At 47.2% G+C, this 288,358-nt stretch overlaps 2 protein-coding genes and 3 long non-coding RNA genes across 6 annotated transcripts in view; 2 read left to right on the top strand and 3 right to left on the bottom strand.

Moving 5' to 3' along the window:
- LOC139078504 (uncharacterized) overlaps positions 1-923 on the bottom strand; it is a 5,149-nt gene extending 4,226 nt beyond the window's left edge. Inside the window, exons 1-2 of the long non-coding RNA XR_011531495.1 lie at positions 709-923; positions 48-225 (exon numbers count right to left, since the gene is read on the bottom strand). This is a non-coding gene — a long non-coding RNA (uncharacterized lncRNA). The remainder of the gene's footprint in view (positions 1-47; positions 226-708) is intronic.
- A 101,607-nt stretch (positions 924-102,530) lies between these two features.
- On the top strand, positions 102,531-105,109 carry LOC139078378 (uncharacterized). The gene is made up of 2 exons (XR_011531302.1): positions 102,531-102,906; positions 103,068-105,109. It is a non-coding gene; the product is annotated as an uncharacterized lncRNA (long non-coding RNA).
- A 7,552-nt stretch (positions 105,110-112,661) lies between these two features.
- Positions 112,662-127,798, bottom strand: LOC139078375 (uncharacterized). The gene is made up of 3 exons (XR_011531300.1): positions 127,661-127,798; positions 114,662-114,894; positions 112,662-113,424 (listed from the first exon to the last, which is right to left on the bottom strand). It is a non-coding gene; the product is annotated as an uncharacterized lncRNA (long non-coding RNA).
- Positions 127,799-143,149: 15,351 nt separating this feature from the next.
- On the top strand, positions 143,150-157,051 carry S1PR3 (sphingosine-1-phosphate receptor 3). Of its 2 annotated transcripts, none has more exons than XM_008522582.2 (2): positions 143,150-143,573; positions 153,545-157,051. In XM_008522582.2, exon 2 carries the CDS (start codon positions 153,685-153,687, stop codon positions 154,819-154,821), a length of 1,137 nt encoding a protein of 378 aa, XP_008520804.1. In that variant the 5' UTR covers positions 143,150-143,573; positions 153,545-153,684; the 3' UTR covers positions 154,822-157,051. The 2 variants fall into 2 exon arrangements, with proteins under 2 accessions (XP_008520804.1, XP_008520802.1); XM_008522580.2 differs by lacking the exon at positions 143,150-143,573 and adding an exon at positions 144,910-145,133.
- Positions 157,052-157,797: 746 nt separating this feature from the next.
- SHC3 (SHC adaptor protein 3) lies at positions 157,798-281,580 on the bottom strand. The gene is made up of 12 exons (XM_008522579.2): positions 280,855-281,580; positions 241,968-242,038; positions 209,799-209,862; positions 207,328-207,447; positions 204,075-204,128; positions 199,828-199,879; positions 192,164-192,290; positions 183,242-183,392; positions 182,184-182,271; positions 179,294-179,437; positions 175,187-175,482; positions 157,798-165,512 (listed from the first exon to the last, which is right to left on the bottom strand). The coding sequence occupies exons 1-12, from the start codon at positions 281,308-281,310 to the stop codon at positions 165,384-165,386; spliced, it is 1,752 nt and encodes a 583-aa protein (XP_008520801.2). The 5' UTR covers positions 281,311-281,580; the 3' UTR covers positions 157,798-165,383.
- Positions 281,581-288,358: the final 6,778 nt, after the last annotated feature.

Genomic DNA, 288,358 nt, shown 5'->3' with positions numbered 1-288,358 from the left:
CGACACTAGAAATACCGGCAGCTTGGGGGCGAGGAGAGATACACCACCTGGACATGTATCGCGAAAAGAATTCCTGGGAGAATTCTCGAACATCAGTACAGCTGGAGATGTTGTACCATCCCTCATCCGAGCGGCTTCGCACCCAGCGTTCTGTCGGTGCTGGAGGGAAGCCCACAGCCTCCCCTGCTGTGCCGAGTGAAAGCTCCAGTCGAGATGAGCTGCACACTGGGAAAGACGGAAACGAGGTGCTCGGAAATCAAACTATAATAACGTGGAAAGCACAACTACAGTCTGCTCTTGCTCCTTACCTCTGGATCTTTCTCAAGAAGCAAAACAAAGAAAAAATCACCTACAAGGGAAATCAAGAAATGCAGCCCTGGTGTTGAGTGGTCCCACACACGGCCGTCCCCGAGAACGCTCTGCACGGCCGCTGTGAGCACTCGGGCAGCAGCCAGCTCCCACTCAGCCAGCCTGTGGAGGGGGCACTCCGGGCCACTGTGGCTCGTGTCCTCCCGGACTCACTGCCCACCTGCTGCCAGCCCGCTCCGGGAGATGAGGGCAGACATGTGTGGGAGGGAAGGTGGACAAAGGAGAAACTGGGGTGTGCTGGAAAGGCCAGCCGTAAAAGTATTCCAAATATTTCTGAGCCCCATTTTTAACTTCCTGCTCAGTTCTCAACATTTGATACAGCTGTCAGTTTAGCCAAACCTCCTCCTCTGCTGGAGCCTGCCTCTCCTCCTGGGTGTTCATGGACACAGGAGCCGCCGTCCAGGCCGGCTGCCCCCTGACCGCACTCTTGGGAGACGCGCGAGTCTGTTGCCATGGATCACGCTTCCATCCAAACAGAACAACAGTAGCTCATTTATCTTCCCCAAGTTAATATGCGCGTCTGAACTATTGGAAAATCTCCAGACGTAAACCCAGTTGTGTGCGTTGATGTGCTTTCTCTCTTCCGCTCTCGATTTACCCTTTGCTCTGATCTCCTTTCAGGGGGGTCAAGCAAGTCTTTGGAAAGTCCAGAGAAGCCCTGCCCTTTATGCTGTCCACTTTCACATCCAAGTGACATTAGCTCGTGTCACTTCAGAAAAGGGGGGACTTCTTGGCAGATGCACGTCATTTGGATTCAGCTCGAGCTGAGTGCCAGGACACGATGTTTCGGGAAGGACAGTATTTTCCGCTAGGTTCTGGTTTTCCTCTCCAAAAGGACAAGTGCGGAGCTCAGATCTGTGACAGCGTGTCTTAGAAGCAGATGACGAATGGCCTGAAGCGCGGTTGCGCCCTGGCTCCATTTAACAATGGCAGGTCAACAGTGGAATGCAGAGACCCTGCCTACGCTTACCAAGAGTTTGCTTTCAGCATCAAAAAGGACTCCATGCAGTCAGTCCATAGGAGAGTTTCAAGACTTGCTGTGGTCTTCCTAGTAACCATTCAAAATTCTGTGCTTTTAATTCAAGCTGACAATAAAATGTCTCTCTTTGTGGGCTGCTTACGTTCTGCATCCAAGGAATTTCAGTGACATCAGCCAACGCTCTGATTCAGGCTTGCTTTTTCTCTTATCCAATGGGACACCTGTGCCCTTCAGAGGGTGGGAAAGTTGCTTGCTATTCAGAGAGCTGGTCAGCAAGTGAGGCTCGCCTTCTTCACCGCGTGTCGGGGAAGGCTGGAAAACACTTCCGATGTTTTGTTTTATGCTGTTTATGTTTGTTTCCCTTTTTCTCTCTTCTTTCTTTCCATCCAGGGCTTATCTCCCCCTCTTCACCAGACTCTCCTTGTCAAGGTCTTTCCTGACTTCCATTTTGCTAAGTCTGTTGTCCGGTTCTCGGCTGTTATCGGACTTGACCTGACACTCGGTTTGACGGGGCTGACAGCTCTTTGCTTGAATCTCCTCTCCTCTTCGTCTCCACGCACAGCAGCCCCTGGCTCTCCTGTCTCTTGTGTGGTCTCCTGAGCTGTGTGCATGCATCTCCTGACCTCTGAATACTGGCATGTTCCAAAGCTGGCCTCATTCCTTTCTTTTTCTCCTCTATCTGCGCTCACTCCCTAGTTGCGTCTGTCTAGTCTCACGGTGTTTAACACCAACTGCATCTATATCTCCCAATCTAAATGCGTCTCTGTGTCTCCAACCCAGTACCTCCCACACTGCCTACTCTCCGTTTGGAAGTCTGACAGCATCTCAAACTCAGCCATCCGGACAGAGCCCGCCTGTCAAGCTGACTACCTCGAGGTGCTCCTGTCTCAGGAAGCAGCCGTCCATCCTCAGCCCATCCTGAGGCAACAAATACCAAGTCTTGTCTTGTCTCACATCCCACCTCCAACGCCTTAGCACAGCCCTTTGTGTCTACCTTGAAAGGATGTGTGGAATCTGGTCATTTCCCACCACCTCCATCATTAACTCTCTGGTCCAAACCACCACCACCACATCTCACTGGGACTATTACCACAGCTCCTACTGGTGTCCCAGTTTCTGCCCTTGCCCTCCTACAGTCCACTGTCAACACAGCCTCCAAAGACAATCTTTTAAGGCATAAGTCAGGCTACCTTAGTCTTCTCCCTGAGCCCTTCTCCAGATGCTTTATTTCACTCTGAGTAAAAGCCCTTAAAGTGGCTCCAAGACCTTCCACACTCATCCTTTGTTACATCTGTTATCCCACGTCCACCCAACTCCTCTCCCCTTGCTCCACTCCTTCGGTCCATGGGCCCCTTCTCCTTGGATACACCAGGGACATGCCCACCTCTGACCTTTGCCTCAGCTGATCCTCTCTCTGGAACACTCTGCCACCAGATTCTCTCTGACATCCTTACAGACTCTCCTCCAATCACACTGCATTAGTGGGACCTTCCCTGAATGGTCTCAATGACAACAATGACAACGATCCCCACCCTGACACACAGAGTCTTTATCCTCGTTACGCTACTTGGCTTTCTCCAGTCGCATGTCACCAGTTGACACACTGCTCATTAACCTGCTCACTATTTGAACGGTTACTTCCTCTCTCACTCTCCACAGAGGGAGGGTCTTTGTTTTGTTTGCTGCTTTGTCTTGGGCACCCAGAATAGTGCTCGACCCAGACAATACTCAAAAATGCTTATGGAATGAATGAGTTAATTCAAGCCTTGATTTGTATTCTTTTGTGTGTGGCCCATTTTGTCATTATAAAGTTTAAGAAGAGAGAGGAGAGCTTCAGAAGGAGGCTGCTGCCCACATGCTCCACCAGGGCCTCCACTTGGCGTGGACAGCAGTGTGGGCAGGGGCCAGATCTCCTGAGCGTATCCCAGCAAAGACTGCGGTATGTCACCAACATTAGGATGGGCTGTGTGCTCCAGCGGGGCCTGCGATGACCTGCAGGCCACATTACGCAGGGTCCCCCTGGGGGGACAGCTGGTCTACCACAAGAGTGGCTTTAAGGAGCAGGTCCAGATCTCCCAGCAGTAAGGACCTACCACTGCCTCACCCTACGCTGTCCTGACAACTGTTCTGTAAGTCTGATCTATTTAAAAATGAATCATTAAAAAGAAAGTGGAGAAATTCTGGAAGATAAAGTATACTAACAAAATAATATTTCCGATAATGAGCTTTCTATCAGACTCGGTCAAAAATTTAATTAGCCCTGACATACTCTACTCCCTCACATTAATTATAGCGGAAATATCCAACAAACGGAAATGATGGTTATTCAGTTTTCAATCAGGGTCAGAATGATACAGAACTCTATTCCCCACAACAAAGCAGGCTTCTTCTCTATGGATTTCCCAGGATGGGCCCAGGGTTCCAACTCCTTCTTTATTTTACCTCTTTTTAATTTTTAAAATAAGATGCTTTAATTTTGAAGGTCCTTAAAGAAAATTTCAAAAATACTAAGAAGTGGGAAAAAAGAACAAAGAAAATCTAATTCCAGCCCTTCTTAACGTTCTGGTGCATCTCCTTCCACATTTCCAGAAGCAGGCTTTGGTTTGGTTTGAGGAGGGTCTGAGCATATTTATGTATGATTTTATCCTCCGTGTCTTCTCCTTTCATCTCTAGTATCTTTCCACGCTGCCTCATGGTCTTCCTCAGTGACAGCTTTAGTGGCTAAGGAGACTCCATCACGAGGAGTGCCTGCTGTGGGGGCCGCGTCCATCCCTGCGGAAGGCAGAGCTGTGGATGGCTCCTGCTGCGCTGTTGAGTCGGCCTGCTCAGGCCACACTGCTGCTGTGCTCCTGGGCCCCAGACAAGCAGTTTCCGATTGGACCAGCTTCCCTAGGGCTTTCTGTTACTCACAACCAAAAGCATTCTCTTCTAAAATAGGTAATATTGAGCAACACTGGAGCCCCTCCAATGAATATTTCTGAGGTTTTTGAGAGAAAATTGTTGGCAGCCTCAAAATGTTTTAGCACAGACTAAGAAGAGGGGTGCCCTTCTTGAATTTCCAAAGCTGCCACAAATGGTCTGCTATTCCAGCTCGTTCGTACCTGTGTCTGTTCTTAGGGGGCCTCCTCTTGAGTCTTCCCACCCAATCCCATGGTGCCCTGGTGATGAGGGAACATGGTGCCCACTCCATCCGTGGTTGCACTCCATCCAGGGGGCCCAGTAATCCCAGCCTCCCAGGTAGGAGACCCCCAGTCTTAAAACAGTGAGTTAAGTCAAAGTGCCAAAAGCAGATTTGGAGGGATTTCTGACTTTTCTTTTTGCAGAAATAGCTCCCACTCGAAAAGTGGATAAACACGTGGCAGGACAGAGAATGCCATTTTTTCCATGCTCTAATATTTTATATTTCCTTGAGTTTTAAGCTTTTAAAGGTAAATATTTATTTTTTCAGTGCCATTGGTTTATTTTGATCTCTTTCTATTCTGGTTTGGGACACAATGCTGCAGGTGACAGAGCAAGGAGAATCAGACCAGGAACTGTGACCGATGGGAACATGAGCGAGCTGGTAGATACGCATGGGACCAGCCCTGCCCACCCAGACCCCCGAACCTTCTCAACTCGCTGCTTCAGTGGAAGTGTGGCCAGCCAGGGACTTGTCTGCCAGGTCCTTGCAGAACACTGCTTTGTCTCGCAAAGCTCAAGAAGCTCAAGGAATGCGTCAGGGACGCCGAGGGGCAGGGGCCACCCCGTGGCCAAACTACTCTGTCAGTAGAAAGATGAAAAGAGAGCAGGAGCTTTGTTATCCAAAAAAGCTTAAGACCCTGGGATGGGGGGCAGCAGGGGAAGTCCAGCAAAGATTAAACAGTAACTTATAAAGAAGGATGGATGGGGGCTCACAAAGGGGAGTGTTGAAACAAATTGGATCCATGAGATAAATTACACGGAGTTATTAAACATCATTTTTGAAAAATATTTAATAACAAGAGGAAATAGAGTAAATCAATAAAAATTACAATCTTAACTTTATTCTAAAAAGGTATGTGAGCCTCCTGTCCAGACAGTAGGGAAAACTCTCTAAGTTTAAAACGCTCACCTAGACATATAAAATAACAAATTGTTCTCAGTCCATAACTGAGCAGAAAAATGAGCGTTCAGAGAGAGTCTAGGAACTTAATGTGTTTAGGAACTTAATAAGTGACCGATGTTGGGAGATGAGAGACCAGTGAGGAAATGGACTGGCCCCCTGGCTGTTCATAGGCTGAAAATGCCAAATTCAATCCCAAAGTGCCACACACAGAAAAATGAAGACGGAGAGACCACAGGAAACAAGGAAGAATTTCTTATGACCTCAGGGTTGAGAAGGTTTCTTGGGTAAACATCTAAAGCTCAAACCATGAAAGGAAAAAAGTGATAAATTCAGTTAAGTTGAAATTTCTGAATTCCAGAGGACACTCTAAGAGTTCCAGTAGCGACGCCTGGGTCTAGGAAAGATACTAGTAATGCCATAACTGACCGGATTACTGAAAAAATATGAATGATCCTACCAGCAATAGGAAGTTTATAGAGAAACCACATTGAAACAAAGATCGCCTCTTCATATCCAACCTTCTCTCTTCACCGCCTCCCTTCTTAGGCTGGTCGAGTGGCTAAATTTGGCCAGTGACATTTGAGCAAAGGGATGTCTATCATTTGTAGCTTTGGCCTCTAAGATGTCTCATGCAATCTTCTGTGGGCTCTGTCTTCTCTATCTTCACAGCTGGAAGAGAAGGCCCACAATGGGGAACCGTGTAGTGGAATGTACTGACTCCACTTGGATAAGAGCCACCATCTAGGCTGGGTCTGCATCAGACTAGCATGTGAGCAAGAACTAAACATTTATCGTGTGAACTTGCTGAGATATTTGAGCTGCCTGTTAGAGCAGCCAGTGTTAATTCCCTTCATCCATTTGGAAATTAGTGCCAAGGGGTTGCTATGTATGCAAACCCTCAGCTCCGTGGTCTTAGTTTTGGGTGGCAGGTGGCAAGGAAGCTAACACTTGGGCCTGGACACATGGAAATCCATTTTATGATCAGGTAAACATTTGGTAAAACTGTTGCCTGTGATCATTGGGAGGCACGTCATGTGCCTAACTGAGCTGACGGCTGGAGGAGGAGAGGGGAATTGGAAAGGTGCAGGGCCAGCCCCAGTGGCCTAGTGGTTAAGTTCATCACACTGGTCTTTGGCAGCCCAGGTTTGGCTCCTGAGTGTGGATTTACTCACTTATCTGTCAGTGACCATGCTGTGGTGGTGGCTCACATACAAAAAAAAAAAAAAAAAAAAAAAGGGAAGATTGGCAATGGATGTCAGCTCAGGTCAAGTCTTCCTAAAAAAAATGAAAGGTTCAAAGTGTGCATGGGAAAGGTGCTCCAAGAACGGGAGGAGTCAAGAGAAAACTAGGCAGCTTACAAGAAGAAATAAAAGAGAACCAGGAGGTCCACTAGTTGCAGTCAGCCAGGGTTGGGGCAGCCAGGGACTTCTGAGCACAGGCAACGAGAGATGGACTAAAAGAAGCTTGGCCCACGCATGGCAGTAAAGCTACTCCAGTGAACAGAGGGACAGCTGAGCCGAGCGTGTGGGCCTCCCACACAAGCCTCAGGGCCCCAAGGAGGCCTCCAGAAAGCCTGAGGGGAGGACACAGTAGTGAAGAAGACTTGTCTCTATACTCGGGGGAAACAATGGTGGGCATAATTACTGGAGTTTGGACCTGAATGGAAGCAAATAGACCAGAAATATATCAAGCTTTTGAGGAAATCATGTTGCCAAAGAAACCATTCACAGTAACAATTATGGCGACAACAGAGAAGTTGGTTGTTTGAGACTCCAAGGCTGTACTTGGGCCTCTGTGATTGATTCACTTTCCAAAATGGCCACACTGCTCTCTCCCATCCCACATGCTCCATTACAGTGTGACCAACACACCTGCCATCAAGGGACACATTCTATGTTCTCTCCCCTGGACTTCAGGCATGCGTGGGCCTCTGGCAGAACTGCCATGGTGGGATCTCGATGGACAGGTCATCAAGGGTCATGCATCCTCTACCTGGTTCTTGTGGGATGTTTGCTCTTGAAACACAGTCCCCATGCTCTGAGGAAGCCCAACATGCCTGGAGAGGCCACCTGGGAGGAGCCAGGTCTTCCGGCCCTTAGCTCTGGAGGGACTCCCAGCTACCCTCCAGCACCAAGTTGCCAGCCACGTGAGTGAGCCATTTTGGAAGTCAGTCCTTCAGTTCCAATTGAGTCATCCCAACTGACGCCACTGCACCCTGCCCAAAAATAGTAGCCTATTTTTAAGCTACTAACCTTTGGGATGTTTGTTATGCAGCAATAGATGACCAGAACAGAACCAAGAGCAAGATGCAGGCTTCAATGCCTGCACATTCCTGAGGATAAATGTACGTCTTCCTCCCCAACACATTTCATATGTGGCCAGTAAAATGGACAAGGAGGAGCTTGCTAGATGTGGTATTATAAAAAACTGTGGAACTGAGAGCTCCTCCTAGAGAGTTTGATGAGGGCCTAATCCAGAGGGAATCCATTACTACTTTGAACCAATGACTGCAATGTGTTTTTCTTCCTCCCTTTTTCTGAATGAGGTTTAATTGCAGGCATCATGCCCTTCTCCACTGCTGCCGTAGGATCAAGGGGGAGCGGGGGATGCCCTGAAGTTTTAGTCCCTAGAAAGACTTCCCATCTGGTCCTGATGGAAGGGGTCATGCATCCCCTGGACTCTGAGCTGGATGCAGGGACTTGAATGTGTCTTGTATGCTCTCCTTGGGGAGGGATGTGAGAATGTTTGATGTATGGGCAAAAGGGAGTCACCTGGTGGTTCATGACCAGCAGGGCAGGATTCATGGACTATCAGTGCTCACCTGGCTCAGTACACATCTTCATATTCCTCAGACTCTTGCAGAGAGTTTGGTCATGTGACTGAGTGCTGGCCAACAGAAGGTGGGCAGCCCCTTCCAGGCCTGGCTCTAAATCCACGTTTTAAATCCACGTCTAAATCCTGGCACCATCCACGTTTTCTCTCTCTCCTCTGTCCCCGAGGCTGAAAGCAAACGATCCTAAGATGGTTGAGTCACCAGTAGAACAAGCCGAGGTCCCCATAAGAGATGATTCACATCAGATACGCAGTCAGCAAAATTAACCTTTTTTTGATGTTAACTCACTAGGATTTTGGGGTTACTTATTACAGTGAGCAGGGTTAATAAGCCTGTCCACTATCATGAGCTATGAACATATATATAAAGACTATGAATAGATATATTACAGAGGAAAAGACCCAAGTGGTCTATAAAAATGGAAAGATGCTCAGCAAGATGAAAATCAAAGCAGCACTTAAATACCATTTTCCCACCTATCAGATTGGCAAAAAGCAGTCCACTAATATCAGGGAAAAATAGAAACCTTTCAACATTGCTGGTGGGAGTGTGTGGAGGTCAGAGGTCATGGCAGGAAACAGAAATTGGTCTAAGTATTTTAAGCAGGAAGATTTCCTGCAGATAACAGTGTGCTGACCGAATCAGGGGAAGGGTGGGAACGGGCTCCAGGCTGTGTCTGCAGGAGCGTCCCCGGAGCATGCAGAGCTCCACCCGGCAGCAGGGCGACGGGAGATCAGGAGGCTGCTGTTGGAACCACGGAATTCAAGAGGAAACTCCTTTTTGTGTGTCCCAGAGGGAAGGGAGCTGAGTGGACGGCCAGGACTGCCCCTGCACAGACCCCACTGGCGGGGGAGGCAGCCAGACAGCAGGGGCCACCCTTCCTCTAACTCCACACCCGCCAGCCGCCGTGCAGGGCCCTTTACATGCAATCCTAGTGAAGGGACTCAACCTCTGACCCAGAAATCCCGCTTCCTGTGAACACAGGGCAACATGGGTAAGAGAATTTTTCAGGATTATTTGTAATAGTGAAAATTTTAGAAACAATGGACTCTCAGCATGGGAGTGGATAAACAGATGGCTTATTCACACAATGGAATATTACAGAGTGGTTACACTAAATGAACTAGATCTATATGTATCAACAAAGATAAATAGCAAAAAATGTAATAATTCAAAGAAAAGGCATATGACAAAAAGAAACATGAAGTGTAATTCAACGCCGCATATTAAAAAAGTACCCACAGCAATAATCTACCTTATTTTTCGATACACATGTTACTGGGCAAGGGCCCACTGCCCGACACGCGTAGAAGCTAGTACTACGGCACCAACTTTAGAGAAAAGAAAAGGCTTTATTGTGAGGCCAACCGGCAAGGAGACAGGAGGCAAGGCTCTCAAATCTGTCCCCCTGATCCAAGGTTTGGGGTGAAATTTAAGGAGTTAGGGGCTACTAAGCTGCAGCTGGACCCATGGATGCTGATTGGCTGGCCTCAAATCAGTCCAAATACGGTAACCAAGCTGCTGGAAGCCAGGTTTTCCTTATTGAAGGACTTCTTGCTTCATAAAGAGCTCAGGTGGCAACATTTCTTAAGATTCTTGGCTCCAGGGTCATCCTGGGGCTATGGGTTCCCAGCTGGCCCATGCGCAGTGCTGTCTCTGTTATGGAGCAAAGTTTAGTTAATCTACAATCTGTTTTAAGGAAGCAAGACTAGTTGAAGCTGGTCAATGTTTTACGTGCTGTTTCACACACATCCACAGTGACTGTTCACAACACGTATGACCCTAATTCCAACAGGGGCTGCCTCTGCAGTGACGGGGAGGGCAAGCAGACCATGAAGGCATTTTAAGTTTCTCTGCAATATTTTATTCCTTTTTGTCTTTTCCAGGATCTGAAGCAAAGATGATAAAAATATTTACAAGTATTGAATCTTGGTGGTAGGCGTGCAAGAGTCTGGTATATCATATCCTGTATTGGTTGGGTTTGAAATGTTTCCCAGTTAAAACAAAAATTAGAAAGTGTATGCAGCAGAATCATATAAAGAAAACTAAAAGTAACTGAGATTGCTTGTCCCTGGGAAAAAGACAAAATATGATTATAATTTTGTAGTTTCCATATATACATACAGAACCTTGTAATCGACATCAGTATCTGTCAGCTAACGAGTAGCAGGAACACATCCGTGGCTGATGTGATAGAGTTCTTATTTGCTGCAGCGAGGGAGACCACACTCCATGGGGAATGTGGGTGATGGGTGGAGCGGGTGCTGTTTAGTGACTTAGAGGGTCTGAGGGCTGGGGTCCGTCACAGCGTGGTCTTGCAGGCATTGGCCAGATCCTGGAAATGAGAGCGTTGCAGGAGGAGTCAGCGATCTTACCATGAGAGCATTTGTTTCCATCTGAAGTTATGTTAGGTTGGTTGTGTGCAGTCTTACCTTTGACAGTTAGGGAACATTCAGAAGGGCCAGTAGTTACCTGGTAGTTGATGACAATGAATTCAGCTCCAGACCCAGAAATAAGATCTTGAGAACATGAACACTTCACTGTGTCTGGTTTCCTCAGCGTGGAATATGGGGTCATGCTGGATGGTCTCTAAGAAAGACGGTGCTTCTTTACAGCTTGTCTACTTGGGTATTTTAAAAATAGTGATTGGGGCTGGCTTGGTGGTGTAGTGGTTAAGTTCATGCACTCTGCTTCAGTGGCTTGGGGTTCCCGTGTTTGGATCCCAGGTGAGGACCTACACAGCACTCATCAAGCCACACCGTGGCGGCGTCCCACGTACAAAATAGAGGAAGACTGGCACAGATGTTAGCTCAGGGCCAATCTTCCTCCCCCACCAACACCCCCCGAGAAAAGATCAGCTGTAGGAGCTTTTGTTTAGAGCTGTATTTCTGATTTTCTTTTCTTTTTCAGTTGAGTGGGAAAGGATGGTAGATTTCTCCTCACTTTGTCTTACTTAGGAAAAGACGTGCCTGACCATGTGGTGGACATGTCTTCATGATAGACATTGTATTTGGGAGAGAATAAATAGCTTTGTCATATCTGGCATGAAAAACACAAACCTATAAAGTGACACCAACAGAAAACAACCAAAGAATCTCATGTGGTCCAGAAGCTGGATTTCTTAGCCAAACCTGTGTCCAAGAACATGTGTAATTATGGCCACAAACTTATTTCTCTTGTAATTTCTCCCTTCCAGTTTTAGCTCTGCCGCTCTCAAAATTTCTCCACTGGGGATGCCAAGCTCTGGGTTTACTTTGTTCTATCTTATTTATTTTATTATCTTATGGCAAGAGAACTGCCTCGCTGGAGGCCCAGCCTGCCTCTGGAGTGCTTGCTGTCAAATGCGTTTGCAGAAGCCCCAGGGTCCGCTGCCCCCTGTGTCTGGGGCTTGTACCATGAAGAGACACCTGGGCTTTCATCCCTCTGCCAGACGTGAGGGCATCAAGCCGGCTCTCCACGCCTGTCCAGCAAGCACAGCTCTGCATGGCACCTTCCTCGCCTCACCAGCCAGGCTGCATTGTACTAACCACATCTGTTATTTTCTGTGTTTCTGACGCTCTGACATCTGGGGTCCTCACCCTGGAGGGGCTGTCCCTCCCTGAGTTAGCCAGTTCTGGAGAGAGCAAATAGCTGTCCCAGGAGCATGCTTTTCAAATGCAGACCAACCCATCCAGAGCCCACAGCCCACCCACCGCCTCTATGGCTCTCACAATTTCTCCCTGCCCCAATCTCCCAGGGTGGGTCCCAGACAGTCAAGGACAGCCGCTGTGCCCAGGGCCCTCTAAAGTCATCCAAACCAGCCAATCCCGAGGCTTCTCACCCTGCCTTGCTCATTCCTTCCTGTGGAAGCCACAGTAAAGGCTCTCACCACGTTCCTCCCTCCCTCTGCCTCCTGGCCTACCCTGGTGTTGCCCCGTGTGGCCCCCATGGTGTGGCGTGTTCTCTCCTCCTGGGAACTGTGAGTGACAAGCTGTCTTTTCGATGGCATCACCTCCTGATCTGCTGGCCTCACTGTCTCCAATTTTCTGTTGATACACCCTATATTTGAAACACGGGTGCAATGAGCATGGGCCCCACACAGATTTCAGGTGTCGGCCGTACTCCTGGGAGGGGCTCACAGTTCTACATCTTCTGTTTCACAAACGTCAGCTCGTTGTTTTCAGCTTCGATGGCAGAATCTCTCAACAGAGTGGGAAGCCTCTGTTGTTCTTTCCGTGTCCCCACAACCCAAGAGATATACATCAGGCCACAGTTTGGACGAGGAGTTGTTTATTATTCTTGGAAAAATAAGGAGAGAGGAGGCAAGTCTTGCATCAGTGTGCTGGTTCCTGCAGAGCTGTTATCACGACTCCAGCCCTGTGAGGAGGCCGCCTTGTGAACGGGACAGCTGCCCCCATTGCGCCCTGGACAGGTCACTGCCAAAGTGGAAGCGAGGCACACAGCTGTGCCAGACTGGGAGCTCGCCAGCCTGGATGCTCCTGCCCGCAGGGACACAAGTGGTTCAAAATTACCTGCCACCCAATCCCCCGGCATGGAACTTCTGTTGGACGTGCCCCAGTCTGGAAAGACAAGATTCAAAAGGATAAAGGTCAAATATGAGCCAGTCAGTCTTGTCAACTTCATCTCCGCACATTATTTAAGTCAACAACAGTCATGAACTTGTTATGAACTGCCAGGAACAGATCCCAAATGAAATTCCCCCTCTCGATCACATTTATTTTTCTTTGTTAGCACAGATAATACATTTTGCATATTTATTACCCAGTCTCCAAGCAACACCAAAATTCAAACACAGCGTCTCTCCATGATGCATTTGAGAAGCTGTTGACTTGGGAATGACACCAAAAAACAACAACTCAAACGAAGATAATTTGGCCCTAATTTGCTTGCTTGCTGCTGTGTTATGGACTCAGAGACAAAGGGTGGATTTTATGGATCTTGAAAAATAGTCCCGTGTCACTTTAATTAACTAGAGCACGATGGTGAAACCAGAACATGGAACGGGGATTTTCCACTCCTGGCTTCCGTGGACGCTCCAGAAGGACAGCCACAAGCCAGCTCTGTGGGAACAGGGGTGCTCTCAGCCCGTCCACACAACCCCTCTGTAAAGGGTTCGGAGAGCTAACAGTGCAGTGAAACTCAACCTGAAAGCCACAGTGACATACCATGGCCCACCCTTTCCGCCTTTTAGGAAAAGGAATGTAATCACAAAAGGCATCTGAGGGCGACTTACGCCTTTGCCTGTGATAGCTGTCTGCTAACAGAGGCTGCACGCACCTCTGCCAGGTGGCCTCCCAGCAAGGACAAGCAGAGGGAAGTTTGCCCTCAAAGTCCTCTGGCTCTCCTCGCGGATGCACTCTGCTTAGCCTCTCTCCCAGGTTCCCTAATGGCCGCCCATGGGGAAATGGCAGCTGCCTACCCAGCATCCATCGTTCCTTTCTTCCTTGACAGGAGTCTGATTTTATTCTGGGTGTTAGCTTCCAAGGTGTAAAAACGAGATGTTCCATCCTGCACTGGAGCCAGGAGTGGTCAGATAACACAGTTCTGGACAACGAGGTGTACATGGACACAGAGGATAGGACTTCCAGAGGAGTTCTTAAAAAAATCGACTCTACTGGTGTTTCATTCCTTCTCCTTCCTCCATTTCTTTCCTTTTTGAACCAGGAATGCAGAGATGATGGTGGGAGGTGCAGCAGCCATTTGTGATGATGAGAAAACATGAGGGTGGAGGCCATGTCCAGGGACGAGGAACCCTGAGGGTGGAAGCCATGTTCAGGGATGAGGAACCCTGAGCGTGGAGGCCATGTCCTAGGATGAGGAACCCTGAGGGTGGAGGCCATGTCCAGGGATGAGGAGCCCTGAGGGTGGAGGCCATGTCCAGGGATGAGGAGCCCTGAGGGTGGAGGCCATGTCCAGGGATGAGGAGCCCTGAGGGTGGAGGCCGTGTCCAGGGATGAGGAACCCTGAGGGTGGAGGCCATGTCCAGGGACGAGGAACCCTGAGCGTGGGTTCTAAATACGACGGAGGATAAAGTCAGCCCCAGACAAGGTGTTGAGACGTCATGAAGTCTTTCTACTAGACCTGGACTGCTTTCCTCAGAATTTCATGTCACTTGGGTGAAAATAAGCCTGTAATAAATAACCTGAAGGCACAATTTGATGAGAACCCTGCCCCTCCGTGGTCCCCCGCCCCTCCAACACACACATGGGTACCAAGACTCTGGCCACCTGCTCCTGCGTGGAAGCTCCTCCCGACTTTTGTTCTCTCCATTTCCCTTCCCTTTGTTCTGAGACGTGACCCCTTCCTTGGGTGGCAACCTAGTCTCAAGTAAGGAACTGTTTTCAGGGGACACGTCCTTCTCGGTGTCCCCTAAATGAGACAAGCTTTGCCCCCATCACTGCCTTCCCCTTCATCCTCTGTCCCCATGGGTGTCCCTCCCCTCGGGGTCTCTCTGACAACACCATGCACATCTTTCAAGACTCAACACAGACCTACCCTCTTCTGGAAGGCTCCGTGCCCAGCCCAGGCAGCCTCCAGCCTCCTGTCCTGTGATTTCAAAGTGCCTCCAGCAAAGCACGACCCTGGGGTAATCGGCTGTTATCTCACTGTTTCCCTCGAGTGAGCTGGGAAAGGTCAGGAACGGTGTTCAGCCAGCCAGCCTGGACCCTGTTCCTGCCTCTCGAACAAGTGTTTGTTGAATGACTAAATGGGTGGTTGTAGAAGGCACTTCAAATTTAGCTGGATGGATATGTTGTGATGCTGTAGGGTATTTGGTCAGATATCCTAAGAAAGCCCAAATCGTGCCCTGGCCCAGTGCCTCCTCTTCTTTGGGAGGGACCGCAGAGAATGGCAACACCATCCCCGCTGGATGCATGAGTCCCCCAGACCGACACCAGCAGGAAAACTGTGCAGTCAGCCCACAGAATTTGAGAAAAAACACGCTGTTTTAAGCCACTAAATTCTGGAATGGTTTATTGCACAGAGCAGATATTTGATACAAGATTCTTCCTCCTGATTTCCTCATTCTCCCATTAATGAGGCAACCTGAGCACTTCCTTGCTCCCTAAACAACACAGAGACCACAGACACGAATGGGATGTGAACATTGGCTTTGGGACGGTATCTGCAGAATGACTCCAGGGCATGGCCTCATCTGGAGGCTGGCGGAGCGACTGGCTTCTCTGGGCCTCAGGCCCCTCTGTCGCCTTGCAGCCTGAGCCGGCACAGTCAATTTTCAAAGTGTGCCTTGAGGACCAGCGGGGTTTCCAGCAAGGTGCCTTGGGGGCAAGGCCGGGGCATCTCTGTTCCCTGCACTGGGAGACCGTCCCCTTCCCCTGGAGAAGCTGCTCCTGGATGGGTTTCACATATTTGGCTTCTCTATAAAATTGTATTTGGAGAAAACATTCAGCTGCTTCCAACCTGTGAAAATCATTGGATAGACTATTTTTAGGGGGTTTGGGGACCTCATCTTGAGTAAGTGGGAGTCTGCGGCTCTGGCAGGAGCCTGCTCTCATCTGCCGTCTGGCTGCAAACATCCAGGGGCACCCTGTGTCCAGAGACTCCGCGGTCGCACACGTAGCTGGGGAAAGTCGGCACGAAGGCTGGTGCGGGCGCCACATCCGTGACGATCGAGTCACCTGAGCTGGCATTGAAGCGTTCTTGTTCTCGGTGAGGGCGAGCAGCCTCGGGCCCCACCGTGTGCAGCCCGGGCCATCTCTGTGGGGACAGCGATCATCTCTGAGCTCCCGCAGCGACCACTCTTGTCAGGGAGAGAAAGCCTGTGGGCAGGGGCAGCCCGGAGACGCCTCTTCCAAGAAGGAGCCAAACCCTCGCATCCATGGGAGGGGGAGCTCGGAGTGAGCATTCCGCTGCAGGATGAAAGTGAAGGATTTTAAACGGCTACTCCGAAGGGCTGCGTATTTCTACCATGAAGTGGATTTATCCTAGTCTTCTGTCCAACAGATGCGCTCACTCTACGGGGGGCTGGGAAAACCTCGCAGAAGATTGACAGTGCTCCCCGGGGGTCCAGCACCAGCCCCCGTCCCTCCTGTGTGGCCACCTCCCACACAGGCCCTGCTGCTGTCCGTCTTCCCTGAGCCCCCAGCCCCAGGTGGAGGAGGAGGCAGGTTGGTACCACGGCCCAGCCTCCTCTCTCCATCCGCCTCTTTTCTCCTTGACTGACTCAGAAGGGCACGTGGAGGACACTGACCTCAGCAGAGGTTTGAGGACCCAGGGAGGAGCTGTGGCCAGTGTCTGCTGGATGCCTCACGTGCAGTGTTTCATGATTCGAACCCCAGCCCCACGAGAGGGAGGCTAGTTATCTCCAGAGTGCAAATGAGGAAAATTGCTCCTGCAAAGTTGAGTGAGGCGGTCCGGCCGCACGGCTGCCCCGTGACCACGGGCTCCTGGGAAGCACAGCCTGTGGTGGTGGCGCTGGGCCTCACAGGGGGTGTTCCTCCCAGATTCCCCAAAACGCCATGCGTTTCTACAGCTTTTCCTCAAAAATACTAGAAACCCATCCGAGTACACGGCAGTGTAAAATGACACTTCCATGAGCCATCAAGTTCCTATGCGATTAGAAAGGAAAATAAGATAACAGGAAGCAACGCAAGTCTGCTTTCAGCATCTCCTGGTGAAGCGGCTGCCTCCTCTCTGACAGGAACAGCCAGGGGTTTGCTGGTGGCTGCCAGCAGTTCCAGAGCATGGCCGGCCCCTGCACCCCCCACCTGCTGTCCCTGGGCCACAGCAGGCCTCTGTATCTGCCCTCCCCTGCCCCCTTGCTCAGACAGGTAGCTTCTGTCAAGCACAAGTGCAGTGTGGAAACCAGCATCGCAGGTGGCTTTTCAGAGTGACCGTGGACACTGACTTCAGATGGGCTGCCGGCACGAGTGTGGACTCACTCTGCGTCTGCAGGTTGGGAGGATGCCACAGAGCCCTGGGGGCCTCCTGGACCTGGAGCTGTCAGCCTCACCCTCCGTCTCTCACTTTAGCAGAATCTCATCTTCTCACTATAAGAATCACTTCAAAGGAAAATTTTAATTTTTTTCTTGCTTTTTTCCTCTCTGCTTTTGGGGTGACTGCTTGCATTACCTTGCGGATGCCAAGTTCTGGCTGCACCAAGCTCTTGAGATGCTTTGCAGGGGCCGCCCGTGCCTGCCTGAGCAATCCCACGGCAGACTCGTGGCCCGCGGGTCCATGATTGGCGCTCACGTCATCCCGAGATGGGAGCCGTCCAAAGAGCTACAGAATGTCTCCTGAAACAGTGACTCCAGGTGCCAGCGTCACAAAGCATAAAACAGGGATCTGCAATACGGAAGACACATTGCTTTCTCATGGAAAATCACTCCAAAATAATTGCTCCATCCAAATGAGGCAGAGGATCTTCCAAATGGGGAATAAAGAGAGGGAAGAAGGGAAGCTGGCAGGGCCAGCCCACCCAAGTCCTGCCCAGCCTGGGTCCCAGGCCAGCTCTCTGCAGCTCCCTAACCAGGTGGTGGCCTGTTCCCTGGACCAATGTCATATTGTGAGTCTGTTTTTTTTCTTTTTGGTTCCACTTGTTGGTTTTCTAAATTGGCGTTGATCATAAAAGTATTTCCAACTCTTCCTTGTGCCAGGCTTCCGCTGCTAAGAAGCAGAGTCCCTGTGACTGTATTCACACAGTCAGGGCTCGGCAGCACAGTCATAACGTGTCACTCTCATTCTAGGAGGCCAGCATCACCCTGATAACAAAGTCAGACAAGGACACTACAAGAAAAGAAAATCACAGGCGCATATCCCTGATGAACGTAGATGCAAACATCTTCAATGAAATACTAGAGAACCCAATTCATCATTAAAAGGATCATATATCGCGATCAAGAGGGATTTATCCCTGGATGCGAGGATGGCTCAACACATGCAAATCAATAAATGTGACGCACCATGTTAACAGAGCGGAGGAGTACAATCACGTGGTCATCTCAATACATGCAGGAAAACATCAATAAATGTGACGCACCACGTTAACAGAGCGGAGGGTAAAATCACGTGGTCATCTCAATGGATGCAGGAAAACATCAATAAATGTGACGCACCACGTTAACAGAGCGGAGGGTAAAATCACGTGGTCATCTCAATGGATGCAGGAAAACATCAATAAATGTGACGCACCACGTTAACAGAGCGGAGGGTAAAATCACGTGGTCATCTCAATGGATGCAGGAAAACATCAATAAATGTGACGCACCACGTTAACAGAGCGGAGGGTAAAATCACGTGGTCATCTCAATGGATGCAGGAAAACATTTGACAAAATTCAACATCTCTTCATGGTAAAAGTCTCAGCAAAATAGGTATAGAAGGACTGCCCCTCAACATAATAAAGGCTGTATGACAAGCCCACAGCTAACGTCATAGTCAACGGTGAAAAGTGAAAGCTTTTCCTCTAAGATCAGGAAGAAGACGAGTGTGCCCAATCTCACCACTTCTACTCAGCATAGCCCTAGAAGTTCTAGCCAGAGCAATTAGGCAAGAAAAAGAAATAAAAAGCATTCAAGTTGGAAAGGAAGAGGTAAAATTCTCTGTTAGCAGAAGACATGATCTTATAAATAGAAAATCCTAAAGAATCCACCATAAAATTGTTAGAACTAATAAAGAAATTCAGAAAAGTTGCAGGATACAACACCCACATACAAAAATCAGTTGCATTTCTACACACTAACAATGAGCTATAAGAAGAGAAACTTAGAAAACTATTCCACTCACAATAGCATCAAAAACAATAAAATGCTTAGAAATAATAAACTTGACCAAGGAGGTGATGAAAGATATGTACATTGAAATCTGTAAGATATTGATGGAAGAAATAAAGGAAAACACAAATAAGTGGAAAGATATCCTGTGTTCAAAAGTTGGAAAAATTAATATTGTTGAAAAGTTCAAACTACCGAAAGTGATCTATAGATTCAATGCAATCCACCTGAAAATTCCAATGGCATTTTTCACAGAAACAGAACAATCTTAAAATTTGCGTTGAACCATAAAAGACTCTGAATGGCCAAAGCAATCTTGATACAGCAGAGCAAGGCTGGAGGCATCACACGGCCTAATTTCAAACTGTATCGCAAAGGTCTAGTCATCAAAAGAGCACGGTCCCGGCATAAAAACAGACACATAGACTGATGGAATGGAATGGAAACCCCAGAAATAAACCCACAGATATGTAGTCAACTAATCAATGACAAGAGTGCCAATTACACACAAGGGGAAAGGATGGTCTCCTCAATAAATGGTGTTGGGAAAACTGGACAGCCACAGGCAAAAGAATGAAATTGGACTCATCTTACAGCATGCACAAAAATTAACTCAAAGTGGATTAAAGAATTAAACATAGGACCTGAAACCGTAAAACTCCTGGAGGAAAACATAGGAAAAAGACTCCTCAACACTGGTCTTGGCAATGAGTCTTTGGATTTGACACCAAAAACACAGGCAACGAAAGCAGAAATAAACAAGTGGGGCTGCATCAAACTAAAAAACTTCTGCAGAGCAAAGGAAACCATCAACAAAATGAAAAGGTAGTCTGTGGGATGCGAGAAAATATTTGCAAACCACATATCCAATAAGGGTTTAATATCCAAAATATGTAAGGCTTCCTACAACTCAACAGCAAAAAACAAATAATCCTGTTAAAAACCTGAATAGATAGTTTTCCACAGAAGACATACAGATGGCCAAAAAGTACATAAAAAAAAGCTCAACATCACTGATCATCAGGGAAATGCAAATCAAAACCACAATGAGATGTTACATCACACCTGTTAGGATGACTATTATACAGAAAACCGAAGATAGCAAGTGTGCATGAAGAAGTGGGGAAAAAGGAACCCTTGTGTGCTGTTGGTCAGAATGTAAACTGGTACAGCCACAATGGAAAACAGTATGGAGGTTCCTCAAAAAATTAAAAACAGAACTACTGTAGGATCCAACAATCACACTTCTGGGTATTTCTCCAAGCAAAATTAAAGTAGGATCTTAAACAGATACCAGAAGTCCATGTTCACGGCAGCATTATTCACAATAGCCAAGATACGGAGACAACCTCAGTGCCCATTGACGGATAAATGGATAAAGAAAATGTGGTATATATACACACTGGAATACTATTCAGCCATAAAAAGGAAGGAAATTCTTCCAACTGGTACAGCATGGATGGACCTGGAGTCCGTTATGCTAAGTGAACTAAGCCAGGCGCTTGAAGACAAATACCACATGGCCTCACGTACATGTAGAGTCTAAAACAGTCAGTCTCAGAGAAGCGGAGATTAGAACAGGGATTGCCAGGGTCTGGAGGGAGGGGGAGACGCAGAGTTACAAAGTTTCAGTCATGTGAGATGAGGAAGTTCTGGAGATCTGTGTACAGCAGAGCGGCGACACACACTGATAATAAAGGAGGCGAGAGAAACTTTGGGATGTGATGGGTTTGTTATGGTCTTGATGACGGTGAGGGGTCCACAGCTGTATACTTATCCCCCACCTCGTGGAGCTGTATACACTACATCTGTACAGCTTTTCACACGTCAGTCATGCCTCAATAAAGGAGTTTGAAAAGAAAAAGAAATGTAGCCATTGATGTGCCTTTCTTTTCAGACTGCAGCTTCATTGGAACACCCTGTTACACTCATTTTCCTCTCTCTTCATGTTTGGAAAGGAATTATTTCATTTGAAACTGTTAGATATAAGAAATGAGATTTATAATTCTTTTCAACAAGCAAAACAATGGAGGTTGAGGAGTAGAGAGGTGTAACATCCAGGAACACGACCAGAGGGGTTTTCCCCCAGCACGGCCAGCCCGGAGCCAGGCGCAGCCCCAAGACCCTGCTGGTCAGAGCTCCCGCCTTTCCCGTGAGCCTTCCTTGTCCTATTTAATGCTCTAGGGCATTTTCTGGTGACCTAATGACCATATTCTTATAAAGGAGGGGTGAGCTTTAGATTCATATGAAAAAATATAAAAAACTAACTGCGTTATAAAGGAATTTGCAAACCTCCCAAGTTTGTTCCCTGCGAATGTGGTTTTAATCCAGAGCAACGAATTCTGCAGACTCACGTCGTCGTAGGGCCATTCCTAATCACACACTGCTCCCTCCCCACACCCGTCCTGGCAGCAGAGCGGGGGGTGGGGGGGGGGGGGTGGTTGGCACGTCCCAGAGCGGCAGCTGCAGCCGATTATGGTTCAGCTGAGGGCTGTGTCTTCTTTTCCATCCGCCTCCTCCCTTTCAAAATCCGTCAGCACACACTCATGGAAGCAGACCCAGAAGCTCTGGCCAAGGCTTGGGCTCGGGAAATGCACTTTCCCCTCCTTCTTTTCAGGACAGAGAAGGCCAAGAAGGCCATAAAGAGGGGCCAACGGGCGGCAAGAAGCCTCTTGAGGTTTCCTGTGTGTCCCCGTCCGTCCATCAGCTGGTGGTAAGAAACACTCTCTTAGACCCACAGTGCCTTTCGCTTCACTTCATCTTTCTCCTCCTCCTGCTTGCCGCCAGGCTCGACCCCCAACTCTCAGTAGAAACTTCAGGTCCAGCACTCACTTCCCAACCATTTCTGTTTCTGCTTAGGGGCGCTCGTTGGCAAACAGCCTGCCCTTCCAAGTCACACGCTGTCACTGGCTGCTTCTTCACTTGCATCTCAGTGTCTTTTAACTGGCGAGAGTCGCCCTCAGCCATGAGTGCTGACCCCTCCTCTGTTGTTCTCAGGTCTGTTGTCTCAAGGGTGTCATGTAAGCCCGTCCTCTCTCAGCGGGTCTGGACCAGAGCTGGCCCGTGCTCAGTCTGTCCGTCTGCTTCTTGGACAAACGTCCCCTTGACTTCTCAGCATGGCATTTCCATAAGACAACGCTGTGCTCTTCATCTCTTGAAATCCCTGTTCATTTTCAAGAGGTTTTGGCCCCCAGTTAAAACAAACTGAGTCATTGGTCAAGGGCTTTATGTGACAGACATTGTCAGCTGGAATATTCTTCTCCTCTTCCCTGTGACGGCTGAGAAAGGACTTCCCAATCACAGCTCCATCCCAACATGGGGGCCCTCACTCGTGTTCGAGAGGCCTGTACAGGGGCCTCAGCTGGGTTCAAAGGACAGCCAGGCAGATCAGTAACAAGTTAGAGAAAGAGAGCTGGAGGAAAATGAGGAGAGAGAAGAGCATTCAGAGGCCAAAGAGAAAAACAGAAGACTAATCAGTGACACTCTCCAGCAGACGTGGACCTGAACGTGAGAAGGCTCCAAGCCAGGTGACCAGAGTTAAAGACTCTGCTTTTCCTCATACTGCTTATTGGGACCAGCTGCATCACCTGTGGTCCAGAGCGAAAAGAGGGAGGGGGGCCCCTGGTTCAAAACTGACACAAATTTCAAGATGGTGACTGCAGAGCTTTCAACCAGGTGTGTGTACCTGCCTGCGTTGCTCTCCAGTGAAGATGCTGCCCTGCTGATCTGCTCTCTGCACTAATTTTTCTCACACAGGAAATGTGTTGTTGGGGGCGGCCCCATGGCTGAGAGGTTAAGTTCGCGCACTCCACTTTGGCGGGCCAGAGTTTCACCGGTTCGGATCCTGGGCACGGACATGGCACCGCTCATCAAGCCATGCTGAGGCGGCGTCCCACATAGCACAACTAGAAGGATCTACAACTAGAATATACAACTATGTAGTGGGGGGCTTTGGGGAGAAGAAGAAGGAAAAAAAAGATTGGGAGTAGATGTTAACTCATATTTAACTTGAAAGATTAACTAAGATTAATCTTTAAAAAGAAATGTGTTGTCTTTGTCCCAGAAAATGATCGTCAATACTGCAGCCTGAGGAGGAGGGTGCCCCCCTGCCCTCACAGGACCGACGACCGTGGGAAGTGTGGCGTCCTCGCCTCCCATCTGCCCCTCCCCCGCGTGCGCCCTGTGGTTCATCTTGAGTCTGTCCTGTTTAACCTGGCTCCTGGCCCAAAGAGCTCAGTTTCCCGCCCTCACATCTGGGAGGAATCTGACGAGTCCCCACAGAGGTTCCCTCTGGCAGACCCTTGGACAAGCTTCCCCCGCAGCCAACAGTCTGAGGAAATTGCCCCTGCCCGTCACTGGCCCCCTCCGTGCAGGTCCTCTGGTGAGCTGCCCTCTGCTGAGCCAGGATTGCGCCCTGAGCAGGCCTGCGGATGCACCGGGTAACCTGAAGCCTGATCTGCCCTTCCTTCCTTCAAGCTATTCCAATTCTGCCAGGTGGGGGAAGGGAAGCACACACCCCAGAGAGAAGGCTGGGCTGCCGTTTGCTGTCGTCATTGGTGGAGTGACAGCTCTGCAGGATGGCCCCAGGGCTGAGATGTCCCTTACACCTTTCCCAGGACTAGCAGGGCCGTACAGAGGAGACAACACAACTGTGCTGGAAACGGCATCCTCCGTGCTTTTCTTACCTTAAATTTTATCCAGGAGAAAAAAAAAGGTGCTTGAGAGTAGCTAATGAATTTTATTGAAGGAATGAAAGGAGTCACAGTGTCCAAGAATCATATTTGAAAACTACAATAATTTAAAACTGTGATGATGGCTAAGGAATGGATAGATAAATGAATAAAACAGAACGTAAATTCCAGGAACAGATCTGAGTTCAATATAGGAGAAAGAAAGCATTTCAAAGTATTTCTTATTTAAAAAAAGGTAATTGGGAAAATTCGCTAACCATTTTGAAAAAATGTTAAAACCTTATACCATGCAGACAAATAAACTGCAGATGGGTGAAAGACAATTATTTTTTAAAAACGTAAAAGTAATGAAAATAAAGACAGGTGAGAATGCAGACGCGGCTCGGAGGCGCAGGGCCGGCGTTCCCACAGGGACCCCAGGCGGAGGCCGGCGATGGAAGATGAAGGATCTCCTCTTTCTTCCACCTAGACCAGAGCCAATGATACAGAGAGCGTGCAGACGACACACCCCACAAACCAGGGGGCCCATGATGACAAGAACCGTATTTTGCTCTGTAGAAGAAAGCATTTGTGCTCTGACTGTAGATAAATCAGAGCGCCTTCCAGCCAGACGCCAGTGGAACTGGGCAAATGCGGGAAAGAATGATTCACAGATGAAAATGCAGATTAAACATGAACTATGGTCTTCCTTTTCATAACCTGGCAAAGGTATTGCATGTTAGTAATCGCCAGACAAGCATCTGTCAACCATAGGATAGATAAATGAGGCAGGAATAAGGGAAAAATCCGAGAATAAGAGAGGTTTCCAGCGGAAGCTAAGGCGGGCGTCCCAGCCGTCTCAGCCAGGCTCCACAGCCTCGCTGCTGCCCTCGTGCTCCCAGACGCCCTCTGGCCTTTGCTGGGTGGCCCACACGCCCTCACCCTTATAGCTGTCACAGTGCACTGCCCGCCCCATGGGTGTGCTGGCGTCTCCTCCCTCCTTGCCTTCTTGAATTCGCTCTCACCCAGGTTCAGAAAGCTGTTTTGTTCTTGCCACACCACAGAGCCTGTCTCAGACGCAGCATGACAGTCACTAGAAAAGGCCCAGGATGGCCTCAAGCTGTGCTCACATGCGTCGTTGCTCAAGTACTCTGCACTGGTCTAGTCCAGACGTTCAGTACCTGGCGTGGCGCGGGCCCTGTCCACCTCACTGGCCGACTCTCCAGGACCTGATCTGTTCTCCAGAGTGGCTGTTCCATTTTCCACTCCCATGGGAAACACCTGAGTGATTCAGCTTTTCCGCATCCTCATCAACATTTGGAGCTGTCGCTCTTTATTTTAGCCATTGTGGTAGGTGTCCAGTGATGTCCCATTGTGGTTTCACGTTGTGTTTCCCTGAGGGCTGATGACACTGAGCATCTTTCATGAGCTTATTTGCCGTCCCTGCACCCTCTTCAGTGAGAGGTCTCTTAATATCTTCTGCCCACTTTCTAATTGGATTGCTTGTTCTTTTCCCTGTTGAGTCTTGAGAGTTCTATAGATTGTCTAGATTTGGGTATGTTGATGGCTATATGGTTTGCACACGTTTCTCCCCCTCTGTGTAAGGTTTACACTAATGTTCACTTTTCTGTCTGTGGACGTCCAGTGTCTCCAGCACCGTTTGTTGGACAGGCTGTCCTCCCTCCACCGAATCCTCCTGCACATTTGTCGACAATCATTTTGGTCTAGACATCAGTCTGGGTCCGAACAGGAGATAGAAACTGAGGAGTTGGTTAAACAGGGAAAGTTTAATCCGAGAATCATTAACTCTAGTGAAAGAGTAACTGTAGGGCGTACAGAAATCTACATGGTATCTTAAGGCTGAAGGAGAAACCCAAAGAAGGACAAAATTGGGAGGAGCTCAGATCTGCTTGAGGAAGGTGGGGTTTGGCCATGAACAGCAGAAGAGCCAGTGCTGGTTTAGCCAGACTGCAGCTGCTGGGTAAATACGGAGTGTGGACAGAGAGCAGGCAGGCAGCACCCAGCGGGGTGGGTGTGCGGGGGGTCTGGGCACCCAGGAGAAGGATTTCAGAGCAGACGTGCTACGTGAGGAGGAGGGGTCTGCAGAGGGGGCGGCTGCTGTCTGTGTGGAGCTCCCGGACCCTGGGGGCCATGCAGGTCTTGCCGAAGGGGCCCTGGAGCCCAGGGGGCTGCGCACAGGCCGCCCAGGGGCTTTCGCGTCCGTCTGGAGAAGCCTGTCCTTAAAGAATGGCTGAAACACGTTCTTCAGACAGAAAGGCACTGACAGAGAAGGAATCCTGGGGCATCTCAGAGAAGGAAGAAACAGCAGAGAGAGCAGAAATATGGCCAAATACCACAGCTTACTCTTCTCACAAGTTTATTGAGTCTCATTTGATGATTGGAACAAAAATGATAATAGCCTAACCCCCACCCTCTTGCCAGCTGTGCCTGGCCACATCCCAGCCCCACAGGGCTGCTGCTCCATTTGAGAGCAGAGGGGCCCTGAGGTCATCGTCAGTGTCCCCAGGTGTGGTAGGACCCTGTATCTGCAGGGTTTTGAGAGGGATGAGGTGGCTGAGGGTCTCTCTGGAGGGGTCCCCGTGGGGAGTGGCCCTCAGTGAGGTGACGTCAGCGTGGCCACCTGAGCTGAGGCCACCAAAGCCAGAGTGGCCTTCAGGGTCAGCGAGGGCACTGGGGCCAGACCCCCAGATCCTGGCTGGTGTAGGGGCAGAGGGAGGGACGAGGCACCAGCTGCCGGGCCCCGCCCAGCCGCACCACTCTGGCCACCAGAATGGGGAGACGGGAGCAGCCTCTCTGAGGAGCCTCTCCCTTCCTCTCCCTCGGAGTCACTGAGGAGAGAGGCTGGGGTGGGGGGCACCTTGATCAGGGCCCTGGACCCCCAGTGCTGTTCACAGCACGGTGGGACAAGCGTCAGGGGGTTCTTCCCTGCTAGACGATGGGCAGATTCTCCAGGAAGGTTTTCTTTGGAAGTAGGGGGTGTAGGATGGAAACCTTGCAACATGTATGTAATTAAAATCATACTATTACGAAACAACAACAAAACAAGGTAATCCGGGCTTTTTCAGGAGCACTTGGAAAGTCGGGGAGCAGGAATCAGGCGCCCCATGCTCACCCTGTTGGCCTCCAAGAAACAGGTTTAATCCCCACCCAAGAACCCCAATGGGGCTCCAGTAAACCCCTGTCCCCTCTCTCTAGCTCCTGTTAGACGAGCAGGAAGAGTAGAAAGAACGTACCAGCGCTGGTTAGTTACACGCTGGGGCTACTTCTGTTTGTTTTTCAGAAAAATACATGTTGGCAAAATAAGGATCTGAGAGCTGCAATCTAAGAAGGAAATAACTGGTTCCCCCAGGGCCATGGTCTGCCAGAGGGGCGTGGACCGCCGTGTGGGGGAGACGGTGGGCCCGGGAGGCCCCGGAGGTCGTCTGAGCTCCTGCCTCGGCGCATCTGCAGCCCAGCAAAGTGGCTCTGCCTGCTCTGCACACTCTCCCTGCTCATCTCTGAGCTAGGGCCTTGGCACGGAGCAGGCGGAGGACTGGGAACGCAGCAGAGATCCCTCAGGGCGAGGACTGGAGAGGAAAACACACGTCACAGGGCATAATTGTAAAATGCTCTCCCTCCCATGCACCAAACAAACCTACTTCTGAGCCTCATGGTTGCAGACTCCGCTGGGGACAAGGGAACAGGGCCAGCTGAGGGCCGTGGCTGGAATGCACAGAGAAGGTGCAGGTGGATAGGTGGACTTCGGGGATCTCAGAGAGGCCACCTGGGCTGTGACTGTGATGCCCAGGTGGCTCCAGGGGCAAGGAAATGGGATCTGAGAGTCCTCAGAACAAGAAGGCCGAGAGTGCCTTGGGGCTTTCATAGGGCCAGTGAGACTGTCCTCAGTGGATGGATGGATGGATGGACGGATGGACTGAGTGCCACCTGTGGAAGGCACAGAGGCCGGAGTCATGGCCAAGCCAGGCTGTATGCAGAGCATGTGAGGTCGACAGACAGGCCTAGAGATGACGGGACCCCAGCAGCACTGACGGCTTCCTGGTCAGCAGGTGGGTGCCCTGCGCTTCCTTTGGCAGGAAGCTGCACAAGGGGCCCAGAGCAGGGTGTGCAGGGGCCTGGAGGCTGTCAGAGGCCATGCCGAGGAACCTTGAGCAGTGATGGGTCAGGGGTCCTGGAAACGAAGGGAGGAGTCTGGGTTGTGCTGATTTGGACCATGGCAGACCGTGGGCAGGGGGAGTGCAGTGGAGGGACAGGCGGAGCTGGGCCCTGGGGGGCGCTGTGGGGACACCTGCCCTCCAGCCAGCGGTGGGCTCTGCTCCTGAGAGGAGGGGCTGGAGGGGCAGCCGTGGCCGCATCCTGAGTAACTAAGCAATGCTCACCAGGGAGGGTGAAGGGAGAAGAACAAGGAGGCGAGGGTAGGGCAAGGAGGCGAGGGTAGGACCCGCCGCACCACGGCTCCGGGTGCAGGAGGGAGGGGCCCTGAATCATGCAGGAGAAGCAGGGTATCAGGGTGCAGACGGTGATGAGCAAGCACAGGTTTCCAGGAAGCACGGCTGTGACTGGGAGGAGAGACGGGGCCACAAATGGAATTGAGGTCACAAATGCGTGTGCTATGGCTGGAGGGCTGATGGAGATGGCAACATGATGGTTTCAGAGAAATGAGAAGGGAGGTGGAAGAGGAGGGTATTCACCGCCCAGTGGAAAGAGGGGCCCGTCCGGAGCAAGAGTACCTTCTCCAGAGGCCGATGGGACTGGACGAGCACCACTCTGAATTTCTGGCTGCCATGGAGGCAAGCCGGGTGGTGATGTCCAGTTGTGTAGGTTGTGAAGTGCCCAAACTTGCCTCATGATGGTGAAAAAGTATCAGTCATGCAACAGGTGACGTGGGTTTGCATTGTTGTTTTTCTTGCAGGCTTTTTTTGATGAGAAAGATTGGCCCTGAGCTAACATCTGTTGCCAATCTTCCTCTTCTTCTTTTTTTTCCTCCCCAAAGCCCCAGCACATAGTCGTATATCCTACTTGTGAGTCCTTCCAGTTCTTCCGTGGGGAACGCTGCCACGGCACGGCCTGAGGAGCGGCGCGAAGGTCCAGACCTGGGACCCAAACCGGCAAATCCTGGGCCGCGGAAGCGGAACACGCGAACCCAACCACTACGCCACTGGGCCGCCCCGTGTTTGCATTGTTTTATGACATAGGGGACTTCTCCCTAATCTGCACGTGGGCACCAAGTGGGCCAGGAACCCGGCGCGTGTGTGGGGTGGGAAGGGAAGGGACAGGTGGGGTCTGAAGGAAGAGGGGGACGAGCCTGCAGCAAGCAGGGAACATTCTCTCCCTCCTTCTCTTTGCCCAGCTGACTTCAGGGACCGCCCGCGACTGTTATCATCCCAGAAAATCGTCCAGGAGACCCTGTGCAAGGACAGCTTCCCCCAGGGACAGAAAGGACAAGCAAGAAAGCTTGGTCTGCACCTCTGCAGTCGTAAACGCGCTGTTTCAAGAAAACCTGACACACTCACCTAATTTAAAAAAAAAATCAAAACGAAGTATTTAATTCCCTCAGTATTTCAAAATACTCAGCAAAACCATCTCCTCTTTGACCCTGTGTCAGATTATTTTTTAAAGTACTGATGAAGCACAGATGCTGGTGACTTTCATTCAATCCCAGGCAGGAGGACGCGCCGCCAGCCACAGCCGCCAGCTCGGGCAGGACCTCAGGGCCATGTCACGAGCACAGTCCCCAGGTTGACTCTGTGGCGGTCCTCTTCCGTTCCCCAAATGATGCCCTGCATCCCTCAGTGTCTGTGGAAACAGGAGCTCACGGCATCTGTTTGGGCCAATTCTGGGCTGACGTGGGCAAAGGAAACAGTCAACGCACCTGTTGTCGGCTTCCATTGAAATCCACAGCCCACCAGGGAATGACAGGGTCGCTGGGCCGGGTATCATGCCCAGGGCCCCAGGCCTGAGAAAGTGGGTCCTTGGGCACCCACAGGAAAGAATTCAAGCGAAAGCCACAGAATAAAGCACAAAACAGTTTTATTAAGCAATTAAGCAAGACTTCGGTAAGGGACAGGGACAGGCTGCAGAGGGCCTGGCTGCCTCGGGAAGCAAGGAGTAGCTTTGAGCGGGGCTGAAGGGGATTTTTTGCAGGACCTCAAAGGGAAGTGGTCATAGCAGCCGGGAAGTGGACCTTGGGCCGCGATCAGCTGGCTGGCTGGTTCTGGAGCTGCATGCTCAGTTTGTGGTCCCTCTGCAAACCGAGTGGTTTGCAGTGGGCATGGACGGGCTGACGACTTGCCCTATGTTACAGGATGTGTGGCCGACTTCAGGAGAATATGGCTTCCTGTATGTGCAGACTTGTCTCACCTAGGGCCCCACTGAGCCCACCAAGATGCCTGTCTCAATGGCATGATAGACTCCTGCACACCAGCTCAGATCCAGGCCCTAAGGACTTGTCATGCCATTGGTAACTGACCCGACTTCCCTTGCTCACAAATGAAGGGGCGATGGTAACAGATCACTCCTGCAGCTGATGCCCCTTCAAATGAGATAATGCTTTTCAAGCCTATAGCACAGCCTAGCACAGAGTCACACTAATTAATAAATAGTAGCGATCATTACTACTTATTTTTCTTTAGCATTTTCCAATGTGTTGTATCATTATTATTAAAAGGAAATAAAAACTCACACAACCCTAGTCACTGCTGGGGCACGACATTGGGGTCCGCTGACCTGAACTCCAGCCCTAGCCCCGGGTCCCAGGCAGATACTGAATCTCTGTGCACATGTGAGAGAGTCTAACAGCACCTGGTCTTCACCGCTCAGAGGCTGGCAGGAGGATGAACAGAGACAGTAAATACGAAAACACTTTATACTCCATCAAGCCAGGCGCATGCACGGGAAAGGGGTGCACGTTCCCTCTGGAGCATGGAATCGGCATCTGGGATTATTAGCTTACACCCCTCTAGTTCTGCTAAAAGTATCAGGTAATGAGACACCAGAACGTGGAGTCACCACAAGAACTAGGAGAGTGGGTGCTCTCGAGGCCCTGGACAAGCCCAGACCTGCATGGGCTCCTGTACGCAGTTGGAAAGGCCTCCAGGCAGAATTTCTTCCCCCATGACTCTGCGAGCAGGGACTCTGTTATCACCTGTCTCCAGTGCACTCAGAACATTCTGAAGAGCTCTCCGTGGGATCAACTGCTAGGAGCCCAGATAGCTCTCTCCTGTTATGACTAATGTAGATGACCACAGGGGAAGGACTTGTGGGTCCTGGGCTATCTCCTCTCCATCACTAACGTAGGTAATCACGAGAGAAGGACTCGTGGGTCTTGGGCCATCTCTACCCCCCCCCCCCCCCCCATCTTGTCCTGGCTCAGGAAACAAGCAACATCCAACATTTTCCCCTCTTATGGAAATGAAAGTCCCAGAGGTAGAAATTCTGACACAGCAATGCATGCTTGACACCCCGATGCTGCCTTGACCACTGTGAGAGGGCTCCCCGAGAGCTGGTACCCTGGCCTGGCCCTCACGTGTGGACACATGCTGTTTCCCAGTCTTTGTTCTCAATGCCACACTCTGGGCCAACCCTCATCTCCGCTTCTGCTCCTTCATACCTCTTCTCCCCTGGCCTCTGACTGGTCAGGCTGTGCAAATGCCACCTGGGCTCCTTTCTTCCTGTCACTGTCCCTGCAGGGGACCACCTGCTGCCTTCTCTCCCTGAGTAGATCTACGAGTCTCCTCTGCCACCTCTCCCCCTGAAGCCGCCCAGGAAGCCTGCAGCGTTGTTACTGAGCTCACTCATTCCTTGTGTGCCCAGGTGGTGTGGCACCCACCTTGGGGGCTATGGTGCTGGTCCAAGGACCCAGGATGGAGAGTCAGAGCTGGGTTATGAACCCTAATCCCACCACCTGGCAGTTACGTGACTTGATGATGGTCTAAAACGCTCATGTGCCGAGACTGTGCTGCACTGAGCTCCTTACGATTTGACGGGGAATTTTGTCTTCACATCCCTGTGGCTCAGGAGGGGACTTTGCAGACCCTGTGATCGGCACTGCTGAATTCACACCCAGGCCTCCAGGCCAGAGTCAGTGCCTGGACACGTTGGGTGATTTCTGTTTGGGCCCTTCCTGTATATGAAGCGGGGTGGCTGCCACTGCTTCTTGGAGTTGACGTGAGGAGCAAGTGTGCATCATGCCCACTGGATCACAGCGTGGATGGGAGAAGTGAGTTCTGTCCACTGCAGTCTATCTAGCACCTGGACCTGCCTGATGCCTATAATAGGTTCTAATGAATATTGATTTGAGTGAATAATAGAAGCAGGCCCCTAGCACAGAACCTGGCAGAAGATGGAAATTCCAGAAACCATCGTGGCAGGACTTGGAATTTATATACATGCTCCACCCAGCGGCTCATCTGTCTTTACCCTCATTACCACCCTGCGGTCTAGGATCCCCAGCGCCCAGCATGGGGCCTGGCTCATACGTCTCACTCAATAATGTGTGTCTGTGCTGCTGAGGAGGGTGGTGGCCACATGGAAGACCGAAGGGGCACGCCAAGCCTCCAAACACAGTAGTACTGAGGTAGTAGGTCCACATAAGAAAATCTAAACATTTGTTTAGTGCTTACTGTATGTTAGGCAATGCAAACTTATTTTTCTATGATTCACTTAATTCTCACAAAAAAACCAAAGAGCTTGGTTCTCTTGCTCTGCCCATTGTACAGATGAGAAACTGGGGCCGTGCACTTAAGTTGCCTGCAGGCACGAGAACTAAATGAACCACAGAAAAATGTTTCCATTGTCTAACACACAGTAAGCACTAAATAGATCTTTTGATCTTGTTTATTTGGAAGGATTGTTTGCCCTTACCCACTGGTCCATGTGGCCACTGAGGGGAAAGTCACACGGCCCCCCACCACCCTGGTAGATGGAGGCCATGCCACCCAAAGACCCTCTCTGGGGCTTCTCTCCTCCACACTAAGCAATGCCCTGAGATCAGCCTGAAAAATGTTGTCCTTGCTGCATCGAAACCAAGAGCAAAGAACATCTGGGCGTTCTTCCTCCTTGCCAAGCACAACAGTCTGCAATTTCTCTTTTTTTTAAATTTAATGAAAGAGAAAATATCCCCCCTAAATTCCTAGGGGAAATCCAAAGAAAGTTATTGCCATCATATTTTGAGGAAGTCTTGAATCCTCCACTGTCAGATATAAGATTCTCAGAAGGCAACTGACCTTCTGCAAAAGCCATTAGAACACCATCATCTGGACACAGTTTCCAGAATGAAATACTGCAGTCCCACTGGGCAGAAAAACAAACCTAGCGATCAAATGGGCCTCAAATAGCACGGACACACAAATGCACAGCCCTGCTCACTCCAGGAAGGTCCAGGGTTCCAGAATGCCACACTTTTCCACTCCAGCAGACCAAGATGAAGCTCCAAGGGATATTTCATTTCCCAAATGGGTCACTTCCTTTCTAGGAGGAGAGGACGCCCATGCTGAATTGCTTTCCCAGGGCTGTTTCGAGGGTTTTCACCACAGTAAGACTTATTCCTTAATAATGACAAAGGAATGGACTCACACATGCAGATGATTTTGGATGATTTATTCTATTTATGGTTGTGGGAAATGGGACTTGGAGAGATAAGTAAGTAATGTGCCAAGTCCACCTAACCAATAAGTAGAGCCAGAACAAGAACCAAGTCCACCTCAAAGTCCATGCCCCTGCCCACAGTCACATGGGGCCACTCTAACATGCCTCCTGTCACCATGCTGCCTCTAATCCATCATCTGTCCACACAGCATCACAGGGGTACTTTGGAAGCTCACATCTCATCTTTTACTCCCTCCCCTAGACACTTTGGGTGCTTGCTGCCTCAGATAAAATCTGAGCATTCCTATGTGGCTCACAAAGGACTACAGTAACAAGGCTGAGCAGAAAGAAAATGACAACTCTCCAGAAACTAAACTTGAAGTCACAGACAGTCATAATCTAACTGAGAGAGAATTCAAAGTAGCTGTCATGAAGAAACTCAATGAGTTACAAGAAAACTCAGAAATACAGTTCAATGAGCTCAGGAATAAAATTAATGAACAGAGTACTTCACCTAAGAGATTGAAACTTAAAAAAAAAAACACATAGAAATTTTGGAGATGAAGAACACAATGAATGAGATGAAAAATAAAGTAGAAAACATTGAAAATAGAGCTGACTATATGGAAAAGGGAATTAGTGAGCTCAAAGATAGAATCTAGAAACGAGTCAGGTGGAGGAGGAGAGAGAACTAAGATTTTTAAAAAATGAAGAATTTCTATGGGAAATATCTGACTCAGTTAGGAAAAGTAGCATAAAGATAATAGTTATCCCGGAAGGAGAAAAGAGAGAGAGAAGGGAGCAAAGAGCTTATTCAAAGAAATAATAGCTGAGAACTTCCCAAACCTGGGGAATGAACTGAATATACAAGTACACGAAGATAATAGAACTCCTAATTATCTCAACATAAAAAGAACTTCTCCAAGGCATAATAGTATTAAAATGGTCAAAAGTCAATGAGAATGATAGAACATTAAGGGAAGCCAGAGAGAAGAAAATAACCTACAAAGGAACTCCCATCAAGCTTTCATCAGATTTCTCAGCAGAAACCCTACAGGCTAGGAGAGAGTGGAATGATATATTCAAAATTGTCAGCCAAGGATACTTTATCAAGAAAAGTTATCCTTCAGATATGAAGGAGAAATAAAGGCTTTCCCAGACAAACAAAAGCTGAGAGAGTTCATTGCCACTACACCTGCCTAAAAGAAATGTTGAAAGGAGCCTTCCTACCAGAAACAGAAAGGCAAAGTTTTTAAAGCTTTGAGCAAGGTCATAAATAGACAGACAGAATCATAAAAGTGCAGGTCTATATCAGAATAGGTTAGTAAACACTTAAGTAACTTATTCTGACAGAAAGCATCAGAAATAACTATAATCACTTCAATTTGGTCACAAATTCACAACACATAAAAGACTAATGTGTGACAATGAAAACATAGAAGGGGAAGAGGAGAAAGATGGAACCTGCAGAGGCTAACAGAGATAAGAGGCTATCAGAAGAAAAAAGACTGTCTCATCTATGAGAGCTTTTGTATGAATCTCATGGTAACCATAAAACAAAATATTAGAGCAGAGTCACAAATCATGTGACTTAAAGAGAAAACTTAGAAAACCATCACAGAAAACAACCAAACTGAAATGGCAAATAGATATACAAAAGAAAAAAAAAAACAATGGAAATATAATACCACCAGAAAACAAAAGACAGAATGGCAATATTAAGCCCTCATATATCAATAATCACTCTAAATGTAAGTGGATTGAATTCACCAATCAAAAGACAGAGTGGCTAGATGGACTAAAAAACAAGACCCAACAAAATGTTGCCCAGGAGACCCATCTCAGCTCTACAGAAAAACATAGGCTCAGAGTGAAGCGGTGGAAGATGATACTCTAAGCAAAGGGCAACCAAAAGAAAGTGGGTGTAGCCATACAAAGCTTTGGGTGTAGCCACCAAAAGTGGGTATCTTGTAGCCACCAAGACAAAAAAGATAAGAGACAAAGATGGAAATTATGTAATGATAAAAGGGACAATCCACCAGGAAGACACGATACTTATTAGTATATATTCACCTAACACAGGATCACCAACATATATAACGCAGCTATTAAGAAACCTAAAGGGAGACATTGACATCAATGCAATAATATTGGGGGACCTCACCACTCCACTTACTTCAATGGATAGATCATCCAGACAAAAAGCCAACAAGGAAACAGTGGCCTTAAATGAAACACTAGCCCAGATGGACTTAATATATTTAGAACATTCCATCCAAAAACAGCAGATACACATTCTTCTCAAGTGCCCATGGAAAATTCTCAAAGATAGACCATATGTTGGGAAACAAAGCAGGCCTCCATAAATTTAATAAGATTGAAATCATATCAAGCATCTTTTCCAGCCTCAATGCTATGAAAACTAGAAAATAACTGTAAGAAAAAAGCTGGGAAAGTGACAAACATGTGGAGACTAAACAACATGCTGCTAAACAACTATTGCATAAATGAAGAAATCAAAGGAGAAATTAAAAATTACCTAGAGGCAAATGAAAATGAAAACACAAGATACCAAAAACTATGGGATGCAGCAAAAATGGTACTAAGAAGGAAGTTTATAGCAATACAGCTCTACATCAAGAAATAAGAAATAAGAAAAATCTCAAATAAGCAATCTATCACTATACCTGTATGAACTATAAAAAGAAGAACAAACAAAGCCCAAAGTCAGTAGAAGGAAGAAAATAATAAAAATCAGAGCAGAAATAAATAAAATAGAGACAAAAAAATAGAAAGGATCAATTAAACTAAAAACTGGTTCTTTGAAAAGATAAACAAATGACAAACCCTTAGCAAAACTCACTAAGAAAAAAAAAGAGAAGGCTCAAATAAATAAAATCAGAAATGAAAGAGAAGAAATTAAGACAGATACTACAGAAGTACAGAAGATTATAAGAGAATACTATGAAAAGCCATATGCCAACAAATTGGATAACCTAGAAGTGGACAAATTCTTAGTATCATACAACCTCTCAAAACTGAATCAAGAAAGAAAAGAAAATCTGAATGGACCAATCAGAAGTAAAGAGATTGAAACACTAATTAAAAACCTCCCCCAAAACAAAATCCAGGATCATACAGCTTCTCTGGTAAATTCTACCAAACATTCAAACAAGATGTAATACCTGTCCTCACACTCTTCCAAAAAATTAAAGAAGAGGGGACACTTCCTAACTGATTTTACAAGGCCAACATTACTCTGATACCAAAACCAGAAAAGGACAACACAAAAAAATGAAAATTACAGGCCAGTATCACTGATGAACATACATGCAAAACTCCTCAACAAAATATTAGCAAATCGAATACAACAATTCATTAAAAGAATCACACACCACAATCAAGTGGGATTTATTCTGGGAATGCAGGGATGGTTCAACATCTGCAAATCAATCAATGTGATACACCACGTTAACAAAATGAAGAATAAAAATCACATGATCATTTCAATAGATGCAGAGAAAGCATTTGACAAGATCCAACATCCATTTATGATAAAAACTCTCAATAAAATGGGTGCAAAAGGAAAGTATCTCAACATCATAAAGGCCATATATGACAAACCCACAGCCAACATCATACTCAATAGTGAAAAACTGAAAGTTATTCCTCTGTGAACAGGAAAAAGGCAAGGATGACCACTCTCAGCACTCTTATTCAACATAGTACTGGAAATCAATTAAGCAGATCAATTAAGCAAGGAAAAGAAATAAAAGGCATCCAACTCTGAAAGGAAGAGGTAAAACTGTCACTATTTGCAGATGACATGATTGTATATATAGAAAACCCTGAAGAATCCATCAAAAAACTATTAGAAATAATTAATGAATACAGTCAAGTTGCAGGGTACAAAATCAACATACAAAAATCAATTGCATTTTTATACACTAATAACAAACTAGCAGAAAGAGAAGTCAAGAATATAATCCCATTTACAATTGCACAAAAACAATAAAATACCTAGGAATAAGTTTAACCAAGGAGGCGAATGACCTATACACTGAAAGCTATAAGAATTATTGAAAGAAATTGAAGAAGACATAAAGAAATGGAAAGATGTTCCATGCTCATGGATTGGAAGAATAAACATAGTTAAAATGTCCGTATTGCCTAAAGCAATCTACAGATTCTTTGCAATCCAATTAGAATCCCAATGACATTCTTCACGGAAACGGAACAAAGAATCCCAAAATTTATGTGGAACAACAAAAGACCCTGAATACCCAAAGCAATCCTGAGAAAAAAGAACAAAGTTGGAGGTACCACACTCCCTGAATTCAAAATATAGTACAAAGCTATAGTAATCTAAACAGCATGGTACTGGTAGAAAAATAGACACACAGATCAATGGAACAGAATTGAAAGCCCAGAAATAAAACCACACATTTATGGACAGCTAATCTTCGACAAAGAAGCCAAGAACATACAAAGGAGAAAGGAAAGTCTCTTCAACAAATGCTATTTGGAAAACTGGACAGCCACGTGCAAAAGAATGAAAGCAGACCATTATCTTACACCATACACAAAAATTAACTCAAAATAGATTAAAGACTTGAATGTAAGACCTGAAACCATGAAAATTCTAGAAGAAAACATAGGCAATACACTTTTGACATAGGTCTTAGTAGTATCTTTTTGTATACCATGTCTCCTCAGCCAAGAGAAACAGAAAAAATAAACAAATGGGACTACATGAAACTGAAAAGCTTCTGAATCGCAAAGGAAACCATCAACACAAAGAAAAGACAGCCCACCAAATGGGATAAAATATTTGCAAATCATATATCTGACAAGGGATTACTTTCCAAAATATATAAGGAACTCATACAACTCAAGAACAAAAGACAGACAACCCAATCAAAAAATGGGCAGAGGATGTGAACGTACATTTTCCCAAAGAAGATAATTAGATGGCCAACAGGCACATGAAAAGATGCCTCCCTAATTATTAGGGAAATGCAAATCAAAACTACAATGAGATATCTTCTCACAACTGTCAGAATGGCTATAATTAACAAGACAAGAAATAACAAGTGTTGGAGAGGTTGTGGAGAAAAAGGAACCCTCATACACTGCTGGTGGGAGTGCAAACTGGTGCAGCCACTGTGGAAAACGGTAGAGAGATTCCTCAAAAAGTTAAAAATAGAAATAACATATGATCCAGCTATTCCACTTCTGGGTATTTATGGAAAGAATATGAAAACACTAATTCAGAAAGGTATATGCACTCCTATGTTCATCATACCATTATTCACAATAGCCAAGACTTGGAAGCAACCCAAGTGCCCAAGAATGAATCGATGGATAAAGAAGATGTGGTATATATACAGAGTGGAATACTACTCTGCCATAAAAAAGACAAAATCATGCCATTTGCAGCAACATGGATGGACCTTGAGGGTATTATGCTAAGTGAAATAAGTTAGATAGAGAAAGACAAACACTGTATGATTTCACTCATGTGGAAGATAAACAGACAGACACACACATAGATAAGGAGAACAGATTGGTGGTTACCAGAGGCAAAGGGGGTTGGGGAGAGGGCATAAGGGGTACAGGGGCACATATGTATGGTGACAGATAAAAACTAGACTATTGGTGGTGAACACGATGCAGTCTATATGGAAGATGAAATATAATAATGTAAACTGAAATGTACGCAACGTTATAAAGCAATGTGACCTCAATAAATATTCAAAAAATAATAATTAAAAAATGAAATGAAATCAGGAAAATGATAAATAAACCAGATGAGAAAATCAACAGAGATGGAAATTATAAAAAGGAACTGAACAGAAATTATGGAGCTGAAAAGCACACTAACAAAAACAAAAAATTAACTAAAGGGGTTCAAGAGCAGATTTTAGCAGGCAGAAGAAAAATTCAGTGAACTCAAAGATAGGCCAGTGAAATTACTGAGTCTGAGGAGCAGAAAGAATAAACAATGAAGAAAAGTGATGAGAGCCTAGGGGACTTATGGGATACCATCAAGCCAACCAACAAATGTGTTAGCAAAGTCTCAGAAGAAGAGAAAAAGGCGGAAAGATTATTTGAAGAAATGTTGGCTGAAAGCTTCCTAAATTTGATAAAAGATAGGAATCTACAAACCCAAGAAGCGCAACAAACTCCAAGCAAGACGAACTGCGAGTCCCACACCGAGATACATTATAATCAAATTGTCAAAAGACAAAGAGAGAATATTGAAAATAGCAGGTAAGAAGCGACTCACCATGTACAAGGAATCCTCAATAACATTATCAGTGAATTTCTCATCAGAAACCTTGGGAGCCAGCAGGCAGTGGAATGATGTTATACTTAAATTACCAAAAGAAAGAAAAAAACTCAACAGAGAATTCTACACCTGGGAAAACTATCCTTCAAATATAAACACATCTCTCCCACTCCAAAAAAACCCAGATAGTTCATCACCTTGACTTGCCCTACAAGAAATGCCTAAGGGAATTTTCAAATTGAAAGGAAAACACACTAAATAGCAATGCGAAAGCACATAAAAGCATAAATCACACTGGTAATGGTAAATATACAGACAAATGCCGACTACCCTAACACTGTCATGGTGGCATGTACATTACTTTTAATGCTAATACAAAAATTTGTTAATGGAGACACAATACAAAAAGAAGCAAACTCTGAAAACAAGAACACAAAGGCACGTGTGTGTGGTGGGGAGTTAAGCATAGAGTTTCTGTATGTAATTTAAGATGTGATGAATTTAAAGCGGACGATTATTAACTACAAGATATTTTATGCAAGCCTTGAGCTAACCACAAAAAAACCTATAATCGACACAAAAGATAAAGAGAAATGAATCAAATCAAATCCCTACCAAAAAACATCATAAAATAACAAAAGAAGGCAGTGAGAGAGCGAGAGAGAGGTTCAAAACAACTGTAACACAGAGCCAGCCCTGACGGGCTAGGGGTTCAAGTTTGGTGCTCTCACCACTTCGGCTGCCCGCGTTCATTTCCCGGCTGCAGAACCACACCACCTGTCTGCCAGTCCCCATGCTGTGGCGGCAGCTCACACAGAAGAACTAGAAGGACTTACAACTATGACATACAACCACGCACTGGGGCTTTGCGGAGGGGGGAGAAACAGAAGTCGTAGCTCAAAAAAAAACAGCAACTGCAAAATAGACTGAAAAAAATGAAAAATATGCAATAGTAAGTCCTTACCTATCAATAATTAGGTTAAATGTAAATGGATTAAAATCATCTGTCAAAAGGCACAGAGTGGCCAAATGGTTTAAAAAAAAAAAAGCAGGATCCAAACGTATGTGTTTGCAAGAGACTCATTTTAGCGTTAAGGACATACATAGGCCAAAAGCGAATGAATGGAAACAGGTGTTTTGTGCAAAGTCACACAAAGAAAGAAGGGGTAGCCATACTGGTATTAAATAAAATAAACTTTAAGTCTGAAAGTGTAATAAGATACAAAGTCATTATACAATAATAAAAGTATCAATTCAACAGTAAGATCCAACATTTATAAATATACACACTCAACACCAGAGCTCTTAATATTATAAAGTAAATATTGACATATCTGAAGAAAGAAAGAGACAGCAATATCACAATAGTAAGAGACTTCCATACCCCACTTACAACAATGGATAGGTCATCTAGACAGAAAGCCGATAAGGAATCAGTGAACGTGCACACTGTAGACCAAACGGACCTAACAGACAAACACAGAACTTTCCATTCAACGGCAGAGGAATGCACGCTCTTCTCAAGCACGCAGAACACCCCCCAGGAGAGATCACTTGTTAGGCCACAAAACAAGTCTTAACAAATTTGAGAAGATTGAGATCATATCAAGCATCTTTTCTGACCACAGTCCGGTTTCTTCTTTGCTCCATTGTTTATTCGAGTGTGGTGTTTAATTTCCACATATTTGTGAATTTCCCCATTTTTCTTCTGTTACTGATTTCTACTTCATTCCATTGTGATCTAAACAGATCATTGCTATGATTTCAATCTTCACAAAATTTTCCCTAACTTTATTGACAAATATTGTTTATATTTAAGATGTACAATTTGATGTTTTGATATACACATGTAATCACTGCAGTCAAGCTAATTAACATATCCATCATGTCATATAGTTACCTTTTTTTTTTTTTTGGTAAGAACTCTTAAGATCTACCTTCTTACCAAATTTCAAGTATACAACACAGTATTGTTAACTACAGTCACCATGCTGTACGCTGGATCTCCAGAGTTATTCATCTTGCATGACTGAAACTTTGTAACCTTTGGCCAATATTGCCCCATTTCTCACTCACCCAAGGCCCTGGAAATCACTGTTCTACTCTCTGATTCTATAACTTTGACTATTTCAGATTCCACGTTCAAGTGGCATCATGCAGTATTTGTTTTTCTGTGTCTTGCTATTTCACATAGCATAACGTCCTTTAGCTTCATCCATGTTGTTGCAATTGGTGGAATTTTGTCCTTTTTTAGGTTTAATAATTCCATTTTGCGTGTGTGTGTGTGTGTGTGTGTGTGTGTGTATTTCTTTATCCATTCATCTGTTGGTGGACATTCAGATTGTTTCCATGTCTTGGCTGTTGTGAATAATGCTGCAGTGAACATGGTAGTGCAGATATCTCTTGCATCAAGTGATCCTTATTTCCATTTCTTTGGATACATACCCAGAAGTGAGATTGCTGGATCCTACATAATCCTATTTTTAATTTTTTGAGGACCCTCCATACTTTCTTCTGTAATGGCTGTACCAATTTACATTCCCATCAAGAGTGTACAAGGATTCTCTTTTTTCCACATCCTCACCAACACTTATCTTTCATCTTTCTGATAGTAGCTTTTTGTGTGTGGTGAGGAATATTGGCCCTGAGCTAACATCTGTTGCCATTCCTCATCGTTTTGCTTGAGGAAGATTGTTGCTGAGTAAACATCTGTGCCACTGTTCCTCTATTTTGCATGTGGGATGCCACCACAGCATGGCTTGATGAGTGGTGTGTAGGTCCACGCCTGGGATCTGAACCCAAGAACCCTGGGCTGCCAAAGTGGAGTGCAAGATCTTAACCACTAAACCCATGGGCTGACTCTTGATAATAGCATTTTTTAACAGGTGTGAAGTGATATCTCATTCTGGTTTCAATTTTCATTTCTCTGATGATTAGTGATGTTGAGCATCATTTTATGTACTTATTGGCCATTTGTATGCCTCCTTGAAGAAACTTGTATTCTAGTCCATTGCTCTTTTTTAAATTGGAGTATTTGGTGTTTTATTTGTTCTTGAGTTGAAGGAATTCCTTATATGTTTTGGATATTAACCCCTTATCAGATATATGGCTTGCAAATATTTTCCCCTATTCCATAGGTTGCCTTTTCACTCTGTTGATTGTTTCCTTTGCTGTGCCAAAGCACTTTAGTCTAATGTAATCTCGTCTATTTTTACTTTTGTTTCCTGTGTTTTTGGTGTCATATCCAAAAAATCATTGCCCAGACCAATGTCAGAAAGCTTTTTCTCTATATTTTCTTCTGGTACTTTTTTGACTTCAAGTCTTATATTTAAATCTTTAATCCATTTTGAGTTGATTTTTGTGTATGGTGTAAGATAAGGGTCCAACTTCATTCTTCTGCATGTGAATACCCAGTTTTCCCAACACCATTTATTGAAAAGACTATTCTTTCCCCATTTTGTGTTCTTAATATCCTTGTTGAATAGCAATCATCAACAAAACTAAGATGATTTTTGAAAAGATAAACAAAATCAACCAGCTTTTAGCTAGACGAAGAAAAAAAGAGAAAAGACTCAAATAAGTAAAATTGGAAATGAAAGAGGAGATATAACAATATCTATTATTGTAAGGGGGGTGTTTAATTCTTACTATTGTATTGCTATTTCTCACTTCAGTTCTGTTAATATTTGCTTTCTATATTTAGGTGCTCTGATATCGAGTGCATATATATTTATAATTGTTATGTCTTCTGATGAAATGACCCTTTTGTCCTTATATAATGACCTTCTCTGTCTCTTGTGACAATTTTCAACTTGAAATCTGCTTTATCTAATATGAATATAGCCATCCCTGTTTTCATTTGGTTACCATTTGCATAAAATATCTTTTTCCATTCATTTACTTTCAGTCTTGTGTTTTCTTAAAGCTAAAGTAAGTCTCAAAGCTAAAGTGAGTCTCTTATAGACAACATATGATTGTATGTTTTTTTTTTTAATCCATTGGGCCACTCTATGTCTTTTGACTGGGGAATTTAACCCATTTATGTTTAAAGTAATTATTGACAAGCAAGGACTTACTATTGTCTTTTTAGTTGTTTTCTGTTTGTTTTGCACCTCTTTTGTTCTTCTCTTCCTCTCTTGCTTCTTTTCTTGGCATTTTACATATTTCATGTCCTCCATACTCAACATATTGGCTTTTTCTTCAGTCTTCTCAACTGATCACCATGAGATGATTGCCACAGTTCTGATTATCACAACCTCATACAAACATGTCCAAAGACTGAGAAAAGGAAGACTTGGAAAAGGAACTCTTCTTATATTTCTTTCCTCTTTTGTCAGGGAGGAAAAATTTTCTAGAAATCCTCCAATCGATTTCTCCTTGCATTCCATTACCCAGAACTGGGTCACACGGCTATATTTAGCTGTAAAGAAAGCTGCGAAAGTTAATATTTGATATTTTCAGCTTGAATTGTGGAGAGTGTCCAAAAAAGAATAGTAACTAAAAGAGTTTGACAGACAAACACCCAGTATTTGGCAATATTTATTACAATAGATTTGGGGGAGATTGCAGAATCTCAGGACTTTCTCTTAAGACTCTCCCAAGTTTCCCCATTAGGTAATGAGTTAAACTAAGACATAGGTTTCTAGATGATACACTGAATTTAAGAACCACAGTGAGAAGCATAACCACATGTATGACCATGAGTCTAATATTAGAGCAGAGAGGGGTGGGAAGCAGTACGCCCCCCAATTTTCCAGAAGTATAAAATTTTAAAATTCAAAATAGGAAAAATTCTCAAGAGTACATGGAATCATATCATATGATTCCATTTATATGAAAAATCCAGAATAGGTGAATCTGTATAGATTTGTCTGCTATGTTTGACATTTGAGCCCTCTCACAGGCAGTTTCAATTGCTTGATGTTTTCCCCCTGTGTGTAGATCCTATTTTCCTATTTCTTTGCATGTCTTTAATTTTTTGTTGAAAATCTAAAATGTAGATAATATATTATCAAAATTCTGGATACTGATCCCTCCCAACCTACTGGGTCTCGTCGTTTCTATTTTCTTGCTTATTTGTTTAATGATCTGACTGGAGTATTTTATTGAAGTGTATTTCCACTGTAGTATGATGACTTTGATGTCCCTTCCATGAGAGCGTCATCTTGGATGCATGCACGGGGACTGTGGGGTGACAGTTGTAGCAGGTAACTCTTGATGTTCTCTTTCTCTCATCTCTCTCCTAAGCTGTCTTTCTCTGTTGGTATCACACCAGTCACTCTGCTCCACGAAATGTCAGCTGATTGCTCTGTTCTTTTCAAGAATGTTCTGAGGCATAAGTTGCTCTACTGTCTAATCCATTTAAATTCAGGCCCCTAGCAAGGGTAATTTTTGAGGCCATACTTTAAAGTTTGTTACGGCCCCAGGAGAGCTCTTATTAGCTGTCTCTTTCCTGTTATTCTCTGTAACCTAACGACCTCTGGTTTGGCTTGTTCTTATGAAGCTACCAGCCTCCTCTTCACACTCACTGTCAAAATCACCACTGGTTTGAGAGTCCTCTTAGGCTTGAACTTGCCCCACACTCTGTTCCAGGTCAGTCAGTTTCTTTTAGGAGAGTGTTGGAGCTCTCTGTTCTTATGGCCTGCCTCTCCCTCTGAGCAAGATCTCTGAGCCACTGACCTGGAACGTGGTCCTCTTCTCTGAGAATGACACCCCTGGTTTATAGGCAGGGCACTGGTTGGGGGTATAGCCTCTGCCCTTCCCTGCATGGAAACTCTGCCCCGTGAGCAGGCTGGTGAGAAGGTGGTAAGGATCTCAGTGCTCTCAGCCTGCCACGCCTGGGGAAGAGTCTTCATCCTGTGAGTGGAGGATGGGCTGCGGGAGGAGGCCACTGACCGTGCAGTGACTCTCACCTGGAACTTAGTCCCTGAAACACGGAGCTGGAGGGGATGAGCAGTGCTGTGGCCTGGCCCCCCCAGGGAAACGCCACAGTCTCGGACTGGGGGACAGAGGGCGGGAAATCCCTGTTTTCTTGACATGCTTACCCAAAGTGAAGCTTCCACCATGAGCATCTGGGAGTGGGGAGAGGAGCAGATGGTGGCTCAAGTGCCACAGACTCTTGTTGTCCTTACCCAAATCTAGCAGGTTTTCTTGAAGAAATATTTCTTCATTTTCTGTACATCCTTTGCACAATTTCCAGAGACTTTAAATGGTTGATTTTTAAAAACTTTTTTCCAGTTAAGACTGCTATACTGGGGGCAAGTCTGTGAGCTTCTCACACTACCGGCCTGGAACAGAATCTGCCAATTTTCTTAAAAGCTCCCCCGAGAATGCTAGAAGACAGGGTAAGAGTTCTCCCAGAAGAGACAAGAAAGACAGAGAGAAATAAAAGGGAGAAGACAAATGACCTCGAGGATAAAGCTGGTGGTCAGACCCCTGAGTAACGGGAGCTCTAGTGAAAAGAGCAGAAAAAAAAGAAGAAATTATCCTGGAAATAATACAAAGAAGTTTCTTAGAACTGAAGGACTTGCATCTCTAGGTAGAACATACCGTCTAAAAGTCCAGCACAACAAATTTAAAAAGCAAAGACAGGCAAAGGTATATAATTACTAAATTTCAGGACACAAAACCATGAAGAAAATGATTGAAAGTCAAAAGCAGATGGACTTATTGTGGCGATCATTTTGCAATGTGTACAAATATCTCATCATTATGTTGTAACCTGAAATGAATGTAATGCTATATGTGAAGTATACCTCGATAATAAACAAATACAATTTAAAAACTTTTTTAATAATTAAAAAAAAACCCATACAACTTTCAAAGGAACACAATCAGGAATGGCATTAGCCCGAAGCTGTAGACAGTAGAAGAATGCTGTCAAAATTCTGAAGGAGAATAATTTTGAACATATATTTCGCATATCCACATCAAATATTCCATGTGTAATGACTGAATCAAGACATTTTAGACATTCAGATTTAAGAAGTTATTTTCCCCTGTGATCTTTCTTTGAAAGTTACTTAAGGATGTACTCATCTAAAATGAGGCACTCAAGTCCAAGAGCATCACGGGAGCTGGCGAACAGTGAATCCACCAGGATGAGCGAGGCGAGGAAGAAGTTCCAGGACCAAGCCACTCGGCCATCCTAGAAGACAGCCAGCCTGGGCGGGAGGATGGAGGGTTTCCAGGAAGGAGCTGGACAGAGGTTTGGGGAGGGTGGGGGGGGAGTGAGGACCAGTCAGGGGGAAGACATCATTAGATTAAAAAAACAGATTGAAAAGAAACCCCAGGAAGCCAGAGTCAAAGGAAGGGAAGCTGCAGTAAACCACAGTTCCACAGGCAGGGTGACACGTCTCTCCCTCTCAGAGCAGTGCCCTTGCTACCCTCCAGGACAGAGGAAGGGAGGGGAGGTGGCATCGGAGCTAACTTGTCAATCATCAGAAGTTAAATGCCATCTAAAATTCAATGAGCGAAAAACAAGATAAGCTTACTACTTAAAGTTATGGAGATAATGACTCAAAGAAACAGCTGAAAAAGTTAAAAAGCGGCTGCCATTGAGAAACATGAGAGTATTTCTTTTGGCAGGATTTTTTTGCCAGCCTTTTGGTGTGACTTAGTATTTTAATCATATGCCATTTTGATTTAAAAAAATCTTTAAATATACTTTAAAAGGCTTATAAGTTGGTTTGCATTTTACTTTCTATTATTTTATTTCAGAAACAAATGAAATACCCAGCACACCCAGGCTGACCATTCATGAGCAATGGGCGCGAGCTGCGTGACACAAAGAGGCTCGTGCAATTTGCCTGTACCTCATCCATGGACACTTTCTTTCATTTTCCAAATGCAACTATTTCATCTCCAAGTTGCTCCCTGACTCTTCCCATTTTGTCATTGTCCCTTCATATTAATCCCAAATTTAGCTTTTTTCCTTCCTTTTCTGACACCTTCGCCAACACCACCCATTCCTGTGTCCTCTTGTCTCCCCTCAGCCTGTGCAGCAGTGACCCAACGCTTCTCCCTGTAGATTAGGAATCCTAAACTGTTCTCAAGAACATGGCCTTTTTCTGAAATAAGTAAGAAGGAAATAAGGCAAATCAGAACCAGAAGGAAACCATTCCCTCTGGGAACTTTCAAACATCAAGCGGGTTTCCGGAAGCCTGGCTACTCCCCACGACGCGCTTCCATCCATTCATTCTTCGCGCAGCATGGTGGGGCGTCCGTTCTGTGACTTGAGTTTCGGTAGCATTAGGGCGACTGGTGTGAGGAAGGGATGGAGAGCAACGTGACGGGCTCCTCTTTGCTCCCACTTCAGAGGGGCTCGTGCAGAAGCCCACCCGACTCTCTTCACAGCCTCCGCCACAGGCGCACCCCTTTGCTTAGAGGGGCATTTACTTCAAGATTTCGAATTTCCAGATTCCCAGTGTGGTTTACCTTGCATTCAAAACTTACTAAGAGCACAGTAGAAAAGAAGTGAAGACCCACCCACGAGTGATGAATCCCTCTTCCTTCGTCCACGACGGATGGAAGAGACAGAAATCACTGAGAGGCCTCAGAGTCCACGCAGGCAGGCGAGCAGCTGCCAGTTTAGACACAATGTCAGGAACAAAACCGTCACCTCACATGGGGAGCCCAATCACTGACTTCACCACTCCAGAACCAGGGCTTCAGATTGGTCTTGTTGTTTAATTAAATCTTTATTTACTAAAAGGTGATTAACCCAAAGATTTAAGTTACTGTTACCATTTCTTTCCTTTTTGAGCAAAGACCAAGCTTCTTATTGTCTTTGGTGCTCCTGCCGTCTTTTCATTGAGACTTGTGAAAACATACAGCCAAGTGGCCACCCCAACCCAGAGAATCTCCAGAATTTCAAAATTTACTTGCAGGAAACATAATGATTCATCTCAAAATTTCCATAAGGCTCGAAACCTTGGGAAGAATGACCTGCAGTGGCAAAGCAGTGCAGTGGATGTTTGAATCTATAACATTTGCAATTTGAGCAATTGCAACCACATGTTACACAGTTCCCACCAGTGCACATCGACCAAGACCGTGCCAGCTCAAGGGAACACACAGCGTTCAGGACCAAGGTCACCGCGGCCCCATTCAAGGGGAGAGACTGTGGCGAAATGAGGCCACATATGTTTCAGGGAGAGCTTCCCAACACACTTCTCATCATCGCCATTCTTTGAGCATGTCATCCACAGGAAGAGAATCCAAACCCATGATATTTTAGGTTAAACCACAGCATTCAGCATGCAGTTCATTCCAGAGCCGTTTCTCCGTGCCAGCCCGTGTCTTCAATGACATATCTAAGAAGCTACGTAAGAAGGACAAAAAGCGCATTTTCTCTTTCACATTTGAAAGATTTCTCTTGGCATGGAGTGTGTTGGGATTATGAGAAGCAAAGAAACAGAGAGTAGAATTCCTAGATTCCTCTTCTGTCCTGTGTTCATTCATTAAACAAGGTAATTATTGAATACACCACACGTGCCAGGTCAATGCTCAAAGCTGGGAACACCACGGTGGGCAATGCACAGTTGTGGTCTCACATCGCTTCCTGTCCAGGACTCTTCCCAATGACTCATGTATGCTTCTTGATCTGCAGAATGTGTCAACGTACCAGTGAGCAAATGGCCACTAGTAAAGAAATGTCGTGAGCGCTGGTCCTTAAAAAGTGAGACAATGGAAGTTCAACTGGTGTGAGCACCAGACCTTCAATCCATTGTTTGTCTGAAACCTTCAGATCCTTTTGACAAGCCAACTGTTTGCTAGCAGGTTAGAAGCGAACTTACGTTCCTTCTTTTGTTAGAAAGACGTAAAAGCAGAGAAGCAATCTCCTGGAATTCGCTTTTTTGGTTGACTTGCAGATAACTTATAATCTCAATTTCTGGGGAACCACATCGTCGTGTTGCAGAAAAAGCTCAGAGTAGGAACACACAGATCCTTGTCTTATGGTGAAGGCGAGGCCCTCTACGCAGAACACCAAAGGTGTTCCTGAGATGGCCAGCGCAGAGAGGCTCTCTGCGGGACACTTCTGAACGGCGAAGCAGCATCTTCAGACAGAACCGTCTTCCTGGAGCGCTCACCAAGAGCTGTGCTCCTCAGGGTGAGGAGAAGCACAGGCCTGCCAAGTAGGAGAGAAACCAACTTTATTTAGACCAACAACTAGTTTCCTTTCCCTTTTTTGTCCTAAAGAAGTTCATCTGAGTTGTCAAAGCTGGAAACTGCAAGCTCGTCAAGGACAGGAGGTGTGTTCCGTCAACGCCGCCCCCCAATACCCGCCATGCAGCAAGGGTTCAAACAATTAAAGGAAGGCAAGAAGCTCCTCACTCTTTGACAGGGAAAAAACAAAAACAATCGTGTGCTTACCCTTTCCACTCCCCCACCCTCTACGGGACAGTCTTTGTTTTCTCCTCATCGGCCCATCTGTTTGGCCAAGAAATGAAATGAGTGCACGTGCTGAGTTGAAGAAGATAGGAAAGGCTGGGGGCTCCTCCGTGAGAAACAGCGGGGAGCCATCTGGGGAGAATGAGGTGGGGTGGGCTGCGGAGGAAGTCGAGAAAGGCCAGTCAGTTCCTGCGCAGGGTGGAGGAGGCTGGGCCACTTGTGGGTGGAGGGAAGGGATAAAGAAATAGGGCCTTGAGACAGCTGTCAAAAGAGGATTTCTGGGGGCCAGCCCGGTGGCATAGCGGTTAAGTTCACACGCTCTGCTTTGGGCCGGGGTTCGCAGGTTCAGATCCTGCGCCCAGACTTATGCACTGCTCGTCAAGTCATGCTGTGGCAGCATCCCACATACAAAATAGAGAAAGATGGGCACAGATGTTAGCTCAGGGCCAATCTTCCTCAGCAAAAAGAGGACAATTGGTGGCAGATGTTAGCTCAGGGCTAATGTTCCTCAAAAAAAAAAAAAAAAAAAAAGAGGATTTCTGGCGCCTTGCTCTCTTCTGTGCATCTGCTGTTCTCTTAGGAGAAGCGCAGGCTGAAGACCCACACAGGCACAGGGCTCTTGGGCTGGGGGGTCAGGTGCAAGTGGGGGTTGGGTGCTCAGGGAAACTGTCCTAAAACCAGGATCAGGATGGCCCAGGTTCGTGTGGCTTCCAGATGTTTCCATCCTACAGTGCTTCACATTTCCCATCCCCAGGTGTGTGGCCTTCCAGACGGTCAGCAGATAGTCGGCGTTCACGCGAAAGCCTGGGGTCCAGTGATAGGATCTCTGGGTCTCCGTGAGTCTGATGTGGATTAAGGCTGCCCCAGCTAGAGAAGCCCAAGGTGACCTGGCTTACATGCCAAACTATACGACCCAGTGGACTTTTTTTATGGTATGAATTAGGACTGCCCCAGGGAGAGAAGCCCGGGGCATCCTCACCTGCATGCCGATCTATATGGCCAGATTCGTATCTAAAGTTATATGACCGCACAATAACCAGACCCCATCTGCACTGAAATCATTTAATGACTTTTTACATCATCTTTTTCTTTTTCTTTTTTTTCCAGTAAAAATAAGTCACGTACCCATGCCTTATAAAATTAGCCCTAACCCTCAACTCAGGGCAGCAGCAGGAGCTCTGACTGCCTGTGGGTCCTGTCCCCACACACCAGCTCTGCCTGCCCATGGGTCCTGTCCCCATGCCAGCGGGGGCAGCAGCAGGAGCTCTGACTGCCCATGGGTCCTGTCCCCATGCAGAAGCAGCAGCAGGAGCTCTGCCTGCCCATGGGTCCTGTCCCCATGCCAGCGGGGGCAGCAGAAGCGGCAGCAGCAGGAGCTCTGACCGCCCGTGGGTCCTGTCCCCACGCACCAGCTCTGCCTGCCCATGGGTCCTGTCCCCATGCCATCGGGGGCAGCAGCAGCTGCTCTGCCTGCCCATGGGCCCTGTCCCCATGCCAGCGGGGGCAGCAGAAGCGGTGGCAGCAGGAGCTCTGACTGCCCATGGGTCCTGTCCCCATGTGGCAGCAGCAGGAGCTCTGCCTGCCCATGGGTCCTGTCCCCATGCCAGCGGGGGCAGCAGCAGGAGCTCTGCCTGCCCATGGGTCCTGTCCCCATGCTATTCCACACTATTCTCTAAATAAAAGAGCACTACTGCCAGATCTTGAGAGTCTAAGAAATCTTTCTTTCGACTCCTCGGCTCACCGACCCCGCATCAAGTCCAGGGCATGGTGGTTCAAGTGCTGAGGGAACAGCCCCTCCCACGTGGAAGGCAACGATGGCGCTCGCTCAGAACTGAATTGGTAAATAACCAAAGAAGCTCAGTTGTTGCCCCTCCTTGGGGAAGGGCCGCCTGGAACAGCACCAAAGGCTCAGGTGGCCGGGAGTCCACTTCGCGGACGGTGTGATAGGAGGCCAGGCCTTGCTTTCAGAACACAGCAATCCCGAGACGTCTGCCCGCTAGTACTGGTCATTGCTGATTTAAGGTCTAAACGAAAGCAAGGGCCAGCAAATCCAGCAGGCGCCTGTTCTGAACCTTCCAAACACCATAGGTACTGTGTCGCACACTTCATTTTTCTTTACAGTGATGACCAAAGGGAAAACATTTTAATTTCCTTAACTATGCAAGGAGTTCTCTTCTTGTCTCCCTCCACATTTGGGGGCCTAGGCCTCTCGACCTGACTCAGATCTCTCGGATTATGTTGCTAATGAACTTGAGCTGCAGGAGTTCTTGTCCCAGAAAAAGCCCAGGCTTTGCTGCTGAGCACCAGCCCATTACTAATTGGCTGCTCCTCATCTCAAAGAGATGCTCATTGCCCGCCCGCCTCAGAGCTGGTTTTCATTCCCAGGCACCAGGACCACACAGCTGCTGCCGGATGTCCACGGCCTGTTTCACAAAAGCATTCCTGTGTCTGCGGTCCCTGAGCAAGCAGTTATAAAATGCTGCATCTTTCTTTTCCCAGAAATAAATTAGTGTCCTCTGCTTGACCAGGAAGCGCTGGTGGTTTTCTCAGTCTGCACGAAAGGAGTTGCTGGCAATCACCAACCTCTGGTGAAGTCATCAACAGGTTGTATGCAAATGAGGAATTATTTTTAAGCACGCAACACCATTCTTTTGAGAAACTCAGGCAGCTTGCATTCAATTTCATTTCAAAGTGCTATTGAAAGTTTTATATTGAAGGAAAATAGTAAGTTACTTGATAGTTCCTGAAATCAATGAATTGACTGCAATCTATGTATGTGTGTTTGCAGAATCATGCCGACACTATTTCTGCAGGATAAATTCCTGAGAAATGGAGTTGCTAGGTCAAAGCCCAGGTGTATTTAAAATTTTGAAAAATATTGTCAAACAGCTTTCCAAAGATGTGACACCAATTTACATTCCCATCGGAAAGGTCAGCCACACTCTCGCCAGCCCTGGATAATGTCAAACTTTTAATTGGACAGATGCGGATGGTTATCTTGTCATTGTTTAGATTTGCATCTTTTACATCAGTTGTGATGTTGAGCCACTATTCATAGGTCATGTCACTGTGATTTCTTTTCCTGTGAACTAGTTGTTCAAGTCCTTTGCAGGTCGTGTTCTATAGGATTGGTCATCACTTTCTTATTGATTTGTATGAGCCTTTTATATATTAAGGAATCCCCTCTTTGTTATATGTAATGCAATTACTTTTTCCTCCACAGTGGCATGGTATTTGTCCATTTCCCTTGTTTCGCTGGAAAGTTTTTGTCGAGTCAAATGTATCAGTGTTTCCCTTCATGATGTCTGGAATTCATGGCATATTTAGGAAGCATTTTCATCATGTGGGAAGGCCTATAAAATTCACCTGTCTGGATTATAATGCTTTTGTGGTTTAATTTTTTACATTTAGTTTTTTTTTATTTATCTGAAGTTTATTTAGGAATAAGGTAAGTAACAAGCATTTTTGAGATTTTCCAAATGACCACACAAACACACTTTCCTTTGAAACGTCAACTCTTTCTTGTAGACAGAGTTTTCACGTCTTGGCTCTGCTTTTAGGCTGTGGGGTTGTGCGGGAACACAGCTGGCTCCGCCTTCTATGGCTCTATTCTTGCGCATCCCTGTGTCGTTGGATATTAGCATTGTCATATGTTGTGACTAACTTATGGCTAGGCTCACATCATATATCTGTTCCCTCAAAATTTCCTGGGGGGTCCCACATACCCCTTAGTACACTTTACTGCCATGGTCATCACTATTATTTTTGCCAAACCTGTGGGACACATGGCTGCCATCATGGTTCTGCAGGGTTAGAGTCCCACAGTTAATTACGTTCATTTCATCATTCATCTTTCACTTCCGTCGTATTTCCTCTCTCTGCTTTGGCAAAGTATTTAGAACAACACTAACCAGTAGAGGTCCAAGGGGGTGTCTTTCTCTTGTCCTGACTTCAAAGCGGGTTTTCGCTACTAAACAGCAGCTGAGAGTTCAGCTTTGGAATTGCTTTACTTGGGCTCAAATGCCAGCTCTGTTTCTGACCGGACATGTGGCTTGGGACAAATTTCCTAACATTTCTAAACCCTGGGTTCTCCGTCTGTTATATGGGGATATTAACACTGCTGACTCTGTTTTCACTTTTTCCTGTTCTCCTTGTCAAGTATTGAAATCTCTGTTATGTCAGCTTCATCGTAAATTTGGAAGCTTCCTGTCTTTCTACAGGCTCCAAACAGTATAAGCATCAGAATCGTACTTTCTTTGAAAGCGGGAAAGGGCTTGAGCAATATCACTTTAAGAATTTTTGCAATGTCTTTTGCTTTTGGTGGTCTCTTTAGATTTTGTTTTAATTTCTTATCAAGACAAACTCTGTAATTTATATTTTCCTAGAAAGTCATCTACTTAATCAAGATTTCAAGCTCATTAGCACAGAGCAGTGACTGCGTACCATCACGCATCCCTGTTTTGGACGGGTGGAGCCGTGCCTGTGCACAGGGTCGTTGTTCGTGCAGGTGTCTGTCTTCCTTCCTTATTAACCAGCCTGGGCAGGTATGAACTATTACCCTGGGATCTGTAATGAACTAGTGCTGACATTTGTCCGTCTAGCGTTTGTTGTTGCTTTTTTCTGTATTTACTTCTTCCTTTGGTTTTTCATGATTCATTTTCTCGTTATTGTTTGTTTTGGTTATTTCTGGAGTTAATTTTTTATTAATTTATGTCATTATTTCTCACTTAGCAATGTAAAATTTACATCCATGAATTTAACTTTGGGAACAGCTTTATTTATATCTCATAGACTTTTAAAAAACAACTTTATTGAGATATAATGAAGTAATGACACGATAAATAAACTGCATCTATTTAAAGTGTAAAGTTTGAGTTTTGACACACACCCCATTGGAACCATCACCACAATCGGGATAATGAGGGTGTTCATCGCTCCCTAACGTCTCCTTGTGCCCTTCGTAACTGCTCCCTCCTGCCCCGCTTCACCCACCCCCCGTCCCAAGGGGCTCAATGATCTGCTTTCTGTCCTATAGGTTAGTTTGCATTTTCTAGAATACTAAATATAGAAAAGCATACACTATGTATTCTTTTGGATCTGGTTTCTCTCACTCACCATAATTATTTTGAGATTCAGTATGTCGTATGGTGTATTAATAGTTGTGTTCTTCCTCGCTAAGCAGTTCTCCATTCTATGGACGTGCCCTACTTTACTATTCATCTATTGATAGATATTTGAGTTATTTCCAGTGGAGCTATTGCACATGAAGCTGCTATGAACAGAGTGGACAAATATTTGTATGCACATCTGCTTTTATTTATCTTGGAGAGAAGTGACTGGATCATTGGTGTACGATCACCTGGTGAAGAAGCTGCCAAACTCATTTCCAGATTGCTCTTACCATTTGACGTTCCACCAGCGGTGCATGTGAGTTACATCAATCTGTTTAATCTGAATCATTCTAATAGGTGTGTGGTGGCACCTCATTGCAGTTTTAATTGCATTTTCCTAATAAGTAATAAAGTTGGACAACTTTTCATGTGTTTATTGGCCATACATGTATCTTCTTTGGTGAAGTGTCTATTCAAATCTTTATTGGGTTGTTTGTTTTCTTATTGTTGAGTTTTAAGCATTCTTTACATATTCTGGATGAGAGTTCTTATCATATATATGCTTGGCAAATATTTTCTTCCAGTTTGTGGCTTGATTTTTTATTCTCTCAACAGTATCTTTAAAAATACGAAAGATTCTAATTTTGATGAAGCTGAATTTATAATTTATTTCTTTTACTGATTGTGCTTTTTTGTCATATCTAAGAAATATTTGCCTAACACAAAAATCTTCTGTTTTCTTCCAAAAGTTTTATAGTTTTAGCTCTTACATGTAGGTTAGTGAGCTATTTTAATTGATTATTTTGTACTGTGCGAGGTATAGATAGAAATTCTCTCTCTCTCTTTTTTTTGCATGTGGATATCTAATTCGTTGAAAAGATTGCCCTTTCTCCACTGAATTGTTTTCGTCCCTTTGCTGAAAATCAGTTGTTCATGTACATGTGTGTGGGTCTATTTATGGATCCCTTTTTATGTCCCATTGATCTATTTGTTTATGTTGATTATTGCGGTATTATAATCCTTGATGTCAAGTAGTGTAGGTTTTCCAACCTAGTTCTTTTTTTCTTTTTTCTTGTGGTGAGGAAGATTGGCCCTCAGCTAACATCTGTGCCAACCTTCCTCTATTTTGTATGTGGGATGCCACCACACTATGGCTTGATGAGTGGTGTGTAGGTCTGCACCTGGGATCCGAACCCACGAACCCTGGGCCACTGAAGTGGAGTGTCTGAACTTAACCATTGTGCCTCTGGGCCAGTCCCTGTTCTTTTTTTTAATACTCTTTGACTATTTTAAGTCCTTCGCATTTTTCATATGTATTTAGAATTACCTTGTCAATCTTCCTGGGGTTGTAATTGGGATTGCATTGAACTTAAATAGCTTTGGGTAGTTCTATAAAGTCACCACAGACGTTGAATTAGTGAACACTGAGCTAGTGTCCTTAGGGGCAATACAGGCTTAGGTTCCTGCAAGTCTGGGGTCACAGTGTTTTCATCAACTAATCAATACATAACCTTGCTTTATGTGATTTGGGGAATTCTGAGGTCAGTCTATTTTCCTTCAAGCAACTTGAGTTTTTTTCCTCGCGCTTTTATCCTTGAAGCTCCTCACACCACCAGAACTTCACGTTTTTCTCTTCATTTTTCTCTTCTGTTCCTCAGGTCTCCCAATTGTACACATGTTGAATTTTCCTCACCTGCTTTCCTACATATTTCATTCTCTCCAAAACATTTTTCTCATTTTCCGTCTGCTCGTGTGATCTTTTTAAAGCTTTTCTCCTTGCATGAGTCTGTTTCCAGCAATCTCTTTCTCATTCTTGCTGCTTCTAATGTGGTTTTCATTTCTGGAATCATTCTACTGTTATCTTGAATTTCCCTTCTTGAATATTCCAATTCACTTTTAACCTTTTCTTATTAACTTGTCTTTCCTTTAATTTCTTTAATCTCTTCCTTGAGCTCTTTTTCCTCCCATTATCCTATTTTTTTCCTTTAATTTCTTTCACATTTAGATTACAATCATTTGAATTTTTTTCTTATGCTTGGAACAATTCTTATCTTGAAATGTATTCTTTTTTTCGTATTAAAAAGGAAGTAGCCTTTATCCATGATATTAGTTTTATTTTTTCCAACTTTAGTGAGGTGAAATTGACGATTGAAATGTACTCTTTATTGTTAGTTTGTTCACTCCCTCCCTCGCTCTCCCTCTCTCAAGGGGAGCAGCAGTGATAGATGTGAGCGTAATATTCACGAGAAATCTGATGTTGAACATGTTTCGCCCATAAATCATCTTTGAAAGAGGGAAATTCCATCTAGCTCTATAATTTTTTTCATGAAGAGAGGCACCAGCTGCTGGAGAGTAAGTCGGTCAGATGGCAACTTCGGTTCAGGTCTGCCTCCTGGGAACACTGTCCCAGTGTGTCTGCTGAGTCATCTGCCCTCAGGTATGTGTTAGCGTCCTCCCACCCCGGCGCAGCGGCCCTGCGGAGGGGGCCCACACACCTCAGAGAATGCACGCTTGCTTGTATCTTCTCAGACACCGCTGTCCTCTCTGGCACAGCTGGGCACTACTGCCCCAGGATGTTTGTTCCCTGTCTTTAACGGTTAGTAGACATGAATATATTTATCTGAACCCTCTTTCACTTTCTTTCTCTTGTCCAGTTTTCTTCTTAGCCCCTCTTCTCGCTACAGCGTCTCTGCCCATCATTTTGTCCTCTTGTCTTATTCCTCTGAGTGCACAGCACAGAGATAATTACTCCTGTGACAGTTTCCTATGAGTCCAAATACCAAAGCACGGATCACTTGCATCCCCAACTTCCATATGCGCTTCCTTGTACGGACCATGGACTTTTTGTTTTTTTACAGTTTTCCTGGATTCTGCACGATCCCCCCAAATTCCCAGACGGATCTTGCTATTTGCCTTGATAGACACAGGTGTTTCTGTGTCTCATCTTCATTTTTACATCATGCCTTAGGTCATGAATTTTTATTTGCTCTCCTTAAGTTCATAGTTTACTCTCAATAATCCTCAAGTTGTCAAAAACCTAACCATGAAACAACTGCTTCTACAGGGTCAGTGCTAGAGGAAGGGAGATAAGAGACAGAATAGTTCACACTTAAAGTTTATAGATATTTTCTCTTGAAGAAGTCATATTAATATTTTAAATAAAGGTGTTTTTATAGGTATAAATGTTGTCAAAGGACACCTTGCAAAATGGTAAAAACATAATTCTCCTTCAAGTACATGGTCAGCACATGCCTAACTTATTAATGAGGGAACCAGCAGGATGATAACTGTGATTCAGAGAATCTGAGGGTCTCAGGTCAGTGAAGAAAAGGCTGCTGGAGTGAAATCTAAGTTAGATGATGACAAATAGAAATGGCAAGCAATAGGTTATATTGGAGTATATGAGGAAGCCATTTGGTGTAAACCTAATTCAGCCTGACTTTGTTTTTCCAAAAGGGCCTGATGTGGCCATTGAGCACGCATTGTGTATTTGCTGTAAACATTTACTATGGCAAGAACAAATGGCCTTAAGATAAAGGTGCAACTTCCCCCGACACTGACATTTCCTTAAGGATAAGCATCTTTCCTTAGGCTAGGAACTGATTGCTGTGCTCACCTGTGACCACCCAGCTCAAGACAGCAGACCTGCCACCCTGCTGTGTCCACCAGGACATCAGACCTACCTGCTGTGTCCATCAATCGCTGTGCCGACAGAGCAGTCTCGAGACTATTGTAAAAGGGACATTTCAATCCTATGTGAAACATCCTCTTTGAGGGTATATAACCACTGTATACACCCTACTTCTTCAGTGCCCTTTCTTGCTTCAGGAAGGAAGGCCCTGGGCCACGGTCCTCACATTTTTTTTTTAAAGATTTTATTTTTTCCTTTTTCTCCCCAAAGCCCCCTGGTACACAGTTGTATATTCTTCGTTGTGGGTCCTTCTAGTTGTGGCATGTGGGATGCTGCCTCAGCATGGTTTGATGAGCAGTGCCATGTCTGCGCCCAGGATTCAAACTAATGAAACACTGGGCCGCCTGCAGTGGAGCGCGCAAACTTAACCACTCGGCCACAGGGCCAGCCCCGGTCCTCACATTTTAGCTCAGAATAAACTCACCCAAATTTTCATTTATAGATTGGTTATGGGTTATTTTCGTCAACAATGAAGAGAAGAGATTAATGCCCTACATGGCAATAGAGCCATAACCTTTGAAGTTACCTTTTTTGTTGGTGTTTAAAAAACAGCTTTAAAGCGGCACAGCTGACATAAAATACATATTTAAAATGTATGTTTAGAACTCTATTGACGTTTGTATACACTTATGAAACCACCACCATAATCAAGATAATGGTCATATACATCCTCCCCAATGGGTCTTCACTCCTCTTTGTCATTTCTCCCTCTTGCACCCACATCCACAGACAACCAACTGTGGATCTGTTTCTGCCACTAGAAATTAAATAACATTTTCCTGAATTTTATATAAACGGGAGAAGAATATATATTCTTTTGGGTAGGGATTTTTTTCACCCAGCAAAGTTATGTTGAGATTTATTCACGTTGTAGCACCCATCAATCCTATCAGTAGTTCACGTTTTTGTTGCTGAGTTGTATTCCATGTTTTGGATGTACCACAATTTGTTTATACTTTTACTTGTTGATGATGTTCATTCAGCTGTGTACTAATTAGCATATGCTGATGAGGAAAGGTCAGTGAAAGAACCATCTGGAAGGATCAGAAGTAAGTGTCTGATGCTCACCCAGGGCTGGAGATAGTGCCTTTCCCCAACATCCCGGCTGAAAACACTTTGGACTCATGGAACTTTGAGTCGATTACACAGAAAGGTCTTGCCTCAATGGCGGGGCATAAGTAAGCTAGACCAAGCACTGTATTATCCTTGTAAAATGATAATAGATCACTAACAAGTAGGGATTATCTCAGACATGCAAGGCTGGCTTCACATTCAAAAACCAGTCAGTAGACTCCCATTTCTACTTCCAGGAAAATGGAGTAGATATACTTTTCCTTAATTCTCAGCATACACACCCACAAACACTAAAAAAAAGGTAAGAAGGATCTCAAGATAGAGAAAAAGAAAGGAAGACCAGCTAGAAACCTTGACTTAAAGAGCAACATGGTGGTGAACTTCCAGGGTTTTCTTTTTGCCTCATATATTCCAGCCGGGGTGTTGGAAAAGTTAGCAGGCAACCCGACATGCCAACCAGTTCAGACTGAAAACCTTTGAACAAAGCCTATTCTCTTCAACCAGGAGGAGTAGCCTCTCCAGACAGCAAACTTTTAAACAACGTCTGCTCTACCCCAGCCAAACAACACAGAAATACTGTGTGCCCACCGCACCCGCCACCGCCACCCTTATTAGCAAAAGTCAAATGGGCAGCCTAGACTTCCAACTCATAAGGCTGTGACAAGGTGCTCTGGGCCCCCAGGCCCTCACCCAGGAGGGTGTCAGAGAAGCTTGAACAGAGAGCTGGCACTTTCGTCCTTACTCGGCAGCAAGGAGCCTTCACTGCAGTGCTGATAGTGGAGACCACGGGAGGAGCCTGAAGTTTCGTCCTCACTGGTGATAGTAAAAGTGGTGAGAATGGAAATCATGTGAGAAAGGAAGAAAGACAGCAGGGCTGAAAATGTGCTCAAATAAACATTGGCTGAAAGTAACTCAAACCTGGAAAAGGACCTAAACCTGCAGATTCCAGAAGCCAAGCAAACCGCAAACAGGATCGACCAAAGAAATCCACACCAGGACGCGTCAGAGCAAAGCTTCCGAAAACTAAATACAGAGCGAGAAAGGACAGCTGGTCTATAAGACAGAAACAATTTGAATTATAACGGATCTCTCATTAGAAACCAAGGAGGCCAGGAGGACGTGGCACAGCACTGTGTAAGTGCTGACAGAAGAGAACTGTCAACGTGGAAGCTTCTATCCTTCAGGAAGGAAGAGGAAAACAAGACGTTTTCAGAAGAAGAAAAATTAAGAGAATTTGTCACCAGCAGACCTACCCCAAAAGAAGAGTTAAAATAAGTTCTTTAAACATGAAGGAAATGATAAAATAAGGAATCTGAGGAGATCAGAATGGAAGAAAGAACACGGTGAAAATATGAGTAAATACAATGGACTTTCTAGCTCCTCTTTAGTTTTCTAAATTATATTTAATGGCCGAAGCAAAATTATAAACTGTTTGATGTGGCTCTAAATGTGTGTGAAAAAATACTTAGAACAATTATATTATAAAAGGCAGAGGGCAAGGGGATGCAAAGGCAAGTATGGTTTCTATATTTCATTCAAACCGATAGAATTATGACACGATAGATTGATAAGTTATGCATATATAATGTAATACCTAAATCAACCACTAAAAGAGTGTATACAAAGAGATACACTGTAACACTATAGTCTAAAAAACTATGTCTAAAACATTGTAGATAAATCAAAAGGAATTCTAAAAAACGTTCAAGCAATCCACAGCAAGGCAGAAGAAAAGAAAATGGTGAAATACAAAAACAGAGAGAACAAACAGAAAACAAAAAATAGTATGGCTGACTTAAGCCCTGATGTATGACAAGTTACATTTAACGTAAATTGGTCTGTATACCCCAATTAAAAAGCATGACCACGCTTTCTACAATATGCTCACTAAAAACAAAATTCTATCAGCAGGTTGAAATAAAAGGATGAAGAAATATATATTATGCAAACAATCAAAAAAGTGACTAATAATATCAGATAAAGTAGAATTCATAGTAAATAAAATTACCAGAGACAGAGGGATATTATATAATGATGAAACGGTCAATCACCAAGAACACAGCAATCCTAAATGAGTATGCACTAACCAAGACCACAGGAAAATGCGTGAAGAAAAACACAATTAAAAGGGAGAAAAAATTGAAAGAGAAATGAAAGGAGAAACAGACAAATCCATAAGGATAATTAGCGACTTCAACAGCCCTCTTGTAACAATTAATAAAAGTAGACAGACAATCGGCAAAGCTATAGAGGAACTCGACACCGCCACCAGTGCGGAGCATCTAACTGACGTTGTAGGGTGCGCCACCAGCACAGAGGACATGTTCGAGTCAAGCACGCACGGGGCACGTGTGAAGGCAGATCATATCCTGGACCACAAAACAAACCTTGAGAAATTTAAAAACGTTGAAATCATACAGAGTGTGTTTCTGTCCGTAATACTCCAAACGCCTGGAAACTAAACAACATACTTTAATGCATTGTTGAAGAGAAAGTCTGAGGGGAAGTCAAAGAATACATTGGACTGAAGGAAAATGAAAAGGCAGCATACCAAAAAATCAGTGTAACACTGCTAAAGCAGTGGTGAGAGGAAATGTCACAGCATGAAATGCATGCGTTAGAAAAGAGGAAAAGTCTCCTCACTCAAGAACATAGAAAAAGAAGAGCCAGATAAAGTCAAGGCAGGCAGAAGGAAGGAATAAAGATAAGAGCAGAAATCCATTACATTGAAGACAGTAAAAAGATGAAGACTATCAATGAAACAAAGAATTGGCTCTTTGAACAGATCAATAAATCTGAAAAACTTCTAATAATACTGACAAATTACCAATATTAGGGATGAAACAGGGGCTATCACTACAGACATCAAAAGATAACAAGGGAGTACTGTGAACAATCTACACACACAAATCTGACAACTTTCACGAAATGGGCTAATTCTCCATAAAGTACCATCCACCTCAACACACAATATTAAAATGACAATTTGAATAACCCCATGGCTACTAAGGAAATGGAATTCACAAAGCAGAAACCTCTGGGCCCGCATAGTCTCCCCAGAGAAATCTACCAAACATTTGAAGAAGAGTTGACACCAATTGTGCACCATCTCCGCCAGAAAGCTGGAAGAAGGAAGCACGTCCCATTTTGTTGTATGAGGCCAGTCTGACCCTCATCCCAAAACCAGACTAAGATAACACAAAATTAAAACCACAGAACAATACTTCTTATGAATATAGATGCAAAAATCCTTAACAACACATCGACAAATAGAATTCAGCAAATATAAAAAAGAATTATAAACTCTTGTCAGTGGGTTTATTCCAGGATGCAGTACTGACTCAACGTTCAGAAGTCAGTCATTGCAGACCACGGTATTGACAGACGGATGAAGAAACTCACACGATCATGTCAATCAATACAGAAAAGGTATCCACCAAATTCAGTACCTATTGGTGATAAAAGCTGTCAGAAAAATAGAAGTAAAGGGGAGGTTCCTTGACTTGATAAAGAACATCTACAAAACCCCTACCACTATCCGTATCCTTAATGGCGAGGGACTGAATGCTTTCCCCAAAAGTCAGGAGCAAGGAAGGGTGCTTACTCTCACCATCACTACACAATACGGTGCTGGAATTTCTAGCCAGTGCAAGGAGGAAAGGAAAGAAAAGAAAGGCATATAGATCAGAAAGGAAGAAATAGAACTGGTCCTATTTTCAAATAACATGGTTGTCTAGGTAGAAAATCCAAAGGAATCTAACAAAACAACAACAACAACAAACTTACAAGCAGCTGGTGAGTTCAGTAAGATCTTATGATACAGTCAGCATTCAAAATTTAATTATATTTCCACATACTGTGCAATGAACACATGGACACCGGAATTAAAAATACAATACAAATTACAGTTGCTAAGAGAGAATGAACTACTTAAGTGTAATCTAACTAACATGTGTAGGACATATATGCGGAAAATTAAAAAATGATGAAGAAAATCAAAGACCTAAATAAATGGAGAGACATACCGTGTTCATGGGTTGGAAGATTCAACATAGTGAAGACGTCAGTTCTCCCCAAATTGGTATTCAGGTTCAATGAAATTCTTATGAAAATCCCAGCAAGATTTTTTATAGATATAGACAAGACAATCTCAAATTTATATGGAACGGTAGAGCAACCAGAATAGCTAAAACAATTTTGGAAAAAAAAACGAAAGCAGAGCGATCCATCCACCCGATTTTAAGACTTGGTAACTACAGGAATCAGGAGTGTGCGGGTTTGGTGGAGGGATAGACACATAGATGGATAGAACAGAATAGAGAACCCAAAAACAGCTGAAGGAAGCGAGTTCGGCTACAAAACGCAACAGGAGGGTCCTCGCGATGACGGAGATGTTGTGTATCTTGACGGTACCCCTTCAGCATCCCGGCCGTGGTGTTCCCATTGGAGAAACATGGGGTAAAGTGTAGGCGGGGTCCCCTGCTGTTTCGCACAACTTCATGTGAACCTACCAGTATCTCAAAGGAAGAAAGTTTAATTCAATTCGATTATCTTGACAGACACAGAAAAAGCATCTAGCAAAATACAACATCCATTCAGGATAAAATCTCTCACAGTCTGGGAAGAGAAAGGAACTTCCTCAACTGGATAGAGGATGTCTATAAAAATAATAGCAGACAACTGAATGCTCCCCACCCAAGAGCAAGCTGTTCTCCCCCAGGACCACCCGCACAGGCCCTCACAGGGGCTCTGACACACTCCTGCCCAGGCTTTGGCCTTGTTCTGGCCAAGAAAGCACAAAGCCATCCAAATAAGGGACCTCTGTTCTCATCTTCTGCCTCCAGATCCAGGTAGTAGACCTTAATAATGACCTATTCTAACCATTTACTAAATGCAAATTATTTCCTCAATGAATTGTTCATGTTGTGCAAACACGTGCAGTTGGAGAAAGCCTTTACAAAACATGTTTTTATTGACAGTTCTTAGATTCAGAAGGATTGTCTTTGATGCACAGTAAATCAAAGGTTTTGTGAAAGATCAGATGTGATCCTTTTATTGACGGTAGATCCTAAGTTCAACTAGGATCACGGCTCATCTTATTTTGCTCTGCCTGGGGTTAGCCTTCTTCAGTATTCTAAGAGCCAGGGTATATCCTGTATGCTTTGATTGTTAAGAAAACACATCAAGAGAGGCAAAATGCCCAAAGGAGTAAATGTCATCATTCAACCCGTCCAACAAGCCCACCTAAGAATCACTCGATGCTCTAGGGGATAATAACTGTCCGACTTACTGTTTAGTATTCTTTCCTGCCAGACTTTGTAAGGTTCGTTGTTAAGTAAAGACAAGATTGATAAGGTGCCAGTGATTTTTGTCCACTAGAGATGAAAATAATTTCTATGTGGTAGCCATCATGCACCCAAAGTTGCATGTGTGTGTGTGTTTCTACTTCCTCATATCCTCCTCTGAACTGGCTTTGCCGTCCTTTACCTGTTATTTTTCTCTTTAATAAGTTAAATAAATAAGCCTTTGACACATCCTCAGTCAATGAGAGCATGAGAGTCCAGTGTCTAGCTGTCTGAAAATTATACTTTGATGGGAAAGGAAAGAAGAGAGGTGGCCCATTTGGGTCTCGAGAGGCTTCCCTTAGAGTCAGCATGGGGAGGATGGGATCCAAGCCAGTCTGTGCCATTTTGCATTGCGAGCAACATTCACCTGCGTGCTTGCTAACTCCTTTGTTTGCATTTTGTGTGTCCCTGTTATGTGTGCCGTGTGTGCCAGCAGCTGCTGTTATAATTTTGGTTACCTCGATGGGATCATCTTGTGTTGGGGTTTCTCTTCCCTTTGCTCCTCTTAAATCCACCATGCAGCAGTCAGTGAACAGCTCTGACTCAGAGCTTGAATTTCCTTGTTTGTTCATTATCCTGGAGGATTAGGAGCATATATGACACCGTGCCCTTCCACGAATTCACTGGTGACCAGGACTAATTAAAACGGTTGTCTGGGGGCTGGCCCCGTGGCCGAGTGGTTAAGTCCGTGTGCTCCGCTGCAGGCGGCCCAGTGTTTCGTTGGTTCGAATCCTGGGCGCGGACATGGCACTGCTCATCAAACCACGCTGAGGCAGCGTCCCACATGCCACAACTAGAAGGACCCACAACGAAGAATATACAACTATGTACTGGAGGGCTTTGGGGAGAAAAAGGAAAAAAATAAAAAAAATCTTTAAAAAAAAATTAATTAAAAAAAAAAACGGTTGTCTGTGTGCAGAAGATACTGAGGCTGGCGGGCGGTCCATTTCTCTCCTCGATTGAAAATAGATTTCCAGAACAGCTGCTGCTCAGGGACTAGGACTACTAAGCTCCAATCCAGCGACGTGAGGATTTTTCAAAAATAACACCATGTGTGAGCTTTTCCGAAAAAAGAAATTGCCATCGGTCTGAACAAAGTTAAGCTCAGGTAAAGCACAGGCTCTGAGCTTCAGAAACTCGTGCCTTTATTTCTCTTGTGCTGGTTAGACACAGAAAAATGCATACTGCATAGTCTTCTTGTGGAGAAGCAATACCTGTTTTGAGTTCTGAAACTACCTGGCCTCTATTTCCTGATTAATCATTTGCTAATAGAACTGTATCAGCAGCCAGAGACCAAGAGCTTTCTAATGAGTTAATTGTTAGCAAAGACTGGGGAAAGAGAGTTTTACCAACGAAGGAGTGGAGTGTAGACAAACTTCCAATCAGGCTAGCTGGGGAGAAGAGCTTGTCAGGTCGAGCTGAAAGGCAGAATTCGTGAGAGCACATAAACCCTCCCCATTTGTCTAACGGGGCCGGCGCAGATATCGATGTCCTCCATGCCTTATAACCACCCTGCTCAGCACTGGAAATGAGCGCCAGTCTCCTTCCTAGGTTTTTTTTGAGTGCATATTTAAAAATACGTGTTTTAAAAGACAAATGACATCTCTTGAAGCACGGTGAAGCCTTTTGACTATAAGCATTGTGTCACAAGATGCACAGTTGGCACGAGAAATTGCCTCCAGCCAGCACCCACCACTCCTGTGTAGAAAGACCTTTGTTTGGAAGAAGACCATCAACCCAGTAAGAGACTTCTCTCTCCACGCCTACAAAACACCAGATCCCTTCGTTATAACGAACTCGAGTGAGACGACCTGTGTTAGTCACAGGTGGCTTTGGTTTCTGGCCACTGTCAGGAGGCAGCCATCCCTGTTTGGTCCCTGCTCCTCTCATTCCATCAGCACCTGCAGTGGGCCAGGGCCTCCTGACGGCTCTCTTTTCACCCCAGCAAAGGTGCACTCTCCTCAGTGACGGCTGGAGGCCTGGGACATGAATTTACTGCTGACCAATTCAGTTTCTTTCTGACCAATTCAGAGTTCTTTCACATTCCTGAATTCAGAATTTTAGAATTTAGCAAAATGCATGTTGTGAAATGACATGTCTAAAGAGCTGAATCAATAAATTAAGGAAAGACTAGGCCAGCCCTGATGGCCTAGTGGTTAAAGTTTGGCACTCTGCTTCAGCGGCCCAGGTTCGGTTCCCCGGAGCTGAACCACATCACTCGTCTGTCAGTAGCCAAGCTGTGGTGATGGCTCACATTAAAAAAAAAATGTAGAAAGACTGGCAACAGATGTTAGCTCAGGTTTCCCATCAGGAAAAAAAATTAAGACAAGACTTTCCAATTTCACTGTCTGTATGAGATTTTATATATATATATATTCACATATAATATATATTTTATAAAAATCTATTCGTGTATTTAAATATTTGCATAAAAGTGTGAAGTATATACATATACACACACATATCAAATAAAAATAAGTTGAGTTGGGGCCAGCCTGGCATTGTAGTGGTTAAGTTTGTATACTCCACTTTGGTGGCTAGGGGTTCGCTGGTTTGGATCCTGGGCACAGACCTCCACACCACTTATCAAACCATGCTGTGCTGGCATCCCACATATAAATGAGAGGAAGATAGGCACAGATGTTAGCTCAGGGTTAGTCTTCCTTGAAAAAAGAAAACCAGCAAGAGAACAACAAAAAAAAGAAGAAGTTGAGTTGAGTAGCCCTAAGATGTTACACTGCTTGTTTCATCCTTTTTGAAAATACACGTGACCCTCTAACTGGATATCAGACAGCCAGGACAGGGACCATCTGTTGTCCTTGTTTGCCTTCACAGAGCGTGACCCAGAGCAGGAGCTGCAAATGAATGTTTGTTGATGATCGTGATAAAGGATTAGACATGTATCTTGTCCTGTGCTTCTCACTCTGGGCTGGAGTCACAGATCTTGGTGGTCCCCTCTGTCCGGAGAAGCTGCTTGGAATCTCTCAGCAGCAGAGGCCCCTGAAACCATGACCCTCCCTGTGGCCGGGTGCCCAGGCCACTGGTGAGGACTGTCTGGAGGGCGGAGCCTCAGGGATTAAGCAGCAGGAGGCCCTGGGGTTCTCTTTGCTCCATTGTGAGCTGGGCCTCCAAAGAGCATCCTCTCCTGAATCCAGAGCCACGCTCACCACCTGCCACCCTCCCCTCACGAGGGTGAGACCCTCCTCTCGCACCCTCGCCTCCTGCTCTGGTCCCCACTCCTCGGGCCTCAGCCGGGTCTCTGAATGATGCCTTTCTGAATGAAGAGCCCACTCCCCTCAACCCCCAGCCGGTCCCCAGTCCCTGATTTCGACAGAAGTGCAGTCATGCCCATGAAACCAGGAATGTGATTTTTTTAGAAACCGCCTTGAGATACAAAGGCTGCCTCTCTTTGTCGACCAGCTCTCCTCCCTGCTGACATTTGCGTCTGCTTGGAGAGACGGTCCCAGCCAGAAAACTCAGGAGGCCAAATGAGAGGCAGGATGTTCCCGCGAGGGCTCCCGAACCGAGAGTAAATTCTCCTCTGACGTGGAAACGACATTGCTGCTCGGTCGTTCCCCTCGCCAGCACTCCGGCGTCCTCCCCACAGAGCTGCTGTGCGTCTCCTCCGTGGGCGCACGCTCAAACACAGAGCAAGGTGGCTACCGGTGCAACGTCCAAGCTTCTGGTCTTTTACGAGGATCTGGGGAAATGATACGCTTCAGTCAAGCAGGAGTGCAAGTCTGAAAACCATGTCTGCACTTTCCTCTCCCACCCTCGCCCCTATCAACCCTTCAGACGTCAACCCCGATTTCTTGTTCCCGACCTTGATCTGATACAAAGTGATGTTCTCAGGGCCTGGAATTCGGTCTTTCAGAGCTGGTTCTGCTCCAAGTCCTCAGTGACCTTTCATTGCTTTCTCCACAGCCTCCTCTGAGCTGTCCTCGAGGGAAGGGGACCCACAGATCCCAGAGCAAGAGAGGGTGAGAGAGAGAGGAAGGGAGAGAAGGAGAGAGACAGAAAGACAGACAGACAGAGAAAGGAGGAAGCGAGAGAGACAGAGGGAGGAAAGGCAGGAGATAGAGAGAGAGACAGACAGAGGGAGGAAAGGAGGGAGATAGACAGACAGACAGACAGAAAGAAGGAGGGAGAGAGAGACAGAAAGACAGAGAGACAGAGAAAGGAGGGAGGGAGAGAGACAGAAGGAGAGACAGACAGACGGAGGAAAAGAAGGAGATAGAGAGAGAGAGAGACAGACAGACAGAAAGAAGGAGGGAGAGAGAGACAGAGAGTGGAGGAGGAGAGAGAGAGAGAGATCACAAGCATTGACAAACCCAGCTTCAAATGGGAGAGGAACAAGCAGAGGGAGAGCCAGACTAGAGCTCAGGAAAGTCACTGAACCAATGTGTCTGGACCCACTGGTCTTTCCTAATCAATAATCCCCTTTCCTATCTTAATTGGAAAACCACTGAGACTGAGCACTGAGAAGGCATTTTGCTTACAGTGTGGGCACAGCCCAGCGCGGCAGCCCTGGGCTCCGGGCAGCTCTCCATTAAGAGCTTACTCTTGCTGGGAGGGGTCATCCTGCCTCCTCTGAGACCAGGGCAGTGGGTGCTTGACCCTCGGTGTCCACTCCACGGCTGGTCCAGTCAGAGCTGAGGTCCCCTCGTCCCCTGCCCATGGTGCTTCCCAGAGGGGCTGCAGCTGTCAGGCGGGAGGTTCCTGGGCCCCAGGCTCGTGGGGACAGCCAGGCTCCGTGGCCTCCATGGGACAGAGCCCATTCAGGACGTTCTCAGCCATTGTGGGTGCTGGTTCAGGGCTGAAGAGTTCGTTTTCTATTCTTTTACGTTTTTTGTGAGGCTTTCTGGGATGCCAGTTACGATTCTCATTCTGTAACATACATTCAAACATGAACAACATGGATAAATATGCATCACTGTTGTCACCTTTGGGGGACAGAGACACTTATGAGTTAAGTAGAGAATATGGACTGCAAATCCACCCTTTTACTTTATTTTATTATTAACCAGATAATAGCAAGTCCTTTCCCAGTTACTGTGCTGTTTGTTTCCAGTGCTGACCATGAACAGTGAAGGACGATGGGAGTGGGCTGAGCATCTGCCTGCCTGAGCCTGACCAGGCTCAGAGGGGCTGGTCGCCCTGCTAGGCACCATGCTGACGGGCCTGGGTCATGCCGATGGGCCACTGCAGTCATCCGGCTCCTTGGTCACACACAACAGTCCCAGGTTCCGGTCTTTTGCAAAGGGCCAGGGGCTGCCACAGCCAGGAGCTGGATTAGAATAGGTGGAAGGACCAGGCGGGGAGTCAATCCTCTCAGGCGGAAGAAACTGGGCGTGCAAGCTGGCATCTCTGTGTGCAAGCATGGGGATAGGAGGGAGACATTGTCACGATAACTGAGCCCTTAGATGTCCATGGGGTCCGTCTGCCAGCAGTGCTGCTCTCCTCAGAGACTGTCATGTTGTTCAAGGCACTACTCTCTTTTGAGGGCAAAGAGCTTTACTTGTTGGATGGACTTGGTGTGGGAAAGAGTCTCTGCCCACACCGGGGCTGCACCTGTTAAGGACCCACTGTCCTGTTTGCCTCGTAGAAACACTGAGTGGATTTTTCTGATGCTGGGGTCAGAAGGCGCCTGAAAGTGAGGTCTCCTGTCCACGGGCTCTCAGACCAGTGCCTCGGAGAAGGCACCCATCTCCAATCTCACCCAAAGCAACGGATCTCCACAGACCTCCTTATGTTTTTTATTCTTTTTGGGTAAGAAGGAGCCAGGAACAATTTTAGGCATTGAATTTATGGAGGGAGGTACAATTTACAGACACCATCCCGCACATATAGAAGTCTACGGTCCAGCGAGTTTCGACAGCTGTACACACCGTGAGCGAGACAGAGCACCTCCCTCACCCCCAAGCTTCCTCCTGCCTCTCTGCTGCCCAGCCCTCCCTCTGCCCCTGCCCCGGCCATCTGCTTTTTGTCACTGAAAGTCAGATTGCACTTCCCAGGATTTTATGTGAAGGAATGACAGAGTCCGTAGCCCTTTGTAACTGGCTGATTGCCCTCAGCCTAGAGACTCTGAGGTTCACCCACACTCCCGCATCTACTCGGAGTTCATCCTGTTTGTGTTGCGTTCTACCCGTCACGCAGGTGTGCCTCATTTGTTTATCCACTCATCTGCTGATGGACTTGGCTGGCCCCCAGTCCTAGGATATTATGAGTAAAGCTGCTGTCAACATTCATGTGCACCTCGGTGTGTGGACATTTCTCATGAAGAGATACCCGATGATGGAATGGCTGGGTCATATGTTCACTGTAGACTTAACTTTTTAAGAAACTGCCAGTTTTCCAGGTTGTTGCCCTGTTCCGTCAGGCCCATATCTTTGCCAGTACTTGGTGTGGACAGTCTTTGGCCTTTTTTCAGCCTGGCAGGCGTGGAGCGTGCCTCGTCCTGAGTTGGATCTGCACGTCCCGGGCGACTAGTGATCCTGAGCATCTCGTCATGTGCTTGTTGGCCACCCTGTCTCCACTTTGGAGAAATGTCTGTTCTAGTTTTTTACCTATTTTTAAAAGAATAGGTTATTTGTCTTCTAATGTCCCCCAGACACCACGGGTAATTATTTTTCTTATTTTATACTGTCTATAGTTGTCATCTGCAAGAGTTTCAGTTTGCTGGGAATTCACTCCACCACGTGGGAAGCAGAATTCCTGGTAAATCTGAGGAGCAGAAGGCCTACTCTCTGGCCCATGTCGGGGGTGATATAATCAATGGCTCGTCCAAGAGATGCATCCTTCTATTGTAGGAAAACAAATAAAATTATTTAATTTTCTGAGAAGAAAAGTTTCAAACAGCACTTTTTCTTCTGGTCAGTTACACCTTCAAGGTAATCTTTTTTCCAATAAAATATTAGAACACAACTTTCTCCATGTATTTTGGATTTTATTTATATACTAATTGGTTAGAGGTTGGCCTCATGGCCTAGTGGTTAAGTTCACACACTCTGCTTTGGCAGCCTGGGGTTTCACCAGTTCGGATCCTGGGCGCAGACCTAGCACCACTCGTCAGGCCATGCTGAGGTGGCGTCCCACACAGCAGAGCCAGAAGCACCACGACTATAATATACAACTATATACTGGGGGGCTTTGGGGAGGAGGAGAAGAAGAATAAAAAAAGGTAGAAGACCGACAACAGATATTAGCTCAGAGTTAATCTTTAAAAAAAAACTAATTGGTTAATGACTAGTAATTTTAGAAACAACTCATTGCTTGAATTCAATCATTGACATAAAAACAATGCATATTTAGAGATATCTAAACTGATAAAAATAGATTCTTCTCATGGGATCTGCTTTCATATATTCATAAACATTATTTTATTGGGCAAATTGTTTAATTTGTTTACAGGTTATTTTAAGTACTTAAGCAGTTTGATTCACAAAGGGTAAACATTATTTCCACCTACCTAGAGATAACATTAACTTCTGTAATAAACTCTTTCTTTATCGATGTTACCAACTCAAATCCTATGACCAGTGACATCTAAATGATCATCAAGGTCTGAATTAGGGAATCCAAATTCAGGAATTTGGCCGACGTGAGCTCCGCCCACTGCGATCCAGGTTGGGACAGTGTTGGCCATGTGCTGGCACATGCAGTGCACAGATTCGCCTCTCGGTTTTCAGTGCCCCTCTTTCAATAGCTTACTTTTCAATGAAAGCCCCTATTGGATTTTAGAAAGTAAAGTCTATTTGTAAAGTTTGCCTTTTTCAAAGGCATGGTTTTGCTTCCTAAATATTAACTTCTTGATTTCAATACCAATGCAGCTATTAAATAGAATGAAAGTTTGGAAACATATTATTAACTCAAATTTATAGTCTTGTTGACGCGGCAGTCCGGATCCAGACCAACCTGCCAGAAAGGGAAAGATTCTATCCTCTTTGGCCTCTGATTTAGCCTGACTAAGAAGCTGAGGGCTGCTTTGCATGTTTTCCCTAAGATGGTGTAAGTTTCTGTCGTGCGAACGAAGAGATTCTTCATTATTAAATGATCATAATGGATTAACCGTCGTGTAAGGTTGACATCTCTGCAATAACGAGCTGTGTTTCCATCCTCCGAGTATTTATCCTATTAATGGAGAGAATATTTTTCCAATATTTCCCGATGGTTTTTCTCTGCCAGTCAATCAGTTTTTACCTAACCCTGCACCCCTTTGTCATTAGCATCAAGGGAATGAGTTTATCCCCCAGAAGAAGGGACAGGATTAGAGATGGGGATGCCCTAGGGCTCAGGGAGTAATAAGTATGATGTAGGGGACGTTCCCAACAGATAGGAATGGGGTGTCCTTTTAGAGTAGGGGAGGAAGAGAGAGAGAGCTGGAGATGTTCCCTGAGTCTTTGTGAGGTGGCCCAGCGCCCCTTCCTCCACATCTGGGGAAGGTGGGTTGTAAGAGACACGCCCATGGAAGCCTGCATGGGCTGAGGGATGGCTTCCCTGCCCCTCTCAGGATGTCTGGGGGTGGCAGAGCAGCAGGAACAGAGAAGGCGCCTAGAAAGACAGACCTGAGATAATTCTATGGCCTCTTGAAGACACACCTGTGAAGTACGGCTGACCCAGGGTTCGCAAATCCTCTGGATGAGGGGTAGGAGATAATGAAGGGACCGCTGGACTGTCAGAGGCTTGGGATTGCTGCCGGGTGTGGGGACCCCAGGGAGTGGAGAGCAATATGTCAGAGACCTCGCACTTCAGCCTCAGGGGCCAGCAGGGAGCCCAGAAGTAGGAGGAGCCCAGATACGCGGACACCAGCACCAGGACCTCAGCGACAAGACCAAGAACCTCTCAGGGAAGGCCATTCAGACAAAGAGCAAACTCCCCCTCTGCCCAGGCCAGCAGGAGGGGGCCAGGAGCGGCCTTGAGAGCTTGAACTCGGAAATCCTGTTACACAAAGGGGGCATTTACCCCGAAGAGCATGTTTCAAATCATCAGAGGATAGCTTCCCTTTAGTTGATCACTATTGCTAACACTCACTGGTCGGTGCTACTGGTCACCCCAAGGTCTCAGGCAAGCAACTGAGTCTCCGAGACGGGGAGGGCTGGCCCCAGGAGCAGAGAAGCTGGATGTGAGCGAGACATGCCGTCATTTCGTGGGCTCCACACCCCCTGGCGGCTGCCGTCATGGGGGCGTTTGCTGTACCCCACCAGATGTGGGGACCAGAGAACTGGGTGAGACCAGGCGTGGGCCCTCAGGGGAGACTGTGCTTCTCAGACATTGGGCTATGCGTGCCATTGAACCCTCTATGTGCCTTCCCAAACCTGGGCATTTCTCTCCCAACACAGGGACAAAGAGGGAGGCCATGTGGAAATGGAGCTTTGCAGATACAGTTTTCATCTCAGTGGATAATGTAGAAGACAAGACCATCAAGCTATTTACTGTAGCTTCTAAAAAGCTTCTAAAATAATGGGTTTAAGTTAATAGCCCCAGCTGCCTTCCTGTGGATGTAAAACGTCCATTATGTGGCCAGAGTGGGAGCTCAAGCAGCGGCTATCGCCTTCCTCACCCTAAGTCCTCAGTGAAGCGGGTGTGACCACGGCCATCTGCACAGATCATGTCAAAAAAGAAGTGACATCTCCCCGCCATGGCTCCTGGCAAACAAACAAACAAGCGGCCCATGAAATGGAAGACCCTGGGCACGCATGGATGGCATGTGCGCCATCGACACTGGACGTGAGCTGTCACTGAAGGGTCCGGCCCCAGAGCGGGACTTGGGGATCCCACAGTGGATGTGTGACCTGCACAAGGAGTTAGCAGGAAGCGGGTAGCAGGAATCGGTGGCATGACGACAGCAGAACTCTGGCAAAGGTGTCTGTCCTCGGTCCCCAGTCCTCCCCCTTTCAATTCTTTGTCTGGGAGAGCTGCAGGCCAGTGACCCAAGCTTGACTTCTGTGATGGGCTGAACTGCATCCTCCACAATCCCCATTCTGGAGTCCTAACCTGCAGCACTTCAGCATGCGGCTGTAGATGGAGAGCAGGTCGTCACAGAGGTGATTAAGGTAAAACGAGGTCACTAGGGGGGGTCCTAATCCAATCTGACTGTGTCCTTGCAAGAAAGGGGACCAGGACACAGATGCACAGAGGATGACTGTGTGAGGACACAGGGAGAAGACGGTCACCTGCAAGTTAAGGAGAGAGGCCTCAGGGGGAAGCCAGCCCTGCCCACGCCTTGCTCTCAGACGTCCAATCTTCAAACTGTGAGAGAGTAGACTCCTGTGTCTAAGCCACTCTGTCTGCGGTGTTTGTTATGACAGCCTGGCTGACTGATACAACTTCTCAGGCATGAGCTTCTGCCCTTGGTCCTCACCCCAAGCTCTGCTCCCAGGTCTGCCTCAACCCCGCCCCTATCCTGGCCACTCCTCTGCCTTACAGCCTTCGGAGCTCTGTGTCCATCACTGGGAAGGCCCCTCCTGGGGCCGCATCCTTCCTTTCTTCAGATGTCTCATTGTAACTTGCCTCTAGGATCACCCCGACTCGTTTCTTCTCTCTGCCGTTTCATCAGCAGTGAAGTAAATTATGACCTATTCCTCCAACAAAAGCATACCTGACATTTAGTAAGCGTTGCCATCTTTGCAGCAGTCTCCTTGGAGGTCATGCACATTTTAAGAAGGCTGCCACTGCTCCAAACATCTTTTGAAATTTCCTAGCAGAACTGAGCCATCCTTCTTTGAACCACCTCTGTAACGGGTAATCTGACTCTAAGTGTGGCCCGATTTTAAAAATGGAATCACTGCTTCGTGGGGTGAGTTGCGGTGGGAAGAGCCCCCGGGAGCTGGGGCGGATGCAGCTAGAGTGAGCAGTTCCTCTGACAGCACATGGGAAGCCCTCTCCCCGGGGCCTGTCTACACCTGGAGTTTCTTAGCTCCGTGAGGGGGACGCCAGTAAGTCTTTGTCACAGAAGAGGGTGTGGTGGTGGTAGTAATATGATGACCCTATGTCCAGACACTTCACACACAAAATTTCCAATTGTTACTCCCGTCTTACAGTTGAGGAAACAGGGCTCAGAAATTTTAAACGACCAACCCCTCAACGATAGTTACCGGTTCTGATTCATATTCACTCACCATTGGCCAGGCACCGTATTAAATGATTTAAATGCATCATCTTGTCAGCTCCTCTTAGTGACTTACCCAACATAAAATTACTATTTCTACTGTTACGGTTCTACAGACGAGGGCACTGATCCTTGGAGAGGTTAAGCCATCTGCCCAAGGCCACACAGCTAAAAGGCTGCAAACCATGGCGGACACAGGCCCCTCCACCCGCCAACCCTCCCTTCCTGATACTTGCCATGTCCTGCAGCCGGCAGTGGCGGGTCCCTCCCTGGAGCACAAGCCCGCCCCCTGCTTCCCAGCCAGACCCCTCCTCCCTCCCAAGGAGCTGCAGCTCTTATCTGGGAGGCACTCCCAGAGGAGAGTTGACTTTCCAGTCCCCGTGGAGGCCCAGCCCATAATTAGGAGTGGACTGCTTCAAACCTTCTTGCTGAAGACATTTGAGGAGCTTCGAGAAGCCATAGCTTGAGCATTCAGCTTAGAAATATTTTAAAATATTTCCAAGAAGTATGACTAAACCCATCTAAGAGTTGAATACCTCAATGTTTGTTCTCATTGCAAAAGATGAGTTTACAGATCTTGGCGATGGCACAACGAATGGAACTTGTACTCAATCCGGCATCGTGGGGACTTCACTATGCAAAGCTACATGAAGGAAAATTCTGCGGTTTGCAAAGGCTCTTGGGGAACAGAGTCTTGTCTTCTCTTTACCTTCTGTGCGCCTCTCAATGGGAAACGCTTTGCCTACTGCATTCTCTCCTATGTGTGTGGCCCAGACCGACCCGGAGAAGCCAACTGTAGGTTTGTGTTGTTCTCACACAGGACTTGTGAATAGAGAGGAAACACTCCTACAGAGCGGTCATCAAAAATACATCACTGGTGAAACGGCTGGAGATGCCCTCCACATCATAAAATAGGTGTTAACTATGGAGTCAAAGGTCCTCTTCATGTGCGCACCCTTCTCTTGAGGCCTCAGCAAGCCTGCCTTTTCAGGCCTGGCCCGAATCTGCAGACAACAAGCCGTACATGTTGCCTGAGGCAGCTCCACACAGGTCTGAAGAAATAGCTTCCGGCAGGTGTGATGGTGTGGTGGGGAGAGTGTGGACACTCCCCAGACACTCACAAGGGAAAACTTGAGCGACCAAGGAGGCAGGAAGATGAGGCTGTGACGATGTATTCCGGGCTAATGTCAAGGCAGCCTCCCGGCTCGCGGGGAGTAATACGTGCACGTGTAAGCTAGTTTTCTGGGAGGAATGGACATATCATCCATTATTAAGAAAGCCCGCCATAACTGAGGTCCTGGGGGTCGAGCTTTTCAGGAAGCTCTGAAACATCTCCTGGTTCACGTGGTGTCCGGGCGCCCAGACCGTTGGGGAGGGCTGTCCGTCCTCTCCATTGGCTGGACGTCTAAGATTTTGCTGGGACTTCCTCAGAAGACAGTCGAGGAGGAGGTCTGCTGGCTGCCGTGTTGCTGGCACAACACGCGTTGTGGGGCCTGAAGCCGAGAACCACGGTTCCCACGGGCTTTCACTTGGCCTGCAGCACCTCCGTCCGGGTGTGGCACTCAGCTGCCCGCGCAGATGATGGCAAACCACTTCAAGAGCTAGGAAGGAGCCGCGAGCAGAGCCTGCATTCCCCTGGGCGCAGTGAACCGCAGGAATGGGCTGTAACGCCCAAGCAGCAGCGTGAGAGCCCGGCTTCCCACTGGTCTCCTCCCGCCAAAGGTCCCAGGCAGCCAGTGCTGCCTCACCTCGGTGTGTCCTGACATGCCTCCCAGCTCGGAAGCAGAAAACCCCCCTGAGTCCTTGTCTGCCAGCCAGCACACTGTCCCCACCCGCAAGGGCCCCCCTGGAGTCCGCCGTCACTCCCCACGCTGACATAACTGCCCAGGAAAACTCAGAGGCCCTGCTGCACCCCAGGCCCACACTGCACGACCCTGGCCAAGTCACGCAGCCTGTCAGAGCTTCCGGTTTTCCTATCTGCAAAACGGAAACTGGAAAAGCCAGACAGCAGGCCGGCCGACAGAGTGGAGGAGACAGCACAGACAGAGCCCTCCCTGCAGAAGCGCTTGCTCTGTGGGCCAGTTTGAGGGCATGGAAGAGAGGAGGGCATGGACAGAGCCCCAAACCCACCAGGTCTGGGGGCGCACAGGGTGCGGCGGTGCATTTAGGTTTCCCATGGCCCCACTGCCCCCATGACTGCTGGAGATTGGAGCATGTGCCCCCGTCTGCCCAAAGTCAGCTCTGTGGCCTGAACACAGACAAGCAGCCTGCACCTTCCTTGAACGCAAGAGCTCGCTTCGCTGTGCTGTCACAAGGCATTCTTGGTTCATTCCAGGTAATTCCAGCTGTGAAAGAATGTAGGGCCGCAGAAGAGTCACCTTCCGCGATTTTCCTGAGCCTCTGCAGGACAGCCTGCAGGCCCAGCATGGATGTCACTCAGACTGCTTCTGAGAGCCTGGGCCAGGGTGCAGAAGCTTCCACGTGAGTAGGAGTTTTATAAACCTCGTCTCCTGACCTCTCAGTGGGGTTTAAACAGAGCTGCGTAAGTGGTAGGAAATTTCTGACATGCGAACTTTTCACCAACCATCCCACTGAATAAATGCAGCGTGCTGCGGCTTTTTGTTTCTTGAATTGTTCTTTACTGCAATTTAAAGTGTTGATTGTAGAGCCTTTAGAAAACACTGAGAGATATGAAAAAGGAGTGCTGTAATTAAGAGCAATCTCAGCGCCCACTGGTGGGGGCAGGTGTGTGACACTGGGGACCCCACACTTGCCCTCAGCACAGCCATGGGCATCTCTTTGCACGGGTGATGTGCAGGAAGGTCTCACTTTGGCCTTGGGAAGAGGGTCCTGGGCTCCTGACAGGAGGTGGAAAGGGCGGGAGGATGGGCGTCCCTTCTAGGGAGCCCTGGGCCAGGCTCTGCAGCTCTGCCCACAGGGACCAGAGATGCAGCTCTTTCCCAGCCGCCCCTGCAGGGCGGAGCGGGGCCAGTGGTGCAGGGCCTTGACTGGGTCAGGGACCTGCAGGGCCTCGTCCTTGAGGACACACAAGCACTTCCTGGACACCCCAAACCAAGAGAGGAAGTGAGGCCATCAGGGTCAAGATGCTCCCCCCCGGGCAGAGGCCTGGAGCCTCACAATTAAGATGAAAGGGGAGCTCTTAGCAACCTCCTTTCCACCTCCAGGCTGGTGGGGCCGAGGACGCCATCGCCCTTCAGCCCTCCGTTCTATTCAGAGGTGAAAACCATTCCTGTTCTACGAAGTTGTGATACTTTATATGCGGCGCTGCATCCTTCCTTGTGTTTTGAGGTCACGGTCTTATTTTTATTTTATTTTATTTTTTGCTGAGGAAGATTCAACCTGAGCTAACAGCCGTGCCAACCTTCCTTTATTTTGTATGTGGGATGCTGCCACAGCATGGCTGATGACAAGCAGTGTAGGTCTATGCCTGGGAACCAAACCTCAGCCTCCAAAGCAGAGCGTACTGAACTTAACCACTAGGCCACAGGGTAGGCCCCTATGGTTTTATTTTTCTACTTTCTCTTCTGTTCTAATTTTCTATGATAAGCATGTCTTACTTTCATAATCAGAAAAATTCATGCTATTAATCAAAAGAAGAGGTCGATGGGTAACAGAGCGTCGGACTAGGTAGCCACCTAAGGGAAGAGAGGTCAAGTGGTTGGTTCAGGGACCGTGGGATGGTAATACGTCTCATTTTTGGAAAGATAGTAGCAGATAGTCTTCATGTGGTTTTACTGTTTTTAAACAAGAAGTACAGGTTTTCCCTTGTTTTTTTCTTTTATTACTTCCTTCAAGGTTATGAAACTGAGAAAGCTGGCCCAGCAGGTGTTGGCCCACTGCCGGGGTCTCGAATGGTGAGTCCTCCCCAGCCCAGCCGAGCAGTCCTGAGCCTGGACAGGCCTGGTTCCTACGGTCGCTGAGAGCTGAGTGGGCCTTACGTTCTGTTGCAGCCACATCTCTCAATTCTGTTGGGAACAGCTGCCCCTGAAGACATCACCAGCCACAGCAACTCCGCCAGAGAGACCGTCCTGAGGCTTCCTGGAGCCCTGCTCGTCTCTTTGGTCCACAGTCCTCTGGAGGCCCCGCCGAGGCCAGGCCGGACCCCCCGCACCCCCCATTACGTTTCATGCCATCCGCAGGCTGCGGCTCTGGGCTCGGGCTCGCGCAGGCGCAGAGACTCGGCCGGCCGAGGCGTGCCCCGCCCTTCCACGTGCTAGTGGAGTCGCTCCTCTCTCTAATCCTGGATGCCCGAGGTTCTCAGGCTTTTTCAGTATCGCTCACTCCTTTGAAAATGTGATGGGTCCCGAACCCTCTTCCCCAGGGGAAAAAAATGCACGTTAGTTGTACACATCTAGAATTTTGCATACAACCTCAGAGGTTTAGAGTGACACGTTGTTTAGTATAGTCACCAGGCTCCCGGGGGCACTAGACCTGGGTTGACCTCCTCCTGTCTCCTGCTCATTCATGGAAGACCCCGGATCCAGGTTCAGTCTTCCTGTCTACTTCCGCCAGCCTCCTGGTGACTTGAACGGCCTCCACTGGCTGACCCTCCAGCAATCCAGTCTGGGCTCCTGCAGTGAGACGGCCCCGCCCCGCTGCCTCCACTGTCCCACGGCCCACAGGCTGCACCCCTCCAGCTGTCGCGGGAACACCTGAGTCATAAAGCGAACACGCCGCTTCCAACCCACAGCCTGGCACACAGCTCTCCTCTGTCTTCCCATGCATCTGCTTGTTCTGTAACCGCTTTATTGAGATATAATTCACGTACCATAAAATTCACCCCATAAAGTGTATAGTTCAGTGGTTTTAGTATGTTTGCAGAGTTGCGTCACCATCGCTACCCTAACTTTAGACAATTTTAGAAAAAGAAATCCCATACTCGGGAGCGGTCCCTCCCGGTTCCCTACTCCTCTCAGCCCCTGACAACCGCTAGTCTGCTTTCTGTCTCAGTGAGTTCAACTATCCTGGATATTGCATACAATATGCTGCCTTTTGTGTCTTGCTTACTTTGCTTAACATAATTTTTTCAAAATTCATCCATGTTGTAGTGTGTATCAGAACTTCATTCCTTTTCATGGCCGAATAACAGCCCATTGTCTGGATGAACCACATTTGTTATCCATTCATCCGCTGAAGGGCATTTGGGTGGTTTCCACTTTCTGGATATTATGAATAATGCTGATACGAAAGATTGTGTGCAAGTTTTTGTGTGGACAAATGTTGCAATTCTTTTGAGCATAGACCTGGGAACGGATTTCCATCCTATCTTGCAGTTAAGTCCTTTGCCAGACCTATGAAGTCATTCTCCCACTGCTGGATATTTAGGTTCTTATCAGAAATGAGGGAGTGGGGCCGGTTCACCTCTAAGGTCTATCCCAGTTCTGAAGACTCATCCGTATTTTGGAAGCCATTGATCTTCCCGTGCCCCAGTGTTCACACTGTAACCCTCCAGCTCATCTCAGGTGTGTCCGTCTCCTACCTCACTGAGCACCCTGAGGGCGAAAGTGGGTGGTTATTACATGTAAAGGCTGCAATGGGTACCAGCTGTTATGTTTCATACTCAGTGTTTCAATAAGTTAGGATATGAACTGGAGATAAGTGTTTCTCCCACTGGTTCTAGGATCTGCGGTCACAAAAGTCCTGCCAGCCTGAATAATTATTTCCTACCTCTGGGAGGTGGAAGTCACTGAGAGCCAATCTCTATGAGGAGTTCATCTGGGCCCAGAAAATGACAATCAAGATACCATGACACAGTCCAATCAGAGGTCTTGGGCACATTGTTAATTAGCGGGATCATTACGCTGAACCAGATGCTAGGGGAGGGGGAGAGGGGAGCACACTGATCATAAATGGTTGCTTTAACTCTCATAAACGAAAATGACAAAGATGTACGCACCACAAATAAGAATGATGCTGTTATGGGCTGAATTGTGTCACTCAAAATTCCTATGTTGGAGTCCTAACCCCAGCACCTTAGAATGGGACCATATTTGGAAATAGGGCCTTTAAAGAGGTAATTTAATTAAAATGAGGTCATTAGGTGTGACTTCAGTATGACTGGAGTCTTTATAAAAAGGGGAAATTTGGACACAGAAACGTGCATAGAAGAAAGATGGAGTGAAGACACGATGACAAGATGGCTGTCTACCAACCAAGGAGAGAGCCTGGACCCGATCCTCCCTCACAGCCTCAGAAGGACCCAGCCCTGCAGACACCTTGATCTCAGACTCCCAGCCTTCAGACTTCGAGACAAGACCTTTCTGCTCTCTACGCCCCCAGTCTGTGGTGCTTTGTTACGCAGCCCTAGCAAACCCATACACGTACATCAGCCATTCTCTGCATAAAAGAAAACTGAAGAAAAAAATGTAGTTTTGTTTTATCTTTAAAACTTAGTTCAAAAAGTGAGAAAATAACACAAGACTCTCTGCCATTCTAATGCAGCCCTTTCTACTTAAAACTCTTTCTGGTAAGATGTTGGTGATATAAATTCTATCCAAACATCTGAGCCCTACATGAGCCTCAAGGAGCAATTCAATCCCAAAAGGCCTTGACATGACAGCTGTGACTGGTTCTCAGACTCCACCATTCACCAGCCTCCTCCAGCATCATGCTGCATCTCTGTGTACACCATAAACTGCTCCCTGTTGTGGGTCTTCCAAATTATCATACACCTCCATTATGGAAGCAATATTACTGAAAACTGAGAAGGAATAAGAGGGAAGATAAAAATCTCTAGTAGTCCTGACCCCTAGCAAAAATATTGTTTATACTGCCTTGTACATATTGTTCATATTTTGACACACATATATATAGCTTATTTTAAATATGATTTGTGATTTCAAAAATAATGCATTTTCATTGTAGATGATTCTTTTAAAACAGTAAAAACAGAAATGAGAAAATAAAATCTATACCAATCCTGACTTAGACATGACAAATCTTCTAGAAGTTCCCCCAGTATGGTAGTCTAACTTTAAGAAGGAAACGTAAAGGGTTCTGGGACGATGAAATGACAGGAACAGCACTTCATCTCCCCAAATTGGTCATAAAACACAAAACCAAAATCCTGTGGTCAAAACCGACCACATTCTGAATGTCTCTGTCTATTCTGTCCTAGGGTCTACGTCATTAAATTAACCCACGCCATATGGTTCGAGAGTTAAGCTATTTCTCTGAGTTTGCTAAGATGAAAAACAGTATGACTATCCTTTTAGAAGAATCTTTGAACATATTCAAGATTATTTTTAGGTTAAATTCTTAGATCTGCAATGCTGTCACAGGCTATGCAGATTTTCAAGTGCAAATGTGTATACACACACACCTGTTTTAATAGTCATTGTAATTAACCTATACATACACTTTTGTACCCTACAGATGTCACTATAATATATCCCATGCATTTTCATACTATTCCATAATCTTCAGAACCCTCGTTTTTATTGACCGAGTAATCCATGATGTCATAGATTTCCTTCTCAACTCCATCACATTGACAAGCAGATAGTCATAAATTAGGAGTCCTCTAATCACTGCAGTTAAGATTCTCAGTCATTACTGCTTCAAATGTTTCTTCTGCTGCTTTCTCTATTTCTTTTCCTTCTGGTAATTGTCCCACAGTTCTTGGATATTTTGCTGGTTTTTTTCAGTCTTTTCTCTTTGCCTTTCAGTTTTGGAAATTTCTATTGACATATCCTCGAGTTCAGAGATTCTTTCCTTGGCCGTGTCCAGTCTACGAATGAGCCCATCAAAGGCAATCTTCATTTTAGTTTCAGTGTTTTCGATTTCTAGCATTTCTTTTTGAACTTTTCTTAGGATTTCCATCTCTCTGTTTACGTTATCCATATGTTCTGCATGGTATCTACTTTTTCCATTAGAGCGCTCAGTGTGTTAACAACACTTCTTTTAAATTTCTGGTCTGATCGTCCCAACCTCCCTCCCATATCTGAGTCTGGTTCTGATGCTTGCTCTGTCTCTTGGAACTCTGGTTTTTGCCTTTTAGCATGCCTTGTAAATTTTTGTTGGAAGCAGGACTTGATTGTTGGGTAGAAGGAACTGTGATAAATAGGCCTTTAGTGATGTGATGGTGAGGTGTGGGGGAGGGGGAGGTGTTCTGTAGTCCTGTGATTGGTCTTAGTCTTTTAGTGAGCCTGGACCCCTGGGCCATGACCTTCACTAGTGCCTCTCAGTCCCCTTGCTTTAGATGGTCAGGACACCTCGAGGAGCTTGGGTTGGTATCTCCCTTCTCCCACATGAAAGGCTAGAGGGGGCTGATGTTGGGTCTGTCCTTTCCCTAGGTTGTTAGGCCCTAGGAAAACCCAAGCTGGTCAGGCTCCAGTGAAAGATTCTCCTTGGAGGGTAGGCTTTGTTAAGAACAGAATGCCCTGGAAATATTTCAAAATGGTGACTTTTCCACTCCCCCTGCTGGGAGCCTTCTCTGATCTCCACCCTGAGAACCTGGTGAGGCTCCAGGAGGTAAAACTCAGGAAATTGTGCCCCTCTCCGTAAGTTTGGCCTCCAGGAATTTTATCTCTCAGACTAGTCCATGTTCAGCCTCCAGCAATTAGTCAATTGCACTTTAAGAATTCCTACCCAATGTTGGCTCCAGAGATGGTTTCTGGGTGGTACCTGCTCCAAGTAAGCTGTGGTTCTCTGTGTCTGTCTGTCTCTCCAGTTTCAGGGTGGTGGTTTGTCCTGTGACCTCAATTTTCTGATGGATCCAAGAAGAGTTGTTGGTTTTCAGTTTTTCAGCTCTTTTCTTGGAATGAGGGTGGGAGTGATGAGTTCCAAGCTCCTTACATGTTGGACCATCTCTTCTAGTATTTTTAACAATTAAAAAAATTAGAAATCTGTGACCTACCTAGAATTTTAGTGTAAACTGTGAGGTATAGAAAGAGTTTTTTATTTTCCAGGTGGCCCCCTATTTTTCCAAAAGCTTTGATTGAGTAATATATCCTTTTTTTCAGGTATGAAATGTCAGTTCTTTGATCTAGTGAATTTCCACAAGTCCATAGAGCTATCTCTGTATATTCTATTCTGCCGCCTTCATCTGCATATTCATGTACTGACACCATTTTAATTATTGAAACTTCATAACACATTTGAACTTCTAATAAGGTTACTCCCTGGTCATCATTTTTGTATTTCATATAGTTTTGTCTGTATTCTGTTATATTTATTTTTTCCACAAGAGCTTTGCCTGGTTTTAAAAAAAACTCCTGGTAATATTGTTATTGGATTCCAAATAACGTTGGAGTTTAACTTATAGGGGAATGACCATCTTTGTAATGTTGAGTTTTCTGGTCAAGTACATGGGCAGTTTTTCCACTTGTTCAGGTAGGTTTTATTTTCAATTATCTTCACCACAATTTTAGTTTTTCTCATAGATTTTACACATTTTCAGTACATTTATTATTTTTCCTTACACTTTAGAAGCATTCTTTTCTTCCATTTAGTTCTTCCAATCAATCGTTGCTTCTATATGTAAAGATTGTGGAATCCCACATATTAATTTCATACCAAGTCATGTTATTGAATTCTATTATCACTTGTAATAATTTTTTTAAAATATCCTTTGGTTTTCCAAATATATAATGAATTAGTACATAAAATATAATTTAAATATTATGTAAAACTAATCATGATTTTATTTTCCCTGTTCCAATTTCCATACGTCTAATTTCTTACTAGTACTTCTAATTGTATTGGCTGGTACTTCCAAAATAAATCCAAATAATAATGATAACAGTGGGCATTCTTGTCTTATTATTTAGTTCAATAGAAGAACTTTCCAATAAAAAAGATGCTGTTGCTTTTAGGCTTAAATAGCTATATTTGATCTTAGTAATGTAGCATATACATATTCCTATTTTATTTAGCAGTTTTTATCATGAATAGATATTGCATTTTATTGACTATCTTTCAGCATCCATGAAAATAGCACAGGCTTTTTCAAGTTGGCTTTATTAACATAGTAACCATATCAATAATCTCCTGCCATTGGGTCACTCTTACATTCCCGCAATAAAGCATGCTTGGTCATGGTGAATTACTACTTTTATTTGCTGCAGGGTTCTACTTAGTAATATTTATTTATAAATTTTAAATCAATATTCATAAGTGGCGTTGGTCTGTAATTTTATTTTGTGCCATCTTTGTTAGATTTAATTGCTATGCCCATTTCATAAAAATGACTTGGAGGCCTCCCTTCTTTTTCTAAGTTCTAAAATAGAACCATTTAACAGCATTGGAATTGTTATATAAAGGTTTGGAGAATTCCTTGTAAAAAAAAAACTGAGCCTAGTGATTTCTGGAGATTTAATTGACAATTATTTCTATTTTCTCTCTGGAAATTAGTCTCTTTATATTTTTCAAGTCTGCTTAAGTAAGTTATAATATTCCTGGGAAATTATCTATTTTATACAAGTCTTCAACTAAAAGTGTTGAGAAGACATAAGCTTCTAGCCAAGATAAAGTTTTACCCCCACCACACACACACGCATACAACTAACAAAATATATGAAACCATTTTTTTCCAGACACTGGACAGTGGGAAACAAAGGAGAGTAATCCCTGAGAGACAGGAAGCAAATGAAGTGAGCCCCACAACCTCCCCAGCCTCCCACCTGGAGAGCGTAGTATTTTCAGGGTGGAGCAGCATTCCAGAGGCAGCTCAGTGAACTCCTGAGTTGAGAGGGTGGAGCTGCAGCTAGGAAACCAGTTCACAGGACAGAGAACTGGAGAGGAGAAATGCACAGTGAGAGAGCCCTGGGTTCCCCTCAAATGTTCAGCTGAGTACTGACCAGCATGGATGTGTGAAGAAAGAACCTGTGGCTGGAGAAGACCCAGCAGAGAGGATCAGAGGGAGCAGTGCCTGAAGCACACGCATGTCCAGGAATCATGCCTCTTCCTGACAACCAGGCTAGAAGAATCTTGTTCTTCATGAAGGATGAAACACAGAGAGAAGACATAATTTTAAAAGTGAACAGATCATCAGTGAGCTGTAGGACAATGTTGAGCAGCCTAATATATAGATAAATAGTGTCCTCAAAAGAGAAGTAGACACAGGAAAAATATTTGATGACATAATGGCCAGAAACTTACCAAATTTGATGAAAACTATAAACCCACAGATTGAAGAAGCTCATTTAGCCCCAATCCCAAGAAACTTGAAACATCAAGGTATGTTATCATGAAATAGCTCAAAACCAGTGATAAAGGAGAATGTTAAAATCAGCCAGAGGAAAAAAGACGCATTGTGTACAGAGGAACTAAGATAACAATGACAGCAGAGTTCTTGTCAGAAATAATGCAAGTGAGAAATCAGTGCAGTAACATTTTTAAAGAACTGAAAGAAAAAATTCTGTCAACTAAAATTCTATGCTCCATAGAATTTTAAAATTTCAATAATTAAGGCAAAATAAAGACATTTTCAGACATATAAAAGCTTAAAGAGTTCACCCACAGCAGAACTGCACTGCAAGAAATGGTAAAGGATGTCCTTCAGGCAGATAGAACATCATATCAGAGGGAAATACGGATCTACACAAAAGAACAAAAAGTTCGAGAAGTGGTAACTATATGGGTAAAGATATAAGGTTTTGTTCTGATTATTTAATGTCTTTTAAAAATAATTGACTATTTAAACAAAGAATAGCAATGTATATGCAGTTTGTAATTAATTATGTAAAAAAATAAAAAGTATACTATTGTCAGGTTCTCATACAATGTGTAAAATGGTGTAATAGCACTGAAAACTAGTGTGTAATAAGTAAAAGATGTAGACAAAAAGTCTAACCACTGGAATAACAAAACAAAAAGTTATAGCTAATCAAGCCAACAAATGAGATAAAATGAAAACATTAATCCTGACAATTAATTATAATTATTGAATTATAATAATCCAGATTAATAACTTAATCCAAAAGAAACTTCAAGAAAACAGAGAAAAAGAAGAGGGGACAAAGAGAAAACTAATACCAAGATGATCAGTCCCTATCAATAAACATATCAATAATGACATTAGATATAAATAGTCTAAATATCCCAATTAAAAGGCAGAGTTTGTCAGACTGGATGCAGGAGCAAGACCCAACTATATGGTGCCCACAGGAAACACATATTAAATATAAAGACTCAATAAGTTAAAAGTGAAGTGATGGATAAAGCTATACTATGCCCACACTAATCAAATAAAGCTGGAGCTACTATATTAATACCAGACAAAGTAGGTTCCAAACAAAGGAAACAACCCAGGATAAAGAAAGAGATTTCATGATGACAAAGAGGTCAACTCATCAAGAGGACATAATAATCTTAAATATCACCTAATAACAGAAAATCAAAATAGTTGAAGCAGAAACTGATATAACTGCAAGGAAAAATATATAAATTCATAGTTATGGTCAGAGAATTCAGTAACCGTCTCTCAATAATTGATAGAACAGGCAGACAAAAACTCAGGATAAAGAATATTTGAACAACACTATCACTTAACTTGACCTAATTGACATTTGTGGAACACTCCACCCAATGGTAGCATAATATTATTTTCAAGTGTACACATAATATTTACCAAGATAGGTCAAATTTTGGACTATGAAACAAGTCTCAAAAAGCATACAGCATTCCAAGCCGACAAGTTTGCGCTCTGCTCACAGTGGAATTAAATTTAAAATCAGTAACATAAAGATCTCTGGAAAATCCTCCAAATGTGTAGAAACTATAACAACATATTTCTAAATAAGCCAGGGGTCAAAGAAGAAATACAATTAGACAATATTTTGAACTAAGTGAAAACAGAAACACAAAAAATCAAAATTTATTAGATGTCACTGAAGCATTTAAGGGGAAGTAGGGAGCACTACACATCAATATTAGAAAACAAAAGCCTCCAACTTAAAATCTCAGCTTCCACACTGAGTGGAAAATGAAGAGCAAGTGAAACCCAAAGTAAGAAGAAGAAAGGAAATAATAAAGGTCAGAGTGGAAATTAATGAAACAGAAAGCAGAAAGACAATAGAAAAAATCAATAACATCAAAAACTATTTCTTTAAGAAGATCAATAAAATTGATAGTCATGAAGCAAGATTGATCTAGAACAAAAGAGAGAAGTGACAAATTACAAAAATCAGGAGAGAAAAGAGAGATAATATCAAAATCAAAAGACAACAATAGGACAATAAGAGAATATTATGGACAATTTTATCCCAATTAATTTGACAACTTAGATGAAATGGATGAAGTCTTTGAAAGACACAAACTATTGATGCTCATTTAAGAAGAAACAGATAGCCTGAATAACCCTAAATTAAAGAAATTTAATTTGTAATTAAAAATCTTCTCACAAACACACACAAAAACTCTACTTCTGGGTAACTTCACTGGTGAATTCTATAAAATACTTAAGGGAGAAAGAATCACGATTCTGTAAAACTTCTTCCAGAAAATTAAAAAGGAAGGACTCCTTCCCACCTCATTCTGACTCAAAAACCAGACAAGAAATTAAAGAAAAGACAGACCAGTATCCCTCATGGATAGAGGTGCAAAAATTCTCAACAAAATCAAAAGCAAAAGGCATTTTGACTGAGTGGTGTTTATCTCAAGAATGCAGGTTGGTTTAACATTCACAAATTAATGTAATTTACCATCTTAGCCAAACTGAAAAAAGAAAACCCATATGATCACCTCATTAGACACAGAAAAATGCATTTGATAAAATCCAGCATCTATTCAATTAAAAACCCTCATCAAACAAAGACTAGAAAGATGTCTCCCAGACAGCCACAGGTGGCATGGTACTTCATGCTGAAAGACAGATGCTTTCCTCCCGCAATCAGAAACAACATCCTTCTGTTCAACAGTACTGCAGGCTCCAGCCAGTATGATCAGACAAGAAAAAGAAGTTAAAGGCATTCATATCAGAGAGAAAAAAGTAAAATTTACTTTATTTGCATATGACATGATCATCTAAATAGAAATCCAATGGACTCTACAAAAAGCTAATAGAAGTAACAGGTGAGTTTAGCAGGGTTCCAGAATGCAAGATCAATATACAGAAATCAACTGTATTTCTATACACTTGCAACAAACAACTGGAAATTGAAATTTTAATAATACCATTGACATTAGCCTAAAAAATATGCAATACTTAGGGATTATTTGATAGAAGAAGTGAAAGAACTATACACTGAAAACTAAAATAATGTTGAGAAAAATTAAAAACCTAATAAACAAATAAGTATACTGTGTACCTGGGTGAAAGACGATATTGTGAAGATATCAATTCTCCACAAATTGATCTATAAAACTGATGCAATCCCAATCAAAATTCTAGTGATACCAGTCAACACAAGGTTGATATAAGGGAAGCCATATTGTAAAGAAGAAACCATATTGTGACTTTGAATGACGTCTGATTAACTAACCCCGACATGCTCTGTAGACTTTATGGCCCCTCTCAGCTGCTATTAGTCAATAAGTTTGTTGATTTGAGTTCGTTAGGAATGTGATGACCCCCAGGCAGAGAGTCTGTGCTGATGGCCATCATCATTGACAACGGAAAGATCAGAATATAGGCCATTTCTCCAGTCTCTGATGTACATCCAGGAAAACAAAAGACTATTAGGAACTGAGATCAGATGTCTGCCCCGACCTGGAGATCAGATGGAGGTCCCACTGGCATTAGGTCTATTTTTCAGGGACTGTTAAAATTTGGGTTGTCTACGCTTACCCTTCTGGTAAGCCAGGAGCAAGAGAATATTTCCAAATGAGCGCTAAACAGTTCCAGTCCTTTAACCCAGCTCTACACCCCAATTCAGCAGGAAGTAGCTAGATTAATCATCACCCCAAATCCCTCAAGAATGAGGAATGACCAAAGAATAGGGAGATTGAAACTGGAAAACAGCCACTGATGATTGAGTAGTTAGGAACTAAAGTTTTTTCCTTCTTGCAATTACTGATTATGGCTTTTAGCTCTTTAACCCACCCATTGTTAACTGTGCTGCTTAGGCAATATGCTATCTGACTCCCACTAGGCTCTTGTAGATAACATCTCCCTGGAGCCTGGGTCACCACGGTAATGGGTGTGTGAGCTGTTTTTCAGGATTTAGAACTCCTTGCCTATTTCAGGCTGGTTGACACCACCAACTCATCAACTTGGCCCTCACAGATGTCCCATAGGCGACCTTTTGAGGTCAAGAAGCTAAAAACTCCACCTTCAGATCATGCTAAGGCCACCATTTTGTGAACATGCGTCCTATGAAGAGGCGTGAAGTCAGACTGTGCTTGCACAGACCATCAATTCCCTCACCTCTCCTCACCCCCAATCACCTCTCTCCACATTTCAGACCACCTTGTCCCCTACCCCATAAATGTCTCTGAGTCCCTATTTTCCGGGAAGTGAATTTGAGACTCATTCTCTTGCTTCCTCATGTGGCTGCCTTGTGATTAAACCCTCTCTCTGCTGTGACCTCATCGTCTCGGTGTTTGGCTTTCTGGGCGGTGGGTGAAATGAACCTGGTTCAGTAACACCAGCAGCCTTTTTTAAATTTGATAGTTGAATCTAAAATTCATACAGAAATGCAAAATCCTTAAAACAGCCAAGACAACATTTAAAAATAAGATCAAATTTGGAGAACTAACAGTACCTGATTTCCAGATTATAATGAGCTTACAGTAACCAAGGCAGTGAAAATTTGTTGAAAATATAGACCAAAAAAACAACAACAATGGAATGGAATAGATAGTCCAGAAATGCGGCCACACTATATGGACAACTGATTTTGACCAAGTTTCAAAGGAAACTTAATGGAGAAATAATAGCCTTTTCAATAAATGGTACTACAATGATTGGATATCCATACTTCAAAAGGTGACTTGAGCTTGTTTTTCTTAGCCAGTTTCCCACTGTTACAAGTGGAGAGAAATTTCCATTTCAAAGTAAAAACATTGTTTTATTTTACGAAGTAAAAAAGTGGTGAGGATTTGGGGGTTGTAAGGAGTCATTAGGCCACCAAACCAACACGGGGCCTTGAGTCCTTGACAGGTACATGCAAGCGCTATTAGGCTGACATAAATAAAGGAGAAACAGATGGGGCCGGCCCCATGGACGAGTGGTTAAGTTCGAGCGCTCCGCCCCGGTGGCCCAGGGTTTGGATCCTGGGCGCAGACATGGCACCGCTCATCAGGCCATGTTGAGGCAGCATCCCACATGCCACAACTAGAAGGACTACAACTAAAAAAATATACAACTAAATACTGGGGGGATTTGGGGAGAAAAAAAAGCAGAAAACAAAAAAGATTGGCAACAGTTGTTAGCTCAGGTGCCAATCTTTAAAAAAAATAAATAAAAATAAAGGAGAAACAGAGAAAATGATAATAAAAACACCAAAAAAAAAAGTCTACAGTTTCAAAAGAACTTCTTTTCAGAAGTTCAGATGACGTGTCATAAATATGCAGGGGAAGTGGGAGGCTTGTGTCTTATCAAGATTCGAAGAATTTCCGGAACTGGAGGCCGTTCTGTTGGGGGTTGTTGGTCAAACTGAGGGGGTGAGCTGTGAGCACGTGGGCATGCCCGGGAGCCTGCAGTGGTCCAAGAGCCCAGTTTCAGAGTGTGACCTGGTCTAACCTGGAGTAACAATCGGGACTGTGGGAGGCTCCAGAGCGGACTTTCAGCCGTCCTGTTCCTGGAAGAGAAATCGTATTGCAGGGATGGCCTCAGACCCTACCCACCCCTACGGCTTGCCAAGCTGGGCCGCAAAGTTCCAAAGGAAGGGGCAATTATCCCCATTTTACTGAGGAAACTGGTCTGCCCAGAAAACATGTCAAACGCCTCCAGGCTCTGCCTGCCTCTTGGTTTGGAAGTAAACCCTGCAGCGAACTGTGACACTCTCCAAAGACTTCCCCCTCGGGTGAAAGCCAGCTCAGCCACCCCTCCGCCACGAAAAGAGCCCCGCGGCTTTGCCGGAGCCCATGGGCGCTGAGTGAGGGAGGTCAGCGTAGCTGAGCCACGGGGAACGCAGAGCCCAGGACGTGACCCCTGGGTGGGTCACAGGGCGGGGTCTCTAATACACAAGATGCCATGGCCACAGCTCCCAAGGGAGATATAGCATCTCCCATTGTACATCCTGAAACGTTAGAAATTACTCCACTCCCAGACTGGTTAGAAGTTGTAAAATAGCAGAGATTAGATAAAAAACCTCATTCAGTTTCTTTGGGAAAACTTCCAAGTGGACTGAAAGCCCAATGCAGAGTTGTACAATTACAGAGTTGAGGGGGCCACGGGGCTGAATCTCAAGGGAAAGTAGGGTGACAGGTCCCGGTCTGCCTTCATTTTTACCTGGGAAGCTACCAAATTGTTTAAAATGAGGGAACTTGCTGAGACTTTATGGGAATATAAACTCTACATCCCATAAATAACCGGAACCAGACAGGGATTTTCCCCAGAGGAGGAAGGGGACAGAGGGGTGGGGAAGGGTGGGCGGGGAAAGGATGGAAGTTTCTTTTTATTTGATGGGGTGGACGAATGGGAGGTGGAAGTCCTGAATCATCTTATTAGGAATAATGACCTGGATTTATAGGGTGGCTTTCTTCTGAAGATCTAAAGACATTTCCATACCTGCTATTTGGTTTCTGTTCACAGCAACCTGAGAAACAGACACTGTTGTGAAATAAACATCAAATGCATTAAAGCATCACACAGAGTAGTTTCACTGCCCGAAAATCCTCTGTGCTCCACCCATTATCCCTCCCTCCTCCAACCCCAGGCAAGCCCTGAACTTTGTGCTGTCCCCATAGTTCTGCCTTTTCCAGGATGTCACAGAGTTGGAATCTCTCAGTGTGCATCCTTTTCAGATCGGCTTCTTTCATTCAGTGATGTGCATTCCAGGTTCCTGTGTGTCTTCTCATGGCTCGATAGCTCATTTCTTCTTAGTGCCAAATAATATTCCATCGTCTGATTGAACCACAGCTTACTTATCTCTTCACCTACTGAAGGGCATCTTGGTAGCTTCCAAGTTTTGACAATTATGAATAAAGCTGCTATAAACATCTGCGTGCAGGTTTTTGTGTGGACACAAGTTTGCAGCTCCTTTGGGTAAATACTGAGGAGCGGGGTTGTTGGATCACCTGGTGAGAGTAGTTTAGTTTTGTAAGAAGCCGCGAGACTGTCTTCCATTTTGCATTCGACCAGCAGTGAACGGAGCTCCTGTTGCTCCACTCCTTTCCCATGGGGCAGGCCTCGGCGGGAACACCAAAGGGCCCGAATAAGCTGGGAGGACAGCCTCTCCTCAAAGCTGCGGCTGCTGAGAACTGCAGGAAAGGGACCCCTGGGTGTCAGACCCGGTCACGTTCGCAGGGGGTCCCAGAGAAAGTGTCTGATGTCCTAAGTCAGCAGTGGGCACAGTGTCGTCTCTGAGACCCTGTGGGCACAGGTGATAGGTCCTTCTGTTTCACTGATTTGTTCAAGCATCAAATAAGACTGAGCACCTACCGCGTGCCAGACACCCCGCTGGCGCATCAGTCTCCCCCCAGCCCGCGCCCCATCTCCAGCCTCAGCTTTTGGTCAAAGCAGAAATGATGCTGGTGGTGGTGCCTTTTAACTCAAAGGGTCACCTCAAGGGGGGTGGTGACGAGGCTCAGTGCCTGCACCTCCAGGGGCCCTAACACTCGACTCTGCCTTCACAGAAACGTTTGTCATGTAGCTGTGGACACGGAGGCATGGAGATGTAAAAATCCGAACACAGGGACATTACACAGGACCAGTGACATGTTTCCTTTAAACAAAAATAAACGAGTAGATAAATACGTGGAGATGGGAGGCGCTTTTAGAATAGAAGAGAATTCAGTGGTCTAACAACCTAGCGCCACGTGGGGCCCTTGTTTGATCTGATTTTAACAGCCAAAAAGGCATTTTAAAGATAATCAAGGAAGTCTGAATATGCGCTGGGCATCAGATGGCATTAAAGGGTTTGTTAGAGGTAATAACGTCGTGTCTGTCACAGTAAAGAATAAATGTCCTCTGAGTTTAGGGATGTGCACGGAGGGAGCAAGAAGTAACATATGCAGTCCATTATTTTCTCTAAAATACTTCAACAAAAACCAACCCACCAACCAACCCGCCCAGGCCAGGTGGGGGCTAGATGCTGGCTCTCAGACTTGGGCAAACATTGGAGTCCCCTGGAGGAATTGTTCCACACAGACGTGCGGGCCGCCCAAGCTTCCTTCTGATGCCTTGGGGCCGCGGTAGGGTCTAGAACATGCATTTCTAACAAGTTCCAGGTGATGCTGACGCTCCCTGCTGAGAGTCAGAGAAACACCATCTAAAGAAACAAGATTGAAAATGCTGAGAATCTTTGGAGCTGGGTTTGGGGTCCGTGGGGTTTCCTCTCTACATTTGTGTGCTTGAAATGGTTTCTAGACAATATATTCTCTACGCCTGTTCAGAGTTGAAAACTCACTGACAATTCAGAAATCAAATTCTTGCCAATATCTTCCTCGACCCAAACCTTCCATGAGAAATCAAGTAGCCACTCAGTGGAAACTCAAGCAGCCCAACCACCGAGAGTCATTCTCATCTCTCTTCTCACCTTTCTGCAGAGATGCTGGCGAGGGGGACACAGGCATAGTCAGACCCTGGGAGGGAAAGAGAACAGGTGGGGTGGCCCTGGCAGTGTACCACAATGGGAAAATCATGTTCAAATGATGAAATTTAATAATAATCCACGTGCAGATCAGTCGGCTGCTAGAGCATTCAGTCCTGTTTGCTGGACTACAGAATCCCCCTGCCACACCACCTACCTCCCCTCCCCAGGGAGAAAAACACCAAACAGTGGTTTAAACAAGAGAATCATTTGTTTTTCTTTCCTCTCAGGCGCCCCGAGCTGGTCAGAGGCTAGTCCCCTACTCCACTGGCCTCATGGCCTGACACGGAGAAAGGAGGCGGATGGGACAGGATGAATCCGGAGGGTTCCCGAGGCTACGAGACTCCCGGACGTCTCCATCAGCGGTCCGCTCCGCCTGCTGGGGTGGCAGAGAGATGGGCCTGCACGGACTCACAAAGGGCACAGCCTGCAGGAGCCCGAGGTCTCCACTGGGCATGTGGCCCGCAGAAAACGTAGCAAAAGGACCACGTTCCTGCGCTTTACGCTCCGAACCCAGCGAAGCCCCAGGACCCGGCCTTTCCAACCAGTCCCGGCCACTCTAGCAAGTCTCCTGTAAGGTCCTGTTGCCCTAGCCCGAAAAAACGGGACAAGAAGTACCTCGTCACCCATTAGCAGTGCAGGATTTGAAGTCAGGGCTTCCAGCAAAAAGAAACGAGGGACCGTCGCCTGTCCTGCTCCGTGACAACGCTCCTTGGTGCGGGGGCAGAAACGGGCCTCAAGGTCAGCCTGCAGGAAAAACAGGCACGAGTTCACATCCCGCCTCCTTCCAAAACGGGGGAAGCTGGCAATTTCAGGCTAATCCACTTCCTGCAATTGTGCTTACCTAACTATAGCCTACACCTGAGCATCAAAAATCCCTTCTGAGACCCACGACAACCCCCGGCACTGACCCGGCAGATGCCAGGATCCCGGGCGTAGGAGGGGAGGGATGGAGCTGGCCAAGTGTCCCTCCGAGGTGGCATGGGCCTCCAGGCAGCAGTCCCCACCGCGGGAGGGCAGAGGCTGTCCCTTGCCCCAAGGCCATTTGGGAGAGATTCTCTACCTTGGTCTGCGAGATGAACTCTGTCTTAAGGCCAGAAAGACCTCTGTTTATTTAAAATAAAATGATACAATTAATACATATGCCTTGTAGAAAAATTACAAAATGTAGATTAGACAAATATCTTATTTCTACCATAAGCTTTACTAACTATATAAGTGTGTATTGTGTGTATGTGGTGTGTGGTGTCTGTGTGTGTTGTATGTGTTGTGTGATATGTGTGTTGTGTGAGTGTTGTATGTGATGTGGTATGTGTGTGATGTGTGTGTTGTATGTGTGTTGTGCGTGTGTTGTGTTGTATGTGTGGTGTGTGTGTTTTGTGTGTGATATATGTGTGTGGTGTGTTTGCTGTGTATTGTGTGAGTGGCACGTGAGTGTGGTGTGGTGTGTGTGTTGTATGTGTGTTGCGTGTGATGTGTTGTGTGTGTTTTTTGTGTGATATATGTGTGGGGTGTGTGTATGGTGTGTGTGTGGTGTTTCTTGTGTGTGGTGTATGGTGAGTGTGGTGTGTGTGGTGTGTGTGGGGGGCACAGTGCCCATATTATTTGGTGTATTCTGTTTTTTTGCGTATGTATAACTGATTTTAATGTGAAAACCTGAAGGGAACCCTCAGTTTTCGAGAATCTTCACTCCTTGATGAAAGCCTTAAAATACCTGAGATTCAGGAGATGGAGCCTGGCAATGCCAGCTTTGACCCCACTGGGCAATTAGCGTTCACAGTGGTGCTGTTTTAAACACAGTCTCCAGGCATTCAGGCTAAGCCGTGCTGGGCACATTGGGAACCCTGCTCCCCTGCCGCTGGCCCTGGAGGGTCAGTAAGCCCCTTGGGTCTGGAGGACAGCTGGCCCTCGTCATGGTCCTCTGCAGCGGGCCCAGGGCTGTGCCCAGTGGCCACTCCCCTTCCACGAGAGGTGGGGAGAGCCCGGCTCTGCAGGTGCTTTCCTGTGCTTTCCCTCTGTGGATGGGAGAGCGGACGGCAAGCCAAGCCTGTGCCCAGGAGTCGGGGAGCAGCGGGGCGTGGTGTGGGGGAAGAGGGGAGGAGGGAGGAGGAGGGGGAGGCAAGGCTGAGGGGGAGGGGGAGGTGGGGGGGGTAGGAAGGCAGTGCGGAGACAGGGGCGCCCAGCCCCACTGTGGGGAGACTGTGTGCGCTGCCACCTCCCACGCAGGGAACCACAGACCCCTCTTCCTCATGTGAACGGTACTAGAGGGGGCAGGCGGCTTCGAGACCAGCACACAAACACTTTTAATCACATCGTCTGTCGGAAATGACATTACACCCGCAGGGCGGATGAGCAAAATGACCCTTCATATGGGCCAGCCCAGGAAACCAGCCACATGCCCAACTATGTCTTTACTGAGATGGGGCCGAGATCCCCACAACATGCTGAGGGGTGTGCCTTTGAGACCCTGGCGTTGGGAGGCAGAGGCTGGGCCTGCAGCATCAACACAGCTGGGCTGTTACTGGCTCCCCCTGCTCCTCCCTAGTGGACAGCACCCAGGCCCTGCTCTAGGTCCACTCTGTGGGGTGCAAAGGTGGAAGGAGAGGGGAGTATGGGTGGCCTGGTGGATGGTGGCCCCAGTGACCAGCCCTCCCAGGATCCATGTCCTTGGCGGGCCCAGCCAGGACCTGCTTTAACCCATGGAATGTGGCAAAAGTGATGCAATGCCAGATCCCAGATTAAACCCCAAGAAGGCCTGGCAGCCTGGGTCTCCCCATAAGCAGTATGGCTGCCTGCTGGAGAGACCCTATGGGGAGGCAACAAGGAGAAGCCTGGGCGGCATGGAGTTTCCCCAGCCCCGCCTGCTCACCAGCTGACTTAGGCCCCCTGCCTGTTCGGTCCCAATCTCTGGCCCTCAAATGGCAACCCAGCAGACCCCGAAGACCTGCACCTGGCTGGCTTCCCCACCCCTCCTTGGGTTTCTGTGTTTGCCCCTCCATCCTGACCCGCCCCGTAAGTCAGTTGTGCATTCGCTGTTCTGGTCCTCGGCTTCCACGGGACACAGCAGGAATCAGATAGTCTGCATCCAGATAAGACACACCCGAAAGAGATGCTTACACTGGAGCGCAGAGGACCTGGACCTTGGCTGCTCAAGGAAAAAGGTGAAATGTCTGGATGAAGTATGAGCAGATCTGCAAAACGGCCGTCACCCAAACGCCTTTAATGGGAGGGTAGATGTCCGTGTTCTGAGGGCTGAGTTTTCTTTCTAAAGGCGGAGATAAAGCATACCAGTGGTCCCCAATCCTGGCTGATTGTTAGCATCACCTGGAAAGATATTTCAAGGGTGTTTAAGAGCATTTGAAACACAGGTCCCCAGACCTGAGGTTCTCATGAGTGTCTGTGTTTGTGAGCCCTGGACCTTGTTGGCTTATTGAGATGCCATCCAACAACCGGTCCTGTAGTCTGATGCTGTTACTTCTGTTTCTCTCGCCCACTCAGAATGAGCCCTTAACAACAGCAAATCATGTCATTTTCATCCGTAGAAAGAAAATAATGGAAAGACCTTATTACTATTACCATTCGCTCTGTATTTGTATCTCACATTTCATTGAAAAACTGTCTTGTTCTGTAGAGATGCGAGTATTTGGTTTTAAATAATTCAATCTTGATTCTTGTTGACGCTGTTTCTTAATCATGAAAAGAGAGGGTTGATAGTTAAAGGTTTGAATAGCCTAAAAGAAGGTCATATCCATTTGTGTTTAAAATCAAGTAGGATTTAAAATTCACTTTCACAATAAATTCAGCTCATTTTTATTGAGTCCTAGTTGTTACTCAGTGCCAGGCTCTGTGCTCAGCGGGAAGCATTTAACCCTCCTGAGAACGAGGAGATGGGTCCTGCTCCGCATCCAGCTTGCGGGGTCACGCAGCACGTTCACTGCAGTGACGGGAGCCTGTGGGGGGCCAGGGGACCACCCTTGTGACACTCTCTTTTAAGTTCTTGATAGAAGCAAGAAGAGGGAAGGGGGACTCTAAAGACGCGAGACGACAGCCTCTCCAGGTCTATCCTGGGAGCCTTGGGGAGAACGGGGACCCCAAGGAGGCAGGCTGCTCCCTGGACCGTGAAGCGACCTGCACCATGGGCACAAGCACGCCCCAGCTCATCGAATGCTCACAGATGAACACCCTCAGGTCACCAGCACCTTGATGATTAAATAGAACATGACCAGGTTCCAAATGCCCCTTACCCACCCCTTTGCAATCACTATCCCCCCAAAATACCCATTCTGCTGGTTTCTGTGCCCGTGCATGAGTTTTTCTGGCTTCTGAAGGTTGGAGATGCAACCACGCCGTGTGCTCCTTTGTGTCTGGATTCTCTGGCTCAGCATCACGTCTGGAGACTCACTGGTGTTGCTGCTTGGACCAGTAGCTCCATCATTCTCCTGCTGGCGGTAACCTTTCTTGTCAGCAGGCCCCCACCAGGGTAAGCCTCCCACCCTCCGTTGGCATTGGGCAGTTTCTGATTTGGAGCTTTTGTAATAAACTTTTCACACACGCTTTCGTGCGTGTCTCCTGGTGAACATGTGTACACCCACGCACGCTCTCGGGCACGTCTCCTGGTGAACACGTGGACACACTTCTGTTGGGCATATTCCTGGGGGGAGTTTCTGCATCACGGGGTTAGCATATGCTCAGCTTTAGCAGGTGTTGCCAAACGATTTCCTAAAGTAGTCGTGTCAGTTTACCCTCCTGCCCGCGGTGAACGAGAGCTCCACACATCCATTACTCGTTATTTGTTGTTCCTCCTTCTTGATTTGTAGGCCTTCTGTACACATTCTGGCTACGAGCCCTTTTCGGATATTTGTATAAATAACAAATATCTTCTCAACTCCCTGGCTTGCCTTTTTATGCTCTTAGTATTGTCTTTTGAGGGACAAAAATCTGTGTTTATAGCCCTTTTTACATCCAGTTACTGGTTATTTCTCCTCTTCCCTCTTTCTCCTCCTCTCTCTCCTCTTTCTTCCCTTCTTCTCTCTCAGTCTTTCTGGAGACTTAAATTTGCTATTCTTTTTCTAGCTTTTTAAGAGACTCACATGAGTAATTAATTCAGTCTTTGTCCTTTCTTAATAAGTAGGTTTAAGGCCATAATTTTCCTTTTAAGTACTGCTATCTTTCCATCGCACAGTCTTGATATGACATTTTTTTTTTAAAGATTGGCACCTGAGCTAACAACTGTTGCCAATCTTTTTCTTTTTCTGTCTGCTTTTTCTCCCCAAATCCTCCCAGTACATAGTTGTATATTTTAGTTGTGGATCCTTCTAGTTGTGGCATGTGGGACGCCGCCTCAGCTTGTCCTGACGAGTGGTGCCATGTCCCCGCCCAGGATCCCAAACAACGAAACCCTGGGCTGCCGCAGTGGAGCGTGCGAACTTAACCACTTGGCCACGGGGCCGGCCCCGATATGACATATTTTTATTAACATTCCATCTAAAGCATTTTCTAATATTCATTGAACTTTTTTGATCAATGGGTTATTTAAAAATGTATCGCCTAATTGAGAGTTACCTTTCAATTGTTGATTTCTAACTTAACTCCACTGTGGCCAGAGAGCACAAGATGTATGATGTCAGTCCTTTCTGTGAGCTTAACATTTGTGACTCTGGCCAAGGCCCCACCACCCCAGAGTCCCAGCTCATCCACCACTGTTCTGTGTCCTTGGAGGAGAGGAAAACGCTCAAAAACTGTGTGCAAACATAAGCTTAAAAGTCACTGCAGTGAAAAAGTCCAAAGAATATTGGAATACTCCCTCCAGGAGGTAAGGTTAATTCCACTCTCCCTCTGCCCCTTGAGAATGGGCTAGACTTCGTGACTTCCAGGATAGAGCTGGAAAAGAGAAAAGTAGTAACTTGACAGTGGAGAAATCAGACATCACCTTAACCCGTGATGAAGGGTAACATCACCCACGATGTTGACAAGTGTCACGTACTCCTGAGAAGATGCCAGGAGCTTCACCTCTGTGGTTTTCTTTCTTTTTTTTTTTCTTTTAAGATTGGCACCTGAGCTAACAACTGTTGCCAATCTTCTTCCTTTTTTTGTGCTTTTTCTCCCCAAATCCCCTCAGTACATAGTTGCATATTTTAGTTGTAGGTCCTCCTAGTTGTGGCATGTGGGACCCCGCCTCAGCATGGCCTGACGAGCAGTGCCGTGTCTGCGCCCAGGATCCGAACCAGTGAAACCCTGGGCCCCCGAAGTGGGGCACGTGAACCCAACCACTTGGCCATGGAGCCGGCCCCTGTGGTTTTATTTTTAAAAACTCATAACCCAAGTCTAATCATGAAAGAAAAAATCAGACAAAGCCAGCTTGGGGGACACTCCACAGTACACCTGGCTAGTCCTCCTCAAGACTGCCAAGGTCATCAAAAATGAGGAAAGACCGAGAGACTGATCATGGCCAGAGGAGACAGGCGAGGCATGACAACCAGATGCCATGTGATACCCTGGACTGGATCCAGGGACAGAAAGAGGCCATTAACGGAAAAGCTGGTGACACTGAATAAACTGAGGGCTTTAGTTGTGACAGGTGTACCAAGACACTTAACAAGGAGGGGAACTGGGCGAGGGCTGTGTGGAACTCTCTGTACTGTCTTTGCAGTTTTTCTCTAAATCTAAAACTATTCTACACGAAATAGTCTATTAAAAGAAGAAAGAAGAGGAGCTCCTGCACGGGGTGCTCCCGTGTCCTCGGCTCCCACATAGCGCTTTCTCTCCACCCGCGATCGAAGCTGGGGGCTTGTGGTGGGTGGGTTCTCCCCAAGAACCTCCATACACTTGTGCCTGGACCTGGCGTGCAAAGAGGGGGCTGGACCTGGCATGCACAGAGGAGGCTGGACCTGGCGTGCAAAGAGGAGGCTGGCTCTCACGGACCGAATTCCATCAGCATTGACAGTATCATCCAGAGCCTACGACTTTGGGTTGTAAAATTTAGATTGATTATTTTTGCTAGTGAGAGGCAAGCACTGGTTTGCTCCTGCTCTCTCTCAGATCCAAACCAGCCCAAATCTTAAAGTGTAGTCCTATTGGTTTGGGAAATTTTTCTCTTTTTATTTGTACCTGTTGTATTTTTTGTTTTCAGGTCTCCCTGCAGTTCCAGGTGGAAACAGAATCACAAGTGGCGGAGTCCTGTGAAAAGGCTTTTCTCGGCAGTGCTGCTGTGAGATGGGGAAGGACAAAGTCACTGAGCCCCCAGAGAGAAGCCCGTTCTCCTGTGCTCGCCTGCCAAGCGGTGTTGCTGCAAGGGGCTCCTGTTATTTCAGACACACATAATGTGCAGGAAGGCACGTCCAATGAACCTGAACTTTGAATTCTACCCTGCTTCTCGCCACATCAGTGGTCCACAAAGGAGGGGAATTTTGCAGAGCATTGTCCAACGGTACTAAAACCTACGTCTTAGAAGAGTTGCCTCATTTCTTCCCTTTCAAACCAAGACAATGGAGTTGATTTGCAGGGGCTAAACACTGAACCTAAAAACAGGTAGGTGTAGGGGCCGGCCTGGTGGTGTAGTGGTTAAGTTCATGCACTCTGCCTCAGCGGCTCAGGGTTCACAGGTTCAGATCCCTGGCACAGACCTACACACTGCTTATCAAGCCATGCTGTGTTGGCATGCCACATTCAAAATAGAGGAAGATTGGTGCAGATCTTGACTCAGGGACAATCTTCCTGACCAAAAAAAAAAAGCCCCAAACAAACAAACAAAGAAAAACCAGGTGAGTGTAAAGGACGCTCATTCCTCTGTGGTCGCGACCACCTGAAAGAACAGCAGACGCGAGCCGTGAGCTGAGGAAGGGCCTTCAAGGAAGAAGGGGGAACTAAGGATGCAGGCTACCACGATCCGGGAGGGCTCCACACCCTCACCTGAGCCCCGGGGAAAGAGCCTACAGCTTGAGCAATTCACAAACCACGGGCGAGCTGCTCCTGTTCCAGGACACACGCGGGCGGTCAGGAGAGAAGGGAGGAAGAACCAGTGCTGCTTCTGCCGGCCGCCAGCCTCCTCCTGGGCCCCAGCTCCTGCCTTCTGGGAAGTTCAGCCGATGAGCAGCTCTAGTTCCTTTCTCATGATCTTCAGTGTCATGACCCCTGGGGCTCACCACACTAATCGTCTCCCTTCTCAAGAGAACACTGAAGCCTCCCCTGAAACAAAACGGCTCATCCACCCTGGAGCTCAGGGTGGGCCTGGGACTCCTGACTCACTCTGAGGACTGCCAATTCATCACCTGGTCCCAGCCCCTGAGAGCCCAGGTGGCTGGAAGCTTCTTGAGAACCCTCCATCTTCCCTCATTCTGATAGAACCTCAGAGCCAAATGTGTTGCTAATAAAAGATGGTGAGCGATACTCCCCCAAAACTGAAAGCAGAGTCTTGAAGAGATATGTGTATATGCATGTTCATAGAAGCATTATTCACAACAGCTAAAATATGGAAGCAATCCAAGGGCCCATCAGTGGATGAATGGATAAAGGAAATGGGGTCTATCCATACAACGAAATGGTATTCGACCTTTAAAAGGAAGGAAATTCTGACACCTGCCACAACATGGATGAAGCTTGAGGACATTACGGTCAGTGAAATAAGCCAGTCACAGGACAAATACCATATGATTCCACGTATACGAGATACCTAGAGTAGTCAAATCAATAGAGACAGGGGCTGGCCCCGTGGCCGAGTGGTTAAGTTCACGCGCTCCGCTGCAGGCGGCCCAGTGTTTCGTCGGTTCGAATCCTGGGCGCGGACATGGCACTGCTCATCAAACCACGCTGAGGCAGCGTCCCACATGCCACAACTAGAAGGACCCACAACGAAGAATATACAACTATGTACTGGGGGGACTTTGGGGAGAAAAAGGAAAAAAAAATAAAAAATCTTTAAAAAAAAAAATCAATAGAGACAGAAAGTAAAATGGCGATTCCCGGGGGCTGGGGGAAGGAGAGTGGGGACTTGTTGTTTAATGGGGACAGAGTTTCACTTTGAGAAGATGAAAACGTTCTTGAGATGGACAGTGGTGACGGTTGCACAAACTACGTGAACGTACTTAACGCTGTTGAACTGTATACTTAAAACTGGTTAAGATCACAAATTCTATGTTGTATGTATTTTGCTACAATTAAAAACTTTTAAAGATACTTAAGGAGCTGACTGTGGGTTTTCCTGTCTTCAACCTTGTATGGACATCAGTTGCTGTATTGGTGAAGGGTCGGGGCCATGCTGGCTGCACAGACACTGATTGTGGAGCTGCTTTTTGTGACCAGGACTCTGAGCTGGTGTTGGGGTACCCCCACCCAAGCCCCTCCCAAGTCACTGATGATGATGATGGTCGTGGTGATGACGATGGTGGCACCAAATGGTTAATTCCAAATGGTATTAATATCTCCACTGTATAACTGAGAGGATTGAAGCTAAAGGGCTTCACAGAATGCACCCACAGCCAAGTTCAGCAATTAAAATAAATGTGTGCGCACAGAGCAGGCCATCTCTGCAGGCCATCAGTCTTTCAGAAATGGTCGCATCAATTATTTTTGGTTCCAAGCCTTATTCCTCACATGTTTCTTCCGCCTCAACCTCAATCTCTTTGTTCTCAAACTACTAAGAAGATATGTGGTCCTGACCATCCAAAGCTAACAGAGTGCCTGGAGTCTGTCTGGATCTCTGGGAAATTCTAGGGCATTCTAAAATGAAGGTTTGATGTGTTTTGAAAAGTCCAGACATTTTCATCAAAGTTGTTCTACCATGTAAACCCCGTGGTAGGTGTGCTCATCTGTGCGCCATTGACCAGGAAACCAGGGTGTGGGGGGGCTGAGGGTCTGCCCAAGACCTGAGCAAGGGAAGGAGGGGGACGGTCTTGATCTCTCTCAGGAGTAAACTGATGACAGCTGGCTCTGAGGAAAAGGCATCACTGAGAGGAGGGCCGCCCCTCTCCCAGCTGGTGGGGAGAAGTCACATTTTGGAATAGCCCTACCTCCAGCACAGTTAAGGAGTTGGTGAGGCTGAACTTGACACCCTCAGCCACTGCTGGATGTCCCACTCCCTGGTGTTCCCTTCCCCCAGACCCAGCCCTGCTCCTGGGAGCCTCAGTCGTCTCTACCTGGGCCGTGGTGGGGGCCCTGTCGGCGTAACGAGGTCCACGCTGACTGTGAGCCTACATTCCAGTGATGACGTTAACTGTCTTCTCTTCTGTGGAAGAAATCTCCCGAGATTTCCAAATCTCTTTGCCTCCAAACAGACCAAAGATTCAAGGTGGGAAACTGACTGATGGCGTCTGGTAGAAGGAGGGACCCGGTGGACTAATTCTGCAAGCTGTCCAGGGGCCAGGCGCTGGGACGGCAAAGACGGGCATCTGACTGCTTTGGCACTAAGAGGAACGTGTCTTTTCAAAGCTTCAAACTGACCACATTTTTGAACAGTGTCTTTTACTTTAATCTTACACACACACAAGGAAGACTTAGAACTTCCACGGTCAGCAAAATGGGAATTCCAATGGGAATGTATAAATTCCCAGCAAATTCTTACCAGATATGCCCTGGAGCCCCCATGCCAACTGTGAGATTTACTCTACTGCCGTGTTTCTTTTAATGAATCAGAAAATGATGATGAAGATGAAGATGATATGTAAGAAGCAAAATCTGACCATGATTTTTCATAGGGAAAAAAATACCTTTAAGACCCTAGAGATTTCCTGAAATTCAGCTGCTTTGTTAGAGCAAAGAGTTCTCCTTTTGTTGGCTTAATAGTTGACAGTTGCTTAGGAAACTGAGTCCCCGTGTGGTCTCAGGACAGCACATGAGACACACCCAGGCAGAGCCTCATTCAGCCCGTCTGGGGTGGGGCCCGAGGTTCGTCACATCTACAGAGCTCCCAGGTGGTGCCTGTGCTGATGGTCTGCAGCCCAGGCTTCGAATAGCAAAGTTACAGGCACTGGACTCCCCAGTGTGCCCACAGACTGGTGGCCTCCGATCATCCAGGCCCACCCAGATGTTCTGATCAGAACTGGCATTGTAACAGCATCCCCAGGCGATTTGGGGGGCCACCCAAGAGACTCCAGTTTAGTGGGCATAGGGAGTGCCAGGATCCTCTACACTTACAAATCTCTAAAAGTGATTCCCACACAAGCAGAAAGAAGAGGGACGTGGGATGCAGGAAAACAGAGCCCTGGGCTCTGAAGTGACGTGGTCCCTGCATGACCACAGGTTCTCACTGCTCTAAAACATGTTGTCCCAGCAGCTAAGTTTGCTGGGGCTGCTATAACAGAGCACCACAGACTGGTGATTAGACAACGGAAATGCACCCTCCCACAGCTCTGGAGGCTAGAAGGCCAAGAGCGAGGTGTTAGCAGGGCTGGTTCCTTCTGAGGCTGTGGGGGAGAATCTGTTCCAGGCCTCTCCTTGGCTTGTAGGTGGCCGTCTTCACGTTCACGTGACGTTCTCCCTGTGCATGTCTTCGTGTGCAAATTTCCCTTCTACAAGGACTCCAGCCATATTGGATGGGGACCCACCCTAAGGACCTCATTTTAACTTGATTATTCCTGCAAAGACACCATCTCCAAATAACGTCACATTCTGAGATACTGCAGATCAGTGTATGAATTTGGGGGAGGGAGCACAGTTCGGCCCATGACACCCAGAAAGGTGCAGTCCAGGCAGCCCAGAGATCTCGCATGATGCAAGCACTGAAACCCTCTGGAACGGACCTGCCCCACGCACACTCAGAAGCTCTGCTGGGACCCTTCACGTGCGTGCCCAGACCTCTTCTTTCTCTGCTGTTGTCTCGGAACAAATGGACCACAAGCGCTTACTTGGGTGTGAGCTGTAAATGACCTTTTTGTGGCAAACAACTTCGAGGGCCCTGCACCTCGACCTCTGAGGTTTACCTACAATTTCACGGTCGAGAAAATTCACAGGCAAGAGTCCTGCAGTTCACAGCCCATGAGACAGCAGAGGGCTTGTTCGCATCCGCGGATGTGGGCTCGTTGCCGGCCACCTTCTCCTCTCTACCCATCTGACGCCTGTTCCACCACCTTTTACCGGGGAAAATTGAAAAACAAATGAAAGCTCAGTCTTCTGACCAATTGTGTCACTTGAACCCAATCTATAAACATAATAATGTAGGTTTTTTCGAGCTTGTACCTAAGATCATAAAGTGGAACTCTCTGAGAATCCCTAGCTTCATTTGGCGCAACAGAAGAACTGAAAACTAACCTTTTATCTCACGTAAGCGTGGTTAGCTGTGGCTTATTTGATTTTTTCGTATGTATGAAACAAAATATCCAGGAAACCTCCCAAATGAAGATTTATAAAAAGAGCTATTTAACGTTTAGCCCTGCGAAGGTCTCCTTGCCTCCAGTACGTTTCCGTTTTCGTTTCTTACTCCCCTCTCTCTTTCTTCTTCCTTCTGTGTGATTTGGCTTCATGTTGCTAATTTTCTCTAATTTTCAGACCCTTTTTTGTCCTTGTAATTTCCCATCTTTTCCTTTTACTTGTTCTAACTACACACTAGTTAGTAAAATTCAGAGCAGAAAAAATTTTTCCTTTGTCTTTTTCTGTCATTCTCTGTGTGCCCCTCAGTGGATTATAGGTGGGGCTGCGGGGGGCTTCATGTGGGAGGCCCGTTACAGGAGGATCGACGCCCATGAAGGGTCAGAACACATTAGGTGTCAGACAGCCAGGGAGCGGTGGAAGAAACAGCTGTGCTTCCATGTGGTGGAAAATAGCCACTGAAAATCATGGTTTTGATATTTTCTTTTGTTGGGGGGTGGGGGAAGATTAGCCCTGAGCTAACATCTGCTGTCAATCCTCCTCTTTTTGCTGAGGAAGACTGGCCCTGAGCTCACATCCATGCCCATCTTCCTCTACTTTATATGTGGGACACCTGCCACAGCATGGCTTGCCAAGTGGTGTCATGTCCTCACCTGGGATCCAAACCGGTGAACCCTGGGCTGCCGAAGTGGAACATGCAAACTTAACTGCTGCACCACCAGGCTGGCCCCATGTTTTTGATATTTTATGTCATGTTTTAATGGCATAAGGAAAAAAATACCATTTACTCCAATAAGTAGGACAGAGATTTTATGCCATACAACCCTAATTTGTACTACACAATATATGGTAGCTCCCTATAGATTTCACACATATGTATTATATGTGCCTACAAACACATAGACGGTACATGGCGTCTTCCTATATGTTGCATAGATAGATATTGTGTGTATGCACACACACAGAAACACATACACACACCCCATATGCCCTGTCATGCACAGCGCTAAGTGTATTGGCAACATCATCTCATTTATTCTTTGCAACAGCTCTGTGGGGGAGGTGTGTACTGGGTTGATAGTGTTCCCAAAAATGCCTGTCCACCTGGAATCTATGAGTGTGATCTTATTAGGAAATACGCTCTTTGCTGATGTACTCAAGCTAAGCTGAGGTCATACTGGATTAGAGTGGTTCCTAAATCCAATGACTGGTGTCCTTCTAACAAGAAGGAAGTCTGGGCCCAGACATACAGGGGAAAAGGCTACGTGAAGACAGAGGTGGAGATTGGAGTGAGGGGTTTACAAGCCCGGGAATGTCAAGGATTGCTGGCAACCAGGAAGGGCCCTCCCTAGAACCTTCAGAGGGAGCACGGCCTTGCCAACACCCTGATGTTGGGTTCTGGCATCCAGAGCCATGAGAGAACAAATTTCTGTTGTTTCAAACCACCCAGTTTGTAATACTTTGTGGTCCTTTGTTACGGTTGCCCTAGGAAGCTAGTACAAGGTGTATTTTTCCCCCATTCACTACAACAAGACAACTAGAATCAGTAGGATTAAGAAACTGCCTGGTTAATAGCTATAGAGAGAGAATTCAAATGCAGGTAAAGTGGTGCCCAATGGACCCAGGACCACAGGCCACACTGCCTCCCAGTTACTGGTAAATTTCACAGGAAAGAAATTCTTTGACATTTCAGCATTTATTTTGGATAGTTGAACAACAAATGATTTTAATTTTCTTTGTTGTACTTTTTTGCAGTTTCCAGTTTTTTATCGTGTACATGTATAACGTTTATAATCCAAAGAAGAGAACTGTTATTAAAGAATTACGCCTCCAAGCCGGGGAGACCGTGGTCACAGGTGAGGGTGCCCTCCTCGCCTGTCCCTTCCAGCCGCTGCCTCAGGAGCCGGGTTCAGGTGAATCCAGAGAGCAGCGATTTCCCTCCCAGGAGAAAGCCCTACAGCGACTGAGCGGAGCAGCCAAACCACGAGTGGCTTCACCTCCCGGGACAATTCCGAGTTCGTGTTGAGTGGGATTTCCAGGAGAAAGCGGAGCCCATCCTTCAAGGCTTAGGCTCCCCAGAAGCTCTCCCTGATCACGGGCCTCATGGGAATTCTGCCTCACGCCACACCGGCCGGTGACCCAGCATGGCCCATGTCCCATTCCAGAAGGCAGGACACAGCACAATGATTTCCACCAAAAATGATGATCATTTCTATGTACCAGTAGAGGCTTTTGGAAATGCCACCCAGATGAGAGCTTGAATACAGTCTGTTCCCCACTTCCTCCCCACTCCTTCTCTGGAGTAACTACCAGGGGCAACAGCAGCGTATGGGCTGCCTCCCCCCGTGCCCGGGGGCTGCAGAGGAGCCAGATACCCTACCCAGAGGCCTGGTGTGAAGACGGCAGCCGTGTGCTTCTCCACATGGGTGCTCCTGAGAAAGGCTGACCCTGTTTGGACTGGCTCCCAGGAACCTGAGGGCTCCTGCAGACTTTTGGGAGGCCTGGAGCTGGCTCCCTGTTGGGCTGATGGCTCTCTGGCCCCTGCACAGGATAATTCAGTCTCTCGCCCCTCCCACCAAAGACCTAAAAACCACTGCTTCTCCCCCTGCCTCAGCCAAGACTCATGTGGCCTGTGTGCCGGCCCACGTGACCTTGCTGAAGGAAATCCTGGAGGAAGTCCTTCAAACAAAGGCTGCAGAAACCGGAACCTGGGGCTCAGAGCACAGCCCGCTGAGTCGAAGAGCCACGAGGATGGGCGTGGGCGGAGGACGCAGACAGGGAAGGTGATGATGCGCCTGGGTTTGCTCACATAGGCACCGAGAACGGTTTAAAATGAAGAGACATGCTGTATTCTAAAGTCTAGTGACGGCCTAGAACTACACGTTTTATATTATTTTGCGGGGTATTGGGGTAAAAGGAGGACAGAGGTAGTGTTTTCAGGGTTTCATATCGGTGTTTGGGGAGAGGAAGGAGGTGACTAAAATATTCTGAGGAAACAATTATTTAACACTTTTATGGTTATTAATAAATAAAGTTTTAATTATAGATGTTGGAAACAAGAAGTGGGATTGAAAAGTGTTTTATGTAAATTCCAACATGAAAGACTAAAAAAGGGAATAAAGAACATTTTGACCAAATGACAAACAATCTGGTAGGAAATGCTTCTTCAAAACAAATGAAGAGGCATTTCAAAGATGTAGTTAATAAGTATATGAAATTTATTGTCTGGGATATAGTAAAAAATATTTATTAGGTCTTTGTCCCTGGTTCCCCGGCTCACAGCTCCTAACCACCTCGGGCATCTCCAGTGTGATGAGAGTGTCTCTTGCTTGCTAATGAGATGGCTAAGGGGCTGGGGGTCCCGAGGAGCTTCCCATGGGGGCTGATCTCCAGAGAGACCGAGGCCTGATTAGAGGGTTAAAGCTTTCAGCCCCACCTCCTGGGAGGCGAGAGGAGCTGGAAGTTGAGTTCACTCACCAAAGACCAACGATTTAATCAATCACACCTACGTAATGAAACCCTCACAAAAAACACCTAAACGATGGGGTGTGGGGAGTTTCCAGGTCACTGAGCACCCGGAAGTGCTGGGAGGGTGGCTGCCCAGAGGGGACGTGGAAGCCCCCCACCCCTGCCCACCTCGCCCTGCGCCTCTTCCGTTTGGCTGTTTATTTGTATCCTCTACAATAAACCAGTGATAGTAAGTCAACTGTCTTCCTGAGTTCTGCAAGTCTTGTAAGAAATTATCAAACCTATGGGGTCCGTGGGAGCCCCCAAATTTGCAGTTGGCCGGGCAAAAGTATGGGTGGCCTGGGCAGCCCGTTACAGCTGCTGTCAGAAGTGGGAGCAGTCTTCTGACGCTGAGCCCCTAACCTGTGGGGTCCGACCAACTCTGAGTAGACAGCGGCAGGAGTGAACTGAACTGAATCGTTGGACTCCCAGTTGTTGTCAGAAAAGTGGAGGTTGTCACTTACAAAATGCAGATTAAGACCATAATGTGACATCAATATACTCATATTTGATTGGCACAAAATAAGGAGCCTGAGAACACCAACCGTAGGGGCGGCTGTGGATGGACAGGCCCTTAGACACAGGCCCAGGGGTGACATCAGAGCAACGGCTTGGAAATAAACTGACCGTTAACTCTTAAAGTTGGGTAACCATACACATGACTCAGCACCTCTGTCCCTGAGTCCATCCAGGAGAAACTCCTACACACGTGCCCCAGAGCACCTGCAAGAAATGTCCACGGCAGCCAGGACTCTGAGACGATGAAAAGTGCACCAGTGGAAGAAGGGAGGAATACGTTGTGGTCTATTTGAAAAGGAATGCCGTCCAGCTGCTTAAATGGTTGAGCAGCAGCGACGCACCACAGCGTGGATCTCAGTGACCAAGTCGTATACAAAAAGCAAGACCCGGGAGACTACACACAATGTGGTGTCCTTTTATAGAGTTCAAAAGTAAGCCAGAGGAAACAAGACACAGTTTAGGCATACGAATAATTCATTAGGAAGCAAGAATCGATAAATGCAAATTTCGAGGGAGTGAATATAGCTCTTGAAGAAATCAGCAGAAGTTATGTTATCTGAAAACACGTCCTCGGTTTGTCCCTCACCCGTTTTCCGGGTAAGTCAGGCGTTACCGCAGTTAGCAAATTACAATTTTAGGCAATGTTTTGCCCCAAGAGGTTTTCTCCACCAAGAAAACATGTCATTTCCGTTTTTGTGCACTTGCTGGCACCTATGAGAGACTTTTCTCAGTGCTTCCTCTGAGAATACCCTTCCTGTCATGTGAAACTTTCAGGGCATCTTGTGGAGTAATGAGGTGAAAGTGTTTTGTTTACAAAATACAGTTAAGGCATTTACAGGGTTATTTAACAGAGAATTTTTTTTCTTTCTCTTGATAATAAGACCCAGTTAAGTGATTCTGTTCTTCCCCTGAATGCCTATCACTTCGATGTGATGTGGAATTCTGTTCCGGGGAGGGCAGGGGGAGGTTTGGGCAGTGAGAGGTGTTAATTAAGAAATAAGGGCGCTCAGCTCACAGATGTGGTGAGTGGTACTTGCTGGCTTTGTGTTCAGCGCGAACTCAGTCTGAGAGGATGCTCCTGCTGTGATGAACCTGGCTCTCAACATCCAGTAAGAAGTGCGCTTCAGCCCTCATCCCTTTCTGTCTTGAAGGGTGGGCCCCACCTGCAAAGGACAGGATTCGTTGTCTGCAGTCATTGCGAATATGGTCCCAACACCATCCAAATAACCCGACACGCTGTGACCGCCGACTTCCACACCCCTGCTAATTTAGGCGAGCCCTTTCAGTGGTGTGGGCGTCCTTCCTACTGGGGAGCTTTCATTGGACAACAACAACCGTAGGAAGGCAGACAACCTCCTGAGCAGCATCCTTACAGTTCTCCAGACAACAGGACAGCAGGAAAGAATGTCAGCCCTAAGTGAGCAACTGGCCGCAGGGGAGCGCTTTCCTAAATCGCAGAGGTCCACTGCCTGAAGCCCCCCGTGATCCTAACTCCCCTTAACTGGCACGAGGGCCAGACCAGAGCTTCTTAACTGTTCTGCAAGCTCTTCTCTGCGCTAACTTGGCTAGATTAATTCTTCTGGCAGAAATTAACAGTGAGTTTCTTCCCCAAAAACTTTTGCACAAAAATCAGCTGAGTTTTAAACTAGTGAAGCAACAACAGTTTGCTTATGAAAGTGATGTGCTGGGGAAATGGAAAGGGTGAGATAAGCAGATAAGCTTAAACACATTTCCACAAAACGGGGAAGCGGAGGAGGCCAGACAGGCATCCTACAACACCAGTCACAGAAATGGAAGTTTCTCTATTACTGAGCCCAATCTAAGGCCACCAGAAGGTCTAGAAGTTCAGCCACGAGGGGGATAAGAAACAGACACACGATACTCGCTGTCAGTCATCTGTAACTCAAGAGCGACTGTTGAGGAGTGAGCCTGACAAACCGGTGCACCAGCAGAGCCTGTGACAGAGATCCTGGGGAAGTGTGAGGACTGACACGACTTGTCCCTTTCTCCCTCCCTGTGTCCTTGTCCCTTCTATGCAGGCTGCTCCCCGGAGCCCTTTGAGTCTGGCCCAGAGCAGAGGTGCCATGAGGCTCTCCCTGTGCAGGCCTGTGTTCTCCTAAGGCCAGAGTATAGTAAAGAGACTAACCTCAGAGCCTTGTGGGTGACCAGGGAGAGACAGGGGCGGGTGGGGAGTAGAAAGAAGAGACCCAGAGGAGGGAGAGGCCAGAGAGGGCGGGTCCCCAGGTGCTGTGGCTCTCAGCCTGGCTACAGTTCCTGTTTCCCGCTTGGCGCCTGAGGGCGGAGAGCTCCTGGGTTCACCAGGCCACCACCAGCTAAGCCAGTGAGGACGCCAGCAGCAGAGGATGGATGTCAGCTCGGAGGTCCTCCCATCACACGAACCTCCCACCGCGAACGTCCCATGGTGATGGCATCCTGGAGGAGGAGACTCCACACCTGCCTGAGGTCCAGCTCCCACCAGCCTGGAAGCATAAAGAGTCGGTCGGACTTCACGGGAAATGAAGACGTGACTACATCTCGCCCCCTGGGCTGGTATCTGATGCGCATGCCTGCGGCTGATTAGCACACGCCTGGCTGGGCTGGGGTAGTCTCCTCTTCACTCCAGAAAACCAACTCTGAAAGAAAAGGATTTGGGAGAAACATCATTAGTACGAACCAAAAGAAATCATATATTTTAAATTCCCTGTTGTAAATCTAAAATCACATATTTTAAATTTCCTTTTGTAAATCTAACTACGAAATCGATAGACTGATGATGGAATAAAGCCGAAGACATCCGCATGAACTCAGGTCTGTTTTAACACAGATGGGGGTGGACAGACTCCCAGATAAGTGCAGACCTGTGTGCACACAGGCTCGGCTTGCACACACAGGACCGCCAGCTCTTCCACCACCCGGGGCTGGAGGCGGCGACACCCCCGGGAGCATCATGCAGACCCAGGTCCCAGATCTTAGTGTCTAAATGAGAACTTCTAATAGACGGAACCACAGCTCCCCGGAGAAATAGCTGATCCTAGGACAGGGGCAAGGGCAACACAAGATGAGCCCACAACATGTTGTTGTGCCAGAAATTAAGAAAGTACTCAAAAAAAGAAAGGAAAGATAACCAGTTGAGACATTTTGAAAAAGCAAGGAGACAACCTGGAAAGACTCCCAACGGCCAAAGCTGGAAGCAATTGTGCGACAAAGTAAATAAGGAGGATATTAGATGGAACCCGGAGAAGAAAATAAATATCTGTGAGCACATACCACTATAAATACATGTTTGAAAAATAAATAAATGGGAAAATGGGACAAATCTTCCTTCAAGAATTCCAAATAACAAATGCGGAAGGACCGAGGGAAAGAGGAAATCACCATGAAGACACCACCACCACAGCAGCTGCCGCAGGTCCACAGCTGATGCCACAATCAGCGGATATTGGCGTAGCCTCACGGCGTCTGCAGAACGTTTATTAATTACTGTGGTGGCGTTAACATCGGTCCACAAGTTCTTTGATCCACCTCCAGGAGGTCGACCTTACTTCCCTGCCCTTTGAGTGTGAGCTGGACTTAGTGACCGGCTTCTAACTCACTGACAGAGGAAAACAGAACCGTCACAGAGGCCTCGCCTGATCCAGAAGATCCAGGTGACCAGCATCCCTGATGAGAGTGTATGAGGACGCTCCCTTTGTGACATTCTCCCCAAAACCATAACCCCAGCCTAACCATGAGGAAGCATCGACAAAGTCAGACTGAGGGACTTTCTACAGAATCCCTGACCCATGCTCTTTAAAACCATCAAAGCCAGGAAAACAAGGGAGGATTAAAAACCATCCCAGGCCCCAGGGGAGTAGGAAGCCATACAATAAACACACTGTGGAACCCTGGATGGGATTCTGGGGCATAGAGAGGACATCAGAGGGAAAACGGGTCACATCTGAGAAGTCTGGACTCCAGTGAATAATGTGGGGCCTATGTTAATTTCTGTTTTTTTTTTTAATTTAAATTTTTTTTATTGAGTTCATAATAGTTTACATCGATGTGAGATTTCAGTTGTACATTATTTCTTGACTGTCACCATATAAGTGTTCCCCTTCATCCCCTGTGCCCACCCCCACCCCCCTCCCCACCCCCACCCCCCTCCCCACCCCCACCCCCCTTCCCCTGGTAACCACTGAACTGTTTTCTTTGTCCATGTATTTGTTCATATTTCACATATGAGTGAAATCATCTGGTGTTTGTCTTTCTCAGTCTGGCTTACTTTGCTTAGCATAATTCCCTCCAGATCCATCCATGTTGTTGCAAATGGGATGAATTTGTCTTTTTTCTGGCTGACTAGTATTCCATTGTATATGTATATACCACATCTTCTTTATCCAATCATTGGTTGACGGGCACTTGGATTGTTTCCATGTCTTGGCTATTGTGAATAGGGCTGCTATGGACATAGGGGTGTATATGTTCCTTTGGATTGTTGATTTCAAGTTGTTTGGGTAGATACCGAGTAGTGGGATAGCTGGGTCACGTGGTATTTCTATTTTTAGTTTTTTGAGGAATCTCCATACTGTTTTCCATAGTGGCTGCACCAGTTTGCATTCCCACCATCAGTGTACGAGGGTTCCCTTCTCTCCACACCCCCTCCAACATTTGTTATTTTTAGTCTTAGTGATTATAGCTATTTTAACAGGTGTAAGATGGTATCTTAGTGTAGTTTTGATTTGAATTTCCCTGAAGATTAGTGACATTGAACATGTTTTCATGTGTTTATTGGCCATCTGTATATCTTCTTTGGAAAAACCTCTGTTCATATTCTCTGCCCATTTTTTTTTTTAAAGATTTAATTTTTTTCCTTTTTCTCCCCAAAGCCCCCCGGTACATAGTTGTATATCCTTTGTTGTGGGTCCTTCTAGTTGTGGCATGTGGGACGCTGCCTCAGCGTGGTTTGATGAGCAGTGCCACGTCCGCGCCCAGGATTCGAACCAACAAAACACTGGGCCGCCTGCAGCGGAGTATGCGAACTTAACCACTCGGCCAAGGGTCCAGCCCCTCTCTGTCCATTTTTTGATCAGGGTGTTTATTTTCTTATAGTTCAGTTGTGTGACTTCCTTATCTATTATGGAGGTTAACCCCTTGTCAGATATATGATTTGCAAATATTTTCTCCCAGTTGGTAGGCTGTCTCTTTGTTTTGATCCTGGTTTCTTTTGCCTTGCAGAAGCTCTTTAGTCTGATGAGCTCCCACTTGTTTATTTTTTCTCTTGTTTCCCTTGTCTGAGAAAATATGGTATTCGAAAAGATCCTTTTAAGTTCGATGTCAAAGAGTGTACTCCCTATATTATCTTCCAGGAGTTTTATGGTTTCAGGACTTGTCTTGAAGTCTTTGATCCTTTTTTTTTTTTTTTAAAGATTTTTTATTTTTTCCTTTTTCTCCCCAAAGCCCCCCGGTACATAGTTGTGTATTCTTCGTTGTGGGTTCTTCTCGTTGTGGCATGTGGGACGCTGCCTCAGCGTGGTTTGATGAGCAGTGCCATGTCCGCGCCCAGGATTCGAACTAACGAAACACCGGGCCGCCTGCAGCGGAGCGTGCGAACTTAACCACTCGGCCACGGGGCCAGCCCCTCTTTGATCCATTTTTGAGTTTATTTTTGTGTATGGCCTGAGATAATGGTCTACCTTCATTCTTTTGCATGTGGCTGTCCAGTTTTCCCAATACCATTTATTGAAGACACTATCTTTTCTCCACTGTATGTTCTTGGCACCTGTGTGGAAGATTAGCTGTCTGTAGAGGTGTGGTTTTATTTCTGGGCTTTCAGTTCTGTTCCATTGATCTGTGTGTCTGTTTTTGTACCAGTACCATGCTGTTTTGATCACTATGGCTTTGAAGTACATTTTGAAGTCAGGGATTGTGATACCTCCAGCTTTTTGTTCTTTTTTCTCAGGATAGCTTTACCAATTTGGGGTCTTTGGTTGCCCCATATGAATTTTAGGATTCTTTGTTCTATTTCTGTGAAGAATGTCCTTGGGATTCTGATTGGGATTGCATTGAATCTGTAGATTGCTTTGGGTAGTATGGACATTTTGACTATGTTTAGTCTTCCAATCCATGAGCAAGGAATCTCTTTCCATCTCTTTATGTCACTATCAATTTCTTTCAGTAATGTCTTATAGTTTTCATGTTATAAGTCCTTCACCTCCTTGGTTAAATTTGTTCCTAGGTACTTTATTCTTTTAGTTGTGATTGTAAATGGAATTGTATTCTTGAGTTCTCTTTCTGTAAGTTTGTTACTGGAGTATAGAAAAGCAACTGATTTTTGTAAGTTGATTTTGTACCCTGCAACTTTCTTGTAGTTGTTAATTATTTCTATTAGTTTTCTGATGGATTCTTTGGGATTTTCTATATATAAGATCATGTTGTCTGCAAACAGCGAGAGTTTCACTTCTTCACTCCCTATTTGGATTCCTTTTATTCCTTTCTCTTGCCTAATTGCTTTCTGGCCAGAACCTCCAGTGCTATGTTGATTAAGAGTGGTGGTAGTGAGAATCCTTGTCTTGTTCCTGTTCTCAGAGGGATGGCTTTCAGTTCTTGCCCATTGAGTATGATGTTGGCTGTGGGTTTTCTTATATGGCCTTTATTATGTTGAGGTAGTTTCCTTCTATTCCCATTTTGTCAAGAGTTTTTTTTTTATCATAAATCGTTGCTGGATCTTGTCAAATGCTTTCTCTGCATCTATTGAGATGATCATGTGGTTTTTATTCCTCAATTTGTTGATGTGGTATATCACATTGGTTGATTTGCAGATGTTGAACCTAATTTCTTAGTTTTGACATCTACTGTGGTTATATAGATTTCAACATTGGGGAAACTGGCTGAAGATAAGCATTTTCTGCACTATTTTCATAACTCTTCTGTTAATATAAAATTATCTTAAAATACAAAATGAAATTTTTTTGAAACAAGAAGGTGGACCATCAAAAGCTGGAGGATGAGAGGTTATCAAGAAAATAGCCATAGCAAAGGCCTGGTACATAAGATGTACTCAGAAAATGTTGGTTCCCTTCCCCTCCCATCCAGAGTCCTTCCTCTTGCTGAAGAAGCAGAATGAGCACCCTAATTCAACCCAAAGTTAGCACTGAATGCGTGTTTTCCTTAAGAAGGCTGGTAGCCATCACTGGCAAGGATGAATTGTGAGAGGTGGGGCTCCTGGCAACAGAGACCAGCTCAGGTCTCTTTCACCAAAGGGAAAGGCCAGAACCTCGTGCAGTTACTGAGAATGTGGCCTCCACCGTCCAACTCAGCAATTCCATTTCCACTGAGGAATTTATCCTCAGGGAAAATCATGTGTACGTGCAAACATTTACCTTTGAAGACATCCACTGTCGTGTTGCTTATAATAGTCAACAAATGGTAATAAAGCAGACATCTAAGATCAGAAAGTTAGTTAAATAAATCATGGCACATCTGCAAAAGAAATACTATGCAGCCATTTAAGAAAGTGTTGAAGTACAATGGAATACTATTCAGCCTTAAAAAGGAAGGAAATTCTGACACCTGCTACAACGAGGATGAACCTTGAGAACATCATGCTCAGTGAAGTGAGCCAGTCACAAAAGGAGAAATACTGTGTGATTCCACTCACGTGAGGGACCTAGAGGAGTCAACCCACAGAGACAGAAAGTAGCATGGTGGTCGCCATGGGCTGGGAGGGGAGTGGGGTGAGGAGTGAGTGTTTAATGGGACAGAGCTTCAGTTTGGGAAGAGAAAATTCTGGAGACAGATGGTAGTGATGGCTGCATATCAGTGTGAACGTACTTAATGCCACTGCACTCTACTTAAACATGGCTAAAATGCTTAATTCTATATTATGTTTATTTTGCTACAATTTAAAAAAGATATTAAAGAACATGAACTCACATGGAAGCGTGTAGCTAATATATTATTCAGTGGAAAAAGCAGATTGCAAGAAAGGAACTTAAAATATACTCTTTTTATTAAAAAAATATGGATGCACGCACAGTAGACACATGCACACGCACAGTAGACACATGCACACGCACAGTAGACACATGCACACGCGCACAGTAGACACATGCACACGCACAGTAGACACATGCACACGCACAGTAGACACATGCACACGCACAGTAGACACATGCACACGCGCACAGTAGACACATGCACACGCACAGTAGACACATGCACACGCACAGTAGACACATGCACACGTGCACAGAGGAGAGAGTTAGGAGGACAGACGCCCCGTGTCTGTGGCTCTGCGTGTTGGGAACAACAGTGGTTGTTACTGGCATCTTTCAATTCATCCATATTTTCTACACTTTCTAGGACTTAGTATTCTTGAACTATGGAAACCATAGCAACAGGTAAGTCCCTGAGAGTAACGGGAGGTTCCACAGGCTGTTTGGAACCCCCAGATCGACTCTGGTGGGGGTGGCTCCTGAGTGTGCAGTGTGTAATGGAGACGACCCTCGGAAGAACGCCTGTCCGGGGAGCCCAGCAGACTCTGAGATGGCCCCCCCAGTCCTCTGCACGCTCAACCTGCCACCCCGGGGCCCACCCCGGGGCTCGGCTCCGAGGCTGCAGAGAGCCTGAGCCTCCAGCAGGCTCTCCTTCCTCACAGACCTCGCCTCCTGCCTGCACCGCTGCCATTCCTCCCTCCCACTTTCATTCCTTTGGTCACTTACTCTAGGGAGTTTCCAATTGCACCCCCTTTGAGGTCAAGGGTATAAAAATCTTAGCTCTGGTCCTCAGCGAGGCTGTGCTTTTTAAAGAAAATGAGGGCATGGAACTAGAGGAAACTTAAAATGGTGGAAAAACTCTTATTCAGAGCCAGCCCTGATGGTCTAGTGGTAAAGTTCGGCGCTCTCACTGCTTCAACGGCCCGGGTTCGGTTCCCGGGCGCAGAACCACACCACCGTCTGTCGGTTGCCACGTTGTGGTGCGGTTCACATGGAAGAACTAGAAGGACTTACAACCATCTACTGGGGCTCTGAGGAGGAAAAAAAAGGGAAAAAAGAGGAAGACTGGCAAGGGATGTTAACTCAGGGCAAATTCTTCCCTACCAAAAAGAAACACAACTCTTACTCAAATAGTTAGGTTGTTCCTTGAGACTCAAGCATAGTTTCCTTGAGAAAACTCCCAATACAGCACATTCTTCTCAGCAAATACTTCTTGTCCCTTTCATTGCAAGAATTGCCTGGGTAGCCATCGCCCACGGGTCAGTTATGTCCACGATGGCTGGGAACCCTGACATGGCAGGAGCGACACGTGAAAGGCTGGGAAGCAACGCAAACCTAGCCAGCTAACAGGCGTTCCCCATAGGATTCACTGCCTGGACGGAAGGGCTGCGTGGAGGGCGACGTCACCACACTCATGCCAGCTGCCAGCACCCTCCACTCAGCTCTGCCACTGGGGAATAATGTGTTTTTCAAGGTGTCAACATTTGTTGATTTAACATTCATGATTTTCGTAGAAAAATCAATACTCTTAGCAAACTTTGCCTTTCAATTATTTTTTCTTTATTGTATTTATATATTTACACATATAAAAATGTAATTGTACATATTTATTATCATTAGATATTCCAGAAATACCGAAATGAAGAACAGGTAATAAAAATAAACAGGCAAGTACATCCCCGGGGCTGAGCTCGCCGCCCCGAGCTCCCACCCCCGTGGGCTCCGTCGTCCCACTCCCGGCTCAGGCCGAGTGTACGTGAGATCCAGGCCAGCTGTTGTGCGTTTACTTTCCACGTCTTTAAATGCTATCTAAATTGTGTCCCAAGACAGGCATTCCTCTGCATTTTTTATTTGTTCCTTGAGCACTTTTGGAAGATTTATCCATATTACTAGAGATAAACCTCCATCATTCGTTTTTGCCACTTTGTGACTAGACTACCATTTACTCCTGTGGATGGTTATCTGGCCGGTTTCTAACTTTTCGCCTTTAAAAGTTGCTGCTCTGAATATCCTTGTGCATCTCTTGCTTAATCACGAGAGTTTCTCCAGGACACGTACCTAAGAGGAGAATTGCTAAGTCGCAGGGCTTGTGTAGCAGCTACCGCTTTTTCACGTTTCTTTATAATAAAAATTCTCTGGTTTATCACAGATGAGAAGAAGGCCAAGGTGCTTTCTCAGCTCCCAAACTCTCCTGCTGCCCGAATTTCCCCTCCAGGAGCTTTCCCACGTGCCCTCAGGACTGGATTTGAGAGACAGTGCCCCACGAGGGGTCAGGGATTCAGAAGGACCTAATCTCCATTAGACTCGGAGATTTGGGGCTTTTTCACAAAAGATAAAAGTCATACTTGGTTTCTAATGAAAGGAGCCTCTAATTGAGGCATTGGTCAGCAGAGGTGAGGGAAGGAGGTAGAAGGCACAGAGTGAACGGTTTCTGTGCCCCGAAATCATGCTGAGTGGGCGGCCACCACGCCAGTGCCTTGGGGCCTGGAGCACTGTCGAGTCCGAAGAGGGGAAGACGGATGGTGAGGGTGCTGCCATAAGGGGTGTGTGTGTGTGTGTGTGTGAGTGAGCGACTGTGTGGGGGACGGGCGAGGTGTCATCTGCAGCCTTCCTTCCTTCTCTACGGCTGGGTGGACTTCTCCATCTGCCTTTCCCACCCTTTCCAAGTTACCCTTTCCTTTGTGACAGGAGAAGGGTGTTGGTTGGTTGTGTAATGCATACTAGTCTCATTTCATTCAAAATACTTATCAGGAAGTTTCAGTGCCCTCAAGATCATTGCTTCAGAGCCAACCTGCCCTCCATCCATGGTGTTGCTTCTTACCTGGGGAGCCTGGGTGTGGCAGGGAGGGGTTATGTTTACCAGAATCGTTCTGAGGCACTGGCACCCAAAAGCGTTCAAAGGAAAAAACAGAATTAAGCAAAAATTATTAGCATCCCCATAAAATAAGTTTGCCAGAGAAGCACCTTTGAGTTTCTAGAAAGTAGGTTAAAAAAAGCAAAGATCCAGGGGATGCCGACACCAAGGTGATGGTCTGCGTGGGTGCGCTCGCTGCAGGGGCACACTCATGGAACCGGTCCCAGGCGGCTGAGCTCCTGCACAGCCGGGGGACATCGCTTCTGGATACAGGCCTCGTTCAGCAATGAAGCTCAAGCATCACTTCCCGAGAAGTTTACTTTTCATTGTCCAGCATCTGGAGCCTGACCCTGGCGACTCTGCGTGGTTTATTTTAAGACTCTGCTACTCAACAATGCCCACATGCTCCCAGCCGGTAGGCGGAGGTCAAAGGTGGAACAGACCGTTCCCAGAATAGAAACGATTACTCTGTGTCCAGCAGCGCCCACCATGTGACGGATGGCAGATTGTCCCAGCACGTGTGCAGAAGACAAGGAGTTTCCACCCTTTACCAGAGACCAGGTCCCCAAAACCTGCACGGACGGCAGACAAACAGGAGTCTCAGGTCACATTATTTGCAGTGCGAAGTCTTAAAAAATGCACCGTGGTTTTTCCATGTCTACATGAATTCTCTGAGAGAACTGAGTGCACGCTTTCACGTTCCACACGTGCCTGCCACCATTCTGGCACCTCGTGGATGCGAGTGTGTTCACGCTGAAATGCTGACTGTTAAAAGGTTTATTTTGTACCTTCCCCCCATAAAGTTACTGCACCTTAAAATCCTCTTCTAAACCTAAGCCGCCTGCCCAAAGAGCTGACATTTCCTTTAGAATTTACCTAATCTGTCTTTGCAACGTTTCGAACAGGAAGTCTAGACTCAACGTCACAGATATGCAGAATTGAGCGTGAAGTGACTTGTCCACATTCGGGCGGGCCCATTTGGCCAATACACACCGGAAAATGGTGTCATTGACTGGCCCGCCCGTCCTAAGAGGCCCCTTCCAGCCACCAGCCTGGCGGCTCAGCTGGAAGCTGAGAAGACTCCCGGCGTCATCAACACCAGTGAGGCCGCCCTCGAGGCCCTGTAGTCTCACTTTCGATGCCAGTGACCAAAATCTCTCTGCCTACAGCCATGAGGATGTCCCCTACCAGGTCAGGGGTCCTTCTGAAACTTTGATGAAAGCCGAGGAGAACGAAAGCCCTTGGTCACGAAGCATTTTGCATACCTGCCCTAACATTGCCAGTGACATCTTCCCAGCCAATCCCAACAGCTGCTGCTTCTCCGTCCTCTCCCGCCAGAGTCTCCCATTACCTCTGACCTTGCTCAGGAGACTTACCCCAGCGCTGGCCTGGCTCTTCACTTTCTGCGCAGTCATTGTCAGCTGGGGCCATGGGAGCTTCTCTATCTCCTTCCATCGTCTGTGTCTTTCACAATAACACATTTGTGAAACATGCCGTACAAACACATCCCAGACAGCGGCAACAAGACACAAGCTTTTTAAAAATTCCACTTAAATGTATTCACAGTCCTTATCAGTTTAAAATGATCCAAAGCTTGATGAATTTAAAGCTCGGGAAAATTCATGCTCTTCTATCATTTGCCTGCGAGAAAGCATGCACCAGCACCATCGGTCCAATTGGAGACAGAGAATTCAGTGATATGGTTCTTTGATCACCTTTATCTTATCCCCATGGTTTTTAGTGATGGAAAGAGATGGATGGTCGTAAAAAGGAAGGACCACAGTCAAAAGGAATTCGTAGTTCCCTGAAGGTCAGACCACTGACCCTGAGCTCTTGAGATGGCCACTGACCGCACAGAAGTGCTTTTTGTAAGGTGAACACCATGAAGAAAAAAGCGTGAGTCATCCTGGTGAGGGATGGCAAACGGTGTGAATTAGCTGCAGATACTGAAAAATTAATTCCTCATGAACTGAGGGCCATTTTCCTAGCTAGTCCTCAGCTGATTGGGAGGGTCAAAGCAGAAACCAGCACAATTCCATGGGTTTCGAATTCCTTCACTTGCCTGGGTTCCCAGTGGTGCCCTCTGGGATCTTAGTAAACACAGCATGGCTTCTGCCATGCTTTCGTGTTAGAAAGAGAAATGTATATTTAGGAGATGGTGCAAGTCAAAATTTCAGTATAAGGCTTTCACCTCAGGGGCACTCTGGGGTGATCACTGCCACATTCTGGGACCCGTGTACGTGTGTGTGCGCGAGTGTGTCCCTGAGTAGACATGCGGGCTTCTAATCCCACTTAATGATGTCTGCCACCTGGCTCTTCTCCACATGGTTCCACAAAGTGCATTGCTCCCACAGTGTCACTGGTGCGATGGTTAATTTCACGTGTCAGCTTGGCCAGTCTACAGCACCCAGATGTTTGGCCAGATGTCTGCTGTGAAGGTAATTTTTGGAGGAGATTAACATTTAAATCAGTAGACTTTGAGTAAAGCAAATTGCCCTCCATAATGTGGGAGGGCCTCATCCAGTCAGTAGAAAGCCTTAAGAGAAAAAAGACTGAGGTCCCCAAGAAAGAGGGAATTCTGCCTCCAGATGGCCTTCAGACTCGAGCTGCAACATCAACTCTTCTCTGGGTCTCCAGCCTGCGGCCTGCCCTGTAGATTTTGGACTTGCCAGCCTCCACAATTGAGTTAGCCCATTCCTTAGATAAATCTCTTATCTATTTCCCTTGGTTCTGTTTCTCTGGAAAACCCTGACCAATACTCCGGAGGATAGACCCATGGCACCTTTCTCTTGTGTGGACTCCAGCCATGCCACCATCGGTGATATTCTGTGAACATCACCGATTGCTTTCTCAGCCCCAGGCCCATGCAGTGAGACCCAGTCATTGCTCTCCAGAGTCCCCCAGTCAGAGGAGGAAGCAGGGAACAGAGCCACCAGGGAGCTGAGAGGAGAAGGACATAACATAACCTGCATGACTGTGAAAGTTTCTGGCAGAAGAAAAGCCAACTTGGAAAGAGACAGCTAGAGAGATGGAATGCCGTCTGGCTTCCTCGGAAAAATGGACGCCAGAATGATGGTGGAAAGGGGACAGTAGTCCTGGTGTCGGGGAGCGCGGGCTGAATTTTGCCTCAGCTGATCGCATTGGTGCAAGGCTTCTCATTTCTTCATTGTGGTGGCTCTCAGGTTGCAGAATTTCCTTCAGGACTTTTTGAAATAGAGTGCTAGGTGCTACCCCAGAGCTTCTGACTCCGTAGGTCTGGGGTGGGACTCAAGAATTTGCATGTTTCAGGTGATGCTGATGCTGCCGGTCCTGGGACCACGCTTTAAGAACCTCTGCCTTATTGGGATAGACTTTTAAGGATCCATGGTACTCCTAGATGGAGGGTTTGGTGAACCATTGAGTATGCTGGTTGATAGGACCATTTAATTATCAACTTCACCCAGAATCCAAAAGAGAGCTACCTAAGAAAAGATGGGGTTCTTAGCGCCAGTCTTTCACAGAAGGAGCAGAAAGTCACAGGTGAGCCCCTCTGTCCAGCTCTCACACATCTGTCCATCTCTCACTTGTCCGCCCCTCCATCTCCACTCCCTACCTTGCAGGACCACATTGACGAGCTCCAGCTTTGTGCTGCGCTTGTTCAGGGCAGACGGAGCAAAGACATCACATGCAGCTCAACCAGACAAAGAGATCAGACAGAAGGAAATGAGCCCTTCATGAGAAAGCTTGCTTGCAGGCCACATGACAAGGAGGTTTATAGTTGCAAATTGCTTACATTTCCCAGGGTCAGCTGTGGCCGTGTGCCTCTCTTACTTCCATCCTCAAAATCCCCAGGGTTGGTGACACCAGTGAGCACGTCGTAGGCAGTTAGTTATAGTAGAACGTTGTTTCAGGACTTAAGAGAAAGGCTGGACCTTACAGCTTAACGGGACAATGGGTGCCATCAGGCAGTGGACCTCTCAGCAGAGCCTGCCATATGCAGCTCTGCCCAGCAGGAGGTGGTGCCCAGGAAAACCTTGCTGAAAACTTACCAGTGTGGACTTGAGCTACTGGGGATTTATTTGCTAATATTTTGGCAATTAACTTCTAATTTCTATAGGTATTATTAAGCATGCATTGTTGCACTCAGTGAGATGGATAAGATTATGTCGCAATGACGGGCATTTCTTAGCACTTATTTACTTAAGCTTATGAATACCTAGCAATTCTTTACCCATGCAAAGGTTTGAGAGTAAAAAGAAATGTCTAAGACACAACAGAAGAAATATTAGAAAGAAAATAAAAAGGAGGAAGGACAAATGGACCACAAGACTAACACAACATTTGAAAATGATCAAAGGAGGCAGAGAAATAAATAAATTGATAAAAATTGAGAGAGAATGATTAAAAACCAGAAAAACTTAGGTCAAAAGCAAAACAAAACAAAATGTAAATAAGCAACAAACTGTTGATAACACGAAAGAGCAGAACAAAGAAAACTCACAGTAAACCGCTCGCTCTGCGCACAGAGCAAGACAGGAGGGACAAAGTGACCAACGTCTGACCTTTCATTGTCACCGTCCGGGAGGGACTTACCGAAGACCGACTGTGTTTGTCTGACGGCGACAACACAAAGGAGAGGCTGAAGGGCTTCTAACGATGATGAGAATCGTTGCAGAATCCAGAACGGCAGCTGGAAAGTTTCCTGTCCCGCCTGCAGTGTCGTGAGCGCGAGCGAGCGCCCCTGGGGAGGCCGCTGCTGTCCGCGGGAAGGCCAGTCCACACTCGCCCCTGGCCCGGCGCAGGGTCAGCACAGATGAGTTCCAATCAGCCTCCCGGGAGACCCAGAGATCACAAGGCAAGAGAAATCCCCTGGCTGGTGTTTCCAGGTGCACTGACACCCGTCATGCACACCTTCCACTCCTGGAAACAGGGAGGAGGGACTAACGGGGGTCACGACTCCATCCCTCACTCTTGGCCTACTTGGAAATGGCCTTCTCCAGGCAGCATCCTCTCATTCTCTGGCCCGTAGTAGTCGTAAATGTTGTAACGTCTACAGAATAAACAAAGTAAAAATGCAAGTTGAGTGCAAGCTGTGAGAGTTTTCAGGCTTTGGTGAAGATTATCCTAAAACAAAGATTTTCTATTTTCACCAGTGACGTTTACTAACTTGTGCTAATTCACGAAAACAATTGACCCTGACTATAGTCATTCCTGGCGCTGCATGTACTAGCCCATAGAACAGCTAACAGGACGAGCATCTCCCTTCCCTTCCTTCCTAAAGACTGCTCTTTGTCCAAGATTATTGACCACAGTGAGGATATTACTTAGCGTGATGACTAAACAATGTAGGGATTATATTGAAGAAGACTTTTAAATTGAGTGGAAAAGCAAATGAGACACTGGGTGTCAGGAATAAAGATGGGAATCTCAAGACTACGCATTTCTCTCCTGCACCGTGAAGGGGCCCAAGTTCGTACTGAATTCAAAGGGATTTTGGGTTCTCTTCTTGTTTTTTTCTTTTTTTAGAGATTGGCACCTGTGCTAACAAGTGTTGCCAATCTTTTTTTTTCTTTCTGCTTTTTCTCCCCAAATCCCCCCAGTACATAGTTGTATATTGTAGTTGTGGGTCCTTCTAGTTGTGGCACATGGGACACCACCTCAGTGTGGCCTGATGAGTAGTGCCATGTCCGCACCCAGGATCTGAACCAGCAAAACCCTGGGCCGCCGCAGAGGAGCGTGTCAACTTAACCACTCGGCCATGGGGCCGGTCCCCTGGGTTCTCTTCTGCTATAAAAAGCCTGACTGGTGGACATTTCACCATTTCACTCTCTTCTTGGACAGATACCTTGGAGAGCTGGAGTGCAAGGAGGGCTGAGTGAGGGCGGAGGCCTCAGCTGGATTGAGCTGGATGGTGGACGTCCCGCTCTGGCTCCCTTCCCCCTGTGCCGGACACACAGGAGCAACCTGGTCCCTGGAAACTGTGACTCTGTGCTCTGACACGGCAAAGGTTGCAGATGGAATGAAGGTCACTTATCAGCAGACCTGCAAAAGGAAGAGCACCCTGGATTATTCAGGTGGGCCCAACGTGACCACGAGGGTCCTTGAAAGTGGAGGCGAGAACCAGAGAGATGGCAGCATGAGAAAGACTCGGCTGATGTCACTGGCTTTGAAGATGGAGAAAGGGGCCACGAGTCAAGGAATGCAGGCAGCTTCTGGAAGCAGAAAAGTCTCAGAAACAGATTCTGTCTTAGAGTCTCCAGAAGGAGCGCACCCTGCAGACACCTTGATCTTGATCCAGTGAGACCATGTTAGAATTCTGATCTGCAGAACTTCACATTTGTGTGGTTTTAAGCCACAAATCTGTAGTCATTGGTTTGAGCAGCCACAGGAAACCAACGCAAAGGCTTACAGAGTTCCCCCACCCCTGGATTGCAGCCCTCTCATCTGGTGCAAGATGCTCGGGCACCGGCCTCCTCCGCGCCAGGCTGGCTCCTACCACAGGAGCTCTGCACAGCTGCTCCTTCTGCTGGCACCATGTGGCCGCCCCCGCTTCGCACAGGTTGACCTCCCGGCCCCCTGGTTACAGGGCAGGCAAGAATCTGAGGGGTCTCCCTTGCTCCTCAGCACTCCCATTCCAACATAAAGCGATCTGGACAGAGGGCACCACCCACCTGACACACTCACCCCGTATGTCACAAGGACGTAGGAGTGCACGGCTTTAAATGCCGCCACTTCTGGTCACTTTTATTTCTTCTTGTTCCCATAGTCACTTTTTTTCTTCTTTGTTCTTTTTCCCTTTTTCTTTTGGTGGTTTGACACCCACACCTAGCAACATTCCACGGGCTCCCTAAAACCCGAACCTGGTAAAGACAGACCCTCAGCTCCATTGAAACATCCTGGGTATCAAGGTGGCTGCAAAGTGGGCTGCACAGTGGGCTGCACATGAGACAACCCCCAGGAGGTGATTCCTCGTGGTCCCCACAGAGCCTCACTTTTCCCAGAGGCACGGGTGGGGCCATAGAGCTCTCCCGCGTGTCCTTTTACAAATGTGATCCTTTTAATTGAGATGGCTACTCTTGTCACTACCCTATTTGATATTAATGCCTTGCAATTAATGCTTTAAAAAAAAGCCCAAATGCTCTGAAGTCACGCAAGATCCTGGATGTGAGAGGGGTCCACCACACACCCCTGGTGGGGAAGCCGCTCTCCCCTCACTCTGCACACCCAGGCCTGCGCTGGGGGTTGGGGTCGGGGGGCTCAACCAGGCAAGTGAGAGGGTGGGCTTCCCTGCTGGGCCCTCCGGGGCATTGGCACCGATGTCTTCAGTCACAGGCAGAATCAACCTAAGGAAAAACTCACATAAAGTCCGAGGTAAAAGTCAAGACACTGATAACAGTAACAGATGTCATAAAATCAAGGTTGGTTGTACCCGTAAGTTGAATTTCTGAAATGCAGGAGAGAAACTGGAAAGGACTTCCGTAAGCCTCGAGAGCTGAGCTGCAGCTCTGGCAGAGGTCTCCCAGCTAGCCACGTCGAATGAGCCCGAAGCGCTCTGCCCTTCAGACGAGAGCTGCCGGGCAAGATGCTGGAAGTCTCGGGACTTCTGGGGAAGGGTCGACAGTGGGTCAAGTTCACAGGGAGAGCCTCTCAGAGTCACCATACGAAGCGTCCCTGACTGACCGCATGGGACAGCCTGTCTCCTGCCCCCCTGACTCCGCCCCTCTTGGTGAATGTACACAAATTCTGCAAGGTGACTTGTGACATAGTTTTCTTCTGTCTGAATCCGTCAAGTGTCTGACTCCCGTGAGTGCAGACTTGAGCCCTCCGTGCTTCTGCTCGCTCCCGCTTGGAGTGCTGAGCAGAACAGGCTGTCTGCCACCAGGCGACCTCTGTGTTGCTAGAGGTTAAATGTCTCCCGCAGGCCTCCCAAAATGTCACAGCCTTTCCTTTCATCCTGTTCCAGGTCTCTGTTCCTGCTCTCCGAACTTGGATCTCTATGGCGTCTCTAGGAGAGTTGAGCGACTTCAGGAAGGTTTCTTAACCGTTAAGGTTCTTGCCTTGATGCGCGCCCTCTGAAGTCCAGCTTCTGCAAAGGGATTGGGAGAGAAGACTATGCAGAAATCCTTCCGACTAGAGAGCCGTCTGCACTTCTCAGACAGACACTGAGAGCCACCGCCTGGAAGGAGAGCCCCGTCAACCAGCCCACAGATCAGGTTAAGCCTCGACTTTTTATTTAACAAACCCTACGCCAAGCATTGCAAATGTCCTTGCTTTGAGGATCGCCCTTGAAAAGTACCCTGGACGGGGACGGTCCTGGTCTCCTGATGTAATTCAACCCCATGCTGTTCATTTCTCCAGATCTTATTGTCCTTATCCATCATTTCAAAGTACCTGAAAACTTGGGGGAAAAAAAGTAGCTGTATTCGTAGTGTTAGAAAACAGACTTGAGCATTCCTCTGTTATCATTTTTAACATTAGTAAGGCCTTGTTCCCAGTCACTGTCTATAATCGTTCCTCCTGCATTGAAAGTCACAGGCAGGAAAGCAGTCCATTTTCAACTCATCATTAAACAGAGTGGATTTCCCCAGACCGCTGCCCTACGGGTTCACCCCCTGCTTCCTGCTGGTCTGTCCCGGGAACTCCCCAGGGGTCTGTGAGCCATCAGACACTGTCTGGCAACACCCACAAGGCGGGGGCTGCAGGAGGGAGCTGGCCTCGGCTCCCACCCACCCTGCTCGCCCCAGCTGACCACATCCTGCCCCAGCCCAGGCCACTCTGGGAGCCTTTGATCTCAGTTCCGGGCAACTGGTTCAGCCTGGAAGGGGAGGCAGGGTCCTTGCCTCTGCCCCAAGGTGGGCGCTGATCTGGGCCAGGAGACCCATGCACCATCCGTAGTGGAGTCTCTACCTGCCACCTTGCCAAAGCCGCTCACCGTCACTCAGGGCCTGTGGTTCCTTGTGATTCAGTTGCCTGTGACCCTCCTCAAGCCGATGTTCTCACCAGTGAGGACAGCTGAGCCCTGGCACAGCACACCGCCGCTCAGGCGTGTGGGGCTGTGGGCCCACCGGGGCCCCTGCTCTGGGCCCAGCCCATGACCTGCAGCCAGCGTCATCTCCATTACGGCCACACCCCACAGAGCTCTGTGGTTGTCACCAACCCTCCCTGGATCCCAGGGCCCTCAGGCTGCTCAAGAACCTGCCCTGGGGGCCTCGTCCTGGGCCCTGGGCTTCTAGCCACCAGCTATCATTTTGGAGCCATTATTGGGGCCCTGCTGAGTGAAATCTTCCCTGGAGGTTTAGTTAAAGGGGGAGCTATCAAAGGAAACTGCCTCCCTCTTGCAGGAGCACAGATAGAGCCCCGCCTCGGCCGCTCTCAGACAAGACTCTCAGAACCCCAGGGTACCCCGTCTCTGAGGGGCGCACCCTGTCTCATGAACTGAAAGGCTGGGGTGTGTGAAGCCCACAGCTTTTCTCTCCCTGCCACATCACTGTCAAGGACCATCTGACTTTTCTCTAAGGCCCCGATGCTTCTGGGACAGTCGGAAATCCTGGGCATGACCATTGAGGTCTGACCCTTCCCCCACTTCATAGCCCCGGCTCCACGCCCGCCCCTCGAAGCGCACAGACCTCCGCCCGTTCTCCCTGTGAGCAGTGCCCCGGAGGTCAGGCCCCGCCTTCAGGAAGCCTTTGCCCCCAGGTTGCCCTGAGCCCCACCTCACCCTCAGCAGGCAGTGCCCTCCATGAAAGCAGCGCTGTGGCCCTGCCACCTACTGGTCCCCTCTCCACTGGGTTATTGGCTTCTTGAGGACCGACATTTGGTCCTAGTCCCTGGGTCCCCAGTGCCCGTTCTGGGCCTAGCACCACAATGTGAGTTGATGCACTGAATAAAAAGTAAATGAATGATGGATCAGAGCAAGGAGAGAAAGAGAGAGAGAGAAGGCCTTTAGTTGTCTTGTTGTCTGTTTGTTTAAGGCCTGGAATTTAAGGTCTCTCTTCATGATACTGTGCCTGGGAAACAAGGCCCGGTACGTGTGGCAGGAGTCCATTTCCAGAGTCAGCTCAGAGGGAGGAGGGAGAAACCCTGTGTTGCTTGAGTGATGGCTGGCCCTTATCCTTGCCTGCTGGACGCTCACGGCCTGGCTACTGTCCTGCAAACTCAGTGAGCCTCATGTCAGCACAGCAGGAATGTTTAAAAATTCTAGGTTAACACAGAAAATATTTTGTTTCATTATCATCCAAATCAAATAGGATTGAGAGTGGGCAAGAAAATGAGAGACGTTCCATCTTAAAGTGTCTGTGAACACAGTTAACAGAAAATGGGGTGAAACTACTGGAGACCAAAGTGGTAACTGGCATAAAACATCCAGAGATCACTGTTGGATCCACCAGGCACCAGAGACAGCTAAGCGAGGCGCTCAGGGGGTGCCAGGGCGGCTGCCTCCACCTCTGCCTCCGCTTCCGCCTGTGGAGAGCCGAGCTGTCTGCGCCTGAGCCGGCTGCTCCACACGTGCGCAGGTGGACCCACACAGAGACACACAAACACATGTACACATATGCACACACCCATGGGCAGACACATGAACACACGCATACAGGCACAAGGACACATAGACACGTGCAGACACAAACACACATGCACATGCAGACACACATGCACACGCATGCACACAAAGAGACACACATGCACTTGCACAGACACATGTACACATGCAGACACACAAGTACATACACGTACGCGCAGACACACACGTACACACACATATACTTCACGCTTTTCCCAGGGTCTCGCTGAGCCTCTGGACCACAGAGTTGCTGAGCTGACATTTCTCCCGTCTCCCGGGTTTGGAATCCGTCCAGAGGCGCTGTCTGTTTTCCCAGAGCACTGGTTCCAAGTGTGGATTTCCCTTCCGCCCACTTATATTAAGCAATCAGCTGTCCAACACTTTAATTCAATGGTGAGTGAAATCCTCTTGACCCTGGAATGCTGTAAACGCACGGACACCTTCCCCTGCACATCTGGCCAACTCTGGGGCTTCATCCCACCCCCGGCAAGCGGCTGCAGGATTCCCAGGTGCTTCCAGGGGCTCCAGGTGCCAGGTCCCCGCATGGGGGGCAGTCTTGGCGCACCAGCGTCAGATCAAAATACTCTTCACACCCTGGAAGTTCACTGTCTTTACACGTGCATTTTCATTATGTGAATTTAAAAAATAAAAACATCGTTTCTTGGAAAAAATAGAAATCTCACCCTCTCTTCAAAAAAAAGGGGATGAGGAAATGCATACTTTCAAAGCAGGCGAGCAGAGGGAATGTTAGCTGTATTTCCGCTACATGGGAGAACGGAGGCCCTCTACTCTCCTTGGGACTGGCCTGAATGAGGCAAAAACCGCAGGAATGTGTTGCTCAAAGGCCACGGAGATCCAAGTTGTCAATAAAGGAGCCAGTGGTCCAGAGGCAGATTTAGAACCCAGGTGGGGAGGGGGGTTTGTGGGAGCATTTATCTCTTCAATGGCCAGGAAGGAACACGGAGGAAATCGGATGCATCACGGACTTCCTGCCCTTCATCTGGAAGCCATAGTGTGTGTAAGGTCTAATGAGATGAGGAGAGAGGCAAACCCTCGGGGGGGGAGGGGGGACAGTGTGTGCAAAGACCCTGTGGTAGGTGGCAGCAGGGCAAGGTGGAGAGGAGAGAGTTGAGAGCACGGGTGTAACAGGGCAGGAGGGTGCTGGACCCAGGAGACGCAAGGCCGAGGAACGAAAGACTGTCGGCTCCACCCCAGGAACGGGAGCCAGCCAGGGGCCGGGGTGAGGAGAGATGTGACCACAAATACGCTTTGAAAAGACCCTTTGGGCTACAGTGCGAAGGGAGAGTGAGGGGCAGTTGTGCTGTGTATGTGTGTGACCACTGCAGAAATTAAGAATGAGAGGCCCCAGACCCAGCCCTGAGGAGAGTTGCCTCCTGCAAAGCCAGAGTCACTGCAATGAAGAGCAAGGGTGCGTCAGCGAGGAGGACATGGAGACAGCCAGGGAGAGGAGACGCGGTCCCCATGGGCAGTGGGCTGAGGGGCCACGGAGAGGAAGGTGCTGGGCTGAGCAGCGTGGAGGTCCTTGGCGACCCGAGCAAGAGATGCTGTGGTTGCAGCAAGGATTCAAGCTACATGGAGCGACGTGAGGAGGGAAAGAGAGGAGACAGCGACTCCCCAGGAGGATGAAAGAGGGCGGGGTGGGAGGAGGAAGCTGTCCAGAGAGGGGGGTTTGTTGTTGTTATTGCTTAAAATGAGAACTACTTCCCATGGTTAGATGCCAGCGGGCCTTCCAGTTGGACATATTGCGTTGAGTGCACTTAGCCGCTCTTTCTCCTGAGATCTCACTAGAGGGGAAGTAAATGTGCGAAGTTTGGAGGGCAAAGGACAAAGGGAAATGGACCAGAGCCATTGGGGAAAGACACCCTTCAGCCCACACTGGGAGGGGAGACTGGGTGACCGGGAAGCTCCTCTCCAAGGAAGAAGCTGCTTAGAGAGAGGGTGGCCCAGCGGGAGCCCCAGGGAGCCCTGGAATCACGGAGTCGGGTGGAAACAGGAGAATCCCACGGGCCTGCGCCCGGGTCCTCTCCCACTTGCTCCCAGAGCACAGCCTGTGGTGGGTGCAAGAATCTACACAAGCCATAAAAGGCATAGAACGGCACACGCACACTGTCAACGTCTGTCCTGGTTTGGATATTGTACCAAAATTATGTAAGATGTAACCACCGGGGGACTGAGTGAAGGGTCCAGGGGACATCTTTGTGTCATCCTTGCAGATTCCCATGAATCTATAATAATGTCAAAACAAAAGTTAAAATTTTAAATAATTAAAAATCAGATAGTCCATTTCTTCTATGAAAGATTTAACATGTGATGTCCCTGTTCCAATGGGAAAATTGGACGGGAAAAGTGTTCTAATGAGCATACACAAGTGCTAGGGCATAGACCCCCAGTGTGAGTCTGTCCTGAAGAATGGGGAGGGGGCAGAGAGACCCTTTGCAGGAGTCTGCTCCTTGAGCTTGTGGTCTCAAAGGGGAATGGATTTTTTTCTGAGATATCCTCTTTCTGGACAAAGCAATAGCACTGATGGGATTAAAACCCCTTGGGGCAGCAAGTCCTGGGATCCCACACTGACTGGGGAAGCTGGAGGCAGGCCCTGGAGCTGCAGGCTCTCGGCGCCCAGGGAGGAGCGCTCCAAGTCAGCGTCTGCCTGGCCATTTCCTCCTTCTGGACACAAACCCTGGCCTGCCGTTCTTGCCACTCCTCCAGTGGCCATTGCCTTTGACTCCGCTTTCTAGAAAACCACACCGTTCCCAGCTGGAGTGTTTTCTTCTCCTGGGTTTATCTGCTATTCTCCTATGGCTCAGCTTGAGCCTCCAAATTCAAAATCTGTTGACAGAAGTTCTCCATGATCAATCTGTAAATGAAAATTGGGGTGAGTTTATTATATGGGCCAGTTTTGAGGACTATAGCCCGGGAGCTTCCTTCCATGGGGAAGAATTGGGGTGTACAGAGTGGGCATATACCATCTTGGAACAAAGAGCATATGTCAAATATGACAGGAAAATCTCTTTTACTCCAGGCACATGATGCTTCACTGGCACAGCAGGTCAGTGGTCATGAGACGAGCACAGTAGGTCAGTAATTATTCCTTACTTTCTGGGAAGAGATGCTTATCCTTCAAGAAATGCTGATATGGGGGAAACCACATCCCTATCTTTAAGAGCATCACTCTCAGCTTTGGGACACTGTAAACGTTTAAAGCAGATGTATACTGCACGCTTGACAGATCACCCCAGGCCTTTCTGGAAAAACAAGGTCAGGTCGAATTAGTTTTAAACCAAATGGCTTCTTTATATACTCCAGTATCTTATTGCTTTTCATTTATTCGTCAAATCAAAATGCCCCAAAGGTTTTTTCCCTCTTTTTGTCCCCTTTCTTTATCTTTAAGTGCCTATGTGAGCATTATAGTCTATGACGTCCTGGAACGTTCCCTGTGGCTTCTATTGAACAGAATTTACTCTGCTCTGCATGAATCAAAGTGGATTCCTGTCGCGTAATGGCACCTGTCTTCAGTGCTCTCGAGGACTCCGCTGCCTGTGGGGCTCTGGGCAGGAGCAGCCTTGCAGGAGCAGCCTTGCAGGCACGGCTGATCCCTGTTTATGATTTGCCTCTGCTTTTATCGACTTTGCAAGATCCTAAGGCCACAAGAGCCCACAGAACTAGGGCCTGGGGTCCTTTGCTGGCTTTTCCACTTGGAGATTTGCAGCCCTGAGGCAAGGATCCAATCGATGCCCCACAGAGCCGGGGGCTGAGGGAGGTGGAGGGACCATTGTATTTCTTCCCTGTCGTCGGGAATAGAGAAGGGAGCAGGAGAGTCAGAGAGGGACGACAGGGCGGTTGGCATCCTTGGTGTCTGGGAGCTTGAGGGCATTTATACAGAAGGGCTTCTGTGCTGCTCAGCAATGCTCTCATTAGCACAAACCTTATGAAATTACCTTTTTAGTGGATAAAAGTGGTGAAGAGTGGCAATTCCCCATGGTTCCGTCCAATATATTCCCTTGGTAGCCAGCACCCCCCCACCAACTACACAGGAATGTCTTTCCTCTCTTTCCCCTCCTGGCCTCACTCCTCCAGTGGGCCTCTGCTCATCCCAAATGCTCCCATCCCCTAAGTGGGAGCGCCCAAACTGGAAACTGACAGAAGACCCTTGTAAATTTTCCAGTGGTGTGGAGGAGGGGGAGGAAGGGTAGAGAGGATTACGACGGGCCTCCTGTACAGCCTCGTCCTGGAGACTTCCCTCCGGGCATCCGGTCTGCTCTCCTGGGTCGGATTCTTCACTTTCAGGGCTTGTGCTGTCTCTTTCTTAGTTTACTCTCTCATTTTGCTGAAGTTCATTCTCAAGCAACTTCCCAAGAAAGGAGGCATGGAAAGTAATGTTTTTCACTCCTTGCGTTGTCTGAAACATCTTTATAAGACCCTCGGATTTGGCTGATGGTGTGGCTGGGTATGGAATTCCCGGCTCTGTTGTCTTCTGTGGTCCGAGCCACTGTTGGGAAGTCTCGTGCTGTTCTGACGACCATTTCCTGGCACGTGGCCTGGCTTATGTCCATCCTTGCTCCCTCTGCACGCTGGGAGGGTCTGGACTTCATCCCAGTGTTCAGAAACGTTTTGGCAACTGGTGTGGAACTTTGTCAGCCATTGTCCAGGGCACTTCATCAGCCTCTGAGTCGGAGACTCACAGACGTCAGTCTCAGAAACTTCCTTGCCCTCCGTTTTCTCTGTCCTAGTTCTGAATGTTGAATTCCTTGGCTTTATTGATAACTGCCTTCTCTTTCACCCCCTATTTAACTTCTCTTTGTCTTTTTACTGTAATTCCCGGGAGTTTTGTGGGGTTTTGTTGCTGTTGTTGGTTTCACTTTATCTTCCAACCCCATTCAATGCATTTTTTGTTTCATCTGTTCTATATGTCTGTCCCCCCACCCCCGGCTGTCCCCTCCCCAGCATCCTCTGATCATTCCTTTTTCATACATCCTGTTCTTGTTTTATTGATACAATATTTTCTCTGTAGCTATGAATTTTTTTGATGTTTTCAGCACCACAATGATCTATTTCATGCCCACAAACATCTCCCTCATAATACTCTCTCATATCCACACCCACCTCTCTCACCACCAGCACCCCCACCCTAACTCCTGGCCCCCACTAATCTGTTCTCCATCTCCGTTTATGGCATATAAATGGAATCATACAGTATGTGGCCTTCAGAGACTGGCTTTTTTCACTCAGCATAATATCCTTGAGCTCCACCTGAAGTGTAGCATGTATCAGCAGTTGATTCTTTCTATTGCTGAGTGAAATTCTGTGATATGGATGTGCCACAGTTTAACAATTTGTCTATTGAGGGATGTTTTGGATGTTTCCAACTTTTGGCTATCACAAGCACAAGTGCTGTGAATAATTGTGTGCAGGTTTTTTGTGGATGGAAGTTTTAATTCCACTGGGATGAATGCCCAGGTGTGAAATCGCCAGGTCATGTGGTATTGCATGTTTAATTTTTTAGGAAGCTGCCAAACTGTTTTGCAGAGAGCTGTAGCATTTTACTTCCTGGTAGAGTGGTCCCGTTTCTCTGCATCCTCACCAACATCTGGTATTGGTGTTGTTTTTTGTTTTAGTTGTTTTTATGAGTATGTAATGAAATTTCATTATGGCCTTAATTTGCATTTGCCTAATAGCTGGTCACGTGCCTATTTTCCGTCCATATATCCTCTTCATGCCTTTTGCCCATAATTTATTTGAACTGTTGTTTTAATGCTGAGTTTTGAGGGTTCTTTTTATACAGTCATATGTGCATAGAGACATTTTGGTCAATGGCAGACCGAATATATGATGGTGGTCCCATTAGGTTCGTATCATATGGCGTAGGTGTGTAGCAGGCTATATCTGCTAGGTTTATGTGAGTACACTCTGTGATGTCCACACAATGACAAAATCACCTAATAACACATTTCTCAGAATGTGTCACAGTTGTCAATCGACACATGACTGTACCCTATCTATGGGTCCTTTGTCAGATATTTTTGCAAATATTTTCTTCCAGTCTATGGTTTGTTTTCTCACCCTCTTAACAGGGTCTTCTGCAGAGCGGAAGTTGTAATTTTGATGAGGTCCAATTTACTGACATTTTTCTGTTATAGATCATGCCTTGCTGTGCTCAGAACTCTTCACCGAACCCCAGGTCCCAAAGACGTTTTCCTATGTATCTCCTAAACATTTTGTAGGTTTATACTTTAAATTTAAATCTGTGATCCACTTTGAGTTAACTTTTTTATAAGGTGTGAGATTTAGGTCAAGGGACATGTTTTGCTTACAGATATCCAATTGCTCCAGCACCCTTGGTTGAAAAGACGATCATTCTTTCATTGACTTGTTTCTGCACCTCCGTCAAATGTCAATGGACCACACCTATGAGGGGCTATTTCTGCGGTCATTAATCTGTTCCATTGACCCATGTGCCTCTCCTTCTGTCAGTACCACAGAGTCCTTTTTTTTTAGTGATTGTAAGTTGTATTATATTTTAAATTTTAATTTCCATATACTCATTGCTAGTATATAGAAATACAATTGAGTTTTATACATTGATCTTATATCCTGCAACCTCATTTATTAGTTCTAGGAGTTTTTATGTTTGTTCTTTGTGGATTTCATAAGATTCTTATGAAGGTCATGCCGTATGCAAATAGGGGCAGTTTTATTTCTTCCTTTCAGATCTACATGTCTTTTATTCCCTCTCTTTTCCTTATTGTGCTGGCTAGGTCTTCAGTACTATATTGAATAGAGGTGGAAAGAGTGGGCATCCTCTCCTTGTGCCCAGTCTTAGGGGAAAGTTTTCAGTCTTTCACCATCAAGTATGATGTGAGCTGTAGGGTTTTTGCAGATGCTCTTTAACAAGTTAAGTCCACTCGATTCCTAGTTTCCCGAGAGTTTTATCATCAGTTGGTGTTGAATTTAATCAAATGCTTTTTCTGTATCAATTGTTATGATCATATGATTTTTCTTCTTTAGCCTACTAGTATTATGGATAATATTGCTTGATTTTTGAATATAAACTGGCATTCCATCCCTGGAATAAACCCAACTTGCTCACAGTAATATTATTTCTATACATTGCTGAATTCTGCCTGCTAATATTTTGTTAAGAATGAATGTGTCTCTATTTATGAGGAACATTCGTCTGTAGTCTTTTTTGTACTGTCTTTGTCTGGTTTGGGTAGCAGGGTAATACTCGCTGTATAAAATGAGTTGGAAAGTGTTTCCACCTCTTCTATTTTCTGAAAGAATTGTGCAGAATTGGTGTTAATTCTTCTTTATATGCTTTGGTAGAATTTTTCAGTGAAACTATCTGGGCCTGAAGATTTTTACTTTTGTAAATTATGAATTCTGTTTCCTTCATAGTTAGAGGGCTAGTCGAGGGGTTTATTTCACATTGAGAGAATTGTAGTAGTTTGTGCTTTTCCAGGAATTGGTCCGTTATACCTATGCTGTCAGGCGTATGTGTGTGGAGGTGTTCACAGCTTCCGCTATCATCCTTCTGAGTTTGCAGGGTGTGTGGTGACAGCCTGTTTCATTCCCGATACTGGTAATTTCTGTCTTCTCCCTCTTTTCTTTGTCAGTCTTGCTAGAGATTTGTCAATTTACTGATTTTTCAGAGAACCACCTTTTATTTCATTGATTATTTTTCTGTTTTAATTTAATTGATTCCCACTCTTGTCTTTCTTGCATCCTTCCTTCTGCTTGCTTTGGTTTATTTTGCTCTTCTTTTGCTCATTTCTGGAGATAAGAGCTTAGATTATTGATTTGACACTTTTTTCTTTTCTAATCTCAGCTTTTTAAAACATTTTTTAACCAAGAAGAAAGGTTTATGTGTGCTCCAATTAAATTAATATGGAAGCAAAACCCTCACGTATCCATTGTGAAAAGTTGCAGAACTTCTATGATCCATTTAAATGCCCATAGTTAACATTGTTCCCATTGAACGTGGTGCAATGTACCATTTTTCAAATGAGGGCACTGATACTCAGAAATTCAACAGTTTCTTGATTAATTAAGAATGATAGGGAGCTGCCCTGAGGCATAGTGGTTAAAAGTTCAGCACGCTCCTCTTTGGTGGCCCGGGTTCACAGGTTCAGATCCCGGGCATGGACCTACACCACTCACAGGTGGCCATGCTGTGGTGGTGACCCAGGTATAAAGTGGAGGGAGATTGGCACACATACTAGCTCAGGGCAAATCTTCCTCAAGCAAAAAAGAAAAGATTGATGGTAGAAGACGATTCCCCACCCTCCTCCTCCCCACTACAGCATTCCAGCCTGCACTAGCCATCCTATGGGCTTGGGCACGGGCTGTCCATAAGGGATCCAGGTGGGTTCCATGCAGTCTCCCCCAAACCAGCCATGCACAGTCCAGCACTGAGAGTAGACATAGTGACTGGCAAGGGCAAGAGTCAGCTGATGGTGTCTGTCCTCCTTCCCTTCCTGTCCTCAGGCTCCAGCCACACCAGGTCGAGGGAGCCAGGCCCTGGGCCTTTCTGCAGGCGCTGCAGGTAATGGTGGTCTGTGCACCAAGGAGGGTCAGCCTTTCTCAGGAGGGCTGCAACCTCCAAAGTGCTAAAATCAATCAACAAACTCCAAATGGACACGGCATTCTGATCCCACCACTCAACAGCTGTGTGACTCTAGGCAAATGTACAATCATCTCTGTGCCCCCGTTTCCTCTTCTGAAACCTGGTGGGATATTGGTGTTGATCTCAGGTGACTGTTGTGCGGATGGAGGACTTACTCTGCCTGAGGCTCTTTGAACAGTGCCTGGCGAGAGGGCAAGCCAGGTCAGTGTGGATATTTCCTCTTACCGGCCCCATCAGAACACCTCAGTCCTTTCTGCTTAGCCCCCCAGCCTCTGCTGTTGGAAGAGGAGGAAAGTGGCAATTATTCTTACCTTCATGCCACCTCCCCCCCCACCCCCCAGCAAACTCTCTGCAGCCACAAAAAAGCCAAGCTATTCAACGACGCTGCAGACCCTTGTTCAAGAAGCCGGGGGTGTGGGAGACACACACCGAGCAGTGTGAACAGGGGCAGACAGGCTTATGCCAAACACGGTCCACTGCTGCTCTGAGCATGGCTCGATAAACACAACCTCGCCATTCTTGTTGAATGGCACAGAGACAGTGTGTACTCGTAAACGCTCCGCCAAGCCAGCCCCCACCACAATTTCCCAGGTATGGCATCAATGGAGACAGGTACTTTCTTGGACTAAAATGACTCAGAGCATCAGGGCTGCTAGATGGAGCTCATTCTTCCTAATTCCTAATTCTCCCATTCCTTCCACACTCAAGCTGGTGTTCTGTAAAGAGCTTGCACCCGTTAACCCAGGATACAGATTCTTAGGGAGGGCTGGTTCTCTCTAAAGAAGTCGTGAGACAACATGGTCTCTAGGGCCCATGTGGGCCAGGAAGGCCCCCCTATCAGGGACAGGGTCTGAGCTCTAAAGGCCAAGGAGGGGACAGCAAGCGGGGTGGGGCGCTGGCTCCGGGAGAGCGCTGTGTGCGGCGAGAGCCGCCCAGGACGCCAGTCTGGTTTCCCCCAGGAACCTTGTCCAAAGAGGACTTTCAGGAATGCCCGTGTGTTGCGTCCTCGTGTCTACCTGCGGGCACCCGCAGTGAAGAGCGCCATCATTCTTCAGGGCTTCTAGAGCCTGTGGACACAGCGGCAGTCCGCGGGATTGTTGCCCTGGCGATGGCCAGTAGCCAAGAAGCACAGTCACGCCTCTTCTTTTCTTGACCCGACGCTGCAGGAGCGCAAACATGGAGGCACATGCGGTCCCGCTTGCAGTTTGGGACAGTAATGGCTTGTCAGCCCTCGCACAAGACACTGTGAGCCAGTCTGGAAGGCTGCGATGCGGAGCGAGCTCAGGGCAGCACAGACAGACTGGGTAAGTGGAAACAGGACACGCAGCGCCAGCCCTCCACTGACCCAAGGGCCGGTCGCAGGCCCCGACCACGTTCTCCAGGGAAGTGCAGAGAAGGTCAGCCGAAGAGCTGGCAGTTTACCCTGCGTCGTCTTAAGATGCCAGGTCTCCATCAGGGCTCAAACCGACCCCAGAGAAGCATTTGCTCCCAGCTCTAGGAGGAGGATGCGCCACGCTCCTCCTCTGGAGCCAAGAGGGCAAATCAGGGGCGGGTAATTGAGGGAGACCCTTCCCCAAGATCCCCGCCCCGCTCCAGGGGCCCCTGAGACCCCAACCCCGCCTGCCCAGGACAGCGCAGCCTAGCTTGGGCTAACCGGCCTTCTGGGTCCTGCCAGTTCCGCTTCTCGCCTCTCTCCCTTTCCTCCTCCTGCTTTCTCTTTCTTTCTCCCTCCCCGCAGAAGCTTCCAGGGTTGGTTGCTGTGCTCACTCGCTCCGGGCCTTCACTTTACTTTTCCAGTAGAAAATTTGGTAGTCCCCTCCCTGGGGATTCGTCTCCTTTCGCAAGTGCTGCTCGTGGATTATCTTATGTGTCCGCAGAAAAGGGGCGAATCCGTGCGCGGAGCAGAGGGGTCGCTGGATCTGCCCGCAGCGGGTCCACGATCTGTGCGGCTCTCGTGCCCAGGGTGGGTCCGGGGTCTGGGGGTCCGAGGGTCCGGGGTTCTGGGCTCCACGGTCCGGGTTCCCGAGCGCCTGCGCACCCAGCCGGCCTTTGCGCCGGTGACCGGGACCGGGAGGGGCGAGGCGGCCGCGAGGTCCAAATGGAAACGCTGCCGCGCGCCCGACGCTGCCCTGCGAGCCGGTGCTCAGTCAGCTTCGCGCTGAAACGATCGTGATCGGCGATGATAATGATGATAGTAACCATAATCATCATCATCATCTGTCAAACAGCTGCCCCCGTGCCCCCGTCAGCGAGCCCGGCCCAAGCCCAGCCGCAGACCCAGTTCGGACCTGTCCCCGCTGGGTCCTGGGGCCCCGGGGTCCGCAGCCTGGAGCTCGCTCGCCCGAGGGCGCGGTGTTTAGAGGCCGACCTGGAGTACCGGCCGAGGGGCGAGCCTGGCCCAAAGGCACTGCGGAGAGGCGGGGGGACGTGCAGGACCCGCCAGGGCGGCTGCGAGGGGCGGGTGCGGGGGGCAGGGAGGTTGGGGCAGGCACAGGGCAGCGAGCTGGGCCGAGGGCTGCCGGGAGGTGGGGTGAGGGAGGCAGGACAGGGAGTTGGGGGCGGGGCGCGGCGAGGTGGGACCGGGCTCCGGGAGGTGGGGTTGGGCGCGGCGAGGTCGGGGGCGCGGCGGGGAGGCGGAGCGCAGACCCCGCCCCGCGGGCCGCTGGAAAAGTTTGCGCCGTGGCTCGCGCGGGCAGAGGCTAAAGGAGCCGGTCCCGGGGACACGCGACGGGGTCCCGGAGCCGAGCGCGGTGGCAGGACGAGCCGGAGCGAGACCTCCGGGCCCCAGGACTCTCCGGTGTTCCACCCGAACGGAGGCACGGGCGCGAGGATGCCAGTGGCCCAAGCGCCCTTCCCAGACGGAGGTGAGCCGAGGGCGCGCGGGATGGGGGCAGTCCGGCTCGCTTTTCTCACTAGATTCCCGCGGACCCCGGGCGCGACGGTGACCTGGGCAGCGAGCTCGCCACATCAGCATCACCGCCTCCCCAGTGACCAAGGCGGGGGAGAAGGGACGGTTCCTTTAACTACAGATGGAGCGTTTAGACCGAGCTGGTCTTAATAACCTGAATGAAAGAGAGAGAGAGCTCTTCGTGGAGAAGTTCCATCTATCGTTTTCTTTGGAGAATTAGAAAGTTAGGCGCCCTCCGAGGATGAGGATGAGGACCTGGGGACTCTGGGAGTGTGTGGTTGTGGCAGTTATGCTGGGAAAATCATTCTTTTAAACTATATTTGCTGCAAAATTCCATTTTTCCTTCTATTTCTCAAATTAGGCAGTCAGGGCTGTCAGAACGGGGCGGTGGGGGCGGAGGGGGCGGGGAGTGGTGGAAGATGAAGTCCCTACATTGCAATATTGAGGCTTCCCGGGAACAGCAGTGTGTTGCCTTCATAACTGAGATGAAGCTTGGAGAAGGCGCAGGACCAGTCCTTCTGTGGCCTGATGCAGGGAACTTGCGCTAACTCTCCGCTTTGAACCACCCAGTCTCCAAATGGTCACTCTCTCTTTTCTTCTCTCTCTCTCTCTCTTTCTGGCGCTGGACACTCCCAATGACATATGTCTTTGCGGTGTTTTTTATATTTAGATGTAAGAGAGGGACGTCTTGTTGGATTTTTAAAGGGAACACACTTTGTTTTGAAGATAAAGGATAGCAGCATGAACAGAGCCTGGCTCTCCTGGAAGGTTATTTCAAAAGTGGAAGGTCCCCCCTGCACGTAGCACCCCCCGCGGCTGGAGCTGCGATTACTTCCAGAATCAGGCGTCTTTCTAAAGTCTAGATATTAGAGGTTGCAGACGGTGTATATAATCACATTCATAATTTATCATTTTGGAAACATTCTTTTCGTCATTGATGAAAATCTTGCAGCTACAGTTAAGAAAAACATAGTCCCGGAAAGTACAAGGGCAGGATTAGGTTCTGTGGGTACGTGACTAACAGGGATGGTTGTGCCCATGGCTGGTGTTGGTTGTGTGTGTGTGTGTTGCCTGAGGGGTTGTTGAGGTGTCCGGATCTGTACAATTTCTCACTTAAGTGATGCAGAGCTCAATGCCAGTGTGAAGAATTTTGTTGCCACAGAAGGACCACACGATGGGTTTTCTCGGTCCACAAACGTTCACACTGGGCCTGCTTGTGTAGTCCCTCCTGTCACCCGACACCCGGCATCCGCCACGCAAAGTCAGCCCTTGTGAGCCTCCCCTAAGATCTAGACGGAATGGTTTCTCAACCAGGTTTCGCCTTTGAAAATGCTGCTTTCCTCTTCATATTTGTGAGTTTTGTGAAGTGTGTGACTCTGCTAGTTTTCTACCATATGGGGATAGTAGAAGCTCCCATTTCTTGTAGAAGAAGACTTGTATATCGGCTTACTGACTTTTTTCCTCAGAATTCAGGAACTGATTTTCCTTTTTCTGGAAATTCTGACACTAATTTGATTCCATGGTAGCTCTTGCATCTAAAGATGCTGCAATACCTAGAGCATATGCATATATTTTTATCACAAAGACATGAGAATTTGGGCGCGCCATAATCTTGAAGAATTTGGGGTGGGTCTACTGTAGAGCTCCCTTTTTTCTGCCCGGACTTTGGACTATGACTCGGGGGCTGATGCAGCCGGCGAGACCCCCTCGGGCCGTCTGTCACGTTAGCCAGAACCACAGTGCCGTGGGTCACACGAGCCTTTCTGTGTCCTCGCATTTGGCTTTGTAATTCCTTTCTTGTCAGTTTTGAAGCTATTTCATATTATTCCTTTGCCATAGGTTTTCTGTTGAATTAATTAATCGCCCTAAGAGATTCTCCATCAGCTTTTGGAAATACTGTGGTGCACTGAGTGGAATCCTATTTTGTTTCAGTTAATAATACATTGCAGTTATTGTGGTTACAGACACAGGGCGTAAAGTCGCCCTTGGTCTTGTTTTCCTCCTATTTTTGAGGAATTGCAGCTGCCTCTACAAGTGGCAGGTCAGGTGGGTTGGCCCCGAGATTGTGTGGAGGAGAATGCGGTACCCGGTGGGTGGTCTGGCATCCCAGGGGCACCGTGAGCTGGAGTGAGAGCCCCAAGTCCGTCGACGAGGCTCCTGAAGATGCTGCTCCGTTTCCCTGGTGTCCAGGTTCTCCGTATATTTCAGTAAAGCCCTCGATTAGCATCCCTGCATTTTGCTCGACCAGTAGCTGGGAGCAATTCGATTCTAAAGCACGTGGGTGACTTCTCGTCACTATCAGGTGAAGAACATGTGGAAAGGTGGTGGCCTCTGGAAGAGCTCGTCCCTAACGTGGTGCACTGGAGTCCAACGACACAGGCGTCTAGCCCACTGCAGGCTCTTCCAGGCTGTGCCCCTAAGGACAGTGACCCTGCCCCAGGCTTGGTTTCCCTCTGTGTACATTCAGAAGGCAGATGCTGTGGCAGGAACCAGACGTGGTGCAACGTGTGGTGCCCATGCCATGTCACCAAGCAGATGTCACCACATCTATTTGCAGATGACTTGGGGAGCTCATTGCCAAATACCTTCATTCGTCCTGTGGTGGTCTTGGTAGGAACTCAATCCTGGGCCCTTCCTGAGAACACTCCAAGAGGAGAAAATGCGAGAAGCCTGGCTGAAAACAAAGAGGGTCAAGAGCTCTCATAAGAAAAGCCATTGCCTCCGATGGACAGTCCTGGTGCCGGGAAAGCATGCATGAGGAAGCCTGGGCCTGGTCCCAGCCCAACTGCGTGCCTGGAGCTCCCTGGACGGCACTCAGATCTGTTGAGTTAGCTTCTGAGCCTGGTGTCTCTGAGAGAACGAGCTGTGGAAAATCCACCGGGAAGAAGGAAGCCTGACTGGGGATGAATTCGCTTCCATGCTCCAAAGGAGAAAGAGGAGCTGCGGAGTCCTCACCAGGGGATGAGTTATCCCCAGGGATGGTGTTATCTCACTGGAAGCTCCGTGAATGGGCCCAGAGCCAAGCGCAGGCACCCGAGACTGTGTGTGAAGCCCCGTGCGGTGAACTGCCTCTGACAGCACAGTGAGGTCACCTAGGAAGTCCGGAGCCAGGGAAAATATTCATTAGCAGTGGAATTTGCTGGGGCCGTGAAACGGCCAAGTCATTATTTCCTTCCTAAATTCTTTTAAACGGAAAAAAAAAAAAAAAAATCTGGCTTTCAAAGAAATTTTGCCTGTGGGCAAGTACTTGGTCTTTTAATTCAGTTTGGAGAATAAGCTGGTTAATTTCCCTGGGAGAACATACCTTTTAAAAGTGCAGCATCCTGCCTCCAACCAGAAGTTTCTCACTACAGTAACTCATTGCACTCTTGTTTTTTTTTGCCATCACAGAGAGAGAGGAAGAGAGAGAGAGACCCCAGCCTTTGTGGAAATATTTTCCCTTATTTTTTTCTTCTTCCTTCTTTTTATAGTTTGTTTATTTTTCAAATTGACATGTAGAGAAAGTGACTCGCCGTCGTAGAAACCACATCTGGAACCCATTGGCCCATCCTGTTCTCGCCCCTCCCCGCAGGCGCTCCTTCTGGAATGGAGGCAAGGAAGCTTCCGTGGTGTTGCTGGGCCTAACGTGAGTGACGTGCTTGGAACCACCGTCTAGAAGGCATCTTATTTCTTCTCTGGAAAGAGAAGACGCCCCGGTGTTGAAATGCCTTGAGTGGACTTGAAGATCCCAGCTGAATGAAGGGGAAGGGAAATCTCTTAGATAACTGGTCTCCACTGGGTGGATGTAAGGGGGCCTCGGGTGTGGACAGTGCACCCTTCACCTGAGAGGCAGTCGCATCTCAGAGCCAGTGAGAGGGAGGGTCTGGGGGCTCTAGACTCAGTGAGTGCAGCTCGTGGGAGCGACAGCAAGGCCACTCAAGGGCGCAGCTCCGTCGGGGCCTGGATTTGTTGAAGGACCACTGCCAATCTGCAGGAGCGTCTCTGTCCTGAGCTTTTCTGTACCTGTGTGTCTTCTGTGATAGGCCCCACTCTCTGAAGATGCACAAGACTAACCAGCACGTGGCCATATTTCTCAGCATGGGGCTTTATTTTTAAGAGCTTGGGTGGAAATTAAGCAGTAATTGGACTTGTACAGTGCAAAGGCAGACAGTGGTCACTGCCAGCCCTAGACACTTATCTTTTGAAATAAAACAAAATGTGAGCATGTGTAATAAGTAAATCTGGCTCTCTGTGGGGACTTCTCCCACTCTCCGCAAATGCCATTTGCAGGACGGCTGGCCAAGCCCCATAAGCCTCTGCAAGGACCTTCTGCATCACAGCCCAACCTGGACCCCAACACAACACGACTTGAGAAATCCATGTGCCCCTTGGAACGGGGCATGTGCTCACCACACGGACCTCCTCAACCAGTCCTAGCAGCCCTGCTTAGGACCAGGAGCACGTGGAAACCACCCCGTGTCTACGAACAAGAATGAGTGGAGGGTGCTGCCTCCATCCACATGGTGGGAGCAGTGGGAAGAAATTACCCGCATCTCCACTCATGTCTACACGACTCGCAGGAGCATCACCTTGGGAGGAAGATGCCAGCAGGACTGTGTACCGTAGGGCTGCATTTACATGAAGGTCAGGAACAGGCTAAACTGCTCCAGGGTGAGAAGCCCAGACAGAGGCCCCTCTGGGGAGAGGGCAGCCTTAGTGTTGGAGTCAGGACCCTTCTCTGTGGGTGGGACAGGCTGGCCTCCCAGGAGCGCCATCTCCGCAGTGCCAGCACTTGTGCAGTGACAGGAGTGGCAGGGTGGTGTGCAAGAAGGGCTGAGTCCCCCTCGCCCTCCGAGCAGGGGAGGGGCGGGCTCTCCTCCAGCAAACTCGAGATCTGTGCTGCTGCCCCAGGGGTGGGGGGCCAGTACTACTGCCCCAGGGGTGGAGGGGGTCAGTGCTTCTGCTCCAGGAGTGGGGGTGGTCAGTGCTGCTCCCCCTGGGGTGGGGGCCGGAACTCGGCCTTCTGATGACTGACCCCGCACAGATGCATCTAGAATCAATCTGGCCTTTAGCCCAGCACTTAACTCCCGGGATGGGTCTGCTTTCTAATGTGGATAATCCAAAGAAAACAAGCTTTTAGATTCCAGAGAGAGCCGGATAGCTCCCACTTACGCAAAATTCAGAGAATTGCACTTAACAAAAGAAGTTCTGAAAAAACACACTCTTTGAGCGATGAATATTTAATTAAGGGAGATGATACATCCAGCATTAATGGGAAAATATGTTTGCCCTCAGGGTTCCTGGTTTGATGGGCCTCAGGCACATCTTGCCTTACTGTTATTGTGGTTATTTTATTTTTTGTTATTAGTTTTTATTGTTTTCTTTTTTTTTTGCTCTGCTTGATTTTATCAAAGCTGCATATACAGGGAGGAAAGAAGACGTGAGCCTGTAGGGCCTGTGGTCTGCCCGCTGCGGCTCTTTCCCTCCAGAGAAGCCCAGGTCCAGCAGGTTCACAGCGGGTCACTTCCCTCCTCTCTGGTTAGAGGGATTGCAAGGGCCCAGAGGGAGCCGTGAGGTTTATAATATATGTAAAAAGGTGCAGAGTTATCATGGGGAAACTGAGGCACAGAAGACCAGCTTCGGACATACAGTGGTTTCAAAAACGTTTCCGATGCGGTTGCCCGAAGCCGCTTCTCCCCAGCGCGGTGACTTCACACACAATTCACATCCCTCAAATATTTTTATAAGTCAGACCATTCAGGTGCTAAGTTGGTGATGCTCATAACTCGTCACGTTACCACATACGTGCCCTGGTCGGGTCTGGGGACAGAATCCCTTGACTGGGGAGCAGATGCCCCAGGGACACTCGGAGGTAAACCGGGCATGGAAGTGTAGTGGACTGAGGGGCAGCCACCGGGACGTGGCAGCAGGCGGCCTGCGCGGGGCGGGAGGAGGGGCTCTCGGGCTGGTGTGTGGACCCGCTGCCTTTGGAGAAGTTGCCGCTCTAGGGACAAGGCTCCCTCATGACTCTCAGTGGAGCAGCACGTGTGTTTCTGTTCCCCACCCTGTCCTGTGCCTTGTCGGGGACAAAGACACATGTGGCGCCGTGTTGGCACCGTCCTGGGGAGGCCGGGTGCTCGTGCAGTGGCTGTGCTGTGGCGTGGGAATTGGTGGGAGGATAACTGGGGGCTAAGTTGTCCTGTCCCTGGTGTCCTCTGGCGGCAAGGGCCGGGCCGGCAACGTGAGGGCCTGGGGTCACCATCCCTGGCTCACAGATGAGAGGAAACAGCCAGGCGGTAACAGAGGGCACACGTGTTTATGCGCCCCATTACTGTGCAAGGTGCTACGAGAGACCCCGTGAGCATCAGGGCGTCGGTGGGAGATCCAGAAGGCGCTCCAGGCAGAGGGCTTGGGGCTCAGCTGCTGTTATTTCTGCCCTTAAAATGACAGCTTGCAATTTGATTTAAAACATGGTGTGCAGCCTCTGAGAAAAGTCATCAGGGGCTGAACTGATTCCAGAAAATGTTACAGAGCAGGTAGAATTTGACTTCGGACTTGGAGGACAGACAAGATTTAAATAAAAATGTGGAGCAAGACTAGGAGGGGGCTGGTGGGAAACCTGCCCACTGAGCCGACCAGGGAGAATCGGCAGACAAGGCCCGTTATCCTTGCTGGGCCCCAGTCCAGGCGAGCAGGCAGGCAGGGCTGGGCGTGGTGGTCTGGCCTTCTGCACAAGGCAGCAAGGTGCCCTAGGCCTGGGTGTGCTGTGGTCGGGGGAGGAGCCCCAGGGCCCTGTGCTGCCTGCAAGGTCTCATCAGAGATGGGGGGACCTTGGAAGGTACCCCCGGGTCCTTTATCATGAGCCCAGCCTCAGGGACTGCTTGCTTTTTCATTTTGAAGTTAGAAACGGTTTCTGCCACTCTTGTCGTTCAAGCTGACCCCCAAGTCCCCGTGGCATCAGACAGCCGTGATGGAGGGGCCGAGAAGGGTCAGGGGCAGGCGTCAGCTCGGGCACTGGGGTCCACGGAGCTTCCGGAACAAGTGGCACGTCACAGCTCCTGCACACTGGAAGAAATCTCTGCCAAGAAGCAGTGGGGCCATCTCTGCCCCGTCTCAGAGAACCTGAGCCCCCCAAATGAAGGGAGGGTTTGCCAGCATCTGCAGGGCACCGGACCAGTGCCCGAGTGGCAGCACGTCAGTTACCTGGAGGGTCCCATGGGCAGGAAACCCTGTGGTAGTCAACCTGCTTCTCACCTGCAGAGCAGCCACCTACGCTGACCCCGGTCCTCCAGGGACTGAGGCCGTCTCTGGGGATGAGCCCAGGGATGGACCAGGCCTTCAGATTCCACCACTCCCCAAAATGCAGAGCCCCATATGAGGGGAGCGTGGCCCCTTTGCCTGGGAGCCAAACTTAGGGCTGTGACTTAAACGTTATAGAAGTAAAAGAAAAAGATCTCCACTGGATACACATGGTGGGCTGTTGTAAATTAACCTCATTTGATCTTAATTAGATATTTAAATATTCAAGTAATTTAAATTTAAGATGAGTGAGTCCACTGTAAGCTATTTCTCCCTGGGTAGTCTGCCTCGGCATCAGCATCACAGGCTGCCGACTGACATGGCCCAGGTCGGGAGGGAGAAGCATTAAAACTCAGGGCGGTGGAGGGCCGGGCTCCTGGGGTCCCCGCCTTCACTCTCTCTCAGCTCCCGGCCCAGATTTGGTTTTTGACAGTTAATCTAATATGCAGTTTGCTGAATTTTAAGCCACACTCAAAGTCCGTGTGCTTGTCCCTGCTTTCTGGTCCCGTCATCTCTGGAGAAGGTGATTCCACTTTTCACGGGTTTGTATTCCCTCCCAGCTCAGCTGTTCACCGGGGAGGCGGCCATGTGGTCCTGTCCCAGGGCTCTCCTGCCCGGCAGACCTCTGGACCCAATTTCTGGCCTGGTCCCGGGGAGGCCGTCTGGGCAGTGTGGGTGCTTCCACGATGTCGCTCCCAAGCTCCCCAGGGAGGCCTCAGACGTGGGGCGGGCATCTCCCAGGTTCCATCCTATTTTTCTGACCTGAGACAGTCCTGTTTCTTGGTCACTGGGAATAATGGTTTGGCAGCTCCTGTGCGCGAGAGGAGGATGAGCTGGTGGCGCGCTGCAGTGCCTTGAGATTTCCAGAGGGAAGTCTCACTGGGTCTGTGTCGTTGTTACAGTCGCACGGTTGATGACCATGGCCCCTGCACCAAATTTCCCTCCTGGCAGCTGCAGAGCCGAATCTCTCCGTGGTCACCCGGGCCCAGTGCAGCAGCGTATCTGCTGCCTTCTTCCAGCTTCGCTGCTGCCGTTGCTCTCCGGCCGTGTTACCTAACCACGAGGCGCCCCTCTTTCTGTCTTTTGCAGGAGCCTGTCCTCAGCACCCTCGCTGGGGTCTGCCCAGTCCTCACTGAAGCCTGGGCCGCAGTCTTTGTTTCCTGGGACATGGGCGTGCCTAGGGCGCCCTCTGCTGGGTTCTGGAGCTAACCCACCGTGAGTTCCAAGTGATGGCGACGGTCCCGCCTCCACACCCCGGACCCACCCCCTGGAACGAGGTCCTGCGCACACACTACAACTACGTGGGCAAGCTGGAGGGCAGGCTGAGGGACACGCCCGAGGGCGGCACCCTCACCACCGTGCTGTTCTTAATCGTCTGCAGCTTCATCGTCCTGGAGAACCTGATGGTCTTCATTGCCATCTGGAAAAACAATAAATTTCACAACCGCATGTACTTTTTCATCGGCAACCTGGCCCTCTGCGACCTGCTGGCCGGCGTCGCTTACACAGTCAACATTCTGATGTCAGGCAAGAAGACGCTGAGCCTGTCTCTGACGGTCTGGTTCCTACGGGAGGGCAGCATGTTTGTGGCCCTCGGGGCGTCCACCTGCAGCTTGCTGGCCATCGCTATCGAGCGGCACCTGACCATGATCAAAATGAGGCCGTACGACGCCAACAAGAAGTACCGAGTCTTCCTCCTGATCGGGATGTGCTGGCTCATCGCGTTCTCGCTGGGCGCCTTACCCATCCTGGGCTGGAACTGCCTTCGCAACCTCCCCGAATGCTCCACCATCCTGCCCCTCTATTCCAAGAGGTACATCGCTTTCTGCATCAGCGTCTTCATGGCCATCCTGGTGACCATCGTGATCCTGTATGCGCGCATCTACTTCCTGGTGAAGTCCAGCAGCCGCAGGGTGGCCAGCCCCCACAACTCGGAGCGGTCCATGGCCCTGCTGCGGACCGTGGTGATCGTGGTGAGCGTATTCATCGCCTGCTGGTCCCCGCTGTTCATCCTCTTCCTCATCGATGTAGCCTGCAAGGTGAAGGAGTGCGCTGTGCTGTTCAAGGCCCAGTGGTTCATTGCGCTGGCGGTGCTCAACTCGGCCATGAACCCTGTCATCTACACGCTGGCTAGCAAGGAGATGCGCCGAGCCTTCTTCCGGCTGGTCTGCACCTGCCTGGTCCGGGGCCGGGGCACCAGCTCCTCGCCCGTCCAGCCCGCTCTCGATCCCAGCAGGAGCAAATCCAGCGGCAGCAACAACAGCAGCCCGTCCTCCAAGAGCAAGGAAGACCCTCCCCCACTGGCTGCCCCGCCCTGCATAACCGACAAAAATAAAACCCTGCCGAATGGGATCCTCTGCAAGTGAGGGCGCTGGCCTCGAGGAACGGGGACCCTGCCACGGCCACGGGAGGAGTGGCCCCCTGCCCTGTGGCTGCCATCTTATTTATTGCACACCTCACCCGTGGCGGCTCAGGAAATCTCTTTTGCCAACAGCCTGCCTGGTGTGGACGTCTCTTAAGGAGGGGACCCAAGGAACTGCCGAGTCATTTCAGTGTAGACAGCATGCATGTTTCGACTTGTTCCAGAGTCTTCCGAATGTAGCGAGCTGCTGTCATCGTGGCTGCCTTCCCCGGAATCCCACCGGCCGCCCTCTGTTGCTCCCAGAGAGGGGAGGTCGTGGGCACACAGTGTACAATGTTTCCCAGAACAGCAGGGTGATGTTTAGTGACTTTACACGACACAGACTGTGCAAGAAGGGCTGCTGTGCATTATCATGCCTGTGTTTGCAGCACTTGTGTTTCAAAGGTCTGCCGTCGGTGCACATATAAGCTGTGCAGGCGGCACAGTCATGTAACAGATGGTGCAGCTGTGTTCCGCCTGGACCACCAGGCGCACAGAGACGGCTGGGAGCTGAGTGGACACGCCGTCCCAGTCTCCTCAGATGGACATGAAGTCCCAGGTTAGGCATGCTTTGAGCACCCAAATTCCCAAAAAGGCCTTGTCCGGGGCTGGCCCCGGATGTGTGGGAATCACCGAAAACAGTCCTGAGACGTGCCTGCCCCTGAGCAAGTCAGTGTCTGAAGGACCCTGGGGAGAACCAGTGAGGTCTGTGGGTGCGGGTCTCCTGAGGGGCCCCCGCTCCTCTCCCACCTTGTGTCCCTGTGCAGTTTTAAGCACATCTAAAAGCCAAATTAGCCAAATTATGTGATTGTTTAGGGGTTTCTCCAAATCACAGAAAAGCCTCCCAAGGTCTTCCGGGAGCTGTGCCCGAGACCAACGGAGAACCTGCCCAGGAGAGCAGAGGACGGCCCGGCCGGTGCGTCTTTCCGTGTCACGGAAGCAGTGGTCCGTGTAATGGAAGGTCTCTGTTGAATTAGGAGAATTTCCCGGCCAGCACTTTGATCCTGCGTTGAGTTTGATTCCGTATCAGAAAAGCAACACGTCTATAAGCCCCGTGTTGTCACAGCCGACGAGCTGGGCCGTCAGCAGCCACACGGCTCCTGGACAGTGGACTGGCACGCTGACCGGTAAAGCAGTGGAGTGGTCAGAAGAGGAGCTAACCTGTGTTGGGCTGTGCCTTCTTCAAAGAAATGTCACGATCTGTCCATGGTACTGTCCTCTCCCTTCTCCCGTGGGTTGCCCCTGGATGGCCCTGTCTGCCTTACGGGGGACGCCTGAGACGACCCCGAGGATTCTAACGCAATGCAAACTCCTGAAACACACACGTCTGCAGAGCTCTCGTAAGCCCGTAGTTGATGTGTTGAGTTCTGTGTAAAAACAAAAACAAAGCGACCTTCAAAAGGATTCTTACTTGAGTAAACCTCACATCAGACCCCTGGAAGTTTTTGAGGTTCACTGAGAATTTTGCCTGAGTAAAGACTAAAAGAGTAGTTTTAATACATTAACTTTTTGGAGAGAAAGCGAGTCCTGTTTGTCATTGGATGTGAGTGCCTCTTGTCAAGGAGCATTTCTGTGGGTCCTGAGTCACCTCGGTGCGTTGACCAAAGACTTCCCTCAGTTTTGGTACCAACGAGATCAATCCTATTTGTAAGGATGCTCATCCGTGGCGTTTTTCTTGCCTTCTCTACTCACAAAAGGAGCTGCTTCTCCTATCAAATAGCACCAGAAACCCAGGGTGTTTCTAGAAAAGTTAAGCATTAAGGTACTTGATTAAGAAAACAAAAAAATGCATCTGAGAGCCCAAATGTTGGCACTACATTCTCACACAGGTAATGAAATGCCTTTAGAACTTTCCATCGTGGTTCTGAGCTGCTTTCAGGGCCCTGCGTCTCTGGCGGTAATATTCATAACACTCAGAGTGATAACCCCAACTTCCCTCTGAGATAACGCAAAACTGTCAGGCAATCTGAATGAAGACTACTCCAAAAAAAAGGAATTGTGTTCGTTCGACATATGTAGAAATAATTGACTTTAATCCCAGTGTGTACAGCCTAACTAGCTAGCTGGGGACCATTTAGAAGTTGAGTGTTTCAGAGCCACAGAGAACCTGTGCATTAGACCTCATTCCGTTAGGAACCTGTACTGTGTCCCATGTATGTCTGTTAAGAAAATAAAACCAAAAGTCTTTGTACAAACCCATTGTTGGCAGTCTGTGCTGGGGGCTGTCTGCACGAGGACCAGCCCTGGGGCGTGCGAGGGGGCAGCCTGGCTTCCCACCTGGTGCCGTGTTTCTCCAGGAAGGAAACCCCAATAATCCTCCCACCCTTCACTTCTCTACCGGCCTAGCTGCTGTCTGGTGAAGCTATGTGCATTGGGCGCTATTCCACCAATATGGTAGATGAGACTGGAGGAAGGTCAATGGACTGCCCTTTGGATGGGGAGACGATTATCAGAGTCATGATGGTCAAAGTAGAGCCAAAAGAGGCAGGATGTTTGGTCCTGTTCCATCAGCAGCAGGAGAGAAGAGGTCAGAACCAACCCTTGCCCAGCCTCCCCCCTCACCAGTGGGAAGTTTCAGCCTGTGCGTGGGGCGCGTGCGCGTGTGTGTGTGTGTGTCTGCCTGGTGTTCTACAGAGAGGCCTGGTTGGGCACAGTTAGTCTGGTGGTGACATTCACGAAGAAATCTCTCCAGCACGATCGGAGACCACAGGCCTCCTACCTTTGATTCTGTGCGCAGCTGCCGAGGCAGAAGTCAACTCCAGTCCGCGTCAAGGCCGCCATTCCGTCTGCACCCTTGGCGGATGGGGGCGGCTCTGCTGTGACTGGGTTTTAAGAAGTCTCCGGGGGAATAACAGGACATCTGCTTTCTGTGCAAAGGTTTCAGACGCCCCCTCCCCCCCCCACTTGGTGAGGCAATACGAGATCCACCATCCAAATGAGAGACTTTTCACACAATCCTTTATTGCCCACAGACTTACAATGACAGTCACTGTAACAACGAACTCCATAGGAAACAGCTGTTTCTCTCTGCCCCGACCCACGACCCACGACCCACGGTTAGTCTGTGCTGGTAAAGAGCCTTTCACAGAAATGTAACAAGATATATTTTATAGAAAACTTCTAATTAAATTACCAAGTCCATGCTTTTAAATTGTATCTACGAGCGCAAAACCTCAACGCTCTGATGTTTTTAGTATCTAAGTCAAATATCAAAGGGTTTGCTACATAATCAGAGATGCACACACCACTGTTCCCAAAATGAAGGCACATTTTCCGTTCACCAGCGGTGAGAACAAGCACAGCGTCGTCTGCGTGGGTGTGCCAGCCTCCGCTCCTGGGCCACGTGGGGCCGCCATGCGGCACCTCCACCTGCTACCCCGGAGGCCTGGGGATGTGCCAGGTGTGCCGTGGAGGGCTCGCAAGGAAGCTGCCTCATCCCCGAAGGAGTGAAGTGGCTTCACCAAAGGTGAGGAGGGAATTTTAGCATATTTTCACCCACTGTATTGTCCAATCTCCCAAATGTTGGCCAAATAACTTAGGTTTTATTGTTTTTCTTAGAACAGAGATTAGAAAACTTGAAATCGGTTTGTCTTTCCTCTCCTCGGGAATGTCCACAGGCCAGTCCTGTTCTGATATTAAAGTAGAAGGTGGTGAGCTGGCAGTAAAGCCGGACAGAGAGCTTTACAGCGATTGTTTTTTGTTTCACAAAAGTTAGTGGAAAACAAAACACAAAATTTTCAAATAGTATTTATCAATATGTATAATTTGCCATCTAAATGCTTTTTAAAAAGTAGTAAATATCCTACTGTTACCCATTAAATTCACATGGAGTTCTCTCCTAACCCTTAGATTGAAACATCAGCTGTTTAATTCTGAATACACAAAACATTCACATACTTAATGTTACAAGATTTTTTTCTGGAACAAGTTATATTCAAAAGTCAGATGAACAGAGAACATTCCATTTGCGACCGACACACAGTTGTTACAGAAGAAGGTAATTCAGTGTTCAAAGATGGACTCCACCGTGAATTCCTGCTGTGTTGGTTGTCACTTGATTTTGTGGTCAGGAACTTTGGTTGTGGTAAGTGTCCCAGACGAGTGTGCATTAATTACCTCAGACATTCAGGACCCCAGCCTGTCCCCGAAGGGCCTAGTTTTCTACCTACAGCATTTTAAGGTGAAACAACAAAACAGAAACTTAAACTTGTGTGCGATTTCGTTTCTGACTCTTTCGTTCCATGAGAATGACTCTCCCAGCCCTCAGGAGACAGCCTTGCGTTTGGGCCCCAGGGAGTCACTTATTCAGGGTGTCTGTGAACGCAGCAAGGGGGAGAGAAGTGACGTGGGGCAGTCTCACCACCCGCCCAGCATCCCTCCTGACACAGGCCATCACGCGGCACGAGTGTGTCCCACGCCTTGTCTGCCTGCTCCACTACCCCCGTCCCATCTGCCGCCCAGCCGGCAAAACCTTCAGACTCCCCAGACCCAGCGGGGTTGCCGGCTCCCACGGGCCTATGGAACTTGACCACACCAGTCATCAACCTTGTCTTGCTGCAGCTCCCTGTGTGTGTTCACTTCCTCCTGGGTTACATTTATGTATATCTATATATATAACCTCTCCCGTTCACCTCTGCGTCCCAGGAGCCCAGCACGGCGCCTGTGCACATGAGCCAGCGCACAGACGGGGCCGAGGGAAGGCTGGCTGGGTAGGAAGGCTGATGAGCGGTGCCCACACACAGCTGCGCTGGGGAAGACAAGGCTCGCCTGGGCCTGCCTGATGGGGACAGCCTCCACCATGCTGCGCTCCTCATCCTCCTTTGCTGGCCTCCCAGACACTATGCACTCCTGGATGAACGCAGGACATAGGTCTGGACTTGCCTGTCCCCCAAGCCCTGCTTCTCACCTCCATCCTCCTCTGCCCTCCTGTCGTCTCCTGTCCTCGCTTTCCCCCGCTGGTTTCTCCTCCCCCCTGTCCCTCCGTCATTTCCCACAGTGGCCCTCATGGCCCTCCTGTTCTGTTCCTGCTCTGTCTGCACTCAGGCCCCACGTCCTGCGGCATCCTGGACCCTCCTCCACGCGTCTGCAGATGCCAGGATCTGTCAGTCCCCAAATTTTTCATTGTCCTTGTTAGTTAAAATACCGAAGGAGGAGTCCCGAGGTGCAGGTCGCACAGCCAGCCTGCACGTGCACACGTCCAGACAGCCGCATGTCCATCATCCTCAGTGTAGGTATGTGTACGTGTGTGTATGTACATACGTATGTGACTGATATTCACCAGTCCTGGTATAAAGTTGCAATTTATCTGGCTCCTATAAAATGTGCCAGTTTTAAAACTGTGCATTTGTTGCCTGCAGACTTATAAATATGTATAAACCCCATTATAAATAAATTGTGGCTGGCAGATGGCATTTTATCTGCCAGCAGTGATTGCATGGAGTTATAAATGCTTATTAATCCTCCACTTTTAAACTCACAGCATGGACCCTGGGACCCATGACGTGAAGTGGCCTGAAAACACAATCATAAATTAGGGGGGGAAAGCCATCAGTAAGGGGCAGGAAGAGCTGGCAGCTACCACTTGATGGTGCCCACCAGCATCATTGGCAATTTATTAGAAATGCAAATTCTCAGGCCACATCCGGACCTGCCGAGTCAGGGACCCTGGGGAGGCCCCGATGGCTCTGAGGCTGCCCGCCACCCCAAGCCTGCTTAGCAGGAAGGCCCGTCTCTGCCCGAGGATGCCCTGGCTCAGGGGGTGTGCACAGGTGTGCACGGGGCTGGCCAGGACATTGTGGCCAGAAGCAGCACTCCACCCATGCTGGGCAGGTGGGGAAGAGCCCGGCTTTCTCCTTGCCTGGAGGCGCGTCCAGTCCTCCCCCTCGGGCCCCAGCTCCAGGCGTTATCCACATGCTGGCCACGTGCTGATCATGCCCTTCTCATCAGTTTCTCCCCCTTCCCCAGCCCTGGCTCATCACCCGGAGAAACTACACACACTCAGATCCTCTCTCGGGGTCTGTTTCCTAAGGCCCCCGCACTACACAGAGGACTGGAAACACTTCCCCGTCGGTGGGACTGACTCACACCTTTGTGCATTTTGGAAAGAAGATGGATAAAATGTAAGCCCAAGGACGGAAGAGCTACTTGCCATTTTCCATCAGGCGCTGAGATTTATGTATCAGCCCTCAAGGGTCCTAATGAGTCCTGCGATCTATCCTAGATTCAGCCACTGGCCGCTGCTACCCTCTGAGAAGTCACCTGGCTCCAGTTTCCTCGCTGGAAAGTGGGTCCTTGCAGCTGCAGGTCCCATGATGCTCCCTTGTGTATCCTTCTCTGGGACCAGTGACAGTTCATGTCCCAGTAAAGGGGTTTTTCTGCTGCTTCTTTCTCAGGATCGATTTTAAAGGTTTCCCTACAGAACCAGGGTATTATTCTGAAACCCAAGGCCAAGATTGGTCTGCGTCCTGTGGTTACTGTTTCTAATCTTTCCACACTTCCCCCCATTTCCAAGCCAGCTGTCCCTACTCAGAGCAGGGCATGTGTAGATGGCAGCGGCACCCACAAGGCCAGCGAGAGGGAGCCAACGCACTTCTGTGGGTGAAGCACCCCAGGAAACACCCGTGCTGCATGTTGACACATATTCACCAACCCCACTCCTCACAATGGGGGCTGCACAGCCCTGCAGTGCAGGTGACCAGCCACTGCTCAGAGAAACCCAGCACCTAACGCAAGGCCAACTGGCTCTGTGCGTGCCGGAGCCGAGGATGGACCAAGGCGTCCACCCACTGTCCGGGAGCCTGTAATCCAAGGAAACATGTGACTGGCCTTCATGTGGCGACTGGTCAGGGGCATCGTCAGGACCCCAGGAGGGCACAGAGCCAGGAGACAGGTGTTGACTCCTGAGCACCGAGGGGGCTCTTTTGGGGGCCACACCAAGTGCTGCTCCATCCACTCCTCCCCCGGCCTGTCCCTCCTTCTAAGCCAGGCCTTTTCTCCACACAAGGCTTGCCAGTTTCTCTCCTCACTGGAAATTATCCGTGCTGCCCTCCTCCACCAGGAGACCCTCAGGCCACCATATGTGCCCCAAGTGGGCTTCTGTCCATCCACTCCAACACCCAAGACGGCCCTAAACAGAATTGTTGCCCAAATGAAACAATAGCCAAGGCTGAGTGGGCACCTGGTCCTTTGGCCTCTCAAATATAAAATGCCCAAGAGTGGAAGCTTCGGCACGGGATTTGGATTAGGAGCTGTGTGAATGCCTATTGTTTGTCAGGCTGCCCACGGCCATTCAGGCTCCTTGGTCGTCGAGCGTCAAAGCCGACTGAGACCAGCGGTGAGCAGCCCGAGAGCCCCACAGGCTCTCAGTGGGACGAGAACGTCACAGGAAGCACAGCTAATTCACGTTGGATGGTGAGGGTGGGAGCAGAGGTGGATGGGGTCCCCAGGGCCACTCTACAAGGACCTGCCGGTGCTCCCAGCACACTCAGAGGAGGCCTGGGTTGAGTGGGGGGCTCAGGAGAGGGGCAGCAGGCCCCAGTGTTCCGTGGGCCCAGGGTGACCCGGCACAGGGCGCAGCCACCATGCCATGGGAGTCAGAGATCCTGGCGTGCACAGCCCTGCCCAGGCTGGGATGCGGTCCAAGAAAGCACAGGGTGGGGACCCAGGCTGGGCAGGGAGCAGCCCGTCATGTCAGCCTGGGAATCCTGAGCTCCAAGAAAGCACAGGGTGGGGACCCAGGCTGGACAGGGAGCAGCCCGTCATGTCAGCCTGGGAATCCTGAGCTCCAAGGAAGCACAGGGTGGGGACCCAGGCTGGGCAGAGAGCAGCCTGTCATGTCAGCCTGGGAATCCTGAGCTCCAAGGGCAGCAGAGTCGGGGACGCTGCGTGAGCGGAACAGCTCTGCTGCCTGCCAGCTGCATGGCCTGGAGCAAAGAGGCCTCCGATCTGAGCCTCAGTTTCCCTGTCTGTGAGTGAGGCTCACAGTAATGCCCATCACACGGTGCCTGAAGGAAGAGGTGAGATATTCATGCCAGCTCTAGCACGCTTTACAAATGACAGGAACAGAGACACGACAGTCACTGCCCTCTGCCCTGTCTTTGATCTGCTCCCGTGGCCACAGAAGAGTGCCGATTTTCCCACCGGCACCGTTCCATTGTCAGCAGTCTTGCCATATGAGCTTAAAAATACATATTTTGAGTTAATATTGAAACAAAGTTTGATCCCCCAATACTTTTAATTTTCTAAATTGATTCTCATGCAAGAAAACATGATATATATTGCTTATCACCACTGAGCTAAACGCCGACTTCAGAGCAGAGAGCTACTAAAACCACGGATTACCATTTCTCACATCCCCAAGAGGAAAAAGAAAGCAGATCAAACGTTCAGGTGCTCACTGTTCCTAAGTCTCGTTTCCTAATTTATTCTTGCCTTTAGCATCAGCATCTCGGCCTTACACAGCAGGGCATGCAAGATGTTGGAAGAAAAGTCGTTTCATCCATTTTTATATGTGTGTACACTCACACACGGAGAAGGACCACGTGTTCCCACAGAGGTCAGACCTTTACGCACGTCTGCAGGGCTGTGGGCCTCTAGGAGATAGAGTGCTGGGCCGTTCTCGCAGCCACCCCAAAGTCTATGATGTCACAGGGCCAGAGCCTGAGCCAGCTGCTGCCCCAAATTCCTGTTTGCCACCCACTGCTTCTGGATAACTTGGAGCAGTGTATCCACACTGCTTCTGAAATCAGAACCATTCCAGGAAGAGGCAGTGTGGTCCAGATCCGCCCCAATCTACTGCAGAACATTCTAGAAGATTGAAGCCCCTGTCACTTGGATTCGCTGGATGCTCAAAGGACAAAAACCCCACAGAGGGCTATATGTGAAGGCTTCAACCTGCCCCGACCCATCCTCACCCATCAGCTCTACCCCATCCTTTCATCCTGGCCACACACACCCCAAAAGTAGAAATGGGGTTCGTGCAGTTAGCATTCGAACTTTGCAGAATGAGTACTCAGCAGAATTTTTTAAATCTACCCTTAACTCCTCACTATTGAAGCATCCAATTTATGACTGTCCGACTCAGCGTGCACAGAGTGTCTTTCTGTGGCACTGATCAAGGGGTGTCGCACGCCGGGGCATTTCACCGGGAGGCGGGCTAGTGTCACACCCGTTGGAAGGTGCCAGTGAATGAATGCTTCTATCTTTTAAAAGACAATCTCTGTTAAATCACATGGTCATCTCAACTAGATATTTGTTAAACATCTTAAACAGTGCAACTCCCCAACATCCCATGCCCAGCAGGAAACCACAGTATTTTGTCTCGAAGGAAGGAAGGAGCCAAGATAAAGCCCATGTGTGGGGCACAGCCCCTTCCCATGGAGCGACAGGAAACGTGCTGTCGAGACAACCAGTCACTTTACCCACTGATCGCTCTAGAAGGAGAACCTCCAGCTGATTCCCCCTAATCCTGAGCCTGGTCCCCAGCTTCCGGCAAATGTAGAGCCAGGGGGAGCGGCCGGTGCAAACGTCTCCAGGACTGAACTCTGAGCACACGTGTTTGTGTCTGTCTTCAGCACAGCTTGTACACAAGCTTTTTTCTCTATTGGCTGTAAGGGGCAACAATTTGACTAGCAGCTCCTGCGGCAGCCTGTTGGCTAGAAGGACATACAACCAAGACTCTGCCCCAGCCACGCAGTGCACATACTCGTTTTGCCATTATACAGATAAAAACAAGGGAATTATTTGCCGGTCAAGATCCTGACCAGGGAGGCTTATTTTGTGCCATATTTGGCAGTAGGGTGAATCCCCAAGAACCCCTGGTCAACTAGGGCCAAGGGGGACAGCACACCTGTGGTCAGCACAGCTGGAAACAGCTGGCATGATGCCTGCTCCTTAATGCCGGAGAGCCATCCGCTGGGGGGCACCCGTGCAGACAGGTGAGCGGCAGAGCCCCAGGGGCGAGGAGGAGGCGCCGCGGCCCGGAGGAGCAGGAGCGGCGGCCGTCAGCACAGCGCACTCAGTGCTCCACCTGCAGAGCGGGCCTCTCTGGGCAGGGTCTTGCCTCATGCTGTCACAATCCCGTGATGATTACCGACCGTCCTGCTTGCTTCTATTCCTCATATTGTGCTTATTGGGTAAAACTGCAGGTAACACCTTCGCAGTGGAATTTCCCAGTGGAATGGGTCAGTCGAATTAAATTTTCTCCTGGACAGCTACAGTCAAACGCTTTTTTTCATTAAAAAACATACAGCACAGAACATTAATCTTACATCTTTCTTAGTCTTAGAAAATATAAATATAGAGGGCTAATTTGTACAGGATGTATAGGTATGTACACCGTCAATATGCACATGAGAAATCGGAACAAGTTTATGAAACTTGTACTTTTCAGAAGCCTTCCTCCTGGAGCTGCTGAACAAGGCTCTGAGCCTGTGGGCAGCTGCCCCAGCACGGGAGCCCGATACCGTCTACCCGGAAGAGCCGAGTCCCCTGACGGCAGCTCAGCGTTGGGATCGGGCGGCTGGCGGGTCACTGGTTCCTCTCTACCGGCTGCTGGAGGCAGAGCTCGCTCCCGGCGGAGACGATGGGCAAGCTATTCTCCAGGTGGTGGTGGATGAGGTGGCTGATGCTGTCGAAGACTCTGTCCTTTGTCCGGACCTGTGAGGGACGCGAGGGAGGGTTAGCGCGACCCACAGGCAGGAGGAAGAGTACACGCTCCACTCGGAGTCAGATAGCCCACTCGAGCCATCTGAGCTGGAGGGGCAGCCTCCCCGGGGCACCCCATGCTTTCAGAGATGGTGCCTGCAAAGTCCCCAGTTACCTTCGATGGCCCGCCAGTTCAGTCCCTTCCTCTGTTCACCCCTCCAGAAGTGAGCCACAGCCTCCCCCACCTTCAGCAACCAGGGCCCATGGTGAGCTCCCCCACTCACACTGGCCTTCTCTCTCCTGCTCCTCCCCTGCCCCTTAGGATCCAGCTGTCCTGCACTGCCCCACTGGGGTCTGTAGGCTCCCATGCCCCTCCCACCTTCAGGCCTTTGCATGGTGGTCCTCAGTCCAGAATGTGCTTCTCTCCCCTGGAAACCCGGCTCGGCCTCCATGTCAGCACCTCAGGCCACTTCCCTTCCTCACCACCCCTCCCCAAGACAGCCCCCAGAATCCTGCACTCCCACCAGGAGGGAGCCCAGAGTTCTGTAGAGGAGCTCCAAGTGCCCACTGGAGGGTGGGCCTGGCTGGGATGGAGGGACCATGCTGCACATTCCTGGTCACTCAGTTCTAGAGCCTAGTATGGTGCTGCCCACGAATTTCTCCTGAATAAATGAACGCCTGAGGTGGGGGTGGGGTGCCAGGAGGCAGTTCACAGCTTCCCTCCGCCCTGCTGGCCTCTGCCCTGGTCGCTGAGGTTCAGCAGCACCCCCCAACCCTGGGCCAGGACACTCACGGGGCAGACCACACTTGAAGAAGACAGTGGGAGGTCTGGCCAGGAGCAGTCTCCCAGTATAAATGAATTCAGCAAAGCAGCAGCATACAAAATCAACACACAAGGTCAGCTGCATTTCTACACACAAACCATGAACAATCCAAAGAGGACAGTAGGAATGCAGCTCCATTCACAACAGCATCAAAAAGAATAAAATACTTAGGAATTAACTTAACCAAGGAGGTGAAAGACTTTTACGCCAAAAACTACAAAACATTGCTGAAAGAAATTAAAGAAAACATAATAAATGGAAAGACGTCCTGTGCTCGTGGATTGGAAGACTCCATATTAAGATGGCAATACCACCCAAAGCAACCTACGATTCAACGTAATCCCTGTCGCAATCCCAACATTTTTGGTAGAAACAGAAAAATCCATCCTAACATTCATAAGGAATCTCAAAGGACCAGAATAACGAAAACAATCTTGAAAAAGAAGAACAAAGTTGGAGGACTCACGCTTTCTGAGTTTAAAACTTACTACAAAGTTATAGTCATCAAAACAGCATGGTACTAGCATAAAGACAGACATAGAGACCAATGGACTGGAATAGACAGTCCACAGATAAACCCTCGCAGATGAGGCCAAATGACTTTTGGCCAGGGTGCCAAAACCACTCAGTGGGGAAAGGCTAGTCTCTTCAACAAATGGTCCTGGGAAAACTGGATCTCCACATGCAAAACAATGAAGCTGCGATCCCTGCTAACACAATATACAAAAACTAACTCAAAATGGATCAAAGACCCAAATGTAAGACCTAAAACTATAAGACTCTTAGAGGAAAACACAGGGCAGAAGCTCCAAGACATTGGATTTGGCAATGATTTCATGGATGTGACATAAAGGCACAGACAACAAAAATAAATAAACAAATTGGACTTCATGAAAATTTTAGAATTTTGTATATCAAAGGACACTATCAACAGAATTAAAAAGCAACCCATAGAATGGGAGAAAATATTTGCAAATCATGTATCTGATAAAGGATTAATATTCAGAATATATAGAGAACTCCTAAAACTCAACAACAAAAACAATCAAACAACCCAATTCAAAAATGGGCAAAGAACTGGAACTTGCAGTTCTCTAAAGAAGATGTGAGAATGGCCAATGAGCCTGAACATCACTGATCATTAGGGAAGTGAAATCAAAACTACGATGAGATACCACCTCGCACATATTCGGATGGCTAGTATTTTTAAAAAAGAAAAAACAGAGAACAACAAATATTGGCAAGGATGTAGAGAAATTGGAACCTTTATGTACTATTGGTGGGAATGTAAAATGGTACAGCCACTGTGGAAAACAGTATGACGATTTCTCAAAAAGTTAAAGATAGAATTACCATATGATCCAGCAATTCCACTTCTGGACCCCAAAAGCAGGGTCTGAAAGAGACAGTTGTACACCCATGTTCATAGCAGCGGTATTCACAATAGTCGAGTGATGGAAGCAACCTAAGTATCCATTGCAGATGGATGGATAAATAAATGTGGTCTATACATACAATGGAATATTACTCAGCTGTAAAAAGGAAGGAAATTCTGATACATACTGCAACATGGTTGAACCCTGAGGACATTAGGCTAAGTGAAATAAGCCAGTCACAAAAGTACGAATACTGTGTGATTGCCCTTATATGAGACACCTACAGTAGTCAAAACCATAGAGACAGAAGCAGACTGGTGGGTGCCAGGGGCTGGGAGGAGAGGTGAATGGGGAGTTAGTGTTTAATTGGTACAGAATTTCAATTTTGCAAGATGAAAATAGTTCTGGAGGTGGATGGTGATGTTGGTTGTACAACAATGTGAATGTATTTAATGCCGCTGAACTGTACACTTACCAATGGTTAAGATGGTAAATTTTATGTTATGTGTATTTTGCCACAGTAAAAAAAAAGTGAAAAGAAAAAAAAAAAGAAAAGAAAGAAAAAAGAATGGGTAAATGATCTGAATTGACATTTCTTCTAAGAAGATATATCAATGGCCACTAAGCCCATGAAAAGATGCTCGACATCATTAGTCATCAGGGAAAATGCAAATCAAAACCACAGTGATACACCACTTCACACCCACTAGGACGGCTGGAATCAAAGTCGACAGTAACAATTGTTGGTAAAGACGTAGAGAGATCAGAACCCTCCTCCACTGCTGGTCGGAATGTGAAATGGCGCAGCTGCTTTGGAAAACCGTCTGGCAGTTTTACAAGTGATTAATTATAGGGTTATCATATGACCCAGCGATTCCACTCCTAGGTATATATCCAAGGGAAATGCAAACATATGTCCATACAGAAACTTGGACGTGATGTCTACAGCAGCATCATTCATGATGGCCAAATGTCACTAACAGACTAACCATAAATAAAGTGGGGTATATCCATCAATGGATTATTATTCAGTCATAAAAGGGAGTGGCAGCCTGACACACACTACTACATGGATAAACTTTGAAAACATTATGCTAAGGGAAAGAAATTTGTCACAAAAGTCTACATATTATATGATTTTATTCCTGAAAGTCTAGAATGGAAAAATCTATATAGAGAGAAAATAGGAGTGTTGTTTCTAAGGACTAGGGGTGGGGGGGGGGGTGGGAGGAGAGGGGGGTGGTAGCTAAATGTTCCGGCATTTCTTTTTTAGGTGAAGAAAATGTTCCAGAATTGGCTGTGGTGATGGATGCACATATCCGTGAATATACTAAAACCAGTGAATTGTACACTTTAAATGGGTGTATATGTAAATTACATCCCAATAAAGCCGTTTTAAAAATCTCTGTCCACCAGTTCAAAGAAAATCCAGAGGACAGGGAGCAAGGTTAACAGTGCCACAAGGAAGCAAGGACCCAAATCCTGGTGTGAGATAGTCTACAGACTGGATCTAGGTGCTCAGACAAGTCGGTGGTGTGGGGGCCGATGGGGAGCTGCAGTGGAACAGGCAGGATGCACCACACGGGCCGTGATGGAGGCTAATTCCAGCAAATGTACCGTAAGAAAAACATCTTTGAGATAATCAGGAAAATTTGAGTATGTTAAGTGGTTATTTTAAATTTTATTGGATATAACAATGATGTCATGTTGATGTTTTTAATGTCCTCATTGGTAGAGATGCATGCTAAAGTACTTACAGGAGAAACGCAGCAGGCCTGGGAAATGCTATAAAATACTTTGGAAAGCTCCTCCCTCCCCTTCCTTTCCTTCCCAAACGAACAACCAGTCCAAAAGCCAGGCAGCCTAGATGTCTGTGCTGTGGGGGGCAGGGGTAGTAGCCACAGTGGCCCCTGATGGGAGCCTGCAGGGCAGGCAGAGCGAGGCGAGGGCCCACAGGCTGGACAGCTGGCCCAGGCATCAGAGGGGTCCATGCCAGGGAGAAGGTGGGCAGCCCAGCATGGAAGTCAGAGCCGAGCAGGGGAGGGCATGTATGTGGGAGGGCAGAGGGGCGTGGGGTCAGAGCAGGAATGGGGCGAGGAGTAGACAGTGGCAGGAGTGGCTGGACAGAGAAGTCGGAGCCCTGGCCGGGTGAGGACAGGGGGCGCAGCGGCCGCAGTGGTGGATGCCTTACATACAGGGGAGGAGTTCCTCAAACAGGTAGAAATACGAAGGATGGCGGGAGTCAGGTTTCTATTGTTGGAGAAGAGGGTTATGAATGTGGAAAAGGACAAAAGCAAATGAACCCCGTGGTATCAGAGAGGCAGCAGAAGAACTGTCGTGAGCTCATGTTTCTAATCTATACCGATAGATATAGAAATAGAGAAATAAATGTACATGCACGTGTGTCCACGTAGAGGGCCTGGGAGTGCAACTCCCCACGAGCAATGGGCACAAGTAGTGCCCAGATCCTGATCTTGCCATGAAAATGAGCCAGCCAGGGCTCCCTCGGGAAGGGGCAGATGGCAGCACCGTGGCGGGGGGAGTGGGGAGGGGAGGGGGGAGATAACCCTGTTATAGTGTTTTGTATCAGAAGGAGGAAGATGCTGAAAGGATAGTGACAATGTGTCACAAGGACACAGAAGTAGCTTGAAGGAGTGCAGAATAAATACAGTAACCAGTTAGAAGCCACTGAGTGAAATAGGAATGGTAACTCCACACTGACAAAAACAGATAAATGAATAGACTGAAAGTTTGATTGGCGACAGGGTATTCATGGAATTTCAAAGCCCCTGGATCCCGGAGTCACCCGACCACGGACCAGGGGGCCTGGGGGGCACATGGGTGCACATGGGCTCGTGTGAGTAGCCACTGAAGATCTGTGGGTCAAACCACATTTCACCAGAATTCACATTTTCTTTGTTGTGGCAGCATAGCCCTAGACTGACTAATATGAAGGGAATCTTAAAATAACAACAAGGCTTATTTAGCAGAGGGATTGGGGACTTGCTGTTTTCTTAATTACTCTCGGAATAAAATAAAAACCTAGTAAGAGCGGGGTGCTGGACGGTTGTCACTGTTTTGTGACTGTTATGAATGCAAAGCCCCTGCTGTGCTCCCCAATGTGCCACAACCCAAGACCACCTGAGTGAAGCCACTGGGACCCCCGCCACGGGGTGGCAGCAGCTTCTTCACATGCACAGGGCCCACCTCCCTCTGCTGGCCCTTCAAGGCTGAAAGAATGAATCAACGATCCATGACTCAGGGGATAATTTTAAATGCAGAGGGCTGACTAAATGGTTCTGAAGATGTTGAAAAGACAAAAAAAAGTGTTCCAGACGCCATCTCCAAGGCTGCTCCACCACCCCGCCCCAGCCCTTTCCAGCTGCCACTTCAGGGCCGGCGTCTCCAACGCTCCCCCGGTGCCCAGAGCCCTGCCACGTCTCCCTGTCCCCCAGGTCTCGGCCACCCAGGCTGCTGGTCCTGATTGATGGGTGCACCGTGGGAAGGCACATAGGTGGGTCTACTCGGAAGTAAATTTAGACACAGAACTGTTTTGCATCCTTGTTTCCCTGAGTGATCCGTTCTGCCAAGTTTCCTCTGTTATACTCAGGGACCAACCAATTACCATGAAAATCAGATGAATAAATATTGAAGAGAATGTGTTCATTGTCTATTTTGGTGTCCTCACAGCAAGGAGGCAACATTACATTTTTAATTAAGTGTTTCATTTCCATTTTCTTTTTCAGCTAAAGCTATCCTCCACAGGATCAATTAAACTAGATAATCAGATCCAGCAGAAAGCCCCCAAAAAGAACAGTCAGTAGAGGGGTGACTTAGAAGTTTTCTCAACCATCCTACAAGTTTCTCCTCCAGAATGAGAGCTGCCTGGACAGCACAGCAGGCGTCTGGCCTGCTCGGACCCCTGGCCCCCCGACGTGAGCACGGCTTCATTCCGTCCTTGTCTTCCCCAGTCTCTTCATCCAGGCTCATGTATGTGTGATATATTATTAGTGCTCCAAATCTTTTCTTAATCACCCCGCTTTTGTCTAAAAGGACTGAATGAACAAAAAATTCATCATTTTTTGTCTGTAGGATGGTATAATTTAGGTAAATTTTAACTTTTCATTTTTTAAAAATACCTAAAATTTTCAACCAGAATATTTACATTTTCATAGAATTGTGTGGCTCTTTTCTCTCCTATTTTCTTCTGGATCACAACAACCGAATTAATAGACAGTCTCTGCAAGTACAAGAACTCTGCACGGTTCTGTTTAAAAAACCTCCTTTGTGATTCTATATCTGCCAGCAGCGCGGAACCCGTGTCGCCTCAGCTGCCTTCCCGGGCTCTCAGCTCCCAACCGGAGAAAGCCCAGGTTGCTCTATGCGCTCACGCGTCGATGCTCCTTGAATACCGACTGTGTGTCGCGCCCTGTCCAGGTGCTGGGGGTCCTGCACTGAAAAAGACTGCTCCCCCCATGAAGTTATAGTCTGGGGGAAGCAATTAGGAAACAAATTAGCAAATAAACAGGTGCTAGTTTGTGATAAGTGCTTTGGGGTAAAAATAAATCAGAGTAAAAAAATAGAAGGTCTCTGGGGGGTTGTGTTTGAGGGGAGGCGCCTGTGATTTGGAGAAAGCCCAGCTCGTTGTAAGAGGTGAGTACGACCCCATAATCCTGATGCCCAGACCAGATGAGCGCCCACAAGCGATGGCAGCAACGACAGTAAGGACGAATTCCACTTACGAACGGTGACTGAAAAAACCCTAAAGAAAATGTTAGGCACCCAAACCCAACAACGTGTTTCAGGATTTCTGTGTCAAGACCAAGCAGGGTTTATGCCAGGACACAACAGTGAAATTCTGCCTGTGTAATTCCCCACATTAACGGACTTAAGAAAAAGAAGTCACAGTATTATCTCAAAAGATGCTGAAGAAGCACTCGATAAAGTTCAGTATGCATACAGGATGAAAGTAATTTGGTAATTAAAATGTACGAATTCCACTAGAGCAGAGATTGCCCTTTTGACTGGTTCACAGACATCACAGGTGCCAGGATTTAGGAGTCATGTGGTACACATTTGTTGAGTAAACAAATGAATGAATGAATGAATGAATGAATGAAGTCCTTTAGGCTGATAAGGACAGTCTGCTAAAAGGGTACATCGTCCTTAATGGAACAACTTCAGTCCCTTTCAGGTTGGGAACAGACAAGTGCGCCCTCTCCTGGCCAGTGCTCCACGGCGCCCTGGTCGGGGCAGTACAGCGAGGACTGCCAGGTCGGGATGGGAAGGCAGGACGCAAGACTGCCCGTGTCTGACCCGGCCGACCCTCCATGAAAACCACCACAATCAGGAAAATTTCTAGGCACTCGATCACCCCACATTCCTCTCCCTGCAGCAATAACTGTTGAGAAAAAGTAACCAGAAATAATAGGCCACTTACAAGAGAACTAAAACCAGACACTCTAGGAAGTAACCCAGCAGAGGAAACACAGGAACCTTCTGGAGAGAATTTTCAAATTCTAACAAAGGACAGCTCAAAACTAAATGAGTGGTGACTTATGCCATGTTCATGGATGTGACGATTTAGTATTGAAATGTCAGCTCTCCCCCCCCGTTAACCGTAAATCCAATGCAAGTTCTATTAAACCCACCATGTGCTTTTGGTGACTTGATGAACTGAATCTAAAGTCAGAACAAAGAATAAAGGTCTGAAAACAGCTAAGAGAACTTATAACGAGGAGAATCAGAGGAAGGAGTCACACACCAGGTATTAGGACGTTTCAAAGCTGTAAGGAGTCAACGGTGTGGGACTCGTACCAGGAATAAACCGTCAGATCAACAGAACAGAACTGAGAGTCCCAAACAGACCCACGGTCCAGGGGACCTGGTATGTAAAACCAATGGCATCAGCGCCGCAGAGAAAAGACAAAGTATTTCGTAAACGGTGACAGAAAATGTGGCTGACTATATGGAGATTTAAAAAATGTTGGGTCCCTGCCTTATATCATCATCTTTCAGTTGGAACTGAAACCTACATGTGAAAGACAAAGCTATAATGCTAACAGGAGAAAATATAGAAGAGTTCAGTATGTCTGTGATTTGTAGGTGAGGGAATCTTTGAAAACTCAAAGGCATAAACCATAAAGGGGAAAACTGATGGATTCAGGTACATCCCAAAGAGACTTGATTCAATGAAGAACGTCACAGACAAAATTATCCAATAGATGAAAAGGTGGGAGAGCACGTATGGAAATTTGAAGGCCGAAAAACTCAGCAAGAAAGCCCCATAAGAAGATCAACGGGGAAAGACCACAAGATAAAATTCACGGGAGAACCCGCTGATGACGTGCAATCAAAGGGCCGCACAGCAAACAGAACTCAGCGTACAGAAAGCCCCACTGACAGCGCTCAACACAGGTACCACGGGGAAAAAAGAGATGAAATGGGATTTGTGGGACAATAGTATGTCCGTAAATTTCTCAAATGCACAAACACAAAATACATGTTTTCCCCAATGTACATATATGCAAAAAATCCACACAACTAAAGAAGGTGGACCGGAAGGATATACACTGCGTAAGTTCACGGGAGTGGGTGCCCAGTGGAGAGGGGACAAGGGTGCGCAGAGATGGGTGTCAGGAGAGCCTAGACAGCTGAGGCAGCAAATTACCTCAGGCAACACTGGTCCCACCCCAGACACACACAGTCAGATGGAGTTCAAGTCCAACTGAAGATCTGGGCTTCATCCGACCCATCAATCAAAAGACGCAGTGTTCTTAACCACCACTGAGATAACTCCACATGCCTCTTTGTTTCACCGGGTGAAGAGGTTAAACAACAATCCCGGAATTTATTCAAGGGTTACGTAAATGTAATTATACTTATTAAACTTAGCAGCTCTTGGACGGTGCCGAGTCTATTTATTGATGGGAAGAGGGTGTGTTCAGTCAAACCCACAGAACTACTCAGACATAGTCATACTGCCACGAACGGTGAACTCACCATCACGCAGCATCAGTTCTCTGGGTGGGAAAGCCAGAGACTAATTAAGAGGCTTTACTGAGCGCTTCACATTTTATCACCTAAGAAAGAAAACCTCAGTGACCCAACTTCAGAGAGATTTGAGATAAATACTAAAAGCCCAGGAACCCCGTACTTCCTCGTCCACTATGAATGTATTTGGAAGAGAAATCCTCAGTTTCTGTATTTATTTATTTTAAAGGACATGAGAATTAAGGCCTTCGGCCTGGGCCCTGGTGACCTTCCCACCTGTATAAGTCACTCAGGGCCCTGACCGTGGGCTCTGTAGCCCGGCTCTGGGCTGGAAGCGTGAGTCCTCCATGCCGGGGCTCTGGGGTCCTTGAGGAGTGACCGTCAGGACCCCAGCAGGCACGTGTGGGTAGAGGAAGGACAGTGGGGACCGTGTGGTGACCCAGGGGAGGCTGCTAGGGGGCTGGAGTGCAGGAGCCCCCCACCCCGTGCTCACCGTGCCTTCTGGGTCCACAAGCAGCAGGTGCTTGGCGTGGCCATCATGCATGCCAGTGAGGACGAAGGAGCCGGGGTTGGTGGTGCTCTTCCTGACCAGGAAGTCTCCATCTCTCTTCAGCAGCCCTTCGGCCTCCTTTCTGCTCATCTCTCCTTGGTACCAAGGCTCCGCTTTCAGCTCTTCCAGCATCTTGGCATCCGGGGCCCTGGGGGAGACGGGGCTGATGCACTCCACCGAGGCTGCCTTGCTCAGCACGGGCCCCAAGGGCTGGTTCTTGAGAGCATCTTCAAAGGGTTCTGCCAAGAAAATTTGCCAGCAACAAGTGAGTCCCAAGGAGAGCAAATGATAAACAGCATAAATTGAGAGATGGAAACACAAAAGCAACTTCTATCAGAAAGAAGAGCTGGAGAAAATGACTGGCTGCTCATACAACGACTCATCCCTACACTGCCCAGATCCTGGCATGACTCTCCTGATGAGTCTGCTCTCCCAGGACAGCTGGGCGTGGTGCCCTGTGCCACGGATCCAAGCACACCCTTCGTCTAGCAGCTCAGAATGCCTTCACTTTTGCACGCCGCAAGAGGCCATGCACATGACACGCCACCCACTTCCTCTGGAACATCAGCCAGCCTCTAACAAATCTGTTCTCTTCTGAATGAAAACCTGCCAAGACCAGAGGAAGTACACAGAGAAAAGACAAGTTGCAAGGCTTTGATTTCATGCAAAACCTAAACCCAACTCATCAAATGTTTATTTCAAAATCTTTGTATCAGGCAAATTTTTAAAAATTTATTTGTGGTGAGGAAGATTGTCGCTGAGCTAACATCTGTGCCAATCTTGCTCCCTTTTGTATGTGGGACGCCATCACAGTGCAGCTTGGTGAGCAGTGTGTAGGTCCATGCCTGGGATCTGAACACGCAAACCCTGGGCTGGCAAAGCGGAGCATGCAAACCCAACCACTATGCCACTGGGCCAGCCCCTCAGGAGAATTTCTTTTTTCTTTTTTTTTGGTGAGGAAGACTTGCCCTGAGCTAACATCCATTGCCAATCTTCCTCTTTTCTCTTCTTTTTTCACTTGAGGAAGATTAGTCCTCAGCTAACATTCATGCCAGTCTTGTCTACTTTGTATGCATGATGCCTCCATAGCGTGGTTGATGAGTGGAGTAGGTCCACGCCTGGGATCGGAACCTCCAAACCCGGGCTGCCAAAGCAGAGTGTGCAGAACTTTACCCAATTGGCCCCAGGACTGGCCCCTCAGGTGAATTTTTAGAAGAGAAGAAAACTGACATTTATTGGGTGCCTTCTGTGTGACCCACCCCAGACAAGGACCTGTGCTCGTTTCCCTGTGGAGCGTGAGTATCTGAGGTCGAGTGTGACTCCATGCCCTTCAGAGCACGCCTCTCACTGCAGGGCATCAGGGAACGCCAAGGCTGCAGCTCGAACGGCAACAAACATCAGTGGCAGAAGGAGTCGCATGGCATGACTAACTAAATCGCAGTGTTTGACTTGCAGACGAGGTGACGTGTGCAGAAGCACTCTGAGAAATGCACACGGTGCTAGGCAAGTGTAAGGTATTGTGGTGATAGTTTGGGACCACACTGCCAACCTAGGACAATGCAAGCACCAAGGAACAGAGACAGTTCTCTCCTGGGCACAACTGCATCCCCAGAGCCCAGCATTACTCCTGGGACATAGGTCACACTCTATGAATATTCAGTGAATGCTGTAAAACAAGGCCAGCTTGTTAAATGCCAGGAGAAGATGGGCGGAAGTGAGGTGAATAAATGAAACCAAAATTAAGTCACTTTGACACTTGTTAAATCATTTGCAGATCTGGAGAGAAAAGGAGGTTAAAACCATTGGCTAAAATTATGTTTGTGGATTTTCTCTTTTTAGCCTAATTTTTTCCTGATTACCTGGAGCAGTTGAAAATTTGTATTATACTGTTTCTGCACCATCAACATCACCACCATCAACATCAGTGTCACCATCACCATCATCACCACCATTACCACCATCATCACCACCAACCACATCACTGTCACCATCACCATCATCACCACCATTATCACCATCATCACTGTCATCACCATCATAATCGTCATCACCACCATTACTATCACCATCATCTCCAACACCACAATCACCACCATCACCATCACTGCCATCATCCTCACCACATTGTCACCACTATCACCATCACCACCATCATCACTGTCATCACCATCACCATCACTATCATCACCACCATAATAATCCACATTATTATCATCACCATCATCACCACCACTATCATCATCATCACCATAAGCGCCACCATCACCATCAGCACCATCATCATCACCATTGCCATCAGCATCACTATCAGCACCATTACCATTACCGTCAGCATCGCTACCACCATCATTATTAGCTACAGTGGTCTAAGATAAACAATACAGAGTGCTGGCTTTATTTTTTTTCCCACATTCTTCAATAGATACTTGCCTCTCCAGGGCCTTTTGACTTTCTGTCTCCCTTTCTCTGGTTTTGGGAGCAGGAGGTGAAATTTAATGGAATAGAAAAGGGGGCTCTGGTTTTCAGTTTTCCCATCTCAAAGCCCAGCCCAATCTAATTCTCCTCAGGCTCTGGGGCCAGGAGTCACTGGTACGTTGACGAAATTAAACAGTGGATATTGACCACAAGCACAGCGACTGAACTGCAGTTGGGAGCCATCGTTACAACTGCAGCAGAGGCTCCGAGAGCCAGCACTTTGCGCTGCATCTTGGGAAAGTCACTTCCTACCTCGTAGGCTACTTCCACTTATTTTAACAAGAAGAGATTGGATTGGATGATCTTTAAGATGCTGCGGGGCACTGAGATTTTGCAGTTTTTCTGCTCCGGTGATTTCTGTAGGTCAGAATGGGAGTCAGCGGCTGGGAAGCCACAGTGGCTGAGGAGAACTGGCCTTTGGTTGTCGTGGTGCCGCCTAACCATCGAAGCGCTCAGCGCTGTCCTCACTGCACTCAACAACACGAACAGCGAGTGCTGGACCAGCGGGATACTCCCTGAGCTCTAGGAGTCTCTGCTTCCTCCTCTGGAGAATAGTAACAGTAATAACAATAATAATAGTGTCCACCTGCAGGACCATTGCTAAAATCCCGTGAAACGAGAAGTGCCCAGCACATGCTAGAAACTCATCAGACACTAGTCTCCTCCCCCTCCCTCTTCAGCCTGTAAAATTCTCAAGGAATTTGAAAAAGAAATTTGGGAATGTAAAGGTCTTTCTGAGCTCGGGAATCTCCTTCTAAATTCCTGAAGAACAATTCCCACTTTCATTAACCAGTTCATGGTTGATTTGATTTTCTCAGTCTATACAACAAGCAGAAGGTTCATAATACACATCACTCTCTGTTGCTATCCACAGGAGCTCCGAGTCACTCTTCCTACCATGATTTACTTTCCATCAGAGCACTTGTCCCACCTGGTAACCCCCAGTGGTTATTTAAGCTCCATGGGAAGGGGGACTTTGTCTATTTAGTTTTCCTGTGTATCCCCAGTAAGTAGAATACACACAATGTCTGTACTCAGTGGAGAAGAATAGGGTGAGAAAGAGAGAGAAAGTGAGAGGGAGAACGAGCATGTGCATGCACACCGGGGGGGGGGGGGGGTGGGGTGCAGTTTCTGGCTTATGTGTTGGTCTTGCTCAACAGACTGGGGGCTCTGTGAAGATGGGGGCCTGGCCACTTCATCTTGGCATCCTTAGCGCCTGATACAGTATTTGGCACACGATAGCCAATTAATATTTAAATAAATAAATAAATAAATGCATTTATTTATGTGTATCATTTGTCTCAACACATGTGCAGATCTGCAAGAGTAAAGTCAGTTCCCAAAAGGGGGAATTGCTTTGCCCCGGACTGCAGAGAGGGTTGTAATCCCAAAGCAGAGGTCGGCCAAGTTCAGAGCCTTGAAAAGCCCAATCGTAACCCAGGAAAGTGCAGCTAGTCATCACGTGAATCAAAACCCCACTAGCAGAAAAGTCAATAATTGCACAAATTTCAAATCAAAGACAGTGTGAAAAGCAACCTCAGCATAGGAGAAAACCAGAGGTGAACGGAAACCCACTCATGTCGAAGAGATCCTTCCTGGGGCTGCTCTCGGCGCTGCTGTCCGGGGTGGGGCCGGGCGGGGCATTCACGTAGGCGGGGGCCTCTCCCATGAGGGCTGCGGGACCTTTGCCTTCCGGCGTGCTGTAGACATCCAAGGACCCTGCAACAAGAAAAGGAGCCCTCTGGTCTCTTCTGACGGTAACGCTGTTGGTGCATCCACAGCTGAGCTGCCCAGTGTTTCATAGAGAAGCTCCTTCAGCCCATGGATGAGAAAATCCTTCTTGCAGATACCCATTGTTAAATCTCCTCTTCGATCCTATCACACGCACTGTTCTGTTCTGGCTAGGACACTTTCCAGTCCTTCCTGTCACACTGGGACCTGCCAGCCCATGACAGAGGGCCCTCGTGATGGTTAGGGGCCTCCCCAAGACTCCGGGCCACCTGAGCAGGCCGGGAGCGAGCTGGCCGCACCTGTGGCAGAAGCTGCCTCGGTCTCCTCATGCCCTTTACAGAGGCCCCGGGAGCCAATACCCCAGCAGGAGAGCGGCAAGCCTTGTTTTAGTTGCTCTCTCTCTTTTTCTCTCAAGAGAAGGTGAACACTTCATAAATTACCTCCATTCCAGCAATGCAACGCAAGTGCCCTGTTTTAGGAAGTTCGGTCTTAATGACCTGAGCCTCCCGTGGAGCCGGCCTTGCTGCTGGCTCAACACAGGAGGTCCAGGGAGGGCTGTGATTGAGGACCCGCCTACACCGCCCAGGGCAGTGCCTGCCTGGGGCTTCCCAACTGGCCCAAGTGTGCAGAGGCTGGGCTGGGGAGTCCCTGCGGTGTTGCCCGAGGTGAGTGAGGGGTGTGGCCCAAGGTCCCCTGCAGATCACTATCGGATTCTCTCTGCGGGAGCCCTGTCTCTAACTCACTTAGACATGTTCTCAAGATCGCCTCTTGGCCGTCACACCTCTGGGGCGAGGTTATGTTTCACACCCTATGGGCGGTGGGGTGTTGGAGCTGGCTCACTCCAGCTCAATCCAGTAGTTAGCTCAGGGTTTTTGAAGCAGCTTTCCCCAGGGCCTGTGGCAGGACTTTCGGCAGCACACCACCGTCCCCGGCCTGTGAGTGTGAGAAGGCAAGTGTCCTGCTACAGTCCCTCCCAGGAGCGCCTCCCACTAAGCCCTGACTGTGTCTGCTGCTGCTGAACAAGGTCTCCTTGTTCCCCAGGCCGCTCCTGGGTCCCGCGTCCTGGCCTGGTGATGGCCATCTGTGCTCACGCGTGTGCCTGTATTGCACACAAATCCTTCTGTGAAAAAAACTTTACAAACTAAGTTGTAAGAGGAGACGACCAAAAGCACAAAGAATGGCTTCCTGACGACGGCCCCTCCCCAGACAGACGACGCAGGTACCAAGTCGGGGCGGTGGACACACGCCCCAGGGCCGCACCCAGAGCTAGGTTTCATTTTGGGGGAACAGCCGCTAGCAAATTAACAAGGGGCATGCTAATTTGTTCTATGGAAAAGATATGTCTTGCTTTCAAATAAGAACTTGAAATTTATTGAGAGTTATGAGTCTCGAGTTCTAGGCCAAGAACGTGTGTGAGGCTCATTGGGGCCCTGGTGCATCTCTTACAGTGGCTGTCCTTGATCAGGCCGGAATAACTTGAAAATACAAAAAAGGACCTCCTATTTCAATAAATCTGACATATTTTTCAATAAAGTGAACATTTAAAGTAAATAACGTGTCTCCTTCGGTCACCAGCAGTTACGATATGTCTGTGAACACGAGAGTGATCCAAATACATCTTCAGTGTACAGAGAACATAGTGAAAAAGCACCTCGGGAAGCGTTCTGACTTTGGTTCGCTGTTTCCATCCTGGTGGGGGGTAGAGCCATGCATTTTGTTGACTGGGCAGCACGGGTGGGTCATCTGCCAGCTGGGGCAGGCAAGACACGGAATTCTCTCACAAGGGGGCAATTCAAATAAATCGTCATCATTTACTCCCTGACGCAAAGGACGATAATCCAGGGAGATGCCTTAACAGTAAACCAATAAATGGTTACACTGATATACAGGGAAGCACAAACTGGATCTTCATCCACTTGCCACTCTGTCTCCTTCAGACCCTCAGAGTTAGTAATAACCAAGGGCTCAGAGCTATTGAAACAGTTTTGAAAATGTTGGAGGAGGGAAAAGTTTAAAATTAAAAGAAATCCTTAAAATATATATACACACATATATGTACATGTACAGAAATAACTGTCTAGAGAATAGAGACTTATTAGCAGCTAGCGGTAGGTCCTTAGACAGTCATGTCTGAGTGATATTTAACATGGGATGCAGGTGCATGCTTGACGCTTTGACAAGATGTGGAGTGTCCCCCATAGGTACCCAGGGCCCGTGAGGGACTTGTGCTGCCCCTGCTGCCACCTCTGACGGGGTAGGTGTCTCTCCCTTCTTCCTGAAGCTGACCCTGGACTGGGGAGGGGGGTGAGGCAAGGAAGGGGAGCTACTGGTTCCTCCTTGGAGCCCCAGGGGCCCAGCCCTGCTGGGGAGCTTAGGGAGGGCAGAGAACACACACAGAGTCCCAACCAACTCCTGCTTGAAATGGGCGCAGGTGCCCCTGGGGAGGTGGAGTCCTCAGGCCCTCCTGCCGGGGAAAAGCCTGCGGTGGAAAGTGTCCGGGGTGCACGAAGGGGTGTGAGCTGGTGCTGGTGCCAGGGAGGCACCAGTTGACGTGGGCCAGTGCCTCCCCCAGCGCCGTCGTTTCTGGCCCTGTGATCGGCTAGAACCTGCAGCTCCTGCCCCACAGCAGGTGTGTCCTGCAGGTCACTCTGCAGCTCCACGGAGGTGGATGGCCACGGGGGAGCACACAGCCTCCGTGTGTCCTGGTGTCGCGTCCCCTCCCCCGGCCTCTCACCTTGCCTGACAGCTGTTTGCCGCCAGTCTTCAGCAGTCGGGCCTCCTAAGTGTCTCCCCTGGTAGTAAGTTTGCTCTTTTCCTGAAAACTACAGACACGTGTGAATTCACAAAGAGAAAAAATTATCTTCTTGTTTCCCCACCTTTGAAAGCCATGGTGCGATAGAAGTGACCTCACTGGGGGTCGACTGCCTCCCCGATTACACCCAATTTTCCCTTGGTGCCTCATGGTTGGCATTAGGATTTAGGAAGTAAGTTTGTGTGGGCGTGAGGAAGAGGCAGCATCTCATCAAAGCTACACAACCTCCCCCTTGTCTTCACGCCCCCGTTCCCTGAGCGCGACAGTAACCTGTGCTCTCCACATGCAGCCAGGTCCCTCATCAAGCCCCCGACTAAACCCCATTCGAGGGTTTCTGAGAGTCAGAATATACTTCCCACCCATAATCATCATGCCTGGGCGAGTCCACCCAGTCGATCCTCTCTCAGTGTCAGAGGTATTGACACAATTTCAATGTTATTCTACCACTTTTACTGGTGTCAAATGTCATTCACATAAAGTAGATGACATCAAAAAATTCCCTATAAAGATTAGAGATCCCATAACTCTAGAACTAGTCATTGCCTTACTAGAATTTTGAGTTAGAGGGAAAATCAGAGACATGACTAAAGTAGAAAAACTCATAAAATTCTCACCATTTTAAAGGCCTATATCCACTGTCTTTTCAGAGAACCTAAAGCACCCTAGGCCTTTTTAAAGTATTGGACTCTCTTCCCCTCGTTAAGATTGCCATATAACAAGGCTTGTTCTAGGCTGGAGCAGGGATGCCCAGGTTTGTAGCTCAGGAATCACATATGATTCCTAGGCATCTGACTAACGCCTGGTGATGTTCAAACAAAAGCCTTTCCTACTGGTCTGTTTTGTGAAATCCGAGGGGACAAAGCTTGTGAGTTACTCCATCAAAGCTTGGACAGAACACCGGCCTGAAAATAAAGTTGAAGAAAATAAAAGGAAATCAAGCTCAGTTTGCCATCATCCAAGGAAAAAGGTATAAGACCTACCTGCGCTGTGTCAGGGGCGTGGGGTCTGGCTTTCAGTCGAGCATCCCCAAAGCCCCCTGGAGGGGCCGTCTTGCTTGGGATGCTGTTGTAGTATGGGTGGTCTGAGCCATCGCCCTCCTCTTCAGTCCAGGGCTCATCCAGACTCTGCATTCTGTTAAAAGAGGATTTTTAAGGGCTTTAGCCAAAAGGAGAGCTTGCAGTCAAAAACAACAAATCTAATATTTGATAGTATTTGTCACTCCAGAAAACAGAGTTTAGTCACTGCCCCCTCAGCCTCTAGGTCTCAGACACATACGAAAAGCAACTGAGTTGTTTGACCAAATATCTCTGCCTTATTTACATTTCTACCCTTTGGAAAATTCCAGGCATATTTGAAATAGGAAAGAACTCTTTTTTAAAAAGTACATTTTAATTAGGAAAGAAAAATTTATATCTAAGGGTAACCAGATCCTCAAGGCACAGACACATTTCAATAAGTCATGAAATTTGCCCAAAACAAAATCAATGAAAAAAAAGGAGATTTAGTGACATCAGGGAAAATGGCAGAGTAGGGACCTCTCAAAATTTTCTCTTCCAGAAAAGTTAACAAGAAGACTAGCAAAAAACACTTTTCAGGATCAACTTTTCAGAACCCTGGAAATTAACCAGAATCTTGCAGCAACCTGAGGAGTGTTTATTAAACTCCTTGTTGTTTACCAAAACAATAGCTATAAGAACAGCAGCTCTGTGGCATTTTAATTTGCCCTATTTTCATATCCTTGGCAGCCTTGGAAACCAACAGCCCATAATCACAGTGAAAACCAGCAGCCCGACAGCCACACGAGGGGACAAAACAGCCTTGAGTTTCCTTCAAAGTGCCATTCCCATTCTCAGAGGACAATCACTATACGACCTGTCTGATCACTCCCCAGGAGACCCCACTCCCAAGGCTGTCTTTCTCTGACCTGATTCAGAGCTTGCCCAGGTAAAAATTCTTCCCCAGGGACATCTGTCAAAAACAATTAGAGGCAATTGTTTAATGTCATGGCTCCCTGAGGCAGTGGATAACATTTGGGGCAGAGTAGGCTCATCAAAAGTTTAAAAGGAAAAGCTAGAAAATGGGATGTCCATACGAGCTTTGATAAGTTTCCATCTATTTCCAGAAATCTAGAAGGCCACATGTATGTGTAGGGATGTGTTCATGTCCAAGGAGGTGTCTGCTCACAAAAGATGTGAAAAGGCCCTAGTTCTCACCTTTGGCTCACCTTGTAGCTTTGTACAAGCAGGCAATGAAAGCTAAGGCAGAGTTGTCAACTGCCCGGCTGAGTGTTGAAGGACCACCCCAACACAAAAACAGAGATGCTCAGCAAAGACTGGGAGACTCACTGTTTCCAGGCATTTAAGGAAATCTCTCTCTAATCATTAGCTGTCTAATAAGTGAACTGAGCAGAATTGTCAGTGGTCATATATGACAAAGAATGCAGACTTTATGGATTTAGTTTAGAAAAGACATTAAAACAAACAATCACAACAAACAACAACAACAAATCCTGAGGGGAGAAATCTGATTTCCAGACTTGCCACATTATATTACTTAAAATTTTCAATTTCAACAAAAAATTATGAGACATGCAGAGAAACATGTGTATGGCTCACACACTCAAAAAGCAATCAATAGAGACTGTCCCTGTGGAAACTCAGATTTTGGACTAACTAGACAAAGACTTTCAATTAGCTAATTTAAATATGTTCAAAGAACTTAAGGAGACCATGTACAGAAAACTAAACATAAGAACATTGTCTCACCAAATAGGGAATATCAATATAGAAACAGACATTTTAAAATAACCAAATAGAAATTCTAGCTCTGAGAAGTCTAATAATTGAAATAAAAAATCCATTACTGGGGTTCAACAGCAGGTTTGAGCAGGCAGAGAAAGAATGACAGAGCTTAAAGATAGGTCAATTAAGATTATCCAATCAGAATAGAAAGAAAAAAAAGAATTAAGAAAAATAAACAGAGCCTCACAGACCTATGGGACACCATTAAGCAAACCAACATACACATAATGGCGTCCCAGAAGGAAAACAGAGACAGAAAGGAGCAGAAAGAACATTTGAAAAAATAATGGCCAAAAACTCCCCAAATTTGATGAAAATTATTGAATTACACATTCAAGAAGCTCATAAAAACAAAAAAGAACCCAAGTAGGATAAACTCAAAGAGATTCACACCTAGACACATCATAATCAAATTTTTTAAAGCCAAAGAGAAAGAGAGAACCCTGAAAGCAGCAAGAGAGAAGCAACTCATCATATACAAGAGATCCTCAATATTCACAGATGATTTCTTGTCAGAAACAACAGACGCCAGAAGGTAGTAGGATGGCATATTCCAAGTACTGAAAGAAAAAGACTATCAAGAACTCTATATCCAGTATAACTATCCTTTTAAAATGAAGCAGAAATAAGACATTCCCACATAAATAAAAACTGAGAAAATTTATGACTAGCAAATCTGCCCTACAAGAAATATTAAAGGAAGTTCTTCCAGGCTGAAATGAAAGAACACTAAACTAATACATATCAACATAAAGAAATAGAGAAGAACAATAAAGTTAACTACATAGGTACATATAAAAGACGGTGGAAATATCGTCTTTGCCTGTTACTTTTTCCTCCTGTTTGATTTAAAAGACAACTTAATACAGCAGTGAACGTAAATCTATGTTGATGGACACGTGTATAAAGATGTCGTTTTCATGACAATAATGGCACAATGGAGGGCGGAGGAAGGGACCTACATAGGAGAGGTTTTTGTGTACTATTGAAATTAAACTAGTGTTAATAGAAACTAAATTGCTATAAATTAAGATGCTACCTATAATCTCTAGAGCAACCACTAAAAAAATTACTTTACAAAGTAGTAAAAGAAACAATAAGGAAATTAAAATAGTATACTCAAAAATTATTTATTTAGCACCAAAGAAAGCAGTAATGGAGGAATAAAGGGACAAAAATGACATAAGTCATACAGGAAAAAAAATAGCAAAACGGCAGGCAAAAATCCTAACTTACCAACAATTACATTAAATGTAAATACAGTAAGCACTCCAATTAAAAGGCAGAGATTGGTAGAATGGATTAAAAAAAAAAAATGATCTGACTATATGCTTTCTACAACAGATACACTTTTGATTTAAAGATGTGAGTAGGTTGAAAGTAAAAGGATGTAAAAAGATATTCCATGTAAACAGTAACCAAAAGAGAGCTTTACAGCTCTACTAATATCAGATAAAATAGACGTTTAGACAAAAATTGTTACTGGAGACAAATAAAGACATTTTATAATCATAAAAACACAATCTATCAAGAAGACGTAACAATTATAAACCTATATGTTCCTCACAACAGATCCTAAAATATATCAAGTGAAATCTGACAGAATCAACAGGAGAAATAGACAGTTCAATGCTAATAATTGGAGACATCAATACCCCACTTTCAATAAAGGATAGAACAACTGGACAGAAGATTGGGAAAGAGAACACAGAACAACACTGTAAACTAATTAGACCTAACAGATATCTATAAAACATGCCACCCAATAACAGCAAGATGCAAATTCTTCTCAAGTGAACATGGAACATTCTCCAAGATAGACCACATATATTAAGTCATAGAACAAGTTTTAAAATTTTTAAAGGATTGAAATAATACAAAGCATGTTTTGAGACCATAATGGAATCAAAGTAGAAATCAATACCAGAAAGAAATATGGGAAATTCACAATATGTATAAATTAAACAACTTGCTTCTAAATAACCAATGGGTTAAAAAAGAAATCACAAGGGAAAATACTTTGAGACGAATGAAAATAAAAAGAACATAACTAACGTACTTGGGATGAAGCTAAAGCAGTGCTCAGAGGAAAATTTGTAGCTGTAAATGCCTATAACATAAAAGAAGATCTGAAATCAATGACCTGACCTTCTACCTTACGATAATAAGAGCAAACTTAACCCAAAGCAAGCATGAGGAAGAAAATAATAAATATTAAAGTGGAAATAAGTGAAATAGCAGAAAAACAGTAGAGAAAATAAATGAAACCAAGAGTTGGTTCTTGGAAAAATCAACAAAACAGATAAATCTCTAGCTAGACTGAGCAAGAAAAAAGGGAATTACCAAAATTAACAAGGAAAAAGGGACATTACTTCCAACCATCAGAAATAAAAAAGGATTATAAGAGAAGCTATTACTAATTGCATGCCAACAAATTAGATAAACTAAATAAAACGGAAAAATTCCTACAAGGACTCAAACTACCAAATTGAATCAAGAAGAAATAGAAAATCTGAATAGATCTGTCACAGGTAAAAGATATTGAATTAGTAATCAAAAAACTTACATTCTAAGAAAAGCCCAGGATCATATGGCTTCCTGGTGAATTCTATCAAACATCTACAGGGAAATTAACAACAATTCTTCACAAACTCTTCTAAAAAATAGAAGAGAAGGGAATACTTCCAAACTCAGTCTATAAGGCCAATATTACCCTATCAAAACCAAAGATACTGCAAGAAAAGAAAACTGTAGACCAATATCCCTTATGAATGTGCATGGAAAAATTCTCAACAAGATCCTATTAAACCAAATCCAGCAACATATAGAAAGAATTATACACCATGACTAAGTAGGATTTATCCCAGTAACGCAAGGTTGGTTCAACCTCCAAAAATCAACTAACATAGTATATCACATCAATAGAATAAAACAAATACCAAATACTCATCTCAATAGACACAGAAAAAGCATTTGACAAAATCCAACCCCTTTGCATGATAAAAACACTAAACAAACTAGGAACAGAAGGGCGTTTTCTCAATCTGTTAATTGGCATCTACAAAAAGTTCACAGCTAACAAGACAATTAATTGCAAAAGACTAGACACTTTCCCCTTAAGATCAGGAAAATGACAAGGATGTCCCCTCTTTCCACTTCTATTCACCATTGTACTGGAGGTTCTAGCCAGGGGAATTAGTTAATACAAAGAAATAAAAGGCATCTAGACTAGAAAGGAAGAAGAAAAACAGTCCCTATCTGCATACGACACAATCTTATATATAGAAAATCCTAAGGAATTCACACACACACACACAAATGATTAGAGCTAATAAATGACATCAGCAAGTTTGCAGGATACAAGATCAATATACAAAATCAACTGTATTTTTATATATTAACAATGAAAAAAACAAAAATAAAATTAAGAAACAATTTTATTTATCATAGTAAGAAAAAGAACAAAATATTTATTATTTTGGCAATACTAATTACCAAAACAAGTGCAAGACTTGTACACTATAAGTTACAAAACATTGTTAAAAGAAATTAAAATCTCAATAAATGGAAAGACATCCTGTGTTCCTGGATTGGAAGACTTATTGTTGTTAAGATGGCAACACTCCTCAAATTGGTCTACAGATTCAACACAATTCCTATCAAAATCCAACGTCTTTTTTCGCTAAAATTTATTTAGAAATGCAAGGGGCCCCGAAGAATCAAAGTAAATCTTGAAGAATAACAAAGGTGGAGGACTCACACTTCCTGATTTCAAACTTACTACAAACCTACGGTATTCAAGGCTACGAGGTACCGACATAAGGATGGCTATGTAGATCAACGGAACAGACACGACAGTGCAAAAACAACCCACATTTGATTTGTTTTTCACTGTCTTCTCTAGTTTTGTGTTGAAACTGACATTGGATTTCTGCAAGAAAAATCAGAGGAAAAGTCTTTCAAGGAAAATCAGGCTATAACCAAAAAACCCATTCATTTAAAAGTACTATTTTTGATCTCCAGTTGGAGACAGGTCATGAATCCAGATCACAGAGTCTCTCCCCCAATAATTAATACAATGAAGAAACACTAATTCACAAACAATAAAGCCATCCACTCCCTAGCAAGACAGGAAGGAAGGGGGAGGGTACGCCCAGAAACATGGCACTCAGATATCCTGGGGCGGCTTGGTAGGCCCTAACACTGCCACACTCACTCCACCCTCACCTGTTCCCATCTCCACTCCGACCGCTGTGGCCAAAGAAGCTGACTGCCCCAAATTCTCATACTTCCAGCTCACATGTCCCAGTTGGAGAGAAATGGCCTGAGAGAGTGAGCAGAAAACCCAAGGAGATCTCCTCACAGTAGAAGCTCCTGTCTTCCTGGGCCCTAGCATCTTGGAAGGAACTGGCCAGCGCCCTCCACAGTCCAGGGTCCCTGGAACAGAGTTGGGAGGCAAGGAGGGGCACAGTGGAGGAGGCAAGGGGGTGCTCTTGTGGCCCAGGCTGTCCCAGCTGGACGGGAGGCACGTCCCCCCTGCACCCTCTCTCTCAGACCTGCTCAGTGGACACAAGAAGTCAGACGAGGGGAGATGGATGTCAGGGACCCCCCACAAATGAAGCCAGAGGCAGTCCCCCGTGACTGCTCTGCTTTAGAAATTTCATGCCAATAGCTGCATTTGGAGCTGAAGCTTTTCTCAGTAGATAAGATCTGTCTACTTCATTGTCTTCCTCCAAAACTTCTTCAAACTTTGTTATATAGAAACATACACGAACGTCACACCTTGAATACATTCCCAGAGGACCTCAGTTCAGTTAACTCCCTCCACCCATTTTGTATGTACTGTTTTAGTACATTTACTTGACTTCTACGCAAAATTTCAAAAGAGCAGAAGAACATAATAATTGATAGAAGAGATACCTACACATCTACCACTGAGATTTAAAATTTGCTATTTTGCTATATTTGCTTTTTTGTTTTTAAAGAAATAAAATTTGTCAAACTTACTTTGGATGGATAGATATGTGATATTAACAGCAAAACGTTAATGGTCGAATCTAAATGGTGGGTTTGCAGGCGTTCACTGTAAAATCTTTCTGTATATCAGAACATTCGTATTATAAAATGCTAGGGAGGAAATACACCTGACAAACACAGTTAGAGCCCCAGCCCCAGATATCCTAGAGTTGGTGTGTAATATTCTTGCATGTTTTTTTTTTTATAGTTCACAATTTTTTTTTTTTATTAATGTTATGATAGATTACAACCTTGTGAGATTTCAGTTGTACATTATTGTTAGTCATGTTGTGGGTACAACACTTCCCCCTCCGTACCCTCCCCCCACCCCCCCTTTTCCCTGGTAACCACTGATCCAATCTCCTTATCAATATGCTAATTTCCACCTATGAGTGGAGTCATATAGAGTTCGTCTTTCTCTGACTGGCTTATTTCGCTTAACATAATACCCTCGAGGTCCATCCACGTTGCTGTGAATGGGCCAATTTTGTCTTTTTTTATGGCTGAGTAGTATTCCATTGTGTATATATACCACATCTTCTTTATCCAATCATCAGTTTCTGGGCATGTAGGTTGGTTCCACGTCTTGGCTATTGTAAATAATGCTGCGATGAACATAGGGGTGCAAAGGACTCTTGGGATTTCTGATTTCAGGTTCTTAGGATAGATACCCAGTAATGGGATGGCTGGGTCATAGGGTATTTCTATTTTTAACTTTTTGAGAAATCTCCATACTGTTTTCCATAGTGGCTGTACCAGTTTTCTTGCATGTTTTTATACTCTTTATACACACACATTTATATGTATATACCTTGTTTGTATGTTTTTAAAATTTCCATAAATCAATCATATCCTTTTTCATTCCATTTAAAGTTTTTTGAGATTTGTTCTGGTAATACACACGTATGATGTATTCTTTCTAACGACGATGTCCCATTACATATAAAATTGACACATCTGTTCTCCCTCTGGGGGGTAGCCAGTCCCTGCCACCTTCTAACTCTAACGCTTCATGCACATGCTTGTCTGAGGCTGCAGAAGCTTCTATAACCAGCAAAAAGTGGGCTCTTCACAAGCACCTCCGAACGAATCTCTTAAAAGAAATTTCCCAGTGGATGAGGAAAAAAAATTAACAGTCTCTCTCAAAAAAGGTGATGACAAGAGAGATGAAAGAGTCTCCATAACAATGAAGGGGAAAGTAGGCACTGCCTTCACGACTAAGTCACAGAGCGTGGCTGTAGGCGTGGGAAAAAACGTAAAAAGTAAATTTAGGAGAAATAAAGTTTCATTTACAGTGAACACACCATTGTAATAGGTTTTCATTAAGCAAATTCAATCAAGGACAGACATTGTATGACCACTATGCCCCATATTACTTTTTTTAATGCTTTATGTTGCATAGAACATTCTTAAGACCTAAGGAAACTCAGTGGTAGACCCTGAACATTTCTTACAATAAACGAAATATCGCACAATTCCTATTCACATTTACTATTTCATTTAACACTTAACAACAACAACTGTCAAGCCACTATTATTCCTATTTTACGGAGAAAGCCCCTGAGAGTCAGACTGGTTCAAGAGCTTGCCGAGGGCCACACAGGCCATCGAGTCTCAAAGTGACAAAGGCCAACAGTGGTCCTCCCGAGCACAGAGCCTCCGGAGGGAGCTCTGAATCAGGACTTTGGGTAACCATGACGACAAGGACAACGGGACATGTAGAATCCGTGGTGATGCAGACATGGGCGGCGACATATGGAAACATCACATGGTTTCAGAGGAAACAGAATGGAAACACGTTACAGCGCTTTTTTGTAACCTTGGCTACTGTCACTATAGTTTCAAGGAAATGTTTTCCCAAACATGGGGAGGGTCGCCCATATGTCGGCTTCCATCTGCTGGCTTCCTGAGCCCCAGCCCAGCCCCAGCCAGGTGTCTGTGAGCCCAGGAAGCCCCATGACGAATTGTGTCTGTCCAGAGCACACCTCAGGGAGGAGGTTTTGCGGCTTTCCCTTTTTGCAGCATTTTTAAGAGGAAAGGTCGTAAAATGCAGGAAGCTGCAAATGGGGTCACATTGCCACTCACCGGTCGTGGAGAGCGGGCATCTTGGAAGGACACTGCAAATATTGCTTAAACCGGAGCTCAAAGGCTTGTCCAATGGAGCCGATGACGTCCTGGGCCAGCCCATCACAGCATTCCAGAATGTGACAAGCTGTGAGAGCAAAGGACACAGGCCGTTAGAGACGGATGCTGACGCTCCCCAGCTCCTCTCCATAAGCCCTTCCTGAGGGTGACGTCCACCAGGCACGAAAGGAAGAGAGTGACAAGGAGGTGCACGTATCCTTCGTAATACGTCCTGGCAGGTCTACCTGCAGCTTCATCCCTGGGGACCCCCAGCCGAACAGTGTCACTGTAGGGACACATTTCTTAATAGCCCATGATCTCCAAAATTCAAGGTTCCATTTGTAAGTACTTTTTTTTCCCCCAAAGATTGGCACCTGGGCTAACAACTGTTGCCAATCTTTTTTTTGCTTTTCCTGCTTTATCCCCCCAAATCCCCCCTGTACACAGTTGTATATCTTAGTTGCACATCCTTCTAGTTGTGGGATGTGGGACGCTGCCTCAACGTGGCCTGAGGAGCAGTGCCCTGTCCGCGCCCAGGATCCGAACCCTGGGCTGCTGCAGTGGAGCGCGCGAACTTAACCACTCAGCCACGGAGCCGGCCCCTGTAAGTACCTTTTACATTTTAAAATTTCAAATGGATCGCTCTTCAATTTCTTTAGAATTCAGAACGCAATAGGGAAACAGGGTTTGGAAGGAAACTTCGACATGACAAAGAACCTGATCGTAACAAGAACTGAGTCCCTTTAAGGCCCCATGAGGCTTCAAAAATGGATTTAACCCAGCTCTTGTTGAGTGAATCCCGAGCTATTCCATGGACTCAGAGCATGTTGTTCACTTACTTCCCAGAGGAGGAAAGTGTCATCACGAAACGCAGCAGCTCGAAGCAGGAAGAAGAGCAGCCTTTTAGGAAGACTTTGAAGGGAGGTTAATGAAGTAGTATGACCACCCCTCCACACGACACCTGTAGCTACTCTAATCTGAGACTCGATATTCACGTAGGTTCTCAGAAAAGCGGCTTGTGCTAAAGAGGAGATCAAAGTTAGGGGTGTTGGCGGCCAGACCAGAGGCCCTGGGGGCCTGGAGCAGCCCTTCACTGCTTTGGGACGGGCACCCACTGTCCCACGAGGACACACGGTCCTGTGGCCAGGATGCAGCATAATCCATGTGAAACTTTCTCAGAAAAGAGGGTCGAGTCGGGGGACCATGGGAGAAGGTCTCCCTCTGCTCTACAAGAAAGTAGAACGTCTCCCCCAGGTCATGTCCACGGCATCCCTCGGAAGAGCCACAGCCCCTCCACGTGTCACCGTGACCAGCATGACACGGTCTTGTTACTAACGGGATAAAGGCATTCTCCCTGCAGAAGATGACAGATGTGTGTGTATACGTTCTACCTTTCTCTTCCTACAGTTAGGACGCAACAGTGTTTCCAGGAGGTTCCTCCCGCAGCGCAGTGGGTGCCTGGGGGTGAGGAGGAGCCATTTCTACAGGGGTAGCTGTTCTCCAGCACCGGAGACACTGACTGTCCCCTCTCTGCAGGAGAACCCAGGACACAGAGGAAAGAGGATGCACTGAGATGGGAAACTACACAGGAAGGGACAGAGACATCGCCGCCTCCACAGTTTGGCGACTGTCTCATCACCAGGCTGCCTTCTCTACGCACAAAGCCAGCCAAGCACAGGGAGCTCACCCCGGTGCAGCTGCCAGGCCCAGAGTGCCCGGCTCCTCCCCGTAGGCTCGAGGAGGGTGTGCGGGTCTGAGATCATCTCCTGGGAAGAGCAGTGACTCTCCTGTTGCTTCGGATTGTGATGCAATCCCTCAGATACATTGTCCTATCTTAGGTGTGGCCAAGGGCTTTGTCCAAAGGAGACAGATGGCCCACCTGTATTTTTATTATTGATTATTCATACAATTTTATTTTATTGTTGATATTAGTATTTATTAGGTGTCAACCCGGGCTGGCACAAAGCAAGCCCATATTACAGCCATTACAGTTGCACAGTTGTTCGTTCACTGATAGGCGGGCCTGTCTTTCCAGCCAGTAGGGAAGCAGGGTCTGGGCTGGAGCGAGGGGAGACCCTGGCTCTGCCACCTGCCTGAGTCTCCAGCTGCACGCGCCCTCCACCTTGCTGCCCACCAGCATTGGCACCAGCCAAGGGAACTGGTTGGCAAAGACTTTGGAGAACCAGAATAAAGATGGCAGACGGGTCAAGAAAGTGCAGCTTATTTTTCTTCTAAGGAGAAGAGCAGCGCCCAAACCTTTGACAGAGTGAATGGAGAGTAAGGTTGCCGGAGGGGGCCGGATGATCCACCCGCGCGGCCCACTCATCCCCTGCACAGCGGAGGACACAAGGCCTGAAGAGGGCCCTCTCTAATCAGTTCCCGGGCCTCAGGAAGTTGCAGGGCCCCGGGCAAAGCACCTCGCTTGGTGAGGGTCGAGCCTGTCGGTCTAAGATCCCAGAGGGCGGCAGAAGCAGAATTAAAGCAGGGTCCCAGGCCCCAGGACCTGGCTCGGCCCTCACTGGACTGAGGCGCGTCCCCTGGTGGCTGGGTCTGAGGAGCCTCCTGTAGGATGGCCTCTCCAGGTTCCAGAAACTCACCCCAAAACCAAAACTAAGCCTGGGCTGATGGTCTCTCTGGGCCGGGTACTGCTCTGAGATACTGCCACGGTCTTTAGCCAAAAGCTACCATCTTCTAACCTGACCTGTATGACCTGGTGGTGCGAGGAATGAGAGGTCCATGCCGAGGTGACCATCAGGTCTGCTTGCTTCACCCCTCCATGAAGAAAGGATGGAGTCAGAGGCGTCATTCACGGGCAAAGACAGACAAGACTCGATGAGAGGCACGTGCAGAACGGTGGTGCCAAGTCAAGACTCAAAATGATGTCATGAAACCTAAAACATGTCCCCAAACCAACACAGAGGCAGCAAAATGGGGCCATCCCTCATCCCATCCCTTCTGGGGAAACTGGCCCTTTAGCAGTAGTGCAGGAGTGTGGGGGGCTCAGTGTGGGGCTCGGTTGCTTGTGTTGCTCTCTCTCCCTGACTAGTAAGCGAGGCTGTGGTCACTCTCCAAGAGAGCTGGCTCAGACCCCAGAGCAGCCAGCTCAGCCCTGGCCCAGTGAGGGGACTTCATCAGGCCACTCCACAAAGGATGAGCCTGGGATCCCTCTGTGGGATGAGCCCCTTAAGAGCAGAGTATGCTACAGCCCTAGTAATCACAGCGTCTTTCTTCACTGGCAGCCTTCCAAAGGTCAACCCACATCTCCCACTCATGGAGACACTGTGGGTCCACAGCCCCAACGTCAGGGTGCCAGGTCACGTTTTCCTCATTGCTCCAAATAAGTCCAGAGGCAGTGGCTGCACCTATCCACCGGAGCTCAAGGCTGCCTGGCCGCCTGCCCACTAAAGGGACCGCGGGCCAGCTGGGGCCTCCAGTCACCTGAGCCCGCTCTCTGACACCCCGCCCGGGGCAGCTGCTCGGTTCGTCAGCACAGGCAAGTGACACCGCAATGACAAACAGCCCGACATCTCAGTGGCTGGACATAATTTCATTCTTGCTCACTCATTTCTGGGCAACTCTCCCAGGCAGTGACTCAGTGGGCCAGGCTGCATTGATCTTTCCATCCTGAATCTCAACCCAAAAAGGCTCCTCACAACCCAGGGGAGAAAGAGAGAGCGGGGAGTTGCACCCGCACCAACCGCCTCATCCCTCCTGCTCTCGCCCACCACACACAACTGTGCCCCAGCTCCTCCCACCCAGGAGGGCTGGCAGGGGCAGCCTTCTGTGAGCAGGGGAGGAGTGGATGACGGGACATGGGTGAGCACTAGCAACGCCCATCACACCCACCAAACCCCCAAATGTCTCACATCTCCAAATCAGAGGCCATGGAGGTTTGTCTAACTCATGCCCACCGGTAAAGAATTCTTTACCGTACTGAGCATCTGTCCACCCCCTTACAAATTATTAACATGTGTTCCTGCATTAATATAATAGCATACATGTTACAAAAATATCTTTTAAAAGATGTTAAAAAAGATAAGATAAAGATAAAAGGGACACAAGTTTAAGGTGCCCTTTAGCCCTGAGGGCAGCACCCTGTCAGTGTCGGGTGAGCGGCATCGTTAATGACGATGGATGGAACTTCATCTTTCCAGCTTTGAAATACTTTTCTTAATCATTTTGAATTTGGAGGGGCTGATTCCTTATCTCATCTGATTGATTACCGTTGTTTTTTTAACTTTGAAAACGCAAACCCCTGCTTCCCGCACGCCCTCTGTGGTCGGGAGCAGCTGACACACAGAAAGGGTGTCACTGAGTCACGTGCCCTTGACATGTGACTATGGGGCAGTGCCCCCCTCAACCTCAGGTCGGCAGTGACTGTAAACAGGCTCCAGCCTGTTTCCCACCACAGTGAACTGCTTCCACACCCTGTGGGGGGGCCATGCCACCTCGGTGGGCACTGTTTTCATGGAGGGACTCTGCAGAAAAGCTCCCAGGATCTGTGCTCCCCTTTTAAGAAGTCATGCCCCCACCCACCCGCTCACCCCCGACTCACACTTCTCTGCCATCCAGCCTCCCAGGGCAGTCCAGCCCCCGAGGGGGGTCCCACCTCGGGGTCTCCCACTGTCCTCTTAGCTAGATGCACAGATGCTCCAAGAGCTCAAGTTCACAGCCACAGCCCCCACCCACTGGTGACTGGAGAGGCACCTTGGAGACACCTGGAGTCAACACCCAATTAGAGAAGATCCTACGAAACAGGGGCGCTGCCTTCTCGTCCTAGGGGGCTGACAACGCTCACTCCTTCAATGAACACTGAACACAGTGGATTCCTAGCAGAGAAATGGACTCTCCAAGCTCAGGGCTAGTCGTCAGCCCACCCCAGTCTGCTCACTCCGCGTATCCACCTGCTCCTCAGTGACCAGCTTCTTTCATCAGACAGGCAAGCGCTCCACGATTCAGCTCCCATGCTGTTAGCTAAGAGTCGTTTAATGTGCGTCCTAGCCCCAGAGGGGTCAACTAAAACTGTAAGGAGATAATTTCACACCCATCAGATTGTAGGAATTTAAAAGTCTGCAAATGCCAAGTGTTGAAGAAGGTAGGAAGCAAAAGGAGCCCTCCCACGCCGCTGGCGGAATTGTAAAGTGAAATAACCATTCTAGAAAATCTGAAGATGCCAAAGACACGGTGATTCGTCCTTGAGGTACACGCCCCGGGGAAATTCTTGCACGTGAGCACAGGACAAAATGTACAAAACATCCACTGAAGACTTCACTGAGCAGACACTTATTGAGCACCCACTGTGTTCCAGGCCCTGCCCTGGGGTCTAGGGAGAGAGCGAGAACCACAGCAGAGTCCCGCTGTCACCAAGCCTGCCGTCTAGAAGGTGGACACGGAAAACAGAGAGAAAAATAGACCACAATCGTGGGTTGAACAGTGGCCCTCAAAAGACATGTTCACATCCTGACCTCTGACCCTGTGGAAAAGGTTCTTTGCAGATGTAGTTAAGGATCTTGAGATGAAGTCATCCTGGATTAGGGTGGCCCTAAATCCAATGACAAGTGTCCTTATAAGAAACAGAAGAGGAGAAGACACAGACACAGAGGACGCGGAGGTGACATGAAGACAGAACAGACTAGACTGATGTTGCCAAGAGCCAAGAGACTCCTGGGACCACCAGAAACTGGAAGAGGCAGGAAGGGTCCTCCCCCAGAGCCTTTGCAGGGAGCACGGCCCTGCGACACTGTGATTTCAGAGCCCCGGCATCCAGAGCTGGGAGAGAAGAGACTTCCGTTGTTTCGCACTGCCTGGTTATGGTAATCTGCTCCAGGGGCCCCGGGAAACTAACACAACCAAGAATGCAATACCAAAATACCTAGGAATACCAAAATAAAGGGGATGGAGGAGGACGGTGGCGTGGGCGACATACAGCACGACCAGGGAAGGCCATCCTGGAAAGTGACGTTGGAGAAGAAGCCTCAAGGATGTCAGGGGCGAGCACGCGAAAGTCTGGTGTGAGAATGTTGCAGGCGTGGGGCCCAGCAGGTGCAAAAGCCCTGAGGCAGGCGCTTACTTGGCAGATTGAAGGCAGAGCCAGGGGGTCAGTGAAGCTGGAGGGCAGGGGGAGATGGTAGGAAAGGAGATGGGGACGGAGCGGGACTGAGCTCCCCTGGGTCCCGTGGGTGGTGAAGGAGAGAAGCGGATGCTTTGTGCTCTCTTCTCATCTACCCTTGGAACTTCGTGGGCACTCACCTCGGCTTCAGGAGCGACACTGTGACAGTTACAAAGGGGGTGTTATCTGTATCAGAACACCTCACCTGGGGAATCCCCGACCACCCCAGCGCACCTGGGATCACAGTGACATTCTCTGTAGGATTGTGTGACCTTCAGCTGAAAGGAGGGACAGACAGCCCCCCAGCTCACTAGCTAGGGCGGCAAAAGCCTGGTGGAAAATCCCCCTCACACCCTCACAGGGGGACACAAGGTTTTACCGCCAGACTGGACAGCAATGCAAAGTCTGTTGACATGTTAACCACAGAACCCCACATCCCCACATCTTTAGGACAGCCCCGTGACATGCTGGGAAAGAAGCAGGGGTCTGTACGCAGGGCCCCTGGGGCCGGTGGACCTGGGACCCATCTCATCACACCAAGCCATGTCACGGATCAGTGAAGCTGTACCACACAGGCTGTCTTGAAGACACATCCAAGACACAGTGTTGGGGGGTGGGGAGCACACAGAATGCTAAGATCTCACCTGTATGGAAATTTTAAAAGGGGAAGAGAAGACATGTATGTATGTGGATGAAAAAGTTCTGCAAAGCACACTAGAAAATCTTAACAGCTGGTACCTGGGGCGGAGGGTAGGGGGGCTGGTGCAGAGAAGCCGATGGTAGTGGAGGAAAGTGCTGTCTTGTGTTGTTATGAACCCCACGGGTCACTTCTGTCAAGACTAACCTGCAGTTGCACAGTGCATGGTGGCTGGCTGGTGTTCAAGGGCACTGCACCCTGGTCGGCCCACCCACCAGGCTTGTCAGCACCCAGTGGGTGGGGCTTTGGCTTATCAGCGACAAAAGAAACCAGGTAGTGGGTGTGGAGGGAGGGTCTCAGAGTAAGGGCCCAGGAGGATGGAAAGTGCCTGAATGCCTCGGATCCCCCGCCCGGCCCCGTCTGAGGCCCTCGCACCTTTGCGGGCTGTCAGGGGACAGCCCCTGAGCTTGGACACTGGCCTTCAGGGCTGGGCAGGGCAGTGGTGGCATCTCGGGGTGGCTTAGTGGGCAGTGGATGCACACAGAGCTGGGGCCAGGCAGGAAGGCAGGCGGGCTGTGGAGTCTTCTGTGTGTCGCCGAGGCCACCTTTGGGGGGAGTGAGAGCGGCAGTGTGCAGCCACGTGCACCTGCTGTAGCTGTCTGGACACAGGTGTGTGCTTGAAGCTCACAGACATCCAGCGTCTCCTGACCCGGCCCAGTGTGCTGCCGACTCAATGCCCACAAGCCTCGATTATCCTCGACTGTCAGAAGGGACCTGCTCATTTTGATGCAGGAGGCAGAGAGCATGAGGGACATTTAACAGCCAGTGCTCTGTCCACTGGATACAAGTGACACATTGCAAGGATCAGGCGTTGCTCACCTCTGCGATTGACAGGGTCCTTAGCCACGTACGCGACATAGTCTGTTGTGTCCTGTCAAAGGAAAACGAGACATCCACATTACTCGTCACAAGCCAGAGATGGCACAGCCAGACACACAGCGCACACAGCAGCTCAGTAACCAGACGCCGCCCAGACCACAGCCAGGAAGACGGCACTTCTCAGCCTGTGCCGTGGGCAGCAAGCACAGGCATCTTGTGAAACGCAGATTCTGACTCGGCAGGTCCGCGCAGGGCCCGCAGCTCTGCCTTGGCAGCCAGCTTACATGTGGTGCTGATGCTGCCCCTCCTCGCCCACACTCTGAGCAGCCAGGATGCAAAGGGCACCTGCTCCCCGCATGCTGGGTCACCCCAGGAGCTCTAACAATGCTGACGCCTGAGTCCCGGCTCCCAGATGCTCTGATTCAACTGGATTGAGTGTGAGGCCCAGGCATCAGGGATTTTCAAAAGCACCTCCGATGATCCTAACATGAACCCAGGTTGAGAACCAGTGCCGTCGGCCGTCTACAACAGCGGTCTTCAAACCTGAGCTGGTGTCAGGACCCCCACAGGGCTTGCTAAAACACGGACGGCTGAGCCCCAGCCCAGGGTCATGGATTGGATGGGTCTGAGTAGGGCCCCACATGTGCGTTTCTGACAAGTTCCCAGGAGGTGCTGCTGGAGGGCTGGCGGCCACACTGTGAGAAAGTCAGAAGTGGATGTCCAAAGGATGGCTGCACACTAAAAGGTCAAAGGCACTCAGTTCTTGAGAGCGGAAAGGATTTCCCTGCTAACTTGACATTTTCGACACTCAAAGTAGTCTTGGGGGGCAGCTGGGACAGGCCTGCCCTGTTGTCACAGGTTTCCCCAAATGCTGCTGCGTCGGAGGCTCCAGGCTACGGCTTCGCGCCCGCTGCTTCAGCATCCGTGAGGCTCTGTCGTCGCTCCTTCACTGTTGCTCTCCAAGGGCGGCGGAGACGGCCCCGCTCTCTCTGAAGTGCTCCAGAAAACCCTCCGGCGAGAGAGGGGAGGAGTTGAAGGTGAGTGTGGGTGGGCGTGCACCCGCTACGAGCGCCCACTGCAGGCCGCACTGGCCCGGAAGTCACCTGGACCCGCTAAGAGCAGGCCAGGCAGGGAGAGCCTTCCAGCCGCTCCTGAAACAACACGCTGCCACCCTGGGGTCACTGTCCAGCCTGCAGCCCGTCCTAGCCGCTTCCTCCTCCTGCTCAGGCCACTACCCATCAGTATAGTCACAGGCTGACCCAGGAAAGGGAGTGGGAGACAGTGAAACCAGTCACCTGGATTCCTGTCATTTCCGCCAAGGAAGCTCTGGTCAGACTACGAAGCTATTGGCCAAAGTAAAGATTGCAGCTTGTAATCATAGCCACTCTTCCAGGATTCAGGAGAAGTCAGTGTCAGGAGGGTCCTTAGGGAGCACTGGTGTTTCCCAAACCGAGATCCCTGGAACCCTGCTTGGGCAGGTATATTCTCCAGTGTTTGAGATGACATAAGAATTTCTTTTTAACTTTGTGTTCTTATTTCCATGATCATCTTAAAAATTAATACAAGAATATCAGGATCATCTGAATGATCACTGTGTCATCAAGTTCTGCCTGTCATCTCAGTGCCAAGATCTGCATTGGGCTTCCAACATTACAGCCGCCTGGTTTTTAAAGCCTTAGAAAAGGACAGTCAGAGTAGATGCCTTTGCCCTGCCTGAAGCAAATTAATGTCGCATTTGTACACTGTGCCGTATGACTGAAGTTTTGCTTGAATAGAAGAAATTAGTGGAAGGACTGAGTCCTCTGGCGCCCGCGGTGGTGGAGAGAGGCTGACCGCGAGATTCGGAACGCGCCGTGGCGGCCCGTTCTGGAACCACACTGGGAGCGGATAGAGAGTTTCAGAACTTTATCCATCACGGTAAATTAACATTACTTTGAATGCTGTTGGCTTTATTGTGTTTATCATTATCTGACTTCCAAATGTGGTAGGGGTTTACCGTTGAATAAAAAGTATAAACATAAAGAATCTATATTTATTTTTGTACACATTTGGATAAACAAATTAATTTGAGTGGACACTAGTGACATATACAAGGAAATCCTTCTTTTTAAATTCTTACTCCAGCCTGAGAAACACTGCTCTGGCTCAAAGCCGAGGGAGGAAGGTCGGGAAGGAGATGTGATGTGTCCCTGTCGCTCAGACGGTCGATGGTCAAGCCAGGACGGAGCTCTTCTGAGCCCGATATTGATCCTTTTCCAGCACGTGGGGAGTGGACTGCTGTTCGGAACAGTGTGCTCGATATCTCTCAGGGAGCTCACTGACTTCCAAAGCTGGGCTGCCAAGCACCTGCTCTGTGTTGAGCCCATCTCTGTTCTCACTTCCCAAGAGTTCCCGAGTCTGACCGTTATCCTGGCATTCTTTTGGTAGCCTTTTAACGCTGCTAACAATAGTAGATTATAATTATAGTGTGCCTTGTTTTTTTTGAGAAATTAACAGTGTTTTCCAGTCTATTTTATTTGACATTTCAAAATACCATTTTCTTACTAGGTAAACGGAGGCACAAAGCGATAAGTAGATACACACTTGGCAGCATAAGAAGGAACAGAGCCTAAAATTGTTGGTTTTATTTAAAACATCTACCAATTGTAACGGTTACAAACACATTTGGAATGGGAACTCACACACAATGCCATAGGCCGTGGATTGGTTAAAATGGAAAGTGTCCCCTGGTATCAGGACATTGTCTGTATCAGAAAAAATCAGAAAAACATAAAAAGTTATGAATTACTTTAAGGGTCTCTGAATGACCAAATGCTTTCTCTGTTTTTTTTTCAATGATGGGGAAATTTGAGGACAGTTCACAGAGCTGTGTGCATCCTGGAGAATAAAATAATCTTAACACAAGCCAAGTATCTGGCTTCCTGTTTTCTAGATCTTTTTATCTCCACTCCTAATGTCCTCATGACGGTGAGGTCTGAGACGAGTTTCTGAAAGGAGCTCCTGGTGCAGGGGTGCAGTCTCTCTCCCTCTTCTCTTTCAGGCTGGGTTACCTTCCGAATTTAGGAAGCTATGGTTCCAAGCGTCACGCTGGGCAGGCAAGTAGACAGTCACTGCAAATTAAGTGGAGCCCGACACAGATACAGGCAAAGGGAGAGTAGAGACGTGCGTGCAGGAACAGCACAGATCAGGGCCAGGGTGCACGGCTGTCCAGACATGACCTCCAGAAACGTCCCGTGGAAGGCTTGATTACGGAAGACCACAACAAGAACAGAAACCCACCCATAAACCATCATCCTTTTATTATAAAAAGGCTACTTAACAGCAAAAGGACACCTTCTCAGGACATAGAATAATTTTTTTAATTGAGTATATTTAACTCCAAGAAAAACTCACTCTCTTGCCCTGATTTTTAAATGTTTCCCTAGACTGGTGAAAATTTTACCCAGACCAGTGAAAAATAATGTGATGACAGTCCTGGAGGAGCCTTTTGTCCCCATCAATGCAGGACAGGGCTGATGGCACATTGTCCCCGCCGCCCTCTGCACCCCCTGCCCTGCAAAGGGCCGGGCTGTCAGCAGGGGACAGCAGTGAGTGTGTGGGTGTGGCCCCGTGCCCCACCTCTCGTGACCCTGAAACCAGCCCTGACATGGTATCAGAGCATTCCTGACCAGACTTGGGGAGCGAGTTCCCACGCGGGTCCGCCCTCGTCACAAAAGGAGCCATGCAAGAAGAGAATGCTCTCATTCTATTCTCTACTCTCTCTCCCTGCAACTCCTTTCCTGTGGGCAAAACAAACCATTACAAGCCTACAGTGTTAGATTTGGAGAGAAAAATGCCAGTTTCAAATATTTATGAATTAACCAGACTAAGTAAATTCATAGCCTTGCAGCAGACTTAAAATACAGAAATGGAGGACCTCGGCAGGGGTCCACTAGGAAAACAGGAACAGAGGAGAGCGTGCAGAGTCACGAGAAGAGCGCCCCTCCACTCTGGAAGACTCGGGAGCTATTTCACAACGCCTTGAGAAGGCCAATGCTTCCAGCATTCCTGACAGCTTTCGGCTAATGAAATGAAAATTAACAGTAGGTCCTTGTCCTGGGTTACCCCTAAAAAAAGGGCAGTCAAAAAGCGCTTATGAAACCAGGAGGAAACGGTTGGCATCACAGTGAACTTTATGGTGTCCTGGGAGGCATGCCGGTGGAGCATCCCTGAGCAGAGCAGGAGAAAGCAACGCCAAGGGCACTTACCGGGTCTCCCCCCGAGGCAAAGGAGATGGACTGCATGTGGTGGTTCGCTATGATCTGCGGGCCCGAAACAAGAAACAAGACGTGCTGTTACTACCCTTCCCAGGTCTCGGAAAACCAACTGTTTGTTGGCAGGCAACACGAATCAACAAATTCTCCTGAAAATTGGTAAAATTGGTACCCAGTGAAAATAACAATTATAAAAGTAATAACACCTTTTGCCACATGCCAGCCGCTCATCCAGCTGCTTTGCCAGAATGAGGTCGCTGAGGCCTCACAGCAGCCCAGGGATGTGGGCACTACTGTAACCCCGTCCTACAGATGGGAAGCCTGAGGCCACGAGGAGCCGAGTGGCTTGTTCAAAGCACTACAGCTAGTAACACGCAGAGCTGGGACCGAACACAAGGGGCCTTCACAACCATGCCTCTTGGAGAAGGAAAACGTCTCCCCCACACCCCAAAACATTTCATCTGTGCAGCTTCGGTTGCCAAAGCCACGAGAAGTCTTTAATCCAGACCCTGCAGCCAGAGTGGAGGCAAGAGGGGCCGTCCCCACGTCACTCCATTCCTGTCAGGGTCACATAGACTAGAAAACCTCCATTCAACATTCAAAATCGCTGCCACCTCAGGCACTCTTGTAATTTATCAATTTAAAAACCAGCGAGGACGTTCCAAGCTAATTTTAAAATGGGAAATTTCCATTAGCGTTCTAAACTGCCGCGTACAGTGGAGCTCAGTAGACGCTGAGTAAATTAGAAGCTGCCCTAAATTTAAAGAGCTACATAAGTCTTCTGTGCTATTTTTATCTTTTTAAAGAGAATGTGAGGACATTGGAGCAAATTTCCGGGGGTGGGGAGAGCGCTCTCGTCTCCAACCCAACACAACTGGGTTTCTGTCTGCATAGCCCTCTCGGGCCCTCGCCGGCCGGCTGTCAGCATCTGCAGAGCCATAATCCTACCAGTCGAGGGATTTTTCCATCCCTGCTCCTCTAGAAGTCGAAGCAAAGCTATAACTGAATTATAAGATAAAATAAGGTATTTTTAAATGCCTACTTCAGTTGTTGGCACTTGCGAAAATCCTCGGGATCCAGAAAAACCCGAGCATACAAATGAACGACAACAGTGGGCCCGGCTCCGCGGCCTCGAGCAGCTGCTCTCCAGCCACCGCCCTCTGGAATCCTGCTTCTCTGCGGGGTAGCAGGCTCCCAGAGACCGATGAGGACGTGGCACCCCCAAATGACAGTGAACAGTGGCTTCGAAAGCTGTTCATTTTCACTCATTGGATTTTGTGCTTATTTAATTTTTGCTTAAAAGCAGCTTTAAAACTGGCATTTGGAAATGAAAGTGGACACTGAGATTTGCGGAAAAACAGGAATCCGATTTGGTCAACAGGATACGTGACCACTACTGTGTGACCGTATTTCAGGCTTTCTGGTAAGACAGACATTGCAAAGGGGAGTAAGAAATCAGAGCTGATTAAGTGAGAGCATGTGCCCTTGCTCTGAGGGTGCTGTATCTCGTTCCTTCTCCTTGAGAGCTCTGCAGAGGGACGTGGGCACTGTCGTTCTGCTCTCTCTTCTTTGGGAAGGGAGTATCCAGGAGGGCTTGGTCCTCATTTGCAACAGCCAGGCCCCAAGCTCAGCCAGACTCCCGCCAAATCCTCCTCAGACTGTGCTCGTGTCGTCCGAGCTGGCCTCCCCAGTGCCCCTGAGCTCAGCCTTCACTCCCATCCCCTCAAACCAAGGGCAGGACGATGAGACCTGGACACACCCAGCCAGCCCCAAAGCCCGGGATGGAGACAGCCAATCTGGTGTCTCACCCTTTCCACTCTTTCTGAATCGGCTTCTCCTTTTTTTTTTAAGGTGTGGAATTAGGAGATATATTCCATAGAATTGGGGGCTACAGTGTGAGGACTCCTAGAAATGAAACGTGCAAAGTCACACTGGACAAGAACGGATGTGCACATGTGAGCACAGAGTTGAGGGGCCCAGCTCTGTTAGCTCCCTTGAGGGGGCATGGGCCTGTACAACCCAAGCCGTCAGGGGGCTCAGGCTCCAGACGGCTCCAGCAGAGGCTAAGCCTGTCGAACATCCTTCATCCACCACCTAAATGACTGCTTAACCCATCCCTTAGAAGGGCCAACAAGAAATACAGGGATCATCCTTCAGTCGAGTGAGGACGAAGGAATGTGGTGGGAAGTGGCATCCGGTATGTCACAACAAAGGCGGGACATTGCCTCTTGTGTCTACACTGGATCCAGAATTGATTCAACAGCTCCGGTGGGGACGGAGGAAGAAATGAAGCTGAGGATGCTGCTTGCTTACCTGGGAATATGGAAATCAATAACTATGAACATCTACAGCAACAAGAAGGTAACCCCTGGGCAAACCCGGGAACACACTGCCAGAGTCAGAAAGGGTGTCGTTCAGAGGTCTGTGGATTGCCATCTTTCTCTGAGTAGACGCTTCGGAATCCCAGCTCAGGTGCAGGAAGTCTCAGCCCCAGGCTGAGCAGGGCAGGCGAAGGAAGTTTACACTCCACAGTCCCTTTGTGGTTTATGAGCATTTTCACCTCCCTCAGCTCTCAGAACGGCCCTGCTGGTACACAGGACAGCTACTCTTATACCCATTTTTCCAGCTGAAGGGACTAACGATCAGAGAAACCTAAAAGACAGACACTGCAGAGGAACCAAACCATCCTAAACAGAATTAGCCTCAGTAAATGTTGTCATTGACCACCTCGGTCAGCAAGGAACTCTTCCCACACTGGACATGCCACAGATCCATCACGTTGCATCGACCCTACGACACTACCAGCTATGGGAGGCTCCAAAATAATGACCCGCTAAGAAAGAAAAAACACTGTCCGTTAAACCATGACGTGCCGTCCATTTCAAAGACGACAGGACGTGAAAATAAGATGTGGGCTGTGGAACTAATGAAATATGGCATAAAAGAAAACAAAATAAAGGCCAGAACATTACGAGGAGACTTCTGCATGTGCGTACGCCTCTTTTTACATTGCAAGTAAACCAATGAGTTCATGCATTATCCTCAAAAAAAAGGTAATTTATAGCAGAATTAAGGAGCACCAATTCCATCTATCATTCGGTTGGCGACCCTTGGAAGTGGCCAAAGTTTATAGCCAAGTGAGGATTTTACACAAATGCACTCCACGGGGACAAGCTGGAAGCGGGCAGCCTGGAACAGCCGTCGTGTGGGGGGCTCTGGGCAGGGCAGGGGCCAAGCGCCTACAGACCTGCTTCGAGTCGGGAGTCCGCAGGTTGAGGCTGGCGGTGGAGATGGTCAGAGAGATGCTCATTCCTGCAAACTGGAGGTTGCTCTTGCCCAGGATGCTGGAGAGCACTTTGCTCGGAGGCTGTGAAATCAAGCCGCGTTAAGTTAGCTTTCCATTCGCTGGGGCCACACTGTTGGGGCCTCTCTGCAGGCCACAACCCAAACCTCTGCATTCTCCCCGCATTAAACATGTGAAGACAATTGTGCCAGGAATGAGCTTGGCGGTGGGACCCGACACCAACACACAAATTCTAGAATACACAATATGCAAACTGTAAAACAGCTAATATGCGCACACCGAGATGAGCCCCCTCGAGGGAAAGTCAGAGGTGTCCGTGTTCCAGGCAGCTCATGGTGGGCTGTGTCTCATGGGGTCGCTCGTAAACCTGGGGAAGGTGCCGCAGGTCAGGGTCCACAGCTCTGCAGACTCAGAAACGGGTTTCAACCCACCAAGAATCAAACTGCTCAGGGCCACACGAAAATGGACCAGCTCACAGGGCTGGGGAGCAACCCCATAGAGCCATGAGAATGCTCATTGATGAAGGGATGGAACACAAACCCTTTGGCGGAACATCCTCCCAGGTCAGTGTTCATGTGGATGGTCCAATTAGAATCCGATGGGCCTGGAGCCAGCACAAGGATGGACAGACTCGGTTCGGCTCTAACTGGTGCATCCATCAGCCCCAGAAATGTCCTTCGTCCAGATACCAATGGGCTGCCTTTTCCAGCCAGGCACCTTCTCCCCGAGGACCTGGATGGGCACTGCCAACACCTGTCTCCCTCTGTCCATTGCTGTCCCTCCGCCTCAGATGAGAACATGCACCTTGTGATACGTCAATCAACACCATCTCTTAACAGACATGTGCTGTTTTTGAATGTCCTGCCTGAGCTATTTAAAAATAGAGATGCCTACTCCCCAGGAAATTCTGATGACGTGCACCTGGGGTGGAGCCCAGAAATCGGCATTGTTTCCACCACCTTCACCAGGAGGACTAACCGTGAGGGTACCCCAAAACTTGCTGGTCGGGTACCACTTGGCTCTGAAAGAGGAGGTTCGCTGTCTCTGTTCTCAGAGACCTGCCCCCACCCTGTATTCAAGAATCTGGAGCCTTATTGGTTCCCTGTGTCCCTTGAGGGCCGACCAGACCATGGGCCTCACACCTGTGCCTTCACCCAGAGTTCTCTGCCTGAAACCCAGTTGCCCTGCGGGTTCGTGAATGTCCCCAAGCTACGAAGACAGAACCGACGGGCAACCCTGGGAGCCGCAGAGACAAGCCCAACCCTGCCCCTAACCTCAGCCTCAGGACAGACTGGGAGACCCAGAGGGATGCTCCCCCACCGGTGGTCCAGGCTTAGAAGAGCCTGAGCGTGGGGGTTCCGTGATGTGTTTACTAGACACTCGAATGAAGAGTTTTCTGAGCTTTCTCTTAACCTGCTTTTTTCTCCTTCTGGTCCAACGAGCTCCAGGACAGAAAGGTCGAGTACGTGGGCTGAATGGCAGGCCCTGGAGCCAGGCGTCTGGGCTGGAGCTCAGCCCCCTCACCTCCTCACATTGGGGGTTCTCATCTCTGTGCCTCAGTTTTTATCATCTGTAAAATGGGGGGATACCCAACAGTGTTCTGGAGCTGGCTGGCACCAGCTCATAAGGGACAACTATTAAGCTTTTAGGAATTTTATGAGCTGGCCATTAAAAACAGCTACTATTAAAAATTATGTAAACTTACAATTAAATAAATTATATTTAAAAACCAATAGTAAATACTCAAAACTCACCCCTTCCTAATTTTTGCTACGTTAGCTATCGTCTGCGTTGTTCAGGCTCGTTGCATCTGTGGTACCTGGACGTGCTACACAGCCACGTGCTGCCGCACATCCTTCCCCACCTCATTTTAGGGGCATCACGTTAGAGCCTGGAGTCGGCCCTGGCGGAAGTATTTGTGCCACAGAAACTGGCAAATACCACAAATCTGGTGTCTCCCAGTCCCCTGCCCCCACCCCCAAGAGCCGGTTGTTCGACTGTGACCAGCACCCCATGGGGGTGTCTACCAGGGAGAGATGCTCTGATGGAGCGAGTTAGCGTCCACAAGGCTTAGGAGAACGCCCAGCCCTGTTGACGTGTTTGTCACTATCGTCGTCTTTGGGTTCAGGCCCACGGTGACTAACCAGGGGTCTCTTTGGGTGGACAGCAAGAGCTAACTGTTCTGTCAACCACGTGGCAGAGGGAGGGAATCTAAGCTCTTTCTGTTTTTGAAAGTGACAGGAGCCAATGCAAGTTGTCCTCTTTTGGTTCCCCCAGCAAAAGAAAAAGAAAGGGATGAGAGCCAGGCCCCGGAGCAAGGAAACTGAACAGTCATGGGATGGAAGATGCTGGGAGGTGACAGAGGAGTGGAGAAGTGGAGGAGACGCAGCGAGCCGAGAGCCGAGAGGACCTACCTTTCTCTTCCTGAAGGCTCCCTTGGTGCCAGGGACGGCTTCGCAAACACGGCTGATGGCTTCCCTGAAGAGGACAGGAAGAGGCACCATTTGGTCACGTCAGTCAGGACAACTTAACTCGGGGACTCCCCATGTGCATGTCCCAGGGAAAAGAACCACCGTCATTTCAGCACAGAATGCAGACCTGCCGGTTCAGGCCGCATCCGATTTCTTCTCTAGAAAACGAAACTAAGAAAGTATGAACCCTCCTAACCCTTGGACGGGACTGGCAGAGCCTAGTTCTTTCTGCGGCTGGGGTTGTATCCTGACGGTGTGATATGTATCAAGGCAACACTCGTTGTTTTCACGTTCAGTTAGGATTCCATTTCAGAAAATCCACACCCTGAAATATGGTGTTCTGGAGGTTGTCTTCATGGCCATGGTCATGGCACAAGGCCAAGCTTAACCAAGCCTGCTATCGACGAGGATCCTTCTGAAGGGAGTCAAGATGTAATTAAGAGAAATTTGGTCATCTGAGTGTTAGTCCCAGCTCCTGCAGTTAGTAAATATCATAAAATCAAGAGGGTAAAGGAGGAGAGGAGCCCCAGGGGCGTACAAATGAGCCCGAAATGAGGCTCTGCACAGGATAATCCCACAGAGAGGAGTTTGTTGAGTGGCTACGACGTACTGGGCACCGAAAGGAGGCAAGGGTGTCCCAGGTATGGAGGGGGAGGAATGGAGGACCAGCTGCGGAGGGGCTGACCCATGGGTCTGCAGGGGGCAGGAGAGCCCCAGGGCAGGGGTGGCCGGCCTGGTCCAGATGCTGGAGGCTCTGGCTGGGGCACAGAGGACACAGTGGGGCGGGCTCTTTGAAGGGAAATGGCTCACCTTCGGGACTTGGCCTCAGTGGGAAATGACGGGAGATAGCTGAAGGTGGCTCCAGAGTCAGGAGCCCAGAAAGGAGCTGGGTGGCTCCCCTGCTCCCGCATGGGGAAGGACAAAATAATAAGAGAACATGGAAAAAATAATCAAACAGTGATCTGGAGACACGCGGAATAACAAGGAAGATAAGGGGTCTCCAGAAACAGTCCACAAGCTGTCTCAGCCGCATACATCTTGAAATTATTTTCCATCATCTAGAAAAATAATTACCAACACAATGCAATGCTTTTAAGAGAAATATGGCCTCATCAAATTAGGTAAGAGGCAATGAGGATAAGCTTCACATTTGCCACTCAATTCGCTGTAGAGAGCAGAGGAAGAGAGGCTCTTCCAAAAGTTCGGATGCCAGAAAACTGCAGACTGTGAATCCCCATGACTCAGGAGAAGTTTATGCAAAAGAAATAAATGTTTTTGATGTTTATGCCTAGTCATTTACTTTACGATAATAGTCCAACCGTGGTTCTATCAAAATGATCATCAAAGTACTTCCTAAAAGTAAATTCCTTATTGAAGAAGGTCAAGCTGTCTCTTTAGAGAACTATATAAACCTCAGTATCTATCTTTGACCCGTTTAATTAAAAAAAAGTTCAACACATCTCTGCACCGTGCTTGTTATGTAAAGTGGTCTATTTAGCTGAGCAAAGCAGCTGAATCTCTGGGGGCCCAGCAGGCTGGAAAGACATGACATGGTGGACAGTCTCCCGTAAGCCATTCCTTAAACACCCTAATAAGCATCTGATTTCTTTCCCATCCACTGTCATGGAAGATAAAAAAAATCAGTCTTGTGTGGCAGTTTTCCAAAAGGATATGTCAAATGTCTAAGCTACGTAATCATTGGTTACGCCATCATGTCTGATCTTGTCCAGTCACAAACCTACTCATGTGCCACTTCTGCGAGAGGGATTGGGAACGGCAAATGAGTATTGAGAATGAGATTGTGCTTAAACTATTTTTTCACTTCCCTAAGAGGGCTCGCCCAACCATGCTGGCACACCAATCTCAGACTTCCGGCCTCCAAAACTGTAAGCAATAACTTCTGCTGCTTATAAGCCAAAAAAGAGAGAGAGAGATTGTGACAAAAACATTGCAAATAATAAACCCATTTTATCAAATAAGTCCTCCCCCAGCAAGGCATGCAGGCATCTCAGGGCACATTCAGAGACTCAACCTTCTGTCCTCAAAATTTGCAAATTTAGGGGGCCGGCCCTGTGGCCCAGAGGTTACAGGTCCATGCGCTCCACTTCAGCGGCCCAGGTTCCCGAGCTCAGATCCCAGGCAGGGACCAGCTCCACTCATCAAGCCACGCTGTGGCAGCATCCCACATACAAAATAGAGGAAGACTGGCACAGATGTTAGCTCAGGGCTAATCTTCCTTAAGCGAAGGAAAAAGAAAAAGAGGAAGATTGGTAACGGATGTTAGCTCAGGGTGAATATTCCTCACAAAAAAAGATTTGAAAATTCAAGAAATTCCAGAAATTTCTCAGAGCTCATGGACTCAAGAAAAGTCCTAGGGACCCCCTGTGAGCCAGCCTTAGTATCCCCAAAGAGTTTCCAAATCAAGCTACTTTTCAGAAAAATGCTTTTTCTTCATCACTGACATAAATCTGTTTGTAATGTTCATATGATAACGCGGGTGTGAATTCTCATTCCAACCAGGCTGTCGGTATCCATTTCTGTTTGAAATAGAAATGTGACATAATAATAATAATTGCAATATTTAGATGACTGAAATTTCCTTTAACTCCAAAGTCTAATTTCAAATGTAACAATTCTCATTGTTCCCCCTTACTATTTAGCACAGTGCATTTTCATGAGCAGTGTGGCTTCAATTTGTTCATTTAGCAATCATTATTTAGCTTTGTGTAATTCCATTTAATCCTAGACTGAGTCTCAGGTAGCAATTTTGCCCTGTTTTTAATAATAGAGATTGCGTCTTAACATTCTGTTCAGTACGATTCCATTTCAATATGCCAAACGATGACCTCAGAGCACGGCTAATATGAAAATGGAATATTTGGCACCTCTGCGGTCATCTGAAAGTAAGCCAGCCCTGAGTGCTGGCCCTCACTTCCTCACGACTTCACCATCTTGCCCTATTCAGGATAAATTTCTCATCGTTACAGCCAGCACCTTCACATTTCATAGCTTTTTCGTTGGAATGTACGATTTTAGAACTGGATCCTTTGAAATCACGTAGCACCATCTTTCTCCCGACTCATCCATCACATTGCTGCCCGCCTGACCTCCCCACACACGTGCACACATTTTACAGACTAAAACCGTAGAAACAAGGACATCTGGGTGATTTCTGCACTCATGGGAGAGGGCAACAGACAACCTCTTGTAACGGCAAATTGCGATTGACCTCATGAAGAAACAGACAGGAGACACGCGGTGAAGGGGATCAGAGCATGACAAATAGGCCACTTTGACATGAGGATTATTTTGAGCTGAAGGCAAGTGAGAAACAGTAGAGAAGATACCAGAAAAGCTCTCTGCCCTTCCCCTATTTGCCTAAAAGCAGGACATAAATTTGTAAAGGCGTCTGCCTCCGCTTTCCACCAGGAAGGACAGAAGTTTATCACCGGAGACAATCCAAGACCCTGACCAGCCCTGAGACGCTCCAGAGGAATCTGCACAACAAGCCTTGTTACTAGCCCTTACCTTCCGCCAGTTCCCCTGTGCACTTACCTGCCCACGACGTGCTGCCCCGAGAAGCTCAAAGTCCTTTTCCTGTGTCCTGCCTCTTCTGTACAGATTATTGTTTATCGTTTATTGTTTATCGCCCAATCAGCAAACTGCCAGGAGCCCAGCTCACGTAGGGCACTCTGGGTAGAGGACGACGGGCTGGCTAGCAGGCGGGTGGCGCAGGCCTTTGCTCTGTGGAAGTCAGCTGCACACAGCCTTTCGCAGGTTCAAACCCATGGAAGGGAGGTCTGGACCCATCTCCCAAAGACACGCATTGACTTTCCCAAATAGGGATGCAGGCTCCATCCATCCTCAAGACTTTGGTTACAGATCTGCCTCCCGCGTGCCTACACCTGCAGCCCTGGGGAGGACAGACACACGCCTTCCTTCCTTCCTGGGGATCCCCAGCCCTAACAGGGCAGGTGTTAGGGCCACCTGGGTAAATTCTGCGCCCACCTGAGCTCAGTCTGTGTGAGGGAGGAGCAATCAGACCTACTCCTCAGCATTCACCAAGGATCAAAGAAGACCACCTGTACATCCACAAAGCCTCTCAGCATCGACAGTGCCTGGCACGGGGCAAGCACAATGACCATCAATGTGATTGTCATCAGTGTTGAAGTCAAAGCTGCAAGTATGCATCTTGGTTCTGGACTGGAAGAAGAGCTTTAACTGGTGGAGGCACATGAACTCATCCTAAAGATGATTACATACACATAATTACATACATATGCATATACACACATGTATACATAGACGGAGAGACAGAGACAGACAGACAGACAGAACTATGAAGTCCTGGTAGCTTGTTCTGGCTCCAGGCACGACTACATTCACATTGACCATAATCTGATTCATTTACAGACATATGGTCCCAAGAAACATATGGTCTCTAGAAAATTATAGGAAAATAAGTAGATTCATGTGTAAGCATAAGCTACAGAACGGTCCATTTTTGGATATGTATTAACAGTTTTATTTTTATCCTTATGTGCAGAGACTGTGTTAAGGGCTGTGGGGATGATATCTCGTGCTCCTCTCCTCCACGTGCTCCGTGTGCACACGCATACCCGTGCACACACACCGACACATGTGCGTGCATCCAGTGGCTCCAGACATTCTTGGCTGTGTCGCACAAACCCTCAAATCCTCAGGAGGTCAATGGTAGAACCAGAATTAAAACTAACTATCCTGTTTTCCAATCTAGGAGACTTCGACAAAGCCAGACAAGTAACAGGAAAATGGTTGTCAATCGCACAGCAAACGCCAGAGGCTCTCTCCCCAAGGAGGCAAAACCATATTCCCGATTCCTGAGGCAGGAGAGCAGCTGCCCTCAGCACAAGCATCTCCAGCACTGGCCTCCGTGCTAGGAGGAGCTAAGTGGAGATACTCTGAGACGCATCCTGGCAAACACCGCCGACATCACGCGGCACGTGGGGGAGGGACCGGAGTGGAACTCACGCGGCCTCACAGCAACTTGGGGGCCAACAGCCGGCCCGCCTTCCTTTTCCTGGGGGCCGACTCAGCCAGCTCCCCTTCCCACCCTCCAGGCAGCTGCTGGGGCAGAGGGGAGGATCCCCAGGGAGCCTCGCCGTCAGAGGAGGGAGGGAGAGCGGCAGCTCCGCAGGCTATCCCCTCTCTCGGCAGTCCACATCACTGGTCCAAAAATGTCCTTCCTGCTGTCATCGTTTTATTAACAATTAGACAACCACAGAGTAATATAGAAACTAACTCCAGAAGATGAGCCATACGGAACCATGACAAGGCCAAAGTACAAACCCCCAGACAGAAATACTCCATGGACACAATGTGTCTGTTTTCTTCAAAAATATGTTCAATATCAGAGAGGGCTACAACGTCATCAGTCCGAAGGAGGATCGCCAGGCCCTGTGGGAAAAGGTCGGGAGGACACTGAGATGCGGGCTGTGTGGGAGGGAAGAGCAGGATGACAGCCAGCGGAGGGGAGTCTGGAGGAGCGCAGGTCAGCACCAGGCACGCCCACGAAGGGCCAGGGGTCCCGGTCTCCAGGCAGCCCCCAGGAGTCCTGTGGACAGTGCCTTTCCGTGAGAACACGCCTGCAAGGCAAGAGAGAAAACGCCGGCCTGCCTCCTCCGCAGACGTGAACGGGGTCCCCGCGTCCCTGCGGGGAAGGAGCGGGGAGGCACACAGTCCAGCGGTGGTTATTAGACAAGACAGCGCTCCCTTTCCCGTCACCGGACAAGGTCTGGTCGTGAGAGGCTGCCTGGGCGGAGAGCGTCCTTCTCCGTCCTCAGGCCTGACTTTCTCTCCGTATTGGTCAGCTTCCATGGACTGTGAAGAAAAGTCCCTCTGACTGCAGTTGCAGAGGAGGACGGGCAAGAGGGCCGAGTGGGGGCTGAGGGGAACATCAGACGACAGAGGGTAAACTTGCGGAGTGACCTGTGGGCGGCTGCTGTGTGTGAAGGTCATCCTCATCCACAGGGCAGGGCTGCACAGCTCAGGGGTTCCGGGGCCCAGAGGGGCGTCTGCAGGCTCCCTGAGAACAAGGACTCTGAGCTCAGGAGGGGAGCTCACACACTCACACATTCACACTCATGTGCACACACTCACACACGCCGTGGTCAGCCAGCACCCCGAGGGGAGGGACAGCTGGCCTCTGCTGAGTGTCCTCTCACCCCGCATCTCCCTGAGCCAGAACCCTGAGATGTGGGCACCAGCCTTCCTGTCTGGGAAAAAATGAACTAAGACAAGAGGAATTAAGCTCAGAGGAGGTACTTAACTTTTCCCAGAATGACATCACGCCAGAAGAGTCCAAACCTGAATTAGATCCTTCGGGCTCAAAGCCAGGCCTTTCCCAGCCCGAGTCTCCTTAGGGCCATGGCAGGAGGCCAGACCTCTCACCCATCCAATGCACATGGTGCCCCAGGGGCCCCACTGCTATCAGCACCCCAGGAGCGAGGAAGCAGGCACCCCCACCATCACATGGGAATGAGGGCACTTGTCTGGCCTGGGCACCCAGCCTCGGGTGTGGGATCTCGCCCCGTCACCACAGCCCACAAGGACCAGGGCAGCACTGCTCTGGGGGCCGGGCCGCCCAGTGCTGCTGGTGACGCCAGGCACAGCCCTGGAGCTCCTCTCACGGGAACGTTCAACACTCTTGCCGTGTGATCAAAGCCACACAAGCACATTGTTGGGTCCTCACACAATCCTACAAACACACGTGACGGGCTGCAGCCAGCGCTGACAGGCCGGATCAGGGCAGGGCCTGCGGACGCAGAATCTCACTTAGCTGACAAGACCCAGGTGAGGAGGCATCATGTTCCTGTCTACTTCACTGTCCTCCAGAGGCACTGGGAGGCCAAGCAGGTCGGCCAGGAATGTGAAGCCAGCTCTGCGCTGCGGTGGGCCCAGGCCAGCCATCCATCTTGGGGGGTGGAATGTGCACAGAGCAGCCCAGACCCTGTGGGCAGGGTGACCGACAAGCAGAAGAGCCAGCCCCTGCTGAGTGGGCTTGTCACTAGATAGGGACCCTAACCCGCCTCCTTGTCTGCCTAAACTCTAACCTCTGTGTTTGACCTAATTCTCTTGTCTTCCGGCAAGGAGCAAGCATTTCTTTGTCTGACACCTTGGGGCCTTGAGCTTACGTGGTTTCCAGCTGTGTTGCAGGAAGAAGCTCCAGGCGACAACCGCTCTGGACCCAGCTGCTCTGAAAGGGCCCAGACCAGCCCAGCCCGCAACCACAAGACTGACAGCTGCACAGATGGGCAGAGGGTTGTACTAAAGTAACCTGCACTCACTAACAGTATGGATCCCCCTCCTTGCGGAGGGGCAAAGCAGACAAGTTTAGGTCATGCAGTGTATGTAGAAGCATGATTTCCAACCATGCACGTGCCAGTCTGTGCCCATCTCTACACACGATGCTGAAAGTTCCCCTTTGAACATTCATTCCCTACCCCGAATAAAGACGCTCACCTCCCTGTGCTGGGGAGGCCACAGCTTTGTGAAATTATTCCCTATGGTCTCCATTTTTCCTCTGCTGCATGCTGCAAATAAAAATTCTACTTTGTGAAACAACCACTTCTGGTGCAGTTTGATTTAGCTCCCAAGGAGGGACCCACGTTTGGTCTGGTAATAGGCTCAGGGCTGACAGAGAAGTTGTGTGGAGTGCTGAGGAGGCAGGACCACACCCACGTTATGTGACATGCGAAGGCCTTGTATCTCAGGCCTGCAAGCACAGGATGGGGGTGGGGGGCAGTAGTCGCACCTGAGTGCACACTGACGCCCCAGCAGTTTTGGCTGGCTCTCTGTTGAGGGGCTCCAAGCCTGGGGTTGGCAAGGCCACACCTGCCCCGTTTCTGCATCCCTGACGGAGAAGGCTTCCCCAGCAGGCAAGGTGCATGGAGCCTTGAAGGCTGGGGAGGTTTGGGCAAGGGGAGGGAAGGAGAGATGCAGAAATGGTGAGAAGGGAGGGCAGGACCAAGTGGATCAGGAAGTGCCTGGGGGCAGCTACAGGGGACAGAGGGATGCCCTTGAACAGGACCCATGACTGGGAATCGAGAAAACAGGCAAGAAACCCACACGAGTAGTGTCATGAACGCTGGCAGAGATTACGTTGTGGAAGAGACATGAGGGGGAAAAACTATTAGGAACTAAGATGAGGGTTTTGTAATGAGGTGAGAAACAAGCATCTCTTCCCCCTAATAGCGGTGAACACATGGAAATGGAAACGTCAGGGTGAAGGGTGGGGAGCCCCACGCATATCAAGGCCAAAACTGTGCAAGACATGGGGCAGGGGTAGCAAAGGGGACACAGCCCACGTGGGGACAAGCACAGAATGTCACTGAAAGACAAAGCAAGATCCAGATAAATGGAAACTCATGCCGCATCCCAGACACAAAGACATAATAATATGATCAAATGTGAATCTCCCCAAAACACTAAATTAATTCAGTTATAAGTATAATCCTAGTGAAATCTTTTTGCACTGAACAATATGATGTTAGAATGCACGAGACAGTTCAAAAATTGTGAAGGAATTTTTCAGAACCACAAGAAAGACCAACAAGAGGTGACATCTCCCACCATATCAGAAACATGACCACATCCGCCAAGGTCAGAGCCATGGGTCCTGGCACGAGGAAAACAGATGCAGTGGGGCCTAAGGTAGCGCCCGGGAACAGCCTCGCACACAAGGGAACCTAACGGACGGCAAGGTGGCATTTCAACTCAGTGGGGGACTCCTGTTTGGGGACAGTTGGCTATTTTATTACAGGTGAAATAAAAATCCAAATGTAAAAAGTAAAGGAAACAAAATAACAGAAAACTGCTAGTATAATTTCACAGTGAGGGAGACAGTTGAGACAGGAGAAGTGCATCGTAAAGGAACCTCTGATAGATGCCCTCTAATAAAAACCATTTCATTGTATTGCAGAATATTGCCAACACAAGTAAAATGTGCAAAAAGCTCTGAAGAACTGGTAAGAAATAAAGACCCCAATAGAAAAATGGGCAAATGATGTTACAGGTAATCCATTAAGGGGGTGAAACCAGCGGCAGATGGGGGAGAAAGGCCCTTTCTGGTACAAAAAAGCTCAAAGGAAAGCAACAGTGATGTGGTCCTGACCATAACACTGGTCAAATCAACGACATTAAGACCCAGTGCTGCACAGTTGTGAAGAAAGGGCCGCTTCCACAGATTCCTCGTAATGCTGTGAACTTCAGAAGTGGCCCTGCAGCCCCTCCAAGCGGGGCCACGGAGACCAGCGCTCCAGCGCGGAAGATGGCGGCCGCGTGTGTCTGCGCCCTCGCCCAGCAAAACAAGACGACAATGGGATCAGTCGACTGCTATCAGAGAGCCATATGATTTGCAGCTATATAAACATAAGGAGTTAGACCCAAATCAACGGATCTGTTAATGGAGAAAGCAAGTTATGGAGTGATGGATGTGCTACAATTCCCATTTTTAACAAAAAGAGGGGGAGCTCCTCTGTGTGTGTGTGTGTGTGTGTGCATGAATGCAAAAAATATGTGATAACCTGCTACCTCACCTCAAGTAGGTGTGAATGGAACAGGAATAAACTTTATCTTTTTTTTCTCTGCTTCTGTATTGTTTGATTCATTACAATAAGCATCCATTGTTGTTTTTTGTTTTTTGTTTTTTAAGATTTTATTTTTTCCTTTTTCTCCCCAAAGCCCCCCGGTACATAGTTGTGTATTCTTCGTTGTGGGTTCCTCTAGTTGTGGCATGTGGGACGCTGCCTCAGCGTGGTCTGACGAGCAGTGCCATGTCCGCGCCCAGGATTCGAACCGACGAAACAGTGGGCCGCCTGCAGCGGAGCGCGTGAACTTAACCACTCGGCCACGGGGCCAGCCCCTAAGCATCCATTGTTTTAATTAAATTTTAAAAAAGAAATAACATTTTAAAAACAGAACAAGAAATTAGTCCGTGTTGGCACATGCATCCGTAATTCATTCTTTATTGCCAAGTGGTACTTCCAGCCTGGACACACAGCATCTGTCCATCTGTTCACTGGCTGGTTGACGCCTGGGCTGTTTCTAGCTCGGGTCTCTTAGGAATAATGCTGCTACGGGCACTGACATATGGTGGGCATATGTTTTTATCCCTGGGTGGTATGGTAAATTTATATTTAACTTTATTAAAAACTGTCCAGCTGTTTTCCAAAGTGCTGTGCCATTTTGCATCCTTATCAGCAATGACACACGACCCTACGGGTGACCCACAAAGCATTGTGCTGAATGAAAGAAGGCAGACACAGAAGACCTCATTGAGTACGATTCCATTTATGTGAAATTCTAGAGAAGGCAACATGATAGTGCCAGAAAGTACGACGGTTGCCTGGGGCGGATTTGGGGATGGCTATCAACTGCAAAAGGCACAGGGAATTTAGAGGGAGGACTAGGAACGTTCCAGATCTTCTTTGTGGTGGTAATCAAATGGCTATGTAATTGCCAATGTTCATCAAACTGTACGCTTAAAATGGGTGGATTTTATTTATGTAAATCAGACCTCAGTGAAGCTAAGGGAAAATTTATAGTCACAAAAAATATTTTTAAATGAAACAAGAAGCTTGGCCTACCCTTTGACCCACCAACGCACTCCACAGTATATATCCAAGAGAATGTGCACACGCTCCCCGGAAGACACGACAGAGCGTGCACAGCGGCTTTGTGGTATCATAGTCACCGGGCACAACTCACAGTGAAAAAGAACAGACTGGTGGGGCAGGCAACAGCACGAACAGAGTCAGCAGACACAAGGACGAGGGAAAGGAAGAAGGCAGGCGTGGGGTCCCTGTATCCCCCCACTTACGAGACCTTCAAGAACCGGTGGGGTCCACTGGCTGGGGAGGGCCTCCTGGGGCCTGGAAATGTTCTAAGTCTTGATCTGGGTGACTGGACTTGGCACAGGCTTATGGAAAATTCTAGTGAGCTAGACACGAAAGACTTGTGCACTCTACCAGACCTATGTTATACTCAACAAATTCATTCTTAAAAACAAAAACAAGAACAAAAATAAAAACAAGAAAACTAGCTGGAAAGATTGGGAAGTGATCTGCCAGGTCATTAGGAGCCATCGTAGCTTTCGAAGCTAGAGATAAGCATGATGAAAGTGATTCTGGAACAGGAATATGGCATTTTTTAAGGAACAACTGGGCAACTCCCTAGCGGACTGACGTGAAAATGAATCCCCGTGGTGAAGATCCCGGGAGGAAGGCTGAGGGGGATGGGAGGAAGGAGGGGACCCGAGAGGCCATTTCCGAGAAGTGCACACACAATCTGAAAATTATGATTCTGTGCCTGGCGACTGGGCTACAGCATTGACAAGGTAGGAAGATCATAAAAGTAATAGTAATAGCCACAACTAGCGTTTACAGAGCGTTTACTGTGTGTCTGGCCCTGTTCTACGACTTTGAGGGCTCAATCTTTGAATACGGTGGGAATTGTTATGATTCCCATTTTATGGGTGAGAACCTAACACCAGAGAGGTCCAGCGGCCTGTCTGAGCTCACACAGCTGGAGGTGGGGGTGGGGAGGGGATCCGGTTTGCAGCATCAGCCCAGTGCGCTAGAAGAAAGATGGTGAGTTCAGTCAGGGTCACCTGGCATTAGAGTCAAGAGCAAACTCTCCATTCCCTGTGAGGAGATCGCTGTGAACTCACATGTGAAGGGACTCAGGGATAAACACACGAAGCACTGGACAAGGGCAAAGGATCATTCCTGACAAAGCCGCAGTGAGATACCACGTCAGCCCACTGGGATGACAAAAACCAAGAAAACAGAAAACAGTAAGTGCTGGCAAGGATGTGGAGAAATAGGACCCCTTGTGCACTGTTGGTGGGAATGTAAAACGATGCAGCTGCTGTGGGAAATGGTGTGGCCGCTCCCCCTAAAATTAAACATGGGAAGACCATACGATCCAGCAATTCCATTTCCGGGTATAGACTCAAAAGAATTGAAAGCAGGGACTCAAACAGGTATTTGTGCACCCACATTCATAGCAGAATTATTCACAACAGCCAAAAGGTGGAGGCAACCCAAGTGCCCGTTGAGCAGAGGAATGGATAAAGAAAATGTGGTACATACATACAATGGAATACTATTCAGCCTTAAAAAGGAAGGAAATTGCGACACCTGCTACAACATGGATGAACTTTGAGGACATTATTATCAGCGAAATAAGGCAGTCAAAAGGACAAATACCGTACGATTTCACGTATATGAGATCCCTAGAGTAGTCAGATTTATAGAGACAGACAGTAGGATGGTGGGCACCAGCAGCTGGGGGAGGGGAATGAGGAGTGAGTGTTTAATGGGGGCAGAGTCTCAGTTTGGGAAGATGAAAAAGTTCTGGAGATGGTGATGGTTATACAACAGCGTGAATGTACTTAATTCCACTGAACTGGACACTTAAAAATGATTCAAATGGTAAGTTTTACGTTACGTATATTTTACCACAATAAAAAAAAGTAGCAATTAAGTTGAAGCCAAAAACCAGCCACTGAAGTCAGAGCCAGACCCCACGGACTGTGTGCTCCATCACCAGGGCCTGGGGGCGGCCGGTCCCCCTCCTTCAGCCTACACCACGGGCCCTGGACCGACCGCCTGAGACTCAAGTCAACTTTAATCTCTTCCTTTATTCTGGGCGTAATTAAACCTTCAGTGTTTCCTGTCAAATGCATCATCATTTTTCGATGTGTTTTTATGCCCATGAGGATAGAACTCCTGCCTGAGGCTATAAATAATCGAGCTAAGGCCCTTTCAAACCTAAATGTTAATATTCTTCCCGTGGGACGCCCGTCAGCACATCCTGTGCTCCGCGGCCAGGAAAAGCTTTGTGGGCGTCTGGCCGCGTGTCAGATGCGCTGCCTCAGATGTAAACCAACCGAGGCGGAGAAGCCACAGACCACGCAGACTTAGGCACACACCTTGGAGGACCAGGGTCTACTCTCTTACACACAATAATGTTGGGTTCAGACGAGAGAGCCATGTTCAGATGAAAACGAGAATTTAGCCAAGCACACAAAATGTTCCGCTACTACGTGGGCACGAGATGACTCTCGATTCCCGAGAACCCGGTTGTGGTCACTTGCTTCTCACTCAGCCCGTCAGATGTGAAGGGCGGGTGAACTCCCCTTGAGAAGGAGCGGCGAGATTGGGGGATTAACCTGGAGATAACATTCGCACACAGCATAAAATTAACATAAGGACCTGGTTACTTAGTATCACGTTTAAAAAAGAAAACTTTGCATGAAGTGTGATTGCAAATACATGAAAGACCAAGGGAAAACTTCCTCTTTGCGTTCTCACGCTTCGCCTTCTAAGATGTCTCCAGCGAGCGCGCACGCATGACTTTATGATGAAGCAGAATTTAGCATCAAGGAGTGCAGACCAGGGCAGAGCAGTGGATTTAACCCAGGGATGTTGGGCAAAGTACGAAGACAGCTCGGGTTCTCACAATGTTGCAGGGACGTCTACTGAGTAGAATCAGGGGTGTGCTAAACACCCTAAAATATACAAACAGCCCCCACAACAAAGCATGACCCAGTCCCAAATGCCAACGATACCGAGGTTGAGGGACCCTTGTGTGGAGCCTGCTCTCCATGTCCCATATGGACCCTTCCTTGCCCACAGTGCCAGGCTCTGCTCCCCAGGCCACCACAGGAACAGCTGTGTGCACTCTCCCAGGAGCAGCCTGGGGATGCACTATTCACACAAGACAAAGGTCCCACGAGGGCAGGCTCGGTGTCCAAGTCTCCGAGGTGCCCGTCCCCCTCCCGGTGCACGCTCAGGAGGCGCCTAGCATGCAGACTGCAGGGATGGCCTGGCCCCACTTGGCTCACCTGCAGGTCCCAAGGAGATGGCAGAGGAATGTGGGTGAGGGCAGCCTGGGCCTCTGGGTCACAGGGAGGACTTGCTGGTACTGCAGACACGTCCTCACAGGGTCTGAAAAGCAGGTCCCCAGAAGACCCCGCCCACTGCCCTTCCCTGGGGTTCTGGAGAGAGTGGAGGTGGGACGAGGGTCCAGAAGTGACCTACAGGAGGCTGGTCCTGCTGGACTTGGGGCCTGAAGAAGTGAAGAGTGCTTTGCTGAGACAAGAAAGCATGACCAGGGCCTCACAGTGGGGTCGAGGGAATCGCATGAGGCAGTGGCGAGCCAGGGACCCCAGCTCTGCAGCGCAGCCTTCTGGCACAGGTGCTCCCTGCCAGATGGGACGGTGGAGTAAGAATCTCCACCCTGGGTCCTGAGGGGACGCCCCAGAGCAAGGACACCAGCCCACCCCAGGGAGGGGAGAAGGGTTCATTCTCTTAGAAGACCAGTCACAAGCCATGTCCCCTGGAGGAGGATGCAGGACCGGACTCGCAGTTCAACGTCTCTCTCCTGAAATGCACTGGACCAGCTTCCAGGCGATCACAGGCTGGCTTCTCGAACTCTCCAGCGCTGAAAGGCTTTACTCCAAAAGGAGTTATAAGCTGCTAATCTTGAAATTAGCCCACAAGTCTTCATTTTTCCAGATTATAAGAAGTAAATAAGAATGTGAAGAAGAGAGAGGCCCCTACCCACAACACTAGCCTCAAACCAAGGAAGCCATGTCTTCTAAAAGAAGGGACTTCGTGCTGCTCCTCAGAAGCCGCTGCACTGATTTTCGGAGAAAAGGCCCCAGGGCAGGAAGGAGGGAGAATTATTTCATGTCGCTTTTCCACATGGAGTTTGTCTCATTAAGCGCATCTTCTGGGCAGCCTCTATTAGCAATTTGCTTTTTCTGATGCTTCATTTTTAGTCATTTCTCTGAACTCCTGAAAATGTAAGATTTCAGCAAACATGGATTGCCCCCTTACCTTGTGCTGGGCCACGAGTTTCCAGAGGGCTCTTCTAGGGACCTCCTGTCACCTGTGGGCCACGGGAACATCCCACTGAGAGTTCCTCAAGGAAACTAAAGCCCCAGGTTTCCAAGATGACTTGGGTCGATCCCCGTGTTTAGACACTCTAGGCTCAGGTCTTTCTCAATAATAATAAACATTAAGAGCTTTCAATAATGAGAAAGTGCTTACGATTCTAAGGGAGGAAAGATGAACAAACCTTTTCTATATAGTCTGAACACTATTATGTCAACAATGCATATGGAAAACACACCAGCTTCACTAACTCGCCAAAGCTGATGTCAATACTGAAACACAGTGACATCACGTACCTCCCGATGTGATGCCCCGAGAAGGATGTAACATTTCTATGGTTTACTGCCAGAAATACATAACCTGAAATGAGTCATGAGAAAGCAACAGACAAATGAAAATTGAGGGAAAGTCTACAAAATAACTGGTGTGTATTCTTATTAAATGTCAATGTCAAGAAAGACAAAGAAAGGCTGAGGAACTGTTCCAGATTACAGCAGACCAAAGAGATGTGATGACTGAATCGCTGGCTGGTGCTGGAGGCAATCCCGGCCCGGGCAAAACAGCCATGGAGGACGCAACTGGGGCAACTGGTGAAACGCGGACGCGGACCATAGACTCGTTAACAGTGTTCTACCTGTGTAGCTCATCGTGCTGTGGATGTGGAAGAAAATGTCATTGTCCTCAAGAAAACACTCATGTAGTTAGGGTTAAAGAGGCACAATATCTCCAAGTTATTCTCAAACGGTTCAGAAAAAGTTAGAGATTTGCAGGAATCCTTTGTCCTATTCTTACACCTTTTCTATTAGTTTAAAATCATATAAAATGCTTTAAAATGCATAGAAAAGTAAAGGAAATGCCATATTTAGTCGAATTGGAGGTGCAACTCTTTGTAAAATAGATCATATTTTATGTTCCACAACTAAAGAAAAAAATATACCCAATTAAACTATGACATGACACTTTCTTATCTCTTAGAATTTTTCTTTTATACTTTGAGAGAGCTCTTATATTCTCCTTAATGCATAGGTTTTTATTACATATCATTCTTCTGCATACATAAAAAGAAATAGGTAAGTGAAATAAGCAAGTTGAAATATTCCTCCAAATTCTTTGTATTCTGGTTTCAACATTTCTGAATCCCTTTTTGACCCAGTTGCTGGTGTCGGTGCATTTCTATGCAATATCACACTCTGAGTCATCAAAAATGTAGGTGACACAGCAATTTTTCAAAAGAATGCTCCATGATCATTTCAATACTTTCTCCCAAGTCACTGAAGCCCATTCTGCAAGTTTTAATTCTTAGCCTTCCAAGAAGAGGTCAGGGGAAGGATTTTGGCCAACAGTGAGGACTTGTGCTCCCTTAAATGGGTGGTGGCTGATCATCAAGGATCAAAGTCACCTAATTGAGCCAACAGGAACAATCAGCTGTTTGTGTGCTCAGCAATACCATTAAACACACAGCTGCTGCCTGCCTGGTGGGAAGACGTTAAGACACAACTAAACATAAGATGCGCCCAAATTTCAGAGATCTTAAATGTGAAAAGAGTGCATCTGAGAGTTGAAATGTGGTATTTTAAAACATTTAATGGTGTTGGGTTTGTGGTGGGAGGTTACACTGCTTCTGTACAATAAGCAGACATTAATTTGTTGGTGTTATTTTTATAATTAGAACAAAAGAATACATTTTGATCCAAAGAATATAGTTATTTTATTGAAATTTTATGCCTGATTTTTATCTGTGCACTCCCTTTTTCCTGGGCACAAAATTTTCTGCCTATTGGTTCAGGTCTAAGAAGCATCTCTGATATAAAATACATCAACTGACCCAACAAACATTAAGCAAAATCTCTGAGGTGTAAGGAAAAGCCTGTCTCAGATGGTGCCATCAAGTGTCTCAGAGACTTAAAGGTTCCTTAAGGAAGAGAAGGGACCACATTGAATTGATTCTAAGATTTACATTGTCTCAGATTTTAACATTTTTGAAACCGCTATGGGTCAAGCAACAGTCATGATGTGGTCACCACTTCCCGCATATATGCACCACAACTTGCAGAATGGGTATCATTAGTTCAAAAGAAAATTCCAGAGACAACAGTGGAGCACCTTTTTAAAGACATTATTGAGATATAATTTACATAGGGTAAAATTCACTGTTTCTAGATACTCAGTTCTACAAGTTTTGAAAAGCATGCATAGTCATATAACCACCACTAAAACAAGATGTAGAATATTTCCATTATTCTCCAAATGGTTTCCCCATTCCCTCTTTGTGGTCAATCCCCTCCCCTCACCTCTAGACCCTGACAACCAGTGATCTGATCTCTGTCTCTAGTTTTGCCTTTTCCAGAATGTCATATGAGTGGAATCGTATAGCATGTAGCCTTTTGTGTGTCTGGCTTCTTTCACCCAACACAGTGCTTTTGAAATTCATTAATATTGTTGCACGTATCAAGATTTTGTTGAACAGGCCAACTACTAATAAGGAGATTGAATCAGTAATCAAAAACCTCCCAACACAGAAAACCCAAGGACCAGATGGCTTCACTGGTGAATTCTACCAAACATTTAAAGAAGAATTAATACCAATCTTTCTCAAAGTCTTCCAAAAAACAAAAGAGGAGGAAACACTTCCAAACTTATACTATGGGTCCAGCATTATCCTGATACCAAAACCAGACAAGGATACCATACAAGAAAAGAAAATCACAGGCCAGTATCCCTGATGAACATAGATGCAAAAATCCTCAACAAAATATTAGCAAACCAAATTCAATAATACACTGAAAGGATCATACACCATGATCAAGTGGGATTTATTTCCGGGATTCAGGGATGGTTCAACATCTGAAAATCAATCAACGTGATATACCACATTAACAAAATGAGGGATAAAAATCATATGATCATCTCAATAGATGCAGGAAAAGCATTTAACAAAATTCAATACCCATTCATGACAGCAACTCTCAACAAAGTGGGTATAGAGGGAACGTAACTCAACTTAACAAAAGCCATATATGACAAGCCCACAGCTAACATCATACTCTCTGGTGAAAAGCTGAAAGCTTTTCCTCTAAGAGCAGGAAGAAGACAAGGATGCCCGCTCTTGCCACTTTTATTCAACATAGTACTAGGAGTACTAGCCAGAGCAATTAGGTAAGAAGAAAAAATAAAAGGCATCCAAATCTGAAAGGAAAAAGTAAAACAATCTTTATTGGTGGATGACATATTGTATATAGAAAACCCTAAAGACTCCACCAAAAAGCTGTTAAAGCTAATAAACAAATTCAGTACAGTTGCAGGATACAAAATCAATATACAAAAATCAGCTGGGTTTCTATATACTAAGAATGAGCTATCAGAAGGAGAAATTTTTTTAATCCTATTTACAATTTTGTTAAAAAGAATGAAATACCTAGGAATAAATTTAATCAAGGAGGTAAAAGACCTATACACTGAAAACTAAAAGACATTGATGAAAGAAATCAAAGAAGATACAAATAAGTGGAAATTTTCATGAATTGGAAGAATTAACATAGTTAAAATGTTTGTATTGCCCAAAGCCATCTACAGAGTCAATACAATCTCTCTCAAAACTCTAATGGCATTTTTCACAGAAACAGAAGAAACAATCCTAAAATTGGTATGGAACCACAAAAGACCCTGAATAGCCAAAGCAGTCTTGAGGAAGAACAAAGTAGGAGGCATCACACTTCCTGATTTCAAACTATATTCCAAAGCTATAGTAATCAAAACAGTATGGTATAGGCATAAAAACAGGCACCTCAATCACTGGAACAGACTAGAGAGCCCAGAATTAAACCCACCTGTATATGTTCAATTAATTTACAACAAAAGAGCCAAGAATATACAATGGGGAAAGTGTAGTCTCTTCAATAAATAGTGTTGTGAAAACTGGACAGCCACATCCAAAGAAGGAAACTGGACCCCTATCTTACACCATACGCAAAAATCAACTCAAATTGGATTAAAGACTTGAACATAAGACCCGAAACCAGAAAACTCCTAGAAGAAAAAACAGGAGATAAGCTCCTTGACATTGGGCTCGGAGATCATTTGGGGGTTTAACACCAAACACAAAGGGAACAAAAGCAAAAATCAACAAGTGGGGCTACATCAAACTAAAAAGCTTCTGCACAGCAAAGGAAACCAACAACAAAATGAAAACACAATCTACATAATGGGAAAAAAATTGAAAATCATATATATCTTTAAGAGATTAATATCCAGAATATTTAAAGAACTCAAACAACTCAATAGCAAAAACTCAAACAATCCAATTTAAAAAATGGGCAGAGAATCTGAATAGCTATTTTTCCAGAGAAGACATACAAATGGCCAACGGGTACATGAAAAAGTGCTCAATATCATTAATCATCAGAGAAATGCAAATCAAAACCATAACAACATATCACCTCTCACCTATTAGAATGTTTGTCATTAAAAAGACAAGAGATAAGTACTGGCAAGGATGCGGAGAAAAGGGAACCCTTGTGCACTGTTGGTGGGAATTTAAATTGGTGCAGCCACTCCAGAAAACAGTATGGAGGGTCCTCAAAAAATTAAAAATAGAATTATGATATGATCCAGCAATCCCACTTCTGGGTATGTATCCAAAGAAAATGAAATCAGTATCTCAAAGAGATAGCTGCACCCCCATGTTCATTGCAGCATTACTCACAACAGCCAAGACTTAGAAACAACCTAAGTGTCCACAGATGGGTGACTGGATAAAGAAAATGTGGTATATACATAACAGAATACTCTTCAGCCATAAAAAAGAAGGAAATCTTGCAATTTGTGACAACATGGATGGACTTTGAGGACATTGTGCTGAGTGAAATGTCAGACAGAGAATGACAAATACTGTATGATATCATTTCTATGTAGAATCTAAAAAAATTCAACTCATAGAAACAGAACAGATTGGTGGCTGCCAAAGGCGGGGCTGGGGCGTGGGGAAAATAGGTGAGGGGGTCAAAAGGCACAAACTTCCAGTTATAAGATAAATAAGTCTGGAGGCTATAATGCACAGCATCATGACCATAAACAATATTTTTTAAAGATTTTGTTCCTCTTTATTGCTTAGTAGCATTCCATTGTATTGACATACAACAATCGGTCTGTCTATTCTCCAGGAGATGGATATTGGGTCGTTTCCAATTTGAGGTAATCATGAAGAAAGTTGCTATAAACATTCATATACAGGGTTTTGTATGTTGCATATATGTTTCCATTTCTCTTGAAGAAAGAAGTGGGATTGCCGGGTCAAATGGTAAGTGACTATTCAATTTTATAAGAAATTGGCAAACCTTTTCAGAGTGACTGTGCTATTTTGCATGCCTGAAAGCCGTGTCTGAGAGTTTCGGCTGCTCCCCCACACCACGGCCAGCCCTTGGTGTCGTCAGGTGTCTTGTCTGCCACTTCAGTAGGTGTGTAGTGGTATCTCCACATGGTTTTAATTTGCATTTCCCTAATGACTGATGATACTGAACATCTTTTCACATGCTTATTTGCCATCCATGCCTCTTCTGCAGTGAAATGCTGTTCACGTCACTTGCCTGGTTTTTAAATTTGTTTGTTGCAAGACTTCTACGTTCCAGATACAAATCCTTTATCAGATATGTAAATTTTGTAAATATTTTTGCCCAGTCAGTGATTTGTCTTTCATTCTTTTAGCAATGTCTTTTATAGAGAAAATTTTTAATTTTGATGAAGCCAATCTGTCCTTGTTTTTCTTTTACGATTTGTGTTTTTTGTGTCCTAAGAAATCTTTGCCCAGCCCAAGATTACAGAGACTATCTCATACGTTTATTTGAGCCATTCCAGGTTAACCTTTGTGTATGCTGTGAAGACGTTTGTTGGATATGGTGACAGGAGTCTGGTGGTAGTGGTTCCGCATGTAGATATCCAATTGTCTAAGCAGCTTTTGTTGCAAAGACTATCCTTTCTCTGTTGAGTTATCTTGGCACTTTCGTCAAAAATAAATTGACCGTTATGTGTGGGTATGTTTCTGGACTCTGCACGTCTGTGCGTATGTCCTCATGCTCACATAACACTATATTGATTACTGTAAATTTATAGTGGGAGTTCTCCATGTACCGCTCTTTCAAAATTGTTTGGCTATTCTGGGTCTTGAATTATTCTGTATACATTGAAGAATCGGCTTGTTCATTTCTACAAAAAGCCTCCTGGGACTTTAGTTGGAAGTGTATGAAATCTATACATCAGTTTGGAACATTTTTACATGCTGAGTCTTCTAGCCCATGAGCACAGCATAATTCTCCATTTATTTAGATCTTCTTTAATTTCTCTCATCAACGTTTAGTAGTTTTTTGCATATAAATCTTACACATATTTTGTTAAATTCAACCCTAAGCATTTCATGATTTTTACGCTATTGTAAATGGTCCTTTTCAAATTTCATTTTCCAATTAATCTTTGTTAGTACACAAAAAGAGAATTGCTATGTGTATCAATTGTATCCTGCACTTTGCTAAACTCACTTATCAGTTCTAGTAGCTTTTATGTAGATTCTTCAGGAGTTTCTGTGTAGAATTTTGTATCATCTGCAAATAAAGACAGTTTGATTTCTTCCTGTCCAATGGTCTGGCTTTTTGCTTTTTTTCCTTGCCTTACTGCACTGATAGGATCTCTAGTACAACGTTAGAGTTGAGAAAGTGGACTTCCTTGCCTTGTTCCTAATACTAGAGGGAAAGTATTTAGTTTTTCAAGATTAAATATGATGTTGGCTGTAGGTTTTTTGTGGCTGTCCCATTATCAGGTTAAAGAAGTTTCCTTCTATTCCTCACGTGCTGAAAGTTTTTATCATGAATGCATGTTGAATTTTGTTAAAGGCTTTTCTGTGTCTATTGAGATTTTCATATAATTTTTCTTTTTTAGTCTGCTGATATGAAGAATTACTTTGATTTTTTTTAATGTTGAATCAAGCTTAAAATCCTTGTACAACCCTCTAGTGTATGATGTATTATTATCTTTTTGATACAGTGTTGGATCCAATTTATTACTATATTGTTAGTTCTGTGTCTGAGTTCATGGGGTTTTTGGTTGGTTTTTTTTTTTTGTAATGTCTTTGTCTGGTTTTGCTTTCAGGATAATGCTGGCCTCACACAACGAACTGAGAAGTGTTCCCTCCTATCTCCTGGAAGAGATTGTGGAGAGCTGGGTTATTTCTTCCTTAAATGTTTGGTAGAATTCACCAGGGAACCAGGTGGCCCTAGAGTTTCCTCAATGGGAAAGTTTGTTTGCTTCCTTTTACTATGAATTTAGTTTCCTTAATACATATAGGCCCATTCAGATTATCTATTATTTCTTTAAGCCACTTTTGTAGTTGTATCTTTCAAGGAATTTGTCCATTTCATCTAAGTCACTCAATTTATTGGCATGAAGTTGCTCATAATATTCCCTTATCCTTTCAGTGTCTGCAGTATCCAACGGAATGTCTCCTCCTTCACCCCCGTTACTGGTAGTTTGAATTTTCTTTCTTTCCTTGATCAGTCTAACTAGCAGTTTTATCAACTTTAGTGCTTTTTAAAAACCACCTTTTGGTTTCAAATATTTTCCCTGCTCTTTTTATGATTCCAATTTCATTGATTTCCAATACTCTTGAAATGGACTAAAGAGCAATAAAACTTAGAAAAAATATAGATAAGCAATGATTCTGAGTCAAGAAATGATTCACTATATTTAGACTCTGATTTAGAAGAAATTTTTAGGAATACCTTCCTCATATTGTTCATATTTTCCTTTTAACAGATGTACAAGTGTTATAATTATATCAATCTGTGTCTGCAAAAATCCCAAATAGCTTTTTCAATATCTATAAATTGATTCTAAGTGATATGAAAGCATTGTGTCATATTTTAATAGGCAGTGCTTTTTTCCTAGTGGTTATAAAATAATGAAGTGTCTTCATGGGAGATGGTATTTTAGAGTAGATGAAACATGCTCTGTGTCTTAATGCCCAATACAATGAGGTGGAGGCCTCTACAGCAACTCAGATACAGTGGTCTCAAAGCTCAGGGCAAAAGCACGTGCTCGTGGGGCTGAATATTTGGCCGTGAGGCAAGGACAGTGGGCCAGGAGAATGGGGCAGTAATAGGTCAGTGCAGTTGTGTAAAGAAAGCATAAAGGGGAATCAGGAGAAATCTATTTGGAAAGGTGCGCTGAGGCAGGTCAAGTGGAACATTGAGCGATCAGTTAAGAATTTTTCATTGTATTCTGCCTTAATGGATAAACAATGAAGCTTGACAGAGAGTAGTATGTTTCAGGCACATTGACCTGTTAGCAGATATAAAGGGAACTGAAGGAGAGAGAGACTGGAAGAAAGGAAAGAAATTACGAGGGAAGCTTCCAGGGAGAATCGAGAAGCGCTGGTAATTGAACAAGAGAGACGGAGGAGATAAGACCGACTCCGCAGTTTCTACCCCGGAGAACGCATGGGTTGTGGTCATGACCAACATTCAGGGAGGTGTGCGCTGGACCTGACTGTGGCAACAGAGGCGAGGATGAGGGAAGGAAACACAACAGAGAGGCAGAGATGGGGTGCTTACGATTCTGCCACAAACTGAGCATCTCCAAGAAGACGCAGACCCAGTGGGCCGCTGTAAATACAGGATGGCACTGAAAAGAAAATTCAGAGACACAGATACAGACTTGTGGCTTATAACCTGGAAGTATTACTGAACGCAATGAAATTACCAACATGGAGAAGATATAATAAAAGTGAAAATATCAATATTCACTAACAAGTCTAGAGCCCTTCCATGTGCTAGACAGCCTGTTAAGTACTTTTCAGAGATTAACTCACTTCTCAACCCTGTGAAGGAGGTACCATTATGATTTCCATTTTAAAGGTGGGGAAACTGAGACACAGAGAACATAAGGTACTTGCACAAGGTCACACAGCTGGAAAGTTGCTCAGCCTGGACAGAAGCCTAGACAATCTGGCTCCAGAACCTGCAACGCCAGGCTGCCCTCTGTCAAGGGCAAAGAGGTGCTTATGAAATGATATATTTGGGGAGTAAGTGAACTCAGAGAAAGAGACAGAAAAGGAGCAATCACAGAGGTACATTCTGACATAAATGTGCTTCTGGCATGAGGATTAAAAATATACACCATGCCAGATGGTCCTTAAGGAGAGTATGGAATGAATGCCACATATTCATCTTATGGATTCTATTTAAACCATGCTAAGCCACCAAGTCATCTTTGCTCTTCATTTTTAAAATTTTTGGATGAGTGGGAACACTTGAAAAAATAAATGGACTCGTTTCAAAGCTGTGGTTTCGTAGATGGTAGTTGCAAATGGTTCAGAGGTTAAAAATAGAACTCCAGAACACTGCTCCTCAAAGTGCATTACCTGGACCGACAGCATCAGCGTCTGGTTAGAAATGCAAATTCTCAGCCCCCATGCCAGACCTATGGAAACTCGGAGTGGGGCTCTGCTCTCTGTTGTAGCAAGTTCTCCAGGTGGTTCTGTTGTGTGCCCAAGTTTGAGAATCACGCTCAAGAAAGTGAAATGATCTACGTGTGTGCGTTAAATTTTTGGGCATCCCATGCCAGGTCAGAGAGCTGATAGGACACAAACCATCCCAGTGGTCCCTTAACGCCCACCCTGCTGGATCCTTAAAGGAATTCATACTACAGTGGAGGCCAGGTTGGGAGGGAAGTCCTTCCCTTCTGGCGTGACATGGTAGAGAAAAGACAAAAGTCTTCTGTTCCTGGTGCCATCCTCCAGAGACAGGAGCAGGGTCACCTTGGGGAGGGCCCAGGCCTTGCCCCCGTCCGCTGCAGCAGAATCTCCACGGGCTAAACAGACTGCCAAAGAAGTAGATAAATAACCAAACAAACAAATCTGGATGCTTTGCATGTGAGGCTCTGAAAGTCCTCAACTTGCTCTGCTAATGCTCTTAGACCCTGGGTCCGACCCCTCTCTGGGCCTTTCAATGACATTGGAAGTTATCCCTGCCACTTGCCTTCCTTGCCACGCATGCCGCTAGATCCCGGCTCACCCGCACAGTGAAGTGGCTGGCCAAGCCCTGGGCCTGCTGTCCGTCACACATGCCAGTGGACCCTGGCACTCCCACCAGGAGACAGTCACTAGGAAAACCTCCCACCTGGTTCTCAGGGGCAGGCCCCGCAGTTGGGAGTTTTCATGCTCTTGGGTAACAAATGCTGTCACTGGTATAGACGGCTACGCTATCACACAGAGACAGTGACTACAGGCTGCACCTGAACTCCATAACCAGCTTGTCAGAGATTATGACGACAGGGCATCCTGACGTAGTGTTCCCCAGTGCTTGAAAGGAAAGGGGAACAAGCAACTAGAATGATGTCTGCATTTTCCAGTTGGGAGAAATCACAACCAGATTGATTTATTCAGATGGTCAAGGGGAGAGAAGGAAGACAGGCCCCTGGAGAGAAAGATGGTATCTCGTCCTCTCCACTTGGCCCCTTCCCGTCACCACAGCACACCCCCCTCAGCCAGCCTCATCTCATCTCTGCTCTCACTGCTCCTCTAGTGAACAGAGCAAGCAGAGTGGGAGGAGCACCGTCTGCAGAGCCCATGACCGTCTCTTTCCTTCACGTGCATTTGCCCCATTCTTCCCAGCTGGACTGTGAGCGCCTCACACTGCCCGTCGTCTGCTCACTGTGCTGTGCCCTGCTCAAGGTCATCATCCCACTGTGGTACTCTTCTCATGCCTGCGCGGAACACCTGACCCACTGCCTTGTGGCTGTTGGCCGTGACCCCCTGGGCATCTGCGATCCACGTACCCCTGTGTCTAGCACATTCTCGTACACAAATGAAGGAGACACGGGGCACAAAAGAATTCTGATTGGTTTCAAAACCCAAGCAACGACAGAGAAGTGAAGTGGAAGGACTCAGCCCGCTTCATCCCAAAGCCCAGATACGTTGGCACGTAGGCAAGCTGGTGTTTTCAAGAAGAATTCTAAGCTGAGAAAACACTAACTCCCTCCCTGCTGGGCTTCACCCTCCGGGAGTGCGGGGCTGCCAGAGGCTCAGCCCGTGGAGCGCGTTTAGAAGAAGTACATTTAGAATGAACCACAAGTTAGCCATCCAGCACCAGCGAACACAGGGATGGGCAGGCTGACTGTTCATACCCACCACTGCTCTCTGCTCTAACTCGGAGTCAGCTAGCCCCGGGGAAGATTTTTACAGATCTGCTCCTTTTCCTGGCACGTTGAACTTAAGTTGACATCAGAGGTGTTTATTTTGTACTGCAGAAGGAATTCTGGAACAGCATAATCGAGTAGTGTAATTGGAAAGATCAGATCCGCGCAGCACCAAGTTCACCTGAGCGAAGCAGCCTCGCTCTCAACGTCACGTGCCAGGTGTGAAAGCACCCATCTTAACACCACTGGCACAATGGATTTTCAAACAGAGGACCTTCCAGATTGCTTCCTGTGGGCTTGCAAAGGGAGAAAGCGACAGAACCAAAGTCCCAGCCATTCAGTGCAGCATGTGGAAGTCATGTCACTGTTTCCAAAAGGAAGCAGCTACCCTAAACCTGAACAGAAGCTGTTCAGATCCCCACCTCCTGGGTGTTTCCGCCATTCTGCTGAGCAAGGTGGCGTCATCAGACCTCATGTCATTGCCAGGACCTACCTCGGTTCTGCCAGAGGCCGAGGAGCCAGCGCCTCACCTACGCTTCTTCCTCAGTGTCCGTCTCTGCCACCGCAGCTCCTCACAGCCTGAGCAGGCCCTGAGGATAGGGAAGGCTCCATAAACAACACAGATATCTTGTTAGCCCCACCGTGTGCACTGCTCCAATCCCTCGTGGGCTTGTCATGAAATGGCCACGTGACACAGAACTGTATGAGGCAAGACAGTAAAGCATCCCAATGGATGTGGTGTGGACGGAGGAGGTCCGGGTGCCAGGCAGGGAGCCTGGTCGGCCCTTCTCTTGCAGTAAGTCCGACGAGGGCGTGTGGTCTTGGAGAGGCCTTCACGCACGCGAGAGGAAACGCACTGGAGCCGGGGTGGGTGCACACAGACAGGGATGCTCGGGCACTCACGGAGCTGAAGGACTATGTGGTGAAAGTTTTTACCTTGAACTTCTTTTTGAGAGCATTTACAGAACGTGGGAAGCCAGAAGCGATTGGAGAAGCCAGCATTTCCAAGCCTTCAAGGTCGTTTCAGAGCAGAGAGAGTGGACGGAGTCTAGCAGCCAAGCTGAGGTCATCTAGCTTGCCCTCCTTCAGGGTGGAGACGGACGACCGCAGCAAGCCTGGCTGCCATTCTCACCGTATCACGACTCAGAATGCCACGTCTCCAGGCCTCGGCTCCCCTCCTCTTCACATTTCCAGGTCATGCTTGCTACTTTGTTCAAACTCAAGGCCCTATAACTACCAACGGCCCAGCACTGTCAGACCAATACCACATGGTCACACATCTACCTTCTAGCCAAAGTCCCCCCATGAACCATCAGTCAGAAAAGATGCCAGTGTCACAGCTTTCGGCCCACTCCCTAGTGGACGGCTGATGCTGTGTTCATTTACTCCTCTGCCTCGTGCTGCAGTAATTGAAGAGGTCGTGCAGGGGACCCTGAGCTTCAACACATATGTTATACCACTGATACCAGTGTCCCAAGACCCCATCAATATGCTGGACAAGCACAAAAGGGAGACACTCTCCCAAAAGAAAAATGTTTTCCTTTCAAAGATTTTGATTTCGGTTTCAAACCAAAGGAATTTTATGCATGTTCCTGGAGAATTTTCAAAACATCCCAATTCTGAGCAGAACTCTAGGGCCAGGGTATGCAAAGTGGAATGCTGGGCAGCGGATCACATCCAAGGGGCAGTGCTGGTGAAGGTCTGGGCCACACCAGGCCCTTCAGGGCCCATTGAAACAACGATGACTTTTAAAATAAGAGAAACAAAAACCCTAACCTGGATTCGATTGTTCACTCTCTACAACTTGGAAAAAGCAAGTTTATGTTGCCTTCCAGACAATGTTTTTATACAGCCATGCACCACATAGCGAGGCTTCAGTCAATGACGGATCGCGTACATGACGGTGGTCCCATGAGATCAGCACCATACAGCCTGGCTGTGTAGAAGGCTGTCCCATTAGGTCTGTGTACGTGCACTCTGTGATGTTTGCTCCAACAACAACATCGCCTGGCGAAGCTCGTCTCAGAACTTATCCCCGTCGTTAAGTGATGCGTGACTGTACCTCTACCCGAACTCACCCTGGAACTGTAGCAAAGCCACACGTGGCTGAGTCCATATGTCTACACAGCCCTGGGTGGGAAGCAAACTTGGCCATAATCTGACAAATCCAAGCAGTGCAGGAAGTCAGCTGGGGTCGTTTGAACCAAATATACATGTGAGATGTTCGCACTTCTGGTTGGGGAAGGACCACCTTGCTGAGTGCGCTGGGCTTCGCTGTGTATATACGTACAGCCTTCCATGTCCTAAAAATAGCTTAAGATGATGTCCACTAATAGATAAAATTTAGCACAATAAATGAAACAAAAATGAGATGAGAAAATCAAATGAAAGGAAGAAAGGAGGTCAGGCCATGCTGGTCCGGTGACCAAGGGCAAGTCAGGAGCTTCTGTCACTGTGCAGAGCCAGCCAGACAGGTGTTCCTTAGGTGTCAGACCAGAGAGCATGGTCTCCCCAGAATCCTCCTATCTGATGTGGCGTATCCCACTCTTACAGGAAACACAGTAACAGTTCCTCCAGTTCCCCAGCGAGAGATGAGAGCAGTCGAAGGAGAGGAATCCTCAGGGAGGCGCATGGTGTGGCCCACACAGGCGCTCCTCTGACGGTCAGGCTCAGGCCAGGACGGGCAGTCACTGGAGCAATGGTTGATCAGCACTGTTGGCCACAGCACTTTGTGTGGAAACCCAGTGGCCTAAGTCAGAGGAAAGCAGAGGTCTCTGACTGACCTCCAGCTGGGGAGCTGGGTTATCCCTACTTGGGGCCCCCAACTGCCCAGGGTGAGACCAACCTGAGACCCTCCCTCACGCCCCTCATGGGCTGCACGATGCAGGGACGATGGTGGTTTCTCAGTGGGTTCTGCAGACTATGAAGCGGTGCTGGCGGTGGGGCAGCAAAGAGGCAGGCAGTTTCCTGCAAGCCAGTTAAGTACAGCAGGGAAACACTAGACTAGCCAAGTTCCATGGTTCTCGGCAGCGGGGTTCTTGATAGCCTTTAATAGTGCAATGTCATCACGAACCTCCAAGGGCGTGGGGAGGTCTCATATGCCACATTCCAAAACTGTACTGGACAAGGGGGCACATTAGGGGGAAGGCCATGCTGGGTTTAGCATCCAAGGGCATGTTGGGAAGCTATTTCCTTCTGCAGAAGCTATTTCTTCTGGCATGCATCTCTGTCCCCTGGGCAGGCTTTCACAAGTACTGGACCTCTCAGCTCCTCTCTGTACCCCACCAATAGGCTGACCCAGGGAAGCAGCGGCTGCCGAGGGCCGTCATCTCTGTGGCCTCAATTGCTCTCATGCTCACGGACACTCACTTCTTTGAACACTGGAGTCTTGTGGCTACTGTGCTGAATACCAGCTTGGGCAATAGGATGAAGCAAACAACCACACTGCTTCTTTGCCACGACCTGTGCTGTGATGTCAGATGTGGAAACGTTCTATTTCCCACAACAACCACTGAGGTGGAAATCGGCAGAGCTGGGCTCCACATATAGGCTGTCTCCTCCACCTGGGGGCAGCGATTAGTATGAAAGAGTCACCAAGCTCCTCTGCCCGAAGTGTTGGCCGTACAAGGTGTTTAACAGCCAGCACTGCAACTAAGTCTAGACTCAATGGCAGCTTTCCTGGGGAGTTTTAAAAGTTATCTATTAGTAAGAGAGCCATGATTCATGGGTAGCGCTATTGAAAGTACACAGTCAACCTGAACTCAGACACAGGAACAGCATAAAACTAAACTGAGCTCAACAGAAGGACACTTAGTTCAACTGTCAGAGCCTCCAAAAGACACTTATATCCAAAACTTGGAATAGCAGAACAGGTGGGTAGAAATTGGTTATTTGCTTATAAAAAATATATATATTTTTAGGAAAGGTGTGGCTGGGAAGTCTTTGGAATCAGGTTTTCTCAGTGCCTGTATAATATAATTTAATTACAACATTAGATTTCCCTACAACCTTTCAAGGCATATGTACTATGCCTTTAGTATATTAAGTAAACCGTGGAGGTAGAGTTCAACCACAGACATGTTCAACACTCAGTTACCATGGAGGCCTTAAAAGCTCCACACCTATAGGACATTGCTGGGAATTCTTCTCCTGGATGCAGAGACTGCTTTCTGACATTGATTTGTCAAATTGTTTCCCACAAGTGGTCTCTGGTTATTAACTAAAATAAGAAACATGTCACATGATAAAAAATGAAACAAAAGACAGAAAGCATCATGGAGATAAGCAAATGTAGTTTTCAAAAAGTCTAATAAACCCAAGGTAATTCTGGTATAACCAGAACTGAACACCAAGTTTCCTGAGTGCAAGATTGGTGCTCCACTTCGCCCTTTGTGCTGGCCCAACTTTGCTAAAATCAAAATGGAACAGTATTGGAGAAAGACAGTGGGACCTCCACACCCACTAATGTCTGCTCCACAGCTTTCCTGTACAATGTTATTACTTCTGTCCATTTAGGTTCTACCCCAAAGAGTGCTAAGACCCTCATCAAAGGGCACTCTGGGATTTTCCACTTGTCCCCCACCCCCCACGACTCCTGAGGAGCAGGAATTGGTCTGTGCCCTTTGCATGCCCCTCTATTATTTTTATATGCATCTTTCTCCCCAAAACGGGGAGACCAGGCAAAACAAGACAGCCTACTTTGGCCAGCACGCTGTGCGTGCACTGTCAGCAGTAAATGCTCAATGAATACAGCAGGAAAATTAAAATGACATGAAATTATCTCAAGTTCTAGTATCTATAAAGGGAATTCAGTAGAAATGGCCAACAATTCTCTTTAAAGACAACCGCCACCACACACAAGAAGGTGAATACTGTCATATATTCCCACATTTCCCCAGGCACAGGGCGGAGTGCCCTACTCACAGATGCTGCTCCACACCTGACCTGTCATGGGTAGGATGAACGAATGATTGACTAAGTAAATGTTCAAACTTTTCTTCGAAATACTTTCACTTCAAAATACAATTCCCTGGCTTTGGCAATTTTCATAAGCCATTTTCTATAAATATATGAAGATGGATTCCTCCCTTAGTGTAGATTACTAATGTCAGTGCATTCCCACCAGGTGTGTCTCGAGTCACTTTAGAGAGAATCATCAACTCTTTTGAACACAAATTTTTCTTTGGTGAGGAGGAAGAGGTATCATTGTGGGGCTTAAAACATAATTGAGGTGTGTACATTATTTAGCAGCTAATTATTAAAAATAATGGCTTTCTTAAAGCTCAGTCTCTAGACTCTGGCTTGCTAACCCAAAGATACACAATAGGGTAATTTGAATGAAATAAATATGAGGCATTTTCTGAGGTCATTGTTTAGATTAAACAATTCTGCAACTGCCAAGCTCATCATCCACAGAAACGTAGCCGTTTCACAAACCCAGCCCTAGCCTTCCACTGCTCCTTTTCAGGATGGCTTTAGAATCTAGTTGATGGTGGAGAATTTATAAACCTGTTCAAAATCACTGACCCCTTAAAGAATTAGTCTGCTTTCTAAACTACTGCTCCCACGAATATCTCTACTTCCAATTCTGTGCATTTTATTCTTTGTGTAAACTGTCAGAAATTCTCTCCTGACATCTTGACCTCCTTTTTTAGAAAGAAGCAACACAGTTCAGTACCTTTTCAAATATCAGTCTGGTATTAGGGTTTCACATATTAAAGAAACAAATGTAAACACTCCATTTGTCTGCAGCTTAATGATAGAAAGGGCTTAGAAGTGGGGAGTGTCTCCAGGGTACTCACGTCAAGAGACACACGTCACAAACATGGATGAACAGGCAAAAGTCTTGAAATACAGTAAGTCCTGACTCCCTGTCACCAGTCACCAGCACTCAAGGGGCAGCCTTTTCCTCTGGAAATTTCCAGGCTGTTAACCTCTGAAATCATTCCTTGCTGAAAGAAGATCACAGGAGTCCATTTTCAAGAGGGCTTACCTGGTAATCTGCGTCCTCGTGCTGAAGTCGAGAGACCTCATTGAGCGTAGAACTTCAATGCACCCCAAGTACTGCAAGGGGAAAAAACGGAAATCATGAGCCCGGGGAAACGAGGGGAAGAGACAATTCCTGACTACATCAAGGACGTTTTTGAAAGCCATACACGTTTCTTAAACTTCAACTCCATATTCACGGTGATACTTTGTTTTGTTTCTATAAAAGCAATAACTCACACCCATAAGAAAATATCCTGAGTGCTTAGGTTGGCACCACACTCGACTTTTCTGAAACCCATAATATTTTCATTTTATTTAGAAGTATCTTTCTAGGATGAAATCTTGCCATTTGTGACAACATGGATGGACCTTGAGGGTATCATGCTAAGGGAAATAAGTCAGATGGAGAAAGTCAAATATCGTATGATCTCACTCATAAATAGAAGATAAAAACAAAAACAAACAAACACATAGAGACAGAGATTAGATTGGTGGTTACCAGAGGGGAAGAGGGGAGGGGAGGGTGCAAGGGGTGACAGATCACATGTGTACAGTGATGGAAGGTAATTAGTCTTTGGGTGGTCAACATGATGTAGTCTACACAGAAATAGAAATATAATGATGTACACCTGAAATTTCTAGAATGTTATAAACCAATGTTAACTCAATAAAATAAGCAAAAATAAAAAATTGGCAAAGGATCTGAGCAACATTTCTTCAAAGAAATGGTCAATAAGCACGTGAAAAGATGCTCAACATATTAGCCATCAGGAAAGTGCAAGGCCAATGCAGGAAATGCAAATGCAAGATATTGACTACAGCATTACTGTTGTGAGATATCACTTCACACCGACTACAATGGCTATCATAAAAAGGCTGGATAATCACAAGTGTTGGGGAAGATGTGCAAAAACTGGAACCTTCATAACACTGCTGGAGGGAAGGTAAAACGATGAAGCCACTTCGGAAAACAGTGTGGCGCTGCCTTAAAAAGTTAAACACAGAGTTACCATTGGACCCACCAATTCCACTCTTAGGTATATACGTAAGAGAAATAAAAACACGTCCACACAAAAACTTGTACACAAACGTTCATAACAACAATGTTCACAACAGCCGAAAGACGGAAACAACTCAAAAGTTGGTGAATGGATAAACAAAATGTGGTAAATCCTTACAATGGAAAATTATTCAGCCATAAAAAGGAATGAAGTACTGTTACATGCTACGACATAAACGAACTTTGAAAATATTGTGATAAGTGAAAGAATCCAGGCACGAAAGGCTTTGTATGATTCCATTTATATGAAATGTCCATACAGTCACTGCAAATACTATTTAATGAAGTTTTTGTTTCAGTTATACAAAATATAAACGTGCGACGTTGTGATGTAAAAAAACGTTCCTTTTTAAAAACTTTGTTGAGGTATAACTTATATATTGTAAAATGTAGAAATCTTAAATGCATAATCCAATGATTGTTTAAACATGTACCTGCCATTTACCCACCACCAAGGCTCCAGCATCCTCACGTCACATTTCTAGTCCTTTACAGACTTCTAGAGGTTTATAATTTTTAAAGAAAGAACGAAAACACTACAATACCAACATTTTCACCAACATTCAAATTCATTCTTTAATAAATATATTTTGAATTATTTATAAACTGTAATTGAATAAACTCTAGATTACCCTCAAAGATGCTTTACTTTGGTTTATGGGAAAGCCCTCTTCTGCATTATTTAATATAAATTTTCAAAAGTTCAATTTATACATCTGAATTTGTAGCTAAATTTTTTATCAGTTTCACACATGAAAAGGTATATGTGTATGTGAATATGTGGACGTAGCTGGAGTTGTGGATAAACAGCTAGAACGGAAGAGACAATATCTGTGCTCCAAGGCCCTTGGGGAGTTTGAAGATATAAATGTTGTATTCCAAAGCCTTTAAATTTAGATTTAGCAGGAATAGACTACATGGTGTAGTGCAGAAAAGACTGAATTTGGATTATTCGAAAAACCAGAATTTGAGCCTGACTCTGTCATGTCTTGTTGTGTAACTTTAAGCAAAACTTTAAACTTTCTACAAGTCTCTACACCCATAAAATGTGACTATTACTCCAATCATTGCACGGCTATGTGAAACCACCAGTACATCACAGTTATCTGGATGCCACCCCCACCATCACAGCTATGAGGACATCTTGACCAATGTCACAGAGATACATGACTTAGACGACCACCAACATAGCAGGGTGATGTGGTTACAATGACCAACATCCCAGATTCACATGAAGGCCAAGACCAACATGACAGGGCCATGTCCCTTCCACCACCACCAAAGTCACAGAGCTACACAAACAGCACATCCACCATCCCAGAGTTACGTGGATACCACCACCAACATTTTAGAATTATGAGAATACCACAAAAACAGCATGGCAGAGTTACATGAACACCATGACCAACATTGTAGAATTGTGTAACTACCATGACGATGTCACAAGTTATATGAACAAGAGTGCAGGGTTACGTGAACACCACCATTGCTGTCACAGAGTTACGTGGATGCCATCACCACCACGGCGGGGTTATGTGAAAACCACTACACTGTCGCTAAGATATGTCAAGACGACGACCCACTTTGCAGAGTTATGGGATTGCCACACCCAGCACGGCCACAATTATGGGAACAGCACAACAACATCCTACAGTTATGTGAATACCACCTCCAGCAATGTTACAATGAGAGGTAATGACTATGACCAAAGTGACAGAGTCACGTCAATAGCAACACCTCCACCTCTCAGAGACAGGTGAATACTGTCCCCACCACCATCGCAGAGTTATGCAAATTTCATGTCCAGAGTCACTGTGTTATGTGAGCATCCCGTGACCACCATCGCAGATGTGTGACTGCAACAACCATTGCAGATTATCCTAATACCATGCCCACCATCACAGAACACCAACGTCGAACATCGTCACAGTTATGTGGTTACCACTGGCAACACTGCAGTGATATTCGAGTACCATGACCACCAACATCAAGGTTATAGTAATACCATCGCAACCATCACAGAATTATCTAAAATGCCACATCCAGCCTCATAGTTAAGTGACTATGTGACCTCACAGAGCTGTGTGAAAAGACAGCCAACGATGCAGTTATGGGAATACTACCACGAACACAACCAATGAGTTATGTGACGGCTCCCACCCACGCCACAGGGTTACGTAAATACAACGACCAACACGGCAGTGCCATTTGAATACCATCACCACCACCCCACTGCAGTTGTGTGAATATTGTCACCATCACAGCAGGGTTGCATGACTGCTACGACAAACTTCACAGAGTTATCTGGATACCAATACCACAGGTGAGAATTACATAAACACCGCCACCAACATCACAGAGTTATGTGAATACTGCCACTGTATTGCATGATTATGTCAATACCAGAGTGTTAGGAATACCTCCGCCACCAACACAGTTGAGTGGAAACCACAGTGTCACAGAATTAAATGAATACCACCAACACCATCACGGAGCTACGTATGTACCATGACCAACACAGAATTCTGTGAATAACGCTATGACCATCACAGTTATGTGAATACCAACAACAACACAGGCCATGTGAATCCATGACCAGAGCTGCAGTGATGTGATTACCACCCCCACCACCATCACAGCCATGTTAATGCCTCCGTTACTGTCACTGAGTTATGTGGATACAATCACCGCTGTCCGGGAGTTATATGATTACCATCACTGTCACATTTGCAGTGCTATGTGAATGCCACCCCCAATGTCACAGAGTTGAATTACCCTCCCAAAGGTCTCTAGCAATGTGTCCTCTCACCACCAATGCCTCAGCAAGCTTATTTCTCTCTCTCCTTCCTAACACTGTAGAGCATCAGCCTTTTGAATCTTTGCCTATCATGGGCAAGAGTATTTCTGTTTTTGTTTAAATTTGCATTTCCCTGATATCTTGTAAGGTTATGTAATTTTTCTCACTTGTTTATTGGCCATGTGCACTTCTTTTTCTGTTAACTGACTATTCATATCTTTGGCCCAGTTTTCTATTAGGTTCTTCATCTTTTTTCTTATGGATTAATAGGACGTTAATCTCCCATTGAACCATTTTTCTTTCGATGGCTCTGCATTTCGTCTAACACATGTTGTTACTGGAGTAGTGCTGTAGTAATTATTGTAATCACGTGCCCATCGTGTTCTGTGTGGCTGCGGAGCACCCTGCTTGTTAGAGAAGGTCTGCCTGTCCCCAGATTCTTACAATAGTCTCCTCCATTTCACTTTATCAAATTTATTTATTATTTATTTTTCTATGTATTCACTTATTTAAGTGTTTTAGTTAATGTTTTTCATTTAGCCTTTTAATCTACTAGGAATGTATTTGTCTATATAGGATATGGCATGAGTTATAAGGTCAGCCTCCACTGATGGAACAATTCATGCACGTCTACCCGGACCAATGGGCCAACTCCGTGGTACACATATTAAATTCCTAACTCGGTACAGGACTTTACCTCAACTCTATCCTGTTGCACCTCATTTGTCAATTCCTGCGTCTCCTGTGTGTATTTTTCCTTAAGAACTTTAAAATCATTTTTTGAAGTTCCCTTACCCCTCAAAAAACTATTTGGATTCCAATCAACAATTTCATACTACCTTGAGAAGAACTTATATTTGCTATAAGTTTTCTTATCCATAAACCTGAGTTGTCTCCATTTCAGATATTAGTTATTGCCTTTCCCAAGACTTTATGGTTGCTATTATGCATCCTATACTTTTGTTCTTCAATGCATTCCAAGGCATTTTTTAAAAAGTTTTGATCACCACTGGGAATGAGGTTTTGATTCTTCCATCCATGTCTAGCACGGAGCTAGCAGAGAAAATCTAGTGATTTATGACATAAATAGAAAACTCAATTGATGGGCTGCAGAACGGGACAAAACTGAAGAATTATGAAAGCTTGGACAATGGGGCCTAGAAAACCTCCAGAACTGAAGAAAATCTCCCAGCACCAAAGACACGGAAATACGAAAGTGTCAAGTCTTGGAATCTCGATGCAGAAGTTTCTGCATCTGCCTCATAGGAATTTCAGAAAAAAGAAAAGAAAAATAAAAGGAAATATTCAAGAACGAAGAGAGCAAAAGGTTTAGTGTTTTAGGGAGTCAGATGTGTTTATATCTTCAAGGTTCCAGAAGAAACATGAAAAAGATCCGCCTGCGGACATATGACAGCTTCATTTCAGCACAAAAGGTTCAAAAGAGGAACATCCTGAAAGCATTCCACGAGGGGAAGAGAAAACAGGTTACTTACAAAGGAAGTTCTCTTTCAGAGCCAAATACAGGAAGACAAAGCCCATCATCGGAAGACTGAGGAGGAGAAGTGCTGAGCCAAGAATCTTACATCCACCCAAACTCGCACTCAGTGGGAGGGCAAAGCGAGGATTCAGAGAGCTCACCGCCTACAGACACTCTGAAAGAATTATTCCGGAGAAACAGCGACTACAAAAGAGGAGGATGTGGGCTACGAGAAACACTGAAAAGAAAAGAACCAACAAAGTTCCAGTACGCCTTACGCCTTAACAACTATTGACGCATAACTTCAAGTATGTTTGCTTTTACAGTGATGGGGAACTGAAGTCCCAGACAATCTCCACATGCTGGTGGAGGACAGATACGAAAGGGCAGTTGGAGAGAAGGGATGCGTGCCAAAGGCTGCTGCGCTTTGCGAAGGTTGGTCCAGAACAGATGAATTCTAGGAAACGGTAGAAAAGCGTAAGCCTACATATGTGTGTATAAAATTATGAACCACTGTAAAAATAAAAATAGGATGATCAGGGGGCTGGCGCAGTGGTGTAGTGGTTAAGTTCACGTGCTCTGTTTCAGCAGCCCAGGGTTTGTGGGTTCAGATCCTGGGGACAGAACTACACACTGCTCATCAAGCCATGCTGTGGAGGCAGCCCACATACAAAGTAGAAGAAGATGGGCACAGATGTTAGCTCAGGGCCAGTCTTCCTCAAGCAAAAAGAGGAGAATTAGGAACAAATGTTGGCTCAGGGCCAATCTTCCTCACCAAAAAAAGAAAAACTAGGATGATCCACTTTCAAATTAGACAGCCCAGCCAGCAAAGAGAAGGGGGAAAACAGAAAATGCACAAATAAAACATAACACCAGTAGCAAGTCCACACACCTCAGTGATCCCAGTGATCAGGAAGGGGTCACAGCAGCCGATGAAAGCTCAAAGACTTTCACATGGATTAAATATATATACATGTGTGTTAAATAACGTGACAAAGAAAACACTAAGAAGATAAAACCGATTCAATCAGGCAAAGGCTAGTAAAAGAAAGCAGTGCTATAATGGGGGAAATATCTCACTGACAGTTGCAAGAAAGAAAAAATACGAAATAAATTTAACAAGAAATTTACGGCCAACTCGAAGAAAACCTTAGGGGAGGATGAATAAAGAAAAGCAAGCCTGCACGAACGGAAAGGCATACCACAATTTCTGGATTGGAAGATGTAATACTAAAAACATGCCAATTCTTCCTCAAATTAATCTACAGTTTTATTGTCATGCCAATGAAAGTTGCAACAGGATTTTTTCCCCCAGAATTGAAAAATTAATTCCAAAGTTTATATCATAAAGGAAGATCCCTGAGAACACAAATTTGTGAATAACACAAAAATGAAAAGGAACTCATGCAAATGATATGATATTGATGTGGGAAAAGACAAATCATGCAGGGACTAGAATGAGCCCAGAAGAAAAGTATGGATCTGTGGGAATCCTTGAAGAAAAGATGAGCCAGTCACTAAACACGTGGATATGAGTAGCTGTAAGTTGGGAAAAGAATGATCGAGACAGCCCTGCCCAGAGCTGTTGCGTACAGTTGTGTAAGGTGTGTGTTACAAACACTGTGGTGTGTGAATGGCATGCCCTCTCCAACATGCCCAACCCACTCTGTGCACAAAAATAAATCCCAAAAGGATAAAAGAGCTAAAGCTAAGAAACAAAATTATAGAAACATTAGAAGAAAACAGAGAATAATATTTCTGTAACAAGACCTAAAACTCAAAGGCCATAGTGAGCTCATGAAAATTAATAATTTTTGTAGGAAAAGGCAAATTATATAAAAAAACAGGAAAAGGCAAGTGAAAGACTCTGAAAATGCAATAAATTTAACAAAAAAGTAACATGCAGGGTACTCAAAGAGTTTCTATGAGTCATTAAGTGAGCTCATCACCTCAGTGGAAAAAGTGGGCAAAGGATACAGACAGGAGACTCACAGAGGAAGAAAGACAGCTGGCAACATGCATCTGTCAAACTAGTGAGCAGAGAAATTAAAATAAACACCAGAAAGAGACACAATTTTCCACCCAGCAGAGTGGTCAAATTAGGTGAAGAAGCAGGAAAATGGGCCTGTCACACGTTCTCGTAAAGAGTGTAATTTGGTGAAACCTTTTTAGATGACTATTTGGAAGTACCTGTGGACATGGAAAATGTGCCCTTGGACTCAGTAAGGGTATTTGCAGGACCCTATTCATGCATAAGTGCACAACACCGTGTGTACGAAATATTCACTGCTTCATTGCCTGTAAAGAGGGCAGATCTGAGCCCCCTCCTCAAATATCTATCAATAAACGTGTGGTTAAACACTCAGGGCACATCCACACTAGGATTCCCAATGCAGCCATTTTTAAAATGATTTAAGCTTAGAGTCTCCGAGAGACACTGTCACTTCCTCTACATTCTTTTGGTTAAAGCAGGTTATAGGGTCGGTCCAGACTCAAGGAGAGGGGACTACCCAAGGGTGTGAACACAAGGGGGGCTTGGTTCCCTGGGTCCACCGCCGGAGACAGGAGGGCACAGAGAGGAGATGCAGGTGGAGCAGTGGAAGGAGAGACGGGAAAGAAGGGCCTTATCTCTGAACACTTCTGTACTGTTTAAACATTTTGTGACTAAATGTGTTCATTTATTACTTGTACAAAATAATGAAAAATTAAAGATATTTTCCACCCATAAAAAAGATCATGCTTAATAAGATTGGACCTCCATGCTAGGATGCAGAATTGATCACAAAGTGATCAAGGACGTCTGGTGACTCTTGATTACGAGGGATCTGGAGCTGCCTGTCCATCCTCTGGAGAGTGACCTTGCCCTGTAGCTTCCAAGGGGAGCAAAGTGGTCAGTGAGGCCAGCCACGCCTCTCAGGTGGGCTACTCCTATTGTGGTGTCACTGAATTCCATCCCCTCGCTTCAGCAAGCCGTCGGGGGTGAATGTGTGATGCCAGTCGCAGTCCTGGAGTTTGGTGAAACTGCCTGAACCATCTACGGTCCAGGAGTACAATGGTGCTCCTGGTACAATGCAGCTTCTGGAGCTGCACAGTTAACGGTAACTGCTCCTCAGTCCCCAGAGCTTCCCAGGCAGAGAGTTTAGGAGAACTTACGAGTAATTAACCTTGGTGATTTCTACCTCAGTGACTATTAGAGGTACCTTCTAATTCTAATTTGAAATTATTGTGTCCAGGCCCTGGTGGTCTACTGGTTAAGATTCAGTGCTCTCATTGACATGTCCCCAGTTGGTTTCCCAGTCAGGGAACCACACCATCCGTCTGTTGGTTGTCACACTGTGGGGCCTGTGTGTTGCTGTGATGCTGAAAGCTGTGCCACCAGTATTTCAAACACCAGCAGTGTCACCACTGGTGGACGGATTTCAGCAGAGCTTCCAGACTAGACAGACTAGGAAGAAAGACCTGGCCAGCCACTTGCAAAACAATTGGCCATAAAAACCCTGTGAATAGCAGCAGAGCACCGTCTGATACACTGCAGGAAGGGGAGAGACGAAACAGGGCTCAGCTCTGCTGTCCACAGGGTCCCTAGGAGTCAGAATCAACTCGTGGGCACTCACAGCAACAGGCTCGTTATTGTCAAGCATGGTCTATAAATGGGAATGTCGTCCATGCTAGACCTGTAGAAAAACCTGTTAGATCTTGAATATTTATTGTTAGCATACTAATTTGCCCTTTAGCCTTTTGGTACTGGACAAAAAAGTGTCTCTTAAATTACTTTAAAATGCCTGAGTAATCCTTAAATTGTAGCTATTAATAATATTAGCACTTGTTTGCTAATTACCTGTAAAATATCCTACATCGTTCATGTCACAATTCATAGGCACTTATCTGCACCTGTTAGGATGCTCAGGGAGGGAGAAATTGAACAGGTCTCATTGTGCCTTGGAAGACTTCCAAGTCACGACTGTGAAAGCAAGACCACAGGGCAGCAAAAGAAATGTGTCAAAGCCGGGCTGAAGAATGACCGCTGGGAATCAAAGAAGGGACCATGGAGCAGGGTCCACACTAACTGTACGTCTGGGGCAGTGGAGCTCAGCGGGGTCCCCTGAAGGAGCATCGGCATCATCTGGGAGCTTATTAGACATGCAGGCTCCGAACCTCTTGCAAACTCCCAGGGATTCTCATGTGCACTCAGGTCTCAGGTTGGTCTGTATAGCGACTGATCTAACTTTCCAAGATTTTTTATCTGATCAGTGTTGTATGCAGGCTACATAAGTTCAAATATCACTTCTTCTATTTAATCAGTATAGCGTTAGACAATTAGCAATTTTTTCCTTAAATTAAAATCTCCCTGAGCCTCGCTTTCCCTACGTGAGAACATGGATGATATTATCTACCTCTTGGATTTGTTGTAAGTATAAAACCCACCTGTAAAGTGTCTCACACAACACCTGGCACACCATGTGGCTCGAGATACCAGTCATATTGTCATATGTACGTGTTAGTCCAGATTCCTAGAGGCACCTTCACACACATGGCTCGGGGCTCTGATACAGTTCACATGTAGCTAAAAATGGCATACACTTTGGTATGCTTTGTTTCTTCAAACTCTAGATTACATTGAGGGTCCCAGAATATCATGGCTTTTAGATTGTCAGGGAGGAATCAATGTTCCTTTACCCTTCTATGTTCTTCTGGCCAGTCTAAGAATTAAATTTAGGCAGATTAATGGGAGAAAATCAAATTTAATTGCATATGTACAGGAACCCCACATACATGAGAGGGTCAGAGACATGAAAGTAAAATGAGGTGTATACGCCATCTAGAGCTAAGGAATGGGATAGGGGCCTGAGGTTTCAGAAGGGAGGAGGGTAATTCATGGGACAATAAGAGCAGATGTTCAGTAGAGGTTTGCCCTGCCATGCAGATAGGTCATAAAAATTCATTTCTGGTAGTAACTCTTATGGTCAGGGCCCCCAGTTTAAATTCTTTAAAGGAGAGGTAGAAGTTTCTCTGGTCCCACAGGGTCTTGACTGCCTTTAGCTCAATACATTCTACATACCAAAGTGGCATATCCTGGGGAGGCCTGTTCTGAGCCCCTTCAAGACCCTCCTTTTCCTTCTGTAACCCATGGACACACGACCCCCTCTCAGGGCATCAGAAAGCCCAGATCTTAGGAAGCTGATGGCATAACAGTGGTAGAAGGACTTTGTGAAAACCGAAGTTCGTATTAAAATAAAATAATTCCAATCAAGTTTCTGAGGGCTGTCTTCAGGAAACAGAGAAATATGGGCAAACAGCACTGTTATTAAAAATAATAACTCAAGGACAAGGAATAAAATTAGTTTTTTGAATGACAAACATTGAAAGCAAAAATGTCGAGGAGTGGAGACCGAGCTCCCATAACAGAAGTGAGGACGTCACTGACAGAATAAACTTAGCTGGCTTGTTCAAGAATTCAAAGAAATGATGCGGGTGTGTAGGCAAGAAACCGGAGCCATCAGAAAAAGAGCTGCAGCTTAGAAAGAATTCCCATTCATCGGAGCAAGAGGAAATAAAGGAAAATGTTGCTCCTTCCACACGCAAGAACAGAGCAATAATTGCCAACAGCCCTAAGACAAAAGCCACTGTTTTGTCAGAGTCTTGGTACAGATGCTTCCCTGTGACTATGGGTCTGAGCCGGCTGCAAATGCCTGGAAAGGGCAGGAAGACAAAGCAGAGTTGGGAAGAATTCATCACAGACATGTCACCCTCTGCAGACTCAGATGGCCCTTGTCTCACCCTGGAGAGCTGTGAGTTGCCATCTCAGGGGTGTGCGGAGACCTAAGACACAGGGGTAGTCATGGCCATGAGTGGTCTGAGGGCCAGGGTGACATTGGAACTGTCCCTGTGGCTCTGGCAGTATGTCTGTCCTTCCCTCCCCCATCTCCCTAGTCTTAGGGGGTGGAGGGCCTAGGGGAGAGGGGTACACAATGTTGGAGCCAGGATTGCAGAAGGTCCCCATGGGATCCGGGAAGTTAGGGACAGAAGAACAACAGAAAATTGTCTGGGGTTCAAGACTTATGGGAGAGCCTGGAGCCCAGAGGGGACTTGCCCAGACTGACACCAGGCTGACATCAGCTCAACACAAGGTTGCCATAAGGGAAGCCATATTGTAGAAAAGAAACCATATTGTAACTTTGAATGACCTCTGACTAACTAACCCCAACATGCTCTGTAGATTTTATGGCTCCTCCAAGCTGCTATAAGTCCATAATTTTGTTCTTTTGAGTTCCTCAGGAATGTGATGACCCCCAGGCAGAGAGTCTATGCTGATAGCCATCATCAATGACAACTGAGAGATCAGAGTGTTGTTCCTGTCTCTGATGCACATCCAGTAAAACAAAAGACTATCAGGAACTCAGACCAGATGTCTGTCCCCACCTGGAGATCATCAGATGGAGGCTCCACTGGGATTAGGTCTATTTTTCAGGGACTTTAAAATTTGGGTCATCTATACTTCTTATCCTTCTGGTCCAATACTTGATTATAAAATGTGACTTTCGATGTTCTTCCAAAACTGTTGAGCAAGGTACAAAATTCTAATAATACAAAATGTCAACATGAAGAGAATGTTTCCAAGTGAGCGATAAACAGTTTCATCCCTCTGACCCAGATCTATGCCCCAATTCAACAGGAAGTAGCTAGATCAGTTGTCACCCCAAATTCCTCAAGAATAAGGAATGACCAAAGAATATGGGGATTGAAACTGGAAAACAGTTAGCCATTGATGATTAAGTAGCTAGGAACTAAAGCTTTTTTTCCTTTTTGCAATTACTGTTTATAGCTTTTAGCTCTTTAACCCACCCACCGTTAACTGTGCTACTTAGGCAATACACTACCTGACTCCCACTAGGCTCCTATAGATAACGTCTCCCTGGAGCCTGGGTCACCATGGTAATGGGTGTGTGAGCTGTTTTTCAGGAATTAGAACCCCTTGTCCACTTCAAGCCGGTTGACACCACCAACCCAGCAAGTGGACCCATGCAGATGTCCAATAAGCAACCTTTTGACATCAAGAAACTAAAAACTCCGCCCTCAGATCATGACAATTCTGCCACTTTGTGGGTGTGCGTCCTGTGAGGAGGCGTGGAGTCTGACTGCGCTCGTGCAGATCATCAATTCCCTCCCCTCTCCTCACCTCCAATCACCTCTCTCCACATTTCAGACCTCCTCCCCCATCCCATAAATATCCTTGAGTCCCCATTTTCAGGGAAGTGGACTTGAGACTCGTGCTCTCACTTCCTAACTTGGCTGCCTTGTGATTAAACCCTCTCTCTGCTGTGATCTCATCTTCCCAGTGTTTGGTGTTCCAGGTGGTGGGCAAAATGAACCTAGTGCAGTGGCAGGCCCCAAAATTAATCCCATTCTTGCTGGCTGCTGGGAACATCCAGGACCCAAGGGGCAGAGCTTCTGCAGGGTTCCTTAGCATGTCAGGGTGCTTTGTAAATGGCAAATCAATATGCAAATTACAAATATGTCTCTCACTCCTCAGGGAGTGGGAGGGAGTGCCTTGCCCTCAGGTCCAGCCTGTCAGAGCCCGGGGTGCTCTTCCTGGGGCCTGGGGGGCTGGGCCGCATCTTGAGCCCAGTGCTGTTGTTCAGGACCATGGCTGGACCTGAGTTTTCACAACGAGGACCCATTCCCAAGGGTTTTATTTAAAGAAAGATAAATTATGGTTTGAAATCCTACAAACCTGAGAAATCATAGGGTATATCACAACAAAATATGTGTGAAAATGCTAAAAAAAAAAAAAAAGACAGGCAATATTGACTTTTATTTATAATAATAATAATCCAAACAGACAAATTCCTTCTTTTTACTCATGTTTTCTCTACCTAACCAAACACACATCCATGCTTCTGTGTGCGTGTGTTTGATTATATAGAAGAAGGATCAGGCAAGACCCACACCTGGCGTGTTCACAGGGACCATGCTGAGGGAGTGAGGTGGCTTTATACTTTTATTTCACACTTTTCAGGACTATTGGGTTTTTTTAGTAATAAGTATGCATTTACTCTTATAATAAAAAATATTTTAAAAATATTTGTATAACCATACAGAAAATAATCTGGATGTACATATAGAGAGGCTCAAAACAGTGCTTTTGCTCAAGAAACTTAATTTCTTAAGTTCTAAGGAACAGATCTTCAGTATCCATACCCCCAAGAGCTTCATGCACAAAGACGCTCTATCAGCCACTCTTTATCACAACAACAGAGACACAGACATGGGGCCGACCCGGTGGTGCAGGGGTTAAGTTCGCACAGTCTGCTTTGGCATCCCAGGGTTCATGGCTTTGGATCCTGGGTGTGGACCTACACATGGCTCATCCAGCCATGCATGATGAGCATGCCAGCATCTCACATACAAAACAGAGGAAGAGAGACAAGATGTTAGCTCAGGGACCATCTTCCTCACCAAAAAAAAAAAAAAAAAAAAAGACACAAACTAAGTGTCCCTAAGGGATGGTGGTTAGTGCGGTCAAGCCACTGGATGGACCACCTCATCATCACATATTTATGAAGACTATACAATTATTGGGGACAAGAATGTGATATAGTCAATGAAAAGACACCAAATTATATACACAGTATGATTATAACCAAGCCTTTCAAAAGCTAACATATGAAAAAATGGAAGGGATTACACCAAAATGTTCATCGTGATCGAACACTTGTTGACCACTCACTGTGTGCCTGACATCGTGCTGACACTTCGGGACATGATCCTTGCAACAGCCCCACATAACGGGTACTATGAGCACCTCCTTTCCACAATGGGAAATGGAGGCGGAGTAGGAAGACGGAATTTCCAGAAACACCCAGTGGTCACCAAACACGCAAAGATGTGCTAAACTTCATTAGTACTTAAAGCTATGCAACGTCAAACCACAATGAGAAACAGAACATTGGCAAAAATTGGAAAGTTTAATGACATCAGTGTTGGCGGAAGTGGGATGAAATAGTACTTATTTCCTGCTGGTGGAACCGTGATTGGTACAGGCATTTCAGAGCACAACTCCAAACTTGAGATATGTGCTCTTCTCTTTTGACTTAGAAACTTCTCTTGGGAGAAATTACTTGAGGGACATTCTCACGCCTTTTAAAAGAAGACGTGCAAAGATTTTCACCATGTGGTTGTTTGTATTAGCAAGAAATTAAATAAATCATAGTTGATCCAAGCAGTAATTAAAAACAAAAAGATGGATCTATCTTGGAAAGATCTCGAAGGCAAGTGAAATAATAATAAAAGAATAATAGTCTAATAATAATTAAGCTAACTTCAGGAAAGTATGCATACTATAACACCATCTATGTTAAAACCAAAAAGGGAAAACCCACAGAGTACGTACCTCTAGCGGCACACACGTCTGCGTTATGCACGTCTACGCACAGAAAGAAGAGGTGCAAGAACAGTACCAAAGTGTAACCGCCAGGACCACCGGGAGGGAATCCGACTCCTGACGGTGGTGAAGAAGGCTGTCGCCTTTTCACTTGGTACGTGTCGTATGGTGGTAATTTTTACAACAGGAACGTGTCCGTGTATGACTTACGCAATTAAAAACCGTTACATCACTAAAGGGCAAATAAAAAAACTCTTGCTTAGAGCGAGCGTTCTCAACTGGAGCCTGCACTGGAAGCACGTGGAGAGCTTGTTAAGCCTGGAGGGCTGGGCCCCAGCCCGAGCCCACTGGTGTGTCTGGGTGGGGCCTGATGCTGATGTCTGTTCAGGGGCCGCACTGGGAGAACCGGTGCCTCCGAGATGTGGAATGCTGAGCTTACAGTTCACAGGTGGAGCCAGAACTTGAACGCAGACCCCCTCAGACCAGACCCTGGCTCTTGATCTCAATCGCCTGCTGCCCACAGCTTTCTTTGCTTGGTGGGATAAAGGATGATTCCTTTTTTGACCATTTTTTTAAAATATATTTTTTAAATATACTTATTGGATTTTTAAATGTAATATCAATTCATCCTGAAAATCCTAAAACTATACTTTCTGTGTTTTCCAAAGTTCATAAGCTTTGGTAATTTTTTTTTAATTGCATAACAAGGGGCTGGCACTGTGGCCGAGTGGTTAAGCTCATGCACTCCGCTTCAGTGGCCCAGGTTTTCACCAGTTCAGATCCTGGGTGTGGACATGGCATCGCTCATCAGGCCATGATGAGGCGGCATCCCACATACCACAACTAGAAGGACCCACAACTGAAAATACACAACTATGTACCGGGGGTCTTCAGGGAGAAGAAGAAGAAGAAGAAAAAGCGAAGATTGGCAACAGACATTAGCTCAGATGTCTGTAGAGCAGCCACAGGAGGTTTCCCTGAAAGAGGAAAGCGACCAGAATGGGACTGAAGAAGGATGTCACAAACAGCATGCCAACAGCAGAGGACTGACACAGGAGCACAGAAGGCCCCAGGAGGATGCTGCCAAAGAGAAGGCCTTGTGCCAGCCTCCTCCTGGTGCCTGACCCAGCCACTTAGAAGGGAAAGGGATTACAATGATGGGCTTAGAGCAATCAAGACACTCCTGAAGCACATTGCTGCTACCAGGTGGAAGGAGCAGATGGATGCTGCAAATCCACCACACAAACACCAGCAGCACAAAAGGAAAAAGAGACAGGATGAGTGGAAGAAAACTTAAGAGAGATGGAAGATACATGCAGACATTCCAACGCCTGTCAAATACAGGATGCAGACGTGAGAATATAGAGAAGAGGAGATAGAGAAAATTTTCCCAGAACTGAAGATCCAAATCCTCCTTTGAAACGTTCCACCAAGTGCTAAACAAGAGCAAATGAACAAAAACTCCCATGTCTTGGTGTAATGTCAGAACAATGATAAAGAGAAAATTCTAGAAGGTTCAGAGGTAGAAGAGGAGTATTTGATTACTTAAGAAAGAATTACACACAACAACATGAATGTACTTAATGCCACTGAACTATACTTAAAATTGGTTAAAATGGGAAGTTCTATGTTATGTGTACTTTACTATAATTTAAAATACATACATACATACATACATATATATATATATACACACATAGATAAAAAGAATGAGCAGATGGACAACAGGCTTCTCATCAGCAACTGCAGATGCAAAAAGACAATGGAGCAATGTGTTCAAAATTCTGAGGGAAAATAATTTTTGAACCTAGATTTCAACACCAGCTAAACTATACTGCAGGCATGGGAGAAAAGCATAGAACATCCTCAAATCTGCATAGATTCAGAAAGTTTACCCACAGAAACTCTCTCTGAAAGAATTACTTGAGGTTGTACCCAAGCAAGAATTAAAGTAAATCCAAGAAAAAGAAATGGAAAACAAGACACAATATTTGGTAATCAATGAAATTAATTAAGTCTAAGTCTTAAGGTTGTGTTTTAATGGAAGAATAATCTGGGGGTGAAGTCTCATGTTGACACAGAAGGCGGAATGAACACAGAGAGGGAGGATGGCAATGAAGGGAAAGGAGAGGAGGGGAAGCCCCCATCCCCCTTGGGCTGGAGCTCTGATTATCGTCAGATATTAGAGCTTGTTTTAGAAAATACTAGTTTAACCTTGTGCAATACATTTTAAGGTAATTTCAAGTGGCAAATACACAAACGTTGACCAATTTCATCAGTCGTCAGGTAAATGCACAGTGAACCGGGACACAGGCACCCACACCCACCAGAGGCGTAAAGTGGGAACACAATCACGAGTGTGGGAAGGATGTGGAGCAAGAGGACCTCTCTTTCACTGCTTGGCAGGAGTGTAAATTGGGGCAAGCACTTGGGAAAACTGTTTGGCATGTTCTTCCAAAGCTGAACCTGTGCATACACTACGACCTGCAATTCTACTCCGAGAGAAATGAATCCATATGTCCAAAAGAAATGTGCAAAAATATTCATAGTAGCACTATTCATAAGAGCCCCAAACTGGAAAGGAAACCAAATGTCCGTCAGCAGTGTGATGAATAATCTGTGATATATTCACGAAATATGGTGATGACACAGCAATGAGAACAACCATGGAAGAACTCAGCTACACGCAGCAGCTGATCTCTATAATCGGCCAAGAAGATCCTTCGACCACATCATTCATTCGGTAAATGTTGGCTGAGCCCCACTCCGTGCCAACCCTTAATCCAGGCACTGGGTAGGATGCCAGCAGACAGGACATGTAAGGATCCAGTCCAGCCGGGAAGGTAGATAGTAAACATGGGTAAATGATTGGATTCAGCTACCTTCTGGACTTCACTTGCCAATGCCCCACCTATACTTCTGCCAAACCAAATTTTCATCCCCACCTTCTTAATCCCATCCTGTCTCACGTCCTGTGTCCTCATATGTGATTCCTCCTGCTTGCAATCCCTTCTTCCCTCCCTTCTTCCCCTTCTCTGAGCCCTTCCAGTCCTTAATGATCCATATTGAATATCAGGTACCAAGAAAGCGCCCCTCCACTCTCGAACGATAACGTTGCTTATCTCGTGAGAGCATCTTCTGTCTTGCGCTGCCACAGACTCTGTCCGTTTGTGCGATGCCTTTCACCCCTTTATCAAATCACAATGCTTGGCACACAGAATGCAAGATGGTCATGTTGCCGAAATTCAAAATAGAGAACATTTAAAGTTTTAAGGTTCTCTTGCATTGCCCTCCCTCCCTCCCTGTCAATTTCCTAACACCTCAGCTCGCTTCCAAAACGTGGAGTTCGTACCCTGCGCCATCGTCCCCAAACCCAGCACTGGCTCAGCATTCGTTTACACAGTCTGTCACCCAGAGGAATCCGCAGGACTGTGTCTTTATCCTCTTTGCATTCCTAATGCCTCACCTGTAATGAGTACAAAGAAAATGTCTGTTGAATCTATTCACTGAGGGCTAACAAAGTTAAAGATGCTTTCGACATCCTTCCAGCCATCTGAACTGGAAAGAGTGTAACACTTCATTCGATAATGCAGGAATCCCATGAATCATAATTTTTTCATTAACTTTTTATTTCACTTATTAGCACCAATTTGTACTGGTTTGTGATTTATAATGTACTTGAACATTCTCTCACTGCATTTCCCTGAAATTATACTGGAATTTAGATATTTTGCTGTTAAACAGGGCTTTCCCCTTGGCTATATTAATCCAAATGAGCATCTGAGACTGAATTTGCAGTTAAAGAGCAATGACAAAAGAAAAAAAAAGACCAGTCTTAGCAAAGGACGAGGGGAGAAAAAAGTGCATTATATTTACAAAAAAATATGGCTGTAATTATTTCAAAATAAAAAGCTTTAAAAAAAAACAGATTCAGGAAAGAAAAAAGGAGCCTGTAATACTATTGTGGTAAATTTCAACATTTTCTCTCAGTTTACCTAGGTCCGATTTTTCCTCATCTAGAGTAATATCCTGGGAATGGATACAGGTCACATTCAATTGGGGGTACAGGTTCATTTCCTAAACGATCAGCAAGTTGACATTTTCCCAATTAAATCACATGCTTAGAGTTTCCCAATGGTTAATTATAATTTTATATTCTATGAGTTAATTATCTCATCTCTAAGTCTAAATGTTAACTTGCATGTGCACTTTTAAGCTGAGTATACCATAATTGCACAATTCAACGTTTCTTTATGCTTCCCTGTGCCAAGCACGCAGATGCACGAGTGAAAAAGAAAAATCACTGACTTCAAATCTCGCTCCTCTGCCTTCTATTGTTTTACAAGCCTGAGACTCGAGTTCTCTGAGAGGCACACACGTGTCGCTTTCCCCGGCTGGCAAAGGACGAGGCCGGTGAAGCTTGCATCTAGTTCTGCTCGATAATCAGACGAGAGCAGGTTTCGCATTCATGCAGCCCCAGGTTACAGATCCACCTCGCGGCCCAACACCTGTGTGAACCTCAGCAAGTCGCCGGGCCTTGGGGAGTCTCTGTTTCCTCACTTCCAAAATGTGGAGTTAGTACCCTGCACCTTCGTCCCATCTGTAGCACGGGGCGACTGTGAGAAATACACGAGACGGCAGGGATGACGCTGCGCGTAATCGGTGCAAAGGGACAATCTGTGTTCCCGCCAGTGACTGTTCACCCACAGCGCACGCTGGGATAAACGTTTCCAACTGGCTTTCCGTGAGACTTGTACCGACTGACACATCCGCTCACAGTGTGTGGGAGCACCTCTCCCCTCCGCCTCGCCAACTCTGCAGGATGTCGTTCATTTTCATTTCGTTATCTGAATATCGTCATTTCTACAAGGAGCTTTATTGCTTCAGAAATGAGATTTTATTGACATTTTAATGCCCGCTCTCTTTCACCTCATTTACGGAAATAATGAGAGTTGTAATAAGAAATGGCACGGCCTCTCCACCCGCTCCTGAGACCTGGCGCACTGGCACACGGGCCCCTGATGTCGAGAACACTTTCCTCCCCTCCTCATCTAGAGAATTGCTGCTCACACTCAGACCTCGGAGCCTGATGAAGTCAAGTCCCCACCTACTTCTGGTTCATTTCATTTAACACGGCTGCATTTTGTGTAATTATTTTTTATTGAGATATAATTCACATGCCCCAAAAAGTCATCCTTTTAAAGTGTACAATTCAGTCATTTTTAGCATAGTCACAATAGTGTACAACCATCACCACTATCTAATTCCAGAACATTTTCATCACCCCAAAGATAAGCCTGGATAGGGACCCAGCAGCAGTCACTCCCCACCCTCTCCCCGCCCCTGGCACCTGGCAGCCACTAGTCTACTTTCTGTCTCTATAGAGATGCCAACTCTGGACATTCTATGTAAATGGAATCATACAACACGTGCCCTTTTGTATCTGGCTTTTTTCACTTAGCACAGTGTTTTTCCAGGTTCATCCATGTTCTGGCGTTGGTCAGTACTTCACTCCTTTTTACAGCTGAATACTATTTCCTTATCCTGCCACTTTCTGTCTATCCATTCAGCAGTCAATGGACATCGAGTTGTTTCCACTTTTGTGCTACTGTGAAGACTGCTGCTGTGAACATTCATGGATGAGCTTGTGTGTGAACGTGTGTTTTTAGTTCTCTCAAGTATCTACCTAGGAGCAGAGCTGCTGAGTTATGGGGTAACGCTCTGTTTGACATTTTGAGGAACCAACACACCGTTTTCCAAAGCAGATGCAGCATTTTACATTCCCATCACCAATATATGAGTTCTAATTCCTCCACATCCTCACCAGCAGCACTTGCTACTGTCCATCTTTTTTTTAATTTTATCGAGGAAGATTAGCTCTGAGCTAACATCTGCTGCCAACCATCCTCTTTTTGCTGAGGAAGACTCGCCCTGAGCTAACATACATGCCCATCTTCCTCTGCTTTATATGTGGGACTCCTGCCACATCATGGCTTGACGAGCAGGGCAATGTCCGTACCCGGGATCCAAACCGGAGAATGCTGGACCGTCAAAGCAGAATGTGCAAACTTAGCCACTGCACCACAGGGCTGGCCCCTGTCCATCTTTTTTGTTTTGCTATCCTAGTGGGTAGGAAGTGGTGCTCACTGAGGTTTTGATTTGCATTCCCCTAATGACTAAAGATGTTGAGCATCTTTCCAAGGGATTGCTGGCCATCTGTATGTCTTTTTTGTAAAAATGTCTATTCAAAGCCTTTGCTCATTTTTTAATTGGTTTATTTTTCTTTTCATTGTTGAGTTGTAATACTTCTTTATATATTCTGAATGCCAGTCCCTTATCAGACAAACGATTTGCAAATATTTTCTTCCATTCTGTGGTCGTCTTTTCGCTTTCTTGATGGTGTCCTTTGAAGGACAAAAGTTTTCCCTTTGGATGAAGTTCAGTTTACCTATTTTTGTTTTGTTGCTTGTGCTTTTGGTGTCATAGCTAAGAAAACACTGCTTACTCCAAGGCCACAAAGATTTACTCCTGTGTGTTTTCTGTGAGTTTTATGCTTTTAGCTCTTACATTGGGTCTGTGATCCATTTTGGGTTAATTTTATCTATGGTGTGAGAAGGGGTCCAACTTCCTTCTTTTCTATGTGGATATTCAGTTGCCCCGGCACCGTCTGTTGAAAAGACAATTCTCCATTGAATGGTCTTGGCGCTCCTGACAAAAATCCAGTGACCCTAAACATGAGGCTTTATTTCTGGACTCTCAACTCTTTTCCATTGATCTGTATGTCTATACTTAGGCCAGTATCATACTGTTTTGAAATCAGAAAGTGTTGAGTCCTCTAACTTTGTTCTTCTTTATCAAGATTGTTTCGGCTATTCTGGGCACAGTGGCATTTTTAAATTATTTATTAATTATTTAATTAAGTCTCTATATGATTAGTGTGTTTGATTATTCAGTTAGTTTCTGACTTTTTCATCAGAACGTGCACTCCATGAGGGCAGAGACCACGGCTATTTTTTTATTCCCAATTGTATCCTCAGCACCTGTACAGGGCCTGACACGTTATATAAACTCATGCAATTTATTGAATAAATGAATAAATGATTGAATACTCAAGTTTTTGTAATGACGTATATTGGAAATAGCCTAAATGTTCAAAAATTTTAAAAATGTTTAAGTAGATTATAATACATTAATGGGATAGAATATTATGCAACCATTCAAAACCATGTATTTCAATAATATTTAATGATTTGGAGAATCATTGAGCCCAATCTCAACTTTGCATAAATGAAAATAAGGGCTGAAAAAAAACATGGAAATTTAATAGAGTTATCATGGAAGATTGTGATTTTAATTTTTTTAATGTTCTTCTCTACTCTCTACTTTTTCTGTCATTAGCGTGTATTGCTTTCATTAAAGAAAGCTGAACGTTATTGACTAAAAGCATCCATCCTCAGTAAGTTGTGCACAGCCTTCTGCATTTGCAGTAATGGTCTATTCTCTTCCTAGGATTTTGTTGTTGGTGGAGCCGACCCCCTGTGACTTGAGTAGATTCCGTTTCTATCAGGGGAGGTGGCCACACGTGATGAATGGTTCTCTGGGAAGCTGGGGTTAAGATGTGGGGTGTAAGTTGCACCGTGAACAGGCTCCTGCCCGAGCCTCGCTTCTGTTGGGGAATCGTCACCCAACCACCTGTGAGCACCCACGGCCCAGGGCGGGCTCTGAGCGCCACCTCTTCCCTCCAGATCCCTGGACTGCTCCTCTCCCCAGGGGTGACCAGGGGGCTTGAACGCAGCTAAGTGCCACCACCCATACCATCAAACAGAGTTCAAGTGGCATCAACTAATAGAATGTGTAGCAACTTGAACTTCAAGAAGAATTCTTTTCCAGAATTTTTAGGTTTGAAAAATCCTTCATGGATTGTAATTAGTCTTTGGGTGGTGAACATGACATCTACACAGAATTCTACACAGAATTCAAAATATATTATGACATACACCTGAAAGTTATACAACATTATAAGACAATGTTACTGCAATAAAATAAATAAATAAATAAAACTTTTTAAAAAACCCTTTAGAATTGCTCAAGTTAATTGTGGCCCAACCATCTTAGAGAGCCCACCACAAATGCCTGTGTTCGAGAGCACCAGCTCACAATGTCCACCCTCCACTTGCATCCACAGCGTACTTCGTCTGGTATTGCTATCAAACAATCTGAAGGGCCAGAATGACTTGACTTAGTGATGCTAAAGTTAAGATTATTTGTTAGGAACTTTACATACATTTGAGAGAAGGAAAACTCATGATTGCATCAACTGGTTAGCCTAATCTACTTTATACAGGATTTTGTATCATTGAAGTTATGTATTTATAAAATTTCCTCTAAAAATAGCCTTGAATTTATTGAAAAGTTACCATCCACACTAGAGGAATGGGCCATTCTTAACACTAATTTGCCAAATATAGTTAGTATTTTTTCATTTAAAAGGTCGTGGACAAAAACTAATCAAAGGTGGCAGAAGTCAGAACAGTGGGTCCCCTGGGAGGGTGCGGACCGGCTGGGGCAGGAGGAAGCCTAGTGAGACCTGGAAACATGCTTTAGATCTCGGTCAGGTGCTTGCATGAGTGTGGTGTGTGTGTGTGCTCCTTGAGGTGATGCACTCAACTCAAGGTTACATGACCTACAATGTACTCAATAAAAAGAATAAAAGATCATTGCTTTTAAGAGAGCCCTTGAAACTTTTATTTTTAGTGCTCATCTTTTTCTGATAACTAATGTATGTTCATTGTACAAAAATGTGGAAAATACAAGCATCAAAAAATTAATATCCTGTCTAATCAACCCACCAGAATAACTTGGCATTATGATAAATGTTGTTGGAAGCCCTATAACAGCTCAGCTTCTGTTTACTGGCTTATAGGGCAGCTGGCAAGCTCTTTATTAACACCAGTCAACTTCAACACAACTGAGGAAGATGCAGCCTTGTAGACACCACCCACCCCCGGTGATGGCTCTTTCCAACGGCCATGCAAATAGTCTGAAGAAGCTATGAAGCTGAGAACCCAAAATTGGGGCCAGGAAGAGCACACAGTCACGTCAGCTTTCATCTCATCGAGTCCCAACCTCATGTCCACCTTGGTGGTGACGAGGACGGCACGGCACCATCATGTCTTGTGGAACAGATTCACATGAGTTGGGAGGCTGAGCTCACACAGAGCTGGAGTCACAGTCTTGTGATATGACAGTACTCTCTCTTGAATAAAGAGAATGAATAATCAGCCTCTTTGACTGAAGACGGAGGCCGGCCCTGACTCATGGAACGTTAGAGAGGTGAGCTCTGGATTCAACAATGTGGCTGTGGGTGGCTCAAACAGCGACCATTCAGTAAGCGTCTGCCACCGGCCAGGCAGTGTGCCAATCCCCTACACTCTACTCCTCCTGCTGACCCTATAAAGACTTTGCTATTGTCACCCCTATTTTAGACAAGGGACTTGAGTCTCAGGTGCCTCCAGACGGCAGGCATTACTCTGGGGAGGGGAAGACTGAGAGTTAAGCAAAGTTGTCCATGTGTCCAGAGAACCCAGGGTCCCTGTTGTTGAGGGTGAAGCCTGACTCTTTCTGAGCCAGAAATGTGTTTCCAGTGTGGCAGGACACAAAGGGCATGTGAAGACAGGACACTGTAGGCCAGTCTCACAGGAACAAATAGGTGGGTATGGAAGGAGGTGCCACCCCACTTCCAATTCTTCGACCTCTTTTGTCAGATTTTTTTCAACTCCCATACAGTTAATTCAGAGAAAACATTAGCCATTTGGTTCTATCTGAGCCCAATGCTAAGTTTCCGTAGCTGGGCGACAATTCTCTTTTAATCTTTCATGTCACAGAGAAAATTGCATTAATACAAAAGCTATATGGGCTTTCATCAAAGAGCCAGGATGCCTTTGTAAATGTTAGCTGGTGGCGTGTGTCATCCATCTCATTTACGACGAGGAAGCTGAGTCAGAGAGAGGAAATATGACTGGGGTTTGGTTAAAAGTAAACCACAGCCACGCAATAGGCCACATCTGCTCTTCCAAGTCAAAAGAAAAGAGGGAAGAAACGGTCCAAAAATACATGCTGGTATTACAGCTAAAGCCACGTTCCAGCTACTGTGCGAAGGAGGCCACGTGCACCAGCCCTCTGACCCCACCCTGCCTCCTTCCACCTCTCCCCTCCTCACTCTGGCACTAAACCAGCTGCTGGGTCTTAGAAAAAAAGCATTCTCTCCCCTGGAGCACTGGTTTTCTTCACCCCCACCAAAAAATAATAAAAAAAGATTATTGGACGAGATGGCCCTGGTGGTCTGTTAGCTGCCCTCTGTGTCACCAACAGCCACATTCCTAGCCTGGTCAGCCTCTTCCTTCCTTCCTGGGGACCCACTGGGCCTGGGTCCCAGTCTCAACACTGGGTCTCCATATGCTTGGCCCGAACTGTATCTGGATGCCCTTGGCTGGAGCCTGCCTCACTCCTTCCCCTCAGAGAGCAGCCATCAGCCTGTGGTCTGGACTCAGAGACTGAGAAGAGGGCCACTGGCTCGGAGGCCTTGTCATGGCTACTTGTTGAGACAGCCCAGTTCCATTCCTGCTATTGGTGGTTTGCGTCTTCTCTCTTTTTATCTCTGTCGGTCTTGCTGGATTTACCTATCTTATTGATTTTTTTGAAAAAATCAGATTTTTTTCCTTGTTTTTTTTCCTATTGATTTTCTATTTTTGATTTTATTAATTTCTGGTGTTATTTCCTTCCTGCTGCTTGCTTTGGCTCTATCTTGTTCTTCTTTTTTGGTGTCTTCAGAAAGACACTCAGACTATTGGTTGGAGAACTTTTCTCTTTTCCAACGTCAGCATTCGATGCTGTAAATTTCCCTCTCAGTACTCTTCTAGCTGCATCCGACATATTTCAATATGTCGTAGTTTCATTTTCTTTCAGTTCTATGTATTTTTTTTATTTCCTTTCAACTTTCCCTTTGTCCCATGGGTTATTTATAGGCTTGTCGTTTACTTTCCAAGTGTTTGGAGATTTTCCTGTTGTCTTTCCTTGACTTCTAATTGATTTCACTATGGCAAGAGAATACACTCTGTATGATTTCAATTATTTTAAATTTGGTTGGACTTGTTTTATGGCTCGAGATGTCCATTTTGGCGGATGTTCCGCAGGCACTTGATAAGAATGCTCATTCTGCTATGGTTTCCTGGAGCACTCTATGTGTGTCTACTAAATCCTCTTGGTTGATAGTGTCATTCAGCTCGGATATTCTTGCTGATTTTCTGCATAGTATCCTACAAATTGCTCAGAGTGGGCTTTTGAAGTCTCCAACTATAATTGTGGACATATACAAACATTTCTGTATTTGTTCCTGTTACAAGAATGTGTTCATATTATACACACATTGCTGCATCATGCTTTTCTCGCCCAACAACGCCTTGTGAAAATCTTTTCCAGTCAATCATAACTGGACTCTAATTCACTGTTTTAAGTAGCTGCATATTATTGCATGGTGTGAAGGCACCAGGACTTATTCCACTGTTCTACTGTGGGACATCGTCTTTGTTTGATGGGAGGCATAATTCCCAGTGATGATCCCACTGGTCTTCTCAATTGCAATTCTGAGTTTCGATGACAGGCTGACGGTGGAAACTCACAGTAACCGAGTGGCCTGCAGTAGGCAGTGGGGGTGGGAGGGTGGGCAGGAGAGGTGAGTCTACATTGAGGCTTTTGACAAAAGGAAACGTGACTCTGAAAATCATTAATAACGCTGCTTGTAGATCGTAACAAACAAGGCATAAAGAAAGCCCAATCGTTCTTTCTTGGAAAGAGGAACAGCTGTATCATAAAGACGAATTTCTCTTAGTTGTGTGGGCCTATGAACTAAGGCCCAAATTATTCTTAGGATGGGACAAAACTCTAAAAATAGAATATATACCAACCCAAGCCAGAACTGCAATTCCACCAAATTCTCTACATGAGCGGAATCTCTTAAACGTAATTTACAAACTGGGCTGAAAAGAGAAAAGAGAATCCAGGATATTGTGAGATCAAGACCATTGACCGAGTGAGAAATGCTTAGCTTGGAGAGCAGAAGGCTGAAGGAAACGCACCCCCAGCTCCCTCAAGGACTGCCACCTGGCGAGAGGGAGATCAGTCCGCAGATGCCACCAGGTGGAGGGAGGTCATCGAGCACAGTCAAAGAAGGGCCCGCACTGGACTGTCCCCCAGTACATAGGGAGCGTTCAGACTCTAAGAAGCTACAGCCTGCGTAACTGACAAACGGCACCGACATCTAGGCTTCGCTCTGACCCTGCCAGTCTGCGAGCAGTCTCTTCGCATCCCCCGGGCAAACGCCACGCCCACGGCTGCCTCCACAGCACTTCCCACTCTGATTCTCCTGCCTTGAGCCGTCTCCACCCTCCACCTACTAGATCTGGACAGTCTTTCAGGACCCAGAAAAAACGCCACCCCTTCTGGGAAGCCTTTCCTGGTAACTCGAGCCCACTGCTGTCATTAGCCCATGCTCAACAGGAATTTTTTTCCTTTTTAAAATGGAGCAGCTTTGTCTGCTCAGCTGGATTGCAAGGTCCTTTTGGAAAACTGCCCCGCACCTCTTTCACAATCCACAATACCTTCCACTGGACAAGGCACGCAAGAGAGCCCTCAAAAAATGTTTGTGGATACATTCGTTTCCCCCATCCTGTTTCATAAATCCGTGCACTTCAATTAGTGGTGGGGGCACGTGGCAGTGCTCAGAAGATTTGCTTTCTGTTTGGAAACGTCCTGGTGGAATTTGGCTATACAATATTTTAACTTAATAACTATCACTCAGGGCTCTCATTAAAGTTGATTCTCTTACTGAAACCCTCCTGCAATTAGCTTTAAAGAGAAAGGGCAGAAAAAACAGAATGCATGGATCTACTAATAATGCTTCCCCTCGAACCGCCTGTAAAGACTTCGGGTGGGCTGGGTCCCTCATGCCAGTTCACAAAAAGAACAATTACCAAGAAATTTTTAAATAGAGCAGAGTTCAAAACGTGCCTCTCTGGAGTGACATTCTTAATCACCAATAGTACATAGATAGGCCCTTAGGTCACCCTCCTGATGGGTCTCTTTTGCTCTGTCACACTTCCCAGTGTCCTGCAGCTACCTCCGCTCCTCCACCTTTGCACGGTAAGTGTGCATCACAGGCTCTTTCCCCAGGGAAGTCTTGGAAGAGCCAGTTCACCGCCTTTCCCACAACTGATAACCTGACAGCACACATATGTGACCCCTCTTCTAGAGAATGATTGCATTGAAAGCAGGGCCCATTTAGTTCATCTTGGGATCTCAGGGGCCCAGTGGTAGGACCCGGGAAGTTCCCACTTAATTGGACTGAACTGATGAATACAGAGAAAGTCCACAGAGCTGTAGGGATCCATCATTGACTGTGCCCTCACGAGAGACGCAGGAGGGAACAGCTGCTGAGTCTTGAAAGTGAACAGAGTGTTATTCTAGGTCAAGGTGGGGTGGAGAAAAGGGGCCCAGAGGGAGAGAGTCGAGCTAAGGCCAGAGATGCAACTGATTTGGGGGAAACAAGTTGTTTCACGGGGCTGGAGTATCAGGGGTTAAGGAGGAGGAGAGGAAGCTCAGGAGAGAAACTGAAGCCAAACTATGAACATTCATATCTCATAATAAGGAGGCGGACTGAATTCTGTAGACAAAGGCAGCACAGAGAGCTTTTAATTAGGAAGGGGAGACACGTATTTTACAAAGATAAATGATTCACCACATTAACAGGAAAAAGGTGAAAAATACATATTTACCTCACTAGATACTGAAAAATCCATTACGAAAATTCAACAACCATTTCAGATTTTTTTAAAAAACAACTAAGGTTATAGGAGGTTTTTCTTAATTTGTAAAAGTCTATATAACAATACATGTCCTCGTTAATAAGCTGAGTACAGAAGGACTTACTTTGTAGCCAGGAATGAAAAAGTGAACTTCACCAACAGCATTAATCATTCTACTCAAGTTCCCACCAATGCAATAAGAAAAGAAAAGGATTAATATTACCTAAAATTTATTGTACACAGGCAAAAATATTTGCCCAAGTGGAAAGATGCATGCAGAAGAATGTTCATTATTTTAGCATCTGTGATAAACTGGAAACTATCTACATGCCTAACAACCGGCAACTGTTTGAACAAATTTTAGAACATCCACATTTTTGAGTACTAAGCAAGTGTCAAAAAGATTGAAGCAGATTTGCAGGTACTAATATTGAAAGATTTCCAAGGAATACTAAGTGAAAAGAACGTGTCACAGAACAATATATGTAGAATACTTAGCTTAAGGTAAGGGAAAGGAAGAAGAAAAGATAAAAGAAATGGAGAAAAAGACACGTAAGCGTGCATCTGGAAATATAAATAGCCAACAGTTGACGGTGATTATCTCTGAGAGGAAGAAAATTAGAAGTATTTGGGAAAGGAATGTAGGAAACTTTGTTTGAAACATTTTGGTGGACTATATCACATTTTTTATCAAATTTAAAAAGAAGAGTCTTTCCTGAAGCAAGCATCTGAAGACCAGCTAGTTTATTGCAATGATCACAGCTAGAAATGGAGAAGCTGTGAATCAGGACAAAAGGAAAAGAAAAGAAGAAAGACTGGAAACCCTGTTGAGTAGAAATAAGGGTTCAGTGATTGAACAGATGTAATGGGTTCAGGAAAGGTAGGTATTCAAGGACGGCACTCAGTCTGCAACTTGGGGAGTGGGTGAACAGTGACACCATTAACTAAGGAACAGAATGCAGGTCATGAATTCACTTTGAGACATGCTTCACTTAAGAGGCCCAGAAATAGTGGATGGACACAGTGCATGGACAATGAGCCGTATAGATCTGGACTCAGTGGACGCCACTGGCCTTTGGCCCATGGTGCTGGTCCAAGCCGTCATCATCCCTCCTAACTGTCTCCTAATTGCCTCTACTTCATTCCCCCTTTTCACACAGAAGATAGAATAATCTTTCAGCAAATCTTCAGTGGCTTCCCACTGTACCTGCCTGGCACTGGCCTCCCCCTCGGGACCCATCACCCTCCCCCTGACTCGACACATTCTAGCTACACTGGATATCCTCAGTTTCTATCTCCTCCTCCTAGAATGGGCCCCCCTGACACACTCAGCACCAACACAGCTGCACACACACTCCACCCACCTTCCTGGATCATTTCCACCCCCATCATTTAGGGCTCCATTTTGCTATCATCTCCTCGGAGAAGCCATCTTTGATTTCCACATCCCCACCACCAATGTGGTCCTCAGTATGTTCTCTCATCTGTCTCCTCCATTGGCATCAAAAGAGCAGGAAGCATGCCTTTTTAATCCACCTCTGCCTCCCAAGCCCTGGCACAGGCCTACCTCAGAATGGGAACTCATTATCAATGGGATGCAATAATGGGTTAGCATATTGATGGAGGAGTGAATTAATGATGGATAAACAGGGAGAGTAAGACTGTTCTCAGACAATCCAGGGAGAGGAAGAAGAAACGAGGGCCACGGGAGAACTGAAGAGGAAGACTCTCCATGGCAGACGCCGGGAGCCCAGGAGCCACGCTGCGGGCTGACAGCACCAGGTGCTGTGGGAGGGGGTCAAGTGGAGAAAGAAGTGAAAGGGGGGTTTTAGATTTTACAATTAGGGGATCACTAAAGACCCTCTTGCAGACACTGTCCGTGGATTGGGAGAAGCCGGTTGTCACATGTCGGCGTTAATAAGACGAGAGGAAGGGAATGAGGAAAGATGAGATTCGAGAGGAAAGAAGGGATGCTGGGGGTGGGGAGGGGAGAGTGCTGTTTTAGGGTGGAGGAGGCCGAAGGAGGATGTCTACAGAAATAAATTGTTATTGTAAACGTAATAAATACTCAAAAATAGACCCTTCCTAATTCTTTTATGACACTTTACCATGTCTACTCTCTTGGCGTTAAGACTCTTCAAAGCTGTGTTACTGCACACCCCCTCCCACCTCCAGCAGCACAGGGTGGTAGCTATTTACACCACAAAGATTGGCAAACACTGCAGATGGTGACTTTTTTGTCGGGAGAGCTAAGTGTTAACTGTTTACCAGCACACTCCTGCCCTGGGGTCTTACGCGAGTTGGTAAACTGCAGGAGGAAGAGAGCCTGCACGGTAGAAGGACAGGAGTCTGTGGGCAACCACGGAACGACAGAATCCTCCCTCTGGCCATCATTTGACAGATCTTATTTTCTTCTCTCACGTGAGTCAGTAAGTCACTCTGCAAACAAGGCTATTATCTATCATGGGAGTTGTTACTTCCAGTGGAAAACATCCCAGCTCAGTTCTTTAGGCAGCACAGCCACCACGCTTCACAAAGGACAATCGTTTAAAAAGCAGCGCCTCCAGCTCAGAGACCAGGAGGAGGGTCTGGAGGGGCCCTCAAGGGATGAGGTGGGCAGAACGAGCCCAGGGCGCCAAGGGTGCAGCCCCGTGTGTGGACCAACAGTTCTGGACCTGCCCCAGCTTCCTGCAGTCACATGGATGTGGATAGAGGAGAGAAGCTTCCAGAACGTGCTCTCAGCACGGGCTCGGGTGCCCACGGTGCCTCCTCGGATCCAGAGCCCTGGCCGGCTGGCCACCTGACGCCAGCTCTCCCACGCAGAGCCCCACTTCCTGCAGGGCCCGGCCCTGGCCGTTTCCACTTTCTGACCACACTTACTCTTGCTCTTTAACTTGTTCAAGGCCGACAAATAGGAGCATATTTCAAATACTTTAAAAAAAATACATGAGAGCAAATCTGAAATTGAGAACACTGCATCTATAAATTACTATTTTTGTTATTATTGTTTGCAAATTAGAAAAAAACACATCACATGGTTTCTCCATTTTAGTGGTGACACACCTTGCTCTAGAAACTTCTCTGTCCCCTTCTGGGGCCTCTGTACCACAGATGCATAAGACGCTGCATGGCCCCCAGTGATCCGGCTCCTACCTTGGTGATGACGTGAGATGTGACACCCGCTTTCCTCAAGGCACAGGAGGCCGTCGGAGCCTCCACTCTGAGCGAGTGTGCGAATCACAGCCACAAATGCTTGACAAGGCCTTGTAACAGATCTCTTTCCATACGCATGCACATCCTATCGGCTGTTTCTCTGGAGAACCAGAACCAATACGCTACTATTAAAAACAATTTGGGAGAACCCTTGCCGGTTGCTAAAGGAGGCCCCACCGGGCCGGGAGGCAGGGTGGTCCAGTGGTGCCTGAGCAGGGGAGGCTGAAAGGTGTGGCTTCCACCGTGTCACCTGAGGCTGCCATCAGAGGCATCTCCTGGAGCCAGGGGCCATCAGCTCTGAAGGAGAGATGGCAGAGGCTACCTCGCCTCCTCACAGCGCGGCCTCACGGACCACGGAGTCGAATGGAGGGACGACACGGTGTGCACACACAGTTCACCCGCAGGAGGGCCCTTCAGCGGGGCTGGCTCTTCCCCACGAAGACCACTCAGAACCGTCGTGCTGTCACTGTTTTATTCCAAGAGGTCACCACGTTCCGTGACTCCCTCTTTGGAGGAAAACACAAGGGGCCCGATAATACGGTGTTTCCACTGAAAACCAGGTTGGGGCCGGTTCTTTGTCAACAGACCGAGAACCCCCTTGTAATTTTTAAATTGTTTCTCAAACAGAAGGTTTCTATTTGGGCAAGTGGCATTAGAAATGTTTAATATTTCAAAGCAAAAAGCAATAGTATTGGCCACATCGTCCGTCGGTCCCTCTGGACGGCCAGACGGTCACATTTCCCAGGATTTGATGAAGTCGGGTTGGTCAGAGCATCTCAGCAGAGAGCACTGCTGGCATGAGGCTGGGCGAAGGCTGAGCCCCAGAGCGTGCGCAGGGGTCACACAAGTTTAAATTCTTAAAATCTGGAATGAAGGCTTCGCTGCTTTTTCTGCCATTCAGTAGACAGAAGACAGGAGCGGCTCCCCCGAGGGGCTTTCGCTTCAGGAAACAACACACTTCAGACGCCGCACTAGGACGGCTTCTAGTCTAACATAAGCAGCTCAGAACAATGAGCTCTTTGAATATTTTTTTCTCAGAAAGCCTTGGCTTTGAGTGGTTTCAGATAGTCCACCACTGCAGGGGTGTTAGAAGCCAGGGACACCAGCGACAAGGTGAGCCCCGCTCCCCCTCCTTGCTCTCTCATCTCTGTGGCTTCTTCCTCCGGCTTCCAGATTTCTCTACAGTTCCCTGCAGGCTCCCGGGATGATGGCTAGAACCCAGGTATCCACTGGAAAGTGGTGGAACTGGCCCGATCAGCCATGGAGCAGGCAAGGGAAGTCTGAGCCCAGAATCTGAGGGCCAAAGGCTCCACAGATGCACTGAGCTGCCGCTCTCTGCCCAGCCAAGAGCAGAGGCTGACCCCAGCCAGAGTGCCTTGCAGATGCGAGAAGATTCCAGCTCCCCAAGAAGAGCAGAAACTGGCCCTCTCCTTCCAGGCATGTCAGGGGCGCACGCAGCACCTGCTTGCCGACTCCTCACCAAGAGGAAGAGCAGGACCCTGCCTGAACCTTAGAAACTCAGCCTCTGGCCTGGCATCTCGCTGGGATCCAGGCGTACATGCGGAGACTCCCGGCCCCCCACCCCGAGTTTAACTAGCGCCATTCTGTTTATTTACGCTCAGGACTGCTCTGAAATTCTTAGATGGTCATCAGAGAAACATCACCAATCTTTGTACTGACGGGCGCAGACTGACATGCATCAGTGGGCCACTGTCACCACCCTGGTGCTGGGCAGGGTGAAACCAAATGGGGACAGAACCATTTACTTTTTTACTTCAACTGAAAATCAGTACTTACGATCTTGCAGGACCAAAAGCAAGTTGTAAGGTTTGTTATGTGGCCGCACACACACTCCATGCTCAACATCCATCCTGTTGTGAAGTTACACACACACACCATGGTCAACATCTGCCCTGTTGTGTGCTTACACACACACAGAAGATCAACACCCCTCCATTCAAAAGGCCAGTCCTATGCTTAACCTCTGTCCCTATGCCTCATGCACCACATATGGTAACTCTTTTCTGCTAAATTTCAAAAATCTTTTCTTGCCCTTAATCCAGGAAATAGGCACAACTGGTCATCTCGTTCCCAAACCGTCTTATTTCTGAATTAAATAATTCCATTTAACTTCATTTGTCCTTGGCTTTTTTCATTTAAAATGCTGAACCCTTGTCACACTTCCCTCTGAGCCCCGGCAAACTTTCTGGGTGGCTGTGTGGGGTCTGCTCCTGTGGCAGCCACCCCGCAGGCCCCTGACCAGGGTATGCACGCCCCAGACACTGTGTGCATCTCAAAGACCTCTTTCTTCCAGTCACACAAGGTATGGGAACAAGGCACTACCCCAGCCATGATGCCGCCACTTCCAACTGGGCCAGGCCCCCGGGTCACAGGAGCCCGGCCCAGCACAGCCTGAGCCTCTGTGTCCTGTAGCAGGCACAGAAAGGTCCAGAGAGGGGTTGCACCTCTGGAGCCCCACACTCTGAGGTGGCCGAGTGGTGCGCGGCTCTGGGTGTCCTGCTCCCACCTAGGCACCCCATACAAGGCCACGTTCCTGCTCTGGGGTACCACAACTAAGCAAGAGCTCCCGGCTTCCCACGCCCTTCAGGACGAGCCTGTTGGCTGGAACAGCCTCTTACAGGGTTTGGACGTTTTCTACCCCCAGTTTCCATCACCAGGACTTTGCTTAAATGGTATTTTTCACATATTCTTCAAAAATATAGCATATGCTCAAAGATAAAGCACAGTGAGGAGGCAGAGGAGAAAGAAGCCTACTTTCTACAGGATTGAAGTTTCATCAACAGCTTATTTTTCAGAATTATTTTCTCTTAAACATGAATATAAAAGAAACGAATGAGATAATCAGGTATTTCTGGACATACGACATTTGCTATTTTCTAACAAGAAAGAAAATAGCCCGCGTCCAAAGTCGTCACAGGTTGTCTGCTTGTGTGTGTATGTGGTGTGTGTGGCGTGCGTGTGCACACACATTTAACACATCTGCTCTACCTGCATCACATAAAAAAAGAGAAGACACACTTTCCAGATCAAATTAGTAATTTTGTCTATTAATCTCAAAAAATTTTCTTGAACTGTTTTTCAAGCCATTTGGACAATACTTACATGTAAGCTATCCATATTATGAGATTTTTTTCAACAATCATAAGAAAAAAATCAGCTTCACTCCACATCAATAATTAAAACAAATTTAATCTAGAATTAAAACAAAATTCAATCCGTCCCATCAGAATAATCCATCACAGCTCATCTTGAAATAACGTTGCTGAGGACTGAACAGTGTGACTTTCGCCCGTAGTTATCAAAGGGAAAAAGTGCTAAGAAAAAGAAATACAGATTAAGAATAAATTTTAGAGTAAGTGCAATTTATAAAGACCGTCTATAAAGAGCAATAGGATATTCATAAATAAAATGGGTAATTTATGCTGCCTAAATATCATCAGATTCACAAAGGAGAGAAACAGAATAATTTTTAAAGAATTCTTTTAAAAATAAGACTTCCTTCCAAAAGAAAAACAATCTAGCATGTCAGGAGATAATTCAGTAGTTTCTGATTGCTAAAATCTTCTGTAAATAGCTTGTAACTTAGATTGCAGTAAAGATACAACGCTCTGCAGACTGAGACATACGGGGGTCTGAGGGACGGTCCCCAGCATTTATGAACCATGTCACCTGCTCCCCCAGTGTTGATGGGGAGCGGTGAGCATCTGAAGGCACTCCTGTGCACTTGGGCCGCCTGTTCCTGCCATGGGCACTGGGTGGGCCCTAAACGTGGTCACTTCCTACCCTTTTTTGAGTCTGTGGTGTGACCTGCTGTAAGGAGGACCCCTTCTTTGGGACACCCCTGGGGCCAATGGCCAGCCCCCTGCAGCCCACACAATATCGCCTGCCATCAGGAGGGGTCAAGTCTGACCCTCAAGGCCATGCCGGACTTCGGACAGCACTTCGACTTCAGCCAGTGGCTGTCCTTAGGAACGGACCCCCAACTGTTCACATCTGTCTTTCCCTCCTGAAGTCATGGCTCTCTGCGCCTCTCAGCGGGCCACCTCATTGTGGCCTTTGGAACCCGCTGAGGACCAGCAGCAGCCCCCATGGGCACTCAGTGTCCTGGCCAGGTAGGGCTTTTGAGCAATATAACTTGAAGGTGGGCAGCGTGTAGTCAATACTTGTCTGCATTTCTATCGGCCTCTCGGCTCCAAGTTTAAGACAGTTTTAAAGTTGAATTGTAATGAAAACATTCACTGTTCCTAGCTGTTGGATTTTTCTTTTCTTTCCATCAAGGGCATATTTTCTTGTTCTTTCCCTTTTGTGTCACCAAAAGAAAAGAACAGGTGACAGGTATATTTGGAGGGTACAAAGGTGATGCCAGTGATGCCACCCCACATAAATACTACCCCAGAGGCTGCGGGCCCTGGAGCCCACCACGATGGCAAGACCTCACGCTGTTACTGGCAGCAGACCCGAGTGGAGGGCTGACTACGTATGCCCCGAGCTTTGAGCCCCAGTGTTGCTCAGGAACTTTCCCATTGTCCAATTTTACTTCCTCCATTAATTAAATCACAACCTGCTGTTCAAATAGTGTGATGTTTCCTAGATGATCAAAACCCACCAGACTTCTTTATTCTGCAGTTTCCACTTTCATGTAAGTAGATTAAGTTGAAACATTTGAGACTAGATTGAGAGTAGATTGAGTTGAAACATATGAAACATGAATATTGCACGCCACATCCTGACAGTGTCTGGAAGTAGGTATGTCTATGAGGGAGACATCTACAATTATACAGCATATGAATTTTCCAGGAAACTGGAAAACATTTGGGGATCTTCCTTAATTCAGAAATATTTTTAAATGAAAAGGAATAATAAGTTCTTTCCCAAACCTAAGGCTTTAGATTTTACGACTGATGGACAGAGAGATAATAAACATTGCCCCTTTCTATCTACCAGACATCTTTTAAAGCAAGGATACCAATAACGCCTTTCACAAATCAGCACACAATACCGAATTAAGATTATTTTTCAGTTTTGCGATTTTTCAAGAAAATAAGTTCATGGTTCTAAACTCAACATGGGTCATGTGGAAATGCACACCAACAGAGGGTCATATGATAATGGGAACCCTTCAGTGTCTTGTCTGTTTAGCCACATGAGTTCAAACTTCTCCCGAGAAGCCTGAGCTTATGTTCACATGACGCCACGTTCATGGGTGAGGATGGACCAGGCGACGGCCCCGAGCACTGATTAGCCACACTGTGCGTCCCTAGGTCACTGCCACCCTTTATTTGAGCCTCAGCAAACTAACCCTAAGACCCAGAAGGCTCTGGGCAGACCCAGCCCTCCACCTACTTGAGAACTGCTGCTGCTGGGTGGTCACGACCTGACTCAGGAGTGGCCCAGCAGTGTAGACTTGAGTCAGCCACGACACACAGTCAGCACTACGGCTGCCGCCGTTCGCCACAAAGCAAGAGCAGAGCCCGAAGCAAAGTGAATGATTTTTTTTAAGGGAAACTTTAAAGGCATAAATTTGAGAATTCTCCCTCCATTTGAAAACTACCCTCTACGTTCAATGTGACAGGTGTAAAAGCTTTATCAAGGTCTACTTGCCTATTTTAAGCGTAGGCTTTTTTTTTTTTTTTTGAGATAGTAATTATACTAACACACTAGAAGTAATAAACTCTGGTGTCACTTCTTCACCGCAAAGTTGTAGGGGCTTTCTCTTTTTTCTTCTTTGGCTCATGGTTATATAATTTAAAGAACGAACACAAGAAGAATATTCATTTTCTTTTATAATAAACTCAGTCAGATGTGCCTATTTTATGCTGACATTTATGATGTCCTTTTATAAACTACATTAACGTGTTTTCAGAAGCTAACATGAAGACTGCCTGAAAAAGCAGCCTCACGAGAAGAGGCCCCATTTTTAACACTGATGATCACATTCCTTTGTCAGCACTTTTTAGATAGTTAAAAATAATCCACAAAGTTAACTGTTTCCTTTAGTATTTTAGTTCCAAGATTACCAAGATGCAACATTTTGCCTGAGGATGTGGTCTGTCAAATTTTTAAACTGGATCTGTAGCCAATATATACAGACCAGGCTCTGGGCTGCCAGGCTTGTCAGTGTTGTTGGCAACACTGTGGGCAGGGAGTTTGTGCCTCATCTCTTTTTAAATAAAAAGCCAAGCCTTGGAATGACGGGATTGAAAACCTCCCCCGGAGCCTCCTCCCCAGCCTGGCAGACGTCTGCCCCACTGAGCGCAGTGCTGGCCGCCACTGCCCAACAGGCAGCAGGGTACAAGCAGGTGCAGGCCATTTGGACTTTGCTCAGTATTTGTTCTTTAAATATCATAAACTACTTGCATAAGGGAGGAATTTTATGGAGCACATTGGGCATGATTTTTTAATTCTTTGTGTTGGAGGAAACATCTCCTTTCCAGCCTGTGGCTCAGGGCCACGCACCTCAGGGCCCTTTAGCCTATTTAAATGGAAGATGACATTTCCTGGGGAAAACGGCCCGGAATTCTGCTGCTGCTGTAACCCACAGCTGGTAGGTATGGCACGAAGGGCAGACCCTGCAGACAGCCTTGCTGGGCAAGAAAGTGCAGCTTCTCTTCTATGAAGCAGGCGCCTGTGGCCTGCACTGCAGGGAGCTGGACCTTGCTGCTGTGGGGAAGGCAAGCGCCCACCTGGCGCCCGGGGCAAACCAAACAGAGGTGGTGACGCACCCGCATTTCTCCTCGCAGGGGCTGCCCAGGTCTTCCCAGTGCCTGCCCAGGGGAGGCCAAGTGCACAGTTGCCAGGCAGAGGGGCCTGCTCCTGGAGGGGCACTGGCAGGACACACAGCCAAGCAAGGTGGCAAAGCCATGCCAAAGGAGTGCAGCCAAGGGAAATCAGGACAGAGTGAGGTCACCGATTTCAAACCTTCTCCCAATGGATGCGCAACGGGCGCGTTGGCAGTGCCCTGTCCCCGCGGCCAGGCGAGCTGACTGCGAAGGAGTGCGCACCTCCTGGCCTCCAGGGCGACCCACCGTGGCGGACGCCCCTGCACCCGGGTTCCCCACCCGGCGGCCCGCGCCCGCACCCACCTTGACGACGTAGGTGACTCCGGCGCCCAGCACCTGGTCGCTGGCGTGCGGGGCGCGGGGCAGCGGCTCGTCGCCGGGCCGGCCCTTCCTGGCTGCGCGCATGGCCGGGGCGCGGGGGCCGGGGGGCGCGCTGCCGTCCGGGGCGGCCAGGCTGGGCGCGCTGCAGCTGCCCGAGAGCCGCGCGCCCGCCCGCTCCCTGGCCGCCGACAGGCCGCGGAGGCCCGAGCTGGAGAGTTTCAGGTGGGACACCTTGTGGAGCAGGTGGCCCAGGCTGCCCGGGCCATCGTCGGGCGCCCTGCGCAGCGCGTCTCCGGACACCAGGTAGGGGGCCGCCGCCGGGGCCGCGCGCGCCGCCGAGACCTTGCCGCCGCCGCTCACCGACAGGTTGTGCAGAAGGTCATCGACCGATGTCACCGAGTCATTCCTGAAGCGGTTGTACTTGGTGCGTGGAAGCATGCCCCTCCGTGGGCTCGCCGCATCCGCCCGGGCGCTGCAGGAGCCGGCCCCGGCGCGGGCTGCCGCGCATAGCAGGGGCCGCGGTCCCGGGCGGGACGCAGCGCCGGGACAGCCGGCGGGTGCGGGGCAGCGGCGCCGGCCGCCCACTGCTAACAGCCCGCGCCGCCGCGGCCACGCAGCCCCGGGCCCGGGCTCGGCTGCTGAGGGCGGCGCGGTAGCTTTGCAAAAGTCATAGTTTCCTCTGATGAGCGCCCAGCTGCTCGGGGCTGCTCACAGCAAAAGCATGACTCACTCCGAGAGGAGACCCTTCTCAACAAAGGCTCGGTGAGCGCTGCAAATCACTTCCTGTAGCAAAAAAAAAAAAAAAAAGAGGAAAAAAAAACCACATACACCCACTGACAGCACACAGGAACCAATCAGTTCTCAAATTTCCTTCTTCTACCTTCCCAGATATTTTCTTCCAACCTTTGGTTTTTCACCTCCCCTTCCCCCACACACGCAGCCTTTGTGCCAGGGAGAATCCAGTCCCTTCAGATGAGCAGGTGAACTTTCTGAAACCCGACATTCTGAGCTGGGGGTTTCTCTTCCCTGTGCAGCCCATCAGTGGGAGGCCCAAAGTATCTGACAGTGATGCGTTAAAATGTGACGAAGCCTTTTTAAGAATAAAATCTTCAGCAGATCCGCATGAATTCTGATTTGGAAGCGGCAGGAATTGCTAAATAGCAAAGAAAAAAAGGAATTATTCACTCCCAGGTGAACATGAAATACTAATTTCCTGGGTTTTTCTTTTTTCTTTTCACATCAACTGAGCAGCCATGACAAGTGTCTTTGTGGCAGCGCAGTTCCTCCAAAAAAAAAAAAAAAATCTGCATATGAACTTCTGCACAGAGCCGATGAGGGCATCCTCCCTCGCTAATTTACAGCAGCCTTTCTCAGTCAGGGTTCAGTCGAATACGACTTCCAAAAAAGAAGAAGAGAGCTTCTGTGATGGATGGCACCAGGCTCCAGAAATCTATCCGAAAAAAGGAGCTGCGCTCGAAGCTTTCTTCCAACTGAATGTGTTCCAGCTCTGGAAAAAAGCCTAAGAAACGCTACCCATGCATTTCAATGTCCCTTCAGTCGCTGCTTGCAACCCCACAGTAAGAATGAAGAAAATGCAGCTGCTCTGGTCACGCATCAAATCCGCAGGAAAGACGCTTTCTTTTCAGGAGACAGACGGGCTGTGAGTGAAACGCACAGGCCTCCTTCCTCCCGACGGAAGAACAGGCCACTGGTGGCCCCCAGAAGGTCTGCGGACACTCAACCCCAATGGCCCCCGGTCGCCGTGGGCTCTGTTCTTCTGCGTCATGCATTGAGATGACCTGCCCGACAGACACCAGGATAGGCTCCCCTCCAAGTTCCCCGGCTGCTTCTGCGCAAGCAAATGCGTTTACCTCTAGCCCATTATCAGGCCGCCCTGAGTCTTCTGACACCCACAGCTAGACGTGTGACCCATGAGGTACCGAGGCTTGACGAGCTTAGGGAGCAGGTGTGGCGAGGCCCACTCTCGGCAGGCTGCCGGGGAGGCCAGCTGCCGGCACGCAGGAGGCGAGGAGCAGCGGCTCCCCTCCCAGGGCCGCAGGCCTAGCAGAGCGGCCGCGTGGCTCTCAGTTTTTCCCTTCCCCTTGCTTGCATAGCAACAGCAAATGCACGCCCCACAGATGGTTGTGACGGTTGTCAAGGCCCCCCCAAATCTAAAGCAAAAATGTCTTATCATTCCCAAACCGTGGTCCTCATTAGAAGCAGACAAAAACAGCAAATGTGAATGAAATGCTGTTTGTGTGAATGAAAGGGCTAGCGAGCGAGCCAGCGTTTCTGTGAATGAAGCGGGGCCTTGCGGCCGCGCCAAGCAATCCCCTGGTTCCAGCGGCCTCAGCCAATGAGCAGCCGCCCCGATGACTCATTCAACAAAGGCTTGCTCAATAGTGGAAGATTCCATTTCAATCAAAGGCGGGATCTTTCATCCAACGGCAGTGTGGGAAAAAGAAAAAGGAAAAAACGCCAGGCTGATCACAAAGATGCAGGACGGAAGGGGACCACTGCCATGGAGAGAAGAAAAACTAAATTTTCAAGGGAATTCGAGAACCGTTGGTCAGGTCCGAACGTGCACAGGATTGCCCCCTTGGAGGTGAGCTGTGCCCCCAAACTTTCATTCAGCCGTTCATTTACATCAAGGAGCAACCGTGAATGTGCCGTTCGGTTCAGCACTTATTATGAATGTACAGCGAATGCATTCAAAACCTGGGGCCTCGCCCTCGATTCTTTTTGTGAAAGGAACACAGAGCACGCGGCACGCTCTGAATCTCTAAGGAGAAAGAAACCCACAGCTACACAGTTAACCCCTTAACCGACGGAGGGCTCCTGTTTCTTTTACAGTGAAAAGGCAAATGGAGAGAGATTGGCTTTTCAAAATATAAATAGCAATATAAATGTACTATATGTCAGAAGATACATAACCAAAGAGAGTGATTAATATTCCAAGAACACGATAGAAAAGCTTACTTATCGGGACGATGGGATCATCATTTTGGAAGGTAGGAGAAAAGCGGAAGGAACCCCCCTCCGAAGGCTCCCCAGGACCAGAATAGAAGCTGCAAGCCCAGCCGGCATCCCCCGCCCCGCCCTCCCGGGAGAGCCCCCGGGCCCCTCGGGGCTTTACTGCTTATTTTAGACACTGTCCCCAAAGCCTGAGTAGCTGGTTTATCAGACTGCGACAACGCAGAGGTGGATGGCAGAGGGAATTTTCATGGTCTGGCAACACAGGAAAACAGACAAAAGGAAGCCATTATAAATAGAGCCCTGAGATTCGAGAAAGGCAGGCAGCCAGGGGTCGTGGACGGTAGTCTTTCCAGAATATTGTGGGTTTTCTTTTTAAATCTATTAATTTAAAAGAGTATTAGTTTTCTATTGCTGCTGTAACCACAAAATCAGTGGTTTAAAACGAGAGAAATTTACTCTCTCCAATGCTGTAGGTCACAGAAACCGGTGGCATGTGGATACAGTGGAGGAGGTGCACGGGGGCTCCTTCTGGGGGTCTACAGGAGAATCCCTATCCTGGCCTCTTCCTGCTTCCGGAGGCCGCCCACGCGCTCGGGGGGGGGGGGGGGGGCGGGGGGAGTGGCTTTGCCCCGTAGAAGGTTTCCTTCTAGCAAAAGAGGCAGAAAATACAAAGTTAATATTATAGCCTGTATGCTACACCAATTTTTAAATACGTGTGACACAAAAGCTATGCCAAGGGAGTGTGCTGAGCTTGGCCCAAGGATGTCGGGGTGACTTCAGTGGGGAGATGGCCCCCCAGCAGAGTTTGGAGGGGTTGCTGGGGTCTTCCAGGTAGATGAGGGGAAAAGACACCTCAGGAGGAGATGCTGTGTGGGGAGCAGCTCAGGGCCTGAGCCACTCAGTGCTTCCAGAATCCATGTAGCTTGCTTGGGTTGCAGGAGAGTGTCACTTCCAGAGGTTAAGAGTGCCCAGCCTGGAGGGTCTAGGAATAAACCAAACTCCCTCTCGAGATGCCACAGGGGGTGGTGGGGGGAGGGGTCCTGCAGGGGCTCGAGAGGGGTGGGGAAGTCAGGTTCACATTTTGTGTGGACGTGGGGCGGCTCTGGGGGGTTGAGAGAGGAAGAGGTCACAGTACAGGTGAGAACTGATGGGGTCGTGAAGGCAGGCAAGGGGGCTGGAGGAAAAGGAAGGGTGGGTTCAGGAAGCACTGAGAAGGCGAGCTGACCTGGATGACAGATGGATGGGGCAGTGGAGAGGGGGGCTTTTCTGGAGGCAGAACTCAGAAGGAGTTTGGGGTGCAAGATGCTTGTTAGGGGCCAACCTCTGTGGAAAGCTGAGGGAGGCTGCAGGATGGCCAGAGGGGAGAAGTGGGACTGTGTGAAGCCTCACACACCCCAGCCTGGGGGGAGCCCCCCTTCAGTGTCCCCCTTGTTCCCTCGTCCCTCTCTCCTCACTCTCTCAGCTGCCCCAGAAGCATGGCCTCCAGCCAAGCAGCCCCTGCAGCTCAGCCAAAGGAGTGGGCCATGGAGAGGGCCTGCAGCCGCACTCCGCAGGGGCAGGAGGCCTCTGTGGAGGAGCTCAGGCAGGGCCCTCTGCATCTCCCGCGTAGAGGGGTGCAGAGCAAAGGCCCTCTTCTGACTTGGACGGTGAGGCTGAGTGAGTCTCATCCGTCAGGATGAGGAGCATAGGTGGCCGGAGGGGAGAGGAGGGTTCTGAAGGCAGGTGAGCGCTGGCACATCCACGGAGAGCTGTCCAGTGCTGAGGGGCAGGCAGGGCTGGAGTTTGGAACCTGAAAGTCATCGGGTGCCTGTGACGTTGAGCCATTCAGTGGCTGGTGCACACTTAGGAAGGAAGAGCCAGCAACAGGGACGGATCCCTAGGACACGCCAGACCTCCCAGACGGGAGCTAAGAAGAGCTGGTCAGGAGTGGGAGGACACATACGGAAACCTGGTCTGGTGGATGCCGTGTGTCTTAGTCAGCTCAGGCAGCTTTAACACGACACCACAATGGGCAGCTTTAACAACAGACAACTATTTCTCACAGTGCTGGAGACTGGAAGTCCTTGATCAAGGCTCCAGAAGATTTGATGTCTGGTGAGAACTGACTTCCTAGTTCATGGATGTGGCCTCACATGGTTGAAGGAGTGGGGAGCTCTCTGGGGTCCCTTTTATAAGGGTCTTAATCCCATTTATGAATGCTCATCTTCATGACCTGCTCACCTCCTAAAGGACCCCCCTCCAAATACCAACACATTGGGGGTTAGGTTTCAGCATAAGAATTTTGGGGGACAAACGTTTGTTTCAAGAGAAAGTCAGTGACAGTTAACAAGGGCAGTGGTGGCAATCATAATACTTTGATTGACCATCTTCATGTGCCAAACAATGCACACCCATCATTCCCGCAGATCCCATGACCTGGGAGATGGAGTTTACAGCCCGTTCTGCCCAGAAAGAAACCAAGGATCAGAGGGCTTACAAAAGGTGCCAGGGCCACACAGGGTTAGTAACTGGCTGGGCTGTCTGACTCCGAATCCACGTTTATGACCACGGCATCACCCAGCTCAGAGAGCTTAAGTCAGGAACACACTGAGAATCACCTTTGGAGGCGGTGATTATCCATCACTACACCTTAGCAGCGAGAATGGAGAGGGAACCACTTAGGTCACAGGATGGCCTCAACCAAATGAGAAAATGGATGAAAAAGTCATGCTTTCCAGAAGTTGGAATGAAATGAAAGAGAAGATGCAGGGTGATGGCTGGAAGCACAGCACAGGAGAGAGCAGGTGATGGAAGGCGAGGGTGTTTAGGGTAAGACGGAGAACAGAACGGGAGAAACAGAGATCCAGGAAAGAGGGAGGGTCGAGTATGGGTGGAGCTACTGCCCTGGAGCGAGGTGGAGACAGGGAGGAATTGGGGAGCAGATCATTTGGGGTTGGACAGGAAACAGGCGGTTCCAGGAAAGAGACCTTAATGAACAAACACGTTCAGAGATGGGGTTAAGGGATTCCAAAGGCTGGTGACACACAGGGATTCCTAACAGCCAGAAGCCATTCCCACACTTAGGGCTGAAGGCAGTTGAATCTGGGGAGCCGGTGGAATTCCAGCTGGAGTCTTGGAATGGGGGCTGCCAGGGACAGCTGTAGTCTGGGAGGAACAAAGTTGCTGACAGAGAAGTAGAACCAGTGATGAAGAGGGAAAGGGAAGAAATACCCCAGCTTCTCTCTCCCCGCTCTCTGATCTCCTACTTGTGCCTCCCATGGGCCAAACCGATGGGAAGCCAGAGGTCCAGGGAGCCTGGTGATGAGGAGGGAGGGGGCAGCCTCCCAGGCACAGAGCCGGTTGGGCAAGGTTGTGCTTAAAAAGTGAGAGGGGTCCACTTAAGTAAGGAATTTGAGTTGAGGGGGAATGTTTAGAATGCCTGCCAAGGGGAAAAGAGGATGCTGCTGACGAGCAAGGAAGTGCAAAGGCATTGGCATTATGAACCCACCACGACTCTGTGCGGCCCTGGAGAGCACAGGTGTGTTTCTCTAAGAGTGTTCATCAGACTACTTATGAGCTGGCGGAAAGTGAATTATTAGGTGGAGGGTTCATGGGAGGCTGCAGGCAGGGGAGGGAAGAGGAGAAGGGGCCCAACAGGAGCAGGTGATGGGCTGTGGGGAGAGGAACGGCAGAGATGGAAGTGGCTGCTGAAGGAGGATCAGATGTGGGCGTGGAGGTCTTGAGGTCCTGGGGAGGTGGCAGCCTGAATCGTTTGGGATGCACATTCAAGGGAAATGGCAGGGAAGGCCCCTGATGGTGTCCCCGAGGCATAGGTGGGGAGGGGGGCCTCAGTTTCACTGAAGCCAGAGATTGGGTCATCCTAGCAGGAGGCTGGGGATGGAAGGGAGCTCATTAGCCACGACAACGTGGGAAGGAGTGAGCTAGCCGGGCATAGAAAAAGAGAGAATGAGAGCACAGGACATTTAGAAGGGAAGAAACAGGAGCCACACCCTACAGCTGATGTGGAGAGAGAGGTGAGTGCCAACCATGGGGGAGGCTCCCGAGACCAAGGACGTCCACCTCGGGTGTGCACCGCCCACCTCCTGGGTGCAGTAATATCTGTGGTATAAAGAATACTTTGTAACAGGTCCCCCGACGGTGGGAAGCCTGGGTGCTGAAACTGCGCGTGCGCCAACAGTTCAGCACCGAGGACAGTTCCCGGGAACCTCGGCCCTAGACCAGGCTCCTGTCCCCAGAGGCACCCTTGAGCCTTGGCGAGCTCCAGGGAAAGGTCCCGGCCCCTGCGCCTCTCCACGAGTGCTGCGTCTGTTTATTTCCAAGGTTTAAGTATTGTCCCTACCTCCAGGCAGCTGCGGCCTCGCAGGCCCACTTGAGCGACAGGATGGGGTCATTAGCCTGGAGTCCTCAGTGGGGGCCACTGGGCAGCTCCTCCCTGGGCCGGGCCCTGAGCTGATCTTCTCGCAGGCCTGTCCGATCCTTATGACCCCACTCTACAGATGAGTACACCAAG

The sequence above is a fragment of the Equus przewalskii genome, chromosome 22 (genome assembly GCF_037783145.1).
Source record: "Equus przewalskii isolate Varuska chromosome 22, EquPr2, whole genome shotgun sequence".
Classification (NCBI taxonomy): Eukaryota; Metazoa; Chordata; class Mammalia; order Perissodactyla; family Equidae; genus Equus; species Equus przewalskii.
This window is presented reverse-complemented; position numbering and strand designations above follow the sequence as displayed.

Coding starts and splice junctions, on each gene's coding strand:
- S1PR3 (XM_008522582.2), top strand. CDS start 153,685: ATGGCGACGGTCCCGCCTCCACACCCCGGACCCACCCCCTGGAACGAG.
- SHC3 (XM_008522579.2), bottom strand. CDS start 281,310: ATGCTTCCACGCACCAAGTACAACCGCTTCAGGAATGACTCGGTGACA. Junction 199,880..204,074: donor TTGCCTCGGGGGGAGACCCG/GTAAGTGCCCTT, acceptor TTCCTTTGACAG/GACACAACAGACTATGTCGC. Junction 175,483..179,293: donor GAAGGATCTCTTCGACATGA/GTGGGTTTCCGT, acceptor TTTTCTTGGCAG/AACCCTTTGAAGATGCTCTC.